The sequence below is a fragment of the Dendrobates tinctorius genome, unplaced genomic scaffold (genome assembly GCF_039654945.1).
Source record: "Dendrobates tinctorius isolate UK_male_01 unplaced genomic scaffold, ASM3965494v1 ptg000183l, whole genome shotgun sequence".
In the NCBI taxonomy this organism is placed as follows: Eukaryota; Metazoa; Chordata; class Amphibia; order Anura; family Dendrobatidae; genus Dendrobates; species Dendrobates tinctorius.
The window spans coordinates 6296744-6576479 of NW_027361850.1; the positions used below are offsets into that span (position 1 = coordinate 6296744).

Here is a 279736-nt window from a genome sequence, read left to right on the forward strand (position 1 = left end):
TGCTTAGTCATGCCCCTCTAGGATCTCAGCAGTGCGTGGCACAGTGGTTCCAAAAACCACTTTCATAACATAAATAGGATTACTCAGCGCCAACCCAGGTCTATTTAAGAACCCAGTCAGCGGACTATTGAAATATTTTGTTAAGCCCTTCCTGACATTGGATGTACTATTCCGTTCATGTGCCCTGGGTCTTAATGACTGTGGACGGAATGGTACGTCATTCGTGAACAGCCGCGCTCACGGGCGGAGCGCGGCTGATTTCGGTCGGGTGTCAGGTGATTCTCACAGCTGACACCCGGCACTAAGTGCCAGGAGCAATCACGAATCGCTCCCAGCACTTTAACCCCCGGAACACTGCGATTAAACATGATCAAACTCTGCCTTTGGATCGGAGACCCCGCGGCATGACGCGGGGTCCCGATCGCTCCCATGGTAACCCGATGTCATCATGATGACATCCGGGTTACCAGAGCTCAGAGACTTCCTGTCATGCGCAGTGCATGTCAGGAAGTCTCTGATGTCAGTGTGCACAGAGTGCAGCTCTGACAGCTTATATGGCCTGCAGATCTGCATGCCATATAAGCAATCAGCCTGCACAAAATGAGTGACCCATGAGTGGGACACAATGTAAAAGTAAGAATTAAATAAAAAAAGTTTTAAATAATTGTAAAAATGTTAAAAAATAATAAAAAATAATAATAAAGACATCAATATTTATTATATCATTTAATCAATATTTGAATTAAAAAAAAATCTAAACTATATATAAAAATAAACATATTTGGTATCGCCGCGTCCATAACGCCCCGATCTATAAAGCTGTCCCACTAGTTAACCACTTTAGTGCACACCATTAAAAAAAAACAAAAAAAACAAAACAATGCTTTATCATTACACTGCCGAACAAAAAGTGGAAAAACGCAATCAAAAAGACGGATATAAATAAATGTGGTACTGCAAAAAAAATAAGCTGCCACATAGCTCCATCATCGGAAAAATAAAAAAGTTATAGCTCTCAGAATAAAGCGATGCAAAACTAATTATTTTTTCTATAAAATAGTTTTTATTGTATAAAGGCGCAAAAAACATAAAAAATGATATAAATGATATTATTGTCATCAGACTGACCCGAAGAATAAAACTGCTTTATCAATTTTTCCACATGCGGAACCGTAGAAAACGCCCTCCCCAAAAGAAATTCAGGAATTTCTGTTTTTTGTTCATTCTACCTCCCAAAAATCAGAATAAAAAGCGATCAAAAAATGTCATGTGCCCGAAAATAGTACCAATAAAAATGTCAACTCGTCCACAAAAAAAAACAAGACCTCACATGACTCTATGGGCCAAAATCCTGGAAAAATTATAGCTCTCAAAATGTGGTGATGCAAAAACTATTTTTGCAATAAAAAGCATCTTTTAATGTGTGACAACTGCCAAAAATAAAATCCCACTATAAATAGGAAATCAAACCCCCCTTCATCACCCCCTTAGTTAGTGAAAAATAAAAAAAAGTGTTTATTTCCATTTTCCCATTAGGATTAGGGTTGGGGTTAAGGTTAGGGTTAGGGCTAAGGTTAGGGTTTGGGCTAAAGTTAAGTCTAGGGTTGGGGCTAAAGTTAGGGTTAGGATTGGGATTAGGGTTAGGATTAGGGTTAGGGGTGTGTTAGGGTTAGGTTTGTGGTTATGGTTGGGATTAGGGTTAGGTGTGTGTTGGGGTTAGGGTTGGAGTTAGAATTGGGGGGTCTCCACTGTTTAGGCACATCAGGGGCTCTCCAAACATGACATGTGTCTGATCTTAATTCCAGCCAATTCTGTGTTGAAAAAGTCAAATGTCCTCCTTCCCTTCCGAGCGCTGCCATGTGCCCAAACAGTGGTTTACCCCAACATATGGGGTATTGGCATACTCAGGACAAATTGCACAACAACTTTTGATGTCCAATTTATGCTGTTACCCTTAGGAAAATAAAAAAATTGGGGCAAAAAGATCATTTTTGTGAAAAAATAAGATTTTTTATTTTTATGCCTCTACATTATAAACTTCTGTGAAGCACTTGGGGATTCAAAGTGCTCACCACACACCTAGATAAGTTCCTTAGGGGGTCTACATTCCAAAATGGTGTCACTTGTGGGGGGTTTCCACTGTTTAGGCACATCAGGGGCTCTCCAAATGTGACATGGCGTCCGATCTCAATTCAAACCAATTTTGCTTTGAAAAGTCAAAAGGCGCTACTTCCTTTCCGAGCTCTGCCATGCGCCCAAACAGTGGTTTACCTGCATATATGGGGTATCAGCCTACTCAGGACAAATTGTACAATGACTTTTTGGGTCCAATTTCTCCTGTTACCCTTGGTAAAATAAAACAAATTGGATCTGAAGTCAATTTTTGGTGTGTAAAAAGGTACAAGTTCGTTTTTTTTAAACAATCCAAAAATTCCTGTGAAGCACCTGAAAGGTTAATAAACTTTTTGAATGTGGTTTTGAGCACCTTCAGGGGTGCAGTTTTTAGAATGGTGTCACTTTTGGGTATTTTTTTTTATCATATAGACCCCTCAAAGTGACTTCAAATGTGATGTGGTCCCTAAAAAAAAATGGTGTTGTAAAAATGAGAAATCTCTGGTCAACTTTCAACCCTTATAACTTCCTAACAAAAAAAATTTGGTTCCAAAATTGTGCTGATGTAAAGTAGACATGTGGGAAACCTTCTTAACTATTTTGTGTGACTATTTTGTATTTCTCTGTTTTAAGGTCATACAAATTCAAAGTTGGAAAGTTGCGAAATTTTCAAAATTTTTGCCAAATTTCCATTTTTTTTCACCAATAAATGCAAGTCATATCAAATAAGTTTTACCACTATCATGAAGTACAATACTGTATGTCATGAGAAAACATTGTCAGAATCACCGGGATCCATGGAAGCGTTCCAGAGTTATTACCTCATAAAGGGACAGTGGTCAGAATTGTAAAAATTGGCCTGGTCATTAACATGCAAACCACCCTTGGGGTAAAAAGGTTAAAGTCTGATGAGCCCTGTAATAAGATCCAAATACTCCAGATCTTCCTGATATCATGTGAATTACTAGAATTTTCAGCTGTCACTTCTTCCATAATACAAATATCAACCATTTCAGTATACCATTCATTTATAGAAGGAATCTAAAGTGAATGCCAATGTCCTGGGATCACTGAGCGAGCCACTGTTAAAAAAAAACAAAACGCAGAATATCCTTCTTTTGATAATTGAAGACGGCAGAAAGGAGAGAAGAGCTGCTTGCAGACTATTTATAACTTTACCTCCTGTAATTTTATGATAAGCAGAAACACCTTTTCCCAGAATTGCTTAACCTTACTACATCCCCACAAGTGTGAAGAATAGTTCCTATTTCTTGCTTGCAACCCCATCAAATGTCTGGGACGGAGGCAAAAATAGTATGCAGTTTAGATGGGTAATGTTACCATTGTAGTACGTGTGCCGACTGGGGGGTGGTCCCTTTCGGCTGTGGAACAGACTGGAGACAGATGCAGGAATCCGTTCAATCAGGTCCACTTTATTGAGTATCTTCTTTGACATCCACAGCAATACGACAGTTTCTGCACATTGGCCCGGGTACCTATCACCTCCTCCTACTCCTGTTGGCGATGACCCTCTTGGTTCTTTCACTGTGCCTGCCGTTAGGCCCACGGCCACAGCGCTTCCCCCGGCCGAGTCTGCACGCTGCGACACTTACAACCTCTTCGGTGTCCAGCCATCCGGTACCCCAGGCCTCCATTGTCCTGTGTCCTTCGTTCTGCAGCTGTTCTGTCAGGGCCTCCCCCGACTATCCGTCTCTCTTCTCTGTCTTTTCCTGAGCTCTGCTTTCGTCTATCTTCTCCTGAACTCTTCTGTCCTCTGTCGCCTCCTGAGATCTCTCTCACCCTTGGACTCTCCTTCCTTTTAATCCCTTTCCTGGGAATTCCCCTCCTTAGTCCCCGTAACTCCGCCCACCATGACTTGGCATTTCCTAGCTTCAGCTGCTGTTAGGTCCTCTTCTCACTATCCCTATGTCTCCATCTAGTGGCCAAAACTCAGTACTATACCGTCTTTAACTCATTCTAGCTGTTGTCCCACACATATATATATACAAGTCATAATAAAGCATTGTACACATCACATATTACACTTACTCTCCTCAATCAGACAGGTCCACGTATCAGTCCACACTCCTACATACTCCCTTCCTTTGACTTGTCGTCCCCGACAATCCCATAACCTTCATTTTTTAGTACTTCCCCACTTTCTTTTTGTCTGTGTGGCCGGTTGCCTAGCAGAGCCCGGAGCCCTCTAGCTCTACATGGGATTCTGGGCAGAGCTGGGAGCAATTATGCTCCGAGTAAATAACGGCTACCCGCAGGCGCTTGCGCCTCTATGACAGTTTCCATTCATTGAGGTAGGAATACCCAGACTCCTCAACGAGTACTCTCCCCCACGTATCTTACATTTCTAGATCCATCCACGATTGGGGTAGGAAAATCCGGACACCTCAACGGATGCTCTCCCCCATTCTTCTTAGCTTTCCAGAACCGTTTTTTGGTTCCAGGGGCGGAATGATTGAGGCTGCTACCCTGGAACCTACCAGGTGGCTATTTTCCCCCCTCCTTCATTTAGGGTATTTTCCCACCTAGGACCTGACCTGTAGATCACTGCCTGTTCCAAATCCCAAACTATCTTATACCTTCTTTTATAATTTTATCATGCAAGGCATTTTCTACCTATTCACATTTTGAACCTTCTTGAACACTTTTTTCAGTGTAACGGTTTTAACACTTTTCTGGAAACATTTAAATTATTCAGCATATCTGTTAAGTATCCTTCATCATTTATAACTTCAAATATTTATTTAAACATTATTAACTTTTTATGAAAACACTTTTAAACACAATTTGTAAACACAAGAGCACCCCCTTCCTTTGCAGAGACTACCCCTTTTACTCCCCTACTGCATCAGGAAACAGGGTTTCTTTTACCCCATGAGGACGCGGAACAGTCCCCAAGCTGCGCAACAGCGCGCAGCAGTCCCGGTAGTCCGTGTACATCAGCGGTGCTCCGGGCCATCTCCTGATGGCCGATGGTCTCCGCCTGCAGAAGGGAACTCCACAGCTGTGGAGCCACCAGGATGTCAGGCAGTCCCTGGGCCACGAGTGTCCTTGCTGCCCGAGACCCAGGAGTCCGCCTCCCCTTTACGGGGTTCCATATTCTTTGGGATATACGATCACGGCCACAGCATAGTAGCCGCGGGGACAGTACTCTTTGTAAAAGGATACCCAGTCCCCCATCCGCAGGGCCCTGCCATGTTTAATGGAGGCTGTGTTGAGGTAGACTTTGTGGCCAGTCTCTCTCTTTAATAAACTCGTAGCCCCACTCGACGTTGGTATAAACAAGCTGCCCGTGGCTTCAGGGAACAGACATGGCGGTTTCCCTCTTCTCATGGAGGACTGCCCAGATCTCCTGCTCCTTGGGCTTCTTCTGGACAATGATATCGGAGATCCAGTCAGACGGCCCCATATAGGCCGCGGACCCGCTCCGCGCCGGTGATGTGGGCCGGGGAGAAACTGGGCGGGGAGACCAGGGGGTTGATGGCGTGGACGTTAGCCGGCCCAGCATAGGTCGCAGATCCATTGGGATCCATTGTCGGTGAGCAAGGGGAGGCTGGACAGGGAGGCTGAGGCTCAGCGCGGACCTTGGGCCTCGCTCCCCCTTGGGCCAGTGACATAGGCCCGGGTGAAGCCAGGTAGGGAGGCCGGGGATCAATATCAGGGACCTTGGACTTAAGTGCTCGTATGGGTCGGGGATGCAGGGGCGGCCTGCGGTACCACCGATCAGGGTGGGGAGACGCTCACCTTCCCCGGCGCCACGGCTTCCTTCCAACTGCTCCGCAGCTCCTCCGGAGACCCGGGCACCCGAGCCACCGGAGTTTCCAAGATGTCACCGGCCTCCTCCTGCTGGGTGGGCTCGTTGTTGCCTGCTTGCACCAGTGGGAAGGGCCCCGCCATTCCTCCACTGCTTCCGGTTCCATCGCCTGGAGTCCGCTGCTGTTCTTCATCCCGCAGTCCAGCAGGACCAGCCTCCAGGCCCGATGGTTCTGCAGGCAGTGTCAGCGTCGGCTTCTCCAATGGCTGCTTCGGCACGGCCTGTGCTGCGGGCGGGCATTCCTCCACCCTCAGCCCCGCAGGCCCAGCCGGCAACAGCTCCAGCTCGGTCTGGGGTTCTTCTTTTCGGGTAAGTATCCGGTACACCGGCAGTGACTCCCAGGCACAGGTGATTCGGCGGGCCTTGACCTCCTGCTGCCATCTCCACTCCACTCGTCAAAGGCCACGGCAACTGCAGTGTCGCATCGTGTCCGTTCTCCTGGAGCTCAATGGCGCCAGACGGTCGCACTCAGCCTGATAAGTGGTGTCACTCCTGTTCCAGGGTGGGGCCTCCACTGGCCCCTCCACCCATTTTCCAGCATTCAAAGGGAAGGGAAGATTGTCACTCGATATACACCGCTTCCCCCAGGGGCGGGCTCGGCTTAGCTGCCCCTGATAGTCCAGTGTGGTGCCAACCTCCTCCATGCCAATGGTCGCCATTTCTGTAGGAATGCAAAGTCTCTTTCTGGGTTGTTCTTCTTAGTCCAATCCAGCAAGTTCAATCATAGTCCATAAATCACAGTCTTCAACACATTTAGCTCGGGTCCTTTTCTTTAATCTTCCGGCACGGCCTCACCGCCTGTGTTGGGCAGTGATGATCCTGCCGACTACGCCACTTGTAGTAGTGTGCCAACTGGGGGGTGGTCCCTTTCGGCTGCGGAACAGACTGGAGACAGACGCAGGAATCCGTTCAATCAGGTCCACTTTATTGGGTGTCTTCTTTGACATCCACAGCAATACGACAGCTTCTGCATATTGGCCTGGGTACCTATCACCTCCTCCTACTCCTGTTGGCGATAACCCTCTTGGTTCTTTCACCGTGGCTGCCATTAGGCCAACAGCCACAGCGCTTCCCCTGGCCGAGTCTGCCCGCTGCAACACTTACTACCCCTTCGTTGTCCAGCTGTCCGATACCCCAGGCCTCCTTTGTCCTGCGTCCTTCGTTCTGCAGCTGTCCTGTCAGGGCCACCCCCCCGACTTTCTGTCTCTCTCCTCTGTCTTTTCCTGAGCTCTGCTTTCTTCTATCTTCTCCTGAGCTCTTCTGTCCTCTGCTGCCTCCTGAGATCTCTCTCACCCTGGGACCCTCCTTCCTTTTATTCCCTTTCCTGGGAATTGCCCTCCTTAGTCCCCGTAACTCCGCCCACCATGACTTGGAGTTTCCTAGCTTCAGCTGCTGTTAGGTCCTCTTCTCACTATCCCTATGTCTCCATCTAGTGGCCAAAACTCAGTACTACACCGTCTCTAACTCATTCTAGCTGTTGTCCCACACATATACTGTATATACAAGTCATAATAAAGCATTGTACACATCACATTTTACATTTACTCTCCTCAATCAGACAGGTCCACGTATCAGTCCACCCTCCTACACCATCTCGTGAAGAATTTATAATTTTTTTCTTGAGCACTACAGGCCACCGATAATTTGTGTGTGAATAAAAATCCCCTGGTCTGCTCTGCTGAATATTATAAGATTCTCTTCCCTGACTTAGTGCCCATTTTGACTAACCTTTTTAATGAAGCTTTTCTTCAAAGGGCTTCTATCGACCAATATACTGACTCAAGCACAATAGTTTTACCTAAATCTAATAGAGACCCATTATTGCCACAATCTTACAGCCCAGTGTCACTCCTCAACCATGATTATAAACTCCTGGCAGAGATCATAGCAAACCGTCTGCAAACGTTGCTGCCTGGCCTTCTATGTGAGGCTCAGACAGGCTTTACCCAGGGACGGAGTAGTGTGGCAAATATACACTTGACGCATCAAGACCAACTGCAATGCTGATGAGTCTGGATGCTGAAAAGGTCTTTGAGAAAGTGACTTGGCCTTTCCTATATGAAGTCCTGGGCAGGGGAAATTTTGGTCCGAGGTTCCTACAGTATATCCAATACCTTCATACAAATGCAAATATTTGTGTGACGGTTAACGGATATAGTGCACCAACAATAGATCTCTTTTGGGGAGTCAAACAGTGAAACCTTTTGTCCCCCCTCCTATTCAACCTTTCTATAGACCCCTTGCTACGCCACCTATTGCAGACCCCTATTTTTTTTTAAGTGGGATCTAGAGAATTAAAGGTTGCAGCATTTGCAGATGATATTCTGCTAGCAGTAACTAACCCCAAACAGGGCCTGCATTCCCTTATCCGAGAGGTAGAAGATGTGGAAGGCTTGTTGGGCTATAATATTAATTGGGATAAAACATAGGTGATGATGCTGCGTGGCCTGTCTAGGCCGTTATGGGTATTGAGGTTCCCATGTCAGTTTACTACTGGCTCATTAAAATACTTGGGAATACAGGTGACAGGACACCCACCTAATTTATACAAAACTAATATTAATTCATATTTAAAAAACGTAGAATCTACCTTCGCCAAATGGAAGGATTTTAGCCTGTCATATCTAGGCAGAGCCAATTTAATTAAAATTACAGAATTTCCATGTCTTCTCTACCTCTTCCATTCTCTTCCAATCTATTTAGCTCCTAAAGAAGAGAAACGGATCAATTATTTGTACTGTTCATTTGTATGGGAGGGAAAAAAGCCCTGTATAGCCTTTAAATTGCTCCAACAGCTGAAGGGAAATGGGGGGATAAACCTCCCTGATTAGACACTATAATCTAGGATCCCTATTCTGGGTAGTCATGGACTGGCTGGGAGGTATGTCCTGTTATGCCCAATATGACCTGAAGTGCTATCTCACTCTGGGGCTGGCTCTCCCTGCTCTCTTACATCTCCCTTATACTGAACTGCTGGCTGAAATGAGAGTTAACCCACTCCTGATGTCTACATGGAAGGCATGGCAGAAAATATGCTGGCAGTTCCGGTTCTCTCCTTGGGTGTCCCTTCTTGTTTCACTCATTGGTAACCCTCACTTTCAAAGTGGTCATTCTCACCCAGTCTTCTATCAATGGCACTCTTAGGGTATAACATCTATTAAACACCTCGAGAAACGCCGAATATACTCAATAGAGGAGTTGCAATGTAAATACCCCACCACCATATTCCCTTCTTTGCAATACTTACAAGGTAAAAGTTATGCAACAAAAATACTGGCACATCTTCTTGAGCACGAGTAGAGACCATGCCTGCTTAGATAGTTCTCTAAATCTAATTCTTTGTCTGGCCAACAAGCCACTGATTACAAATTCATCCATGTAGCCCTGGAGTATGAACAATCCCAATTTCCGCTATCAAAATGGCAGATCGAGGACATCAGCTTGTCCTGCAACACCATTCTGAAAGCTTTAGATCAAGCCTACAAATTACTCCCTTCAGCTCGTTTCCTAGAAATGAGACTGAAAATCTGTCATACATCCTACCTAACTCTGCAAAAAGATCATAGAATGGGACTGTACACAATCTTCAAATGTTTCAAATGCCACTCCCCAGAGGCCAGCTTGTTCCATTGCCTATGGGCATGCCCGGTCATCAGACCATTTTGGGTCAGAGTACGACAATTCACCATCACATATCTGACAAACTTTGCTCCTGACGAAACTCTATGAGCCATTTTTGGATATTTAAAACCAGATAAATACACCTGCTCTCCAGGGACTCATAAACTATTATATTTGGTGGTGGCAGCGGTACTAAGGCCATTCTACAGACTTGATTCCATGACCATGCCCCTCCTTTCAAGATCTTTTTAGAAAAACTGTTGTTTCTGCTTCAGATGGATTGAGTTGAAGCCTCCTTGCATAAATAGGGCATGGTGCAGTCCTTTTTTGAAACTTGGGAAAGTTTCATCTCCTTGCTTCTACAACGCATCCAGGATGACATTAAAACTTGTTTTCGTCCAACAGTCTGGTATCAAGAGCAGATAATATTAGGAGAAACACCTGTACAGTGATATCTCTGAGAGAACAGCTACATAGAGACATTTTTGGGTGTTGGGGGTTTACTTTGATCTCGTTGGGTCCTGAGTTTAAGGTCAATCACTCATGCTGGGTGTCCAATATGTAAAAAATGTACCTGTTTCTGACATACTTTCTTCTCTCCTCCTTCCCTCCCTCTTCCCAGTTTTTCTTTGTTTTTGGTTTACCCTCCTTTAAACCAATGCAATTTCTGGAATAGATGTGGTGACATACATGCCTCAAGTAATGTTTGCATTGATGTCTGTAAGGAAAAAAAATTTCTATTCAATAAAAAACAAGGTTTAAAAAAAAAAAATCCCTTCTAACAATCTGAAGAGGAGAGGGAAGCACACAGTTCCAGTTCTCAAGCCTTTTGATACCCTAATTTTCCTATCTTACCTTGTCTAATCAGACAGTTATACAGCTGAGAGATTGCAAGATCAGGTGAGGAATTTTACAAGACTAGGTTTAAAAAAAAGTGTGTGCCACTGATACGAGCAATCCACTTCCCACGAAGTTAAAAAGGAATGCAGTTGTAAATATACAAACCAGAGTAATTTCTTGGGCGGGAACCAAACCTGTAGAGTATTGAGTGAAGGTAACTTACATGGCAGCACAAAACCCACAATTTTATATGAATAAAGACACCAAACACAGAATTGTGGAAAAATAATGGCCGTGGTGTTTATTCAGGATAACCATACAAGACTTTGAAATAAATTAATACCAAATTGCCAATAAGTTAACTATAACCAAACCAATCCAGTCAGATAGCTGGGCAATTTTCCCTCGAATAGAACATCACAACAGGAAGGATTACAATTGGGGAAGGAGGGCAGGATCTTCTTTCTTCTTGTGGTGAATGGCATCAACTGGCTGACAGTGGGGTTTATAAAGAAAAATTCTTCCCAGTCTTTTTTGAATTGACCAATCAAAATACATAAAAAAAGGCACCAAGAACAGCTGAAAAAAAAAATGTATGAACCTGCTCGTGAACCTACTGCTTACCAGGACAACCTTTGACCTCATAATGAACAACAGGAAGGATTACAATTGGGGAAGGAGGGCAGGATCTTCTTTCTTCTTGTGGTGAATGGCATCAACTGGCTGACAGTGGGGTTTATAAAGAAAAATTCTTCCCAGTCTTTTATGAATTGACCAATCAAAATACATAAAAAAAGGCACCAAGAACAGCTGAAAAAAAAATGTATGAACCTGCTCGTGAACCTACTGCTTACCAGGACAACCTTTGACCTCATAATGAACAACAGGAAGCCATTTTAAAACCAAATAAGATATGACCTATAACTGACAGAATAATTAAAAATTAGGGTCTGTGTTCCCATGAGACCCCCCCTCACATGTAGATTCGGGGAAGGGCTAGCATTCATTCAGTATATGATTTATACGAGTATTCTCTTAGCTCTCCAGATGAGAATCGATCACGACTGGAAAGAAGGCATGCAGAAGAATAGTGTGAGAGGTACTTTTTCTTTAAGTGCATGTGCCATAATTTCAGTGTATCCCTAGTAATATATGTTAGGACCAATTGTATGAACATCTTTTAAAACTGTTTTTATTAAATTTAACAACAAAGGAGAAAGGTACAAACAGTTACAGTATGTTTATGACATTGAACCATAATCCCACCCTTTCCCTTATCCCTCCCCTCCCTTTCCTGCGAGTGTCATCATTTGAAGAGATTCCTCAAATTGGTGCATGTCATAGAAAAATCATAGAAAAATCATAGAATCGTAGAGTTGGAAGGGACCTCCTGGGCCATCTGGTCCAACCCCCTGCTCAAAGCAGGATTCGCTAAATCATCCCAGTCAGATGTCTGTCCAGCCTCTGTTTGAAGACTTCCATTGAAGGAGAACTCACCACTTCTCGTGGCAGCCTGTTCCACTCATTGATCACTCTAACTGTCAAAAAGTTTTTTCTAATATCTAATCTGTGTCTCCTCCCATTCAGTTTCATCCCATTGCTTCTAGTCTTTCCTTGTGCAAATGAGAATAAAGTTGATCCTTCTACAATGTGACAGCCCTTTAGATATTTGTAGACAGCTATTAAGTCTCCTCTCAGTCTTCTCTTTTGCAAACTAAACATTCCCAAATCCTGCAACCTTTCCTCATAAGACAGGGTTTGCAGACCGGTCACCATTCTGGTCGCTCTTTTCTGAACTTGCTCCAGTTTGTTGATGTCTTTTTTAAAATGTGGTGTCCTCCAATGCTTTGTAGCAAGTACCAATTGGTGTTCTCGAATTGCTTCCCAAGTCTGTTTTTAGACTCCGTATCCAAGGAAGGAATAAGAAATGACCATCTAGTGAAAAACTCCTCTGTTAACTTTTCTTTGTTGGTCAAAGTTTCCAACCAGTCCATTTTAAACAGAAAATGAATTTTTGTCAATATCAATGATTTCGACGGAACATTTGAGTTTAACCATTGATGTAATATACTTTTCCTTACTGCTGAGGCCCAAATCACTAACATGGCCTTAGTGTGCTTAAGTAATGCTCTTTGAGTCTCCTCTACTGTAGAATATTAAAAATTGCCCATTGTGGGGTGAGAGGGAACTCAAATCCACTCAAACTTATGAATTTTAGGACAGCCCCACATATGGTGGAAAATGTCAGTATTATGCAAACCACATTTTACACATTGATAAGAATTTATGGGAGACATTCTGGATTGGACGTACGGGGTAATATAAACCCTATGTAATAATAATATAGCCATATCAGTATGGCTGTTATATGGAATAACTTTCCTTTGTGTCCCAATAGCTTCTAATATATCTCCAACCTCCAAACCCTCCATATCCTTTATTCATCTCGCCGGACCCGAGATTTTAGCAACCCAAGACCATTCCTTTCGCAGCGTGGAATATATGGTACTAGTTGACATTGATTGAGACCTTCCTGTTCTGAGAAGAATGTCTAATTTATCACCTATACCTCCTCTCTATCTGCTTGCCACAAATCTAAGAACCAAACTGCGTGCCTGCAGGAACAAGAATGGCCGGCCTCCAAATAAGGGATAATGAGATTCTGCCTCGTCAAAAGTGATTGTAGAGAAACTATGGTATAATAGATCCACCCCAAGAACACACTTCTCCTGTGCCATAATTTTATAGATTTTAGGCGGGTTACCTTTCAAAAATAATGGGCTAATGAACATCTTTTAAAGAAAACCATGGGAGATGTTTTAAAGGGATGATTATACAATCTTGTTCAAGCGTTACCCATTGTTTGGTCAAAGTGTGTAACTGCCAGTTGAGGAGAAGGAATAGAGTAGAGGCTTGAAAATAGTTTTTGAAGTCAGGGAGACCAGCTCCACCTGTCAACTTAGGCTGGACCAAAGTTTGCATAGCTATTCTAGGCCTAGATCTACCCCACACAAACCTGATTGAGGCAGAACGTAACCTACAGAAGAAACTACGGGGAGAAGTGATAGGGGTAATCTGGAAAATATAAAGTAATCAAGGCAAAATGTCCATTTTGATTGCATTAATCTTACCGAACCAGGACAATTTCAAATTAGCATATTATTTGAGATCATTGAGGTTGCGTTCAAGGAGACCCTGATATTTTAGAGTAAAAGGTTTTGATGTTGGAAGGAATTAACACTCCTAAGTATTTTGTAGCATCTGATTGCCATTTGAATGGGAACTTGACTGTCACATGTTTGACTTTATCATTAGAAAGCAATATTCAGAGCTTCAGACTTTGAATAATTTACTTTGAAGTTACTCTAGATAGAAGCTAAATTTATCAAATCCCTTCATCAGAGTAGGTAGAGAGAGCCAGGGTTGATAAATATATAATAAAAAGTTATCCTCATATAATGCTGTTTTGTAATTAGTTGGACCTATTTTAATACTGTGAATATTTATATTTTTCTGATAGCATTGGCTACATGTTCCATCACTAAGACATATAACAAAGGGGATAGCGGACACCCTTGTCTAGTTCCGTTCTGGATCTTGAGGAGGGATGATATGAACCATTGACTCTAACAAGCGCAATGGAGCCTGTGTATAATGAAAAGATCAGTTGCAAGAAGTGGGGGCCAACACCAATCTGACACAGGGCTTCCTTCATAAACCCCCAACTAACGCTGTCAAAAGCATTTTCTGCATCGACGGATAGAAGGCCAAGTGGCATAGCTTTGGATTTGGCTTTAGAAATAGTCAACATTGTCTTCATGGTGTTGTTCCTTGCCTCACGGCCCTGAATAAATCCCACCAGATCAATGTTAATAAGGGAAGGTAATAATGGTGCCAATCTATCAGCTAATATATTTGAAAACAATTTATTATTGACATTTAATATTGAAATGGGTCTATAAGCTGTATTTGAAGCGTCCTTCCAGGGCTTTGGGATAACACTGATGTGGGCCTCTAATGATTGAGGGGCAAAGAGAGTATTTTCATTCAGAGTAGTGAAAGATTGAGCCATCACTGGGGTTAATTGAGTCTTGAAAAATGTATAAAATGCTGGGTTGAACCCATCAGGGTCAGGTCACTTTCCAGAAGTTAACTTCTGAACCGATGTACCAATTTCCATTTCCGAAACATTATGTTTCAATGCATTAGAGACCTGACGGTCCAGGGATGGAAGAGCAGTCTCTTTAATATATTTCTTAGTAGAATCTAAAAGCTCTGAAGGACATAAGTCTAAATATTATCCTTTGATTTTATATAGTGTGGTAGTTCAACTCACTTGGTGGTACACGGAGGTAGAAAACAGGAACATTGTCTCTTTAAGTCTTCAGTTGATTTATTATATGACAGCATAAACCAACAAGAGGGGGAATGTAAACACAGCCCTTCGGGCAAAAACAACGAAGAAAACAAAATGCTGTAACAGAGTCCGTACACTGTGGGTAATATCCCCCTCTGGAGCAACACAGATTCAGTCTTTCCTCCACAAGACACAAACCACTGGAGAATCCTCTCTGCAGTTTTGCTGACCAAAGACTGCCTCTGGAGTTAAGCCATTTAAGTACCCAGACCATTTGACTCTTCACCCATGTGACTGAACACATGACTGTGACATCACACAGGTCCTGACAGCACACGGCGGTGCCGGCTCTGCAGGTGGAGATAAGGTGGAGGATACCCTCCCACCCACTCTATGGCTGTCCACATAAAAACCAGCCCATTACGCAAGTTAGCTTAAACCTCACAGTACTTAGTGTGCTGGAGGAAATTTCTCTGAATTTTACATCACTGACGCCATTAAGCATAGTGACAGATATCTCCTCTCCAGCACTCTACCAGTGACTTTGTCACAATAGTTTTTCATAATACTTGAGGAAGATGTATAAAATTTCACTAAGATTATCGGAGTCTTTACCATTTTGCTTCTTTATGTACGGGATACATAATGTAACAGAAGGGGGATGGAGCAGTCTCACTAGAGGTCGCCTACACTTATGTGAGGATTCGTAAAAGAAGCGTTTGGATTGTTCCCAGAACCTGAGGTATTTCTGGTCTAACAGGGCTCGAAGATCATTTCTTTTTTAAGATAATTCTGCAAGGGTATTTGGGGATAATGTTTGTTTGTGTAATGTTTCTAGGGTATGACTCTGAAGTAACAAACTATCAACCTCAAGAGCTCTCTCCTTTTTAAGTCTAGAGCCATGTTGAATTAAAATACTTCTCATAACACATTTGAGTGCTTCCCACTGCAAGGGGATTGTGGTTTGGCCTGATGAGTAAATTTGAAGAGTCAATAGTTACCTTCACATCAGAAATGCAAAGGCTATCCTTGAGGAGGTTGCCATTCAGTCTCCAAGTCCAGGAATGTTGAGAGAGATGGCAAAGGAAGAGAGAGAAAAATAAGAGCATGGTCAGACCATAGAATGTCTCTTATTATGGCTGATGGTTGCCAAGAAAGGCTTTGTGTTCGCTGGAGTTTCTACTGGTGAGGTCAGGCTTGTGCGGCAGGGAGCTATCAGGTACCACTCCAGGACAGCGTCTAGCAGTAGCAGCTGACCCCCAAAGGGACAAGACACTGTAACAGAAGGTGCAGGCAGGTACTGTAGGTATACTGTCTATCACAGCTGATTCACAGGCAGGCAGGTACTTGCAGCCACTGCTGGTATGCAGACAGGTAGTGGCAGGCGGGTACAACTAATATACAGGCAAGTGCCGGCAGGCATGGCCTGATATATAGACAGACAGGTGGGCACGGCTAATATACTGGCAGGCAGGCAGACACGCAGGGGCATAACTACCATGGTTGCATGAGTCGCCACTGTGACCGGGCCCGGGGGGAGTTAGGGGCCCTGCAGGCATATCTCCCAATCATCCCAATTCTCCCGGGACAGTCATTTTTGACCCCCCCACCCGCATCCCGCACTGTACTGAGCTGCCACACCCCCCATGTACCCCATCCTCGCCCTCCCGCAGAGACCCACTGCACTGACAACAGCCCGTCGCTACTAGGCTGTTTTCTCCCATGTGCTCACAGGACCTGTGATGAGGTCACAGGAGGGGAGGAGTCAGGGGTCACATAATCAGGAGCTTCGGTGTCTTTAGGATTCTGCTGTGCTGGTTGTCATGGTGCTGGATGGGGTAAAGTTTATATGTTGGGTCAGAAGGGGTTTACAGTGTGGATGTAGCAGAGCTGTGTGTGTGTACAAGGTGTACGGAGTGGAGCCGTGTGTGTACGAGGTGTACTGAGCGGAGCCGTGTGTGTATGAGGTGTACGGAGTGGAGCCGTGTGTGTACGAGGTGTACGGAGCGGAGCCGTGTGTGTACGAGGTGAGTGGAGCTGTGTGTGTACAAGGTGTACAGAGCGGAGCTGCGTGTGTACGAGGTGTACGGAGCAGAGCCGTGTGTGTACGAGGTGTACGGAGCGGAGCTGCATGTGTACGGAGCAGAGCCATGTGTGTACGAGGTGAGTGGAGCCGTGTGTGTATGAGGTGTATGGAGCGGAGCCGTGTGTGTACGGAGCGGAGCCGTGTGTGTACGAGGTGAGTGGAGCCGTGTGTGTACGAGGTGTACGGAGCAGAGCCGTGTGTGTACGAGGTGTACGGAGCGGAGCTGCATGTGTATGGAGCAGAGCCATGTGTGTACAAGGTGAGTGGAGCCGTGTGTGTATGAGGTGTATGGAGCGGAGCCGTGTGTGTACGAGGTGTACGGAGCGGAGCCGTGTGTGTACGGAGCGGAGCCGTGTGTGTACGAGGTGAGTGGAGCCGTGTGTGTACAAGGTGTACGGAGCGGAGCCGTGTGTGTACGAGGTGTACGGAGCAGAGCCGTGTGTGTACGAGGTGAGTGGAGCTGTGTGTGTACAAGGTGTACGGAGCGGAGCCGTGTGTGTACGAGGTGTACGGATCAGAGCCGTGTGTGTACGAGGTGTACGGAGCAGAGCGGAGCTGCGTGTGTACGATGTGTACGGAGCGGAGCCGCGTGTGTACGAGGTGTACGGAGCGCAGCCGCATGCGTACGGAGCGAAGATGTGCATGTATTTTGGCATGGGGGGCCCATTTGAAAGTTCGCACCTGGGCCCATAACTTCGTACTTACGCCACTGCAGACACAGCTGATATACTGGCTGGCAGGCAGGCACAAGTAGGACCCAGTTAAGGCTGGATGGACAGGAACCGCTTCAGGAAAAGCTTGGTCTCTGGTAGGGGACTGGAATACAGGATACAAGTAGGCAATGGCGGATCTTAATAGGTAATAGGGGCGGATGGGGCGGTCGCCCCGGGCCCAAGGTTTTTTGGGGGCCCAGGGGCAGGGGCGGGCTCAGGCCCGGCGTCAGCACCCGGCGTACCCGGGCAAGTGCCGGGGCCCTGGCGTGACGGAAGGGCCCACACACGGTGACACACTGACTGCTGGGGAATGCGACCTTGAATCTGAATCAGTGGCGCCGGCAGGAGACGCGTGCCATTAGCCAATCGCAGTCCAGCAGCAGCCCAGGAGTGTCGTTTGATTGGTGGAGACCGTGGAGAGCTCCCCTCCCCTGTCTCTTGTCACGTGTGCGACGCAGGGAGGAAGTGACGAGGCGGAGACAGGACGGGGCGGAAGGAGGAAGCAGGAGCTTGTGAAGCGTGCTGCGCGCCTCTCTCTGGACATGGAGGGACCGGGCGGTGACCGGACATCAGCGACGGGCGGCTCACTGTCGCACATCTCCTGACCTGAGTCCTGACAACTAGTGAGTGGCTGGCGCTGCGGCTCGCTGAGTGAGGCTCATCAGTCCTTGCTCCAACTCCAAGACAGTGAGTGGTGGTGCCGGCGGCTCCTGCTGCGGCAGCTCGATCTGGCAGTGGCACCCGGGCCCAGGGGCTGTATATGATGAAGGGGGGGTGACTGGGGGCTGTATATGATGAAGGGGGGTGACTGGGGGCTGTATATGATGAAGGGGGGGGTGACTGGGGGCTGTATATGATGAAGGGGGGTGACTGGGGGCTGTATATGATGAAGGGGGGTGACTGGGGGCTGTATATGATGAAGGGGGGGTGAGTGGGGCTGCATATGATGAAGGGGGGGTGAGTGGGGCTGCACATGATGAAGTGGGGGATAAGTGGGGCTGCACATGATGAAGTGGGGGATAAGGGGGACTGCACATGATGAATTAAGGGGTAAGTGGGACTGCTCATGATGAATTGGGGGTAAGGGGAACTGCACATGATGAATTAAGGGGTAAGTGGGACTGAACATGATGAATTGGGGGTGAGAGGGACTGCACATGATGAATTGGGGGTAAGGGGGACTGCACATGATGAATTGGGGGTAAGGGGGACTGCACATGATGTGGGGGTAAAATTAACTGCACATGATGATGGGGGAGTGGGGCTGCACATGAAGTTGGGGGGGAAGGGGACTGCACATGATAAAATGGAAGGGGGGATAAGGGGCTGCAAATGATGAAGCGGCACTGCAGATGACGTGAGTGGGTGATAGGGGACTGCAATGGATGAAGTAAGGGGACTTCAAATTAAAGTGGGGACATTAAAGTGGATCCCCTATGGCCAGGATCACGTTGGGCGATTTTGTGTGTATTGGCCGTAGGCCTACAGCTTATGTGCAACGTCTTTTTAGGCCATGTCCACACGTGGTGGAATGGTGGCGGGTTTTCCGTATGGACCCGCAGCAAACCAAGTGCTGCGGTCCGTACGGCTGTCAATTCCCGCACGGGGACCGCAGCGCTCAAGTGGGAAGGGGGGTACAGGGGCCCAGGTTTTATGAACAGCCTCGGGCCCATAGTCCACTTAATCCGCCACTGCAAGTAGGACCGCTGATATACTGGCAGGCAGGCACGGCTGATATACTGGCTGGCAGGCACAAGTAGGACCCATTTAAGACTGAACAGTCAGCTTCAGAAAGGACTGGGTCATTGGCAGGTACAATTGGAACAAATTGGAATAAAGGAACAGATAGTACAAAGTTAAGACTGAATAGACAAGGAACCGCAGGTGCGGGCAGGAATGGAGCCTGTGGTAGAGCGGCTCACATAGCTGACACAGAGGTAGGCACAGGAACTCTGTCTCTTTAAGTTTTTCACAGGTCTATTATGTACATGCAGCATAAACCACTGTAAAGTCAAAATAAACACAGCTCTTAGGGCAAAACAGGAAAACAAAACAAAATGGTCTATCAATGTCCATACATCTGCAGGGATCTGCCCACTCAGGAGAATTCAGCATCCAAAGGTTCAACTTTCCATAACTGGATACAAAGCATTGGAGCGCTACTCTCCAGGCAAACATAACAATATGTATTACCGCTCACATTTATAGTACTGCCACATTCATACATGTGTTACCATTCTTTGTAGAACTATGTATATTGTGTTGTGTTCCTTTAATGTAATATAATGTAATAATGTTTACTATGCTCATGTACAGTTTAGGGAATGTGAAGTGCACCCTTTGGACATTAGTATTATAGTTCTTATAGATAAGAGTAACTGTAGTTCTTGCGGGAACCACTAGATGGGGGCATACTAGTGTGCACTGGTGGTATAGTTCATAGTAAGGTTATAGGGGGTTAATGTAGGAGGGGCTGCCAGGTGGTAAGCTGCAAGTCTTAGGGAAGTTTAGTCAGATGGAGCCAGGGTGCCCGAAGTGTTCATATGGGCTATAGGCAGCCACGCAACGTTTAATAGCTGCAGCCCACGTTATCTACGGCCACTGGGCATCATAGTGGTGAGCCAGTACAGGAGGAGAAAGATGTGGTGTAGCCTGGGTGGATGCCTGTAGGGCAGGAGTTGGATGAAGGAAGTTGGAGCCTCAACGAGAATGGTACAGACGGGCCAGATGCTTTACCAGAGGCAACCAAACCGGGTGACTGATGATTTAGAGTCTGGGGCGAAACAGGCAGAAGGAATTGTCATCATGGCGAGGTTAGGCCAGGAACGAACTGGGGAGCAGTCTAAGATGGTCCGGTCCAGACATGTGCCGCACAGAAGCGACAGCAAAGCAGGGAAAGATGAGTAGACAAGTTAATTTCATGATGTGCCAACTGTGGATGTAACTTGTGAAGTATTAAGTAAAGAGAATGTTCAAGTTATCCTGGACTGTGTCTCCATTACTGGGGGTCGCCTGGAAGAGTTTGATTGATTAACGAGAAGAGAGAGAGACAAAAAAAAAAGATCTAAGCCTTAGCCTCCTATATAGTCAGACATAGCTTGGGGGAGCATTTATGCAGGGGGCATTTATGCACATGTAATCGAAGTACATGTATCAAAGTACGAGGCAGTTATAACATGGCAGTTATACAGGACAGGAGACAGGTAAGACATTTATATACATCTACTCCCTGTACATTTGGAATACAACAAATATATACCATATGCATTTGTGTAATTTATATCCTGGCCACTGCATTCACACACATCCACCGCCCTGGCATTAACTCTCTACACTCCATCGATATCGGTCCCTCGCTCCTTTCCTCTCCTATGTATAGCACTCACGCTCTTTTCACATTGTTAAATTGCACAGATCCAGTCAGTCCCACCATTCAACATAAGAGACGCTCTCACAAATCACTTAATCATCTGCTCACTCTTTCTATCCTCCTCCTAGTCGCAGGAGACATTGCTCCCAACCCTGGTCCCCCATGTTATAGAAAGTCAAACCCCCCAACTGCTACACTCAGAAACCCCTCTAATCTTATTAATATTCCCTGCATGCCATCTGTCTCTCTTAATTGTGCACTTTGGAATTCTCGCTCAGTGTGTAACAAACTCTCCTTCATTCATGACTTTTTCCTTTCTAATTCTCTTAACCTCCTGGCTCTTACTGAAACCTGGATCCAGCAGTCAGACACTACCACTGCTGCTGCTTTTTCATATGGGGGACTACACTTCTCTCATACCCCAAGATCAGACAATAGAGCAGGTGGAGGCGTTTGTCTGCTCCTATCACCAAAATGTAACTTTCAGGTTATCCCTCAACTACCCTTACTAGTCTTCCCTTCTTTTGAGGTCCATGCCGTCAGACTCTACGCCCCCTTCTCCATGCGAGTGGCGGTGGTGTATCGTCCTCCCGGCCCTTGTTAACAGTTCCTGGATCATTTTGCCACTTGGCTTCCACATTTTCTCTCCTGTGACATCCCTACCCTCATCATGGGAGATTTCAACATCCCCATTGCTCTTCCCCTCTCCCCATCTGCTACTCACCTTTTATCTCTAACCTCCTCGTTTGGCCTTTCGCAGCTTACTAATTCTCCAACGCATGAAGGCGGAAACTCCCTCGACTTGGTTTTCTCTCAGCTTTGTGCAGTGGATGATTTTGCAAACTCCCCTCTCCCGCTCTCTGACCACAATCTTCTTTCATTCTCTATCAAGAACTGCCAGGCTGCTCAGGTCACCCCCACTGTCCATACTTATAGAAACATACAGGCCATTAACACCCAGAAACTTATGAAAAACTTGCAGTCTTCATTGGCCCCTATCTCCTCCCTCTCATGTCCTGATTCTGCATTGAAGCATTACAATGAAACACTTCAAAGTGCCCTGGATGAATTTTCACCCCCTATAAATAGAACACCACAACACAGACGGCGAAAACCCTGGCACACCCTGCAAACACGTTTCCTGCAGCAGTGCTCCAGGTGCGCCGAACGCCTGTGCAGAAAATCCAATCTACACGAAGATTTCATTCATTATAAGTTTATGCTTAGAACATACAACACTGCCCTTCACCTCTCCAAACAAACCTATTTCAACACCCTCATCACCTCACTGTCCAATAACCCGTAATGTCTCTTTGACACTTTTCATTCTCTACTCAACCCAAGAGTACAGGCCCCAACCACAGAGCTCCGAGCTGACGATCTGGCCAATTACTTCAAAGAAAAAATTGACCAGATCTGACAGGAAATTATCTCCCAATCACCTCATACCATGCACCGTCCTCCCTCCCTCACTGCATCTAGCTCACTCTCTGATTTTGAACCAGTCACAGAAGAAGTAAGCAGGCTCATTGCATCTTCTCGCCCAAGCACTTGCACCAGTGACCCATTTCCGTCACATCTCCTCCAGTCCCTTTCCCCTGCTGTCACCCCTCACCTAACTAAAATATTTAACCTCTCTCTCTTCCGGTATCTTTCCCTCCTCATTTAAGCATGCCATTATACATCCACTACTTAAAAAAACATAACTCGACCAAAACTGTGCCACTAACTATAGACCTGTCTCTAATCTTCCCTTCATCTCTAAACTCCTGGAATGCCTGGTCCACTCCCGTCTTATCCGCTATCTCTTTGATAACTCTCTTCTCGACCCTCTCCAATACGGTTTCTGCTCTTTACACTCTACTGAAACTGCCCTCACTAAAGTCTCTAATGATCTACTAACAGCTAAATCAAATGGTCAATACTCCATGCTAATTCTCTTGGATCTCTCTGCAGCATTCGACACTGTGGATCATCAGCTCCTCCTCACTATGCTCCATTCCATTGGCCTCAAGGACACCGTCCTCTCCTGGTTCTCCTCCTATCTCTCTGACCGCTCTTTTACTGTATCTTTTGCCGGTTCCTCCTCCTCTCACCTTCCCCTTACTGTTGGGGTTGCTCAAGGATCGATTCTAGGCCCCCTTCTCTTCTCCTTGTACACTGCCCCTATTAGTCAAACAATCAGTAGATTTGGCTTCCAGTACCATCTCTATGCTGATGACACCCAATTATACGCTTCTTCTCCTGACATCCCGCCAGCCTTTCTAGTAAACACCGGTGACTGTCTAAACGCTGTGTCTAACATCATGTTCTCACTATATCTGAAATATCTGAAACTGAACCTGTCAAAGACTGAACTCTTTGTTTTTCCTCCCTCTACTAATGTACCTATACCCGACACTGCCATTTCCATGTGTGGTTCCACTATTACTCCCCAGCAACATGCCCGCTCTCTTGGGGTCATACTTGACTCCGAGCTTTCCTTTGCCCCCCACATTCGATCACTGGCTCGCTCTTGTCATCTGCACCTCAAAAACATTTCTAGAATTCGACCTTTTCTTACTTTTGACTCCGCAAAAACTCTTACTGTTTCTCTTATTCATTCTTGTCTCGACTATTGTAACTCCCTTCTAATCGGTCTCCCTCTTACCAAACTCTCCCCTCTCCAATCTGTCTTGAATGCTGCAGCCAGGATCATATTCCTCGCCAATTGTTACACCGATGCCTCTACCTTGTGCCAGTCATTACACTGGCTACCCATCCACTCCAGAATCCAGAACAAACTTATTACCCTCACCCACAAAGCACTCCATGGCTCAGCACCACCCTACATCTCACTTGTTTCAGTATACCACCCTACCCGCGCCCTCCATTCTGCTGATGACCTGAGGTTAGTATCCTCAATAATCAGAACCTCCCACTACCGTCTCCAAGACTTTACACGTGCTGCGCCAATTCTTTGGAATGCACTTCCCAGGTCAATATGATTAGTCCCCAATCCCCACAATTTTAAGCGTGCCCTGAAAACGCATTTATTCAGACTGGCCTACCGCCTCAACACATGAACCTAATCTATCCCTGGGTGGAACAGTCAAAAGTTTTACCATAACCAGGTTCCCCGCATCATGTTCCCACATGCTTTATGCATCCATTAGCCCTCTGTGTCTGTACTGTTACACACTTAACATTATGGCTGGTCCAAACAATCAGGGCAATTGTTACCACCCACCTTTCCTGTCAACCTCTTTCCTCATAGACTGTAAGCTTGCGAGCAGGGCCCTCATTCCTCTTGGTATTTGTTATAATCTATGTGATTATTGTTATGCTGTAATGTCTATTGTCTGTACAAATCCCCTCTGAAATGTAAAGTTCTGCGGAATATGTCAGCGCTATAGAAATAAAATTTATTAGAAATTTATTATTATAAGAGTGACCGTTGCTGCCTGGGAAGTGTCCAGGGGGACCTGAACCTGGAGATGCAGGTATGCTGAGAAGAGACATTCAGTTTTCTGTGAGGGAAGGTCGGGAAACAGATGCTTGAGTATCTGGTCATAACTACAGTCCTGGCCTCCCCTTACACACACACACTGAAATAGAATGTTGCTGAGGCAACTCACAACAGGTGGAGGTACCTTAAGTTATAAGTACCTCCCAGCAATAGGCTGGATACACATTAGGAATGCATGCACTGTTTCTTTAAGAATCAGGAAGTGCAGATGCGGCCACCTTAAGCATGCAGCCAGGAAACGTGTAGCAGGCAGAGGACTAAGGCCGGGGTCACACTAACCAGCGCAAAATACGGTCAGTAGTTTACATGCGTAATACGGATGAATGGCCCCTAAAGAGTGCTCCGTATGTCATCTGTAATCAAGGTGTGGTCGCGTATTTTGCGCATGTAAGCATCCGTATGTAATCCGTATGGCATCCGTATGGCGAGATTTTCTCGTTTTCTCGCAGGCTTGCAAAATGGACATATAATGGAGCCCTATGACAGTTTTAATAAAGAAATGAAAGAATAGATATAGACACATAGAATTCATATATATATATATGTATTCTATGTGTCTATATCTATTCTTTCATTTCTTTATTAAAACTCTCAGTGTGATTTTACTGTATCGCGCACTGAATTGCCGGCTTTTCTAAAAGACACCTGGTGCGTATTTCTCGCAAGTCACACATCTGGTCCGTGTGTAATCCGTATTTTTTGCGCACCCATAGACTTGCATTGGCGTACTACGGCCGTAGTACGCTGACAATCGCAGCATGCTGCGATTGGCACGGACCGTAGAATATGGACGAGAAATATACGGCTGATGAGAGCTGCCCCATAGAGAATCATTTGTCCGTGTCTAATGCGTGCTTTTAGCGCCTCTCACTCAGCCGTATTCCTCGCCAGTGTGACCCTGGCCTAAGAGCTCACTGCACACAGCAGAGGACAAGGAACTCACTGCATGGCCTGGAGTGGAGAGTATGTCAGTATCGCTGCATGCTGGGGGATGGGAAGTCATGCAGGGACGCAGGCAGTGGTGTTACACTTGTCATAGCCATACGGAATATCTTGTGTGCTGTAGAGTACAATGACGACCAAAAGGGTAACAATGTTTTGGATATTTGACTTTTATGCTCCATATCTCACCATCCACTACTGCTTTGATACAATAATGTTCAAAAAATACATAATATAAGGCCAGGAACAAGAGATATATGAAATCTCCACTCCTTTTTTTATTAAGAAATTTCTCAGGATGAAGGGTGGAGTACTCCCATAACATGAAAAGCAAGAGTAAGCAACATTGGAGTAACAAAACCATCAGGCCAAAAATTAATGATTAAAAATCTATTTTTTATTATTTAAAGGGAACCTGTCAGCAGGATTGTGCACAGTAAGGCCTCTTTCACACTTCAGTTTTTTGCATCAGTCAAAATCCGCCAAAAGAACGGATGGCGGATCCGTTTTAGTACTGATGACAACGGATGTCACCCGTCCGTTTTTTGGACGGATCCGACAAATGAAGAATTTTAAAGGAATCGCAGCCTGGAAAAGGAGAGAGAGAGAGAGAGAGAGAGTTTTTTTTTTTTTTTGTTCGGCACCAGAATTTCGGGTTAAGTGTCTGCAAAAAAATGGATGCATCGGACGGCAATCCGTCACAATCCGCCAATAATGGAAGTCAATGGGGAAAAAAAACGGATCCTCAAAAGAAAATTGAGGATCCGTTTTTTTCAAAACCTGGCGGATTGTGACTGATTGTAAAAAACTGAAGTGTGAAAGAGGCCTAACCTACAGACAGTGTCAGGTCGGTGCCGTTATATCATAGTCTAGACGCGTGAGCCCACAAGAGGACCTCTGGCCGCAGGTGGGGAAGGACAAAAGTCTTGCTGGGTGGCACTGACTCAAGAGCGACCGGAGTCACGGTCCTCAGACTCTCGGAGGGAACTATTAACCGAGGCTCAGCCTCCTCCGCTAACACCACGGAGTGAGAGAGGGCATCAGCCCGGACGTTCTTCTCACCGGACAGAAAATGCAGAGTGGAACGGAAACAGAAGAAGAAAAGTGACCATCTGGCCTGGCGAGAGTTCAGGCGCTGGGCTGTTTGCAAGTACACCAGTTTTATGGTCGGTGTACGGTGGAGGATAGAAGCGCCAGCAAAGTGGGTCTTGATAGCGGAGAAGTATTAAGTACACACAGATTTTAAAAAATGAGCTCCAAACAGATGACAGATGACACATGTGAAAGTTCATAGTTAGCAGACAGTATAAAAATTCATAGTAATAGTTAGAAGCTTTTCTTATATTGACTTGTGTATTTTAATTTTACTGGTTCTTGAACAAACAGGAAAAAAATATATGGAAAATTAAAAAACACATGTATACTGAGCAAGAAAAGCAAATCTCGGACACGAACGCCTAAAGATATGCCTCAGCTTCCTCCAGATCTGCTGCCTGACAATTAGACCACTCGGCTATACTAACAAGTTCCTGCAAGCGTATCCAATGTGGAAGAGACGTATACTTAATGCACCACCTATGTATGCTTCATGTGGTATTCCTGAAGAAGAGGTTGCAAAAAGCCTTGAAACGCGTAGAATAAACCACTGTCAAACTTTATTAACCTTCTGGAATTTCATCATTTGGGGAGCGCGAATGAAATCCACGTATTCCTTTGCAGAACAAAGTCCGGTATGGCAGACACATCGCCCCTCCAAATTATCAGGGTATCACCAATGTATCTGCCATACCAGACGAGGTGGGGTGCAAACACATTAGAAGATGAAAGCAAAAATTGGTGCTCCCAAAAGGCCATGAGCCCATGACCAAATTAGCCAATGAAGGCGAAAATTTGGCACCCATCGCCATGCCTCTACATTGTAAATAACATTGATGATTAAAAGAAAAAAAATTGTGAGTCAGTAAATATGACGTAACCTGCAACATAAAATTGATCAAATCCAAAGAATAATTGCTATGCTTGTTAAGATAAAATTCAAGAGCTTGCAAGGCAATATTGTGTGGTATGCTTGTATAAAGAGCTGTGACATCACAACTCAGCCAAGAATATTCACATGACCACTCTTTCTGGGTCAAAACATCAAGCACATCTTTCGTATCTTTAATGAAATCAGGCATTATACGAACTAAAGGTTGCAATAAAGAGTCCAACCACTCTCTATGTTCATTAACAGAACCGATTCCTGAAACGAAAAAACCTTCATTCTTGTGTATCTTCGGCAAACCATGTAGTATGGGCAAAACAGGATTCGTTACTTCCAAGAACTCAGCCTGTTTTTTGGACAAAACTCCTAACATTACACCGTCTTTGATGATTTTATCAACCTTGTTTTTATATGATAAGGTTGGATTACCAGACAATTTTTCATAAGTGGAGGAAACAGAAAGCATCTCTTCAATTTTAGCCCGGTAATCTTCTGAATTCATTACAACTACAATTCCACCTTTATCCGACATTTTAATTGTAATGTCCGTCATATCCTTCAATTCTTGAATCGCCTTTCTTTCCTTGGCTGATAAATTGATTTTTTTGTTATTAAAGCCATTCTTGTTGTTTTTTAAAATTTTCATTTCACGTTCCACAGCTTCTTGAAACCGATCCATGCACTCAGAGCGCGATTGAATTGGATGAAAAAAAGGGTTTTTGGTTTTCAAAGTGTCAGACTGATTGATTAAATTATCCGTTCTGTTGGTGTCACCAGGCAATTCTTTTAATGTCATAAGAGAAACTTGCTCCTGGAAATCCAATTTATGATATTCATTTAAAAAAACAGAATCAGAATTTTCGGGAACCGTTGACGTTTCTGTTCAAAAATGTCTTCTAACTGTTAAGTTTCAGATAAATTTGTTTACATCCAGTAGTGTAGAAAACAAATTAAAATCCTGTTCAGGAACAAATTTGAGTCCATAGGCTAATACCTTCAAATGTTCAGCAGACAAAATCCTAGAGGAAATATTCAGAACACTGTCAAAATCATTATTCACTTCCTTTTGAAAATTTTCTTGCGGCGAGTCATCATGCCAAAACTGTTTTCTATGTTTGCGCCCGCCGCGTCTTTTGCGTTTTTTGATGATCTGTTATAAATTACTGAAACCATTTGAAGACACATCTGATGTATCCAAATTATTTTCAATAGAATCTCCATCAGAAGAAAAACTAACCCGCTGCTTGATGTGCGTTTTTTTGTAATTACCACGCCTCAAAATGGATTTGGGTGATTTAAAGGAAGACTCCCAGCTGTTCCAATCAAAAACTCTATTTTGGGAGTAATCAAATCCCTTTGGAATTTGCATTTTATTCCTCTGCATAATGTCATCCTCCAATGCATTCATATTTCCTTGTATTTCTTTCATCCACTCTTCATATTTAATCAAAGAATCAGACACATCAAAAAACTGATATTAGCAATTTCCTTCTGAATATCAGATAATTTGGTTTCCTCATACTTGATAATTAAATGCATTTAATTCAAGGAACAATTATTCAAGACAGTTTCCACTCCTCCACAAATTTTTCACAAAAAATAGTTGTACATTTTTTCTTAATTCTTAATCCTCTAGGGACCATTTCTTTAGAGACATAATTTTGCAAAGTAGTTAAGTCCCACCAGGTTTTTGTCTCCTGCACCATCAACTTTTCGAGCTGTGTATAGGAGGCAGATATATCAGAGGAAACATTCAAATCCACAGGTGTGTTGGAAAAAACCTGTGCGGCTTTTCTGATTATATCCGCTGACGGATCAGACATGTTTCACAAACACAATCATGACGTTGGTAAATGTCTCCCTCAACAATGATTAAGCTGAAAGATATGCAAGTCCAAATTATAGGAGCAAAGCCGGGTGCCAGGCATACAGGTGAATAATCACATAGAGAAATAGAGCCAGCTCACCAACTTCCAAGTGGAGCAAGGAACACCATCCGGGTATGGCTTTTTCAATGAAGAAAAAGAAAAAGATCCAGCTCCTTACGAAGATAAAATTTCCAATTTTTATTCCAACATGAATATAAAACAATTCAGCTCCTCAGGACAGCATCAGCTCAGACAGGAGAGACATAAGCGACGCGTTTCGATCGCTACATGCGATCTTTATCAAAGCTGACATACCAAGATCACAATCAAGTTTAAAAAGAGACAAGCACCAATCACCTGTCTAATACAAATCACATGACCAGAAGGTCCTATTCTAATGTTGCAATTACAATGCAACAAAACCTGCACATAATATACACATTTCTTTAGAAAAATATACATAAAAAATCATAACAAAAACAAGCATGTATAAAAACATTATTAATATACAAATGCTCTAATTATTTAGTAGTGAAACATAATTTAATTCTTTTTGTTCAATCTGCCAGGAAATCTGGTTCCCAAATTGAAAATCTAGAATGCTTCTCGAGTAAGTAATGTCCTCCTAATATCGCCACCCCTGGAAGATTTCTTAATTTTTTCAATACCTGTTACCTGGAAAGAAGCAATATTACGAGAATGGAAATTAATAAAATGCCTGGCAGCAGAAGATATATTGCGGACCCCATTTGTCACATTAATCACATCATATAAATGTTCCGTTATCCGCGTTTTTAATTTTCTAGAGGTACATCCCACATAAGATTTTTTGCACAAAGTGCAATCAATTTTATATACCACAAAATTCGTATTACAATTAATAAAATCATTTATTTTAAAAAACGTGGTATTGTCATGATTGCCAAAAAATTTTATTTTTACCATGTGCTTACAAGTCCTACAATTAGCACCCCCAAATTTGTAATTACCTTTACTGTTCAACCAAGTATCACTATTTTTTCTAGATGAAAATAGGCTGGGCGATAAAATATTGCCCAAAGTGGGGGCTCTTTGTGCTACCACATTACAACCCTGTTTTAAAACCATGGCTAGAATGGGGTCCTCATATAATAATGGTATAAATCGGTACTGTTAATGAACATTTAGGAGAGTGGTTGGACTCTTTATTGCAACCTTTAGTTCGTAAAATGCCTGGCTTCATTAAAGATACGAAGGATGTGCTTGATGTTTTGACTCAGAAAGAGTGGTCATGTGAATATTCTTGGCTGAGTTGTGATGTCACAGCTCTTTATACAAGCATACTACACAATATTGCCTTGCAAGCTCTTGAATTTTATCTTAACAAGCATAGCAATTATTCTTTGGATTTGATCAATTTTATGTTGCAGGTTACGTCATATTTACTGACTCACAATTTTTTTTCTTTTGATCATCAATGTTATTTACAATGTAAAGGCGTGGCGATGGGAGCCAAATTTTCGCCTTCATTGGCTAATTTGGTCATGGCTGTTATGATGAGTCACCGAAGGAGGAAAAGACAAAATACCAGCTAAGTCCAGAAAAACCAGAGAGGTTGGCAGCTATCGGATTGCAGACCCCTGAACCTATCCACAACAACTAGCAGTAGCCGTGGGGGGTTCCTACGGTACCCTAGACCCCTCGATCACAGCCGGAGAGCTACATAGCCTAAAGACAGAAAGGGGGAAAAACTAAACTGCCCCAGAGCAGACCCCAAAGCAATAGGCAGCCCCTAACATATAATGACGGTGAAGCAAGATGAAAACACTAACACAGATAGAAAGATAGGTTGAGCAAATGATGGGGCCCAAGCTAACTACATAGGACAGGATAGGAAAGCTGCAGTCTGCCATCCGCAAAAACCCTATCAAAATGAGCCAACCGACTGATAGGAAAAACAGGCCCTGAAGTCGCTAGGCTTCAAAAGACTATATCAGCACTCAGGTTTATTCTGAAGACAGAGCAAAAGATCAACAGATCAGAGCCAAAAATGGAATTCAGCTCACCCCCGGCCGGGGATGGCAGAACTCCCAAAAAACAAGGCAAAACAAAAATAAAACTGAAGAGTACAAAGCAGAGCAGAAAAACTTAGCTTTGAGACGCAGGAATCAGACTGGTCTCCAAGAATCCAGCAGGAAATTCACCAGCCAGGAAGAAGGGCTTCGGCAGCCTTATATCCAGTCCTCAATTCCAGCCACCCAGTTATCATCTAGCTGCCCAGGTGTTTGGTAATCAGTCTCACTACCTTCCTTCACCAGAGGAGGGAGTTCACCAGACCTCAACGGTGAAGGGAAAAATGAACTCACAACACATGGCCTTTTGGGAGCACCAATTTTTGTATTCATCTTCTAATATATTTGCACCCCACATCATCTGGTATGGCAGATACATTGATGATACCCTGATAATTTGGAGGGGCGATGTGTCTGCCATACCGGACTTTGTGGAATATATTAATACAAATGATTATAGTTTAATATTTACATATGTTTGTGACAAAACATGAAATTTCTTTTTTGGATTTATTTTTACAGGGCATTCCTGTTTCAACTTATTTCCACATGCACATCTTCCAAACCGATGGCAGGGAATACCATTCTGCATGCCAGCAGTGGTCACCCTAGGCATACGGTGAAATCAGTCCCTGTTGGTGAGCTTGCGAGAATAAAAAGGAATTGTAATAATAATGGAAATTTGAATAATGAATTTAAAAAATCTTGCAATAAATTGAGAAATAGGAATTATCCTAATTGGATGTTGAACAGGGCTCTTGATCTAGTGTCAGCTGACAGCTCTGAATCAACATGCAATAAAAAGAAAAAATCCATTATGTCCAATAATCCTTTAGTATGTTTTCAGTACAGTTCTCAATTTAATGAAATAAAAGGAATTATAAATAAATTTATACCATTATTATATGAGGATCCCATTCTAGCCATGGTTTTAAAACAGGGTTGTAATGTGGTAGCACGAAGAGCCCTCAATTTGGGCAATATTTTATCACCCAGCCTATTTTCATCTAGAAAAAATAGTGATACTTGGTTGAACAGTAAAGGTAATTACAAATGTGGGGGTACTAATTGTAGGACTTGTAAGCACACGGTAAAAATACAATTTTTTGGCAATCATGACAATACCACGTTTTTTAAAATAAACGATTTTATTAATTTTAATTCGAATTATGTGGTACACAAAAATTGATTGCACTTTGTGCAAAAAATCTTATGTGGGATGTACCTCTAGAAAATTAAAAACACGGATAGCGGAACATTTATATGATGTGATTAATGTGACAAATGGGGTCCGCAATATATCTTCTGCTGCCAGGCATTTTATTAATTTCCATTATCGTAATATTGCTTTTTTCCAGGTAACAGGTATTGAAAAATTTAAGAAATCTTCCAGGGGTGGAGATATTAGGAGGTCATTACTTACTCGAGAAGCATTATGAATTTTCAATTTGGGAACCAGATTTCCTGACAGATTGAACAAAAAGAATGAAATTATGTTTCACTACTAAATAATCAGAGCATTTGTATATTAATAATGTTTTTTTATACATGTGTGTTTTTGTCATGATTTTTTATGTATATTTTTCTAAAGAAAAGTGTATATTATGTGCAGTTTTTGTTGCATAGTTATTACAACATTAGAATAGGACCTTCGGGTCATGTGATTGGTATTAGACAGATGATTGGTGCTTGTCTCTTTTTAAACTTGATTGTGATCTTGGTATGTCAGCTTTGATAAAGAGCACATGTAGCGATCGAAACGCGTCGCTTATGTCTCTCCTGTCTGAGCTGATGCAGTCCTGAGGAGCTGAATTGTTTTATATTCATGTTGGAATAAAAATTGGAAATTTTATCTTCGTAAGGAGCTGGATCTTTTTCTTTTTCTTCATTGAATAAGCCATACCAGGATGGTGTTCCATGCTCCACTTGGAAGTCGGTGAGCTGGCTCTATTTCTCTATGTGTTAACTCCTAGGAGAACCTGATCGATGCCCTTGGGCATGATGAGGAGAGACAAGGTCTCTTTATGGGACGGCGACAACGATAGCCTAAGGGGAGCAGTCTGGTGTGTAATTTGGGAGGGCAGAGTCGAGCCATTTACCACCCTGATGGTAACGGGGTGAGGGAGCAGCACCAAAGGAACTGCGTGCCGTTGGGCGAAGGCAGAAGACAAAATTGCCCTCCGCCCTGGAGTCCATGCAGAGCTCTACCTCCAGGGTGGACGCTTCACCCTCTAACGTCCCTTTAAAGGACAGCTTGGAGGAGAAAGTTCCAGTGTCTAGTAGGCCTCCTCCAACTACCACTAGACGCAGGCGTTTCCTGACCGCTGTGGGCACCTGTTGGCCAGGTGACCAGGCTGTCGACACTGGAAACAGAGGGTGGAAGTACACAGCAAGCCGGACTTGGAGCCCGTGCGAGACACCTCCATGGCCTCAGGAGGCATGATCCCCTGATCTGGAGGCTCCAGGGGTTTAGAAAAGATGGGAGCTAACTTAACCCTCGATCTGGACTGGGAGCGCTCCATGCCGCGCTCCGTGAAACGGAGATCTATGCGGGTGGAAATGGTAATGAGCTCCTCCAGATTAACGGGGACCTCCCTGGTTGCCATAGCATCCTTGACGTGCTCCGCAAACCCCTCAAGAAAACCGGTATGAGCACCTTGTCAGGCCATTCCAGTTTGGAAGCCAGTGTCCGCAACCGGACTGCGTAATGGCTAACTGAAAAAGAACCCTGTGTTAGTGCTAACAACAGCAGCGTGGTGTCGTGCGTGACCCGTGGCCCCAGAAAAACCTGTTTCAGGGAGACCAGGAACTGGAAGACACTCTGTACCACAGGGTCACCACGCTCCCACAGTGGGGTGGCCCATTCCAGAGCCCTGCCCGACAGGAGGGAGATGATGAATCCCACCTTAGCCCTTTCTGAGGGGAATCGCTTAGCCAGCAGCTCAAGCTGAATAGAGCACTGGCTCATGAAACCCCTGCAGGAGGCGCTGTCGCCAGAGAACTTATCTGGCATCGGGAGACGGGACAACGTCCGGACATGAATGGATGTGGAAGCTCAGGAGACAGCTTCTGCAGCTGCCTGAACAGCGACTGCAGTGACATCCGCAGCTGAGGCTGACCGCTCGAGAGCTGACAACCTGCCCTCCAGCTGCTAGACATATCTCTGCAGATGCTGATCGTCCGTCATTGCTAGCCAGACCCTGGTACTATGATAATGTTAGGGGCTGGCGGAACGCACCAAATAATAAAGATGGTATAAGATATATGGTGCGTTCGCAGCCCGGGGTCCACCGTGCAGAGGTGACAAAGTGCAGCTAAGCAATGAGGAATGAAATATAGCAGGAGGTAGCCGGACACCGGTGGGTAACCACTGACCCAGTGCGTGTAGGAACAGACTCCGCTACTTCACGGAATCCGCACCAGCCGGCGTATAAGCGTGACCTGTTAACGTCACAGATCACGGTTATGTGAACTACCGCTCATAGTGGGTACAATGTCTGCCCTGGTGGGCACCACTAGCCAGCATAAGAACCGTGCTAGAAAGTGCACGTAACTGCGCACGGCGCCGCTCTGGCAGACACTGCGGTAGGTAAGCAGTGCTAAGGTGCTGACTCAGACTCCTGAACCCTAACTTATACGTATCAAAGGGAGGGGATCTTAATGAGTCAGTCACCAGTCTCATACATCCGTCATCACACACACCACTAAACAGAATAGCATCAAAGTCTATCATAGCGCATGGCGGGGTGGCCATGCGAACCTTTTATAGCAGCGTCCTTCTGGGGCCTTCCTGATGGTCCAATCTGAGCTGGAGAAGAATCTGAACATGTGACCTCCAATCTCCAATGAGAGATCGTCCCACGGGCATGCTCAGTGGACCGAAAGGAGTACTTAGTCCCTGGAATCATTCGCTGCTGACCAGCATGCGTTGCTATAGCTGGACCAGAGGTGGCAGCAGCCATACCCACAATGCTGGTGTGGGCAGAGCGCCGGAATCGACGAGCCTGCTGAGCAGGCTCCACTGTGGCCGGAGAGGAATAGGAGACCGCTGAAGGCAATGCTCTGGATTCCTGCCGTGCAGCGCCAGGAACCCGACGCCTAACATTACTCCCCCTTCTAGGGCCCCCTCCTCTCTGAGCCTCGCTACGCTCGAATGCCGCAATAAGGAGCTGAGCGTGGATGTTCTCCACTGGCTCCCAGGTCCGAGCCTCTGGACCATGACCCTTCCAATCCACCAAATAAAACTTTTTACCACACACCACCCTGCATCCCACGATGGCGTTGACCTCAAACTCATCCGAAGACAGGTCGGATGTCCCGGCGGATGACTCGGAAAATCAGGACAAGTGGACAGGCTTAAGGAGGGACATGTGGAAGGTGTCGGAGATGGCCAAGTGTGGGGGAAGAGCCAGGCAATAGACCACTGGTTTGATCTGCTCTAGAACCTTGAAGGGGCCAATGTAGTGCGGTGCAAACAGTGGACTCGACCCGCAGCCTGATATTACGGGCAGAGAGCCACACTAAGTCGCCAGGGGCAAAAGTCAGAGCGGGACGCCGGTGCATGTCGGCGGAAACCCTCATTCTCTCCTTAGAGGCCCAGATGGCATCCTGAGTGCGATCCCACATGTCCTGAGCCTCCACTGCCCAGTCTGCCACCCTGGAATCAGTGGACGACACTGGCTTCGGGACAGGAACGCGCGGATGCTGGCCGTAGTTGAGGAACGGGGTCTGACCGGTGGAATCGGCAACAGCGTTGTTCAGGGCAAATTCTGCCCACGGTAGTAAGGATGCCCAATCATCCTGCCTGGCCAAGACAAAATGTCGCAGGTATGTGACCAGGGTTTGGTTAGCTCTCTCAACCAACCCGTTCGTCTCGGGGTGATAGGCAGAAGACAAATTTAGCTCAATACTGAGCAGACTGCAGAGCTCCCTCCAAAACCGGGACGCAAACTGAGGATCCCGGTCACTAACCATCTTGTCCGGCATACCGTGTAAGCGAAACACGTGTTTTATGAACAACGCCGCCAGGCCTCGGGCAGAAGGCAGCCGCGAGAGTGGTACCAGGTGCACCATTTTAGAAAAATGATCGGTGACCACCCAGATGACCGTGCTGCCACTGGACTGGGGCAGACAGACCACGAAATCCATGCCGACCATCTCCCAAGGTCTGTCCGCCACCAGTAGGGGGTAAAGTAGTCTGGCCGGTCTCTGCCTAGAGGACCTGTTTTGGGCGCAGGAGATGCCATGCCCGAATGTACTCTCCCACTTCCCGAACCATATGCGGCCACCGATATGTCCTGCCCAGGAGTTCCGTGGTCCGCTTCGTCCCAAAGTGACTGCCCACTCTAGGCGCATGAGCCTACAAGAGGACCTCTGGCCGCAGGCGGGGAGGGACAAAAGTCTTGCCGGGCAGCATTGACTCAAGAGCGACCGGAGCCACAGTCCTCAGACTCTCGGAGGGGACGATTAACCGAGGCTTGGCCTCCTCCTCCTCCGCTCACACCACGGAGCATCAGCCCGGACGTTCTCACCGGACAGAAAATGCAGAGTGAAATGGAAACGGGAGAAGAAAAGTGACCATCTGGCCTGGCGAGAGTTCAGGCGCTGGGCCGTTTGGAAGTACACAAGATTTTTATGGTCGGTGTACACCTGAAAGGGGAACCGAGCTCCCTCCAGGAGGTGTCTCCACTCAGAGAAGGCCAACTTCATTGCCAGCAGCTCCCTGTCCCCGATGGGGTAGTTTCTCTCTGCTGGTGAAAAGGTCCTGGAGAAAAAGAAGCAGGGATGCTTCCGACCTTGAGCATCCTACTGAAAAAGGACTGCTCCAGCACCGACAGACGAGGCATCTACCTCTAGGATAAAGGGTTTATACACATCGGGCCGGTGGAGGATAGGAGCGCCAGAAAAGTGGGTCTTGATGGCAGAGAAGGCCTCGGAGACTTGTTCCGACCATACCTTGGGATTTGCTCCCTTTTTGGTGAGGGCGACCAAGGGAGCCACCAAGGTGGAGAAGTGGGGAATGAACTGGCGGTAGTAATTAGCAAACCCCAAAAAGCGCTGCATCACCTTAAGGGAGTGGGGTTCTTGCCAGTCCATTACCGCCTGCAATTTGGTAGGATCCATAGCCAAGCCCTGGGCCGAGATGATATAGATCAGGAACGGCAAGGACTCCTGCTCAAACTGGCACTCTTCCAACTTGGCGTGGAGAGTGTTTGCTTGTAGTCGGTCGAAGACCTTGCAAATGTCTCTCCGGTGGGAGGTCAAATCTGGAGAAAAGATAAGAATGTCATCCAGATAGACCACCACTAAGGTGGAGAGCATGTCCCGAAAGACATCATTCACAAAGTTTTGGAAGATGGCTGGGGCATTACAGAGGCCGAAGGGCATGACCAAATACTCATAGTGGCCATCCTTGGTGTTAAAGGCCGTCTTCCATTCGTCCCCTTCGCGAATACGTATCAGGTTGTAAGCCCCCCGTAGATCTAGCTTGGAGAAGATCCTTGCCCCACGCAACCTGGCGAACAACTCAGATATCAGGGGCAGAGGGCATTTGTTCTTAACGGTTATAGCGTTAAGACCCTTGTAATCGATACAAGGATGCAGCTCTCCACTCTTCTTCTGCACGAAGAAGAATCCGGCCCCCGCTGGTGACACTGACTTCCTAATAAACCCTCATGCCAGGTTCTCTCTGATATATTGTGACATGGCCTCCGTCTCTGGGAGAGAGAGGGGATACACGCGACCTCGAGGAGGCTCCGCACCTGGCAAAAGGTCTATAGGACAGTCGTAGGGGCGATGGGGAGGAAGGGTCTCTGCCGCCTTTTTAGAGAAAACATCCGCGTACTGTTGGTAGTGTCTTGGGAGTGCGGAAAGGTCCGCAGGGACCTCGGTAGAGACTGTATTTGATCAAACATAGCATAAAAGCCGTCCCCCTTTCTTAGGGGAATCGCTTAGCTAGCAGCTCAAGCTGAATAGAGCACTGGCTCACGAAACCCCTGCAGGAGGCGCTGTCACCCGAGAACTTATCGGGCATCGGGAGACGGGACAACGTCGGAACAGGAATGGACGTGGAGGCGCGGGAGACAGCTTCTGCAGCTGCCTGAACAGCGACTGCAGTGACATCCGCAGCTGAGGCTGACCGCTCGAGAGCTGACAACCTGCCCTCCAGCTGCTGGACATATCTTTGCAGACGCTGATCGTACGTCATTGCTAGCCAGACACTGGTACTATGATAATGTTAGGGGCCGGCGGAACGCACCAAATAATAAAGATGGTATAAGATATATGGTGCGCTCGCAGCTCGGGGTCCACCGTGCAGAGGTGACAAAGTGCAGCTAAGCAATGAGGAATGAAATATAGCAGGAGGTAGCCGGACACCGGCTGGTAACCACTGAAACGGTGTGTGCAGGGACAGACACCGTTATTTCACGGAATCCACACCAGCTGGCGTATAAGCATGACCTGTTAACGTCACAGATCACGGTTATGTGAACTACCGCTCAGAGCGGGTACAATATCTGCCCTGGTGGACACCACTAGCCAGCATAAGAACCGTGCTGGAAAGCGCACGTAACTGCGCACAGCGCCGCACTGGCAGACACTGCGGTAGCAGCGGTATGTGAGGCCTGTACAGGCCGATGCCCCAAGGCGCTACAGGACAGTGAGTTGACTACACTGCAACGCTAAGCAGTGCTAGCGCTAAGGTGCTGACTCTGATTCCTGAACCCTAACTCATACGTATCAAAGGGAGGGGATCTTAATGAGTCAGTCACCAGTCTCATACATCCGTCATCACACACACCACTAAACAAAATAGTATTAAAGTCTATCATAGCGCATGGCGGGACGGCCATGCAAACCGTTTATAGCAGCATCCTTCCGGGGCCTTCCTGATGGTCCAATCCGAGCTGGAGAAGAATCTGAACATGTGACCTCCGATCTCCAATGGGAGATCGTCCCATGCTCAGTGGACCGAAAGGAGGCCTTAGTCCCTGGAATCATTCGCTGCTGACCAGCATGCGTTGCTATAGCTGGACCAGAGGTGGCAACAGCAACCAAACCCACATTGCTGGTGTGGGCAGAGCGCTGGGATCAACGAGTCTGCTGAGCAGGCTCTACTGTGGCCGGAGAGAAATGAGAGACCGCTGAAGGCAATGCTCTGGTTTCCTGCTGTGCAGCACCAGGAACCCGATGCCTAACAAGCCTACTTGTATTGATAATGAATTATTATCATTTAATTAATAAAAATAGATTTTTAAGCCTTAATTTTTGGATTGGTGGTTTTGTTACTCCAATTATTTGTTGCTCTTGTTTCTCATGCTCTGAACTTGAGATTACTATCATTTTATAGACAATTATCTTGGCTATCTCATAGATAAATTTGACTTCCAAATATTTATCATATGATTAGTTATGCAGATTCTTGTCATGTCACTGCATTGTTACTGTTTTGCTCCTGGAGATGGAAAAATCTTTATCTTCGTGTATGCTACAAAATAAAACCTGTTTTCATTTTTTCTAATAGCTCATTCTTTTATTAGGTTGATTGCCAAGCGAAAGATCACTGGTTTGAGTCCAGGAGCAGCCTTGAAGAAAATTTAACAAGAAAAGAGAAACAGCATCATCTAGCTCATTGGTAGTGGCAGGACCGCCATCAGGGCATTACTGCCCTGACTGGCATATGGGGCCTGGTCAGCAGAGGGGGCCGGCTTCGAATCCCTTCTCTTCTGCTGATTGGGCCCCAGCGGCAGGATTCTCTGGTGCAGTAACTGAATCCTGTGTCCGAGATGCAGGCTCAGTTACTCTATTGCCTTGTGGGCCTGTGTGGGCCCGCAAGGCAATAGTTAAAGCGACCAGCCAATCGGAGGCTAGCAGTGACGTTAGTGCACACGTGTGTCTCATCCTGCCCTGGGCAGAATGGAGACACGGGCTCAGGATTGAAGTCACAGGGGCAGGATTGGAGACTCGGGGCAGGATGGAGACACGGGGCAGAATGGGAGACAAGGGGGCAGAATAGAGACACGGGGGCAGAATGAAGACACGTGGGCAGAACGGGAGACACGGGGGCAGAATGGAGACACGTGGGCAGAACGGGAGACACGGGGGCAGAATGGAGACATGGGGCAGAATGGAGACACGGGGCAGGATGGAGACAGATGGGGCAGGAATATGGGGCGGGATGGAGACAGATAGGGCAGGAATATGGGGCGGGATGGAGACAGATGGTGCAGGATCATGAAACAGGATGGAGACAGATGGGGCAGGATGGAGACATGAGACAGGATCATGGGGCAGGATGGAGACAGATGGGGCAGGATCATGGGGCAGATGGGGCAGGATCAAAGGACAGATGGGGCAGGATCATGGGACAGATGGGGCAGGATCATGCGGCAGGATGGAGACTGATGGTGTAGGATCATGGGGCAGGATGGATATGATGGAGACAGATGGGGCAGGATCATGGGACAGGATCATGGAACAGATGGAGCAGGATCATGGGGCAGGATGGAGACAGATGGTGTATGATCATGGGGCAGATGGGGCAGGATCATGGGACAGATGAGGCAGGATCATGGGGCAGGATGGAGACAGATAGTGTATGATCATGGGGCAGGATGAATAATTATGGAGACAGATGGGGCAAGATCAGGGGACAGATGGGGCAGGATCATGGGGCAGGATCATGTGGCAAGATCATGTGGCAGATGGTGCAGGATCATGGGGCAAGATCATGGGGAAGGATGATGAGATCATATAGGGCAGGATGGGACATCACATGGGGGCAGGATAGGAGAACATATGGCTGGAGCCAGGAATGAGATGCACGGGGGCCAGGATGGGGGATATTATTGCCAAAGGGGATAATTAAGGGATATTATTACTGCAGTGATATATTTATTTTATTTTTTGATGATACTGTTTTAAATGGGTGAGCGGTCCTATTACTGTGCAGAGCAACACTGTCGCCTTATTTTTTCTTCATCTGGTGTAGTTTAGAATTTGAGAATAAAATAAGTAATGTGTTCTGCAAGTGGTGCTGTAGATAGCTGTGTTATTTCCTGCAGAGACGAGCCCTGGCTGGAAGAAGTGATAGCGGTCTGTACTGGATGAAGATTAAAAGCGAAGATGAAGGACTTCATCTAGAGACGTCACTGGTGAGTCAGTGTGTTACCTGTACTTTGACACTATACACTGTATACTATATAGAGCGGTCCTGTGTAGAATGTCAGCAGTGATCACTGTATTACCTTTACATTATACAATATATACAGAGCTCCTGTGTATAATGTCACCGTGATCACTGTATTACCTGTACACAGACACTGCATATTAAGTACAGATCTCCTGTGTATAATGGCACTTATGGTGACATTAGTATTGTGTTTTTTTTTATTACTGATCAATAATGTAGTATTCAGTCACTATGTGGTGGTAATATGTTGTCCGCCCATGGTGTGGCGGTATTTGTTCCTTGTATGTGCTATTATTTGGTCACTATGTGGTGGTAATATGTGATCTGGTCAAGGTGTGGTGGTACAGGAACAGGCAAGATCACATACTGGTACAGGTTTCAGGGAACAGGCCTGTGTATACAAACCCAGGGAAACAGGTTCAGGCAAGATCAGAAACAGGACAGGACCTGGCAACTCAGTAGTTGCACATGTAAGGGGGTGAGATAGAATTACCGCTTGCTCCCCTTCTTTTAACCCCTTAAACTATCATAGTGATCAAAATAAAAAAATAGTAAATAACCCCCCCGTTTATCACTCCCTTAGTTAGGCAAACATAATGAAATAAAGAAAATATATATTTTTTCATTTTTCCATTAGGGTTAGGGTTAGGGTTAGGGCTAGGGTTAGGGCTAGGGTAAGGGCTAAGGTTAGGGTTAGGGATAGAATTAGGGTTAGGATTAGAATTATGGTTAGGGTTGGAATTACGGTTACGGCTAGGGTTAGGGTTAGGGCTAGGGTTAGGGCTAGGGTTAGGGCTAGGGTAAGAATTAGGGTTAGAATTAGGGTTAGGGTGATTTAGGATTAGGGTTAGAATTTGGATTAGGGATTAGGGATGGGATTAAGGTTAGGATTGGGAATAGGGTTAGGGGTATGTTGGGGTTACGGTTGGAGCAAGAATTGAGGGGTTTCCACTATTTACCAACTTTTGAGGTCTAAAAATTGGAGGCTAAAAAAATCACTTATGTGGAAATAAAAAAGACTTTTTATTTTCACGGCTCTGCGTTATATACTTCTGTGATGCACTTGGGGGCTCAGAGTGCTCATCACACTAAGATAAGCTCCTTGGGGGGTCTAGTTTCCAAAATGAGGTCACTTGTGGGGGGTTTATACTGTTTAGATACATCAGTGGCTTTGCAAACGCAACATGACGCCCACAGACCATTCCATCAAAGTCTGCATTCCAAAATGGCACTACTTCCCTTCCAAGCTCTCCCGTGCGCCCAAACAGTGGTTCCCCCCACATATGGGGTATCAGCGTACTCAGAACAAATTTCACAACAAATTTTGTGGTCCAATTTCTACTGTCACACTTAGGAAAATAAAAAATAGTGGGCTAAAAAAATCATTTTTGAGGAAAAAAGTTATTTTTAATTTTCACAGCTCTGCGTTTATAATCTTCTGTGAAGCACTTGGGGGTTGAAAGTGCTCACCACATATCTAGGTAAGCTCCTTCAGGGGTCTAGTTTCCAAAATGGGGTCATTTGTGGGGGGATTATACTGTTTAGGCACATCAAGGGCTCTGCAAACGCAACATGATGCCCGCAGACCATTCCATCAAAGTCTGCATTCCAAAATGGCGCTCCTTCCCTTCCGAGCTCTCCCATGCGCCCAAAGAGTGGTTCCCCCCACATATGGGGTATCAGCGTACTCAGGACAAATTGCATAACAACTTTTGTGGTCCAATTTCTCCTGTTACGCTTAGGAAAATAAAAAAAGAGCAGGCTAAAAAATCATTTTTGAGGAAAAAAAAGTGATTTTTTTATTTTCACTGCTCTGCATTATAAACTTCTGTGAAGCACTATAGGGGTTCAAAGTGCTCACCACACATCTAGATAAGTTCCTTAAGGGGTCTAGTTTCCAAAATGGTGTCACTTGTGGTTTTTTTTCACTGTTTAGGCACATCAGGGGCTCTCCAAAAGCGACATGGCGTCCAATCTCAATTCCAGCCAATTCTGCATTGAAAAAGTCAAACGGTACTCCTTCCCTTCTGAGCTCTGCCGTGCGCCCAAACAGTGGTTTACCCCCATTTATGGGGTATCAGCGTACTCAGGACAAATCGCACAACAACTGTGGGGGTATGATTTCTCCTGTTACCCTTGGAAAAATAAAAATTTGGGGGCAAAAAGATCATTTTTGTGGAAAAAAATGATTTTTTTATTTTCACTGCTCTACGTTATAAACTTCTGTGAAGCACTTGAAGGTTCAAAGTGCTCACCACACATCTAGATAAGTTCCTTAAGGGGTCTAGTTTCCAAAATGGGGTCATTTGTTGGGGGTTTCTACTGTTTAGTAACATCAGGGGCTCTCCGAACGCAACATGGCATCCGATCTCAATTCCAGCCAATTCTGCGTTGAAAAAGTCAAACGGCGCTCCTTCCCTTGCGAGCTCTGCCGTGCGCTGAAAAAGTGGTTTACCCCCACATATGGGGTATCGGCATATTCAGGAGAAATTGCACAACAAATTTTGTGGTTCATTTTCTTTTAACACTTGTGAAAATAAAAAAAATTGTTTCTGAAGCAAATTTTTTGCAAAAAAAGTTAAATGTTAATTTTTTCCTTCCACATTGCTTTAGTTCCTGTGAAGCACGTAAAGGGTTAATAAACTTCATGAATGTGGTTTAGAGCACCTTGAGGGGTCTAGTTTTTAGAATGGTCACTTTTGGGTATTTTCTGTCATGTACACCCCTCAAAATGACTTTAAATATGATGTGGTCCCTAAAAAATGGTTTTGTACATTTTGTTGTAAAAATGAGAAATCGCTGGTCAACTTTCAACCCTTAAAACTTCCTAACAAAAAAAATTTTGCTTCCAAAATTGTGCTGATGTAAAGTAGACATATGGGAAATGTTATTTATTATGAAATTTGTGTGACACATTTCTCTGATTTAAGTGCATAAAAATTTAACATTTTAAAATTGCAAAATTTTCAAAATTTTCGCCATATTTCCATTTTTTTCATAAATAAACACAAGACATATCGAAGAAATTTTAACACTAATATGAAGTACAATATGTCACAAAAAAAGTCTCAGAATCAGTGGGATCTATTAAAGCGTTCCAGAGTTATAACCTCATAAATTGACAGTGGTCAGAATTGTAAAAATTGGCCTGGTCATTAAGCTGCAAACTGGCTCTGTCACTAAGGGGTTCATTGTTCTCAGTGTGTTGATATTTACATGTGCTAATGTGAGTAATGTCTATGTTATTATTTGTGGTACAGCTACATAACAATATGTACAGTATTACCGCTCACATTTATAGTACTGCCACATTCATACATGTGTTACCATTCTTTGTAGAAATATGTATATTATGTTGTGTTCCTTTAATGTAATATAATCTAATAATGTTTACTATGTCATGTACAGTTTAGGGAAAGTGAAGTGCACCCTTCGGTCATTAGTATTATTGTTCTTATAGATAAGGGTATCTGTAGTTCTTGCGGGAACCACTAGATGGGGACATACTAGTGTGCACTGGTGGTATAGTTCATAGTAAGGTTATAGGGGGTTAATGTAGGAGGGGCTGCCAGGTGGTAAGCTGCAAATCTTAGGGAAGTTTAGTCAGATGGGGCCAGGGTGCCCGAAGTGTCCATATGGGCTATAGGCAGCCACACAACGTTTAATAGATGCAGCCCACGCTATCTACAGCCACTGGGCATCATAGTGGTGGGCCAGTACAGGAGGAGAAAGATGTGGCGACTCATAGCCTGGGTGGACGCCTTTAGGGCAGGAATCGGTTGGAGTGAGGAGTTGAAGGAAGTTGGAGCTTCAACGAAAATGGTACAGACGGGCCAGATGTTTTACCAGAGGCAACCAAACTGGATGACTGATGATTTAGAGTCTGGGGCGAAACAGGCAGAAGGAATTGTCATCATGGCGAGGTTAGGCCATGAAGGAACTGGGGAGCTGTCTAAAACGGTCCGGACGTGTGCTGCACAGAAGTGACAGCAAAGCAGGGAAAGATGAGGAGACAAGTGAATTTCATGATGTGCCAACTGTGGATGTAACATGTGAAGTATTAAGTAAAGAGAATGTTCAAGTTATCCTGGACTGTGTCTCCATTACTGGGGGTCGCCTGGAAGAGGGAGCGTTGCTGCCTGGGAAGTGTCCGGGGGGACCTGAACCTGGAGATGCAGGTATGCTGAGAAGAGAAATACAGTTTTCTGTGAGGGAAGGTCGGGACACAGATGCTTGAGTATCTGGTCAAGACTACAGTCCTGGCCTCCCCTTACACACACACACACTGAAATAGAATGTTGCTGAGGAAACTCCCAACAGGTGGAGGTACCTTAAGTACCAAGTACCTCCCAGCAATAGGCTGGAGACACATTTAGAATGCATGCACTGTTTCTTTAAGAATCAGGAAGTGCACATGCGGCCACCTTAAGCATGCAGCCAGGAAACATGTAGCAAGCAGAGGACTAGGAGCTCACTGCACACAGCAAGCAGAGGACAAGGAACTCACTGCATGGCCTGGGGTGGTGAGTATGTCGGTATGATGTGGATTTATTTTTGATTTGGGTAGATTTACCCCTGTGCGTACTGTGGCCTGTCCTGATTAGACAGAGTCTTATTGAGCGCTCAAAGGAAAAGAGGAAGCTACACGTAGTTAGCAACAACTCATTCCAGCAGAACTCTGGAAACTTTATTCATATATGGTCTATTATCAGTTCGTATAAAGGAGTGGTTACTCATTAACATAAAGGCTTTATTTCTTAGCTAATTGGTCAGTTTAAATGCATGATCATATATGGGTGTCCGACCTGGGGTTATTTAGACACCACAGGATTTACTGTCCGGAGTCTTGCACTTGTCAGCAAGTCTCCAATATCGGCCGGACCACCTGGCCTAAGTTCCTCATTCCCTATGTCTGATAGATATTTCTCAAATCACAAGACAATGAGATGACTGGGTAGCAGGTTATTTCCACCAACTAGTTACTGTATAAGGTTCAAACTGTGAATATGTATCTGTGTGCAGTATATATGAGTATATAGCAGTATATAAGAGTACATGAGTATATAGCCTATAGCAGGCAAGTGAGATCTATATGAAATACATAGATATTTCCATAACAATCCCCCTTTAGATAACACTTGCCCTAAAACCCTGCTCCTGGCCCAAAGCGCTGCAACTCTTTTATGCTGCCAGTGGACTGACATATGCCTAGTGCATACATCCTCCTCTGTACAGACTTTCGCAAATGGGCGGTCAGGAGATCTGTCCCTAAAGGGGGTGTGGTGCAATGTAATCAACGTCTCTTAGTTAGCAGTCTATGCAGTCAGTGCATGTGTATTCTCTTTCAGGTAGGTAATTTATTCCGTCAGGGAGGTCATCCACAGCATCATTCCAGCTCAGGTGTATCTTCTGGTATGAAGGCCTTTTCCTGCAATGCGATGCGTGGATCCAGGCGGGGTTTTCCTTCCAGGTCGGTGGCGTCAGCACTTGGAGAAGGGCCATCGGATCTGGGATCGAGTGCTTCTCTTTACGGACCTTTTTTTACCAACACTCAGCAGTCTCCTGACTTCAGGGCGTGCATACCAGGCACCGAATCTAGACCTGGCAATGAAGGAGAAAACTCGAGAATGGACATTAGCAAGAATCTTGGTAAATTCAATTACACATGCAGACAAAGTATCATATTGCATAGTCAACTGCTAAGTAAAGAATACCCCTAAACGTTTTTTTTTACCCAAATAAAGTTTCATATTGGTGACAGCTTTCTCTGAGCCTACGGGAGTGTCTAATGCCAGGGTTTGTCTGTCTCTTGAGCAAATTTTTTAGCATGCTGCTCTTAAGTGTCCCACCTAGTCTATGATGTGGGATGGTGAGAAGTGTGTAGGCCTACGTCTGACCCTACTGCTGATCAGATCCCTTGTGTAAGGTTTGCTGTGTATGCGGGTCCCTGATCACTTGCTATTGCTTCTGGAAACCCCATATCTGCACACTATTTTTGAGAGTAGCTTCTTTGCAGTAGTCTTCGCCAACTGGTTCCTTACTGGGAAGTCTTCAGGCCAGATGATGTGGGGGAACTTTTCCCGCTTGTCCGATGTTAAATTTGTCGGTGGCCGAACAGCTGCTGGGAATCTTCGCTGTTTAGGTGTGAGTTGAGTCCAATCAGGTCATTCATCTGTGTCTTCAATTCTGTGTGGGGGCCATGTGCCCATTGAACCACCATAGGGTACACACTTTGAGATAGACTGGGTCTGTCTTGAGGTAGACGGTTTGAGGTAGATGGTTTGAGGTAGACTAGGCCTGTCTTGAGGTAGACGTTTTGATGTAGATGGTTTCTTGGAGCCCAGTGCTTTTGGCCTTCAGCATCCAGCTCTCCTTCTCCTTCCGAGTCTGATCCTGTTACTTCTTGTACAGGTTTCAGGAAGTCATCTTGTCAGGTTTAGTGACTGGGTTGTGGTAATTGACATTCTCTGAGCTGATGGTGGGATTTTAGCTGAGGTTTCGTCTCTGTCCGTGCCTCCCTCTGTATGAAGACTCGGGTTAGACTGTGTCAGAGGAGGACTTGGGACTCTTTGCATTGGTACAGGTCCAGCCGGTATTCTCCGGGGATGAGGGGGAAGATCAAACTGTTGTAGCCTTGGGATGCCTTCGGACTCATGCAGCGCATCTCGGGGGGACGGGGTAAGTGTTGCCGTGGACTGCTGACCGTAGGACTGTGCTGGAGAAGAAGCTTCCCCACGAGAGGGTGGTGGAGGATAATCTTCTGGAATGTTCTCCATCAAATACGTCCTTTCTGGAAAGGTAGGCACCATTCTTCTGCCTCAGAATTCATATCCACGTCAGAGTCTTCATCCTGGAAGTGATTCAGCTTGTTGGCTGGTGGAGGAGGAGGCAGCACTTCTGTCCAATTCAGAGATGGCATCTTCAACGGTTTTCCCATTGACTTCTGTTTGCCAGATTTTCTCGTCTTCAGTCGTCATGTAGTAGCCGTCCGGCTCTACGACCTCTCCCATTTTCCATATTGTCTTCCTCTGGCTGCTTCTTTGGCTGCCACGTCTGCTGTTGATGCCCCGTGTCTCTACTGTGTTCAGTTTTCCGTGTGCCTTGGCCTTCAGCACTGCCACCACTTTTAGTAGTTGAAGAGCGTCCAGCAGGTCTCTGATGGCTCCATGGTGCTTCACGGTCGATCCGCTTGCTGTGATGAAGTTTCTTGCAGCCCAGATGGGTCCGAAGTCAGGTGCCATGTCATGCGAGTACCTGGAAGTTTTTGTTCTTCGCAATCTGGCAGGTCTTTCGTCAGCTTTATCAGCTCCGCTTCTTGGGCTCTTGGGCTGACAACCTTCTGGACCATAGAATGTCTTGATTGCTGGTCGCTGCACATCCTGTGTGGAACTTTCCTTCATCATTTGCAAGACTGGAGCCATGTACGGTATCTTGCAGATTTTGTATCTGAGGGTCCGTATCCACATCCCCCCTTGGGAGTGGGAGTAGAGACAGGTAACGGCTGAGAGCACTGAAGAGTGGTGGAGAGCAGCCTTGTCAGGAGGGCGTGTGCCCAAGAAGACCCAAGAAGAATCAATCATGCTGGTGGCCCTACAAGAGCCTCGCTCGAACAACCGGTGCAAGCCTACCCAAGGAGGTGCTGGACATAGCACCCAGAAGCCTATGGCCCAAGGGAGACTTCAAGTTGCGCCAGTGCGGGTGTCACTCAAGTCTACAACCCCGGACACTCCGAAGGCCCAGCATCCGCAACTCATCACCCAGAGCTAAACTGCCTCTGACCAACTGGAGGTCTAAGTGGAACTGCTGTTCAAGAAACGGCCTAAGAACTTTGGCATGGGCCAGGAAAACTCTCAACCCAGAGGGACCACACCCGCTTCGTGAAATGGCTGCACCGCTTCCGGCTCCAGCGCCAGAGGATCATCTTGGACAAGATTCTGAAGGTGCTCCCCGAAGTTAATCCAGGCCCTGGACCAGAAGACAGCCACTCAGCTCCTCAAATTGATTAACAAGACGCTGACCTGGAATCAAGCTGGGTGAAAGGAACTGCTGCTGGCTGGTAAAGAAGATGCCCCAGCAAAAAGACCCCCTGTGCGAGCAAGAAAGCTCAGCTGAACGTCACCTCTGACGAAAAATAAGGACCCCAGCAAACGGTTTGGTTTCCTGCCAGCCCTGTGCCAGAAGATGGGAGTCACTCACGGCACTGTGAAGAGCAAGGCCAGATTGAGCCGCCTCACCCACGGGAATCATCATGCGGTCCCAGCTTCTCTCGATCAAGAGGAAGACTGTGAAAGGAGAACCAGACCAGATTGAATGGTGCATAACCTGAGGACTGTGAGCGAAGCAACCGTGTTTGAAACCCCAGTTGTGCCAGATCTGCACACTCTGCTGACAAGCGTGCCAGCCACAGCAACGGTGCTCACGGAAATGGATCTGCCCGAAGCTTCCCTCAATGTTCCCCCTCACCTGGACGACCAGTTCCTGAAAACGCACAAGAGGGGTGCGGAACAAATGGACAGTGAAGCCCAAGAGGGCCCGGAACAGCCTTGTGTGGTCTAGTGGTTGGGATTCGGCGCTCTCACCGCTGCGGCCCGGATAGCTCAGTCGGTAGAGCATCAGATTTTTCATCTGAGGGTCCGTATCCGCATCCCCCTTGGGAGTGGGAGTAGAGACAGGTAACGGCTGAGAGCACTGAAGAGTGGTGGAGAGCAGCCTTGTCAGGAGGGCGTGTGCTGCGGGTATTGTTTTCATGCAGGAGGGCCCACCCCTTGCAACTGGATCCAGGCCGGCTGAGAGGTAGTCTAGAGGCCTCTGGTTTTCCTCCGTGGGTCTGTTTTAAGCCTGGCCAGTAGCATGACCTTCTCCATCTTGGTCCTTCTTTTTCCGTTTTGGTCAGGACGGGATGGCTTCTCGTAGTCAGGGAGGCCTAGAGTTGGCACAGAGACTATGAAGTCTTTCAGTTTCCTGTACAAGATGAAGGTTGCAATGCGTTGATGCAATTGTTCAGAGGCTGCATTAAGCCTGGAGCACCAGGGATCCAAGTTCTGCAGTACGAGACTAGACTAAGGAAGGACTGCATCTTCGGAGTTGTTGAGGGAGCCATCTTCTCCTCCGCGGCCCTCCGGTCATCTGTCAGGTGTTTCGTCTAGTGGGCGATACAGTGTCTTCAGGAACTTGCTTTTGACACCACTGGACTCTGTTTTGCAGAACTTACGTTGCTGCTCTGCCAGGCAGAGTAGAGGAGACATGGAAAGCGCTGTGCAGGTAGCGATGTCGATGACTTCTGCATGCTCCGCAATCCAGTTGTCGGGGATGGAGGACAATGCTCTGGCGAGCTGTGAAAGGCTGTTCCGGGCCCTCTTGGGCCTCACTGTCCATTTGTTCCGCACCCCCCTTGTGCGTTTTCAGGAACTGGTCGTCCAGGTGAGGGGGAACATTGAGGGAAGCTTCGGGCAGATCCATTGCCGTGAGCACCGTTGCTGTGGCTGGCACGTTTGTCAGCAGAGTGTGCAGATCTGGCACAACTGGGGTTTCAAACACGGTTGCTTCGCTCACAGTCCTCAGGTTATGCACCATTCAATCTGGTCTGGTTCTCCTTTCACACTCTTCCTCTTGATCGAGAGAAGCTGGGACCGCATGATGATTCCCGTGGGTGAGGCGGCTCAATCTGGCCTTGCTCTTCACAGTGCCGTGAGTGACTCCCATCTTCTGGCACAGGGCTGGCAGGAAACCAAACCGTTTGCTGGGGTCCTTATTTTTCGTCAGAGGGGACGTTCAGCTGAGCTTTCTTGCTCTCACAGGGGGTCTTTTTGCTGGGGCATCTTCTTTACCAGCCAGCAGCAGTTCCTTTCACCCAGCTTGATTCCAGGTCAACGTCTTGTTAATCAATTTGAGGAGCTGAGAGGCTGTCTTCTGGTCCAGGGCCTGGATTAACTTCGGGGAGTACCTTCAGAATTTTGTCCAAGATGATCCTCTGGCGCTGGAGCCGGAAGCGGTGCAGCCATTTCAGGAAGCGGGTGTGGTCCCTCTGGGTTGAGCGTTTTCCTGGCCCATGCATAAGTTCTTAGGCCGTTTCTTGAACAGCAGTTCCACTTAGACCTCCAGTTGGTCAGAGGCTCTGGGTGATGAGCTGCGGATGCTGGGCCTTTGGAGTGTCCGGGGTTGTAGACTTGAGTGACACCCGCACTGGCGCAACTTGAAGTCTCCCTTGGGCCATAGGCTTCTGGGTGCTATGTCCAGCACCTCCTTGGGTAGGCTTGCACCGGTTGTTCGAGTGAGGCTCTTGTAGGGCCACCAGCATGATTGATTCTTCTTGGGTCTGAGGTGGAGAAGAGGTCAAGGTCACATCTTCATGGGACACTTTGGTCACCTTCAGTTCCTGCAGTAGGTCTGCGCTCATCAGGTGGGGTGGGCAGGTCTCCACCGTAAACTGGAACAGGATGGAGTGTCCTGGCTGTGTCCACATGCTCAGGGGCTTGCAAGCTGTGGAACGTCTGTCTTGACCTTAAATCCCCATACAAGACACAGAGTGTTCTGATAGACTGGTGGGGTCGGGGATTTTCACTTCAGACTGCACCAGTGTCCACAAGGAAAGATATGACAGCCCCCCGTGATTTGAGGTATTGGGTCCGCTGATGGGGTTTCACATGTCAGGGGCGTGACGTCTGGCGGACCTGGTTTGCCTCTGTCCTATGGACAGGGTTCTTCATTGTCTTCTGTGCTTCTTTCTTGGCCTATTCCTCTGCGTGATGACCTGGGTTGCCGGGGTGCTGTGCACTGGTTCCGGAAATGGCCAAAGTTGCCACAGTTGAAACACCTGACAGGTCTTCTGTCTCTGCAGGGTGGTTGCTCCTCCACGTCAGTGGCCATCACGGGAGGGCCTGTCCTCCGTACTCCTGGGAGGGACTCAATTCTTCTGGCTACTGTAAGCAGGACATCTACTGCTATTGTCCTGTACTCAGGCCTGGCCACTATCAGCAGTCTCTTAATTGGTTCTCTTAGTCCATGCACAAAGGCCTGTGCCAACATCTGTCCGTGTATCTGATCATGAATAGTGAAGCCTAAAATTTGGAATACTTGCCTCACTCTGCCATGAAACCTGTCTAGAGACTCTGTCTCGGCTTTTCTCATGTTATGCAGGCTGAGTGCTTGTCTGGCGCTGGCCCACTCTCTAAGCTGTTCAATTAGCTTTTATCCTGATTCCCAGGAATGCACATCTAATTCTGATGGAAGCTTGAAGTGTTCCTTCATGATTTTAGAATACTGAACACCTGACTAGGGGTGAAGGGCACATAGTGTAAGAGTTCTAACTCTATCTGCCCCTAGTACTATGCAGCATAATCTCCTCTTCATGTTCATCAGAGGAGGAACTGTGCCACTGTGTGATTGTCTTTCTGTGTGTGTACTTCCCCCACATCTGAGACTGCAGCTCCGTTTGGCACATAGGATCTTCAGTCTCAGAGTTAGCAGGTGCAGTGTCTGATGGCCCACACCTCCCTTCTGCTATCTGTTGTATCGGGAGGGCACCTGTGTTGTCATGTGTGGGGAGTGATTCACTTTCTTCTCCCGGTGACATAACTGTCTCTTTAGAGAGAGTCCCCTATGGAACTAGGGACACTCCATTGTCTGGATCTGGCACTGGGCCAGCGGGTGACGATGAACTGAGAGGTGGGTGAGAAAAAAGAAGAAGAAGAAAGGGTGGAGGAGATGGTGAAGACAAGGAGGAGGGAAGAGAAGACGGGTGCGGTGGATGAGTGGGATGAGAGGTGGGCGTTGGTGATGAAGATGGAAAGGGAGGAGAGGTAGGAGAGAGAAAAGGAGGAGGACGAGGGATAGGAGGAAAGATAGATGAGAGAGGGGAGGAGATTTTGCATTGTGAGAATAGCAGAGATAGAGGGAGGAGGGAGATGGGAGGAGGGAAGAGTGAGGAGAGAGAAGATGGGGGGGCGGACTGCTTCCCCCCTGCCGTCACGGAAGGCATTCTTAGACCTGTGGTCCTTCTCAGACGGCACAGATTAGTATGAAAACACTTTTTCCTACACGTAAAACAAGAAAAAACAATCCTTTCTTATTCACACTATCTGCTATCACCTTCTGCGCTGTTAAATGCTCTGTCACTTTAAGAAATGCAGACTGCAATTGAGCTCAACTAGCTACTTCCCTTTTTTCCTTTCAATACATTATGCCATGCTACAGCATACGGAGCTGCCCGTAGAAACCAACATGCTTAACTTTCTGAATAACACCTACTGTGTCTGTTCCAAAAACTTCAAAAAAGGTAAGTGATTAAAAACTTTAAACACTTTGCAACCCCTTTTAACCTGCTTAAAAGGGAAAAAAAAGAAAACAAGAATATGGAAAATCAAAAATTGGCAAGATAACACAGGAATTACCAAAGCAGGTAAAAATTCAAAATTCTTTTTTTTTAAACAAAAAACTGGAAAGAAAGAAGTGAAAATTCTCTTTTTAACAAAAACAGAAAAAAAGAAGTGAAAACTAAAACCTAAAAAAACTGATAAAATGTCACAAAAGGTGGAAGAAGACTAAGAAGAGATAAAAAAGGTAAAAAGTATATAAACTTTGAAAAAAAACACTTAGAAAAATAATAAAAAAAAACAAAAAAAACAAATACGAGTACACTTCCAATAATAAAAGGGTTAATGCAGAATGCAGGCACCCAACTTCCTCTTTTTATGCCTGCGTCTCTGTAAACAAACAATGGAAAACCAAAAAAACAGGCTCAAAATGACCCAGCTTTCCCAAAATTCTCATACTACAGTAGCAAAAGCCTCTACCAAAAATGCAAAATAAAACATAAAATAGGGAAAAGCAGAGTACAAAATATAACAATATGAAATATATATATATATATATATATATATATATATATATATATATATATATATATCAGGGGCACACCCTGCAGGCAAAAGAGGAAGTTTACAATAAAAAAGCCAAAACTCTTTCTGCTTCAAATCTTTGCGGAAACCTGCAATGAATTCACATATAGACGTCCAGGGAGAAAGATCGAAAGCCCTTGTCTTGTTACGCATATTTGAAACAGCTGCTGGTAACCGATAACTGCCAACCACACTGGGTGCACTGCGCTGGTGACCCGGGAATGTTAACACGCTGTACCGGACGTCCTGACCGGCTCGTCAGTATCAGTAATGTGATAACTCCCATTATGTTGCCACCACCTGATGCCTGGGCCGGCTTCTCCTGTCCTTCCCTGTGACCAGGTGTGTTGGTGGCAACCTGTCAAGTGGTTTGGCTCGCAATATCTCCCCTAAGCTAACACCAGCACGTGGCCTGGCGTGGGCGCTGTTGTCCCTTCCTGTGCACGGGTGTTTGTTGTGATAGCTTGATGTGAGATTTGCCTCGTGATATCTCCGTAAGGCCCCCACCACCTGTCCCTGGGCAAGGCTTCACCTGTCCTCCCCCTGTGTCCAGGTGTATTTGTGAGGACCTATCTGAGTGGGTCAAACTCCCCCGTTATCGGTCTACCATCAACCATAAACACAAATCTGTCACAATTTCCCACCAACTCTCCCACCCGGATCTTAGCCACTCAAGACCACAGTAGACACTTAGCTTATCCCAGGGTTTGGATTTCCTCTTGGACTTTTCAACACTACCTGGGTTTGGTGACCACACTGACCGGCTAGAGTTGCTGACCCGGACTGGGCACAGGGAACATTCAGGTAAGATAACTAGATTTTCTTACCTTACTTATGGAGTTGCGCAAATCTCCGTTCTCATGAGGCAAGACCTTGGCCGGCACCTCTGTCCTCTCCGATCAGCAGGATCCCCGTGCGTTTTCGTCCACGGCCCCACGTTGGGCGCCACTTGATGTGGATTTATTTTTGATTTGGGTAGATTTACCCCTGTGCGTACTGTGGCCTGTCCTGATTAGACAGAGTCTTATTGAGCGCTCAAAGGAAAAGAGGAAGCTACACGTAGTTAGCAACAACTCATTCCAGCAGAACTCTGGAAACTTTATTCATATATGGTCTTTTATCAGTTCGTATAAAGGAGTGGTTACTCATTAACATAAAGGCTTTACTTCTTAGCTAATTGGTCAGTTTAAATGCATGAACATATATGGGTGTCCGACCTGGGGTTATTTAGACACCACGGGATTTACTGTCCGGAGTCTTGCACTTGTCAGCAAGTCTCCAATATCGGCCGGACCACCTGACCTAAGTTCCTCATTCCCTATGTCTGCTAGATATTTCTCAAATCACAAGACAATGAGATGACTGGGTAGCAGGTTATTTCCACCAACTAGTTATAAGGTTCAAACTGTGAATATGTATCTGTGTGCAGTATATATGAGTATATAGCAGTATATAAGAGTACATGAGTATATAGCCTATAGCAGGCAAGTGAGATCTATATGAAATACATATATATTTCCATAACAGGTATCCCTGCATGCTGGGGGATGGGAAGTCATGCAAGGACGCAGGCAGTGGTGTTACACTTGTCATGGCCATACAAAATATTTTGTGTGCTGTAGAGTACAGTGATGACCAAAAGGGTAACAATGTCTTGGAGGTTTTACTTTTAGGCTCCATATCTCACCATCCACTACTGCTTTGATACAATAATGTTCAAAAAATACATAATATAAGGCCGGGAACAAGAGATATACGAAATCTCCACTCCTTTTTTATTAAGAAATTTCTCAGGATGAAGGGTGGCGTACTCCCATAACATGAAAAACAAGAGTCACAAAACATTGGAGTAACAAAACCACCAGGCCAAAAATTAAGAATTAAAAATCTATTTTTTATTATTTAAAGGGAACCTGTCAGCAGGATTGTGCACAGTAACCTACAGTGTCAGGTCGGTGCCATTATACTGATTAAAATGATACCTTGATTGATGAAATCTGTCTTGTGGTTGTTGTTTAATCTTTATTTTCAATTTTGAGTTAATGATATTCTCATGCTCCAGGGCGGCCTGTGGGGGGAGTCTTTATGTGGTGCTCTAATTAGGTATTCATAATGAAGACTGCTGACTACTACTACTGAGCGATCAGTGACCTGCCCCCTAGTTTACATAAAGAATGTTATATATACATACTAAAAAACCTTCTGCAGGCGGTGGCCAGCCATGGCACCTGTGCTGCAGCATAATCACATCTGTAATTTGCATATAATTATTATGGCCATGTTGTGGCGGTATTTGTTCCTTGTATGTGCTATTATTTGGTCACTATGTGGTGGTAATATGTGATCTGGTCATGGTGTGGTGGTATGTTTCCTTAAATGAGGTATTATTGGTCTTCATATGGTGGTAATATGTGGTCTTTACATTGTGTGGTGGTATTTGTTCCTTGTATGTGGTATTATTCGGTCACTGTGGTGGTAATATGTGGTCTGGACATGGTGTGGCGGTATTTGTTCCTTATATGTGGTATTATTGGTCATCATATGGTGGTAATATGTGGTATGGACATGGTGCGGCAGTATTTGTTGCTTGTATGTGGTATTATAGGTCACTCTGCATTGGTATTTGTCCCCTGTATGTGATATTATTGGTCATTTTAAAAACTGAAAAATAAATAAAAATGTCAGGAACACCGCACTGAACTTGCTCACTGAGCCAGTGCGCGTGTCCTGAGTAAAGCGAACAGTGCTCAAAGATACCTGTGGAGCGGGCAGCAGCCGAGTAGATGCATACTTCAGAGCCGCAGGACCTGAAGCACATGACTGCTAGAGGCGTGGCCTAAACTCCACAGAGCCAGGAGCTGCAAGATAACTCCTAGCAGGGTAACTGCGAGACAAAGTTACCAGGAGGCATAGACAGGGAGAATAGTCAAGACGTAGCCAATGAGTCACACACAGAAATAGCTGCAAAGGTACAAGAGGGGCGAGCAGAGAGTAGTCAGGTCACAGGCAACGAGTCATACACATAGAAAATAACGCAGTACAAAATCAACAGGCAAACTCACAAACGGGAAACAGAACCGGGTCAGACCCATATAAACAAGCTATAGCAACAAACAGGCACACAGGGGTCAGCACACTAGGCCAAAGGCAAAAGTATAACTGGCAGGGATTGAAGCTTCCCAGGGGTTTAAGAAGCTCTCCCAGAACCAGAAAGAGGCCACAATCATTAACCCCAGGTGTGCAGGTCAAAACCTGCACCGAGCTCCAGACATTAACCCCAGGTGTGCAGCTCAAAAACCTGCACTGGGATCATGACAAAAAATTTACCTAAATTGTATTGGATATTTTAAAAAATGTTTAATAGGTTAGAGTAGAGTAGGGCCTGGCCAAAAGAGTCTATCTTGCTCTGGTGGCAGCTTAAAAAATATTTTGACTATGGACAGTTCTAGGGGTGGAGGCATGGCTGGGGTGGAGTCTGGAAGGAGTCTCAAGGGGGGCCCAAAAATTTTGACAGTATGGGGCCCCGAAATTCCTAGTGGCAGCCCTGGATAGCGGTCTCTAGTCCAAGAAATTTGCCAAACTGAATCATGTGAATGCCATAATATTTGAAAGAATATGAAATGACGTCCGTCCATCCATTCAAAAGCCAAGAAGTGGACGTCCAGGCCAAATATCTGAGTCAGCAAGTCAGCTCATCACAAGGTCTATCCGCTCTGGCTTGATAAACAAAGCAGTGGAGGTGACTCTTGAGTACTATGGGTATGAATAGGACGACATAGTTTTCTAGCACGACAATGATGTGAAACATATGCCTAGATTGGTGAAGAGATGGTGCAATAACAATGGAGTAGAGGTACTGGATTGGCCTCCACTGTCCCCAGACCTCAACCCAATCCCCCCACATAGCCTCAATATATACAATGTGAGCACCCACATAGCCTCCTATATACAGCACGAACCCCACAAAGACTCCTATATACAGTGTGAGCCCCACATAGCCTCCATATATAGAGTGAGCCACACATAGCTTCCATATATACAGTGTGAGCACCACATAGCATCAATATATACAATGTGAGCCCCACATACATAGCCTCCTATATACATACAAATTTCCCACACACATTGTGACAGGGTCACTGGTGAGATATGTGTTACGAAGGTTGCTATTTTTCATGATGAGAAACCCAGAAGTTTTTCACCAGCATGTTTTGCACTGAAGGGTTAATCGGTTATGACAGAATTGAGTTTTTTGTGACTGTCTGTAAGAGATGGGTGGGACGGCCACTCATCATTTCTACCTCTTCCCCAAGGGTGTGATTGGTGGTTAAAAGTTTTTTTCTTTGCTGTGTGTTTGGAGACAAGGAAGTCTCCAGTTGGCAGGTCGAGTGGGATCTGAAGTTTACTGTATCCTGAGTGGGCAAATCCCACAGGCATCTGAACTGTGCTTTAAGTTATCTATTGTTTTGCTAGAAAGTCCATGCCTATTTTGTTAAATCCTGCACTGGTTTATGCTGTGTTTTAATAAACCAGCAAAAGATTAACTAACCCAAGAAGCGTGTCTTGTATCTACTTCTGAGAGCAGCTGAGTGAGCCGATCAACCACAACATGAAAAAAAGAACAACACATATTCACCTCGCTCCCATTATTCCTGCGCTCTACTCCTGTCTCCTGTGAGTCTCAGCAATAGTAAGATGAAGTGATGTCATTACGTCTGCTGTCTCTCACGCTGATTGGTGGATGGTGGCTCTGTCCTCCACCAATGTATACACCGCTGTCTGTATCCTGAAGATGCAAATAGGTGAAAAGGGCCACTGTTTCAGCCCTTCGGCTATCCGCCAGAAGGCCGGATGTGGGTCGCGGGTCACAGTTTGCCCAGGTCTGGTCTAGACACTACATGGGCAACACCACGAAGAAGACTTTATGAAGAAATGTCCCATGAGTCCTAATCCTGGGTTTGTGGTATGTGGTGGAATATGTACAATAGCCGAGGCATTCTAGTCTTTATTTCAGGTACAGTAACAGTCCAGCATTACATTGATGTGATCATGGAACCAGTTGTATGGCCATATCTCCACAGTGTCCCAGGAGCCATTTTCACTATGACACCAGCCTGCATGTTACTTGAGCTATTGTGTGCAGTCTAAATATGCTACCATGGTCTGAAGCGTTTCCAGACTTGTCTTCCATCGAGCATATCTGGGAATTTGTTGATTGTCAATTGGAAAGGGAGCTGAAAACAGCAGATCTTGATGATTTTAGTGCATTCAGCGTGGCACTACATTCCTGATATAACCATTAATAGCTCCATTGATAGTATACCAATGCATGTATTTCTAAGTTTCTGCGCATGTAGCTCATACTTGATACTGAATAAAGCTAAGATGTTTTGAAAATGTTTCCATTTTTTCATTATCTGTAAATCAATAACAATTTCCAAATTGTGGAGAGCCCCAAATAAACCCTCACTAGAAGACCATAAAATTAAAGTTTTAATTCTATTAATTAAAATAAAGTATATACAAAGGGTGTAAAACATTTTGTCCCTAATCTGTCTCAAAAGTCTGCAGTTATTTTATGCAGTATTCCAGCTAACTTATATTTATAAAGTGTATAGCACCCGGTATATTAATACACATTGGCAGAATAGGACTTAAGCCTATGTCCCATCCAATGATGACTCTGCTAGAGCGGTGAAAAATGTTGGAGGGACGCTGGTGCTAAAATTTGTTGTCCTATTCTGCCAATATGTATTAGCATACTGGGTGCTCAGGGTCGGACTGGCCCACCGTAGTTACTGACACCTGCTAACATACAGGGCCGGCAACTGCCTAGGGCCGCTGCTGCTCCAGGGGCCCCCAGACAGTGGCGTGTGTAATGTCCACACGGTATAAGAAATTCAAGAGAGAACGCTTTAACTATATTTTATTCTTCTCCATCTTCCTCCAGCACACAGCATAACATTTCTCTCCTCATGCTAAACTGAAACTCTCCCCACCCACTTCCTGACTTTCTAGTCACAAGATTTCCTTTCTTAAAGAGACACGTGAAATCATTACACATTACAGCGTGTCGCTAATAGTGCCATACCATGCAGCTGCTATGGGGCCTATGAGTCAGAGGGGCCGCCGGTGCCAGCAGAGCAGCAGCAGGTGACAGGAGGCAGCAGCCGGCTGCTGTGGGTAAAGCCTGTCCCCACTGCTAAAGACAAATTAATATTCACTCTTCCCCTTGCCCCCATAGGCTTTGGCACACACTGCCCGCTATCAGGGCCGGCAGACCAGGGTCACCGCTTCCCCAGCCCACGCAGCCGCTATATGGCCCGTAAGTCAGGGCGGCCCGGCGTCAGCGCTGCCCCCAGTGTGTGCCACATTCAACTGTATCAGCATCATAAATACCAATACAGTTGAAAGCGATAATGGAGGAGAGAGCGTCAGATGACGCTCCCTCTCCCATCATGCCTCTGACACAGCAGGTGCGCAATGATGTCACTTCATCGCGTACCTGCTGTGTGTCGGGCAGATGGCAGTGCAGCTGCTGATTCTAGAGCAGAGCCATAATCAGCGTGGGAAGAGAGGTGTATATATGAGTGCGTGAGTCCTGGTGGCCATAAAACTGTAGGACTGCGGGGTTGAATTATATTCTGTGTTGGGGGGCTGCATTATACCCTATGAGGGGGGCTACATTATACCCTATGAGGGGGCTGCATTATACCCTATAAGAGGGGCTGCATTACAATCTATTAGGGAGCTGCATTATATGATGTGGGGGAAGGGGCTGCATTATATTTTGTGGGGGGCTGCATTATATCCTATGAAGGGGCTGCATTATACCCTATGAGGGGGCTGTATTATACCCTATGAAAGGGGCTACGTTATACCCTATTAGGGGGGCTGCATTATACCCTATTTGGGTGCTGCATTATATTCTGTGGAGGGAGGGGTCTGCATTATATTCTGTGGGGGGCAGAATTATACCCTATGAGTGAGCTGCATTATACCCTATGAGTGGGCTGCATTATACTATATGAGAGGGGCTGCCTTATACCCTATGAAGGGGTTGCATTATACTATGTGAGGGGGCTGCATTATACCCTATGAGAGGGCTACATTATATTCTATGGGGGGCTGCATTATACTCTGAGGGGGCGACATTATATTCTGGGGGGGCTGCATTATACCCTTTAAGGGGGCAACATTATATTCTATGGGGGGCTGCATTATATTCTATGAGGGGGCTACCCCAACCCTTGCTACATAATTAAGACGTGTACTACTTTATAATATACCCTGATATATGTATGTTTTACCGCAAAATTGGTGATCTTGTATTTATTTCTATGTAGCTACATAGTGAGCCTCAAGAATGATTTTCTCTGGTGGGTCCAAGGTGCTCCAGTCTGACGCTGCCGGTGCCATACACTTTATAAATATAAATTAGTAGGAATACTGCATAAAATAACTGCACACTTTTGGAACAGATTAGGAACAAAACATTTTATACCCTTTGTATATACTTTATTTTAATTAATAGAAATAAAAGTTAAATTTTATGGTCTTCTAGTGAGGGTTATTTGGGGTTCTCCCCAATTTGGAAATTATACATATATATCCCTCCAAAGATCATCTTAGTTCCTCCACTATTTTTGCTATATAAATCAATAATATGTCTATCAATCTTGTGATTTTGATAATTCCTGTGTGTACAGTCATGACCAAAACTTTTGAGACACAAACATCATTTTTCATAGTTAACTGCTTCATTGTTTATAGTTTTTTCATCAGATATTGCTATGTATTGATATTGCTATATATATATATATATATATATATATATATATATATATATATATATATATACACTCACTGGCCACTTTATTAGGTACACCATGCTAGTAAGGGGTTGGACCCCCTTTTGCCTTCAGAACTGCCTCAATTCTTCGTGGCAGAGATTCAACAAGGTGCTGGAAGCATTCCTCAGAGATTTTGGACCATATTGACATGATGGCATCACACAGTTGGCGCAGATTTGTCGGCTGCACATCCCTGATGCGAATCTCCCGTTCCACCACATCCCAAAGATGCTCTATTGGATTGAGATCTGGTGACTGAGGAGGCCATTTGAGTACAGTAAACTCATTGTCATGTTCAAGAAACCAATCTGAGATGATTCGAGCTTTATGACATGGCGCATTATCCTGCTGAAAGTAGCCATCAGATGTTGGGTACATTGTGGTCATAAAGGGATGGACATGGTCAGCAACAATACTCAGGTAGGCTGTGGCGTTGCAACGATGCTCAATTGGTACCAAGGGGCCCAAAGAGTGCCCAGAAAAAATTCCCCACACCATGACACCACCACCACCAGCCTGAACCGTTGATACAAGGCAGGATGGATCCATGCTTTCATGTTGTTTACGCCAAATTCTTACCCTACCATCCGAATGTCGCAGCATAAATCGAGACTCATCAGACCAGGCAACGTTTTTCCAATCTTCTACTGTCCAATTTCGATGAGCTTGTGCAAATTGTAGCCTCAGTTTCCTGTTCTTAGCTGAGAGGAGTGGTACCCAGTGTGGTCTTCTGCTGCTGTAGCCCATCTGCCTCAAAGTTCGACGCACTGTGCGTTCAGAGATGCTCTTCTGCCTACCTTGGTTGTAACGGGTGGCAATTTGAGTCACTCTTGCCTTTCTATCAGCTCGAACCAGTCTGCCCATTCTCCTCTGACCTCTGGCATCAACATGGCATTTCCGGCCACAGAACTGCCGCTCACTGGATTTTTTTTTCTTTTTCGGACCATTCTCTGTAAACCCTAGAGATGGTTGTGCGTGAAAATCCCAGTAGATCAGCAGTTTCTGAAATTCTCAGACCAGCCCTTCTGGCACCAACAATCATGCCACGTTCAAAGGCACTCAAATCACCTTTCTTCCCCATACTGATGCTCGGTTTGAACTGCAGGAGATTGTCTTGACCATGTCTACATGCCTAAATGCACTGAGTTGCCGCCATGTGATTGGCTGATTAGAAATTAAGTCTTAACACACAGTTGGACAGGTGTACCTAATAAAGTGGCCAGTGAGTGTATATATAAACACTGCTCAAAAAAATAAAGGGAGCACTTAAACAACAGAATATAACTCCAAGTAAATCAAACTTCTGTGAAATCAAACTGTCCACTTAGGAAGCAACACTGATTGACAATCAATTTCACATGCTGTTGTGCAAATGGAATAGACAACAGATGTCTTTTGTGCAGACACATGCACATTTGTTGCCTGCTAGAGGTCATTTTGCAGGGCTCTGGCAGTGCTCCTCCTGTTCCTCCTTGCACAAAGGGGAAGGTAATGGTCCTGCTGCTGGGTTGTTGCCCTCCTACGGCCTCCTCCACGTCTCCTGGTGTACTGGCCTGTCTCCTGGTAGCGCCTCCAGCCTCTGGACACTACGCTGACAGACACAGCAAACCTTCTTGCCACAGCTCACATTGATGTGCCATCCTGGATGAGCTGCACTACCTGAGCCACTTGCGTGGGTTGTAGAGTAGGTCTCATGCTACCATGAGTGTGAAAGCACAACCAACATTCAAAAGTGACCAAAACATCAGCCAGAAAGCATTGGTACTGAGATGTGGTTTGTGGTCTCCACCTGCAGAACCACTCCTTTATTGAGTGTGTCTTGATAATTGCCAATAATTTCCATCTGTAGTCTATTCCAGTTGCACAACAGAATGTGAAATTGATTGTCAATCAGTGTTGCTTCCTAAGTGGACAGTTTGATTTACTTGGAGTTATATTCTTTTGTTTAAGTGTTCCCTTTATTTTTTTGAGCAGTGTATATTACATAGAATCATCCACTATATCCACAATTAGCTGGTGGTTAAAACATCATCAAGAGGAAAATTAGAGACAAAGCGCAGGTTAAATGCCAAGATAACATCCGCTAGAGAAAAAACTAAAAAAAGAAGAAACACAAAAACACAGTTAAAATTTAATGAATTAAGAAAGTATTCCAGAGGCATTTCTTAGACGAACATCAATAGGAAGGCATAAGGTCCAAGAATTCTACCCATATTATAGAAAGGATGAAAAGCTTAGCTTCTCACTAAGTCCTGAAGGGGTCATAGTATTCAGTCTTATTGTCACGCCGTCTGTCACGCCGCTCTCACCTGGGGGCTGGACCTCGGGTACGATGTCACCACTTCCTGTGCCACGGCCGCTCCGAGAGTCCCGTCGGGTGCACACTCGCACCATTCGTACCTAGTTCCATGACTGCGCAGTGTTTTTGGCGCGCACGCGCACTCTTCTCAGCTCTGTCTCCAGTCTTGTCCTCTCTATGGTTCCAGAGGACCTGACCAGGAAGTCCAAGTGCTCATGTGCTATATCAGGCTACCTCTTCCTATGGGAGGTGCCTGATTATTGTTGTGCTTCCTGGCTTGGTCTGCTTGGTCCTTGCCTGGCTGTATTCGGGTCCTCTGCCTTATGCTCTGCTCCTGTATTCTGCCTTGCGCTCTGTTCCTGAATTCTGCCTTGTGCTCCGTTCATACACTCAGCTCTGTGCTCTATTTTGCATCATTGCACATGCCCTGCCTCTGCTCTGTCTAACTATGTACTCTGACATGCTCCTTTGCACGCACCCTGCTTTGCTCGCACCCGGGCGTGCTTGTTTGTGCATGCCATACGTGCCCTCGTGTACCCACCTTGCACTATCCTGTATCTAGCGCACTCCTGTGTACACGCCTTGTATTGTCCTGTACTGTTCGTGCTTCCATACACTCGCCCTGTACCGTCCTGTAACCTGCCTGTCCCTGTGTCCACGCTTTGCACATTCCCTGTTGCTATACACTCTCACTCGTGTCTCCTGTGAACTGGCCACCTGGTGCCAGCAGTCGTGGTACCTTACCCCCTTGGACTTGCCCCTGACACTCCCTGTATAGGGGGTGGTCCTCACTAGGTCAGCTCGCCCTGGGATGGTTGGTGCCACGACCCAGAGGGTCCACTCCAGGAGTCGTCACAGAATAATCAGGCCATGTACCCCGCTGGTACCATGGCCTCCACCCAAAAGGAACTGGTGTTCCTGCTGGAGAATCAGACTAGGATCATGTCCTTTTTGAAATCCATGGAGTCCCATCTGTTGGCCTTACAGTCCTCTGACCCTGGGAATGCTTTCCAGTTGGCCAGTCTTCAACAAGAGCTCACTCAGCAACGCGACACCCAGACCCATATCCTCAACTATATGGTGTCGGTAGATAACTGGCTCCTTTCCCTACAATCTGTTGCCTCCGTTTCTGCCCAAGCCTCGGTTTCGCACCGGTTGCCCTGTTTATGCAAACCACCCCGATATAGTGGTGACCCCAAGTTGTGTCCGGTTACATTTTGATCTCTTGCCTCAACACTACCCCACCGATCGAGCTAAAATAGCCTTTATAGTTTCTCACTTAGAAGGGGTGGCGTTAGCGTGGGTAAATCCCCTCTTGGAGCGTGATGACCCACTCGTCTCTCAGCCTTCCACCTTTTTGGTCACCTTCCGCAAGGTGTTCGACGAGCCGGGTCATCTGACTTCCACCACCGAGTCCCTCTTTAACCTCCATCAGGGTACTCTATCGGTAGGACAATATGCCATCTGTTTTCGCACATAGTCCTCCGAACTCAGTTGGAACAATGAGGCTCTCGTAGGGGCCTTCTGGCATGGCCTGTCCAGTCGGATTAAAGACAAACTGGCGGGTCGGGATACCACTACCTCTTTAGATGATCTGATCTCTCTTGCAACACGCATTGACATGAGCTTCCAAGAGCGTACACGTGAGGCAGCCAGAGAGAGAAGACCTCCTCGTCCCTTTCCTTCTACTTGCAGTCCTCTCCACTCATGACCCGTGCCTTCTTCTGCATTTCCCGCTTACGAGCCTATGCTGTTGGACCGTTTCAAGATAGCCGAACAGCGTCGCAAGGAGAGGCTTACACAAGGACTCTGTTTTTACTGTGGGAGTCCCTCCCATCTCCTTCGCTCCTTTTCTGAAGAGCCGGGAAACTTCTCTGCCTAGGAGTGGTAGGAGAGGTCTCCCTAAGTATACGTGATTCCTCTCCTCCCCTGATCTTGTCTGTTTTGCTGAATTTGGACTCTAAGTGTTTCTCTGAAGAGGCTTATATAGACTCAGGCACTGCAGGGAACTTTATTAGGCTCGAGGCGGTTAAAAAATACCGGATTCCTGTCAGATCCCTGGAGACTCCTCGGGTGATTGCTTTGGTTGATGGTAAACTCTTACAGGAGACCGCTACTCATATCACCGAAGAAATCGAGATGCAGATTGGAGCCCTGCACCAAGAGAAGATCTCCTTCCACGTTTTGTCGACTATGTCTCATGGGTTTCTTCTTGATCTCCCTTGGTTACGGACTCATGAGCCAACCCTGGACTGGAGGTTGGGCGATATACTCTGCTGGGGACCATCATGTCAGAAGAAGTGCCTACAATCCGTCCATCCGATGAATTCTGCCTCTCCGTCCGCGGCACCTACAGGTCTGCCGTCGGCTTACTGGTCTTTCGCAGATGTCTTCGATAAAAAGGAGGCCGAGACTCTGCCTCCACATCGATCATACGACTGTCCGGTTGATCTCGCTCCTGGCTCTACCCCACCCAGGGGTAGAATATACCTGCTATCTCCTGCCGAGACCCAAGCTATGTCGGAGTATAACCAAGAGAATCTTGCCAGAGGTTTCATTCGTAAGTCCTCCTCACCCACAGGAGCGGGATTCTTCTTTGTCAAAAAGAAGGACGGCTTCCTCCGTCCCTGCATAGACTACTGAGGGCTGAACGACATCATGATCAAGAACAAGTACCCACTGCCACTGATCCTGGAGCTCTTTGACCGGCTAAGAGGAGCACGAATTTTCACCAAGCTGGATATTTGTGGGGCCTACAACTTGATCCGCATTCGTTCCGGTGACGAGTGGAAGATCACCTTTAACACCTGAGACGGTCACTACGAGTACTTGGTCATGCCCTTCGGCCACTGCAATGTCCCAGCGGTATTCCAGGAGTTCGTGAATGATGTCTTCCGGGATATGCTGTACTCCTGCATGGTAGTCTACCTGGACGATATCCTCATTTTTTCTCCAGATCTGTCTGTTCACAGGAAAAATGTGCCCCAGGTCCTCTTGCGCTTGAGGGAGATCCACCTTTATGCCAAGCTTGAGAAATGTGTCTTCGAACAGACCTCTGTTGTGAACTCATTTTCTGATTTACCTCTGGCTTCTGGTTAGGGTGGTTTAGCTGGCTGTGTTGACAGAGGAGTCGTGAGTTCTCCATCCGGGTTACCTCTAGTGGTGACAGTAGGTAATGAAGCTGATCTAAATTGCAGAGACCTGCCACCTGAGGAGGAGGACTGTGAGTGGACATCAGGAGTCTCTGACTGGATTTAAGACAGCCGACTCCCTAATTTTGTGCTGGTGATTTTTTCCTGCCCTGAGGTTCTGGTTTCCAGTTCTGTTCCTGCCTTATCAAGCTAAGTGTGCTCTGCTATTTTTTCACATGAGATTTGGTCTGGTTTACTCAGTTTTTGTGGTCAGCCAACCCCTGCTGGGGCTGTGCTGAATTTTCCATTCTTATGTCTCTGTTTATGCCAGTTTGCTTTTTTGTCCCTGATCAGATTGGTCTCTTTTTGCTTTGTCTTCAGAATGTTCCAGAGTGCTGATATAGGGAATTGAAGTCTAGCGACTTCAGGGTTTTTGTTATCAGAAAGTTTTGGACATTTTTTGGCAGGGTTTTGTGCATGATTGCAGACAGCATCTTTCCTTTCCTGTCCTTTCTAGTTAGTGTGGGCCCCATCGTTTGCTCAGCCTATTTTTCTATCTGTGTTTGTGTTTTCATCTTTTCTCACCGACAATACATGTTTGTGGGCTGTCTATTGCTTTGGGGTCTGCTCTGGGGCAGTTTAGATTTCCCCTTTTCTTGCTTTAGGCTTATTTAGTTCTCCGGCTGTGACGAGGCGTCTAGGATCATCGTAGGTACGCTCCACGGCTATTCCTAGTTGTGTGGATAGGATCAGGGGTCTGCAATCCGCTTAGTTACCAACCTCTCTGGTTTTCTGTGGCTTAGCTTGTTTTTGTTTTTCCTCTTCGGTGACTCATTCATAACAGACCTCCTTGCCATTTTTGGGGTACATTATCTCGGACTGTGGTCTACGCATGGACCCGGCAAAAGTGTCTGCTGTTCTCGATTGGCCATGGCCTCATGTGGTGAAGGCAATCTAATGCTTCCTTGGCTTTGCGAAATACTATTGGCAGTTCGTTCCCCATTTCTCTTCGTTGGTTCGCTCTATCTCATCCCTTATCCACAAAGGAGCTAACTTGAATGCTTGGCCCCCTGAGGCAGAAGACACTTTCCAGTCCTTGAAGCAAGCCTTCGCCTCTGCTCCAGTGCTTCATCGTCGTGAGGTTAGTAAACCTTTCATTCTCGAGGTGGACGCATCCTCTACTGTGGCCGGCACAGTCCTTTTGCAGAAGTCTTCTTCTGGATGCTTAGTCACCTGTGGCTTCTTTTCTAAAGTATTCTCCCCGACTGAGCAAAATTACTCCATTGGTGACAAAGAGCTATTGGCCATTAAGTTGGCCCTGGAGGAATGGAGATACTTACTTGAAGGTGCCATACATCCGTTCAAGATCTTCACGGACCATAAGAACCTGGCATACATCCAGTCTGCATAAAGGCTTAACCCTCAGCAAGCCAGGTGGTCTTTGTTCTTCGCCTGCTTTGACTTTGAACTTCATTTTTGGCCTGGCAATAAAAACGTTAAAGCGGATGCGTTATCAAGATCTTTCCAGTCGACTGATACTGAAGAGGAACCTTCTCATATCATCAACCCATCCAAGGTAATTACCGTGGCTTCTGTCATGCTAGCCACATTACCTCCGGGAGAACAACCAAAGACGAGTGTTAAACTGGGAACATTCGTCCAAGATTGCTGGCCACGTTGGTGTCAAGAAGACTTTTTCCCTAATCTCTCGCTACTACTGGTGGCCATCCCTTTCCCAGGATGTTAAAGACTTTGTGGCCTCCTGCCCTTCCTGCGGCCAGAACAAGGCTACCCAGACAACCACCTTCCGGTCTTCTGCTCCCGCTTCCTGTACCGTCGGCTCCATGGCAGCACATAGCCATGGATTTCATTACCGATCTGTCTCGGTCCTCCGGTTGTACTGTGATCCTAGTGGTTGTAGACTGATTTTTGAAGATGGCCCATTTCATTCCTATTCCCTGTTTACCCTCTGCTCCTGAATTGGCAAAGATCTTCATTTCCCACATCTTCAGAATTCACGGCTTCTCTCTGCACATCATGTCAGGCAGAGGGGTTCAATTCACCTCCCGGTTTTGGAGAGCTCTTTGTAGACTCATGAAGGTGACACTGGCCTTTTCTTCCGCCAATCACCCCCAAACTAATGGGCAGGTGGAGCGTACCAACCAAATCCTCACATCCTACCTTCGGCACTTTTCTATTGCTCATCAGAACGACTGGGTCAATCTACTCCCTTGGGCTCAGTTCACCTACAATAACCACTCCAGTGATTCGTCCACCAAGTCTCCCTTCTTCATCATCTTCAGACAGCATCCCAGTGTGCCTCTACCGGTACTTCATGTCTCGGGGGTACCTGCGGCTGACTCTCTGTCCGTGGAGTTCTCCAGGGTATGGCAGGAGACCAAAACCGCTCTTGAGAAAGCACGTGACAGGATGAAACAACATGCTGACAAGAGGCGCCTGGACGTCACACCTTATCTCCCTGGTGACAAGGTGTGGCTTTCCTCCAGATACATTCACCTTAAGGTACCATCTTATAAACTGGGTCCCCATTACATTGGTCCTTTTGAGGTCCTCAGGTGTATTAATGATGTTGCATACAAACTGAAGTTACCCCCTTCGCTCCGTATTCCTAATTCCTTCCATGTGTCCCTCCTCAAACCCGTGGTACTTAACCGGTTTCATCCTTCTCCAGGCCACACTCCCCAGCCTGTTGCCATGGGAGATGAGTTTGAGGTGAATGACATTCTGGCCATGAAGAAGGTAAGAGGGAAAACCCTTTTCTTAATTGATTGGAAGGGTTTTGGCCCTGAAGAAAAGTCATGGGAACCCAGGGAGAATATCCATGCACCCCAGATTTTGCCTAAGTTCTTTTCCAGCCTTGGAAAGAGGGAACGTAAAGGGGGGTACTGTCACTCCATCTATCATGCTGCTCTTACCTGGGGGCGGGACCTCGGGTCCGACGTCACTACTTCCAGGGCCGTGGCCACTCCAGGGGTCCCGTTGGGTGCGCATGCGCACCTCTCGTACCTAGTTCCATGGTTTTGCAGTGTTCTTGGCACCCACGCGCGCTCTTCTCAGCTCTGTCTCCAGTCTTGTCCTCTCTATGGTTCTGGAGGACCTGACCCGGAAGTCCAAGTGCTCATGTACTATATCAAGCTACCTCTTCCTATGGGAGGTGCCTGATTATTGCTGTGCTTCCTGGCTTGGTCTGCTTGGTCCTTGCCTTGCTGTGCGCTGTATTCGGGTCCTCTGCCTTGTGCTCTGCTCCTGTACTCTGCCTTTGCGCTCTGTTCCTGAACTCTGCCTTGTGTTCCGTTCATACACTCAGCTCTGTGCTCTATTGTGCGCTATTGCACACGCTCTGCCTCTGCTCTGTGCTCTGTCTAACTCTGTACTCTGAATAGGAAAAATGTGGTCAGACAATCCGCGCTGCAAATCACTAAAAACTCGGATTATTAATACAGTGGTCTTTATTCTACGCGTTTCAGAGTCTCACAGAACTCCTTCCTCAGGAAAAAAACACATACATATGTCATGAAAAAGATCTTAAATAGAAAAAAACAGTGTAATTGTCATTCAGGTGTTCAGTGCCAGATGAGTCAAGTAGATCACCTGATCAGAAAGATGTCAAAGTTCATTGCATGGACACATGATAGACATATAATAGAGTACACATAATACAATTCTTGTTAAACAATTGTTATAATACTTATATTAACATCATTTGATTTATTTGTTTGCAGTGGTCAGAGAAAGGGATTAAAAGAAAAGAGAAAAAAAAAAGAAGGTACGCGAACTTCTAAAATCAAAGAAAATTACACTCAGCAGAAAGAACATCCTATTGAGAGAGCCACAATCAAATTGCACAGATCATGTTATATCCATTAATATAATTAATATATATATATATATATATATATAAAGGAAAAATTCTTTAAGATAATTTTAGTCATGAAATTTTCTAAATAGAAAGTGTTTTTATAAAATATATATTTTTTTTTCTTCAATTCCATATATTTGATTGCACATATCCACATAAAATATATATATATACAAAATTATAGAAATATGAGGAAATTGGGATCCAGCAAAAGGATGAAAGAAAAGGGATAGAGTTCATGTATGAATTTACAAAAGATTATATCTTTATCTTAAACCTACTCTATGATATTATACCTTCTGAGAGTTATTTTTGGGATTGTTTCTGATGTTTAGATCATGCCTACTATATGATGCATCGTTTCATGTATGTTTATATATTGTTGTTTTTTGTGGCAGTTATTCCATATCATTGTTGATTCATTACTAAATGTTTATATCATTGGTCTATGCATAAAACATGTTCAATATAGGTATTTTTCTGGCAACAGTTTTGAACTGAGTTTCAACCATCTACTCAGATGTTTTTAATTGGTGTGTTCCACTGTTTTTAAATAAGGGTCATTTGAATATGTTCCACAAAGGAGGATATATTGCTAGTGTTGGAGATCAGTTCAAATAGGACCGTGAGGAAGGCACATAATGCTGAAACATGTAGTCCCTTGCTGGAATGCTACTAATTGATTGGAGTTCCTTATACTTTTTATGACATAATGGATTAATAAAGAAGAAGTTTTTACAAATCTGGTGAACTTTCATCCTTTTGCTGGATCCCAATTTCCTCATATTTCTATAGGTTGGGGCATACTCCCTGCCTGGATCCGTGCAAAGTATAGGGTGAACACCGATTACTGCATCAAGAGGAACTCCTTTATGGTGAGCTGGCTATTTGTTTTTCACATTGTTTGAATATACAAAATTATATACAAAATTTTTTTATGTAAAAAATCTTTTAATATAAAAAAAAATTATATCAAGAACAGTTTTATTATTTTTAAAAAAATACTTTTCATTATTCAATTGATTAAGTAGCCAGTTACGCGGTATACTAGAATATTGCAGTTCATAATATTGCACACAAATATAGTTAAAGCATTATAGAATAGATATATTAATAAATTGTTAGAGGGTATCAGTACATGATCAAGTGGAGCAACACCAAAGAACGCAGGAAAAACAAAGGGAAAAGAAAAATCCAAGGATTTGTGAGCTCGATTCACTGCTATCAAATATAAAAAAAAAAAAAAAACAACAACAGGGAAAAACAATTCCTTTAAGTGAGAGAATGAAAGTATTAATTTGGGAAGTAAAAATAGTTTTTATGTGTATATAAAAAAAAAAAAAGAAAAATTGTCCACTTTAAAGAAACACCTCCGTGACTTCATTTAAACCATGCGGTTTCAATGTATTCAACCGATAGATCCAGTATATTTCTTTATGGTTGAGCTTCTGGATTCTGTTAGGGACATTACTTGGCATTAGAGTTGAGCGACTTTGGTCGGATCGAGTTTCATGAAACAAAATTTGAGTCGGGTGAAACTGGTCCGACTAGGGCAAAAAAAAGTCTGAGTTTCGTCCGAAACCCGATCCCAATGCAAGTCAATGGGGAATAAAAGTCGGCATTGAGTGGATGAATGTCATCCGCTCAATGCCGACTTTTATTTCCCATTGACTTGCATTGGGGTTGGGTTTCGGACGAAACTCAGACTTTTTTTTTGCCCTAGTCGGACCAGTTTCACCCGACTCAAATTTTGTTTCATGAAACCCGATTCGACCAAAGTCGCTCAACTCTTCTTGGTATATGTTCAATGGGACATATATTAAGTTTATTGTAATTCTTATTATGCGCTAACAGAAAGTGCTTAGATAAACCGTGAAGTAAAAAAAAACCTTTTTTGATGTTATAACGGTGTGAGTTTAGTCTGAGGTGAAGGGGTTGTGTGGTTCTCCCTATGTACTGCTTCTCACATTTACACGTTATTAGATAAATAACAAAATCTGTCATGCAGTTCATATATTGTTTAACCCCTAAAATGACCACCGATACGCCTTTAAACGGCGGTAATTAAGGGTACTTAAACCACAGCGCCGTTAATTCACAGCGCTGTGGAGTAAGTAAATAGCACCCCCAGTGTCGGATTTTTTCCGGGGGGGCTACCCCCGGCAGCCGAGACCCCAGAGAACATGAATCGAGTCGGTTTTTACCGACCCCGCTTTTGCGATTGCCGTTATTAACCCTATACCCTGTACCTCCCGGTGGTCCTGGATTCCCTCACGGTGGTCCTCTGTCGCGCCGGCATCCTCCGGTGGGTGCCGCCATCTTGGATCCGGATGAAAATGGCAGGCGCATGCACAGTGCGCCCGCCACGAATCTGCCGGCTGGCAGATTCCATTCATTCATTTTGATCACTATGATAAACTATCATAGTGATCAAAATAAAAAAATAGTAAATAACCCCCCCGTTTATCACCCCCTTAGTTAGGCAAACATAATGAAATAAAGAAAATATTTTTTTTTCATTTTTCCATTAGGGTTAGGGTTAGGGCTAGGGTTAGGGTTAGGGCTAGGGTTGGAATTAGGGTTAGGGCTAGGGTTAGGGTTAGGGGTGGAATTAGGGTTAGGGTTGGAATTAGGGTTAGGGCTAGGGTTAGGGTTAGGGTTAAAATTAGGGTTAGGGCAAATTAGGATTAGGGTTAAAATTAGGATTAGGGATTAGGGTTGGGATTAGGGTTAGGGGTGTGTTGGGATTAGGGTTGGAGCAAGAATTGAGGGGTTTCCACTATTTACCAACTTTGGGGGTCTAATTTCTCCTGTTACCCTTGGGAAAATAAAAAAATTGGGGCCTAAAAAAATCACTTTTGTGGAAAACAAAAAGACTTTTTTATTTTCACGGCTATGCGTTCTAAACTTCTTTGAAGCACTTGGGGGTTCAAAGTTCTTACCACACATCTAGATAAGCTTCTTGGGGGGTCTAGTTTCCAAAATGGAATCACTTGTGGGGGGTTTATACGGTTTAGGCACATCACGGGTTCTGCAAACGCAACATGACGCCCGCAGACCATTCCATCCAAGTCTGCATTCCAAAATGGCATTCCTTCTCTTCTGAGCTCTCCCATGCGCCCAAACAGTGGTTCCCCCCACAAATGGGGTATCCGCGTACTCAGGACAAATTGCACAACAACTTTTGTGGTCCAATTTCTCCTGTTACCCTTAGGAAAATAAAAAATAGTGGGCTAAAAAATCATTTTTGAGGAAAAAAAAATTATTTTTAATTTTCACGGCTCTGCGTCTATAAACTTCTATGACGCACTTGGGGGATCAAAGTGCTCACCACATATCTAGATAAGCTCTTTCAGGGGTCTAGTTTCCAAAATGGGGTCATTTGTGGGGGGTTTATACTGTTTAGGCACATCAGTGGCTCTGCAAATGCAACATGATGCCCGCAGACCATTCCATCAAAGTCTGCATTCCAAAATGGCGCTCCTTCCCTTCCGAGCTCTCCCATGCGCACAAACAATGGTTCCCCCCCACATATGGGGTATCATCGTACTCAGGACAACTTGCACAACAACTTTTCTGGTCCAATTTCTCCTGTTACCCTTGAGAAAATAAAACATAGGGGGCTAAATTATCATTTTTGAGGAAAAAAAGTGGTTATTTTATTTTCACTGCTCTGCGTTATAAACTTCTGGGAAGCACTTGGGGGTTCAAAGTGCTCACCACTAGTGTTGAGCATTCCGATACCGCAAGTATCGGGTATCGGCCGATATTAGCGGTATCGGAATTCCGATACTTAATTCCGATACTTTTTTCATATCGGATTCCGGGATCGGAATCGGAATAGGAAGTTCCCATCATGCTATGAGCCTGCTTGCTTTGATTAAGCCAATGGGAATCCTCCGAAGTGTGGGCACATCCTGTTAGGCATGTAGGCATGTTAACTATTGGCATGGCTGTGATTGGCTGCCGAAATGATGTCATGATGCACTATAAAAGCCACCGCAGCCGCCATTTCTGGTCACTCTGCTGTGAATTCAGTTAGGGACAGGCTGCTGTAGAAGACTGTGAGGGACAGTTAGAAATAGCGATTCCACCAAACATCTAGTGCTTTACCCAGGCTACATAAACCACCACTGTAGCCTTCTTTGCCCTAGCAGCAGTGTTCACAGCTGTCTGCAAGGGCTGTGTGAGTGCAGCTCACGCTGTGGAGTGGGTCCTGCAGCCACGTCAGGCTGTAGGCCACCCAGTGTGATCACTGCTGCCTCATACATCTTTTATTTTTTGAGCTGCATTTTTTAAATAATTTCAATCTAGTGTGCTTCCATCCGTATCCATATACGTTGGTTGCAAACACTAGTAGTAGACAGCGGAGCCTTTCTGCAGCCTTTCAGTGCTAGTGTCCACTTTGCTGCACTGTTCACGGCTGTCTGAGAGGTCTCTGACTGTGTGTGAGTGCAGCTCACGCTGAGTAGTGTGTCCTGCAGCTACGTCTGGCTGTAGGACGCTCAGCGTGCGTCACTGCCTCACACATATTTTTATTTGAGTGCAGCTCATTTTTTCTTCTATTAGTGTGCATCCATCCGTCTCCATCTACGGTGGTTGCAAACACTATATAGGAGTACACAGCGGAGCCTTTCTGCAGCCTGTCAGTGCCAGTGCCCACTTAGCTGCACTGTTGACGGCTGTCTGAGAGGTCTCTGACTGTGTGTGAGTGCAGCTCACGCTGAGTAGAGTGTCCTGCAGCTACGTCTGGTTGTAGGACGCTCAACGTGCGTCACTGCCTCACACATATTTGTCTCTGAGTGCAGCTCATTTTTTCTTCTCCTATTAGTGTGCATCCATCCGTATCCATCAACATTGGTTGGTTGCAAACACTATATAGGAGTAGATAGAGGAGCCTTTTTTTCTGGCTTGTGCCCTGCCGGCGCAGCCAGATTAGTATTACCCAATTTTTTTGGAGCCTCATCTTTTGCATTGTAGGTTACCTGCCTGCATTGTAATAGCTCCAAAAAGTTGGTGATACTATCAGTTTCAATTCTTTGTTCTCATACTTTGAGTTTGTTTCAAACAAAGAAACCACATAAAAAGTTCACCAAACACTACATTTTGAACTTGTGTAGGCCACATCAGTTCCTATTAAAGTCTAGTCCACACACACACACTTCATAAAATTAGTGTTTCTTGTACCTGTAACCAGCTGTTCAGGAATAAGCACACTAAGGCCCCCCTTTGTACTTTTTTGCCTATCTTAAGCAGTCTTGCAAGATGAAGAAGGCAGGGAGTAAGGCGCGGGGGCGTGGGCGTGGGCGTGGAGTTTCAGCAGGGAGAGGACGTGGGGATTCTGCAGGGAGAGGACGTGGGGATTCTACAGGTAGAGGACGTGGGGATTCTGGGCCTGCTGCGGGCACCAGTGGATCAGCATCCCCCAGTTTTAGCAGGCAACAGTCCTTTATGCGCAGCTTTGTAGGACCTCAACGTACCCCACTGCTGCGGGAGGAACAAATTGAAGCCGTTGTCGGATGGATGGCAGCTAACGCATCGACTTCAATTACTTCCGCATCCTCTCAGGGTCAGAGCACCGAAGAGCAACCATCTGTCTCTTCACCACCTGCCAAAGTGCCCAGGCAGTCAGAGAGACATGGACAGGAGCCATCACAGTCTCTACTTCTGTTCTCGGAATCTGTTGGCTTGGAAAGAGGGGGCCAGCCAAGCAGCATTCCTGAATGTGAAGAAGAGGGAGTATGCAGTGATGCGCAACTTCTTTGTCCCTCTGAATCTGAAGAGGCGAGTGGGCCAGTGCCTATGGTCAGCACACCTCAGTACGCATCAGATGATGACGAGACTCAGTTGCCACTTTCTGGTGCGTACGGTGCTGGCGAGACAACCCCGGAGAAGCAGCTGTTTGAAGAGGGGAGGGAAGATGATGAGGTCCTTGACCCATCATGGCGTGAGCAACAGGAAGGTGGTGGGAGCAGCTCGGAGGAAGAGATTCCCCTACCGGCCAAAACAGGAGGCAGAGGGAGGGGGAAGACTTGGTTGCCTGTACCCTCCACTTCGGCACCCGTTAGGAGCATTCCTCCTTCCAAAGGCAAACCGGGCGCTCACAAGAGTTGCAGTGCGTGGTCCTTTTTTGACACAGTTGCAGATGACATTTGCTTTGTCAAATGCAAGCTGTGTCATCAGAGAGTCAAAAGAGGGAGAAATGTCAGCAACCTCAATACCACAAATATGTGGAAACATGTGCGCACCAAGCACGAGTTGGAGTTGCAGAGACACCCTGAAGACGTAGGCCAACGTACAGCACCACCTACCACCTCTTCAGTTCGTGTTGGGCCCTCTTCCTCCAGCTCACACACTGCTGGTTCGGCTTCCTCACAGGATCGCCAAGGAAGAACCTCTGCCACTGTTGTCCGGAGACCCTGTCAGATTCCACCCATAACAGCACGTTCCCATCCATCACAGCCATCGGTAGCACAGGCATGGGATAAAAGGCGCCCTTACTCGGCAAACCATCCCCGAGCACAGTCTCTGAATGCTGGCATTGCCAAACTTCTGGCAGTTGAAATGCTGTCATTCAGGCTGGTGGACACTGACACCTTCCGGGACTTAATGGCATTGGCAGTCCCCCAATACAACGTGCCCAGCCGCTTTTATTTCAGCAGGCGAGCCGTCCCTGCCCTGCAGAAACATGTTGAGGGCAAAATAAAACATGCGCTACTAAACGCCGTTAGTAGCAAGGTCCACCTGACCACCGATGCGTGGACCAGTAACCATGGACAGGGACGATACCTTTCCCTCACTGCCCACTGGGTCAATGTTGTGGAGCCGGGTACGGATCTGGAGAGTGGCGCTGTACGTGTTCTTCCAACGCCACGGATTGCAGGACTCCAGTCTGTACACATAGACTCCTCCTCCTACTCAAGTTCCTCAGAAACAGCAGAGCAGGAGCCTGTTACGACCGATATGAGCACAGCCGTGGCCAAACGTCAACAGGCTGTACTCAAATTAATTTCTTTGGGGAATCGAAGCCACACAGCGCAGGAGCTCTGGAATGCTATCAAGCTGGAGAGCGATGTGTGGTTTGGGCCAGCGAATCTCCAGCCGGGCTTGGTAGTGTGTGACAATGGCCGAAATCTGGTGGCAGCTCTTGGCCTAGGCAACCTCACACACATCCCATGTCTGGCACATGTTCTTAACTTGGTCGTGCAGAGCTTTCTGAGGGACTATCCGGATCTTGATGCACTGTTGCACAAGGTCCGCATAGAGTGCGCTCACTTGCGACGTTCCAGCACGGCAAGATCGCGCCTCGCTGCTCTGCAGCGACGATTTGGCCTTCCGGAACATCGCATCATATGTGACCTACCCACCAGGTGGAATTCAACGTTACATATGTTGGAGCGGTTGTGTGAGCAGCAGGCAGCAGTCATGGAGTACCAGCTGCATCAGGCGCAAACAAGTCGCACTGTGCGCCGTTCACACTTCAGCACCATTGAGTGGGCCTCTATGAAGGACATCTGCCTCGTTTTGCGTGCCTTCGATGAATCCACGCGGATGGCGAGTGCAGATGATGCACTAGTCAGCATGACTGTCCCCCTTATCTGCCTGCTTCAACAAACACTGCAAGCACTAAGGGATGAGGTTTCAGAAGAGGTGGAGGATGAGGAGTCCCAAATGCCATCTGCTTCTGGACAGTCTGCGCTACGTGTTTCCTCACAAAGGCCTAGGCAGGGGACACTTTGTGAGGAGGATGAGGAGGAGTCGATGGAGGAGGAAGACATCTCTCCAGAGGAGGGAGGTACACAAACCTCTACTCAGTATGTACAGCGAGGGTGGGGTGATGCAGAGCAGGTCGAGGTCACGCCTCAAACAGGGGACAGCGGTTCTTTGGCAGTTGGGAGTCTGCAGCACATGGTTGATTTCATGCTGCAGTGCCTGAGAAACGACCGCCGCATCGCCCACATTCTCGTCTCGGCTGATTATTGGGTGTACACCCTCCTAGATCCTCGCTACCGGGACAGCGTACAAAGGCTCATACCAACGTTGAACCGGGAGCGTAAAATGCGGGAGTACGAAGAGTCACTGGTGCAGTCCATAATGTTTTCCATTCCACCCGACAGCATTGTTGCTAGTGCTTTACAAAGCAGCTCTGTGCGTCGAGGCAGTGGAGGAAACTCTGCACAAAGAGGGAGCAGAGGCAGCGCCGCAGCACAAGGCAAGACCACTATGGCCCAAATGTGGCAAAGTTTTGTGTGTCCACCACAATTGTCTACACCATCAGCGACGCCTCGAGTCAGCAGGAGGCAACGCTTCCGTCAGATGGTGTCAGACTACATGTCTTGCCCTGTCGCTGTACTCCCAGATGGCTCTTCCCCCTTCAAGTTTTGGGTCTCTAAGCTGGATACATGGCCAGAGCTTAGCCAGTATGCATTGGAGGTGCTGGCTTGCCCTGCTGCCAGTGTATTATCGGAACGTGTCTTTAGTGCCGCAGGTGGTGTACTAACAGACCGTCGCACGCGACTATCTTCCGATAATGTTGACCGGCTGACTTTTCTGAAAATGAACAAGGCCTGGATCTCCAAAGACTTTGCCATTCCTCTTACAGACTAAATTAGTGGTTGGCAACTGTATCCAGGTCTGCTGGTGTGTTCATTTTTCTACCACCTGAACTATAATCCCTGTGCTTCAACACAGCCAGTTGTCGCTCAGATGTGTCGTCTGCACAGAGAAACACACTAGCTCCTGTGTTACTGGGGTTCAGTAATGCCAGCTGATCCCCTGCTGTGTGGACGGCAGAGTCACCAGCTCCATCAACATTCAAACCACTACTGATTTTTAACCGTGCCCAACTTAGGTCTCTGGCTCCACTGTCTCTACTATTTCCCCTGACCTCCAACCCCGCCATCTACATCTCTGAAGTGGCGTCAGCACAATCTACACTTGTTCCTGTGTTCCTGTGGCTCAGTCCCATCAGTTTATCCCCTGATGTGTGTCCGGCAAGGTCTCCTGCTCTGTCCACATTCCCATAACCAGTAGTGGGAATGAGGACAGAGCTGGCTAACTTGCCGGACAAACATCAGGGGATCAACTGATGGGACTGAGCACCAGTAACACAGGAACAAGTGTAGATTGTGCTGACGCCACTTCAGAGATGTAGCTGGCGGGGTTGGAGGCCAGGGTAAATAGTAGAGACAGTGGAGCCAGAGGCCTAAGTGGAGCATGGTTAGAATCAGTAGTAGTCCACAACCTCCATAAAAACCGATGCCCATTGGCCTCTGCATGCGGCATGCGTAATCCTGGGCTCCAACAGCGTCAGTTGGTGTTCAGAAGTGTCGTCTCCACAGAGCCAAACACATTCGTTCAAGTGTTAGTGGGGTTCAGCACTGTCAGCTGTTCCCCTGCTGTGGAGATGGCAAGTCTCCTGCTGCCTTCACCTGCCAAAATCCAGTAGGCCCCAGCCTGCTCCTCGCCTAATCCTGGGCTCCAACAACGTCAGTTGGTGTTCAGAAGTGTCGTCTCCACAGAGCCAAACACATTCGTTCAAGTGTTAGTGGGGTTCAGCACTGTCAGCTGTTCCCCTGCTGTGGAGATGGCAAGTCTCCTGCTGCCTTCACCTGCCAAAATCCAGTAGGCCCCAGCCTGCTCCTCGCCTAATCCTGGGCTCCAACAGCGTCAGTTGGTGTTCAGAAGTGTCGTCTCCACAGAGCCAAACACATTCGTTCAAGTGTTAGTGGGGTTCAGCACTGCCAGCTGTTCCCCTGCTGTGGAGATGGCAAGTCTCCTGCTGCCTTCACCTGCCAAAATCCAGTAGGCCCCAGCCTGCTCCTCGCCTAATCCTGGGCTCCAACAGCGTCAGTTGGTGTTCAGAAGTGTCGTCTCCACAGAGCCAAACACATTCGTTCAAGTGTTAGTGGGGTTCAGCACTGCCAGCTGTTCCCCTGCTGTGGAGATGGCAAGTCTCCTGCTGCCTTCACCTGCCAAAATCCAGTAGGCCCCAGCCTGCTCCTCGCCTAATCCTGGGCTCCAACAGCGTCAGTTGGTGTTCAGAAGTGTCGTCTCCACAGAGCCAAACACATTCGTTCAAGTGTTAGTGGGGTTCAGCACTGCCAGCTGTTCCCCTGCTGTGGAGATGGCAAGTCTCCTGCTGCATTCACCTGCCAAAATCCAGTAGGCCCCAGCCTGCTCCTCGCCTAATCCTGGGCTCCAACAGCGTCAGTTGGTGTTCAGAAGTGTCGTCTCCACAGAGCCAAACACATTCGTTCAAGTGTTAGTGGGGTTCAGCACTGTCAGCTGTTCCCCTGCTGTGGAGATGGCAAGTCTCCTGCTGCCTTCACCTGCCAAAATCCAGTAGGCCCCAGCCTGCTCCTCGCCTAATCCTGGGCTCCAACAACGTCAGTTGGTGTTCAGAAGTGTCGTCTCCACAGAGCCAAACACATTCGTTCAAGTGTTAGTGGGGTTCAGCACTGTCAGCTGTTCCCCTGCTGTGGAGATGGCAAGTCTCCTGCTGCCTTCACCTGCCAAAATCCAGTAGGCCCCAGCCTGCTCCTCGCCTAATCCTGGGCTCCAACAGCGTCAGTTGGTGTTCAGAAGTGTCGTCTCCACAGAGCCAAACACATTCGTTCAAGTGTTAGTGGGGTTCAGCACTGCCAGCTGTTCCCCTGCTGTGGAGATGGCAAGTCTCCTGCTGCCTTCACCTGCCAAAATCCAGTAGGCCCCAGCCTGCTCCTCGCCTAATCCTGGGCTCCAACAGCGTCAGTTGGTGTTCAGAAGTGTCGTCTCCACAGAGCCAAACACATTCGTTCAAGTGTTAGTGGGGTTCAGCACTGCCAGCTGTTCCCCTGCTGTGGAGATGGCAAGTCTCCTGCTGCCTTCACCTGCCAAAATCCAGTAGGCCCCAGCCTGCTCCTCGCCTAATCCTGGGCTCCAACAGCGTCAGTTGGTGTTCAGAAGTGTCGTCTCCATAGAGCCAAACACATTCGTTCAAGTGTTAGTGGGGTTCAGCACTGTCAGCTGTTCCCCTGCTGTGGAGATGGCAAGTCTCCTGCTGCCTTCACCTGCCAAAATCCAGTAGGCCCCAGCCTGCTCCTCGCCTAATCCTGGGCTCCAACAACGTCAGTTGGTGTTCAGAAGTGTCGTCTCCACAGAGCCAAACACATTCGTTCAAGTGTTAGTGGGGTTCAGCACTGTCAGCTGTTCCCCTGCTGTGGAGATGGCAAGTCTCCTGCTGCCTTCACCTGCCAAAATCCAGTAGGCCCCAGCCTGCTCCTCGCCTAATCCTGGGCTCCAACAGCGTCAGTTGGTGTTCAGAAGTGTCGTCTCCACAGAGCCAAACACATTCGTTCAAGTGTTAGTGGGGTTCAGCACTGCCAGCTGTTCCCCTGCTGTGGAGATGGCAAGTCTCCTGCTGCATTCACCTGCCAAAATCCAGTAGGCCCCAGCCTGCTCCTCGCCTAATCCTGGGCTCCAACAGCGTCAGTTGGTGTTCAGAAGTGTCGTCTCCACAGAGCCAAACACATTCGTTCAAGTGTTAGTGGGGTTCAGCACTGCCAGCTGTTCCCCTGCTGTGGAGATGGCAAGTCTCCTGCTGCCTTCACCTGCCAAAATCCAGTAGGCCCCAGCCTGCTCCTCGCCTAATCCTGGGCTCCAACAGCGTCAGTTGGTGTTCAGAAGTGTCGTCTCCACAGAGCCAAACACATTCGTTCAAGTGTTAGTGGGGTTCAGCACTGCCAGCTGTTCCCCTGCTGTGGAGATGGCAAGTCTCCTGCTGCCTTCACCTGCCAAAATCCAGTAGGCCCCAGCCTGCTCCTCGCCTAATCCTGGGCTCCAACAGCGTCAGTTGGTGTTCAGAAGTGTCGTCTCCACAGAGCCAAACACATTCGTTCAAGTGTTAGTGGGGTTCAGCACTGCCAGCTGTTCCCCTGCTGTGGAGATGGCAAGTCTCCTGCTGCCTTCACCTGCCAAAATCCAGTAAGCCCCAGCCTGCTCCTCGCCTAATCCTGGGCTCCAACAGCGTCAGTTGGTGTTCAGAAGTGTCGTCTCCACAGAGCCAAACACATTCGTTCAAGTGTTAGTGGGGTTCAGCACTGCCAGCTGTTCCCCTGCTGTGGAGATGGCAAGTCTCCTGCTGCATTCACCTGCCAAAATCCAGTAGGCCCCAGCCTGCTCCTCGCCTAATCCTGGGCTCCAACAGCGTCAGTTGGTGTTCAGAAGTGTCGTCTCCACAGAGCCAAACACATTCGTTCAAGTGTTAGTGGGGTTCAGCACTGCCAGCTGTTCCCCTGCTGTGGAGATGGCAGTCTCTCCTGCTGTCTCCGCATTACAAAGACAGTAGGCCTCTGCCTACACCCTCCTATTTCCTGGGCTTCAACACAGCCAGTTGTAGCTCGGAAGTGCCGTCCACACGGAAAGAGACACTTGCTCCCGTGTCTCAGTGGGGTTCAGTAACGTCAGCTGATCCCCTGCTGTGTGGATGGCAGTCTCTCCTGCTGTCACCTCTTTCAAAATACAGTAGGCCTCTGCCTACACCCTCCTATTTCCTGGGCTTCAACACAGCCAGTTGTAGCTCGGAAGTGCCGTCCACACGGAAAGAGACACTTGCTCCCGTGTCTCAGTGGGGTTCAGTAACGTCAGCTGATCCCCTGCTGTGTGGATGGCAGTCTCTCCTGCTGTCACCTCATTCAAAATACAGTAGGCCTCTGCCTACACCCTCCTATTTCCTGGGCTTCAACACAGCCAGTTGTAGTTCGGAAGTGCCGTCCACACGGAAAGAGACACTTGCTCCCGTGTCTCAGTGGGGTTCAGTAACGTCAGCTGATCCCCTGCTTTGTGGATGGCAGTCTCTCCTGCTGTCACCTCTTTCAAAATACAGTAGGCCTCTGCCTACACCCTCCTATTTCCTGGGCTTCAACACAGCCAGTTGTAGCTCGGAAGTGCCGTCCACACGGAAAGAGACACTTGCTCCCGTGTCTCAGTGGGGTTCAGTAACGTCAGCTGATCCCCTGCTGTGTGTATGGCAGTCTCTCCTGCTGTCACCTTATTCAAAATACAGTAGGCCTCTGCCTACACCCTCCTATTTCCTGGGCTTCAACACAGCCAGTTGTAGTTCGGAAGTGCCGTCCACACGGAAAGAGACACTTGCTCCCGTGTCTCAGTGGGGTTCAGTAACGTCAGCTGATCCCCTGCTGTGTGGATGGCAGTCTCTCCTGCTGTCACCTTATTTAAAATACAGTAGGCCTCTGCCTACACCCTCCTATTTCCTGGGCTTCAACACAGCCAGTTGTAGTTCGGAAGTGCCGTCCACACGGAAAGAGACACTTGCTCCCGTGTCTCAGTGGGGTTCAGTAACGTCAGCTGATCCCCTGCTGTGTGGATGGCAGTCTCTCCTGCTGTCACCTTATTCAAAATACAGTAGGCCTCTGCCTACACCCTCCTATTTCCTGGGCTTCAACACAGCCAGTTGTAGTTCGGAAGTGCCGTCCACACGGAAAGAGACACTTGCTCCCGTGTCTCAGTGGGGTTCAGTAACGTCAGCTGATCCCCTGCTGTGTGGATGGCAGTCTCTCCTGCTGTCACCTCTTTCAAAATACAGTAGGCCTCTGCCTACACCCTCCTATTTCCTGGGCTTCAACACAGCCAGTTGTAGCTCGGAAGTGCCGTCCACACGGAAAGAGACACTTGCTCCCGTGTCTCAGTGGGGTTCAGTAACGTCAGCTGATCCCCTGCTGTGTGGATGGCAGTCTCTCCTGCTGTCACCTTATTCAAAATACAGTAGGCCTCTGCCTACACCCTCCTATTTCCTGGGCTTCAACACAGCCAGTTGTAGTTCGGAAGTGCCGTCCACACGGAAAGAGACACTTGCTCCCGTGTCTCAGTGGGGTTCAGTAACGTCAGCTGATCCCCTGCTGTGTGGATGGCAGTCTCTCCTGCTGTCACCTTATTCAAAATACAGTAGGCCTCTGCCTACACCCTCCTATTTCCTGGGCTTCAACACAGCCAGTTGTAGCTCGGAAGTGCCGTCCACACGGAAAGAGACACTTGCTCCCGTGTCTCAGTGGGGTTCAGTAACGTCAGCTGATCCCCTGCTGTGTGGATGGCAGTCTCTCCTGCTGTCACCTTATTCAAAATACAGTAGGCCTCTGCCTACACCCTCCTATTTCCTGGGCTTCAACACAGCCAGTTGTAGTTCGGAAGTGCCGTCCACACGGAAAGAGACACTTGCTCCCGTGTCTCAGTGGGGTTCAGTAACGTCAGCTGATCCCCTGCTGTGTGGATGGCAGTCTCTCCTGCTGTCACCTCATTCAAAATACAGTAGGCCTCTGCCTACACCCTCCTATTTCCTGGGCTTCAACACAGCCAGTTGTAGTTCGGAAGTGCCGTCCACACGGAAAGAGACACTTGCTCCCGTGTCTCAGTGGGGTTCAGTAACGTCAGCTGATCCCCTGCTGTGTAGATGGCAAAGTCTCCTGCTGCCTACACAGTCATACCACTACTGATTTTTAACCGTGCTCCAATTAGGCCTGTGGCTCCACTGTCTCTCGTATTTCCCCTGTCCTCCAACCCCGCCAGTTACAGCTCCGAAGTGGCGTCTGCACAATCCACACTTGTTCCTGTGTTACAGGTGTTCAGTCCGGTCAGTTAATCCCCTGATGTGTGTCCGGCAATGTCGCCTGCTCTGTCCACATTCCCATTATGTTGGAGGACAGGGGAAATACGAAAATCAGTGAAGCCACAGGCCTAAGTGGAGCTTGGTTCAAATTAGTAGTCTACAACCGATCTTAAAATTTCTTCAATGCAGCCTCAGCCTGCTCCGTGCTTGTCCCTGGGCTTCAACACAGCCAGTTGTTGCTCGGAAGTGCCGTCTTCACAGAGTAAAACACTAGCTCCTGTGTTTGTGGGGTTCAGTAACGTCAGCTGTTCCCCTGCTGTTTTGATGGCAATCTGTCCTGCTGCCTCCCAATTGACAGCACATCAGGCCTCAGCCTGCTAAGTGCTTGTCCTGGGCTCCAACATCGCCAGTTGCTGCTCATAACTGACTTTGGCACGGGTACTCCCTCCTGCCCAGCTTGGTTCCAGCCCTGCCTGCTGTTTCCGGGAAGTGTCAATGTCAGTTTGCCACCCCAAGTTGCCATGTCGTGTTGCGGTTGGGTTAGCCGAGGCTAGGGTGCCAGCAGTTTAGGTGCTTCCTATGTGGACTGCGGGTTCTGGTAAGAAAGGCTTGTTCCATAGTGCCAGTAGGACAAGCACCCCCTGTAGGACTGTGTGATTCGGTAACTGCGGCCAGCTTGCGGCATGCCAACTTTGCTTTTCAGGGGTAACTTCTGACACCCCTCCGTGTTCCAGCACCGTCAGCTGGTTCTCGTCAGAGCCTTTGGCCTAGGTGCCTCCATCTCGGTATCCGAGTTCCGGCAACGTCTGCTGGTCCTTGGTAGTGCTTTGTAGCACAGGTACCTCCTGCTTAGTAACCGTGTTCCAGCACCGTCAGCTGGTCCTCGGTTGTGCCATTGGCTCTTATTCCTTCTGCTGCCCCTCCGGGTGCCAGCACTGTCAGCTGGTCCTCGCTATTTCCATTTGCTCTTGCAGCTTATGCTACCCCTCCGGGTTCCTGCACCGTCAGCTGGTTCTCGGCAGAGCCTTTGGCCTAGGTGCCTCCATCTCGGTATCCGAGTTCCGGCAACGTCTGCTGGTCCTTGGTAGTGCTTTGTAGCACAGGTACCTCCTGCTTAGTAACCGGGTTCCAGCACCGTCAGCTGGTCCTTGGTTGTGCCATTGGCTCTTATTCCTTCTGCTGCCCCTCCGGGTGCCAGCACTGTCAGCTGGTCCTCGCTATTTCCATTTGCTCTTGCAGCTTATGCTACCCCTCCGGGTTCCTGCACCGTCAGCTGGTTCTCGGCAGAGCCTTTGGCCTAGGTGCCTCCATCTCGGTATCCGAGTTCCGGCAACGTCTGCTGGTCCTTGGTAGTGCTTTGTAGCACAGGTACCTCCTGCTTAGTAACCGTGTTCCAGCACCGTCAGCTGGTCCTCGGTTGTGCCATTGGCTCTTATTCCTTCTGCTGCCCCTCCGGGTGCCAGCACTGTCAGCTGGTCCTCGCTATTTCCATTTGCTCTTGCAGCTTATGCTACCCCTCCGGGTTCCTGCACCGTCAGCTGGTTCTCGGCAGAGCCTTTGGCCTAGGTGCCTCCATCTCGGTATCCGAGTTCCGGCAACGTCTGCTGGTCCTTGGTAGTGCTTTGTAGCACAGGTACCTCCTGCTTAGTAACCGGGTTCCAGCACCGTCAGCTGGTCCTTGGTTGTGCCATTGGCTCTTATTCCTTCTGCTGCCCCTCCGGGTGCCAGCACTGTCAGCTGGTCCTCGCTATTTCCATTTGCTCTTGCAGCTTATGCTACCCCTCTGGGTTCCTGCACCGTCAGCTGGTTCTCGGCAGAGCCTTTGGCCTAGGTGCCTCCATCTCGGTATCCGAGTTCCGGCAACGTCTGCTGGTCCTTGGTAGTGCTTTGTAGCACAGGTACCTCCTGCTTAGTAACCGTGTTCCAGCACCGTCAGCTGGTCCTCGGTTGTGCCATTGGCTCTTATTCCTTCTGCTGCCCCTCCGGGTGCCAGCACTGTCAGCTGGTCCTCGCTATTTCCATTTACTCTTGCAGCTTATGCTACCCCTCCGGGTTCCAGCACCGTCAGCTGGTTCTCGTCAGAGCCTTTGGCCTAGGTGCCTCCATCTCGGTATCCGAGTTCCGGCAACGTCTGCTGGTCCTTGGTAGTGCTTTGTAGCACAGGTACCTCCTGCTTAGTAACCGGGTTCCAGCACCGTCAGCTGGTCCTCGGTAGTGCCATTGGCTCTTGTTCCTTCTGCTGCCCCTCCCGGTGCCAGTACCGTCAGCTGGTTCAAGAGGACAAAGAACAGGAAGACAACCACCAAGATGCAGAACAACAAGAGAGAGAAGACCAAGAAGCATAAAAAAAACAAAGCAGAAGAACATTAAGCATAAGACTAATACTCTGAGCAAATGATATTATCTTATTTATAAGCAGAAGAAGACTAAGCAGTGTATGGGGGTGAGTCCGTTCCTCCTCGTGGTGCCCCTGGAAAAGGCCTGCTACTGCAGGCCAAACTGAACGCGGACAAATCCTGTTGTAAATCTTTTGTGACAGGCAGAACGGAAGGTGTAAACTTCTAACTTTTCCAGATAACAACTACAGGAATGCCTGACACAAACAAGAATATGATGAAGAAGAATAGGAAGAAGATGAAGAAGTTGAATATGTAGAATAATAATTGTTGAATAAGAAGAATATGAAGAATGTAAGAAAAGGAAGAAGAAGAAGAAGAATGTAAAAAAAGGAAGTAGAAGAATTTAAAAAAGGAAGAAGAAGAAGAATGTAAAAAAAGGAATAAGAAGAATGTAAAAAAAGGAAGAAGAAGAATGTAAAAAAAGGAAGTAGAAGAATGTAAAAAAAGGAGGAAGAAGAAGAAGAAGAATGTAAAAAAAGGAATAAGAAGAAGAAGAAGGTAAAAAAAAGGAAGAAGAATAAGAAAGAAGAAGAAAGAAGAAGAAGACATACATGTCTGGCAAAATATAAATGAGGCTAACATAGTCAATATCTTTGTAACTCCTAACATCTTTAAAAAAAAAGTTTAATTCCTGCTATTCCATTTGATTGGGCTAAACCTCTATGGCTTTAATGTCTCCTCCACCTCCCACAATACATTCTACATTATTCTTAGTTGTTTTTCTTCATGTAGAATTAACCTACAAGGAAAGAAAGGTTTTTTTTTTAATTCCGATATTTTGGCCCCATTGACTTGCATTGGTTCCCGGTATCGGAATCGGCGATACCGATACTTTTTTTAAAGATCGGCCGATCCATTCCGATCCGATATTTTCAAGTATCGGCTGGTATCGCTCAACTCTACTCACCACACATCTTGATAAGTTCCTTAAGGGGTCTAGTTTCCAAAATAGTGTCACTTGTGGGTTTTTTCACTGTTTAGGCACACCTGGGGCTCTCCAAAAGCGACATGGCGTCCAATCTCAATTCCAGCCAATTCTGCATTCAAAAAGTCAAACGGTACTCCTTCCCTTCTGAGCTCTGACGTGCGCCCAAACAATGGTTTACCCCCACATATGGGGTATCAGCGTACTCAGGACAAATCGCACAACAACTGTGGTGGTATGATTTCTCCTGCTACCCTTGTAAAAATAAAAATTTGGGGGTGAAAAAATCATTTTTGTGGAAAAAAATGATTTTTTATTTTCACGGCTCTACGTTTGAACCTTCAAGTGCTTCACAGAAGTTTATAAGTGCTCACCACACATCTAGAAAAGTTCCTTAATGGGTCTAGTTTCCAAAATGGGGTCACTTGTTGGGGGTTTCCACTGTTTAGGAACATCAGGGGCTCTCCGAACGCAATATGGCATCCGATCTCAATTCCAGCCAATTCTGCGTTGAAAAAGTCAAACGGCGCTCCCTCCCTTGCAAGCTCTGACGTGCGCTGAAAAAGTGGTTTACCCCCACATTTTGGGTATCAGCGTATTCAGGAGAAATTTCACAACAAATTTTGTGGTTCATTTTCTCTTTTAACACTTGTGAAAATAAAAAAAATTGGTTCTGAATTAAATTTTTTGCAAAAAGAAGTTAAATGTTAATTTTTCCTTCCACATTGCTTTAGTTCCTGTGAAGCACATAAAGGGTTAATAAACTTCTTGAATGTGGTTTTGAGCACCTTGAGGGGTCTAGTTTTTAGAATGGTGTCACTTTGGGGTATTTTCTGTCATGTACCCCCCTCAAAATGACTTTAAATATGATGTGGTCCCTAAAAAAATGGTTTTGTAAATTTTGTTGTGAAAATGAGAACTCGCTGGTCAACTTTTAACCCTTATAACTTCCTAACAAAAAAAAATTTTGCATCAAAAATTGTGCTGATGTAAAGTAGACATGTGGGAAATGTTATTTATTAAGAAATTTGTGTGATACATCTCTCTGATTTAAGGGCATAAAAATTTAAAGTTTTAAAATTGCAAAATTTTGAAAATTTTCGCCATATTTCTGTTTTCTTTCATAAACACAAGACATATCGAATAAATTTTACCACTAGCATTAAGTACAATATGTCATAAAAAAAGCATTCTCATAATCAGCGGGATCCGTTAAAGCGTTCCAGGGTTATAACCTCATAAAGTGACAGTGGTCAGAATTGTAAAAATTGGCCTGGTCATTAAGCGGCAAACTGGCTTTGTCGCTAAGGGGTTAATAGGGAAGATTTCATTTGTTTTAGAAGAAATAAAATTAACCGCACGATGTTTGATTGCATGGCAGCATAGACAATTCTTGGCACCACATTTGAAAACACCATTAATGCTAGTATTCCTATTAATTGCTTTATCAGAGGATTTTAAACGACTAGGGGCTAGAAAATTTTTCACCGTAGGGGATCTCCGGAATGTTATACCTGGATTCCTGGGTAGATGTTGTCCAATTATCGGATCATTCAATAGAATCAGCCAGTTTTTTTTCAAGGGTCATTTAACCCCTTCCTGACATCCGACGTACTATCCCGTCCACGGTACCCGGGCCCGTATGACCGTGGACGGGATAGTACGTCTACCGCGATCAGCGGCGCCCACGTGATGAGCGCCGCTGATCGCGGCCGGGTGTCAGCTGATTATCACAGCTGACACCCGGCACTATGTGTCAGGGGCGGTCACGGACCGCCCCGACACGTTAACCCCTTGCACACCGCGATCAAACATGATCGCGGTGTACCTGGAGTTAAAGGGAAGCATCGGCAGGGAGGGGGCTCCCTCCGTGCTTCCCTGAGCCCCCCACGGCAGCGCAATGTGCAGCGCTGCTGCGGGGGGCTCCTATCCTCCAGGCCCCCGAATCCAAGATGGCGACGGGGGCCTTCGGGGACCTGAGGAAGCTGGCTTCCTCAGTGCCTGCAAAGCGCAGGCAAGAGGAAGTCTGCTTCAATGCCTGTGACAGATTGCTGATCTGTCACAGTGATCTGTGATGTGACAGATCAGCGATCTGTCACAGGACAGTGATGTCCCACCTGGGACTATGTAATAAAGTAAAAAAAAAATTAAAAAAAAAATGTAAAAATAAATTTAAAAAAATCGCCAAATAAATTAGAAAAAAAAAAAAAAATATTCCCTCAATAAATCCATTTTTTGGAAATAATAAAAAAAAAACAATAAAAGTACACATATTAGGTATTGCCGCGTCCGTAATGACCCGCCCTATAAAACTGTCCCATTAGTTAACCCTTTTAGCGAACCCCTTAAAAAATAAAAATAAACAACGAAGCAAAAAATAATGATTTATTATCATACCGCCAAACAAAAAGTGTAATAACGCGCGATCAAAAAGACGTATATAAATATCCATGGTACCGCTGAAAACGTCATCTTGTACCGGAAAAAACGAGCTGCCACACAGCATCATCAGCGAAAAAATAAAAAAGTTATAGCTCACAGAATAAAGTGATGCAAAAATAATTATTTTTTATATAAAATAGTTTTCATTGCATAAAACCGACGAAAACATAAAAAAACGACCTAAATGAGGTATCGCTGTAACCGTACTGACCCGAAGAATAAAACCGCTTTATCAATTTTACCGCACGCGGAACGGTGTAAACGCACCCCCCCAAAAGAAATTCATGAAACGCTGGTTTTTGTTCATTCTGCGTCCCAAAAATAGGAATAAAAAGCGATCAAAAAATGTCACGTGCCCGAAAATGGTACCAATAAAAACGTCAACTAGTCCCGCAAAAAATAAGACCTCACATGACTCAGTGGGTCAAAATACGGAAAAATTATAGCTCTCAAAATGTGGTGATGCAAAAACTATTTTACAATAAAAAGCGTCTTTTAGCGTGTGACAGCCGCCAAACATAAAAACCGCCATAAATAGTAAGTCAAACCCCCCGTTATCACCCCCTTAGTTAGGGAAAAATAATAAAACTAAAAAAAAAGTATTTATCTCCATTTTCCCGTTAGGGTAAGGCTGTGTGCACACGCTGCGGATTAGGCGCGGATTTTGTAAAATCCGCAGGTGAAACCGCAGGTCAAAAGACCTGCGGTTTTACCTGCGGATTGCTCTGCGGTTTTGTCCTGCGGTTTTTCATCTCCTCAATAGAGGAGATGGCAAACCGCAGGAGAATCCGCAGAAAGAATTGACATGTCAATTCTTTCTGCGGATTGAAAACCGCAGATAATCCGCGCGGAAAATTCCGCACCGTCTGCACTGCGGTTTTTGATTCCCATAGGGAATCATGGTACTGGGGTCCGCAGCAGCCAAAACCGCTGCGGAACCGCAGCAAAATCCGCAGCGTGTGCACACAGCCTTAGGGTTAGGGCTAGGGTTAGGGCTAGGGTTAGGGCTAGGGTTAGGGTTAGGGTTAGGGTTAGGGTTAGGGCTAGGGTTAGGGCTAGGGCTAGGGTTAGGGCTCAGATTAGGGTTAGGGGTGTGTTGGAGTTATAATTGGGGGTTTCCACTGTTTGGGCACATCAGGGGCTCTCCAAATGCAACATGGCATCTGATCTCAATTCCAACCAATTCTGAGTTGAAAAAGTCAAATGGTGCTCCTTCCCTTCCAAGCTCTGCCATGCGCCCAAACAGTGTTTTACCCCCACATGTAGGGTATCAGCCTACTCAGGACAAATTGCAAAACAATTTTTGGGGTCCAATTTCTACTGTTACCCTTAGGAAAATAAAAAATTGGGGGCAAAAATATCATTTTTGTGGAAAAAAATGATTTTTTTATTTTCACGTCCGAGTGTTATAAACTTCTGTGAAGCACTTGGGGGTTCAAAGTGCTCACCACACATCTAGATAAGTTCCGTGGGGGGTCTAGTGTCCAAAATGGGGTCACTTGTGGGGAGTTTCAATAGTTTAGGTACATCAGGGGCTCTCCAAACGCACATGACACCCGCAGACCATTCCATCAAAGTCTGCATTCCAAAACGTCACTGCTTCCCTTCCGAGCCCCGACGTGTGTCCATACAGTAGTTTTCTCCCACATATGGGGTGTCAGCGTACTCAAGCCAAATTGGACAACAACTTTTTGGGTCCAATTTCTCCTGTTACCCTTGGGAAAATGAAAAAATTGGGGACTAATTGATCATGTTTGTGGAAAAAATACGAATTTTTTATTTTCACGCCCGGGCGTTATAAACTTCTGTGAAGCACTGGGGGGTTCAAAGTGCTCACCACACATCTAGATAAGTTCCTTGGGGGGTCTAGTTTACAAAATGGTGTCATTTGTGGGGGGTTTCCACTGTTTAGGTACATTAGGGGCTCTCCAAAGGCAACATGACACCCGCAGACCATTCCATCAAAGTCTGCATTCCAAAACGTCACTACTTCCCTTCCGAGCCCCGACGTGTGCCCATACAGTAGTTTTCTCCCACATATGGGGTATCAGCATACTCAGGACATATTGGACAACAACTTTTGGGGTCCAATTTCTCCTGGTATCCTTGGGAAAATAAAAAAATGGTGACTAAAAGATCATGTTTGTGGAAAAAATACGAATTATTTATTTTCATGCCCGGGCATTATAAACTTCTGTGAAGCACTGGGGGGGTCAAAGTGCTCACCACACATCTAGATAAGTTCCTTAGGGGGTCTAGTTTCCAAAATGGTGTCATTTGTGGGGGGTTTCCACTGTTTTGGTACATCAGGAGTTTTCCAAACGCGACATGGTGTCCGATCTCAATTCCAGCCAAAAACGTCAAATGGCGCTGCTTCCCTTCCGAGCTCTGCCATGCGCCCAAATAGTGGTTTACCCGCACATGTGGGGTATCAGCGTACTCAGAATAAATTGCACAATAACTTTTATGGTCCTGTTACCCTTGGAAAAATAAGAATTGAGGGTGAAAAGATCATTTTTGTGGAAAAAATATGATTTTTTAATTGTATGGCTTTATGTTATAAACTTCTGTGAAGCCCATGGGGGTTCAAAGTTCTCACCACACATCTAGATAAGTTCCTTAGGGGGTCTAGTTTCCAAAATGGTGTCATTTGTGGGGGATTTCCACTGTTTTGGTACATCAGGGGTTTTCCAAACGCGACATGGTGTCCGATCTCAATTCCAGCCAGAAACGTCAAATGGCGCTGCTTCCCTTCCGAGCTCTGCCATGCGCCCAAATAGTGGTTTACCCCCACATGTGGGGTATCAGCGTACTCAGGACAAATTGCACAACAACTTTTAGGGTCCTGTTACCCTTGGAAAAATAAGAATTGAGGGTGAAAAGATCATTTTTGTGGAAAAAATATGATTTTTTAATTGTATGGCTTTATGTTATAAACTTCTGTGAAGCCCATGGGGGTTCAAAGTTCTCACCACACATCTAGATAAGTTCCTTAGGGGGTCTAGTTTCCAAAATGGTGTAATTTGTGGGGGGTTTCCACTGTTTTGGTACATCAGGGGTTTTCCAAACGCGACATGGTGTCCGATCTCAATTCCAGCCAAAAACGTCAAATGGCACTGCTTCCCTTCCGAGCTCTGCCATGCGCCCAAATAGTGGTTTACCCCCACATGTGGGGTATCAGCGTACTCAGGACAAATTGCACAATAACTTTTAGGGTCCTGTTACCCTTGGGAAAATAAAAATTGGGGTGAAAAGATCATTTTTGTGGAAAAAATATGATTTTTTAATTGTACCGCTGTACGTTATAAACTTCTGTAAAGCCCTTGTGGGTTCAAAGTTCTCACCACATATCTAGATAAGTTCCTTGGGGGGTCTAGTTTCCAAAATGGGGTCACTTGTAGGGGGTTTCCACTGTTTAGGTACATCAGGGACTCTCCAAACGTGACATGGCGTCCGATCTGAATTCCAGCCAATTTTGCATTGAAAAAGTCAAACGGCGCTCCTTCCATTCTGAGCTCTGCCATGCGCCGAAACAGTCGTTCCCCCCCCACAAATCAGGTATCAGCGTACTCAGGACAAATTGCACAATAACTTTTGCAGTCCAATTTCTCCTGTTACCCTTGGTAAAATAAAAAAAATTGAACCTGAAGTATTTTTTTTGTGAAAAAAAGTTAGATGTTCATTTCTTTTTAAATATTCAAAAAAATTCCTGTGACGCACCTAATGGGTTAATAAACTTCTTGAATGTGGTTTTGAGCACCTTAAGGGGTTCAGTTTTTAGAATGGTGTCACTTTTGGGTATTTTCTATCATATAGACCCCTCAAAGTGGCTTCAAATGTGATGTGGTCCTAAAAATAAAATGGTGTTGTAAAAATGAGAAATAACTTCCTAACAAAAAAAAATTTTGGTTCCAAAATTGTGCTGATGTAAAGTAAACATGTGGGAAATGTTACTTATCAAGTTTTTTGTGTGCCGTATCTCTGTGATTTAAGGGCATAAAAATTCAAAGTTGGAAAATTGCGAAATTTTCAAAATTTTTGCCAAATTTCCATTTTTTTCACAAATAAACGCAAGTTATTTGAATGAAATTTTACCACTAACATGAAGTACAAAATGTGACGAGAAAACAGTGTCAGAATCACCGTGATCAATGGAAGCGTTCCAGAGTTATGACCTCATAAAGGTACAGTGGTCAGAATTGTAAAAATTGGCCCGGTCATGAACGTGCAAACCACCCTTGGGGGTGAAGGGGTTAAAGTCGTTTAAAATCCTCTGATAAAGCAGTTGATAGGAATACTAGCATTAATGGTGTTTTCAAATGCGGTGCCAAGAATTGCATGACAGATTTTGTTATTTATCTAATAACGTGTAAATGTGAGAAGCAGTACATAGGGAGAACCACACAACCCCTTCACCTCAGACTAAACTCACACCGTTATAACATCAAAAAAGGTTTTTTACTTCACGGTCTATCTAAGCACTTTCTGTTAGCGCATAATAAGAATTACAATGAACTTAATATATGTCCCATTGAACATATGCCAAGTAATGTCCCTAATAGAATCCAGAAGCTCAACCATAAAGAAATATGCTGGATCTATCGGTTGAATACATTGAAATCGCATGGTTTAAATGAAGTCACAGAGGTGTTTCTTTAAAGTGAACAATTTTTCTTTTTTTTTATATACACATAAAAATTATTTTTACTTCCAAAATTAATATATTCACTCTCTCACTTAAAGGAATTGTTTTTTCCTGTTTTTTTTTTTTGTTATATTTGATAGCGGTGACTCGATCTCACATATCCTTGGATTTTTCTTTTCCCTTTGTTCCCTCTAACAATTTATTAATCTATCTATTCTAATATGCTTTAACTATCTTTGTGTGCAATATTATGAACTGCAATATTCTAGTATACCGCGTAACTGGCTACTTAATCAATTGAATAATGAAAATAATTTTTTTTTAAATAATAAAACTGTTCTTGATATAATTTTTTAAAAGATTTTTTTACATAAAATGTTTTTTATATAATTTTGTATTTATATATTTTATGTGGATATGTGCAATCATATATATGGAATTGAAGCAAAAAATATATATATATTTTATAAAAACACTTTCTATTTAGAAAATTTCATGACAAATTATCTTAAAGAATTTTTTCCTTTATATATATATTATTGGATATAACATCATCTGTGCAATTTGATTGTGGCTCTCTCAATAGGATGTTCTTTCTGCTGAGTGCAATTTTCTTTGATTTTAGAAGTTCGCGTACCTTCTTTTTTTTTTCTCTTTTCTTTTAATCCCTTTCTCTGACCACTGCAAACAAATAAATCAAATGATGTTAATATAAGTATTATAACAATTGTTTAACAAGAATTTTATTATGTTTCCTCTATGATATGTCTATCATGTGGCCATGCAATGAACTTTGACATCTTTCTGATCAGGTGATCTATTTGACTCGTCTGGCACTGAACACCTGAATGACAATTACACTTTTTTTCTATTTAAGATCTCTTTCATGACATATGTATGTGGATTTTTCCTGAGGAAGGAGTTCTGTGAGACTCTGAAACGCGCAGAATAAAGACCACTGTATTAATAATCCGAGTTTTTAGTGATTCGCAGCTTGGACTGTCTGACCACATTTTTCCTATTCTGAATCTTCTATGTTGGTCCCTTGTGGATCTGTGGTTCTGCAACAGCGAATCCTCCATTGCCTGTTACAAAACTCCATTTGGTGAGTGTATTACTTGCAATTGTTATCTGCACACGGGATAATGCACTATTGCGCTATTTATCTTTTACAGCAATCTTAACTCTGTACTCTGGCATACTCCTTTGCACGCGCCCTGCTTTGCTCGCACCTGGGCGTGCTTGTCTGTGCACGCCATACGTATCCTCGTGTACCCGCCTTGCTCTATCCTGTATCTAGCTCACTCCTGTGTACATGCCTTGTATTGTCCTGTACTGTCCGTGCTTCCGTACACTCGCCCTGTACCGTCCTGTACCCTGTGTGTCCCTCTGTCCACGCTTTGCACATTCCCTGTTGCTATACACTCTCACTCGTGTCTCCTGTGAGCCGGCCACCTGGTGCTAGCAGTCGTGGTACCTTACCCCCTTGAGCTTGCCCCTGACACTCCCTGTATAGGGGGTGGTCCTCACTAAATCAGCTCGCCCTGGGAGGGTTGGTGCCATGACCCAGAGGGTCCTCACAATCTAAATTCTCTATCAGTATGTTTTTGGAATGTGGGAGGAAACCGGAGTAGCCATACAAACTCCTTGCAGATGTTGTCCTTGGTGGGAGTCCTGGGTTCAAATCCCACCAAGGACAACATCTGCAAGGAGTTTGTATGTTCTCCCCGTGTTTGCGTGGGTTTCCTCCAGGTACTCTGGTTTCCTCCCACATTCCAAAAACATACTGATAGGGAATTTAGATTGTGAGCCCCATCGGGGACAGTGATGATAATGTCTGCAAACTGTAAAGCGCTGCGGAATATGTTAGCACTATATAAAAATAAAGATTATTTATTATTATTATTTTCTCCAGGAGTCATCAGTTATTATCCACCAACACTCAAGCTGCGCCAGCCTGCTCCTCAAATTACCTCCCATAATACCACCATGTATACAGCCAATGACGCGTATTTTTAAAAGATCTGAATCGCAGGCATGGCGCAGCCTGAATGGCGGAGAATGGTCTTTAAGGACGCTATGTCAACACTTGTCTGAGCTGCCTTAATATCTCTTACATGCTCCCTGGTTCTAACCTGTAGTTCCCTGGATGTAAATCTCACGTATATTAGACCACAGGGGCATGTCGCATAATACACAACAAAATCACTGCTGCATGAGATGTATTCTCAGATTTGGAAAATTTGTTTTACATCTGATGAACAAAAATTTGTTGCCCTTTCTATATTGCGACATGCCAAGCAGGATCCACATGGAAAGCAGCCAAGATGTGGTCTCCCAGTATAAAAAGGAAAAGATGGATTCACCACATAGTGGCTCTTAACAAGAAGGTCCCACAGACTCCTACTACGCCTTGCAGTCATCAGTGGTCTCTCTGGGAGTAATCCACACATAACTGGCTCAGTCTTAAATATTAACCAATGTTTATCAAGCATGTTACGAATTGTACTCCACCTGTTGTATGTGAAGATAAACCTAATTTGATGAGAATCATCCACAGTCACCCTGGAACCGGACAGGAGCTGCTCATGGCAAGATGATTTGGCCCTCTGGTAACCATGCTTAATGCAGCGTTTGCTGTAACCCCACGCAAAAAAACTATCATGAAGGTCCAGGGCCTGCTTCTCAAAATGCTCATCTGTAGAGCATAAGCATCTGATCCACAGGAACTGGCCTGTTGGGAAAGCCTGCATGGTTGATGGCGTGTGAGCCGATGAGGCATGCAAAAGGGGAATTCACCGACGTCTCCTTCCAGAAGACATCGGTTTGTACCCTATTGTCATTGCCAACAAGAATCTGGATGTCCAAAAAATCGATTTGTTGTCTATGAAATTTATATATAAGTTTAATATTATACAGGAAAGATATATATCTTTGTACTGTGTTAACCAGTAGATAGAAGAATATTTAGAACTGAGAGTCCTTAGTGGTTGATACATTTTAATGGCTAACTGAAAAGATGGTAACAAATTACAAGCTTTTGAGACTACTCAGGTCTCTTCATCAGGCTAGACTAATACAAAATCTGAAGAGTCACATATTTATACACAAGACAGCACATAAATAACTCAATAGATAAGACAAGTGATGTGAAGTGGAATAGTCATTGTGGGAGAGGGATAAGCATAAATATTGGAGCAGTTCATAGATAAGCAGTGTGAAGGTTTTATTGCCCTCTGATTGCCGGTCTGGTTCTGTGTTGTGATGACCCAGAAGGTCTTAGGAGCAAATTCCTTAATTGATGTAAAAAGACATAAATCAATGCGACACATTAATACCTGCACTGAATGTGTCAAAAGTTTTCATAAATTTGCACTCAGAGATTCTTCTCTCTCTCTGAGACTTGAAGTTACCTTTTAATACAAGTAATTTAATGTCCATCATGTTATGACCAGGGATACAAAAATGTTTTGCCACAGGTAGATCCATTCTTTTTTCTCTTATTGTGTGGCAATGAGAATTCATCCTTGTTCTCAGTTTTTGCCAGTCTCCCCCACATACAGACCCCCAGTTGGGGGTCTAAATGGGGGACTAAATGTCCAACTGGGGGTCTGTATGTGGGGGAGACCGAGCAAAAACTGAGAACAAGGATGAATTCTCATTTGTGTGAGTACTTATTGCTTAGGGAATGTCAGAGTCCAATTCTCCTTTCTAAGAAGGTTCACTACATGTCATCTCTGTGACCAAAGATTATTAATCTGGTGTTACTGTATTACTGCTATTCCAAGATGCAAGCATGTGGTTCGCTTACAGAGACAGACCCTTGGATAAGCCCACTTATACTTGAATTGTAAAGGCCGCTGGTCCGGAACAGTACTCTGGTTGTGTACAGTGATGGCGGCATACTTGGTTTGTGCCTACTGTATGTGTCTGTGTATAGTCAGAAAAGAATTTCAGTAGTGGTCTAGTAGTGGTCTAATAACTGCAAGGACTGACGGAGGTGTTGGACAAAGGTAAACAAGCGGCTGCAGAACGGTTGGTAAATGTCAGCCATTCCATGGGAACAGTGGCCACTGATGACTGAGGCCTCACTCCTGGTTTGGTCCTTGTTGAACATCTTTCCTGTTTTTTACTTTTACACAAGACCCTGTCTTCTGTATTCTGTGGCTCTGTGTGTTAGGCATCAGGTTTCAGCGTCTGCTCTGCAGGAATCCAGAGTCTCACATTCTGCGGCCTCCTGCTATCTACTGCAGAGAAGATTACTTTGCAGCAGACCGCTCCAGAGACTAAGTTCCTCTGTGCTCCTACTGGGCATGCTCACGAGACGATCTCCCATTGGAGATCGGGAGTCATGTGCCCAGGTCCTGCTCCAGATCTCATTGGTCCATCTCGGAGATCTGGAAGGTCCCGCATGGCTATAAAAAGCGCGCATGACCGGTCAGCCATGTGCTAGTATGGACTTTTCAAGCTAAATGTGTGAATGGTGATGGATGTATGACTCTGGTGACAGACTCATTTGAAACCCCTTCCCTCTGATATTACGCATGTGGATAGGGAATTAGTGCAGCAGTCAGCGCCAGTCAGTGGCAAGCCTTAGGCCACTGTGCACACCGCACCTCTTCTCTAGCGTCCGACATTGCGCCTGCTTCCTAGCTTTGTCGACTAGCAGCAGTGTCCTACGCCACGCTGCAGTTGCAGTCCTCCTTGGCGTCCGCAGTAGCAATGCTGCACACACGGTAGATCTAGACGGATGCAGCTCCTCTGCCTTGAGTCCTGCTCCTGTGACCTGATACCGTGTGTGCCTTTCCCTGTGGTCTGTGACACTAACAGGCTCAGCGTTTTTGTATGTTTTTGTTGCGGCGCCTTTGTGTGTGAACAGAGCCCACTTTGCGCACTTTGGGTGAAGTTTAACCTGTGTGCATTATACCGCCATATTGCTCGTCTGTCATTACCTAGCAGCGGTGTAACACCTACTGCACGGTGGACCCCGAGCGGTGAACGCACTTTATTATTTCTTTTTATTTATTGCTTTCTGCCGTTCCTAACACTGTGTCCCGGCCTTCAGTCTTCTCTCTGCAGTATGTTGTGTAGGATGTACTGTATACAATGTTAGTGCCCTCATCACAGACTGAGCCCTATAACAATTGTAATGTACTTTGGTACCGGAGTTTACATTATGACATCTGCTCTCTGTGTAATGGAGCCCCTTAGACTTCCCGATCTAGTTGTGGAATATTCAGGGTAGTAGTGATCACTCCCATCATCGTCACAGTGTAAGGTGAAATACAGGAAAAAACTCACAACACAATATATTTATATCAAATATTTTTTTTTATTGGAATAGCAATAAGCAACATTGTAATGAAAATATTACTGGCCCTTTAAAAAATTAAACGATGGTCACAGTGACTCTCTGATTGGCCGCGATGGAGACCACAGAACGAGCTGCGGTCATTGGGGACCACCTGAGAGCCACTGGGACCTAAAGATCCAGAGGAAGGCAAATAAAACCCCCCAAAGAGTTCTGCTTCAGGGGGGAAAAAAATTCCTTCCTGACCCCATTGCTGGCGATCGGATATTTCCCTGGATCTCGTGTCCTGCTGCATATTGCTGTATATAACATCGGCTTACGTCATGTGAACAGAGGCCAAATAGCTGTTGGCTGAGCGCTCGTCCTATATGAGAAGATCTGTGATGGAGGCTCCTAATAGGGCTTCCAACGAAGAGGTGAAATCAGCCAAATGTGTATAAGAGCTGGCGAGTGATGAAGGCTAGTAGGTAGTGAATCATTATCTGTCTTTACAGGAAGGTTTTGTTTAACTATATAGGAGGTTACCATTGGTAGAAAAAGACACAGAGCTTCACTTTTTCCTTGCTGCTCCCGCCCTGGATCTTCAGCACTTCTTATGGTCTATTTTGACAGGCGGCAGCAGCGGTGATGGCTGAACTACAGCACAATTCATTGCTGCAGCCAATCACTGAGCTTAGAATCTCTGCCGGCATGGGTCACTGAGCCAAGCGATTGCTGCAGAACTGCAGTCATGACGTCACCCCTGATACCAGTAACTAAAGATCAGAGGCAGCAGTGAAAAGTCAGAACTGGAGCGGCAGGAGGTAATAAAGCTTCATGTGTTATTATCACACATTACAGTAAAACCCCTTTAACCTCTTTAGGACCAGGCAATTTTTTTGTTTTTGCTTTTGCGCTTCCGTTTTTTCCTTCCCTTATTCTAAAGGCCATAACTTTTTTATTTTTGTGTTAATATGGCCAAGTGTGGGCTTATTTTTTGCACCCGAACCAATGTTTCTATTGATATTATTTTGGGATATATACGATGTTTTAATCATCTGTCATCACTTTTTTTTTCTCTTGTTGTAATGGCAGAAAAACTGTATTGCTGGAATTTTATTTTATTTTCTAGTTAGGCTGTTTACCGATCGAGCTAATTTATATTGTGATAGATCTGACTTTTACAAACGCAGCAATATCACATATGTGTATTTTTTATTTTTCTAAATTTTTAATGGGGGAAAACGGGCGCGTCCCCCTGCCAGAGAGCATTAAATGCAGCTGTCACAGATTGACTGTGGCATTTAACAGGTTAATAGTGGATGACCCACCACTGTTAGAGGCATATGATGGCTGAATAACACAGCCATCATCTGCCCATAAAGATGGGATCGGCGTGCGAGCCTGCGTGAAAGGTGGGGAGCCGAGTTATGACGGACATAGTCCAGCATAAGATGTTAGGGCATAAGAAGCATTTCTTAGATAAAGCGTGATTCTCACTAACTGTACTTTCTAGACTATAGGACACACTTTTTAACAACAGAAATCTTGCTAACTATTGTGTGCAGGGCTGCCACTAGGAATTTCGGGGCCCCATACTGGCAAAATTTTCGGGGCCCCCTTGAGACTCCGCCCAGGCTCCACCCAGTCCCGCCTCCACCCCTCAAACTGTCCACAGTCCCACCGCTCTCTCTTGGAAAAACTCTACTTCTCACTTATCACACATTAACAGTTCCCATCACCAGATCACACATATAGTCGGCAGCTTTTGCTTTGGACAAAAGATTTTTTTAAGCCGCCACCATAACAGGGTAGACACTTTTGGCCAGGCCCTACTCTACTGTAACCTATTAAATATTTATTAAAATATGCAATACGCTTTAGGTATATTTCTATTTATTTTTCAATTTTTAAAATTACCAATAATATCACATACAAGGAACAAATACCGCTATACCATGTCCAGACCACATATTACTACCACATAGTGACCTATAATACCACATACAAGGAACAAATACCGCCACACCATGACCAGACCACATATTACTACCATAGTGACCGAATAATATCACATGCAAGGAACAAATACCACCGCACCATGACGAGACCACATATTACCACCAGATGGTGACTGAATACTACAATACTGATCATTAATAAAAAAAATAATACTATCACCGTAAGTGGCATTATACACAGGAGATCTGTATTTAGTATGCAGCGTCTGTGTACAGGTAATATATTGATCAATGACATTATACACAGGAGCTCTGTATATAATGTACAGGTAACACAGTGATCACTGATGACATTATACACAGGACCTCTGTATATATATATATATATATATATATATAGTATACAGTGTATAGTGTCAGTGTACAGGTAACACACTAACTCACCAGTGATGTCTCTAGGTGAAGTCCTTCATCCTTGCTTTTCATTCATCCAGCACAGATTGCCATCACGTCTTCCAGCCAGGACTAGTCTCTGCAGGAAATAACACGGTTATCTAGAGCTCCGCTTGCAGAACACATTACTTATTTTTTCCCAACTTCTACATTACACCACATGAAGAAAAAAAGGCGACATAGTGTCGCTCTGCACAGTAGCAGGACGGCCCCCCCATTTAAAACAGTATCCTCAAAAAATTAAATACATCACTGCAGTAATAATATCCCTTAATTTGCCCCTATGGTAATAATACCCCCCATCCTGGCCCCCGTGTGTCTCATTCCTGGCTTTAGCCATATGTTCTCCCATCCCGCCCTCATGAGTATCCATTGTGCCCCCATATGATCTCCATCGCATCCATCCTGCCCCATAATCCTGTGCGATCTGTCTCCAATCATGCCCTGTATCTCCACTCTGCCCCCATGTTCAGCACTCTGCCCCCATGTTCAGCACTCTGCCCCCCATGTTCAGCACTCTGCCCCCATGTCCAGCATTCTGCCCCCATGTCCAGCATTCTGCCCCCATGTCCAGCATTCTGCCCCCATGTCCAGCATTCTGCCCCATGTCCAGCATTCTACCCCAGCACCCAGCATTCTGCCCCATGTTCAGCATTCTGCCCCATGTTCAGCATTCTGCCCCCATGTCCAGCATTCTGCCCCCATGTCCAGCATTCTGCCCCCATGTCCAGCATTCTGCCCACATGTCTAGTATCCTGCCCCATGTCCAGCACTCTGCCCCATGTCCAGCATTCTGCCCCCATGTCTAGTATCCTGCCCCATGTCCAGTACTCTGCCCCATGTCCAGCATTCTGCCCCATGTCCAGTATTCTGCCCCCAGTCCAGCATTCTGCCCCAGTGCCCAGCATCCTGCCCTAGTTCAGCATTCTGCCCCCATGTCCAGCATTCTGCCCCCATGTCCAGCATTCTGCCCCCATGTCCAGCATTCTGCCCCCATGTCCAGCATTCTGCCCCATGTCCAGCATTCTGCCCCATGTCCAACATTCTTCCCCCGTCCAACATTCTTCCCCCATGTCCAGCATTCTGCCCCATGTTCAGCATTTTGCCCCACAGCCAGCATTCTGCCCCATGTCTCTCATTCTGCCCCCATGTTCAGCATTCTGCCCCCAGTCCAGCATTCTGCCCCATGTCCAGCATTCTGCCCCATGTCCAGCATTCTGCCCCCATGTCCAGCATTCTGCCCCCATGTCCAGCATTCTGCCCCCATGTCCGGCATTCTGCCCCCATGTCCGGCATTCTGCCCCATGTCCGGCATTCTGCCCCATGTCCAACATTCTTCCCCCGTCCAACATTCTTCCCCCATGTCCAGCATTCTGCCCCATGTTCAGCATTTTGCCCCACAGCCAGCATTCTGCCCCATGTCTCTCATTCTGCCCCCATGTTCAGCATTCTGCCCCCAGTCCAGCATTCTGCCCCATGTTCAGCATTCTGCCCCCAGTCAAGCATTGTGCACCATGTTCAGCATTCTGCCCCCAGTCCAGCACTCTGCCCCCGGGCCCCCTGGATCGCCGCTGTCAAAAAAAAAAAAAAGTTATCCTTACCTGGCCATGGTCCAGCGGCGAGCAAGGCTCCCTCCATCCCTCCACGCTGCAGCGCGCTCTAGCCGGCGACTGACACTGACGTCAGACGCCGGCGAGATGCGCGCTGCGGCTGTCGTCAGCTGCCAGCCTCCGATTGGCTGGCAGCTGTTAACTATTGACGTGCGGGCCGCCGGGCCCACATGTCAATAGTGTTTAGCTGCCGCCCGCAGCGCCGCTAGCCAGGGCCCGGTTTACCTGCTGGTAGGGGCCCGGTGAGCAGAGAGGAGACCGGGACCAATGCGGGCCCCCCTCTGCCCGCCGGGCCCCATACGCCAGTCAGGGCAGTAATGCCCTGATGGCGGCCCTGATTGTGTGCGTCTTATAGACCAGAGGCAGCGGCTGATCATGTATGCTTATCATGTATCTGCAACTGCCGCAGCAGATTTCAGCTGATCGTGGGGGTGCCAGGTGTCCGACCCCACCGATCTCATACTGACGATCTATCTTACAGATAGGTCGCTTCAAATAACCCCTTTAAGGGAATTGGGAATTAAAGGGAACCTGTCACCTCATTTTTCAGCTATAAGCTGCAGCCACTGCCTTTCGGGGCTTATCTACAGCATTCTATAATGATGTAGATAAGCCGCCATCTAACCTAACAGATAAGAAAAACAGGTTTTATTATTCTCACCCGGGGGCGGTCCGGGTCCGGCGCCTCCCATCTTCATGAGATGTCGTCATCTTCCTTGCTTCGTGTCGTGGCTCCTGTGCAGGCGTACTGATCTGCCCTATTGAGGGCAGAGCCAAGTACTGCAGTGCGCAGGCGCCAGGAAAGGTCAGAGAGGCCACAGCAAACACACAGACATACATACACACACAACATACACACAGACACATACAAAACACAACATACCCACACACTCACCTCAACACATAAACACAGGCGCACACACCCCTTCAGTGCAGCAGTGCTGGGCACACAAACACACACCCCGTTAGTGCAGGGACACACAAACCATCACACAGCGACCCCTTTATTTCTGGGGTCACACACATACATCCCTTTTTTATTGCTGGGGTCACACAAACACACGTGCACACACCCCTTCAGTGCAGGGGCCACACACACAGCCCTTCACTGCCACATTTCAGGTGACATGTACACCTCAACACACACACACACAAACATATATCTGTATACTCACTTCAACACACAGACAGGAGCTCACACCCCTTCAGTGCTGGGCACACAAACACACACCCCGTTAGTGCAGGGACACACAAACCATCACACAGCGACCCCTTTATTTCTGGGGTCACACACATACATCCCTTTTTTATTGCTGGGGTCACACAAACACACGTGCACACACCCCTTCAGTGCAGGGGCCACACACACAGCCCTTCACTGCCACATTTCAGGTGACATGTACACCTCAACACACACACACAAACATATATCTGTATACTCACTTCAACACACAGACAGGAGCTCACACCCCTTCAGTGCTGGGCACACAAACACACACCCCGTTAGTGCAGGGACACACAAACCATCACACGGCGACCCCTTTATTTCTGGGGTCACACACATACATCCCTTTTTTATTGCTGGGGTCACACAAACACACGTGCACACACCCCTTCAGTGCAGGGGCCACACACACAGCCCTTCACTGCCACATTTCAGGGGACATGTACACCTCAACACACACACACAAACATATATCTGTATACTCACTTCAACACACACAGAGGCGCTCACACCCCTTCAGTGCTGGGCACACAAACACACACCCCGTTAGTGCAGGGACACACAAACCATCACACAGCGACCCCTTTATTTCTGGGGTCACACACATACATCCCTTTTTTATTGCTGGGGTCACACAAACACACGTGCACACACCCCTTCAGTGCAGGGGCCACACACACAGCCCTTCACTGCCACATTTCAGGTGACATGTACACCTCAACACACACACACACAAACATATATCTGTATACTCACTTCAACACACAGACAGGAGCTCACACCCCTTCAGTGCTGGGCACACAAACACACACCCCGTTAGTGCAGGGACACACAAACCATCACACAGCGACCCCTTTATTTCTGGGGTCACACACATACATCCCTTTTTTATTGCTGGGGTCACACAAACACACGTGCACACACCCCTTCAGTGCAGGGGCCACACACACAGCCCTTCACTGCCACATTTCAGGTGACATGTACACCTCAACACACACACACACACAAACATATCTGTATACTCACTTCAACACACACAGGCGCTCACACCCCTTCAGTGCTGGGCACACAAACACACACCCCGTTAGTGCAGGGACACACAAACCATCACACGGCGACCCCTTTATTTCTGGGGTCACACACATACATCCCTTTTTTATTGCTGGGGTCACACAAACACACGTGCACACACCCCTTCAGTGCAGGGGCCACACACACAGCCCTTCACTGCCACATTTCAGGGGACATGTACACCTCAACACACACACACAAACATATATCTGTATACTCACTTCAACACACACAGAGGCGCTCACACCCCTTCAGTGCTGGGCACACAAACACACACCCCGTTAGTGCAGGGACACACAAACCATCACACAGCGACCCCTTTATTTCTGGGGTCACACACATACATCCCTTTTTTATTGCTGGGGTCACACAAACACACGTGCACACACCCCTTCAGTGCAGGGGCCACACACACAGCCCTTCACTGCCACATTTCAGGTGACATGTACACCTCAACACACACACACACAAACATATATCTGTATACTCACTTCAACACACAGACAGGAGCTCACACCCCTTCAGTGCTGGGCACACAAACACACACCCCGTTAGTGCAGGGACACACAAACCATCACACAGCGACCCCTTTATTTCTGGGGTCACACACATACATCCCTTTTTTATTGCTGGGGTCACACAAACACACGTGCACACACCCCTTCAGTGCAGGGGCCACACACACAGCCCTTCACTGCCACATTTCAGGTGACATGTACACCTCAACACACACACACACACAAACATATCTGTATACTCACTTCAACACACACAGGCGCTCACACCCCTTCAGTGCTGGGCACACAAACACACACCCCGTTAGTGCAGGGACACACAAACCATCACACAGCCACCCCTTTATTTCTGGGGTCACACACATACATCCCTTTTTTATTGCTGGGGTCACACAAACACACGTGCACACACCCCTTCAGTGCAGAGGCCACACGCACAGCCCTTCACTGCCGCATTTCAGGGGACATGTACACCTCAATACACACACACAAACATATCTGTATACTCACTTCAATACACACAGGCGCACATACCCCTTCAGTGCTGCAGTGCTGGGCACACAAACACACACCCCGTTAGTGCAGGGACACGCAAACCATCATACAGCCACCCCTTTATTTCTGGGGTCACACACATACATCCCTTTTTTATTGCTGGGGTCACACAAACACACGTGCACACACCCCTTTAGTGCAGGGGCCACACACACAGCCCTTCACTGCCACATTTCAGGTGACATGTACACCTCAACACACACACACAAATATATATCTGTATACTCACTTCAACACACACACAGGCGCTCACACCCCTTCAGTGCTGGGCACACAAACACACACCCCGTTAGTGCAGGGACACACAAACCATCACACAGCCACCCCTTTATTTCTGGGGTCACACACATACATCCCTTTTTTATTGCTGGGGTCACACAAACACACGTGCACACACCCCTTCGGTTAAGGGGCCACACACACAGCCCTTCACTGCCACATTTCAGGTGACATGTACACCTCAACACACACACACAAACATATATCTGTATACTCACTTCAACACACACACAGGCGCTCACACCCCTTCAGTGCTGGGCACACAAACACACACCCCGTTAGTGCAGGGACACACAAACCATCACACAGCGACCCCTTTATTTCTGGGGTCACACACATACATCCTTTTTTATTGCTGGGGTCACACAAACACACGTGCACACACCCCTTCAGTGCAGGGGCCACACACACAGCCCTTCACTGCCACATTTCAGGGGACATGTACACCTCAACACACACAAACATATATCTGTATACTCACTTCAACACACAGACAGGCGCTCACACCCCTTCAGTGCTGGGCACACAAACACACACCCCGTTAGTGCAGGGACACACAAACCATCACACAGCGACCCCTTTATTTCTGGGGTCACACACATACATCCCTTTTTTATTGCTGGGGTCACACAAACACACGTGCACACACCCCTTCAGTGCAGGGGCCACACACACAGCCCTTCACTGCCACATTTCAGGTGACATGTACACCTCAACACACACACACAAACATATATCTGTATACTCACTTCAACACACACACAGGCGCTCACACCCCTTCAGTGCTGGGCACACAAACACACACCCCGTTAGTGCAGGGACTCACAAACCATCACACAGCGATCCCTTTATTTCTGGGGTCACACACATACATCCCTTTTTTATTGCTGGGGTCACACAAACACACGTGCACACACCCCTTCAGTGCAGGGGCCACACACACAGCCCTTCACTGCCACATTTCAGGGGACATGTACACCTCAACACACACACACAGACACACAAACATATATCTGTATACTCACTTCAACACACACAGGCGCTCACACCCCTTCAGTGCTGGGCACACAAACACACACCCCGTTAGTGCAGGGACACACAAACCATCACACAGCCACCCCTTTATTTCTGGGGTCACACACATACATCCCTTTTTTATTGCTGGGGTCACACAAACACACGTGCACACACCCCTTCAGTGCAGGGGCCACACACACAGCCCTTCACTGCCACATTTCAGGTGACATATACACCTCAACACACACACACACAAACATATATCTGTATACTCACTTCAACACACACTCACCTCAACACACACACAGGCTCACACACCCCTTCAGTGCAGCAGTGCTGGGCACACAAACACACACCCCGTTAGTGCAGGGACACACAAACCATCACACAGCCACCCCTTTATTTCTGGGGTCACACACATACATCCCTTTTTTATTGCTGGGGTCACACAAACACACTTGCACACACCCCTTCAGTGCAGAGGCCACACGCACAGCCCATCACTGCTACCTTTCAGGCGACATGTACACCTCAATACACACACACAAACATATATCTGTATACTCACTTCAATACACACAGGCGCACACACCCCTTCAGTGCTGGGCACACAAACACACACCCCGTTAGTGCAAGGACACACAAACCATCACACAGCCACCCCTTTATTTCTGGGGTCACACACATATATCCCTTTTTTATTGCTGGGGTCACACAAACACACGTGCACACACCCCTTCAGTGCAGGGGCCACACACAGCCCTTCAATGCCACATTTCAGGGGACATGTACACCTCAACACACACACACAAACATATATCTGTATACTCACTTCAATACACACAGGCGCACACACCCCTTCAGTGCTGCAGTGCTGGGCACACAAACACACACCCCGTTAGTGCAGGGACACGCAAACCATCATACAGCCACCCCTTTATTTCGGGGTCACACACATACATCCCTTTTTTATTGCTGGGGTCACACAAACACACGTGCACACACCCCTTCAGTGCAGGGGCCACACACACAGCCCTTCACTGTCACATTTCAGGGGACACGTACACCTCAACACACACATAGAAACATATATCTGTATACTCACTTCAACACACACACAGGCGCTCACACCCCTTCAGTGCTGGGCACACAAACACACACCCCGTTAGTGCAGGGACACACAAACCATCACACAGCGACCCCTTTATTTCTGGGGTCACACACATACATCCCTTTTTTATTGCTGGGGTCACACAAACACACGTACACACACCCCTTCAGTGCAGGGGCCACACACACAGCCCTTCACTGCCACATTTCAGGGGACATGTACACCTCAACACACACACACACAAACATATCTGTATACTCACTTCAACACACACAGAGGCGCTCACACCCCTTCAGTGCTGGGCACACAAACACACACCCCGTTAGTGCAGGGACACACAAACCATCACACAGCCATCCCTTTATTTCTGGTATCACACACATACATCCCTTTTTTATTGCTGGGGTCACACAAACACACGTGCACACACCCCTTCAGTGCAGGGGCCACACACACAGCCCTTCACTGCCACATTTCAGGGGACATGTACACCTCAACACACACACACACAGACACACAAACATATATCTGTATACTCACGTCAACACACACAGGCGCTCACACCCCTTCAGTGCTGGGCACACAAACACACACCCCGTTAGTGCAGGGACACATAAACCATCACACAGCCACCCCTTTATTTCTGGGGTCACACACATACATCCCTTTTTTATTGATTGCTAGGGTCACACAAACACACGTGCACACACCCCTTTAGTGCAGGGGCCACACACACAGCCCTTCACTGCCACATTTCAGGTGACATATACACCTCAACACACACACACAAACATATATCTGTATACTCACTTCAACACACACTCACCTCAACACACACACAGGCTCACACACCCCTTCAGTGCAGCAGTGCTGGGCACACAAACACACACCCCGTTAGTGCAGGGACACACAAACCATCACACAGCCACCCCTTTATTTCTGGGGTCACACACATACATCCCTTTTTTATTGCTGGGGTCACACAAACACACGTACACACACCCCTTCAGTGCAGGGGCCACACACACAGCCCTTCACTGCCACATTTCAGGGGACATGTACACCTCAACACACACACACACAAACATATCTGTATACTCACTTCAACACACACAGAGGCGCTCACACCCCTTCAGTGCTGGGCACACAAACACACACCCCGTTAGTGCAGGGACACACAAACCATCACACAGCCATCCCTTTATTTCTGGTATCACACACATACATCCCTTTTTTATTGCTGGGGTCACACAAACACACGTGCACACACCCCTTCAGTGCAGGGGCCACACACACAGCCCTTCACTGCCACATTTCAGGGGACATGTACACCTCAACACACACACACACACACAGACACACAAACATATATCTGTATACTCACGTCAACACACACAGGCGCTCACACCCCTTCAGTGCTGGGCACACAAACACACACCCCGTTAGTGCAGGGACACATAAACCATCACACAGCCACCCCTTTATTTCTGGGGTCACACACATACATCCCTTTTTTATTGATTGCTGGGGTCACACAAACACACGTGCACACACCCCTTTAGTGCAGGGGCCACACACACAGCCCTTCACTGCCACATTTCAGGTGACATATACACCTCAACACACACACACAAACATATATCTGTATACTCACTTCAACACACACTCACCTCAACACACACACAGGCTCACACACCCCTTCAGTGCAGCAGTGCTGGGCACACAAACACACACCCCGTTAGTGCAGGGACACACAAACCATCACACAGCCACCCCTTTATTTCTGGGGTCACACACATACATCCCTTTTTTATTGCTGGGGTCACACAAACACACGTGCACACACCCCTTCAGTGCAGGGGCCACACACACAGCCCTTCACTGCCACATTTCAGGGGACATGTACACCTCAACACACACACACACACAAACATATCTGTATACTCACTTCAACACACACACAGGCACTCACACCCCTTCAGTGCTGGGCACACAAACACACACCCCGTTAGTGCAGGGACACACAAACCATCACACAGCGACCCCTTTATTTCTGGGGTCACACACATACATCCCTTTTTTATTGCTGGGGTCACACAAACACACGTGCACACACCCCTTCAGTGCAGGGGCCACACACACAGCCCTTCACTGCCACATTTCAGGGGACATGTACACCTCAACACACACACACACACACACACACACAAACATATCTGTATACTCACTTCAACACACACAGAGGCGCTCACACCCCTTCAGTGCTGGGCACACAAACACACACCCCGTTAGTGCAGGGACACACAAACCATCACACAGCGACCCCTTTATTTCTGGGGTCACACACATACATCCCTTTTTTATTGCTGGGGTCACACAAACACACGTGCACACACCCCTTCAGTGCAGGGGCCACACACACAGCCCTTCACTGCCACATTTCAGGTGACATATACACCTCAACACACACACACAAACATATATCTGTATACTCACTTCAACACACACTCACCTCAACACACACACAGGCTCACACACCCCTTCAGTGCAGCAGTGCTGGGCACACAAACACACACCCCGTTAGTGCAGGGACACACAAACCATCACACAGCCACCCCTTTATTTCTGGGGTCACACACATACATCCCTTTTTTATTGCTGGGGTCACACAAACACACGTGCACACACCCCTTCAGTGCAGAGGCCACACGCACAGCCCATCACTGCTACCTTTCAGGGGACATGTACACCTCAATACACACACACAAACATATATCTGTATACTCACTTCAATACACACAGGCGCACACACCCCTTCAGTGCTGCAGTGCTGGGCACACAAACACATACCCCGTTAGTGCAGGGACACACAAACCATCATACAGCCACCCCTTTATTTCGGGGTCACACACATACATCCCTTTTTTATTGCTGGGGTTACACAAACACACGTGCACACACCCCTTCAGTGCAGGGGCCACACACACAGCCCTTCACTGTCACATTTCAGGGGACATGTACACCTCAACACACACATACAAACATATATCTGTATACTCACTTCAACACACACACAGGCGCTCACACCCCTTCAGTGCTGGGCACACAAACACACACCCCGTTAGTGCAGGGACACACAAACCATCACACAGCCACCCCTTTATTTCTGGGGTCACACACATACATCCCTTTTTTATTGCTGGGGTCACATAAACACACGTGCACACACCCCTTCAGTGCAAGGGCCACACACAGCCCTTCACTGCCACATTTCAGGGGACATGTACACCTCAACACACACACACAAACATATATCTGTATACTCACTTCAACACACACACAGGCGCTCACACCCCTTCAGTGCTGGGCACACAAACACACACCCCGTTAGTGCAGGGACACACAAACCATCACACAGCCACCCCTTTATTTCTGGGGTCACACACATACATCCCTTTTTTATTGCTGGGGTCACACAAACACACGTGCACACACCCCTTCAGTGCAGGGGCCACACACACAGCCCTTCACTGCCACATTTCAGGGGACATGTACACCTCAACACACACACACAAACATATATCTGTATACTCACTTCAACACACACACAGGCGCTCACACCCCTTCAGTGCTGGGCACACAAACACACACCCCGTTAGTGCAGGGACACACAAACCATCACACAGCGACCCCTTTATTTCTGGGGTCACACACATACATCCCTTTTTTATTTATTGCACATTCTATACCAATTGTGATGTCATGTGAGGTCTATGATGTCAAGTACTCTGATGTCATGCCTGGATAATCTGACACAATGCTGGGGATGTCTGCTTATAAACAGAACATACATTTCCCAATCATTACAATGTAGCAATAAAATGTTTCACACTTTAGGTATCAGCATTTGGACCAAATATATCTTTAGGGTGCATTTAGACTGGCTGATTGTGGCTGTTAAAAGACCAAATATTGGCTACATGTAAGCTGATTGGTGTCTTTTAATGGTCTAATTTAGATGGGCTGAACACAATTGTACTCACATAAAACAATCATTAATATGATCATTCTGTGTGCATAGAATACGATCGTTCTCGACAGCACATTTATTTTACCTATGTTGATAGGCTGCCAAAACCAATGATTTTCTTGCATTTTGCTTGTTCATGAGATGACTGGCAGCCTGTATGGATGAGCAGATAATCGGGTAATGAGCATTGCTACGAACGCTTCTTCCTGATTATTGGCCAGAGTAAATGCACCTATAAAGGAAACACAAATGTCCAAAAAGACTTCCTACAACAATGCAAATGTCAGTTTAAGCACTCAACTGTGTGTGAACTCACATCAGTTTCACAATGTTTGCTGATAAGCTTTCTCAGGTCAAAGTGATGAAAAAGGAATAGCAATGTATATAAAGTATTAACTGATTCCAAGCATGAAAATCTATTCATCTCTCAGCAGCCAAGATAAACTGAGACTAAGGTCAGATTCAGATGGCCATACAAAAACCCAGTCCAGTCACATCCGCAAATTGTGGATGTGACTGGTTTCAAGAGCTGTTCTGTGTGGAGCTGCGACCCATTTACATGCACTATTCTGTTCCATACATCAGACCAATGTATTGTATGTTGCAGATTTTTTTTTTCACATGGACACTTGCTGCTATGTGGGAAAAGTTAGTCATCTGAACAGTGCCATTGACTAACAAGGGTCAGTGTGTTAATAATGTACTATCCGATTTAAAATTCGATTGCACACATCCAATTTATATGATCATCTGAACAAGGACTTTTGATGTCATGCTAAAAAATGGAAAATAAACAGCATGTTCACATACTCAATCAGCCATCCCGCAAAAGTTTGGGAATGGTACCCTAACTTGATCCCAAACCGGAAGCTTATTCAAGTGAATGGGGGGGCCGAACAGCCGGCAGTTCCCACGCTTTCCCGTGGGAAACAGCGGCTCTGACCAGCGGTAGCCTTACAGAAGTCACTGCTGGTAACAGCAACTGGGTATCTCAGACCGCTGCAGGTTCCCATCCTGTCACACAGAGGACAGCATGTGAACCAGTGGCTCTGATCAGCGGTGATAAGATTACTGCCTGTCAGGTGCCAGCTGATGACTACTACTGTCATCTGTCACGACTCTATTATTATTCCGGGACCAGGGGTTCCTTACCTGTCCCTAATGCTAGGGGCGCCCTAGTTTGCCCTGGATTATTTCGGATGGTGAAGACACCGGGGCCATGTAACTTGCTTTGGCTGCTGAATCTGCCCTCAGTATGTACCCTTCCACTACCCAAGGAAGAGGGTAGTAGTGTACCACAATACATCAACCAGACTAACAAGGTATACAAACAGAGATAAAGAAAAAAATTCTAATCATACAAATATACTCACACAAGCAAGAGGTATAGACCGGGGAGTGGAGGATAGGGAAAAACCAAAGTAGGAGAAGAAATGGTTTAGCACACACCCAAAACCTCGCAACAGTCTCAGATAAATACCCCAAAAACCTTCTCAAATAACAACCAGAAACCACCATCTCCAACCATGCAGCATAAGCTATCTCTGGTAATGATTGCTTGCCAGGGCCCAGATTATGTAGGAGATGGGAGTGGCCAACAGTGAACAGCTGAGAGCCTTGATGCAGGAAAGCTTCCAAGAGCTGTCAACTGATCAGATTAAGCCTGCACTGCCAAAAGAAACCTGCACTGTTTAATATGAAGGTGAAGTGCTTTTAATAAGTGCAGGAGTTGGAGAAATAAGAGTCTGCTGTCTTTTGGCTCCTCTCTGTTGCGCTAAACATGTGACAATCAACGTGCACCTGGTCTCGCTGATAGCAGCGAGAGCAGGCAGTGCTGATGAGAGTATTCATCAGCCAGTGCATAGAGGTACCTTTACTGCTATCCATAAACGCTGGAAACCTAAAAGCTGTACGTGGATTACTTTGTTGGATCGATTAATTAATATATTGGTGAAAGAGAGCTAGTGTGGGAGTCTTTATTCAAATAATATTTTTTTCTGTGTGTTTTTTATTTTTACTACAAGGTAAGTGTGACAACACTGCGTTTATTCTTAATTATGCCAGATGTATTATTCAGTAGGACCAGGGACATGAGCTATTGTTATGAGCCTGAACGTTGACTCTTGTTGTAGGTTGAATTGATATTGAATGGTTGATGACTACCTATTGTATCACTCCTTGCAGCTTAGTGGTCTGCTATCCTTGAGGGACAAAGGCGCAGGTTAATTGAACAATCGATGTTAATTGAACAATCGTTAATTTGGTGAATGCCTACTGACTACTTATTGTACCAGTCCATGCAGCTTCTTGTTCAGCAAACAAAGAAGGATAAAATATGCAGGCTAATTGAACACTCGAACATTCAGAGATTACAACTTCTCAAACCTGTGGATAATGGACTGAAGGACAGCTGTGGGTATAAAAAGGGACTTCTCACCTTCTACAGAGAGACTCTATAGGACAACAGCCAGGGCACCATGGTTCCAACCAGAGGAATACAGATTTGATCCACTGCCCATCACTGAACCTACGGAAATGTTTGGATAACCCAGGTTGAGACAATCAGGTCACCTGGCCACATACCTCAGTGCTCTCTGTAAGCTTGCCACTACCTCCTCTGTGGGTGCCCACCAAAAGCTGGGTGCTACTGGTTTGGGTAGTTGGCCCTGGAAGCCCTGAAAACACAGATGTTCTAATTCCTGGTGAACCAGTGGAAGGGTGAGACTGTCATTTGCACCATCTTATGTACTTGCTGGGACTTCTCTATATGTTGTTGACTGTTGATGATCCAATGAAGTATCACCCCATTGTATTACCCTTGCTGTGTGGTCTGAGTAGTATTCTGCCCATGGGAAAGGAGTACGGGTGTTCAGCGGTATGAGCCCTGGTCTATGCGCTCTTTCTAAAGACAGCCAGGCCAGCGAACAAAGATTTTTTTAGGTATGTTTTCTTTTCTTTTTACTTACTGGGTTAGTAATGGTGGTGTCTGATAGACTCATCTCCATTATTAACCCATAGACTTCATGTCAGTGGACGTTATACAGCTAACATCAACCCCACAATCTTATTACCCCACTTGCCACTGCACCAGAACAATCGGGAAGAGCATAGGCTAAGCGCCAGGATTGGCGCATCTAACGGATGCGCCATTTCTAGGACTGTGGAGGGATGGCTTTATTAGGTTGGGAAGAGGCCAATATCCACGGCCTATTAATATCTGCCCCTTGCTGCCTGTTCTGCCTTAGCTGGTTATTAAAAATAGGAGGGACCCCACATCATGTTCTTAGGGTCCGCTCATTTTTAAAAACCAGCAAAGGGAAAGCAGGCAGCTGGGCGCTGATATTAACAGACTGGGAAGGTCCATAGATATTAGACCCTTCCCATCATATTAAGACCACCTCACATCTGTCTGCTTTCTCTTGACTGGTTATAAAAAATAGGGGTGAGTCCATATTTTTTTCATTTATTTATATTTTTCATTCATTCATTAGTAATAAATGAATGAAAGAAAGAAATAAAGTAGGGCAGGGGTCCCATTTTTGATAACCTGCCAAGGTAAAGCAGACAGCTGGGGGCTGGCATTCTCAGGTTGGGAAGGTCCATGGTTATTGGTCCTTTCCTAGCCTAAAAACAGCCCACAGCCGCCCAACAAGGGCGCGCCCTGGTGCGTTGGCAAATAGGGTAATATTTTGGGATTGATGGCAGCTATGTAATGTCCGCTGACATCAAGCCCTGAGGTTAGTAATGGGGCAACGTCTATCAAACACCCCTATTACTAATCCGGTAAGTGTATAGTTAAGAAAAACCACAGACACGCAGGAAAAAAAATATTTTATTTGAATAAAGACTTCCCCACACTGCCTCCTTTACCAATTCATTAAGATAAATTCAGAAAGTTCCTACAGTAATCCAATAGTGTAATGTCTCACGACATTCTCGACTTGTCTCACGTCCGTCAAATCCTATGGAGACTTCATATTTCACTCCCGTTCAGCGGCAGGCACAGAAATTCTCATTATTGTGCCTCCCGCTGAATGGGAGTGAACTATGAAATCTTGTTCTGAGAATTTTCTTAGAATTAAACTCCATAGGATTTGATGGACTTCGTGGGACATTACACTCAAGGATTACCAGTATAGTATAAGAAATTGGGCACTCCAGATAATGATGCAAAATAATTTATTTCATGCAGTAACAACTTTGTTGCAATAAATTCACGTTTCGGTCACAAAAGGCCTTCTTCAGAACAGAGAGCGGCAAGAAGTGTGAATGGCTGGAGTCACACAGCATAAGATCATACAGTCCAAACAAATTTAGAAATAGCGCAGGAGACTGGAATCATGGTGCATAGGAGAGAAGCACTCTATGGATTACAGTCGGAACTTCCTTGATTTATTTTTAATCAATACATTGGTAAACGAGGGAGTGTGGGGGAGTCTAAATTTAAATAAAGTATTTTTTTCCTGTGTGTCTGTGTTTTAACTATTCACTTACGGGTTAATAATGGAGTTGTCTGATTGTAATCGCCCCATTTCTATCCTCTGGGCTTGATGTCACCAGACATTACACAGCTGACAAAGGATATATGTTCTAATTTTAGAGGGATGAATCTTTGACAGCGATTGGCGTTAATCAATTTGGCTCTTCCTTTTCACTTTACAGACGTGGACATAATCAGTAGGAGTTGATATGAGCCTTCCTATCTGGGCTCTGGTGATTTCCAGACGTGTCTTTTTACCATAATCAGATCTCCAGGCTTTAGATCATGAGTTCCTTTTAGACTGTTTGAGTCTGAAATGGAAGAAAAGACCTGCCTGTGCAGAGATGTTGGCTTAATGTGTAAACTACATAACAGAACAAATTATCATACTTCACAGGAAGAACCTGAGGAAAATACATTCCTATATTTCCTGTACTCCTGAAGAGTATCTCAAAGGGTGTCAATCCTGTCTTTTTATTCGGGATGTGTCTTACAAAAAACAAGGCAAGTGGTGAGCCCTGTGTCCAGTGCTTCCCTATCTCTGCCATTGCAAATCTGCATCTTCAGTTTTAACATTCTATTCAGCTGTTCCACATTACCACTGCTCTGTGGATATTAAGTGGTGTGGAAGGCTTTCTCTACCCATATCTTGTAAGGCATCTGCCGTGAAGTGGGTATCACCTGTCACTGTCTATTACCTCAGGAATCCCATACCTGCAAACAACTTCAGTTAGGAGTTTCGTAGCAATATTTTTCGCAGTAGTCCTGGTTACGGGATATGCCTCTGCCCATCCTGAAACAGGCCACTGCAAACTAACACGTATTCATAAGTACCTACTTTAAATAACCATATGTTGTCGTAACTGTATGTAGTGTATTTGCAGCCTTTGGAAAGGGTACTGACTTTTGGGTGTGCTCTTCTTAGGTGTTTTTACTACTTGGTTTACATTGTGCTGAGCACACACCAGGCATGGCTGGACATATTTTGCTGCCAAGATGCCAAATCTGGGGGCTACCCAGGTTGTCTTGACCAGATCACACATAGCTGGTTTGGAAACGTGAGTTGGGCCATGCACCAATGCAGCCATCTGGGGATACGTCTTAGGGAGGCAAGCTCTTCTATCCTTTTGCCATAGACAATCTTTCTAAACTCTGCTCCCAGGTCTGACAATTTTTTCCTCTCCTTCTCAGATTGTGACTGAAGCTTAAGATGAAAACTAAGATTTATTGGCCCTGTTAACTCTGGTTAAGCTCGTTGGGTGGCCTGTTAAGAATTTAAGGTCTGAGGGGTTCTTCAGAGCTGCCTGATCTGCTAGTGCATTACCCTTAGCCTCTGATGTCTTTTGCAGACATATGGGCTTTCACCTTGATAATGGCCACCTGGCTAGATTTTGTCAGTGCTTCCATCAGTTATAACTGCATGCATGTTTTAATGGGTTTTCCCATTGCAGTGAGGAATGATCTAGCCTTCCATATGGGTCCATAATCGAGTACTATGCCGAATCTGAATGTGCTATCTGTATGAATGTTAGCAGTGTGATCAGTATCTAGTATGCAAGCTTCAGCAAGGACCTTCAATTCTGAGCCCCCTCATGCCCTCTCCTGCTCCCACCTGCTAACACTCTCTCTGCTCCTCCTCACTGCCGGCGATATCTCTCCAAATCCTGGTCCTCCTCACCACAATCCCACAGTCATCTCTACCTCCCATCCACACCCAATCACAACTTTCTGTAACCGCTCCAACCTTATACACATTCGCCCAGCCCCAGCTTCCCCAGTCCCACTAACAGGAGCTCTGTGGAACGCTCGCTCTGTCTGCAACAAACTTTCTTTCATCCATGATCTTTTTATTACTAACAAATTTTCCTTCCTCGCCATCACCGAAACCTGGCTCACCTCCTCTGACACCGCCTCTCCTGCTGCACTCTCATATGGTGGATTCCACCTTTCCCACACCCCCCGCCCCAGCTGCAAGCATGGAGGAGGAGTTGGTTTTCTCCTGTCAGATAACTGCTCCTTCACCCCAATCCCACTGCCACCCTGTTACCCTCCCTTCCTTCGAGCTGCACTCTGTGTGCATCTACTCCCCCCTCCAACTAGCTGTCATATACCACCCTCCAGGGTCAGCCACCACCTTCTTTGACCACTTCACCACCTGGCTACTCCATTTCCTTTCCACTGATATCCCCACTATCATCTTGGGCGACTTCAACATCCCCATTGACACTTCCTCTCAGCTGCCACTAAACTTCTCTCACTTCCTCCTTCGGCCTCACTCAATGGTCTTCTGCAGCCACTCACAAAGATGGCCACACACTAGACCTCATTTTCACCCGCCTCTGCTCCCTATCTAGCCCCTCTAATTCACCTCTTCCTCTCTCCGACCACAACCTACTTACATTCTCTTCCCTCTCCTCCTCAGGTCCACAATCCCCACCTCAAAAACTCGCACGCCCTTGCAGAAATCTTCAACACCTCGATCTACACTCACTTTCTGAATCCCTCCTCCCTCTTACAGACATAAGTTCCCTACACAATGCGGATGCCGCTCTATATAACACCACAATAGCTGTAGCTTTGGAATCAGTTGCCCCTCTCAAACATACCAAAACTCGCAAAATCAACAGACAGCCCTGGCACATCAGTCTGACCAAAGAACTGAGGCGGGCTTCCAGGGCTGCTGAGCGGAGATGGAAAAAATCCCACTCCAATGAGGACTTCATCACATTCAAACAGTCCCTCACTACTTTCAAGGCCACACTTGCTGCAGCAAAACAAACCTACTTCTCATCTCTCATATCCTGCCTGTCTCACAACCCTAAACAGTTATTCAACACCTTCAATTCTCTCCTCCGCCCCCCAGCACCTCCTCCCTCTCCACTCATCTCAGCTGAAGACTTTGCCTCATTTTTCAAGGAGAAGATTGATAACATCAGAGACAGTTTTGGTCAACAACCCCCAGTGCCCTTCCTCCTACCTGCCCTCCTCCCCCAAAACCAACTTCTCCACCATTACAGAAGATCGACTCTCCACTCTACTCTCAAGATCACATCTCACTACCTGTGCACTTGACCCAATCCCATCCCAAACCTCACCACAGTCTTCATCCCAACCCTAACCCATCTCTTCAACCTATCACTAACAACTGGTGTTTTCCCCTCAAGCTTTAAACATGCCTCAATCACACCTATCCTCAAAAAGCCCTCTCTTGACCCATCCTCTGTATCTAGCTATCGCCCTATATCACTTCTCCCCTATGCCTCAAAACTACTGGAACAACACGTCCATCTTGAACTATCCTCCAACCTCTCTTCTTGCTCCCTCCTTGACCACTTGCAATTCGGCTTCCGGCCACACCACTCCACTGAAACTGCCCTAACTAAGGTCACCAATGACCTACTAGCCACCAAGGCCAAGCGACACTACTCTGTCCTCCTCCTCCTGTCCTCTGCCTTTGACACAGTGGACCATTCCCTATTACTACAGACCCTCTCATTTCTTGGTATCACAGACTTGGCCCTATCTTGGATTGCGTCATACCTAGCAGACCGGACATTCAGCGTCTCCCATTCGCACACCACCTCCTCACCACGCCCCTATCCATCGGAGTCCCGCAAGGTTCAGTCCTAGGGCCCCTGCTCTTCTCCGTTTACACCTTCGGCCTCAGACAGCTCATAGAATCTCAAGGCTTTCAGTATCATCTCTATGCTGATGACACACAGATCTACATCTCTTGACCAGATATCACCTCCCTACTGAACAGAATCCCTCAATGTCGGCTCATCCTGTCCGAGGGGGCGTGGTATTCGTTACCAGGGGCAGCGCTGGGCGCGGGAAGAGACTGAGCTGGCAGGAAGAGGCAGTGCGCGGCTGAGGAGAGTTCCTGCTTCGGGGCTGTTAGCAGCAGACCGTGAGAGAGATGGACCACAGAGACTGACGAGAAGCCCGCTGTGTCCAGTTTTGGCTCTCAGCACAGTCAGTGATGCGTGTGTGCCACCTGACAGAGACTGACTGGGTACTGCTGCTTCCTGAATCCCCAATGCATATTTGTCAAGCCTCGCCTAATTCTGACAGGGCTGTGGCCTATACCTTGCCGGCCACCGGAGTCTCCTTACTAAGGACTCCACGGGATGTTTCAAAGACTCAACATTGCCAGTTGGGAACGTATCATCGCATTCTTAAGGACCCCACCGGATCTACTTTGTGCCGACGGCTGTTGGTGCCGTCATCTGCTCCGGGACCTATTCTGACGGGAAAACATCTGATTGATAAGTGACTACTTTGAGAACAGTTTCACTTGTTATCTCTATGTTTATTTCCCCTAAACTAAACCCCTGTATTCCTAGTACTGCCTGTTATTTACCTCACGTTTACCTACCTCCCTGCGTGGAGAAGCTCCGTTTTACTAAAACTTGTTAACCCTTGATCTGCCTCCTGTCTATCACTGCATCCCGCAACCTGCTCACAGTGCAATCCTCTATCCTATTTAGTCTCCTAACCTTTTCTATCCAGTGTCTGAATCAAGATCTCTCTAAAGTCTGCACTAAACCTGCAGTGTCTGAAACAGTATCTATTTCCACACCTGCTGTGTCTGAATCAGTACTTAGCCTGCAATGTCTGAATCTGTACCCATCTCTAAAACCTGCTGTTTGAATCAGTACTAAACCACCAGTGTCTGAATCAATATCTCCTTCCACACCTGTGTCTGAATCAGTACCTATTCTTAAACTTGCTGTGTCTTAGTCAGTATCTACCTCCAAAACTGCTGTCAGAAGCAGTACCTTTTCCTAAATCCGCCGTGTCTATATCAGTAACTATCTCTAATCTGTTGTGCCTGAGCAATATTAGTGATCAGTGTGCACACTTGCTTCTTCCTGTGTGAACATGTCCCTGCATTTGTCCTGTGTGAACCTGGTCCTGTGTAAATCTGATTCTGTCCTGTGAGGACCTGCAGCTTCCGTGCCAGTCCGAACCTGCCAGTGATCCAGTTCTTCCTGAATCTGCTTCTGTTCATCCTATATGAAATGGGTCTGATCCATTTTGCAGTACCTGTTGCTTAATGCGGTTACTCTGGCTCCGAGACTGCGTATCTCCCTGGGGGTCAGCTGCCAGCTGTCCGAGGTCTGTCCTGGTGTAGCATCTGGCATCCATCTGGAGCCAAGTCTAACCAAACCATCAGGGGCTCTAGTGAAGAGTCAGGTGTTCGCCTAGACAAGCCCCTCCAGGCTCTCCTCGGCCCACTTCACAGTGGGTGCATGATCCACATGCGAGTGCAATATTTCCCATTTTGCTCTGTTCCTTACTTATGCACAAAATCCTTTACTGAAAAGGACTGCACAGTAACCTTCTGTAATTTCAAAGCAATGCAAACAGCTGCAGGGTTATGGCCTCCGCTCTCTTACTCATCGTCCTACCTAGGATTTTAATGCCTTATGGCTCTCATAAAGGGAAAACCAACAGGAAGGGCTTCTACTCTTCGCTCCAAACCAATGCAAAATTTTTATGGGGTGGGAATCTTTCACAAACCAAACATGCTAATGCAATGAAACACATAGACTCAAACAGTAATCGACTTCCTTGGAGAATGGCATCATTTACTCAGACATCAAATCTCTTTTTATACAGGGTAACTAACTGGACTTGGTATACAACTCACCCAGACTTAGAAGCATCACCAGGAAGGACCACAGTACAATGGGTCCACCACAATTGATATGGAAGGCCATATTAGAGGTGTTGTGATAAACAAACTTGGTTAGTCAATACAGTACACGAACATAGGCAGTCTCGAGCATAATATTCTGCTTTAGTGAAATGCAGGTGGGGTTTATATACACTCCTGGCAAAAAGGGCTTTATGGCAGGAAGCAAGGAACGGTTTTGTGGGATTTAGTCATAGACGTGTCTAGGTTTGATTCAGTTTCATCTAGTTTATCAGGGACTTAGAATGTGTAGGTTCTGTGTAAAAGTGCTGTGTGATAGATTTAGAGCCGTGGCTCCCAAAGTCCAGTCCTTGTGGACCCCAACAGGTCATGTTTTCAGGATTTCCATAGTGTTACACATGTGAGAGAATTCCTGATGCCTTGATGATATTTCCATCACCTATGAAATACTAAGGAAATCCTGACAACATGACATGTTGGGGCCGTGAGGACTGGAGTTTGGGAAACACTGATTTAGAGCATTAAATGGGGACTGAGAAGACAAAATGGATCCAGATATCCCACAGTATGCAAAAAACTGTCTGAGTTTCACAGTATTTTGCATCCTTTTTTTGACAGTTTTAGTTTTTACCACCTGATGGCATCTGCATACTGACTGATTTTCACAGACCACCTAGACTTGTATAGGTGAGTTTGATCCATGACGTGGTTCAAAAACAGTCATGTCACCAGGTTTTTGCTATGTAATATGAGAACAGTGTGATGTATATCCCTACATCAAGCAGTTCAGTAAGTCACACATTGTTGGAATCAAGCTACTCTCATATTACATAGCAGAGGCCTGGTGACAAATTCCTTTTAAAGAGGCATATCATTCAACTGTCCACTGGTATTATATTTATGAGGGTTGTACAACCTCACATTTTGTAGACAAGTCTCAAAATGGATAGCAAAGTAATTTCATGTCAATAAATGAAATAAGCTGTATTTCAATATCCAATTTAATTAGGAAAAAAAAAATATTCTTTTGTATCTCAGCATGCTAGAAAAACAGGGCACTGTATTGCCTCTATGGATATCATCTCACACTGGTATTCACTTAGGGCTCCAAAGTGTTCCAACATTATACAAGTCGTCTCATAAAAAAAATAATTTATTGCTAAAGCAGTTTCTCTCATAATCCAGTCATTTGATGCATCTACATTAAAGAGAAGACGCATGTATCACTTTAGTTGTCTTGGTTAATATTGTGCTCCCCTACTTTATGTACAGAGGTATAAGACTGATGACTTCTTTACATGCTTTCTGTCCAGCTATCAATCCACTGTTTTTATTGCTTCCCAAATCCTTGGCGCATAACTTTTCTGGACGGAGAATATTTGTATCAGTCACTAACAGAACTTCCCAAACATACTGAAATACCCAATGTAGTGAGAAGCATTCCGAGTACAGCTCCTATGGACAAGAGCAAAAAGGAAAATACCTAGCATTAGAATGAAAATATACAATATAATAAATGTACAAAACTTAAATTCAAAACACAGATTTGACTGCATGAGGAAAATCTTGTAATTTTGCACATTTCCTTTAAAAGCCCCCATACCAGTCAATTTCAGAGGGACCGAATGTCCATCAATTGTAAGGGGTCTTCCTGATCTGCAGTTAAAATTTGTTCACCTGATCCTTTTGTTTTCATGGGAAATAAGCTGCTGTCAGACACTGCCTGTTGAGAATATATGATTACCAAGTGTTATGTACAGTCGAGTAAGGAGAGAAAGCTGTCAGCCAAACAAGGATGAGATAGCCATCTCGTGAAGCTACCTCATCTTACTATACCCGGGGCTGACATTCATTTCTAAACTTTGGACCAGGAAGACAGTTTCTTTGCATTAGCATGCATAGAGGGCTATAGCCATGTATATGACTGCAATCATATATTGGATACATGTGCCTTGTATACTAACATGCAAAGGTTATTATTGCTGGCTAGTAGTTATGATATTTCTCTAGATTAAACACTTTTGTCCTTCGTGTAGTTTCCTGCCAGTTCTTCATTTCTTCCTTATAACAAGGTGATACACAGTCACGTTTAACCCCTTAACGACCGCCGATACGCATTTTAAAGGGGATCTGTCACCCCATTTTAGCCCTATCAGCTGCCGGCACCACCATCAGGGGCTTATCTACAGCATTCTGAAATGCTGTAGATAAGCCCCCGATGTAACCTGAAAGATAAGAAAAAACGAGTTAGATTATACTCACCCAGGGGTCCGGTCCAGTCCGATGGGTGTTGTGGTCCAGCGCCTCCCATCTTCATACGATGCAGTCTTCCTCCTTACTTCTGCCGTGGCTCCTGCGCAGGCGTACTTTATCTGCCCTATTGAGGGCAGAGTAAAGTACTGCAGTGCGCAGGCGCCAGACCTCTGACCTTTCCCGGCACCTGCGCACTGCAGTACTTTACTCTGCCCTCAATAGGGCAGATAAAGTACGCCTGCGCAGGAGCCGAGGCAGAAGTAAGGAGGACGGCATCGCTAGAAGATGGGAGGCTCCGGACCGGACTGCGACACCCACCGCCCCCCCCCCGGGTGAGTATAATCCAACTCGTTTTTCTTCTTTCAGGTTACATCGGGGGCTTATCTACAGCATTACAGAATGCTGTAGATAAGCCCCTGATGGCATTGCCAGCAGCTGATAGGGCTAAAATGGGGTGACAGATTTCCCTTTAACAGCAGCAGTTAAGGGTACTTAAACCACAGCACCGTGAATTCACGGTGCTGTGGAAAAATTGTATAGTGCCCCTCAGTCGGAATTTCTCCAGGGTCTAGGTTGCTGTGGGTTGCAGAGACCCCAGAGAACATGATTCGGGTCGGTTTTCGGTGTTGAGATCGCCGTTATTAACGGTATAATATGCCATTTAATTTCTCTCTATGATGTGATAGCACATCAAAGAGAAATAGGGTCCCCAATTCCCCCCCCCCCCCAGTACCTCCCAGTGTCCTGCTGCTTCCCCCCCCCCCCGGGTTAATTTTTGTCACCCCCTTAGTTAGGGTTATTATTTATATAGCGACATTAATTCCATGGAGCTGTACATAGGAAGAAGGGTTACGGGGCTAAAGTTAGGGTTAGGGCTGAGATTAGGGTTATGGTTAGAGGGTTGGAGCTAGAATTGGTGGGTTACCACTGTTTAGGTACATCACGGAGCTCCAAATGCGGCATGGTGCCACCACTGATTTCAGCCAATTTTGCGTTCAAAAGGTCAAACGGTGCTCCCTCCCTTCTGAGCTCTGCCGTGCGCCCAGTGGTTTACCCCCACATATGAGGCAACAGTGTACTCAGGACAAATTGAACAACAACTTTGGGGGTCTAATTTTTCCTGTTACCCTTGGGAAAATAAAAAATTGAGGGGAAAAAAAAACTTTGGAAAAATATGATTTTTTATATTCATGGCTCTATGTTATAAACTTCTGTGAAGCACATGGGGGTTCAGAGTGCTCACCACACATCTAGATAAGTTCCTTAAGGGGTTTAGTTTCCAAAATGGTGTCACTTGTGGGGGCTTTCCACTGTTTAGGCACATCAGGGGCTCTCCAAATGTGACATGGCATCAGATCTCATTTCCAGCCAATTCTGCAATGAAAAAGTCAAACGGCGCTCCTCCCTTCCAAGCTCTGCCGTGCGAACAATTTCAGGAGAAATTGCATAACAAATTTTGTGGTTCATGTTCTCTTTTTACACTTCAGAACCAATTTTTTTTATTTTCGCAAGTAAAATGTTCGCAAAAAAAGTTAATTTTTTTCCTTCCACATTGCTTCAGTTCCTGTGAAGCACTTAAAGGGTTAATAAACTTCTTGAATGTGGTTTTGAGCACCTTGAGGGGTGCAGTTTTTAGAATGGTGTCACTTTGGGGTATTTTCTGTCATGTACACCCCTCAAAGGGACTTTAAATGTGATGTGGTCCCTAAAAAGATGGTTTTGTAAATTTGTTGTAAAAATGAGAAATCGATGGTCAACTTTTAACCCTTATAACTTCCTAATAAAAAAAGGTTGTTTCCAAAATTGTGATGTAAAGTAGACATGTGGGAAATTTTATTTTGAGTATTTTGTGTTACATCTCTCTGATTTAAGGGCATAAAAATGAAAAGTTTGAAAATTGCCAAATTTTAAAAATTTTCGCCATATTTCCATTTTTTTTCATAAATAAACGCAAGTCACATCAAAGAAATTTTACCATTAACATGAAGTACAATATATCACAAAAAAACAGTCTCAGTATCATTGGGATGTGTTGAAGCATTCCAGAGTTATAACACCATAAAGTGACAGTGGTCTGAATTGTAAAAATTGGCCTGGTCATTAAGCTGCAAATTGGCTCTGTCACTAAGGGGTTAACACTCAAAGATCAATATTATCACAAGACAGTAAGTAATTGCACAACAAAAAACTGGTATAGAACACTCTGTTCAAAACATTAACCCCTTAACGAGCGCTCATACGCCATTTAACAGTGACAGTTAAGGGTACTTATTCCTCAGCGCTGCTTTTTAAACGGCGCAGAGAAATAAGGGTATAGCGCGGTTATTCCCCGATTCCCTGACACCACTCCTTCTGCAGAAAGGAAATGGCCGGCACATGCACAGTGCACACGCCTAGATCTACCTGCCGGCATACGCTGGGAATTTTCTAAATGGCTGATGGCTTTTGATTACTGTGATGGGGTCTATCACACTAATCAAAAGCCCCCAATATTAGTAAATATGGCAGCACTTGGGCTGTGCCTCTCATCTCTCCTTGTAGTTCTGGGAGAGAAGATACACTATGTCCAAGTGCGGGACATGTATGTGATGCAGTGACCCCTGTGACAGCTAGGGGGCGCTGTATGGGACATGCATGCAGGCATTCCCTTTGTTATGTTGGGGAAATGGTTAGCGGTAGGATTATAAATGGCCGATATGTATCACACAGCGGGTGGGACCAGTCACCCAGGGGCAGGTGTCTGAATGCCCAGAAAAAAAAAGCCTGTGTGGGGCTGTGTGAAATAGGATCTTTAGTGAGGTAATGACCATGTGATCCATACCTCACCTGTGGGTGTGGTTATGGACCATATAATGTGAACAGTGTGGGTCACATGGGGGAGAGAGTGTGTGGACCTGAATGGTTCATGTGGAAGGCCTATGTGTTGGAAGGTGTGCTACCTCCCTGAAGAGCACATGGAGGCTTTGGACCTGGTGGCCTGTGTGTTGGACGGTTCCAAGTGGGGACAGAAGTCCTGAACAGCACACAGAGGCCGTGTTTCCAGAGTCAGTGACGGCTCTGCATTGGGAAGCTACCGCCCGGCCGAGGATCTGAAACTGTTAGGCGGCCTAGTGAGCAAGGCTGATGTGAATTCCCTTGCTCGAAGTTCTGAGCCGAAGCTCCCTCTGGTGGTTACTGAGAGTAGTGGGGTTGGCCAGGTGGATGGAAGTTCTCCACCTGACAATAATTGGGAACCTGGGATTACTGGCTGGGAGCATATAATTGAGCTGGCTGCTCTTGAAGGTGCTGGTGATTTCCTCTGTGTGCATTTGGAGTTCTTTTTTCCCCTGCCTGATCTGCATGGTTCAGCTAAGTGATTCTTTTGCATCTAATCTGGTTGTCTTTTTTCCTTTCTGTTTTGCTGCTAGGTTTCAGCATGCTCCCTGCTTCATATGTTGCAGTTTGTTCAGTCCCCTGTTATGATTAGTATCTTTTTACTTTGCTGCCAGTTTATACCAGAGTGCTGATCTAGCGGTTTTTTTATTCTGTTATGAATGGGTCACCGAGGAGGATGGCAGGAACAGGCTAAGCCACCAGAAGACCAGAGAGGTTGGTAACTAAGCGGATTACAGACCCCTTATCCTATCCACACAACTAGCAGTAGCCGTGGAGCGTTCCTACGATGCCCTAGATGCTTCGTCACAGCCGGAGGACTAACTAAGCCTAAAGACAGAAAGATGAAATCTAAACTGCCCAGGAGCAGATCCCCATTACAGCAGTAACTGCTCAGTCCTTATTGTCAGTGGATTACAGCTACCACTTTGGATGTATTCATCTTTAGGCTCATGTTTCTATGTAAAATACCTTATTTAAGGTCTTTTGCCTATTGACTTTTCTCCTTTTGGAGTATTTCAGGAGCCTTTTACTAACATGTGTTTATGTTATATTACTGTAGATGGGCTTCATTGAACACATGTATGGGGCATATAGGGCTCCTTCCATATGGCCCTCTTGATGTGTATTTATGTATACCATTGGGTGATGTTCACACCTGTTTGTTTCTTCTCCTTGTTTATGCTATATGGGCTTTAATAAAAATTCATTGCACTTATTTTCATTTTTGATGCGCTTTATTTCCTTGTTTTTGGGTATTTAGGAAGGGCGGTATATGGAGACCTTTTGGACTTGTTTTGTTTGTTGGTTTCCAACATACAGGTCATGGGTTTCAAGGCACGGGAACAATCCTGGCTCTCTAATGTTGATTCAATTTTTAAAGGAGAAGTTGCATCAGGTGATGTTGTTGAAAGTGGGTCTATTTTGGAGCTTAAAAGATATTATAAACTTCAACTCCGGAAACACCTATGTATTTGGTGGAACAAGGCGTCGCTTGAGAGCTACTTGGCTAAAAACATGATTCCTGGAGGCCTTCAGGTGAGGATTGTACCCTCCTTTCCGGTAGAGGACTTGTTTTTCCGTAATAGATGGAAAGAGACATGTAATACATGTTCCCGATCATTAATTGAACTACTTACTACTTATTGGGATCAATAAGAAAAGTTTAGAAGGTCTTGAAAATGAAATTGAGACTACTAAAAAGAAGCTTGTGGAAGATTTATCTGCCTCCAACATGGATCAATTTAAAACTGAGTTGGAGAAAGTTTCAAATCTGGGAAAAGGAGGTTCAGGAAGGGAAGGCCAAAAAATTTTCTAGAGATCTTTTGGACTATAAAAAACAGGATTTTTGGGTTGCTTACCGTAAAATCTGTTTCTCGGAGCCTTCATTGGGGGACACAGAGACCATGGGTGTATGCTGCTGCCACTAGGAGGCTGACACTATGCACAAAAAAAGGTTAGCTCCTCCTCCGCAGTGTACACCCCACCGACCGGCAGGCGAATTCCTCAGTTAGTGAGAAAGCAGTAGGAGAAGTAACAGAATAGATTGAGAACAAACAACTCAACTGTAACCAACAAACAACATAAGAACAGGAGTTGTAGAACATGGGAGGGTGCTGTGTCCCCCAATGAAGGCTCCGAGAAACAGATTTTACGGTAAGCAACCCAAAAATCCTGTTTTCTCGTTCGCCTTATTGGGGGACACAGAGACCATGGGACGTCCCAAAGCAGTCCCTGGGGTGGGAAACAAACTTCCATCAGGCCAGTGGACTCACCACCGCAGCCTGCAGAATCCTTCTACCTAGGCTGGTGTCCGCCGAAGCGTAGGTGTGGACTCTGTAGAATTTCACAAACGTGTGAACCGAAGACCACGTTGCAGCTTTGCAAAGCTGCAGCGCGGAAGCTCTGTGGTGCACCGCCCAGGAGGCACCCACCGCCCGGGTAGAGTGCGCTCTGATCCCTGGAGGAGCCACTCGATGCTTGACCCGGTATGCCTCCAAAAATTGCCGATCTGATCCAACGAGCAATAGTGGCCTTTGAGGCTGGGTGCCCTTTTCTCGCCCCATCAGGAATGATGAATAGAGAGTCCGACTTTCGCAAGGAAGTCGTCCTAGCTAGATAGACTCCCAATGCCCTGACTAAGTCCAGCTTGTTCAAGGACCTCTCCCGAGGATGAGCTGGACTCGGACAGAAGGATGGCAGAACAATGTCCTCGTTGAGGTGAAACGAGGATACCACCTTCGGAAGAAAAGAGGGCGGAGGCCGCAGAACTACCTTGTCCTGATGAAGCACCAAAAAGGGAGAGCGGCAAGAAAGAGCCACCAATTCCGACACCCGCCGGATGGAAGTAATGGCCACCAGAAAGGCCACTTTCCAAGAGAGGAAAGAAAGGGAACGTCCCTGAGCGGTTCAAAAGGAGAATCTTGCAGAACCTCAAGGACCAGGTTAAGGTCCCAAGGATCCACGGGAGCACGGTACGGAGGAACCGTGTGGGCCACCCCCTGAAGAAAGGTTTTGACCTGGGGCCGGGAGGCCAGCGTCCTCTGAAATAAAACGGACAGAGCCGAAACTTGACCCTTCAAAGAACTGAGGGCAAGCCCCGCATCCAGCCCTGCCTGAAGGAACGCCAGAACAGAAGGGAGTGAAAAAATCATGGGCGCCACGTCATTGGTTTTACACCAGGAGAAATAGGCTTTCCAAGTACGATAATAGATCTTGGAAGAAGGCTTTCTGGCACGGCTCATGGTATGAATTACTCGATCGGAGAATCCTGCCCGTTTCAAAACCTCGGTCTCAACAGCCACGCCGTTAAATTGAGCGACCGAGAATTGGGGTGGCAAATCGGGCCTTGAGACAGCAGATCTGCCCTGTCGGGAAGCTGCCAGGGGGCGTCCGCGAGAAGGTTGACAATGTCCGCGAACCAAGACCTTCTGGGCCAATTTGGGGCAATGAGGATGACTGGGATCCCTTCTGCTTTGCCACCGCCAGAGGATCCCGGGACCTGGAGACAAACTGAGGGACTTTTCTGTTGAGGCGAGACGCCAGCAGGTCTACGTCCGGGGTTCCCCACCGACGGCAGAGCAGGTGAAACACCTCCGGATGTAGGGACCATCCTCCCGCTGCGAGACCCTCGCGGCTGAGAAAATCGGCGGCCCAGTTGTCCACGCCGGGAATATGAACCGCGGAAATCGTAGGAACAGATATCTCTGCCCATTGAAGAATTCTGGACACCTCCGCCAGGGCCGAGACACTCCGTGTCCCTCCCTGGCGGTTGATATATGCCACCGCTGTGGCATTGTCTGTCTGAATCCTGATCGGCAGACCCTTGAGGCGCCTTTCCCAGTGGACGAGAGCCAGATGAATCGCTCGTATCTCTAGGACATTTATTGGCAGAGCCGATTCCTGAGCCGACCATCGACCCTGAACAGTGTGATTGTGGAACACTGCCCCCCCAGCCGAGGAGGCTGGCGTCCGTCGTGACAATCTGCCAGTGGACGGGAAGAAAGGATCGACCCAAGAGAATGAGGGGAGACGTCAACCACCATTTGAGAGACTGCTTGATCCGGCATGAAAGACGAACAGGACGATCCAGAGATAGAGCCGACCTGTTCCACCTTAACAGAATGGCCTGCTGAAGGGGTCTGGCGTGAAATTGGGCAAAGGGAACTGCCTCTATCGCCGCCACCATCTTCCCCAGGACCCTCATGGCTGTCCGGAGGGACGGAGATCGCGCGAACTGCAATGATCGCACACCCTGCTGCAGGGAAAGAATCTTCTCTTGTGGGAGAAAGACCCTTGACCGACGAGTGTCGAACAGAAGGCCCAGAAACACAAGGCGTTGAGTCGGGACCAGACAGGATTTTTTCCTGTTGACGATCCACCCAAGACTGGACAGGGTGGCTAGAACGATCGTCAAACTTAGGTGGGCCTGTTGAAAGGAGGGAGCTTTGATCAGAATATCGTTGAGGTACGGAAAAAGAACGAGACCTCTGATCCTCAACAGGGCCATCAACGCAGCCATAATCTTCGTGAAGACTCTGGGAGCGGTGGCGAGCCCGAAAGGCAGCGCGACAAACTGGTAATGTTCGTGGCGAACCGCAAACCGCAGGAACTTCTGATGTCCGGGAAATATGGGCACATGTAGATAGGCATCCTGAATGTCTATCGAACACAGGAATTCCTGCTCCTCCATGGAAGCGATGACCGAGCGAGCCGACTCCATCCTGAAATGTCGAAGGCGGACTCTCTTGTTGAGTAGCTTGAGATCTAAGATGGGTCGGACTGCCCCGTTCTTTTTCGGCACCACAAACAGGTTCGAATAAAACCCTGTGAATCGTTTGGATTCGGGAACGGGCACAATTACCCCGGAACTGAGGAGAGGCGATGGCCGAAACAAATCCCGGGATTAAGGCCGGATGGGATTGGGATTGGAAGAAACGATCCCGTGGCAGAGAAAGGAACTCGATCTTGTATCCTGTCGACACAACGTCCCTGACCCAAGCGTCCTCCACTGAGGCGAGCCAGACGTCGCTGAAGAAAAGGAGTCGACCTCCCAACTGAAAAGGACCCCTTGGAGACCGACGATAGTCATGCAGAAGTAGACCGTCCAGATCTAGATGATCGGCCCTGGGAAGAGTGCGACCGCCATGACGGAGTGGGTCTGAAAGAAACCTTCTTCCTTTCCTGGCGAGCTTGTGGTCTTTGCTGGTTGGAAGGGTTTTCCGCCGCACTGAAACGGCGGAAAGTCCGAAAGGGATGAAACTGACGCCTTGGAGGAGGTCTGCGAGGCTTGGATTGAGGGAGAAGAGAACTCATCCCCCCGGTAGCGTCCTTAATAATCTGATCCAATTGGGACCCAAATTGGAGCACTCCCTGAAAAGGCATATTAGTCAGAGACTTTAGAGGACAAGTCCGCCTGCCAGGCCTTGAGCCAAATTGTACGTCGGATCGCCACGACGTTGCTTGACGCCTGAACCGCGCAGGAGGCGGCATCCAGGGAAGCAGAAAGCAGATAATCCCCCGCATGGGAAATCTGATTGGCGAGATCGGCCAGGTGCTCGGGTTGAGCTTTATCCAGGATGCCCTGACAAAGATCCTCTGCCCAAGTAGCTACGGCCTTTGCTGCCCAAGATGAAGCAAAGACTGGACATACCGCCGCTGATGCTGCTTCAAAGGCAGACTTTGCTAGAGATTCTATGATCCTGTCGTTAGAATCTTTCAGAGACGCCACACCCGACAACGGGAGAACCGTGTTGGTAGAAAGTCTGGACACGGGAGGGTCCACTGAGGGAGAAGCGGACCAGTTATCCAAGAGCTCTTTAGCAAACGGATAGAGCACGCCGAGACGCTTTCCTCTTTGAAAGCGTCTGGTCGGTTCATCCCTCTCCTTGGTAAAAATCTTTCCAAACTCTGAATGGAAGGGAAACACCCTGGATGGTGTTTCCGCCCGTCTGAACGAAACCTCCTGATCTGAGAATTTCGCAGGGGCGTCAGTGATGTCGAAAGTATGGTGAATCGCGGCAATGAGGTTCTGCACCGTAACCGTCATGCTCGCATCCTGGTCCGAATCCAGCTGTAAAACCCCTTCAGATTCCGAAAGCGCTTCGCCTGACTCGGGAGACGAGGCCCGAGAGGGAGACTGCTGGGGACCGTGGGGTGAGGTAGGACGAGGAGAGGACTCCGCCTGGAGCTCCTGCCTGGGCCTCTTGCGACTGACGCTGGCTGGCTCAGATGGGACGTCCTGAGACGTGCTGGGTCCCGCCGAAGCTCCCAAGGGCAACTTATCCAGAACGGCTACTAGGGACTGAGACACCTTGGTGAGGTCTGCCACCGACTGTGATAGAGAGGAGGCCCAGCCCGGCATGGGGGGGCTCACTCACCACTGGAGCTATGGATGGCTCCTGAGCGGCGTCGGGCTGAATTGGATTGCTACAGTCCAGGCAGAGGGGAGTGGACTGACCTGAGGGAAGTTTGCGATTGCAGGACGAGCAGGCAAAGAACTTCACTAGCGTGCTAGGGGGAGCCGCAGAGCGGGTACGATCAGACTTAGCGTTAGACATAGTGAAAAATGAGGCAGTGCTGGCCGGTTGGGGGACAGAAGGCAGAGAAGGGTGTCAGTCTGCAAATGCAGAGCTACTCACGGTCTGGTGTCCCCAGAAGGTGACGCTGTCTGATCTGTCTGCAGGATGCGCCAGGCCAAACCGGCTGAAACAGAACCAAGTGGAAGATATTCGGCAGGGAATGAGATCCGGCTGGCAGGCTGAAAAGATGGCGACCCCCGGAGGAAAGAGCACGCTCCCAGAGAAGGAAGAAGGGCGGAGCTCGCCGCAGAGATCCCCTCAGCACCGCCCGCCGACCAATGGCAGACAGGTGCAAGGAAAGGGGGCTGGGAGGGCCTAAGACGGGCGGGAGAAAAGCCCGCTTAGAAGAAAGGGGCAGGGGGCGTGGCCGCGACGCAGAGGGAGGCCCGAAAGAAGCCGGGGCCTAAATTAATAGCGCCGGCCGCCTGTCAGCAGGGGGTCGGCGCGGAAGCGCGCCGCAACACCGGCCCACGTCCCTGCCCAGAGCTACCCGACTCCTGCGCCACCCCTGCCGAGATGGAAAAAGGGAGGGGGAGAAGCGCAGAACGAGGCCCGTGAAAACCCGGGGCCTGCATGGATGCGGAGACCGTGGGGGATGCGGGGTGCGCATGGACCCCAACGTGGTCCCCCTGGCGACCGCTCCAAGAGAAAACGCCGGGGGACCGCCTAGACTGAGGGGGCCTTACAATAAAGGTACCTGAAAATCCCACTCTGTCTGTCTCTATGAAATCCAGGCCTCATCCAAACTTCAGGCTCTGGTAGGCGAGAGGGTGGTAGGCGGGGGGGCAAGGACCGTCAGTGCGGCTGGCACCTACTTGTGCGAGGCTCCTGGTCCTGCTCCGGAGACCTATGAGGATACGGGGTGGCAGTACGAGCCGTACTCATAGTCTCCTTGTGGGAGTACGGATGTGACTGTTCACTCCGTATCCCTCCGGAACCTGTAAAGAAACGACGCACACTGAGGTAGATATGGGTCTATTAAAAGACCCGTGTCCACCTCCTACTGACACTAAGCTAAACTGAGGAATTCGCCTGCCGGTCGGTGGGGTGTACACTGCGGAGGATGAGCTAACCTTTTTATGTGCATAGTGTCAGCCTCCTAGTGGCAGCAGCATACACCCATGGTCTCTGTGTCCCCCAATAAGGCGAACGAGAAATAATGCTGTCTACAGGTGGCATAAAATCACAGCCACTCATCGTGCCTCCTCTGTCATCTTTATCCTCGGTTGAAGATGCTTTGACAAGTAATACACACGGTAGATACCCCTTTACCAGGGGGAGATATAGGGGACAACAACAACAAAAAGAATTCTGGGAACAAACGGACCCCAACACAGGTACTAACTAGCCCTATGCCTCAGGTTATCAATCTTTCTGATATTGTTTTGACTGAAACGAAGATTGAGGTTTTAGGATTGGGTCTTACTTTCTGTCCCTTATTGTCATTTGAGGTGTTTACAGCCATAAAAGACTTGCATCTTTTTGCACGTAAGCTCATATTAAAGAAACTCCATGAGAAGAACACAGGCGATGATGGGTGGACCCTTAGAGAACTGGAAACTATAAGGGATTTGGAGCAATTGGCCAATGAAAACACAGGAGAGGATGATGGATCTGTTCTGGGTAAGTTTGTGGTCCCCAAAGTTAAAAAAATTTCCTCTGAACATGTATGCAAACATTGAATTGTTTGTTAAACTGGTATCAGAGGAATTTAAGAAAATCCCTACGAGGCTTCAACATGATAATATGACAGGGGCACAAAGGCGAGCCCTGAAGGAATTGAAGTCACTCAAGGGAGTTGTAATAAAACCAGCGGATAAGGGGGCAACGTGGTGGTTTGGCCCACCACGTTATATGAGAAAGAGGCAATGAGACAACTTAAAGATGGTGAATGCTACCGAAGACTTTCCTTTAACCCCACATCTGTTTTTCAGGCAGAACTGTGTGACATTCTGGAGGACGCCTTCCAACATGGTCTTATATCTAAAGAAACTAAAGAGGGCCTGATTCCAACATCTCCACGAACTCCCTGTCTATACCTACTTCCGAAGGTGCATAAGGATTTGGTGTCTCCTCCAGGCCGCCCGATAGTGTCGGGGAATGGTGGCCTTAATGAAATGATAAATAAAAATCCAAAAATTTACCTAAGACCTAGTGTCGAAAATCTGCCATCATATTTAAAGGATACTGGAGATGAACTTAGAAAATTGGAACATTTAAACTTGGAAGAGGATATGTGGCTTGTGACTCTAGATATAGAAGCATTATATACTTCCATTAGACATCATGATGGGTTACAAGCAGTTAATACTTTCCTGTGTATGACAACTATGGATCATGGGTTCATTTCATTTCTGCTGTGCCTTCTGGAATTTTCACTGACCCATAATTTTTTAATCTTCAATGAGACCCTCTACCTACAGCTCCAGGGCACTGCTATGGGGGGCGGCTTTTGCCCCCTCATATGGTAACCTGTTCCTGGGGCTGTGGGAGAGGGACATCTTCTGTACCAATCCCACTTTTTTAAGTACCAAAATAATTTTTGGGGCTAGGTATATTGATGATGTCCTTGCCATTTGGCAGGGCAGTGAAGATCTGATTTCCTTTGAGCAAGAATTGAATAAGAACATTAACCTTAAACTTACTTACCATTATAGTCGTAAACAGTCGACTTTTTGTATGTACATATTTCTAGGCATGGAAAGGGATTGCTGCACACTGAAGTATATAGGAAGGACACAGCTGTTAATTCCCTGTTACATGCTTCCTCAGCACATCCGAAAGCTTTGAAGAACAGCATCCAGGTGGGACAATTTCTACGCACCAGGAGGGTGTGCTCAGATGAGGCATCTTTTGCGGAACAAGCACGGGATTTGGTAGTACGATTTAAGGAGCGTGGATATTCGGGACGTGTGATTAAACATGGTTGGTGTAGCACGTGACGCATGGCACGCAAGGATCTGTTATATTCCGCAAGGAAAAAGTCAAGCTCCACACAGGTGAGATTCATCTCCACCTTCAATGAACAACACTCGCGGATAAGGAAATCTTTGGAGAAATTTTGGCCTCTATTGACCAATGACTCAACCTTGGCAAAATAAATGAAGGATTACCCGTCTATTACATATAGACGGGCCAAGAATTTATAAGACCTACTTGTACATAGCTGTTACAGGATACCGGTTCCTGACAAGTGGGCAATTGTGCAATTACTGGTGTTTAAATCCTATAGACGCCTATATATCGGCCCGACACTGGCGCAACCAATTGGTATATACTTGACTAAGCGCCAGACAGACAAGCGGGGATTGATGCAATAGTATGGGAATATTAATCTGTTATTATGCGCTAAGTCTAACAATCACATATTTGCGTATTAACCCCATGTATCACTACTAGTATGTGTATTTCTTTGGGTACTTACCCTGTGTTGGTCTTTGTGACCTTCAATATATTTTCACAGCATACATGGTCTTACATACGACATATGTGTTCCATTCAACACTTTTGCTGATATATTTGTGTGAAAATAGTAATGTACTATGCACATGGCACTTTATTCCACTTCTCTCTACATCTCACTACAGCAGTAACTGCTCCGTCCTTATTGTCAGTGGATTAGAGCTACCACTTTAGATGTATTCATCTTTAGGCTCATGTTTCTATGTAAAATACCTTATTTAAGGTCTTTTTCCTATTGACTTACTTCTTTCTCCTTTTGGAGTATTTCAGGAGCCTTTTACTAACATGTGTTTATGTTATATTACTGTAGATGGGCTTCATTGAGCACATGTATGGCATATAGGGCTTCTTCCATGTGGCCCTCTTGATGTGTATTTATGTATACCATTGGGTGATGTTCACACCTGTTTGTTTCTTCTCCTTGTTTATGCTATATGGGCTTTAATAAAAATTCATTGCACTTATTTTCATTTTTGATGCACTTTATTTCCTTGTTTTTGGGTATTTATGGTATTTAGGAAGGGCGGTATATAAAGACCTCTTTTGGACTTCTGTGTGGCCACAGGTCTGAGAGAACGGAGCCCTAATATGAACACTGACCTGTCTGATGTAAGACTGTTGCGTTTTATGGTGTATAATAAACCACATAGACTGTTTAAATGGAAAGTGTTCCTGTGTGCCGTGAATCTGCTGCCAAGCGAGTGTTCCCCAACACTAACAATAAGCGCTACCTTAATATAATTTTTGCTTTTTTCCATTCTTTTCAGTTAGTGTTACTTTTATTAGGGTTCGAGTTTGCTATGTGCACACGTTGAGCATTTGTGCTTGCAGAAATTTCTGCATCACTTGGCAGGAAAAATGCTGCAGCAAAAACGTGTTTCTTGCATGCGTTTTGATACAGCAATGAAGGATTTTTTTTTTTTTTTTTTTAAGATATTTTAAAAAAAGCTTTGTAATGTAATTTCTTAGTTCAACACCACCTTTTTCTTGCTTATGCTGTGTCATCAGGACTTGTTGTCAGCATGTGTCATTGACACCTAGTCCTTAGTAATGAAAAGGTGTCAAACCGACATCCTCATTACTAAAATCGGTACGTAAACACACACACACACTATCACCAGCCTATGTAGGAGCGTTATCAGAACGAACATACATAGTCTGTAACCAGACAGCAACTGTTAGGTTTAAAGAAAAAAAAATAAAAAATTGCGTGGTCTCCTGCATAATTTTAATATCCAGCAGATGGAAAGACGATGGCTGATGTTAATAATCTGGGAAGGAGCCAATAGCTATAAAGGTTCCCAAGCTATTAAGATCAGCTCACAGCTGTTTGCTTAGCTTTTACTGGTTAGTTTACAGGGGGACCCCAGGAAAAAAAAAAAAACATACATAGGGACCCCCTATAAAATCTAACCAGCAAAGGCTAAAAGGCTAGGCAGACAGCTGCGGGCTGATATTAATAGCCTAGGAAGGGGCCGTGGATATTGGCCCCATCCCAGACTAATAACATCAGCTCTCAGTTGCCCCAGAGAAGGCGCATCTAAAACATGTGACAAATCTGGCACTTAGCCTTGCTCCTCCCACTTGCCCTGTAGTGGTGGCAAGTGGGGGTTCATATTTGTGGGGTTGATGTCACCTTTGCATTGTCAGGTGACATCAAGCCCACAGGTTAGTAATGGAGAGGCATCTATAAGACACCTATCCATTAGTAACCCCATAGTGACATTTCATATTTAAAAAAAAACAAAAAAAAGAACACTGCAAATATTCAAAGGAAATTTACTGATCCTATGCACAACACTTCAGGATTGTCATTGAATTAGCTTGCATCAGGATTCCATAGCGTTTTTGGCCCATTTCCGAGCGGGAAAACCACTGCAAAAATGCATCAAAAAAAGCACTCAGCTTTCTGCTTAGTTTTTTCAAAAGAAAAATAATTTTTTTTTTTTTAAAGAACCTCATCCACGACTACCACAAAAGACTTCAAGCTGTCATTGATGTTAGAGGGGGCAATACACAGTATTAAGAAATGGGGTTTGTAAACTTTTTATCAGGGTCATTTGGATGTTTCGGGTTCTCATTAGGATTTAAAAAGAGAAAACACAGTACTTTGACAATAAATGGCTTCACCCAACCACTAACCATGAGTGGAGAAAAAGGTTTGGTGTTATCATTCATATTCTCTGAAAAAAAGCAAAAATTCTGCCGGTGTATGTAAACTTTTGTGCACCACTGTATGTGTCTCTAAAAGAGAGAAGCTGTTCTTTCCACTTAAGAAAAAGGTTTTTGATGAGGGAACACCTTCATATAAAGGAGGTTTTAAAGTGGTTGGCTTTGCAACCCTAAAGCAGAAAGGAAGTTTTCAGCTAAAATGAAGGATCTATAGTGATCAGAAGAGATGGGCTATTTATATCTGTGAGAAGAGGAGTTGCAAAAGTAGGAAAACCTTTAGGATCATCTAAATGTCTGTGAACTTCTACAGTTCTACAGTGCTCAACTGCCATGTGACAACTGAAATGTTATCCAGTCAGCTGCCTTTAAAGGGAACCTGTCACCCCCCGCAGGCGTTTTTAAGTAAGAGCCACTAATGCTGCATTCTGTCAAGGTGGCTCTTTTATTTAGCGTCCCTTCCACCGCCAAAATAATAGTTTTTAAAATTGGTCAGACAGACCTGATATTTGTCAGGGGGGCAGGGCTTCCCCCCCGGGACACAGACGCCTCACATAAATCAGTCATGTCCCGCTTTTGAATTTGGCACCGCCTCCTCAGCGTTCATTCCTTTTTCTTGCACCTGCGCTGTAATATTTTCAGTGGTGCAGCAGGACCTGTGATGATGTCAGCACCATGTGACCAGTAGGGGCGGAGCTAAGCAGGGCAGCAGGCATGAGAAAAAGAAATGAACGCTGAGGAGGCAGCGCCAAATTCAAAAGCTGGACATGACTGACGTATGTGAGGCGTCTGTGTCCAGGAGGGAAAGCCCTGCCCCCCTGACAAATATCAGGTATGTCTGACAAATTTTAAAAACGATTTTGGCGGTGGAAGGGGCGCTAAATAAAAGCCACCTTGACAGAATGCAGCATTAGTGCTGCACATGGTGGCTCTTACTTAAAAACGCCTGCAGGGGGTGACAGTTTCCCTTTAAAAAGAAGGCCAGAGAAGCTTATTTGGTCACTGGATAGGGTTCACAAGGTCTTGGTCAATAAATATGAATAAGCAACATAAAAGAGGAGGGCGAGACAGAAAAGAGGGCGAGACAGAAAAGAGGGCGAGACAGAAAAGAGGGCGAGACAGAAAAGAGGGCGAGACAGAAAAGAGGGCGAGACAGAAAAGAGGGCGAGACAGAAAAGAGGGCGAGACAGAAAAGAGGGCGAGACAGAAAAGAGGGCGAGACAGAAAAGAGGGCGAGACAGAAAACCAAATAAACCTTCAGTGGAATTGCAGAGACAGACCATGGTGTTACTGTGTACCTCAGGTGGTACAGACCTTAGTGATTCAAAGGTGGCAAAAGTGTGCTGCTGAACAAAAAAGGCCATCATGAAAGAACGTCAGTCTTCTCATCCAGTGGTTCAATGAGAGACAGCACATCAGATAGAGGCAAGGTAGTGGCTCTGAAGAGACTAGTGACCTGGGGAATGACAGGTGGAGGAACAGATCACAAAAGCCAACTCTGCTGCAAATCCAACAAAAGTCCTTTGGTCTCCTAGAGGACGACATACTTCTAATGGGATATTAGCATTTCCTGGTGAGGCAGTCATTGTGCTGTCACTGCAGAAGAGATGAAACCTCCCGACGCATCCTTAACATGCAAAGTGTCTTTTACTGTCTGAGTGAGGTCCTGCATGGCTGAAGCCAGCTTGGTATTCTGCTAGAATTTAGGGCCAAAGTCAATAGTCTCCCCTGAGGATTCCAGATTAGCAGGATGTCAAGCCATCTGGTGCCTTGACGACGCTTAACAGAGGGGGGTCTATGGGAGTATATCTTTATTCATATTATGGGAGTTTTTGAGGGAGGTGAAGATCCATGGTAAGTAAAGATAGTATGAGTGGCAATCTTGAAAGGCAAACACTTCAAATATTCCACCTGAACTAATTAATTAGAGTAACTTGAGGCTGGTCATGGAGCTGCTTTCCTACCATGGGAATCTAAAGTGGCCCTGATCAGTTAGAAGGTAAGGCAGTGAACACAGTCGGCAAAGCTGACCACGTGCTAACAAACTAATAAATTAGGAAAGCCTGCAATAAAGGCTGCCTTGGGGATTACCCTGGAGGAGGGGAAGCTGCCCAGTTACCAACGGACTTAGAAAGAAATGGGTGCAAGACGCTACCTATCGTAACCACGAGGAGGACTAGAGTTGCTTTCTTCTGCAGGCAGAAGATGATCAGACAGGAGGAGACGAATTGCCAGGAATTAATCCCTGAGGAAGAGAACTAGGAAGCAAACAGATGGAAGAAAAGGTTCTTCACTTTGCCCAACAAAAACTTCAAGAAGGTGCAATTAGTAGTAAAGGACTTGATATCTGACACTCTCTGAGGTAAGTGGGCTGGTGGAAAGCTGAGGACAGAAGCTGTGAGGGTGGGATGAAGATTGAGGCCTAGCTGAAGGATGAAGTAGATGTTCACCTGGTGACCAGGCATAGTAGTTGGTATGATCGGCCCTGAAGGCAGAGGAGGTCCAGAACAAATAATGAGGACAAGAGGGGAGTAGTGTCACAGAGGTCCCTCCCCAAAGGAGCAAGAACCCCTTGAAAGTGGCACCAAGAGTGGTAGGAAGGGTGGAAAATTAGGTGAGAAAGAACATAGCAGCAGCAGGAAAAGTATCCAGACCGCAGGTAAGTGGCTGAAAGGGAAAGGGGAACCAGTTAAAGAAAAATAAAAATAAAAAGGAGAGACAGAAAAAAAAAAAAATGAGGAACACCCAGAGGGGCATCTCAAATTGGAAACAAACCCTTGGGAAAGAATTAGAAAAGGTGGGGAGATGGATTAATACAGGGAGTAACGCACCCATGTCTTCAAATGCAAGCCTGTAATTCACCACTTCAGTGGCCTCACAAGATTGTGAGAAGATCGGCATTCCAATGTGCCAGCAGAAAGGTACCTTACTGTGGAGGGTACATTATGTCTTCCTTGGGATGATGGCAAGGAAATAAGGGACAGCTATGCTGTTATCAGAAAAAATAAAAACAGGTAAGAAAATACAGCAGAAATGAGACAGATTATGTTGGCTTCCTAATGACGTTAGGCTAAAGATGAGTAGCCTAGTGTCCGAGGAGAGGGTATAGCAGAACTTGGCAGAGTCAGTTTTTCATATAAGTGAAAAAACGTTGGCACAACTCAAGTATAGGTGGTGCACAAGTAGGGGCCCAATCCGTAATCACTGGTATATAAACTTGGCACACACACGTCTCTGTTGTGGACACGAGAAGTGGTATTTTAATAAGGTATAGTACATACAGTTAATGACGTTTCGGTCTTATGACCTTCATCAAAGTACTGAAAATAAATAGATATCGATTGTTTACCAAAAAATAAAGTATATACAACAGAATACTGGGTACATGAACAGATATAGTAATGTATGCCGTAAAACATCATACAAGATAGCACGCGGGCAGTGAAAAACCATATAATGCTGAGGATTACAATGAAAAGAGCAGGTAATAAGAAAAATGCACATACCCCTGTATTGTACTGAACGCCTTGAGTGTGTGAGCAAAAGCCTGTGAGGACAGATCAGTGAGGCTGTGGTAAATATCATCACTAGTGCCAGAATATGTGAAAAGGTAATTTGCAAGCCTTACCACAAAAATATGCAATGGAATGCTTATAGCCACTCTCCTGAGGGTATAAAAAAGGACCACATTGTTACATGCAGTGCCCCTGGAATTGTGAAAAATGCCGCAAAGGAATGAAGCGGTGTATTACCGATCCTTAGGTGCACAGTGCGTGTCTGAGCTGTGAACGCGGCGTCCGCCGTTTGTTCTATGTGCTGGCTGAAGCATGGTCCGTGGTTTCTTATATAGAGAGAGGCATTGCCTATATAAGAAACCACGGACCATGCTTCAGCCAGCACATAGAACAAACGGCGGACGCCGCGTTCACAGCTCAGACACGCACTGTGCACCTAAGGATCGGTAATACACCGCTTCATTCCTTTGCGGCATTTTTCACAATTCCAGGGGCACTGCATGTAACAATGTGGTCCTTTTTTATACCCTCAGGAGAGTGGCTATAAGCATTCCATTGCATATTTTTGTGGTAAGGCTTGCAAATTACCTTTTCACATATTCTGGCACTAGTGATGATATTTACCACAGCCTCACTGATCTGTCCTCACAGGCTTTTGCTCACACACTCAAGGCGTTCAGTACAATACAGGGGTATGTGCATTTTTCTTATTACCTGCTCTTTTCATTGTAATCCTCAGCATTATATGGTTTTTCACTGCCCGCGTGCTATCTTGTTGTATGATGTTTTACGGCATACATTACTATATCTGTTCATGTACCCAGTATTCTGTTGTATATACTTTATTTTTTGGTAAACAATCGATATCTATTTATTTTCAGTACTTTGATGAAGGTCATAAGACCGAAACGTCATTAACTGTATGTACTATACCTTATTAAAATACCACTTCTCGTGTCCACAACAGACGTGTGTGTGCCAAGTTTATATACCAGTTTTTCATATAGTGACAGCTTCCTTGTAGCAATAGTCCACCAATGCTATAAGCAAGAAAAAGCAAGTTAAATGCAAACTTGCCTATACCCAGTTCTTACATGAAATTAACCCTTCCAGCCATTGGAGCAGTGCAGTGAGTTATTACGGTCACGGTGTACTACACTGTAGAAGCCTGTCTTGTTGTTTGAGTGAAATCCAGTTGAAATTGCATGCTAATTAGTTACAAGTGCTGTGGGTGGGCATTGCATCTACAGCTCCCTTGCCCTCTCTCCCAATTTACTGCCTACTTCTTATCTCTAAGGCCGGATGCCCACGATCCGGAAGTAGCAGCGCTTTGGAAGCAGCATATGTTCGCTGAGTCCAAAGCGCTGGCTTCTATTGATCGCAGGTGAATCAGCATGTGTTCACTGAATCGTGCGGATTTAGCATATTCAGTACATTCTATTGATGTAATGAATTGAAATGACTGCTGTAGTTTAGAAAGATGCGCCACATGTCAGTATCCATGGGTGACCCGCAGGCGACTATGCACGCAGAGTGGACATGGGATTTCTTGAATCCACTGTGTTGTAACAGCTGGCGGCTGCGGATTTTGGGACCCGGTCCTTTTGTCTGCCGATATTCACACATTGAGGTCAACTCTGTCATATGGTAAGGTTTTTAATATTAGACAGCGTAGGACCTTCCCGATCAGGGCACATTGACGATGATGGGATGGCTTTTATGCTATTTTTGATCGAAAAAAGTATTACTAAGAATCCTAAGTTATTTAAATGCACTTGCTTTTTACTCATTTAGTTACAGCAGGGTTTTTTCTCATTTTGTTTCTTGTAGGTTTTGCAGCATCAAACCTGCAGCTAATCCGGATCATGGGCATATGCCCTAACAGGTTAGTCATGTTTCAGTGACCTGACGAATCACATACATGAGGCAGGCAATGGGCAAGGAAAAGGCAGAGAAGCAGGAGAGCTATGAGTGCAGTGCCCACTCACGGAGCACTTGCAACTCAGTAATGTACAATTTCAGCTATGGAATTCTCTAACACAGGAGGCAAGGTAATGATTTACTCAGTATTAAAACGCCTTTACGTACATGACTTTCGATTAGGGTACAAAATCCTGATTATAGGTTCTCTTTAAAGGGAATCTACCACATCCAGAAACGCTCACCTGCAGATATGAGGTCATCCACAAGTGACTAGGGTTTCTTTACATGGCAGCATCCCTTTAAGTGTTTTATCAAGTCAAGCTGTAATGAAAACATAAGCGGGAAATAATAAAAACAAGGCCTAGACATACCGAATTTTTCGGACTATAAGACGCACCGGACCATAAGACGCACCCCAATTTTCAGAAGGAAAATAGGGAAAAAATAATAATGTGTCAAATGGGGGTCCGTCTTACAGTCCGAATTCAGCTTACCTGGGAAGGGATCCGGCACAGGTGGAGGAGTGGTCACAGGGGTCAAGGCTCGTGCGGTGGCGGCTCTGTGCTGGAGCAAGTTGGCTGTGCTGGGGCAGCTGGGCTGTGCTGGGGCAGCTGGGCTGTGCTGGGGACGGCGCATGCGCAGGTTCAGATCTCGTGCCGAGATCTCGGGGGGCGAGATTCAAATCTCGGCAACGAGATCTCGAGACGAGATCTGAACCTGCGCATGCGCCGTCCCCGGACCGACGGCCATCTTCCCGCCGCCCCTGCACCGGAGCACAGCCCGCTGCCACCACCGCACTACAGAGCCCCGCCGCACCAGCCACGGACGGCTGTAAGTATATTGCAACCATAAGACGCACCCCCCACTTTCTTTAAAAATTTTGGGGGAAAAAAGTGCGTCTTATGGTCCGAAAAATAATGCAACAACTTGTGTCCAAGCCATGTTTCTTAAAAAAAAAAAAAAAAAAAAAATCATCAATATTGCAATAGAAATTACTCCAGTAACTTACCCATTCCTCCTATGTCTTCTCCTAGGATTTTTCCAGTTACCATGGTAAAAACCAGTGCAAGAGAATTACATACAGGTACAGCCAGTGACAGATCTACAAAGTAGTAAGCAAGTATTAGGAAGGGAGTGATAATATTGTACTGATGACAGTGAAGTAAATCTTTTACAACATACCTGTTGAAGCCAATGTAATGTAGAAAACCAATGATCCACTCTGGTTCAGCAAAAATGGAACCACATACTAAAATAAAACAATAAGAGTATCCATTGATACATATGAATTACTATATAACACTGGACTGTTTGAAAATGATTCTCTGCACTTGCCCTGTGAATGATGTAGGAGACGTCACCTATATCAATCAGAGGAAGTGGGTAGGCACAGGAGGGGTGCCTAGTATGGCCCATCAAACTGCTCAGCATTCATTATCATGCAGTGCAGAACAATTTCACTTTTACAGTTATACAGGGCAGGTAGGGATTAAAAAAAAAAAAAAAAAAAAAAAAAAGACGGTTTGCATGAAAGTGAAAGAAGAGTTTTATAACAAGGCGATGTACATGGAGTAAAAATCTGATTACAAAGGGTAACAACCTGATTACAAGTTCCCTTTAAATGTACTCATACCAACAAGATTACTCGTACCCATAAAACAAAACAATTCTAGACAATCCATAAGAATATGATGCTTTTTTTTCCCCCGGAGCTGGTGTCAGTTTTATTATAATTCTGAATATCATACTTGTATACTTCACAGCAATTGCTGCTGTGTTCATATCAGCATTTTACGCTGTAGACAGATCACATACCGTATATTCCATGTTTTTATTTATTTTTTTAATCTTTTTCTGATTTGTCCATAAAAAGGTTTACTAGATTTTTAATAAATTGCTCCCAAAAATAAAAAAAACCCAGTTGACCCAAAATGACTATAGGGATTACTATTATATTTATAATTATCATACTCCCAATAGGGAACTTTATAGAACTAGTGCAGAGGAAAGCAGAGCAGATTCTGCTTAGATTTAGCCAATATCTTTCATATGTATAACAGCGTACGGAAGAGTGTGCTCACCCATGGTGGGCACACTGCAGACATTGTATTCAAATTTGGTGAGGTAAAAACAATTTTTTTGTACTCATCGTAAAATCCTTTTATCTGAGCCACTCATTGGGGGACACAGACCATGGGTGATATGCTGCTCTAACTAGGAGGCTGACACTAAGTTAATACAAAGGAAGTTAACTCCTCCTCTGCAGTATACACCCTCATGCTGGCTCCAGGAGAACCAGTTCAGTGCAAAAGAATAACCTCTTAACAACCGCAGATAGGCCTTTTAATGGTGGTAGTTAAAGGGAATCTGTCCCCCCTTTTTTGAGATATCATAATGATATCATTCAATTGTTTGTCACATAAGGATTCTTAGTACTTTTGCTTCCCCCTGACAACGCACCTTTCATGCATAAATACCTTTTTTTTTTATATCGGTTCAGATGTATGTAAACTGCCACGGTCCGTCCACTGGGCGGGGCTTATTCAACTGCTCCTCCCTCCCTGTCTTGCTCTACATAAGAAGAAATGCGTAGAGCAAGGCAGGGAGGGGGGAGCAGGTGAATAAGCTCCGCCCAGCGGACCAGACAGCGGCAGTTTACATACATCTGAACCGATTTAAAAAAAAAAAAAAAAAAAAAAAAAAAAAAAAGGTATTTATGCATGAAAGGTGCGGGGTCAGAGGGAAGCAAAAGTATTAAGAGAATCCTTATGTGAAACACAATTGAATTATATCATTATATGATCTCAAAAAAGGGGTGGCAGATTCCCTTTAAGGGTACTTAAACCACAGCGCCATTAATTAATTTAATTAGTTAAGAAGTGTATAGCTCCCCCCAGAGTCAGATTTTCTCCGGGGTCTCGGCTGCAGGTGGCAGCTGAGACCCCTCAGAACATGATTCGGGTCTGTTTTTAACCAACCTCGCTTTTGTGATTGCCGTCATTAACCATATAACGGCGACTGCAAGTAAAAAAAATTCGGAATTTTACTTTCACTTTCTCTCTCCTCTGATGTGATCGCACATCAGAGGAGAGAGAAACAGGGTCCCCGACCCCCCCCGGTCGTCCTCGGGACCTCCTGCCTCCTCTGGTGGGTGCCGCTATCTGGGTCCGGGAAGAAAGTGGCGGGCGTATGCGCAGTGCGCCCGCCGAATCTGCAGGCTGGCAGATTCCATTCAATGTACATTTTGATTACTGTGATAAACCCTATCACAGTAAAAAAAAAAAAAATAGTAAATAACCCCAACTTTATTACCTCCTTAGTGAGGGAAAGAAAATGAAATAAAGAAAATATATTTTTCCATTAGGGTTAGGATTATGGTTAGGGGTGTGTTGGAGCTAGAATTGAGGGGTTTCCACTATTCTAGACACATCGGGGGGGTCTCCAAAAGCGACATGGCGCCACCATTGACTCCAACCAATTTTGCGTTCAAAAAGTCAAATGGTGCTCCCTCCCTCCCGAACCCAGATGTGTGCCCAAACAGTGGTTTATCCCAACATCAGCATACTCAAGACAAATTGCACACCGACTTTGGGGGTCTAATTTGTCCTGTTACCCTTGGGAAAATAAAAAAAATTGGGGTCTCAAAAAAAAAAAAAAAAAAAAAAAAAAAAAAAAAAAAAAAAAAAAAACCTTGGGGGGGGGGGGGGGTCTAGTTTCCAAAATGGGGTCACTTGTTGGGGGTTTCTACTGTTTAGTTACATCAGGGGCTCTGCAAACGCAATATGAACATTCCATTCCCTGCGTGGGGAACGCCCTTATCCGGAAGAGAGAGTGGTAGTGGACCAACCCGGATTGGTGCGAAAGGACCGAAACCGGATTTGTTGCTGATGCCAAAGAGGACACCCAAGCCTTGCTGGGGAAGAAATCTGCTCTTTACTCTCGAAGCATCAGAGATAAGCTGATCGAGCTTCTCTCCAAATAAATGGCCACTCTGGTAAGGAAGAGATGTCAGTTTTTGGACGCAGAGTCCGCTTTCCACTCTCTAAGCCATAATCGTGTTGGCATTTGCCGCTGATCGTGTAGCGCAGCTAGCTGCATCCAAAGAGGAGTCCAGGAGACTATTGCTTTAGCTACCCCCACCGCATTATATGGACAGAGTACTGAATCTGATGCCTCAAAGACAAAGTGAGCCAGATTCGTTGATGGGTCCATGGGACTTTTAACTGAGGATCCATCCGGCCAGAAGGGTTCTGGATGCCAGGCGAGATACTGGCGGGTCTACAGCAGGATATTCAGCCCAATCTTTCCGCAGAGCAGCTGAAAAAGGGTACCTCGCCTCAAGAGGCTTCTGACCTGTGAGGTGTTTATCTGGTCGCTCCATGTGCCGGTTAACTATAACCCGAACCTCCGGGTGAATGGCAAACACTGAATGAGGGCTTGAAGGACAGTACGTGATCTGGGACAGAACCAGAATTTTCATCAACTTTCAGAGTCTGGTTGATGGCCTCAATAAGCGAACCCACTGTTTTCTGGAAGTCTGCCGAGTCCAGATCCAAGACTCGTCTTGTTCACTGCAAATCTCTGGTGAGGGAGAGCAAAAAACAGAGCTCACAGATGCCCAGGCACATCATTGCTCAGGTAACGTACTACGGATCCATTTTCTAGATACCTGTACATTTCTAGAATACTTGCAGCCCCTGCTAGCCGACGTCTCCCATGTAGGAGAGGATCCATCTATATCGGTCCTGCGAATGCTCCGATCCAGAGGGATTCAATCTCTTTGGCCAGAGAAGCCAAGGATTGGAACAGTGACGAAGCCCAATCAGGGGAACTAGGTACAATGGGATCGTGGCGGAAGGCTCCTGAGCGCATTTGTGGTTACAGGCTTTGCACAGTGAAGACTGTAATAGTCTTATTAGACTTTTTGGGAGCTTTGGACTGGGACATGGTTCCTTTAAGGCCGGAGAATACTGCAGGGGGATTCTGCAGTGCCTCCATACCTGGATCCTGTATCCCCGAAGTCCGCGTTGAATTAGCGCTGTCCTCGGCGCTGAATACCATCGGGTCCAATGCAGCAGCCGCTTCTGGATGCCAGCTCGTGTCTGGAAGCGGCAGAATGAATATGGCCACCGAGAGTATGCTGCCAGTGCTCTCGTCCTGGACGAGAAGCGCCAGAATAGTGGGGGGAGTCGCCAGAGCGCGTCATAGCGCGGGCGGAGCCTCTGGAGTTGCGGCCTACACAAGGCCAAAGTGCCGAACAGGGAAGGAGACCCCCTGTAGCCAAAACGCGGATCTGCTGGTACCAGCGCCGCCCAGACCGCTGTGCAGAGCTCTCCAGCCGCGGCACTTACCAAAGAAGCTGCCAGATGGCAGAGTACGCAGCTCTATCCAGCAGGTCAGAAATATAGAAACTTCATCTGCTGTTTGGACGGTGCAGGGATAAAGAGGAACCTTCAGTCCACCATCCCTTTAATAAGGAGGTGGAGAGTGACCGTCCGCCTCCTTGCATTATCCGCTTTAACAGTGGTGATGCAGTGAGGGCTGCACGGACGCCAGATTTATTATATATTTTAGGAGTCGAAGTCGGTCCATTTTATACCGACTCCACCAAAATGGGCTCCGACTTCACAGCCCAGCTGGTCAGGTTACTTTATCAGCTTAAAGCACCACTCCATTGGGTTTCTTTTTCAGCGCTTTCTGGGGTGGCGCTTTAAGTGTAAGTCCCGTGCTCTCTAGTCACCCTCCGTCGTCTTCAACGTTTTGCGGTACCGCTCCGGTCCTGTGGCAACATCTTGTGAGCGTAACTTCTGACTGGCCAGAACTCAGAAGCTACGTCATGAGCTTTCAATGCGAGTCTATGAGAACCAGAACAAGGCTTTCATAGAGATGTATTGAAAAGTGACCTCCGGTATTCTCCTTGAAACAATGGAGCTGCCAACAGGTCACTTTTCACGAGAGACCAATGCTAGAAACGATGAAGGAGCGGCAGACGAGTACGAGACGGAGGATTACATTTAAAACACCACTCCATCAGGGCAATATAAAAGAATGATGGAGTGGTGCTTTAACAGAAGCTAAAAAGATTGAACATATGAAAGCAAAGTGGTTTTGACTCTACATTGCTTATGATCAGTCTTTTGAGCATTTAAAGCTTTATTGGACAGGTTGCGGAGCAGAGCCACGTGAAAAAACGTTGTGTGCAAATACCTTTAAAGCGAACCTGTCAGCAGTTTTGGCCGATATAAGATGCGGCCACTGCCTTTCAGGGCTTCTCTACAGCATTCTATAATGTTGTAGATAGGCCCCTGGTCCGACCTGAAAGATAAGAAAAATTAGTTTTATTAAACTCACCCGGGTGGGGGGCGGTCCGGTGCGGTCCAGTCCGATGGGTGTCGCAGGTCCTGGTCAGAGAGACCCAGTGAGAGACACCGGGAAAGGTCAGAGAGACCCAGCGCCTGTGAACTGCAGTACTTTGCTCTGCCCTCAACAGGGCAGATAAGAACGCCTGCCCTGGGGCGCGATGCCAAGGAGCCATAGAGCAATAGAAGGGCAACAGCGAAAGAAGATGGGAGGCACCGGACCTGCAACACCTATCGGACCGGACCACCCCGGGGCGAGTATAATAAATTTTTCTTATCTTCCAGGTCGGATCGGGGCCTTATCTACATCATTATAGAATGCTGTAGATAAGCCCTGAAAGGCAGTGGCCGTATCTTATAGCAGCCAAACCTGCTGACAGGTTCTCTTTAAGGCTTCTTTCACACATCCGGCTTTGTGTCTCCGGCTCCGTGCGGCGAAAAGCCGTAGGGGCGGATCCGGGATGTGCCGGAGACACTGGATGCCTGTGGCGCTGGATACGGTGGCGCCCACATTTAAAAGAGCAGCGCGAGACTCGGAGTCTCCGCGCATGCGCTCTGAGAAAAACCTGTCCGGCGCTGTCAAAAAACGTTGCAGCGAACGTTTTTTGCAGACTCCGGACGGCTACTTTTTGCCGTATCCGGCAAAAACCGCATGCGCCGCATACCCATCCGGCACGGTGCGGCGACAATACAACTCTATGTGACAAAACCGGATCCGGTTGTTCCAAGTTTCGCCGCATCGTGCCGGATTCAAAAAGCCGGATGTGTGAAAGCAGCCTAAGAATCTAAATGCCCAGAGCAATCCACCAAGAAATGCTGGAAAATGTCAGCTCTGCAGTGTCCAGCATTGTGAATGCAGCTGATTTTTGAACACCAGCAGTAAATCCAGAATGGACAGAGGTGGCCACATTTTTGTGTGTCATGGTTTTCACGCCTCTGGACGTTACCAGTTTCTCTGGTGAAACTTTAGGGAGACACCTCGTTATTAGCCCCTGGTGTCTCACCCTGTAATTAGACAGCAGGAACTTCGCCTCATACAGAAGTCTTCGCACTCTCCCTTCAACTTTCACAAGTTCAACCCCCTCCGCTCCTCTTCTCAGGAAGGGGTTGGTGGCTCCCCAGAGTATGGACACAACCAGCAGGGACAGCACCTCAGAGGCAGACAGAGGCATGAGGAGCCGCAATCCACTGGTAGTCACTGCCGGTAAGCAACGTATGAGGCGAGGCTACCGGACCAGAAGCATCGCTTCCCTGCTGGTGCAGTATGCTGACGTCATCTCCGGCGCAGGGACCATAGAGAGCCGGAAGTAGATACTCTCTCGTCCCCACTTCCGGGTCCTTGCTACACGCGCCTCGGTGCAGCCGGCAGCAGCGTCTATCATGGTGAGTGAGCGGAGACATCACGAGTTCTCTTTTATGGAGGAGACACTCTGGACGGTTCCCGGTCCCCTGTATGTCAGGTTCCCACAGCCATGACACCCGCCGTATGCGTGTCACAACAGCTGGAGGTCGGCTGAGGGCGCTACTGGAATTGTGCCGACACTGGGCTGTTCTCACAGGAATGATTGCGGGTCACCTATTTTCCCAGTGACCCTGCTGCACTGGGTGACATTGAGAGATCTCATTTAACCTTTTACTGGAAAGATGAAATCTCTAACATGAAATAACTACTTGATCACTTCAGGGTGCCAGTTAGAATAAAAATAAGGGCTCCTCTCCTGCAGCCAATCATCGGACACACTGATCTGCTGTGCTGCCGCTCACCAATAGTCGGTCAGGGCAGACGACCGCTCTGACAAAATGGTAGTCTGCAGCCAATCGGACACACTGATCTGCTGTGCTGCCGCTCACCAATAGTCGGTCACAGCCGACGACCGCTCTGACAAAATGGTAGTCTGCAGCCAATCATCGGACACACTGATCAGCTGTGCTGCCGCTCACCAATAGTCGGTCACAGCCGACGACCGCTCTGACAAAATGGTAGTCTGCAGCCAATCATCGGACACACTGATCTGCTGTGCGGCCGCTCACCAATAGTTGGTCACAGCAGATGTCCACTCTGGCAAAATGGTAGTCTGCAGCCAATCGGACACACTGATCTGCTGTGCTGCCGCTCACCAATAGTCGGTCACAGCAGACGACCGCTCTGACAAAATGGTAGTCTGCAGCCAATCGGACACACTGATCTGCTGTGCTGCCGCTCACCAATAGTCGGTCACAGCAGATGTCCACTCTGACAAAATGGTAGTCTGCAGCCAGTCATCGGACACACTGATCTGCTGTGCTGCCGCTCACCAATAGTCGGTCAGGGCAGACGACCGCTCTGACAAAATGGTAGTCTGCAGCCAATCATCGGACACACTGATCTGCTGTGCTGCCGCTCACCAATAGTCGGTCAGGGCAGATGACCGCTCTGACAAAATGGTAGTCTGCAGCCAATCATCGGACACACTGAGCTGCTGTGCTGCCGCTCACCAATAGTCGGTCAGGGCAGATGACCGCTCTGACAAAATGGTAGTCTGCAGCCAATCATCGGACACACTGAGCTGCTGTGCTGCCGCTCACCAATAGTCGGTCACAGCAGACGACCGCTCTGACAAAATGGTAGTCTGCAGCCAATCATCGGACACACTGATCTGCTGTGCGGCCACTCACCAATAGTTGGTCACAGCAGATGTCCACTCTGACAAAATGGTAGTCTGCAGCCAATTGGACACACTGATCTGCTGTGCAGCCGCTCACCAATAGTCGGTCACAGCAGACGACCTCTCTGACTAAATGGTAGTCTGCAGCCAATCATTGGACACACTGATCAGCTGTGCTGCCGCTCACCAATAGTTGGTCACAGCAGACGACCGCTCTGACAAAATGGTAGTCTGCAGCCAATCATCGGACACACTGATCTGCTGTGCGGCCGCTCACCAATAGTCGGTCAGGGCAGACGACCGCTCTGACAAAATGGTAGTCTGCAGCCAATCATCGGACACACTGATCTGCTGTGCGGCCGCTCACCAATAGTTGGTCACAGCAGATGTCCACTCTGACAAAATGGTAGTCTGCAGCCAATCAGACACACTGATCTGCTGTGCTGCCGCTCAACAATAGTCGTCAGGGCAGACGACCGCTCTGACAAAATGGTAGTCTGCAGCCAATCATCGGACACACTGATCTGCTGTGCTGCCGCTCACCAATAGTCGGTCACAGCAGACGACCGCTCTGACAAAATGGTAGTCTGCAGCCAATCGGACACACTGATCTGCTGTGCAGCCGCTCACCAATAGTCGGTCACAGCAGACGACCTCTCTGACTAAATGGTAGTCTGCAGCCAATCATTGGACACACTGACCAGCTGTGCTGCCGCTCACCAATAGTTGGTCACAGCAGACGACCGCTCTGACAAAATGGTAGTCTGCAGCCAATCATTGGACACACTGATCAGCTGTGCTGCCGCTCACCAATAGTTGGTCACAGCAGACGACCGCTCTGACAAAATGGTAGTCTGCAGCCAATCATCGGACACACTGATCTGCTGTGCGGCCGCTCACCAATAGCCGGTCAGGGCAGACGACCGCTCTGACAAAATGGTAGTCTGCAGCCAATCAGCGGACACACTGATCTGCTGTGCTGCCGCTCACCAATATTCTGTCAGGGCAGATGTCCACTCTGACAAAATGGTAGTCTGCAGCAGGGGCTGGCTGGCAAGTTTAGGCCTGGGGGGCAGTCACAAAGCAGAGGCTCTCGAGTTGCAGCGGCTCAGCTTTAGCCGGCTTATTTCTGTATTAAAGCATCATAGGTTAAAGTCTTTAAACATAATGGTGGCATAGAAATGTTACCTGAATGATGCCTACTACATAGATACAGTGACGAAAACAAATTTCCTACACAGATACGAGAACAGAGCTTAGTACATCAATATAGAAACAGAACCACGCTTACTTCATAGATACTGGGACACAACAAAGCTTGCTACATAGATATCGGGACAGAACCAAGCTTACTGCATAAATATGGTACCAAAGCTGAGATTACTGCATAAGTACAGAAACAGCCAAGCTTACTGCACAGATACAGGAACAGAATCAAGCTTACAACAAAGATATAGTACTAGAATTGTTCTTACTACATAGATATAGCAGCACAAATAAGCTAACTACAGAAAAATAGGGACAGAATACAGTTTGAGTACAGACTCAGTTAGAAATTGCATGTTATTCTCATTTTACCAAACTCAAACAGCAAGTTATGTTAACAAAAGCTGAACACTACAAAAGGTATATAGTGAGTATATATAGTATTTTTGCACACCACCTTAAAAACAATCCCTCAAAAATAAATTCTGACTTATTTTTGGGATACTGTTAGGATTCGGCTGTTTCCACATGCTTTGAACTTGTCAAATTACCGCTCCATGTACAGTTTGCCGACATAAAATCATGCCAACCTGTTTCTCTTCTGCGCTTCTCAACTGAAGCAATGAGAGACGAAGAAGAGTAAGCTGGTGGCATGTGATTGTTTCTAAGCAATTAGCATATGGACCAGTAATGTAAAGAGCTCAGAGAGTGTGAAAACAGCCAAGTCCCAAGACCACATGCACATGGTGAATATTTGGTGACTTTTTTTTTACCTCAGTATCTGTAAGCCAATACCAGGAGTGGGTGATAAATACAGAAGTGGTGACGTGTTTCTATTATACTTTTCTCTGATTGTTCCACTCCTGGTTTTGGCTTATAAATACGGAGGTAAAATACTGACCAGATACTGAGCATGTGAACGTGGCCTAATAGTACAATACACAATGTTAGGAGTCAGAGTCAAATCCTACAACTGTAGTGGGCACCTCTTTAAGGGTAACTTGTCATCTTGAGAAACACTTTATCTGCCGACATGGGGTCAATCTGGAGGTAAATAGCGTTTTAAGCCCGGTTAGTTGGCTTTCTGGAAAAGCCCTTGTCTACAAGGAGAAAATTTAAATTCTCTCTGCCGCCTCTCCATTTCCTGTGATAGCATCTGTGCAAGGAGGTGTTGCAGTCACCGCTCACTACAAAGTGACAGTGCAGTAATAACTTCTTGCTCTTTGATTGTGACATCTTCCAAGGAACCCAAACTCAGGCTGGGCTTCATAGAATGACCAACATGGCAGCAACACATGGCCACTGTAAGGTAGCGCTCACGGAGTGCATTGGGGGACACTCACTTGACAGCACTATAACATACAGGGAGACTCAATTTCCTTAAAAGGTCTCCTGGGTTTATTGCTCCATATCCCCAGCAGCACAAACACAGAGTAGTCAGCCTTTAGGTCCGGCAACATAAAATAATGTCCATAAACAGGTCTTTGCTCCCTCAGACCCTGTTCACACACAGGGCTAGGGCAATGTCCGTTAAACATTCAGTTCCGTAGGACAGTACAGTCTCTTACTGACCGGGGTCAGTGCCACTCACGGTTGTCCGACCGTCCACTCTGGAGGTATCTCACAGACCTCGTTCCTCTGGTTCAGGAAAGCCAGCACTGCTTCCCCAGGCTGTGCGATATCCAGCAAGCAGGGTTGGCCTGGAGCCACACACAGGGGGCCTTCTACCTCCCAGGTCACAGACAACTCTGTAGTGTCCCAGCTGGACACATGGAAGTCTGTGCACAATCCAGACTCCCAATCTTCTCTCATGCGCTAAACACACCTTCATTATGTAGCTGTAACCCCACCCCCAGGTGAGGTATGGATCACATGGCTGGTCACCTGGTCATGACCTCACGGCAGGTCCCGCATATACCTGCAGGTCCTGAAGGAAAACAGGGGTACAGCCAGCACCCTCACCCAAAGGTGAGGTCATATGGTTAGCCTGACCCTCCCATCTCTCATAGCTACCCGGACCCAGGTGCACTAACCGTTATCTTAGTGCTCATGTGCACTAATAATAAAACACTCCGGGTTGCATCTCAGGGAGCATCCATCCCTGTGACGTATATCGGCCATTCACAACCCTGACAGTTATTGTTTCTGCATCACCACAGAGGGAACGCCTGTATGCATGACCTGGGGATCCCGTACAGCACCCCCTAGCTGTCACAGGGGTCATTGCATCACACCACCCATCAGCAACTTGCAGCTATATCACAGGGGGCTGATGGGAACTGGTGAGTGTATGCATCAGCCATCTAAATGCCACTGTTAGTGATTGACGAGGGCATTTAAATACTTAAAACAGCAACAACCGTGATCTCTGATCACTGCTGTTAAAGGCAGACGCCGGCTGGTAGCGTATCCGATGTCTGCCTGTATGGAGCAGGCTCAGCGCCTGAACCTGCTTTACAAAATCACATCCCTATGGTGACATAGCTATGGCAACATGCGCAAGGGGGTTCATTTCACTTGTCTGTTCCTAAACTTGGAAAGACAAATGGAATTCCCTAACACATGTGAAACATGAATATTTTTACACAACACAATGCACTATTACATACATGCATGTTAAAAAAAATACATACATTTCTGGATACACAAAAACCTGCAAAGACATGCACACACAAACATGAACACACAGAGGTATACACACAGATGTGCACACACACAGTACGCAAACATCAGTACATGAATACAATACCTCACCCACCATCAGTACATTGTGCATCAATTGTAATTTCAGGCCAGACCTGTATACAGTTGTATCGCATAAACCTGCAACTCCCTGTATGTCCTTAACAATGGTAATGAGATACTAGGAGTTGTTATCAGTCCTGATCAGACTGTGGACCATACAGGAACCACAGTACTGATGAGAGTTAGTATCAGAGATAAACATTTACATACAGGTATCTTTCTAGTGACATCTCTAATTAAAGTTCTCTTTCTTTCTCGCTTCATTGGGGGACACAGGTAACCATGGGTGTTTGCTGCTGTCGCTAGGAGGCTGACTTCCATCTTCGCCGTTGTCCTGCAGCACATCCCCACACAATGCCCTTAAAAATAAGTGCTGTTCTAATGCTCCATACTAAATATATCTGCCTTACGCTGAGCCCCTAAATAAATTGTTGCCTCTAACCATATTGCCTGCACAAAATATGACGCCACGCTCTGTCCCTCTAATGGTACATGCCCTCCACTCTGCCCTCTCCTTTCCATACTGGACCCTCATCACACTGTCCTCTCACACTGTGTCCCTTGTATACTGTGCCCCTCATCACACCCCCATCCTCAGCAGACTGTCCCCCCCCCCCATGCTACCCGTTTTTTATACCGCCCTTCCACACTACCCATTCTGCTCTGTCTCCACACACTTTCCTCCCTAAATACAGTCATGTCTCCTCACACCTTTTCCCTTAATAGTTATCAAGCATAATAAGTCTTTGGATGTGCACACATACATAGACATGCATATGCACACTGATATGTATGCAAACACACACACAGATACGCACGCAGACATGCTTATATACACTTAACACCCTCGCAACACCCACATAGACATGCACATAGACCTGCCTATAAACACAAACGCATGCAGACAGGCTTATTGACAGACACACACGAAATGCATGTAAACACATTCGCAGACACGCACACAAACAGACACGCTTAGACACACGCAAATGTGCACATATACACAGACACTTACCCAGATATACTGTATATATGGGCAGTCACAGACATATTTGAAGACTTATACAGTATACAAAAATTCTTGTAAAATTCATATGTACAGACATATAAATATACAGAAACAATATATGTGTACACACTTATTAGGGGAGGTTCCCTCCCCCCCATTCCTCTGACTTGTCTCTGGCCCACATGCTCCTTTGAAGCTCCTCTCCAGCAGGAGGATGGCAGGGCGCACTGCATTTTATCATTTTAGCAGACAGGGCCGTATCTGCTAGCTGTGATGCGGCCGGGCCGTCACGCAAACAGTGCTGGTCTGGCCGAAGAAGCAGCCGGTCTTGTGGCCCTGCACAGCTGCTGGAGAAGCGGCTCGGGGGGCATATGCCCCTCTGCCCCCCAGCCCTGGTTTGCAGCCAATATTCGGACTAATTGATCTGCTGTGCTTAGGCTCACCATTAGTCCGTCAGAGCAGACATCCGCTCTTACAAAATGGTAGTCTGCAGCCAGTCATCGGACTCGTTGATCTGCTGTGTGGCTCATCTGTAGTCTGTCAGAGCAGACATCCGCTCTGACACAATAGCAAAGTCTGCAGCCAATCAGATGACTCACTGAATGGCTGTGCTGCAGCTCATCAATATTCCATCAGAGTAGTAAAGTCTGCAGCCAGTCTGTGACCACGTGACCCAACAATGTTATGTCACTCACCAGAACACCCCCATCGCAGAATGGCACTGCTGTAAATGGTGAGTAGCAGTTGTTTCTATTCTGAATTGGGGGGGGGGGCCTGAAGTGACAGCCATTTCTACAGTTTACAAGATCTCTGCATGAAGTCTTTATGGTAATATGGTCACACAGGTGCAATGCTCATTACTGTACGGTTAGACCGGGTTCTGACAAGCATTTCTTAAGTATCGGATGCAACAGATATGATCCGTTCTTTTATTTTTGTGCACCCATAAACTTCAATAGGTGAGTCTCATCCGCTATTCTGTGAGAGGTGGCTGAAGGACGCCAAACCTTTTTTAAGTGACACTTTATATGTAAATAAACCTGTTAGCATTAACTCTTGTAAGTTATACCCATCTTTTTAAAATATGATTTTTATTTTCAGAGACCCATCTTGCTTCAGGGCCATGAGCGGTCCATTACCCAAATTAAGTACAACCGAGATGGGGACCTGCTTCTCACAGTTGCCAAAGATCCAGTAAGTCACTTTCTGACATTGAAAGTCAATTTTCTTTCTGCTGTTTGTTGCATTAAATATACTACATCGCAGAAGCTGAGTGTACTATATGTTATAGCTAGAATGGTTTATGTGTTTTAAGTATCTTGTTTTTGTCCATAGGTGGTTAACGTTTGGTACTCTGTGAACGGAGAACGCCTGGGAACCTACAATGGTCACACAGGAGCAGTGTGGTGTGTGGATATTGACTGTATCCTTTTCAGTACAACTTTTCATGCTTTCATATACGTCATCAGCAACAATTGCTTAAATGCCTGAGTAAAATAAAAAAAACCTGAGTTCCAAAACCTGTGCCGCTCTAGCGGTGATGGCGGTAGTACGCGTGACATTGCAGCAGCACGCCAAAACAATCTCCATCTTTTAGTATTTCGTCGGAGTGCACATCCACTTTAACAAAATATTGATGAGAAGCAGCCACTTATTGTTATCCCAGGTGAACACTGCAGGCAGTCACAGGAGAGCAGGTTCCGACATCACTGGAATGATGCTGGTGCGGGAGGTCATTAAAAGCTTTTCTTACTTTACTCGGGGAAACTCAGAAAGTTAAAAAGGGGTTGTTCAAGTAGTGGATAACCCCTTTATGTAACTAATAGTAAAAAAAAAACAAAAAAACATTCTAGTTTTAATTTGTCAATAATGCCAAAGGGATCTGGTCCTACCCAGGCCTTGAACCCTTCTGTATAATGTGTGTTCAGTGTTTACCTGTATATTGAAGCTGGTATTGTCATAAATTAAATATCGGGACGTCTCTTCCACCACTCCTTGCTGGATTCACTCAGTTTTACACACATCACAAATAATACAGAGGATGCAGTTCATGCTGGTTCAGTAAGTCCAGTTTCTTCTAAGCTTTCCCCTTAATAGTGATCTTTGCTTGTCATCATCCTTAACCCAAGTGTGCAGGGGACACGCGTCATGTGCTTTCTGGATCAGCAGATAACTCCTGTAGGTTATGGGACTGCGAAACAGGTAAATAAAAAATCTCATGTGATCTTTCAGTGTTTTTTTCTTTTTTCTAAATCTTATTACATTTCAGTGAAACTGGTTTCAAAACTGTTTAGTAGAGTTCCGTGATTTAACACCGGCATTGATTGATCAGACCAAGTGCAATGCAGAATGGGCAATTTTTAAACATCATCTATTGTGTTTATTTTCCAAGCTGCCTCTTATGGTGGGTTTAGACACACAGACCTTTTCCCATTACGATTCGAATTTGGCATTGTAACACATTAATCATTGTTTATTCAAGGCCCCTGGGGGGCTGAATTATCCTTAATACTATGTGTTTTCTTTGTTGACCTTTAGGAAAGCAGTTGGCTCTGCTGCAAACAAATTCAGCTGTCAGAACCTGTGGATTTGACTTTGGCGGCAATATCATCATGTTTTCAACAGACAAGCAGATGGGTTACCAGTGCTTTGTCAATTTTTTTGACCTTAGGGACCCATCTCAGATTGGTGAGTATAAATATGGTATTTAAAGGGGTTGCCCAAAACTTACATGTTGATGAGCTATCAGTAGATTAGGTCATGTAGATAAGTTTGGTGGGGACCCAGCACCTCCACCGATGAGCTGATAAGTTTTCCAACAATTGCCAGATGTAACAAGTATATAGAGCGGAAAATCACAGCTTCATACATTGTATAGTGGTTATTGCTCAGTACTGCAGTTTAACTCTTATTCAACTGAAGAGTCAGCCCCTCGCTAATCTCATATTGATGATTCATCCTATGGGTCGGTCATCAATTTGTAAGTCCAGGACAACTCCTTTAAAGAGAAACCTGTTACCAATTTTTTCCGATATAACCTATGGCTACCACCTTTCAGTCCCATGTGACAACATTCTATAATGCTGCACATGTGACTTCAATTTGCCATGCAAGGAAAAAAAAAAGACATTTTATTATACTCACCTACAGGGTGGTCCAGTATGATGGGCGTCTTTGGTCTTAGTCTGGTGCCTCCCATCTTCTTGCGATGCTGTCTTCATTCTCTGCTTCGTGTGGATGACGTGCCCTACGTCAGCCACGCAGTGTCCCCCTTTCACAGTCCTGTGCAGGCGTATTTCTCTCTGCCTACTCTAACATGGGGAGAACATACAAACTCCTTGCAGATGTTGTCTTTGATGAGATTTGAACCTAGGATTCCAGTGCTGCAAAGCAACAGTGCTAGTTTTTAAAAACTTATTTTTTTTGTTCGCTGGATATTTAAACCTGAGATAGTCTTGAAACATTACCACAGAGTTGTAGTATATAGTTGAGATCAAGGTCTTCTTGGGGGGGGCTTTCAGCAGGCCCTTACTGCCATAGACACCTAGAAATTTTGTCTGAGGCTGATGTTCATATGGAATGGTGCCTACAGAATGCCTACAGATAAGCCCCCGATGTCTATGCCAGCAGCTGAAAGGCCAAAAAAAGGGTGACAGATTCCCTTTAAGGGGTTAACAGCAGAAGTCAAAGCCATCATATGCCTGGTATGATTCAGGCTCCGCTTCGGATCCTGCATCAAAGACAGGGACCTGACTTTTATCCAGATTAGAATGGAGCAGCAGTGCACATACTCAACCACTGCTCTATTCATTCTCAATGAGACTGCCAAGAGCTGTGCTTGGCTTTTTTTTTTCAGTATATGAAAATGAATGGTTCTACAATTGAACATGAGCACTGCTACATTCGAACAGTATGAAAAGAGACCCTTTCTTGTGATCAGTTGGGGTCCTATTGGGTCAGTACTCCATGTTGTATTCTAAAGCATTCCAGCCTTTGGATCATTCAGCCTGTGGATAGGGGACAACTTCTTTTCACCTGAAGAAGAAAAAAGTATACTTTCACCCTCAAATCCTAATTTAAAAGGTTCAACAATCTTTGCTAACCTCTTAGTACCTTTATAGTGGTCAGAGTTCCATCAGAAGAAAAAAAAAAAAAATTCTCAAGATCTTCAAGAGCTGTAGTGTAATGGCAACTCAAATGCAGAATAAACATGTTTAGGAGGTAGTTCTCACTGATTAAACTGTTTCTTTTTGGCAAATTTTGCAGAAGACAATGAGCCTTACATGAAGATTAACTGCAGTGAATCGAAGATAACTAGTGCTGTATGGGGACCTCTAGGAGAGAACATAATCGCCGGTCATGAAAATGGAGAGCTGAACCAGTATAGTGCAAAGGTGAGAAACAGGTCGTTTTCACCAGATACTTCCACTTTTATCTCTTTTTGATATCTCTCCCTAAATCATGCAAGGGTTTTTGCCCTCCAGAATCTTTGATGTAAAATCCTTAATAAAAAAAAAACACTTTTATGTGGACTGCTTGTAACATTTGGTTCTTTTTAGTCTGGAGAGATTGTCAACAATATTAAGGAGCACTCCAAGCAGATCAATGATATTCAGACATCCAGAGATATGACTATGTTTGTAACTGCATCCAAAGACTGCAGCGCCAAGGTAAGAGGTTTCTAGAGATTAATGTGACTTTTACATTAACCCCTTTCTGACAACACTGTCTTTCCTGGCAGATGATGGTTGTGTAATTCAACCATCCTCTACCTTTAATAGCTGAATGTGGAGCTGAGCTCTACTCACTGCTGTCATTTTGCTAAAATGGCATTTACAGTGCTTTCCCGAAGAGAGGGGTTTCCCATTCTAAATACTCATGTATCTCCTGCAACGTGACCGCCGGGCACTAATGTGTTGCCATAACAGTTGACGTTCTACTGAAGACCCCTTTACCCATGCCTGTCATTACAGTATGCCTTTGAACCGCCGTCTATGGCTTGCGTTCACAGGAGACCATTATTTTTTATATACTCTACAGTGCTCTGGTATTGCAGTAGATAGTACAAGTGATCGGATGATCGCAGGTTCAATTCCCCTAAGGAACTTACAAAATACAGCAAAAAATTGTTAAGAAAAAATAATATAAAAGTTCAAATAACTCTTCTCTTCCCCTTTTAAAAATAAAGAAGTATATATGTGTGTGGTTTAATATGAAATGATCTGCAAACTGCAGAATGAAAAAAAAAAATCAAAACACAAGAACTGTTCTTTGTCTGCTGAAACTAACATGAAAGGAAAAATATACACAGCCCTTCGGGGAAAACATAAAAACAAAATGCTGTAACACAGTCCATACATTTGCGGGGAGCTGCCCACTCTGGAGCAACACAGGGATATCACAGGTTCAGTCTTTTCTCCTCAGCTGCAATTCCTTTCTCCAGCCCTACTGAACAATCACTGCCTTTGGAGGCCAGCTATTTAAGCCCCAGACTGACAACCTCCTAGTCTGCTCTCTTGTTGTCCACAAGAAACCCAGCCCTTTAAACAAATTAGCGGTGTTAACCCCTCACAGCACTTACTGTGCTGGAGGAAAATCTCTGGGTTTTACATCACTGAAGCCATTAAGCTCAGCGAAACATGTTTCCCCTCCAGCACTTTACCAGTGACTTTGTCACTATATATAGAGAGAACGAGCAAGAGATATGCTCACATAGATCTTGAGAAATTGTATTTTTTTTTCTTCTGATGGAACTGTGACCACTATAAAGGTACTACGAAGTTAGCACAGATTTTTGAACCAAATAAGATAGGATTTGAGGGTGGAAGTATAACTTCTTTTCACCTGAAAAAAAAAGTATCACCTATCCACAGGCTTAAACATCCAAAAGCTGGATTGCTTTCGAACACAACATGGAGTACTGACCAAATACGACCCCAACTGATCACCAGAAAGGGGCACTCTTCTTACTGTTAGAATGTGGCAGTGCTCATGTTCAATTATAGCATCATTCAAGTTCATATACTGCAGAAAAAAGCCAAGTACAGCTCTTGGCAGTCCCATAGAGAATGAATAGAGTAGTGGATAAGTATGTGCACTGTTGCTCCACTCTAATCTGGATAAAAGTCAGGTCCTGTCTTTGCAGGATCAGGATCTGATCCCGAATCATACCAGGCATATGATGACTTTGACCACTGCTGTTAACACCTTAAAATGTTACCAACCGCTGATAGCTTATTTAATGCAAGGAAGCTGGGAAAGAAGGGGCACCATTCCATATGAACATCCGCCTCAGACAACAAAACTGCTAGGTGTCTATGGCAGTCAGGACCTGCGGAAATCCCCCCCCCCCCCCTTCCGAGAAGACCAGCTTGTGACTGGCCTTCATGGAAGACTTTGATCTTTACTATATACTACAACTCAGTAGTAACGTGTCAAGACTATATAGATGGGCGAACCCAAACAGTGAAGTTCGGCGTCCAGACTAAACACCTACTGTTCGGGCACCGAGTTCACCAGAAAGTCCATGTTACTGTTCAGGTTCGGCCCCCCCGAACACCGGGCGTGTGTTGCGCTGTCACACTGCAAAAGACAGCGTGAGCCCACAGCTGCGATCGGAGGTATAAATTCTGGCTCTTTGCCCATCTCTTCCCACTTTCCCTGTTGCGGTGGCAAGTGGGGTTCATTTTTGTGGGGTTGATGTCACCTTTGTGTTGTCCGGTGACATCAAGCCCATGGCTTAGTAATGGAGAGACATCTGTAAGACACCTATCATTACTAATCCTACTAGTTTGGCCCGTGTGAAATTTTCGCACATTGGTTGTCGAGGCGCAAGCAATTTCAGAAAAAGCAAGCTGGTCAAATGTAAATGTATTTCATGAGATGATGAACACAAACAGGTATTTATATATGTAGATTGGTAATACAATAAATTGGTTTGATAAGTAGAGGCCAAAAAATGTCTTCCGATTGTGGTGCCACCTGCAGGTCATTGTTTCTTTCTGCAGGTTTATGAAAATGAATGTTTAAACTGTATTTATTGATAAGATCGTGAATGTGTGGTTTGTTTGGCTCTTTTCTTGCTGAAGGGGGCAAGTTTACCTTTCAAATGGTGTATCATTTGTGTATGTGGGGCGAAGTAATCAGCGAAACAGCAGTGCATGTTTACAAATGTGTTTGCATATGTGACTCACCTGCAGTGAAGTGTGCAATCCTCCAATGTGCCTGAAATAGGCTGGGCAATCACATGAGCAAGCTGGAAAGACCCCCAAGGCAAATGTTTGGATGTTTGTGATGTCTGTAAGCAGCTTTGGGGTAGTGTGCTGCCACCTGCAGGTCATTTGACCTTTTAAATGGTGTATCATTTGTTTGTGTGGGTGGAGTATGAACAGAGCAAGTCTGCAATTCAATAGGCAGTGCATGTATACAAATGTGTTTGCATATGTGACTCACCTGCAGTGAAGTGTGCAATCCTCCAATTTGGCTGAAATAGGCTGGGCAAGCAGTTCGGCAAGCTGGAAAGCCCCCAATGCAATTGTTTAGATTTGTTTGTGATGTCTATAAGCAGCTTTGGGGTAGTGTGGTGCCACCTGCAGGTCATTTTTCCTTAATGCAGGTTTATGAAAATTAATGTTTAAACTGTATTTTGTAATCATATCGTGAATGTGTGGTTTGTTTGGCTATTTTCTTGCTGAAGGGGGCAAGTTTACCTTTCAAATGGTGTATCATTTGTGTGTGTGGGTGCAGTATGAACGGGGATACCAAGGAATCACCAAAAAGCAGTGTTTAGAAATAGAATAGATAGTTGTATGGTAAATAAACACAGAGCCAGAATAAAGTCTTATTTGAAATAAAACAAAACACACTTTTCCATTTTTATTTAAAAATTACAAACCCGGTTATACTCCCCTAACGTCTCTGAATCCCTCGTCTACTGTAATAAAACAAAAATAAAAAAAAACAATATCCCTCATTTGTCCATCGTTCTGTCCCACGCCGTAATCCATGTCTGGGGGATAAACAGTTTTCAAACTGGACAGTGCCAAGATGTGACTTTTCCAAGCTGAGAACCACTGGTGAATGAGCTGCTGTGAGTGCAGCATCATTGACTAGCGGTGACATCATCAAGGTTACTGCAGGTCACTGAAGCTGCTTTCCCAGCCAGGCAAATGAACTGCAGTGACCTCGGTGAGATCTCCGCTAGCAGAGTAGAAACAGTCTCATGGTGCAGAGGAAAGTTCACTGCAGTTCAAATTCACCGGAGTGAAATTCTTCTGGTGAAATGCTACAGGGCAAGAGCTGGCCAGAATTGGCGCATCTAATAGATGCGCCTTTTCTGGTCAGCTGCAGGCTGCTATTTTTAGGCTGGGGGGGGCAATATCTATGGCCCCTTATCAGCCTGAGAATACTAACCCCAAGCTGCCTGCTTTAGCAAGGCTGTTTGTCAAAAATGGGGGGAACAAACAACGTTTTTTTTTTTTGTTTTTTTTTAAATGATTTAAATAATTAAAAAAATTGGAGCTGGGACCCCTCTGTTCTTGATAACCAGTCTTGCTGATGCTCACAACTGAAGGTTGCAGTCGTGAGTTTTGCCTGGCTGGATATTAAAAATTCAGGGGAACCCACTCCGTTTTTTTTTCTCATTTATTTACAGCACGGGTGCTGGCTGATAATACTCCCATCAGCCGCCACTTCTGTTATTATGGTAATCCCATTAGCTGACACCAGTGACCTGAGGTACACTTTATACCTTCCATCACAGTTGCGTGCTCACGCTGTCTTTTGACAGTGTGGGAACTGCGGCTTTCTGACCGGCAGGGATGATTTTTACCGCTCATCAGCAGTGTTTGCCGCGTTGTCATGCATATGACAGCGTGGCAAACACTGGATGTCAGGACGCCCCCCCCCACACTTAAATGAATGGGGTTCAGGTCCGGGTGCTATTCTGGTGCCCAAACCCAAACTTTTTGTAACTGTTCAGCTGGGCCTGGACATCCAGGTGTCCGCCCGTATCTTGTTATTAAGCATAAAAGATTGCTGTTTGTGGTTTTAGATTCTGTGTGAACCAAATATGTATCTGTCTTGCTGTTACTGCACATGTAAGAAAATAATTTCAGGGCTATTTTGTTCCCTTTGATGTCACACATGCATTGGTAATATGTTTTCTTTGCAGCTCTTTGACACCACAAGTCTAGAACATCAGAAGACGTTTCGCACAGAGAGACCAGTTAACTCCGCAGCAGTATCGCCAATCTATGATCATGTAAGTAGAAGAAATTTGTCTTGGCATATAATAAGAAGGTCATTCTATAATTAGTGTATATTAGTAGTTGAATTTTTACTTGACATATAGATCCCTAAAATGACAGGGATTGGACTATAAACTTTGTTCATCTTTGTGCTGTGAGAATGCAACTTCTGTTAGGCCACCTTCACATGTTCAGTATTTGGTCGGTATTTTACCTCAGTATTTGTAAGCCAAACCCAGGAGTGGTGATAAATACAGAAGTGGTGACGTGTTTCTATTACAGTTCTTTTCTGATTGTTCCACTCCTAATTTTGGCTTACAGATACTGATGTGATATACTGACCAAATTAGTGTGAGGTATGAAATGTTTTTTTTAACGTTTTGATATTTTTAACCTGTAAACACTGGGGGAGCAGCTGCTGACATTTGCAATGAAAGGATTTTGTTGTTTTTTATATTCATAGCACTTAGTAGAGTATACGTGTTGTAGTGTAAGTGTATTGATACACTCACTGATCTCCGACTTCACCCAGTTCTCATCGCTGCTTTGGTCCCCTTTGAAATATGTGATGGCGGTTCTGACCAGCTGGATCACACTACATTCAATGTGTGAGCCCGTAGTCACTATTAGAACGTAGTCCTATGGAGCCTCGTTCTGATGCTTTATTTTTTAAATCAGATAATTTTTATTAACAAGATTCAAAGTGACATTGCACACAATTGTGTCCACAAAAAAAAAAAGGAGCATAAACATGTTTACAAACATTATAAACCCAATCCCCTATTTCCCTCCCTCCACCCTCCTTCCCGTAGATCCTCAATACCAATAATGAGACATTAGTATCCAAAGCTTACACTTTTAAACAGCATCCCACCGGAATCAGTTTCTCTCCACCCATGGTTTCCAAAGTGATTCAAAAGATTTCACACTTTTCCTTTTCCTATAAATATCTTTTTCCATTTTAATAACCACATCAGACTGTCTATAAAATTCCCGCAAAGTCGGCGGCTCTCCACTCAGCCAGTGTCTGGCAATCAATTTACGTGCAACATACAATAATCTAGCTATGGCCAGTTTATGATGATTTGGAACTCGGATTTCCTCTACATAACCCAAAATGCATACCACAGGGTCCCATGTGATTGTACATCCATACGATTTCCCAATCGCCTCTCCCACCTCCACCCAATACGCATTCAGTCTCGTACATTGCCATAACATGTGCAAAATCCCCGCTCCCTCAGACCGACACCTAGGACATTCAGAAGTCTGTCTCAGCCCTGCTTTATAAAGCCTATCTGGAGTTCTATATACTCTATGAAGTACATAATACTGTGAAAGTCTACCCGGCTCGCTTAATGATAACTGAGGAATATACGCCATAATATCTTCCCATGTATCCTCCTCTATCCTTCCCAACTCTTCCTCCCATTTCTCTTTTGCTTTAATGGGAAATCTATTGAGAAAGGTATGTAACAAATCCCTGTAAATGTCTGAAACTACCCCCTTCGTTCCACCTACCGCACACACATAGTCCACCAGAATATCTCTACAAATTTTCATATCGACCATTTTACTCTGCGCCTGATAGGCATGTCTCAGCTGTCCATATTGAAACCTACTGGTCTCCTGCAACCCATACCTCCCCTGTAGTGTCTCAAAGGACAACAGCCCCCCATCATCCTGAATCTGATCCACATATATTATACCCAGTGATATCCAATTTTTAAATTCCCCCATTTTAACAAATTCAGGTAGTACTTCATTGTTCCAAATTGGGGAGAGATTTGTTAATGTTCCCACTTCTCTCGTCCTTTTGATTGCCTCCCAAACCCTGTGGATTAGCATCAAAGTAGGATAGGTCACCCCCAACTTCCCAAAACTCCCTGCCTCCAGACCTTGAACCAATGGGTCCCTTCCCACCAACCAAACCATAATCCTTTGGACCGAGCCCAGTCCCCTCTCCTCTCTCCATCCTCTTAACTGTTGACCCTGTGCCGCCAAAAAATAAATCCAGGGATTCGGAAGAGCCAATCCCCCCCCATCTTTAGGCCTCTGCATAAGTTCCAGCCTGATTCTTGGCTGTTTTTTCCCCCATACAAGGTCTCGAAATATAGAGTCAATGGTATGAAACCACCTTCGGGCCATCCAAACAGGGGAGTTATGCAATATATATAGCAATTGGGGCATAAGAATCATCTTAGCCAAATTTATCCTACCCACCACAGAGAGGCACAACCTACACCACACCCCTACTTTCTTCCTAAATTTGTCCAGTAAAGGGGACAGATTTAAATCAATATAGCTCGAAAGAGGAAGGGACACCCAAACTCCCAAATATTTGAACCGCTGAACCACCGGCAACCTACTACCCTCCAGTGCCGTCGGAATCTCCCCGCCCCCTTCATCCACCAACAAAATATTTGACTTTGTCCAATTAATCTCCAGACCCGATACCTCCCCAAATACCCCAAGAATGTTCATCACACCCTCCAAGGCCCTTCCAGAGTTTTCTAAAAAATAATAGTATATCATCTGCGTATAAGGCTATTTTCTCCTCTATCATACCATATCGGAACCCCTTAACCAAGGTCGAGTTCCTGATTGTCTGCGCCAGGGGCTCCACTGCCAACGCAAAAAGCAGCGGCGACAGCGGACACCCCTGCCTGGTCCCCCTGTGTAAACCGAAAATTCCCAGAAACCTCCCCATTAACTCTCACTCTAGCGGTCGGAGAGAAATACAGTAACCTCACCCACGAGACAAAGATTGGTCCAAATCCAAAAGATCTCAACACTTCCCAAAGATAACACCATTCAATACTATCAAACGCCTTACGCGCATCCAAGGAGACTACAATTCTATTCCCTTCATTATCCGACGGCAACTGCAAGTTCAAGTATAATCTACGTAGGTTTATCGCTGTGGACTTATTTGGCATAAAGCCAGACTGATCTGGATGTACCAAACCCTGCACCACACTTGCCAGCCGGCCGGCCAAAACTTTAGCCAAAATCTTAACGTCCGCCGACAACAACGAAACTGGCCTATACGATTCCGCCAACTCCGGGTCCTTTCCTTCCTTTAAAATAACCACTATTATCGCCTCTCTCATGGACGCCGGCAGCTCTCCCACCCGTAACGCCTCCTCAAAGACTTTTTTTTAATTTGGCCACTGAGATGTCCATTAAATTCTTATATATCTCAACCGGGAGTCCATCAGCCCCAGGAGCCTTGTTGTTAGCCATTGACATGATAGCAGATCTAATCTCCTCCTCCGTTATAGGTTCCTCCAACCTTCCCCGATCTTCCTCCCCAATCCTAGGCAGTCTCGCCTCACCCAGGAAACTTTCAATATTTACCATTATATCTCCCACCCCCGATGAATACAGCTGCTCATAAAAACTTTTAAACTCCCCCAAAATATCCTCTACTTCCGTCAATACAGTCCCTTCTCCCGTTCTTAGTTTGTATACGTATCCCGATTCCCTCTGTGCAGCAGCTACCACCGATAGTAAGTGTCCCACTCTTTCCCCATCCTCAAAAAACTGTACTTTCTGAAAAGCTCTTCTTCTCTCCGCCTTTTTTATATACAGCTTATTAACCGCTTCTTGAGCTTCTTTTAAACTACATTTAGTTATCTCTGATGGGTCCGCCACCATATCCCTTTCTGCTCTTTCCAAATCCTCTATGACCTCCCTATCCTCCAACCTAGTCCTGGATTTACATCTAGAAATCTCCCTAAAAAGAAGGCCCCTCAGAAAAGCTTTCATTGCATCCCACACCACCCGTCCCTCCGCACTTTCCTCATTAAACTGCCAGTATTCTGTGATCTCCCTCTTAATGATATCCATATCAATATGTTCAAGCCACAAGGGATGAAATTTCCATCCCACTCCCCGTCCATGCCTCCCACCTGCCCGTCTAACCAAGAGCTCTATAGGCCTATGGTCTGAAATCACCCTCGGCAGATATTCAATTCCAAAAATCATACGCGTCATTAAATCATTTCCCAGTGCCAGGTCAATCCTGGAGAGGGAGCCATAAGATGCCGAATAGCAGGAGTAGCAAACTATGTTCTCATTTCTCACCCTCCAAAGGTCTACCATCCCCATCTCCATCATATAATTCCCAAACTTCGACAGTTTTTTAATACCTTTGCTTGAATCTTTCTTATGTCTATCCCACCCTTCATCCATCACATTATTGACATCTCCAATGATTAACATGGGAAACCCCATACCCCGTTTATACAATTCAAATATTTCTTTCACCTTGTTCCCCGAGTATGGGGGTGGGAAGTAAACAGCCGCAAGACATAGTGACTGCCCATAGAGTTTACAGAATAATAGAACATATTGCCCATCCCTATCTACATGGCACTCAATTTCTTCAAAGGGCGTGGACGCCCCAATCAACACCGATACCCCCCTAGCATACGAGGAATAGGTAGAATGATAAGACCTCCCTATCCACCTTCTTCTTAGCACATCTACTTTTCCTGCAAGCAAATGTGTCTCTTGGAGACAAATGACATCCGGGCCCCGTTTTCTCACATACTCCATTATTGCCGTTCTCCGGTTCCCCTCCGACAGTCCTCTTATATTCCAGCTAACGACTTTAATTGTGTCTCTCACCATGAAACCTCCCAAGTACCAATTCCTGACTCCTCAAGATAGGATACTGTTCCCAGCAAACTGCAAGTCTCAGTTCCCCATAACAATCCCCAACCCTCCCCTCCCACCTCCCCCCCCCATATTTCTTAACACAATAACCCATAACCAATCCGCTGTTGTCATTCACCTCTCTTATCAGAGAGTAGGTAGTCCAGCGTCTAGCTACCCCTTCCACCGTACCCTTAATTCTCTGTTGCTAAAACACCTCCCCAGCCCCTCCGCATATTAAACAACAACATTTCGACAATAAGCCCTCCGGAAACCACAATAAACTGTGAACTCAAAGTCCAAAGGCACAAATATGGCAGCAACTTCTTCGCTTCCACCTCATTCCTTCACTTCCCTCTTTCTTTATTAACCGAAAGTTTCTGCTGATTTAAGTCCAGCCACTTAGTGGCGTCTTCTGGTGTTGGAAAAAAATGAACCGTCCCCAGTGCTACAACTCTCAGTTTCGCTGGGTAGAGAGTAGAATACACCAACTTCAAATCTCTGTCTCCTTTTAACCCCTCCATAGCTCATCCTCTGTTTTCGTACCTCAGCCGAATAGTCTGGGTAAATAGAGATCTTCTGACCATTAATACACATGTTCTCAGCCGTACGAGCACACCTCAATATGGCATCTCTATCTCTATAGTTCAGGATCCTGGCAAGGACCGTGCGGGGGGGGATCCCACCGGAAGGGGTTTCATAGGAACTCGGTGAGCTCTTTCCACCACAAACATCTTAGACAGGTTATCACCACCTATCTTGTCCTGGAGCCATTTTTCAATAAATTTTGTAGGGTCATTTCCTTCAGTCTTCTCAGGGATACCCACTAATCTCACATTGTTTCTCCGTGAACTATTCTCTAGATCATCGGTCTTATTAATCAGAGCAGCACATTTTTGCAGACACTGAGTGTGGGCCTTTTGCATTTTAGAGATATGGTCTTCCAACACACTCACTCTCTCCTCCGCTTCTCCCACTCTCTTATCCATTTTGCCCATGTCTGCCTTTATTGTATTAACTTCTGCTATAGTTCCATCCACTCTGTGAGTTAGCGTTGTTATCGCAATTTTGCATGATCTGATCAGCTCATAAATGTCCCGCAAAGTGGGCTCCCCTGTAACAATCTCCTCCACAGTCTCTTGCTCCACACCATCATTCCCCTTTCCATCTTCTTCCCCCTCCGGCCCCCCCTGCACCGTGTCAACCTCAGAGCCTTCTCCTTGCACACTCCTCCGTTCTCCAGCCTGTTCCTCCTTCTCTTCAGCCATCTCCTGCCGTGCTCCCTCCACCCAGGCATATTTCTCCAACTTGGCCGCCACTTCTAGCCTCTTTGCATATGAGGCATTTGCAGCGTCCGCTCTCTCAGCCGCCTCCACGCTGTCGGCGCCATCTTGGGTGCGGATCCCCGCTCCTGCCTTGGCGTCCTGCTGCCTTCTCCGGACCATCTCTGCAGCTCCTCACCGTTTCACCCGTCGGGGTCGACCTCCCGGGTCTCCTCTCAGCCGTCCAGAGATTCACCAGCCTCCAGAGGGGTCCTATCGTCAGGATAATTGCCGGTCTCAGCGGAGGAGATCCAGAAGTCGACCGCTCACATCAGGTGCTAGGCCACGCCCCTTCTGATGCTTTATAGGCTAACATTGTAATGTCAACTTTTTTTTTTTCTAGACAGGAAAAAGAGTAAAAGATCATTAGTAAATTTTAGCATGATTTTTATAGGCACCAAGTCCTTCTATATGGCTCTACTATCAGTTCAATTGGAGTTTTGGGTGACAGTTCCTTTAAAATGTTTCTAATTTGCCTCATCAATCCCACACCTAGAATATTACCATGATGCAAAATACCCTATCTTGTGTATAAAGCTTGGAGTTTTGTATATTCTGTGAATTAAAGATAGTTGAGAGCGCGGCCTCACAGGGAGATAATTTGGGAACAGTTTCTAGAATCCCACTCTATTGCTCCTACATCCACCTCCTATTTAGCTTTAACTATCAATGGGTCATTATCCAGTTAGGATTACAATAGGCACTTATATATGTAAGAAATTAAACTCTTCGTATGACCTGTAGAAGCAATGGTATCTATTAGGGGATGATGTATGCTAAGATCCATCAGTACCGATTGAGCTGGAAGAGCATTTCGGATTTGTAGGTATTGGTAAAAAGTGTTACGTGATAAATTGAATTCCTCTGTGAGCTGTTGAAAACATTTAAGGACCAAGATTGTAAATAATTGTTCTGTCGACCAGATCCCTTTTTTGCTTGCAGTCAGAAAAACCCTTTAACTTTGATACTTTACACCCAAAATTGGCATTACGCATAGTGGTGTGTATTTGGTGAATCCCTTAATACCCATAAGTTTCTTTCCTCTGTCCCACACTTTATACACTAACGTCAATATGGGAGTAAAGGTACTGTCACACTAGGCGATATCGCTAGTAATATCGCTATAACTTGTGACGTAACAGCGATATTGCTAGCGATATCGCTGTGTCTGATACTTACCTACGACCGGCTTCCCCGCTGGTTATCGCTGATCGCGCGAGAACATCCAGGACTGTTTCTCGTCGTCAGCTTCCTGCGGCGCTTCCTGTGGAGAGACGAGCGACGAGCGTGGAGCCGGGCGGGAGGACGCAGGATCGCCTAGTGTGACAGGTAAGTAGCGACCCTCGACCCCAGCGATGTCGCTGGTGAGATCTGCCTGTGTGGCAGCTCACTAGCGACCACTTAGCGATGTACCAGCGATCCTGACCGCGTCATATCGCTGGTCAGGATCGCTGGTGCATCGCGAAGTGTGACAGTACCTTAAGAGCAGGGCTGTGGAGTCGGTAAGCCAAACCTGCGACTCCGACTCCTCAATTTCCCTTACACCGACTCCAACTCCGACTCCACGACTCCGACTCCCACACATATTGCTTATATTTAAGTGAAAAATTTATTGTAGTACAATGTGAACCTCAGACATTTAATCATTTTTATAATCCAATAATCAAGATATTTAGATAGAACAGAATATATATTGGTGTACTACCCGGTTTTCATTCTTTTTGGTACAGATACGATATGGATAGACAGATATGGATAAATGGATAGATAGAGCAGATTTCTAATCTGCTTTTGCTATTGAAAACATTATCTATGAGCTCAAAAACCTTTCAGGTGATGCGGTTTTTTAAAAAGATGATCGGCTTTTGGAGCTGAAAAACGTATCCTCAAAAAACACAGGAAAAACGCTGTGTGTGAATGTAGCCTTAGATCAGGAATAGAACAGTCATTTATAGGACATTTCATAACTTTCCCAAATTCCTATGAAAAAATATTCAGCACATCCTGCATTGAATTACTGTACCCAATTTATTATATATTTTAGGAGTCGGAGTCGGTCCAATTTATACCGACTCCAACTCCGACTCCACCAAAATGAGCACTGACTCCGACTCCACGACTCCGACTCCACAGCCCTGCTTAAGAGGATTCTCTTCGGGAGAAATCCCAGACTCCGGAATACACAAACGTGAGGGCCAGCTGGGAGGTGGAATAACAGGAATATTGTCTGCCAACAGGGTGCCGTATTCTCCATACGTCCACCATGCCAACCTCCTCTATCAGATTATGTAGAGATGTATATTGTGCATTTTAAGAAATATTTCCCGTATGAAATTTATCCCAGAAAGGATTGGAAGTAGGTGTTAAAATTCCCTACTCTAAGAACTGGTGTCTCTAAAAATGGGAATTTATAAAAGAAATAATCCTTTTAAAGATTTCTGCTGAGTAAGGGAATGGAATATACAAAGCTTCTATAATAAAGTTAATATTGTATATGGTACAAGCAAGAGATCAAAGTCTTCCATCGGTATCTATTTTAAAGGAGGAACAGATAATTGGAATCGATCTATGCACTAAAATGCTTACTCCCCGTGCATGAGTAGAAAAAACTGAATGGTACTCTGGACCCACACACAACCTCCTTAGAAATCGGAGTCTCTAACGAGTCATATGGGTTTCGGAAAGACTAATAATACCAGGCTGAAATTGTTGGATCCAAAAGAATACCATACATCTCTTGATTGCTTCCCCCAAGCCCCTGACATTCCAGGCTATCACATTAATTATATGCGCCATATTAAGTAGTGTGTACTTTTAGAGCAGGATAAATCAGATTGAAACAAATTAAGGTCTTGATCTTCAAAATTTAGTAATTTGATAAGTACAGGCCTCAGTGGAGCCCCCCCCCCGGTGGCAAAGGACATGTAGGAACTCTGTGAGCTCTTTCAATTGCAAAAGATTGAGATAATGTATTTGCCGAACATTGTAGACAGCCAGGATTCCAAAAATTCACCTGAATTACGGCCCTCCACTTTATCAGGAACCCTAAATAAACGTATGTTATTTCGCCAAAGCCTAATTTGTTGATAATCAATCTAGTTGACAAAGGCATTGATATTCTGAAGACCTCTCCTGAGATCTTTATGCATAGTAGGCATTTGCTCCTCAACAGAACTCACTCTTTCATCCAACTCATTGACTGCTGTTTATTTTCTTATGAGATTAATGTCCTATTTAATCCCTTCCATCTGTTTGAAAGTTTCTAATGAGAGGCTGCAGGATTTTACAGCAGAGAAGACCTCTTGTAGTGTAGGCTCGTGCCCAGAAACATTGGCTGGATTTGGTTCTCCATAGGTGTTAGTGATCTGTATTTCCTGCACTTCTCTGTTTAACTGTTGCTGTGAGAGTGGTGCCATATTGCCACATTGCCTCTGCACAGACTCTGTAGCTTCCCGTCCTATGAACATACCTGATAAGGTTGAAATCATCTGAAGAGTTGTTAGGCTAGGTTCACATTACGTTTAACCAGCCTATTCAACGCATAGCATTGACGGGCTGGTTAAATGGTATAGCATAGCGCGATTGCGTTATGCTATACCGCTAGCGCAGATGTGTCATCTGTGCTAGCGGTGACGGAGCTTCAGACGCTGCAGCCCGTGTCCGAGTCTCCGTCACTGAATGACGGCACATCGCGAACGCGTGCCGCTTTACGGCATGCGTCGCGATGCACCCGACAATGGAGGGCAATGGCAACATTAACGGACTGCGTTACACCGCGTTATGCCGCGGTGTAACGAAGTCCGTCTAACGGACTGCTAAAACGAAATGTGAACCTGGCCTTAGGGTCTAAGATCAGGCTAGCAAATCTCTCCAGGTTTGCTGCAGCAGCCTCAGCCACTCTCACTCTGGTTGATAGTGGAGGAGGCGCCATGTTGGAAGATATGTTATCTCGACTCTGCTCCTGATGCTTGCCTCTCGTCATGCCTGAGTGCGCTTTAACGCTTCGTATATTCCAGGGACTTTCCCCCAGCCTTCAGTGAGAAGGAATTAGTATTTTACTGCTAATATCCGTAGAAATAACAGGATACGGAGCAAAGCTCAGTGCTTCCTCTTCACATGGCCGTCAGGAAACGCCCTCCCCCATAACTACGATTTTCTCCTACGCCTCATTGGGGGACACAGACAGTGGGTGTTATGCTGCTTGCCACTAGGAGGACACTAAGTAAACCAGGAAAAAAAAAAAAGTTAACTCCTCCCCTGCAGTATACACTCTCTCGCTGGATGAGATTTCTCCAGTTCTTGCTTAGTGTCTATAGCAGGCACTTGGGTCTGGTTTCAGACCCCACCATTTTTATTTATTTTATTTTTGAATTTTCTGTAAATTTTAATTTTTTACTTAATGGAGTGAAGGGGGCGACGGTTCCTTTCTATGGCCCGCTCTCCCCCGAACCAACAACAGGCAAGCACGCGGAGTATACCTCCCCGTACACTTTTCTGCAGAGGATCTTACCTACAGTGCTCCCGAATGCCCTGAATCAGCCCCATAGCTCTCCATCCCCCTACCTCTAGGGTGGATCGATTGAGCATACCCCTTTAAGAACTCCTCCAGCTCTGCTACATCAGCCCAGGAGGATGAGAAGACCTGCATGGATGGCACGGACAGCGACGGCAGGCCTGAGCACTGGAGTAGAGGTATGGGGTCGGGTCCTGTTGCCCAGTAGAAGCGCAGATTGTCTCAGCAGCCCCCCGGCGCTTACCACGGGTAGGCCAAAAATTTAGTGCCCGGCTTTTCCGGCAATTTAATAGCGCCGCCGCCCCGCCTCCTTGGCGCCTCTCATCTCTTACGAAAGGCGCAATCCTAGTCTCGGGGGCCATGAAATTTACCTCAGCCTGCTCTGGAAATAGGCTGTGAGGCGCGCACTCTGACGGATATCAGGTGACACCACAGGGCCACCGCTATTCCTCCTGGGGACACAGCACAGGATCGGGGTAAGCTGCATCTGTCCTCAGAACACAGCTTAACCCCTTCCCGGAACATTCCCTGCAGCTGCAGTCCAGAATCTGCCTTTAACCCTTTCAGGAGCGCTATGTCTCAATCTAAGAAGGCTAATCGAGCTGCTAAGAAGCACATTGCGTTTTTTACCATGTATACCACTTGCAAGACTGCTGTGCCCAGACTAATCCGTTATGCACGGACTGCGCTCCAACGCCTCTCTCCACCGCTGCTGCGGGGCTTCCTGCGTTTAGTCCCCCTGAGTGGGCTGCATCCCTGTCACGGTCTGTGGAGTCACTGTCCCAGACCGTAGACTTCCTCCGGGAAGCCTCTTTAAGTCAGAAAGCGTCTTTACCACCCGAGCAGGGCTCTGGCGATGGCGGGGAACCGTCCACCAGCAGGGACCAAACTCGCTCAAGGGATGGTCAGGCTAGAAAGTTGGACCCCTAGTCACGCTTTCGCTTCAGCACCGGCAAGTTCTGTCTCGCTCTCCCTCTTCTATTGTTCGCTTCGAGCACGACTCTGAATTAGAATCTGACACGTCAACCCCGCAGTATCCTCCTACTGACCAAGAGTCACTTGATTCTCTTATAGAATCAGACAACAGGATTCTGGAGTTGGATGAGGAATATATTCTCGCTCCAGCACACGCTATCTCATTTAAGAAGACCAAATGTGTACGCAGGTTATTTGCCAGCCAACCGGAGTTTAAGGACATTTTCCAGAAACATAGGGTTCGGCCACATAAGCGGTTCACAGGGCTAAAGTCTACTGAGACTAAATACCCTTTTGCTCCAGACCTAATGAAGGATTGGTTACAGTCCCCTTCGGTGGACCCTCCTGTATCGCGTCTTGCTTCTAAAACGCTCCTATCCGTCTCTGAGGGCTCCCCAGTCAGAAACCCCTCTGATCGTCAAATTGACTACCTTGCCCACTCAGTTTTTGAAGCTTCAGGAGTGGCGCTTTTTCCATCTTTCGCGGCGACTTGGGTCACTAAGGCAATGGCCGCTTGGGCAGAAGTCTTAATTACTGCCTTCCAGGGTTCCAATCTTCCTCTGGAGGCAACCAGGGTCGCCAGGCAGATAATTCACGCAGCGGACTTTGTAGTGGACGCTTCTTTAGATGCCGCCAATTGCGCTGCTCAAACTGATGCTAATGCGATCTCCATTAGAAGAGCCCTATGGCTCCGTGACTGGCGGGCGGATGCCACATCTAAAAGATCATTGTTTTTTTGAAGAGAAACTGGACCAGCTCATTTCTGATACTACCGGGGAAAGAGTAAATTCCTTCCTCAACAAAAGGCTGTTCGGCCGTTTCGGCGCCAACAGCCGACGCATTTTCGACCTTTTCGCAACAATTCCGGTTGGTCCTCCACTACCTTCTCTTCCGGATCAAGTCGGTCCCCGTGCGGAGACAGAGGCTCCCAGGTCTCATACAGACCTAACCGCTCTTGTAAGCCCAGGCCAAGGGCATCTGGATCTAGGGGAGCCAGACCCCATAGATCTTCTACGCAATGACTTATTGCGGTATCCGGCGGACACCGACAAAGTAGGCAGACGTCTCCTTTCCTTCAGCCACACCTGGCTCGCGGTCGTCCACGACAAGTGGGTCAGGGAGCTGGTGTCCTCCGGATACAAGATAGAATTTTCGTCCCCCCCCCTGACACGTTTTTTCCGGTCCTCACCCCCCAAGAAAAAGAGCCTTCCTTTGGGCTGTTCAGACTCTGCAAGGGGACGGAATAAGATGGTTGGTAGGAACCACCGACGCAAGTCTTCTGGCCTGGGGTGCGGTCTTTCATCACCACAAGGCACAGGGTCGTTGGTCAACCCGAGAGTCACGTCTCCCCATCAACATTTTGAAGATACGTGCGATAAGACTAGCTCTACAGAGTTTCCACCATCTCCTCGCAGGTCACCCCATCAGGATCCAATCTGACAACGCTATGGCTGTGGCGTATATCAACCACCAGGGAGGTACTCGGAGCAGGATGGCCATGCACGAAGTGAGTCACATCCTCTATTGGGCCGAGACCAACCATTCTCGCATCTCAGCAATCCACATCCCGGGCGTAGAGAAATGGGCGGCAGATTTTCTCAGTCGCCAGGGCCTTGCCTCCGGAGAGTGGTCTCTTCATCCGGAAGTCTTTCAGCAGATTTGTCATCTCTGGGGGACTCCGGATGTGGATCTCATGGCCTCAAGACTATACAACAAGGTTCCTCGATTCATTGCCCGATCGCGCGATCCATGCGCCATTGGAGTGGATGCCCTTGTTCTGTCGTGGCACCGGTTCCGGCTCCTGTATTCTTCCCCCCTCTTCCCTTGCTTCCGAGGGTCATCAAGAAGATCAGAACAGAGGGAGTACCAGTGATCCTAGTCGCGCCAGATTGGCCTCCCCAGGCATGGTACGCAGAACTGATACAACTGGTCGCCGACGTCACCTGGTGACTTACAGATCGCATGGATCTACTCTCTCAGGGCCCGATTTACCACCAGAACTCCGGGGCCCTGTCTTTAACGGCGTGGCCGTTGAATCCTGGATTTTAGCACAGGCTGGATTCCCTCACGACGTGATTTCCACCATGATTAGTGCTAGGAAGCCTGTGTCCATGCGCATCTATCACCGCACCTTGAAAACCTTCTTTTCATGGTACAAGGATCATGGTCGATCCCCTCTGGTGTTTTTCATTCCGGCCATATTGGAATTCCTTCAATCTGGATTAAAGTCAGGCCTCGTGCTTAGCTCGCTCAAGGGCCAGATTTCGGCCTTGTCAGTGCTATTCCAACGCAAAATTGCCACCAAACTTCAGGTCAAGACGTTCATTCAGGAAGTCTCCCATGTGGTGCCTCCTTATAGAAGGCCATTGGAGTCATGGGACCTTAACCTGGTTCTCGGGGCCTTACAGGAGGCTCCTTTCGAACCGCTGCAGGATGTGCCACTGACCATCCTCTCTTGGAAGGTGGTCTTTCTAGTGGCAATTGCATCAATCAGACGAGTTTCGGAATTGGTGGCCCTGTCCTGCCGCCCTCCGTTCCTGAATTTTCATCAGGACAAGGCAGTTCACAGGACATTCCCGTCCTTCCTGCCCAAAGTCGTATCCTCTTTCCATCTCAATGAGGAAATTGTTTTGCCTTCCTTTTGTCCGGCACCAGTCCATTGCATTGAGAAGGCCCTCCACATCCTGGATGTGGTTAGGTCTTTGAGACGGTACATCTCGCGGACGGCTCCCTTCCACAAGTCAGATGCCCTGTTCATACTTCCAGAGGGGCATAGGAAGGGTCTAGCCGCTTCAAAAGCAATGCTAGCCAGGTGGATTCGCTTGGCTATTCAGGAATCCTACTGTGTCAAGAACGCACCTGTCCTAGTAGGGATTAAGGCGCACTCTACCCGCTCAGTGGGCGCCTCTTGGGCCATTCGGCACCAGGCCTTGGCAGAACAGCTCTGCAAGGCTGCGACTTGGTCCAGTCTGCATACTTTTACAAAACATTACCAAATTCATTCTCAGGCCTCTGCGAATGCAGCTCTCGGGCAGACACATCCTGCAATCGGCAGTACCACAGTGTTAAGTCAGTGGTACATGGGGTATTAGCAGATGTATGCTCCCCACCCAGGGACTGCTTTAGGACGTCCTCCCCCAATGAGGCGTAGGAGAAATAGGGATTTTTGTGTACTCACCATAAAATCCTTTTTTCCGAGCCAGTCATTGGGGGACACAGCACCCACCCTGTTTAGCCTATTGGTTCACTGTAGCATTCTTAGGTTTTGACATAGTTATGGTTATTGTTGACTGTTTATGCTCTCCTACTGCTTTTTTCACCAAACTGGAGAAATCTCATCCAGCGAGAGGGTGTATACTGCAGGGGAGGAGTTAACTTTTTTTTTTTTTGGTTTACTTAGTGTCCTCCTAGTGGCAAGTAGCATAACACCATTGTCTGTGTCCCCCAATGATTGGCTCGGAGAAAAGGATTTTACGGTGAGCACACAAAAATCCCTATTTTTTTTTAAAGAGATTGTCCAGCATTAGGCAGGCTTGCGGCGCTCTGTTAATGAAAGCAGTGCAGTAGAGAGCACGTGTGACTCTGGGCTGTGACGTGCCGTAAAACTTCGCCCACAGCCCAGTCACTCAGGGGACACTGGGCTCCGCCTCGGTGATGGCAGGTCAGCTTCCAATTCTGTAAGTTGACATGTCATCACTGGACATCACAGGCAGCAGCTGTGATGGGGATGAGTGGACAGCAATAGCGCCTCTCACAGGCACATTTGGAAACGCAGGGTATATTCAAGGTTTACATCGATCTGCCCACTACACATTGTAGTGGACAACCTCTTTAACATAATCAGCATTTACTTACTGTGAAGGTCCAGTGTATTTTGGAAAAAGAAGTATTCCAATCAAATCTTAAATGGCGCGTTTGACCTCTTAGCAGTTCTGAGCTAGGGCGCTGTTTTGTTCCACTAAAGAAACCCTATTTGAAATGATTCTGCTCTGACAGGTTCCACTTAAAACATTTTATTAATGCTGTAAGCAGACTAAGTTGCACTTTTTTAAATTTTCTTTTACAGGTTGTTTTAGGAGGAGGACAGGAAGCCATGGATGTGACAACGACATCCACCAGGATTGGTAAATTTGAGGCAAGGTAAGCAAGACTAATATAACAGTTTTCTTCATGGGATAGTAAATTAAAGTAGCCATTAGGTGTAAACTGTATGTTTTATGTTTTTCTTCTTTTAGATTTTTCCATGTTGGTGTTGAGGAGGAATTTGGGAGAGTGAAGGGTCATTTTGGACCCATCAACAGTTTAGCATTCCATCCTGATGGCAAAAGGTAAGTGTAATTTCTTGTAGTCTTGGAGTAAATCTGTAGGTAACATCATTGTGATGAGTTTTTTCCATCTCCTTACAGTTACAGCAGTGGCGGAGAGGACGGATACGTCAGAATACATTACTTTGATCAGCAATATTTTGACTTTGAGTTTGAATCTTGAGCTTCTGTCTCTTCGCTGACTGTTCAGAATACAAGGGATCCTATCCTCACAAAATATTCATGTAAAAACAGTGCAAAGTACATTATGTCCAAAGAATGTTGGACTGATTAATTTTTGGATTTAGCCTTGGAAATGGAGTTTCATCATGTTCATTTTTCCTTATGTGAAAGTATTAAAATATAAACTAGATTGGCTGTTAAGCTTTGATTTGTGTTTTGTCCACAATGCGTTTTGTTAACAAGGTGTTCTGAAATAAGGAAAAGCTATGTCAACAAGTACTATTCATTTCCTTAGTAAGTGAGCATACATGCGACCTACTCACCAATGACAGCCGTTGACAGAATTGCTTCATTCAAATGGACTTTTCTGACATTTATTAAAACTCTTATTTTTTTAATCCTTTTTTTTTTTTTACTTTTGTGTGTTAAATAACAGGAAATGCATTTTTTTTTAAATGTTTTTACTTTTTCAGATGAAATATTTTTTTGGGATGTTTCACCTGCATGGCCAAGAACAACATTGCATAATCATGTCTATTCACATTAGATGCATGCGTTTTATCAAATTGATTTCTATCTGCTTAATAACAAGCACATAAAAAAACACATTGAAACCACAGCTAAAACGCAGTGTGGAAATATACACCTAATCTGAAACTGCAGCAATTACCTTTACAGATTTAACCAAAATGTGAATAGTAAAGAAGCGCTCCCATCCAAGTTTTTACCTGTTAATATATTGCAATCCTCATATTATATAGCACTGTGCACTTATAATTACTCATTTTGCCTTTCTACCCACTTTTCTGTTAGGTCTATGATATCACGGGATTAAAAACAGACTACCCAAATCTTTCTAAGCTTTAAGTAGAAGCAAAAAGTTTCTCTTCCCGACATGAGGCATTAGAACTACAATTCTACATCACTACAAAGACAGGGCAGAGGGGCGAAGTAGCTGGGTTAAGAGTTGAAGACAGCATGAAGCTGGATTGCCGTGGACTTTGCAGTGGTGTAGAATTGTAGTTCTAATGATGACTCATGCAGGGAAAAGAGACTTCCTGTTTCTACATGGATGATGTGATTTCATAGACCTAATGAAAAAATAATAATTAACTGGATAGAAGGGCAAAATGAGCAATTGTAAGTACACAGTGCTATGTAATATGATTGCAATATATTAAGAGGATAAAAACTTTGATGGGAGGAGTGCTTCTTAAAAGCAAGGTTGGACGGAGTGGTTATCCTTTTTTATCATGTTTTTCTGAAGTCTCCCACTAATTACCCAGTTTTGACTATTTACCATTTATAGCACTGCCACTGCATAGTTGTAAATTCACCTATAAAAATGTGACCTGTAACTATTGCAAGACACATTTATTTCTCGAGTTCTCAAATAATTTACTATTCACACAAATATTTGCACGTTCCATTCCAGGTGTTTTAAGTCAACTTCATATGTCCACACCAGTTTGGAAGCTAACAGTGACCAAAAACCCAATTCAGAAGGCTGGCAATTGTAATTGAACTCATTTTAATGCCGGCAGATTCACCATACGTTCTGTCTGCTCTTTATGCTTAAATAAAATCTCTTGAAAATGAAAATAAAAGTGAAATCTGAACAGTCTATGTCTTGTATATCTGTGTCTTCTAGATATGAATTTCAATGTTCTTTACATTTCTGGATCTCTGCCACCAATATATCACAACCATGGAAGTCAATGGACGACGTTCCGAAATTATTCATTATTTAGGAAAATCTTCAGTGGAGCAACAGTTGGTATTTCTTGACAGGGTTTTGACCGGATCTAACAAAGCTGTTTAATAGGGATCCTTACCCACAATTTCCCATGTTCGCTGCCAGAACATCTCTTTGTGTTCTGTAGGCACTAGGTATCTGAGAAAAAAACCTGTAAAATCAAGCAGAATGTAAGTAAACTTTTTTATGCATATACCCATATGTATACCACATTGTTCAAGTATGCTCACCTTCCCACAGTTGAATACTTTGTGGGGCTACTGATGGCCAAATGGCTAATGGGTTTCTTTCATAAACTGGATTTACAAGGTGATTTCTTTGCCTGAAGTTGTTGAGGATACCCCAAAGAGAGTGAGTCTTTTCTCGCACCTTGTAAGTATGCCTGATAAAAAATACATACTTTAATACCAGGAAACAAAAAAAATGAAAGCAACTTGCTGATAAAAATGTGGATTGTTTCCTCAAATGGCACTGCTTAGTTATTTACTCTGTGACTGTGGGTAAAGTTAAATTAATAGACACATCCATGGCAGAGTGTCTTTGGAAATAATTAAAAGATACCCCTTCTCGCCAATAAGAGAATGCAGGTGTACATGTGGTGATTGTATTTTAATACGTGCAAAACTATTTGTAAAGTTAGTTTAATTTATTTTGGCAACAATTAAGTCAGATGCTACCCAGTGAAGATAAATGTGCATCTGACTTAATTGTTCACATCCTTATTGAAAAACAACGTTGACCTCTAGCCTGGCCATATTGGAAAAATTAGCATTCACTATAAATATCATACCAGTTCCACGTTATTTTCTATTATACCTAATGAATGTCTTCTGCAATAGAACACAAAGGTTATCAAGTCCCATCTCACTGGAAAAGACCAAAGGAACCAGGAACTTGTCATCATTAGATTGTTAAAGCGAACCTGTCAGCAGTTTTTGCTGATATAAGATACGGCCACTGCCTTTCAGGGCTTATCTACAGCATTCTGGGGCGCGGTCCGGTGCTGTCCGGTCCGATGGGTGTTGCAGGTGTGGATCCGACGCCTCCCATCTTCTTATGATCGCTGCCCTCCTGCTTGCTTCATGGCTCCCCGGCATTGCACTCCTGAGCAGGTGTACTTATCTGACCTGTTGAGGCAGACCAAAGTACTGCAGTGTGCAGGCTCCGGGAAAGGCCAGAGAGACCCTGCACACTTCAGTACTTTGCTCTGCCCTCAACAGAGCAGATAAGTACGCCTGCACAGGAGCGCGATGCCGGGGAGCCTGTGAAGCAAGCAGCAGGGTGGAATTGCAGGAAGATAGAAGGCGCTAGATCTGCAACATCCATCAGACCGGACCGCCCCGCAGGTGAGTATAATAAAAATAAGTTTTATCTTGCAGGGCAGATCGGGGGCTTATGTACAGCATTATAGAATGCTGTATATCAGCCCTGAAAGGCAGTTGCCGTATTTTATATCGGCCAAACCTGGTGACAGGTTACCTTTAACCTCTTCCCGACCTGTGACACAGCGTATACGTCATGAAAGTCGGTGCCAATCCGACCCATGACGCATATGCCGTGTCATAACTTCAAAGCCCCCCTGGGGGTCAGGTGACCGGGGTCACTGAAAGGTCACCCGACCCGCAGTGACAGGAGGCTTTGTGCTTCACCCCAGGGGGGATAGCTTAGCCCCCCGTGCCTACGATCGCTCTGATTGGCTGTTGAAAGTGAAACAGACAATCAGCAATAGTAATATTTCATCAATGAAAATTAATGAAATATTACAATCCAGCCATGGCCGATGCTGAAATAGCATCTGCCATGGCTGAAGACACTAATTTAACCCCCCCCACACTGACTGACGGTGCCGAACGGCCGCCGCTGTAATAGTCTGCCCCCCTTCCCTCCGCTCACCCCCCACGATACTTACAAAGCCCCCTGTCCGTCCCTGTGTCCCGCTGTCCCGGTTCATGGGCGCCGACATCTTGGAAAATGTGCGCATGCGCAGTGCGCCCGCCGGCATTTCCTGGCTGCAGATTCATTTTTTTTTTTTATTTTGATCACTGTGATAAACTTTCACAGTGATCAAAATAAAAAAAAAAAAAGTAAATCACCGCCCCCCCCCCTTATCACCCCCCATAGGGACAAATAATAAAATAAATAAAATATTTTTATTTTTCAATTAGGGTTGGAATTAGGGTTAAGATTAGGGGTGGGTTGGGGTTGGGATTAGGGTAAGGCTTGCGGTTAGGGTTAGAGCTGGGATCAGGGTTAGGGGTGTGTTGGGGTTAGGGTAGGGATTAGGGTTAGGTTAGGGTTGGAGATAGAATTGAGGGGTTTCCACTGTTTAGGCACATCACGGGGTCTCCAAACATAACATGGCGCCACCATTTATTCCAGCCAATTTTGCGTTCAAAAAGTCGAACAGTGCTCCCTCCATTCCGAGCCCTGGCGTGTGCCCAAACAGTGGTTTAACCCCACATATGGGGTATTGGCGTACTCAGGAAAAATTGCACAACAACTTTGGGGGTCTAATTTCTCCTGTTACCCTTGGAAAAATTAAAAATTGAGGGCTAAAAAAAAATATTGTCACGGTTCTGCGTTATAGCATTCTGTGAAGCACTTGGGGGTTCAACGTGCTCACCACATATCTAGATTAGTTCCTTGGGTGGTCTAGTTTCCAAAATGGGGTCACTCGTGGGGGGGTTTCCACTGTTTAGGTACATCAGGGGCTCTGCAAACATAACCTGACGCCTGCAGACCTTTCCATCAAGTCGACATTTCAAAACGTCACTAGTTCCCTTCTGAGCCCCAACGTGTGCCCAAACAGTGATTTCCCCCCCCCCACATATGGGGTACCAGCGTACTCAGGACAAACTGGACAACAATTTTTGGGGTCCAATTTATCCTGCTACCCTTGTGAAAATAAAAAATAGTGGGCTAAATATCATTTTTTGAGGGGAAAAAGCACTTGGGGGTTCAGAGTGCTCACGACACATCTAGATAAGTTCCTTGGGGGGGGAATAGCTCCAAAGTTTAGGCACACAGGGGCTCTTCAAACACGACATGGTGTCCGCTAACGATTGGAGCTAATTTTCCATTCAAAAAGTCAAATGGCGCTCCTTCCCTTCCGGGCCCTGCCGTGCACCCAAACAGTGGTTTATGACCACATATGAGGTATTGGTGCACTCAGGAGAAATTGCCCAACAAATTTTAGGATCCATTTTATCCTGTTGCCCATGTGAAAATGAAAAAACAGGCTAAAAGAAAATTTTTGTGAAAAAAAGTACTTTTTTTTTTACGGATCAATTTGTGAAGCACCTGGGGGTTCAAATTGCTCATTATGCGTACAAATAAGTTTCTTGGAGGGTCTAGTTTCCAAAATGGGGTCACTTGTGGGGGAGCTCCAATGTTTAGGCGCACAGGGGCTCTCCAAATGCGACATGGCAACCGCTAAATATTCCAGCATATTTTCCATTCCAAAAGTCAAATGGCGCTCCTTCCCTTCTGAGTCCTTCCGTGCGCCCAAACAGTGGTTTGTAACCACATGTGAGGTATCTGTGCACTCAGGAGAAATTGCCCAACAAATTTTATGATCCATTTTATCCTGTTGCCCATGTGAAAATGAAAAAACTGAGGCTAAAAGAAAATTTTTGTGAAAAAAAAGTCAAATTTCCAATTTTTTTCACAAATAAACGCAAAAATTATCGACCTAAATTTACCACTAACATGAAGCCCAACATGTCACGAAAAAACAGTCTAGGATGCGTTGAAGCGTTCCAGAGTTCTTACCTCATAAAGGGGACACTGGTCAGAATTGCAAAAAATGGCCAGGTCATTAAGGTCAAAATAGGCTGGGTCATGAAGGGGTTAACCCCTAACCGACATTTGCAGTATACATACACATCATGGAAGGGAAGGACTTCCCAACTCATAAGGTATATGCACGTCATGGCGACCTGTGCACAGGAGCTGTGTGTGGGCGATCTCCGCCCCAGGTGTTCACAGCTGACTCTCAGCTCTCACTGCCACACCGCTCGTGGCAGTTTAACCACCTCAATGCTGCAATTGATATCGTTTGCAGCAATTAGAAGGCAGCCTCTCTATTCCAATCAGCATCCCTGCAACGTCATTGCGTACTGACCCGAAAAATAAAGCTGCCTTATCAATTTTGCCACATGTGGAACGGCTTTAACAAAAAAAAAAATCAACTTCCTGGATTGCTGGATTTTGTTCATTCTGCCTCCCAGATATCTGAATAGAAAGCGAATGCACCCAAACACTAGTTTTGCTCCACATATGGCGTATTGGCATACTTAGTAGAAATTGCTCAACAAATTTTGGGGTCATTTTTCTCCTGTTAACTTTGTGAAAATAAAAAAAAAAAAATTGGGGCCAAAGTAACATGTAAAATGTTCATTTTTTCCTTCCACATTACATAAATTCCTCTGAAGCCTCCTGAAGGGTTAATAAACTTCTTGGATGTGGTTTTGAGCAGTTTGAGTGGTGTAGTTTGGGTTTTTTCTGTCATATAGGCCCCTCCCCCAAAAGTTACTTTACTCTAAAAAAATGGTTTTGTAAGTTTGTTGCACAGAGTGGCAGATAGGGATGAAAAAGACACGAAGGTACAGGAAAGAAGCTGTACATGTAGGCTTAGTCTGTATATGAACAATACGTATGCCTTTTCTGTGATTTGTGAGAAATATACCCCTTTTATAGGCTTATTATGGCAGGATTGGATGCCTTTTCTTAGGTTCTGGCATCACATTGGCATTGCTATATAGCAGCTGCCAGTCACTGCTTATGGTATGGACACAGTTGTAAATGGGTTTATATGATAAAGCATTGTCTAGATTGGTTCCAGTTGTATTATTTGTCAAATGTTGCATCTGATGAATATAGTATATAGCTAATGATGAAGAGAAATAATTTGCTTCTCAGCAGGAGGGATCTGATAGGGGATGCCATCCTGTAGGTCAGAGACTGACTTCCTCTGTACACATAATGTTCTGGACTGGTAGACTGGAGCAAATGTGACAATTGCCCATAATGTACGGGTGATGGAAATCTATGTATCCAACATGCATAGATATAATTGTAACTTCCCGGCTATATTCCATGCAAGAAAAATGTTGGCGTGCTACTTTAACCATTTCCATTCCTTATTATACTGTAACTTGCCTTTCCTTTTCATTGTTGCATAAGAAGGTCCCATACTCTGAGCTGTAGGCGTGGGTTGCAAGTGCACACAAAAGTTTTTCATTGAACTCCATTGCCATAGGAAATTGTCGCGTGAGTTGCCAGCAGCAGTCCAAAAATAGGAGAAAGTAAGGGGATTCTTGCTGAAAACGGCCCTGTGCCCAGCCGGATCGAGCACAGCGTAGCTGAAAAGGATGACCAGCCTGTGAATGCAGGGAGTAAAACTGAGCAATGGCCAAGTGTCATAGTCAGTGAGCACGGTGTGTGGGGTTCGTGGGTCAACTACCTGCAGCCATTCACGCTCAATTAGATCCTGGAAGCCAACCATCGTTCGGCAATCGGGGGACAAAATAAGTTGTGCCAGGGATGTCACCAGCAATGTGTTGTTAGCCCCTTCATCCCCGTGTACAAGGACACAAGTACATTGCCTGCAAATAAAAATGGATTTCTGAGCTCAAGTGGCCTTGGCACCACGTAAAGGTGGCTTGTTTTTTCTCTTATGAGTATGCTGGGTTTTTTTTTCAGAAATCTGGATCTTTTTTAGCAATTTTTCTGGTCTTTCCAAGCAGACATTCACAGAAGGGAATAATGCAGAGCAGCCTAATGACACACTCCTAGCGATTCCTGTGATATCGTCCCCTTGATAAACATCATAAAAATAAGCACTTAATAAAAATTACTTTAAAACTGTATGGTGGATTTTCAAACCCAAGCGTAATACTCCGAGAAGCAGTGGGAGTAAAAGAGCAAAAGCTTGCCATTTTTGATGCGAAGACAGGTTCCTTTTAAATATACATGTTATAAATATTCATTAGCCCCCTTTATAAATGTATCCTGTTTGACACGTCTACATTTGACAAATACGTGAATAAAGATTGGCATGTTATCAGAACGTGCATAAAATTATATTTAGTGACCGCTCTCTTTTCTCAACACTTAGTTCATGCTGGAATTTTCACACACCTCTCGAGGCACTCAGCAGCTAGGCCTGCCGTACTCAGAGCTTCTTTGATATGGGACAACCATTGTGAAACTTGTAACTTGCTGAGCCAATGGTTCCATCCCTGATAGGTCTGGTAGCAGGTACCAACCAAGCGTGTCAGGCTGCTTTGTAGGGCTTGTCCCCTAAAGACATAAGAATTAGTAAGAAGCAGAATCCTTAAGGAAAGCATTGCATTACTTCTTCTTTTACACACACCTTTCTAATGGGCGATGGAGCACCCTCCATTTCAGATATCTGCCCTTATTTTCTGTGCCACCTCCTGCACTTCTTGCTTGCTTAGCTTCCTGTTCTGTACGAATGTCGATAATAAATCCTCGTGATTGGCCCATTAATGCGGCATTGAGCAACATCTCGTCATCTTCACAACAGTGATGGTTTGGACCAACCAGAGGCTGAGCAGATCGCAGCAAAACCTGAGACAAATGGAGGGTGCACTTAATAAAAATTACGTAGTACAGGAGAAGCATGGTCAAAACAAATACCTAAATGGTCACTGTAAAGAAATCAATAGTACAAACACATATAAGAAGAATTGTAATGAATATTATCGAGAAATTGTTTCTCTACTTATGAACAACTTGTCTTCTTTTGCCACTGATAACTTTAGTCTGCAAAATGTGAAGAGGGAAGCAGTGACAGCCAGAAAGACAAAGATGGTGCTGCTGCTCTTAGAATCATAGAATCGAAGAGTTGGAAGCGACCTCCTGGGCCATCTAGTCCAACCCCCTGCTCAAAGCAGGATTCACTAAATCGTCCCAGACAGATGTCTGTCCAGCCTCTGTTTGAAGACTTCTATTGAAGGAGAACTCACCACCTCTCGTGGCAGCCTGTTCCACTCATTGATCACTCTGTCAAAAAGTTTTTTCTAATATCTAATCTGTGTCTCCTCCCATTCAGTGTCATCCCATTGCTCCTAGTCTTTCCTTGTGCAAATGAGAATAAAGATAATCCTTCTACAATGTGACAGCCCTTGAGATATTTGTAGACAGCTATTAAGTCTCCTCTCAGTCTTCTCTTCTGCAAGCTAAACATTCCCAAATCCTGCAACCTTTCCTCATAAGACAGGGATTGCAGACCGGTCACCATTCTGGTCACTTTTCTGAACTTGCTCCAGTTTGTTGATGTCTTTTTTAAAATGTGGTGCCCAAAACTGGACAAAGTATTCCAGATGAGGTCTGACCAAAGAGGAGTAGAGGGCAATAATGACTTCACGTGATCTAGACTGTATGCTTCTGTTAATACATCCTAGAATTGCATTTGCTTTTTTGCTGCTGCATCACACTGTTGACTCATATTCAGTCTGTGATCTATTAGTATACCCAAGCCTTTTTCACATGTGCTGTTGCTTAGCCCTATTCCTCCCACTCTGTATATGCTTTTATTCATTTTTATTGCCCAGATGTAGTACTTTGCATTTTTCCCTGTTAAAAACCATTCTGTCAGTTGCTGCTCACTGCTCCAGCTTACTTATATCTTTTTGAATCCTCTCTCTCTCTTCTCTAGTATTCGCTATCCCTCCTAGCTTTGTGTCATCAGCAAATTTAATCAGGTTACCCTCAATTCCTTCATCTAAATCATTGATATAGATGTTGAATAATACAGGGCCCATTGCTAGATTCACAGATACACTACTCAATACTACTGTATAATGTCATCGGGTTTCATGAAACAAAATTTGTTTCAGATGAAACTGGTCCGACTAGGGCAAAAAAAGTCGGAGTTTCATCCGAAACCCAACCCCAATGCAATGCAATGGGGAATAAAAGTCGGCATTGAGTGGATGAATGTCATTCGCTCAATGCTGACTTTTATTTCCCATTGACTGGCATTGGGGTCGGGTTTCGGACGAAACTCCGACCTTTTTTTGCCCTAGTCGGACCAGTTTCATCTGAAACAAATTTTGTTTCATGAAACCCGATCCGACCAAAGTCGCTCAACTCTACTCCTCATGTATCTGTGTATGGTAGACATAGTAACTAATGTCCATGCGTTAGCTCATTCCCAACTCAAATTCCATTGCTAGATTCACAGATACACTACTCAATACTACTGTATAATGTCATATGTGCTGAGAAAGACCTCCTCATATCTCTGTGTATTGTGTATGGTAGACATCATAGCTGCAAGAGTCCATATGCTAGCTCATTCTCAACTGCAAATTAAAGATAGCAAATGTGAAGGGGAGAATTGCAGGATCAATAGCATGTAATGGCCAGAAATACTGTTTTTCTTTATTCATGTAGCACTATGGCTAGCGCCCCTGCATTTTTTGTCCCATTCTCTCTCAATGCAGGGACGCTGGCTTGCTCACTGCCCCAGCTACTTGGCGTAGGTCCCTGGTGTGCTTACAGCTGTGTGTGCCCTGCAGTTCCTGGCAGCATGCCTAGTACGCTCATGTGTTCACTCCCCTGCTCTTAAAGGAGCAGTTCAAATATAGTAAATGCTCTTAACAACCTAAGATAATGTACATAGTGTGAGGCATATGGAGGCCGTGGGAGTACATTGCAGTCACAAGCATAGCTGTGATTGCAATGCAAAATAAAAGAAAGTATTGAACATGCTAAGTGTCCAGGGCAGATAAAAGAAAACCTGTTCTGGGCTTTTATTTATGAAATGAACTACAGGATGGTAGTGGGGTGGTCCATTTCCTTCCCCAGCCCCAGGTTTTTCATGTGGACTAAGGCCACATGTTGGTTTTGTAAAAGCCCTGCAGTAAAGGATGTGGGTGCGTCAGTTTGATCATGTAAGCAGGCAGAGCAGATGTCTCTGCAGAGCACGGCCTATGTGAGGCAGCACAGGACAGAGCGGAGCCAAGAGGCCTGGCACCCTCGGTGTATACGGCGGTACCGTAGCACACGGCAACAAGACATGGACTGTCTTTCTTTTCCCGGCTGTGATCTGGAGGATATTGTGTGCTGAGCTTATGTGAGTTGGACATTAAAAGAGTTTTGTTTCAAACTTTTACTTGGTCACTGCCTCATCACTGCGCAGTGAGGACACCGCTGCACTACAATTGATTAATCCTTTCCTTGGAAGCGTTAAAAGGGTTTTCTGTTAGGTAATGCTCATGTCCTGTCCTTTAGATAGGAAATCAATATTGGATAGGTGAGGACAGCTCTCATAAACCCGAGAGATAAGCTGTTTAATGGGTCTAGTGCTGTGGCCTTTTTATTGCTTACATTGCTTCTTTCCCCAGAATGCCGTACATTAGGTAGCAGATGTGCTGGATATTGGATATTTGCAAAATCCATTGCTGGATTGAAGTGGCAGACATACCCAGCTTTGCACTACGCTTGTTTGGCTCTTATTAAATTGGTTATATTACATTCTTTTTTTTCGGGCAGAATAGTGTACTGTTTCTGAAAATTCTTTATTGTCCTTATAGCTGCCACAAAGTGTCAATATATAAGGAGTTGGCATCAATGTATAATATCAAATTTATGTATTATTGAATTTAAAACTGTACAGATCATAGTGCTAATCTTATAGCTGTGCCCTAGTCTAATATGAATACCAGATATAGCGGCATGTAAAAGTTTGGGCACCCCTGGTCAAAATGACTGTTATTGTGAACAGTTAAGTAAGTTGAAGATGAAATGATCTCTAAAAGGACTAACGTTAAAGATGACATATTTACTTTGTATTTTAGGCCAAAAAATATATATACAGCTCTGGCAAAAATTAACACCACTGCAAAATTTTCAGTTTGTCTGATTTTTCTCTTTATAGGTATATTTTTTAGTAAAATGTAAATTGCACTTTTATTCTATAGAGTAACACCACTAACATGTCTTCGAAATTCCAAGCACTAAAATTTGAATTTATTTTCAGAAAATAAGAAATGATCAAAATAACAAAACAATGCAGTGCTTGCAGACCTCAAATAATGCTAAGAAAACAAGTTCATAATCATTTAGAAACAACAATACTAATGTTTTAATTCAGGAAGAGTTCAGAAATCAATATTTTGTGGAAGAACCATGATTTTTAATCACAACTTTCATGTGTCTTGGCATGCTTTCCACCAGTCTTTCACACACTGCTTTTGGGTGACCCTATGCCACTCCTGGTACAAAACTTTAAGCAGTTCTTTGTTTGATGGCTTGTGACTATCCATCTTCTACTCTGAGGAAACTAGTGTATATACCCTGTAACATTATATTTTTCAAGAAAGGCATCCAGTCCCCTCTTAAATTTTATTAGGGAATCACTCATTACAACATCATATGGCAGAGAGTTCCATAGTCTCACTGCTCTTACAGTAAGGCTATGTGCCCACGTAGCATTTTTGAAGCAGAATATTCCTGAGTGGAAACGCACACCCTCTTCCCTGGAAAATGCATGCGTTTTATGAAGCACTTTTGTAAGCGTTTTTGACGCTTTCGTCAAGCGTTTTCGCATGCATTTTCATATGCGTTTTTGCAATACAATTGTATGTATGCGGAAACGCACGCGTTTCCGCAAAATTAATGAACATGCTGCGTTTTTTCCGCTAAGCGTTTCCGCAGTGGATAAAAAGCACCATTAGCACAACATGTGCGTATTCAATTCTGATTACATGGGATGCTTTTCTTAAGCGTTTCCGCGGCAGAAACACACGTCTAAAAGCGCTGCGGAAACGCTTAGAACACGCAACGTGGGCACACAGCCTAAAGAACCCGCGTCTGTGATTATACTTAAACCTTCTTTCCTCCAGACGTAGAGGATGCCACCTTGTCCCTGTCTCAGGTTTATGAGTAAAAAGGTCATTAGAATGGTCTTTGTATTGTCCCCTCATATATTTAACCATTAAAATAAGATCACCAGTTAGCCTTCGTTTTTCCCAGCTAAATAACCCCAAGTGTAATAACCTGTCTTGGTATTGCAGACCCCCCAGTACCCTAATAACCTTGGTCGCTCTTCTCTGCACCCACTCTAGTTCAGCTATGTCTTTCTTATACACCGGAGACCAGAACTGTACACAGTATTCTAAGTGTGGTCGCACTAGTGATTTGTATAGAGGTAAAATTATGTTCTCATGAGCATAAATGCCTTTTTTTAATGTATCCAATTATTTTATTTGCCTTTGCAGCAGCTGCCTGACACTGGCCACTAAATGTGAGTTTGTGGTCCACCCATACACCCAGGTCTTTTTCATTGACGGTTTTGCCCAGTGTTTTACAATTAAGCACATAATTATATCTTGTTTGTTCTACCCAAGTGCATGACCTTACATTTATCCCCATTAAAGCACATTTGCCATTTATCAGTCCAAGCTTCTAGTTTACATAAATCCTCCTGTAATATAAAATTGTCCTCCTCTGTATTGATTACCCTGCAGAGTTTAGTGTCATCTGCAAATATTGAAATTCTACTCTCTATGCCCCCTACAAGGTCATTAATAAATTTGTTAAAAAGAAGCGGGCCCAATGCTGACCCCTGTGGTACCCCACTGCTAACCGTGACCCAGTCCGAGTGTGCACCATTAATAACCACTCTTTGTTTCCTATCCCTGAGCCACCTCTAAAGGGGGCTTTACACATAGCAATATCGCTAAAGCGTCACCGGTTTTGTGACGCAGCAGCGATATTGCTAGCAATATCGCTATGTGTGATACCTCCGACCGGCTCCCCCGCTGTCAGCCACTGATCGCGCAAGATCGTGCAGCTCCATTTCTCGTCGGGCGCTTCCTGCTGGTGCCAACGAGCGACGCGTAGACGCGGGCGGGAGGACATCAGGATCGCTGCGTCTGAAAGGTAAGTAACGACCGCTGCTGCGTCGCTATGTTGCTGTGAGATCTGCCTGTGTGGCAGCTCACTAGCGACCATTTAACGATGCACCAGCGATCCTGACCGGGTCGTATCATTGTCGGGATCACTGGTGCATCGCTAAATGTAAAGGGGCCTTTAACCCATTTACACATATTTTCCCCTATCCCCATTGTTCTCATTTTATGTATCAACCTTTTGTGTGGCACCGTATCAAAAGCTTTTGAAAAGTCCATGTACACTACGTCCACTGTGTTCCCTTGGTCCCGTCCGGAACTTACCTCTTCATAGAAACTGATCAGATTAGTCTGCCAGAAATGTTCTCTCGTAAACCCATGTTGATATTGGGTCATGAGGTTATTCTTCTTCAGATACTCCAGTATAGTATCTCTTAGAAAATCCTCTAGGATTTTACCCACATTTGAGGTTAAGTTTACTGGCCTATAATTTCCAAGTTCAGTTTTTGTCCCCTTTTTGAATATTGGCACCACATTTACTATACACCAGTCCTGTGGTACAGACCCTGTTATTATGGAATCTTTAAAGATTAAAAATAATGGTCTATCTATGACTGTACTTAATTCCTGCAGTACTCGGAGGTGTATCCCATCCGGGCCCGGGGATTTGTCAATTTTAGTGAATTTTAGTCTCTCTGTCTCAATCTTTGCTGTCTTGATTTGCTTTTTACAGAATTTATTTAATCTTCTGTATTTATTTAATGCCTCATCACTACCTACTTGATTTAAATCCTTAAATGCTTTATTTTTTATCTCTTATTGCACCCCTTACAGCTCTATTTAGCCATAGTGGTTTCCTCCTATTTCTAGCATGTTTATTCCCATATGGTATATATTGTGCACAGGTCCTATTCAGGATGCTACTAAACGTCTCCCATTTTCTTTGTGTATTTTTATGTCTCAGGATATCGTCCCAGTTAATTGCACCAAGATCATCTCTCATTAATTGGAAATTTGCCTTCCTGAAGTTTAGTGTCCTTGTAACTGTTCTTCTCAGGGGTGAACCTAGCCTCTCTGCTGCCTGAGGCGAACTGCAAAATGGCGCCCCCCGTAATAAAATCAGTATAAATAAATCTGGTTTACGCTTTACTAGCCTAACCTGACGCACATGTAAAATACATACACAATAGGAATATATTTGAAACATCGATCCTTACACTTGTCTCCAGGGACTCAATGCCGCCAGAGGTGAAGTGATCAACTTGTTTCATTATAGGTGCACCCTTGGCCGGGGAACAGCGCTTACTGTAGCGCTTCTTCCCCGGCGGCCATCCTTGTGGTACTGACGCGGCACATGGGCGGCACACAGTTGCCACACGTATTACACACACGGACACGGATATCTCAAGTATCGGTTTTTCCGGTACCGGAAATATCAGGATGTGTGAAAACAGCCTAAAACCACATTCACACATTCAGTATTTGGTCAGAATTTTACTTCAGTATTTATAAGGCCAAATCGAGAATGAGTGATAAGTCCTGAAGTGGTGACATGTTTCTATTATACTTTTCCTCTGATTATTCCACTCCAGATTTTGCCTTGCAAATACAGAGGTAACATACTGAACATGTGAACGTGGCCTGATAGCGTGTTTCTGTTACTTCTGACTTCCCGCAGACAGAAGTTACAGTCACAAGGTGATGCTAATAAAAGGTGAAGATGGCAGCGGGTAGTATAGTAGCAGGGCAGGGACCTAAGGTTAGAAGCACCATTCCAAGGCATCCCCCCCCAAAAAAAAACACAAAGTGGTGCTTAGAGTGCAGAAGCCCAGCATTAAATCTACACCAAAAATACATACACTGGGAAACCTAAAAAATACAGCAAAGCCCCAATAATCGGAGCAGATTGTTAACAACAAAAAATATATACTGTATATTAAAGACGAAATGAGGAAAAACGCAGTGTTTCTGCATTTAGGAGCATGGCACAGGGGGCAGAGAACCTGGATATATCAACAGCACCCAGGGTGTAGGATTTGGGGCCATTTTGCTGACACAAATTACTTGTGAATAAAACTGGTGATAAATCTTATAAATTAGTGCTTAGTAATAGTGTAACAAATGCTGTAAGAACAATGGAGATTCCTCCTGCTTTGTCCCGGCTCTGCACCTTCCTGGGAGCAAACATTGCCCATGTGCACACAGATGGAGCTGCCATTAGGAATTTCGGGGCCCCATACTGACAAAATTTTCGGGGCCCCCTTGAGATTCCGCCCAGGCCCCACACCTCAAACTGTCCACAGTCCCCCCGCCCTCTCTTGGAAAAACTGCATACTCACCAATCACAGATTAACAGTTCTCATCACCAGATCACACATATAGCCAGCAGCTTTTATTTTGTTTTTTAAGCCGCCACCATGACAAGGTAGACTCTTTTGGCCGAGCCCTACTCTACAATAACCAATTAAACATTTTTTAAAATATCCAATACAATTTAGGTATATTTTTATTTATTTTTCCATTTTTTAAAATGATCAATAATGTCACATACGGGGGACAAATTCCATCGCATCATGACCAGACCACATATTACCACTACATAGTGATCTATAATACCACATACAAGGAACAAATGCTGCCACACCATGTCCATACCACATATTACCACCACAGTGACCGAATAATATCACATACAAGGAACAAATACCACCACACCATGACCAAACCATATATTACCACCACATAGTGACCTATAGTACCACATACAAGGAACAAATACCACCACAGCATGTCCAGACAACATATTACCACCACATAGAGACCTATAATACCACATACAAGGAACAAATACTACCACACCATGTCCAGACACCATATTACCACCACAGTGACCGAATAATACCACATACAAGGAACAAATACCACCACACCATGACCAGACCACATATTACCACCACACAGTGACCAAATAATACCACACATGGCCAGACACCATTTTACCACCACAGTGACCGAATAAAACCACATACAAGGAACAAATACCACCACACCATGACCAGACCACATATTACCACCACATGGTGACCATATAATAGCACATACAAGGAACAAATATCGCCACACTATGGCCAGACAACATATTACCACCACTTAGTGACTAAATACTACAATACTGATCATTAACAAAAAACACAATACTAATATCACCTTAAGCACCATTATACATAGGAGATCTGTAAATAGTATGCAGTGTCTGTGTACAGGTAATACAGTGATCACTAGTGACATACACAGGAGCTCTGTATATAGTCTCAGTGTACAGGTAATACAGTGATCACCAGTGATATACACAGGAGCTCTGTATACAGTGTCAGTGTACAGGTAATACAGTAATTACCAGTGACATTATACACAGGCGCTCTGCATATAGTGTCAGTGTACAGGTAATACAGTGATCAGCGGTGACATTATACATGAGCTCTGTATATAGTGTCAGTTTATAGGTAATACAGTGATCACCAGTGACATTATACACAGCTCTGTATACAATGTCAGTGTACAGGTGATACAGTGATCACAGGTGACATTATACACTGGATCGCTGTATATAGTATGCAGAGTATAGTGTTAGTGTACAGGTAACACACTAACTCACCAGTGACGTCTCTAGGTGAAGTCCTTCATCTTTGCTTTTCATCCAGCACAGACCGCCATCACATCTTCCAGCCAGGGCTCATCTCTGCAGGAAATAACACAGTTATCCAGAGCACCGCTTGCAGAGCACATTAATTAATGTTATCCCAAATTCTAAACTACACCAGATGAATAAAAAAGCGACAGTGTCGCTCTGCACAGTAAGAGGACCGCCTCCCCCATTTAAAACAGTATGCTCAAAAAATAAAATAAATACATCACTGCAGTAATAATATCCCTTGCTTAGCATGTAAAGCAGGAATAGAACAATCCACAAAATAGATTATCTGTGTAGCAAGGTGGATATTAAAACTTAACCTTTATTAGGTAAAATTGTAAAACGCCAAATTAGTCAATCAAAAACAAAGGGATACCATAGTGAAGGAAGTGCCCTATAACCAACGAACAGAAAAAGGGAAGGGGGGTTGTTAAAAAGGTACTACTGGCCTCTCAGATCCTCAATATTTATCTGACCTGATTGCAACATGACTATAGTTGCCCATAGGATATGTCATCCACTTGCCCAAGTAAGTCACAATAACATGTATGGGTATAACATCCTTTTCTTATAAGCACCACTTATTCGTACCATATAAATTAGATCATGTATATACTATTCATTGTATGGGCAATTATATTCATTTTGCTATCAGGACAGATTAACATGGAGGATCTGAGAGGCCAGTAGTACCTTTTTAACAGCCCCCCCTTTTCTGTTCATTGGTTATAGGGCACTTCCTTCACTGTGGTACCCCTTTGCTTTTGTTGTTTGACTAATTTGGCTTTTTACAATTTTACCTAATAAAGGTTAAGTTTTAATATCCACCTTGCTACACAGATAATCCCTTAATTAGTCCCTGTGGTCATAATATGCCCCATCCTGGCCCCCATGTGTCAAATTTCTGGTTCCAGCCATATGTTCTCCCATCCTGCCCTCCTGAGTATCCATTCTGCCCCTATGTGATGTCCCATCCTGCCCAATCTGTCCCATGATCCTGCTCCATCTGTCTCCATCCTGCACCATGATCCTGCCCCATCTGTCTCCATCCTGCCCCATGATCCTGCCCCCTCCGTCTCCAATCCTGCCCCCGTGCATCTCCAATCCTGCTCCCGTGCATCTCCAATCCTGCCCCCTGCATCTCCAATCCTGCCCCCATGCATCTCCAATCCTGCCCCCATGCATCTCCAATCCTGCCCCCTGCGTATCCAATCCTGCCCCCTGCGTCTCCAATCCTGCCCCCTGCGTCTCCAATCCTGCCCACGTGCTGTATTCTGCCCCGTGCTCCATTCTGCCCCCATGCTCCATTCTGCCCTTGTGCTTCATTCTGCACCCTTCTCTATTCTGTCCCCGTGCTCCACTATGCCCCTGGGCAGGATGGAGACACATGGTCCATGTGTCTCCATCCTGCCAGTGAAACACACTGTGTTTTGCTGGTTTCAATTAAAAAAAAAGCTTTCTCCTTACCTTGCTGCGCTCCTGCGGCGATGCTCCCAGCCGGCCTCCAGGCTTTTTAAGAGCGCACTCGCCGACGAATGACAATGATGTCATACGCCGGCAACGTACACCCTGACTTCAGCTGCCAGCCTCCGATTGGCTGGCGGCTTTAACCATTGCCATGCAGGCCTGAGCCCGCAAGGCAATAGAGTAGTAACTGAACCTGCGTCTCTGACACAAGTTCAGTTACTACACTGACAATCTGCCGCCCCCTCTCTTCAGGGACGCACCGCCACGCGAGGCAAAGTGCTCAACTTGCCTCATGGTAGGTGCGCCCCTGCCTCTTCTACACATCTTATTAAAGGATACGGATACCTGAAAACTTATTATTTTGTGATCACTATTACCCAAATGACCTCCAACCCTTATATTTGATATGCGGTCTGGATTGTTGGTTAATATTAGGTCTAGCAGTGCCCCCCCTTTTGTTGGGTCCTGAACCAGTTGTGAAAGGTAATTGTCTCTCATGGTTGTCAAAAACCTATTGCCTTTGCTGGAACTGCAGGTTTTTGTTCCCCAGTTTATTTCAGGGTAGTTGAAGTCTCCCATAATAATGACTTCTCCTTGAGTTGCTGCTTCATCTATTTGCTTTATGAGGATATTCTCTGTTGCTTCCAATATTTTTGGAGACTTATAACAAACCCCTATCAGTAAATAATTATTATTTAATTATTCTTTCCCCCTCCCCTTATCTCCACCCACAAGGACTCTACATTTTCATTAGATTCACATATATTATCACGCATGATGGGTTTTAAGGATGATTTTACATATAAACACACCTCCCCCTCGCTTATTTGTACGGTCATTTCTGAACAGACTATAGCCCTGTAAATTAACAGCCCAGTCATGGCTCTCGTCCAGCCATGTCTGAGATATCCCTACCATGTCATAATTATGTTCCAACAAAATTAATTCTAATTCCTCCATTTTGTTGGCGAGGCTTCTGGCATTAGTATACATGCCCTTTATGTATCTCTCTGTACCTCGATTCTTTCTTAAATTATGAACTGTTTTAACCCCACCCCTAATTTCATTATTTGTGCCCTCCTATAAAATGAATACCCTCCCCCCCGCAATCCCAAGTTAAAACACTCCTCCAGCCTTCTAGACATTTTCTCCCTCAGCACAGCTGCACCTTCCCTATTGAGGTGCTTCCCGTCCCTAGCGTAGAAACTGTAGCCAAGTGAGAAATCGTCCCAGTTCTCCAGGAACCCAAACCCCTCCTTCCTACACCAATTCTTGAGCCACTTATTAACCTCCTTAATCTCCCATTGCCTCTCTGGCGTGGCACATGGTACAAGCAGTATTTCATAAAATACCACCTTGGAGGTCCTAGCTTTAAACTTGCTGCCTAATTCCCTGAAATCATCTTTAAGGACCTATAACAAGATATTAAAGCATTTTCAAGTTCCCCTTACCTCAGTTTGAAATGCAATTAAGAAATGGCAGTTAACAAGAACAGTGGAGGTCAAGATAAGGTCTGGAAGACCAAGCAACATTACAGTGAGAGCAGTTTGTAGGATTGCTAGAGAGCCAAATCAGAACCCCCGATTGACTCCAAAACACCTTCAGAAAGATTTAGTAGACTCAGGAGTTGTGGAACATTGTAATACTGTACAGAAACACCTGCATAAATATGGCCTTAATGGAAGAGTCATCTGAATAAAATGTCTCCTGCGTCCTCATCATAAAATTCAGCTTCAGAAGTATGCAAAAGAACATCTAAATAAGCCTAATGCATTTTGGAATAATTCCTCCCGATTGATGAACTCTTTAGCCACAGTTATCAAAGGTACAGTGCCTTGCGAACGTATTCGGCCCCCTGGAACTTTTCAACCTTTTCCCACATATCATGCTTCAAACATAAAAATACCAAATGTAAATTTTTGGTGAAGAATCAACAAGTGGAACACAATTGTGAAGTTGAATGAAATTTATTGGTTATTTTAAATTTTTGTGGAAATGCAAAAACTGAAAAGTGGGGCATACAATATTATTTGGCCCCTTTACTTTCAGTGCAGCAAACTCACTCCAGAAGTTCATTGTGGATCTCTGAATGATCCAATGTTGTCCTAAATGACTAATGATAGTAAATATAATGCACCTGTGTGTAATCAAGTCTCCGTATAAATGCACCTGCTCTGTGATAGTCTCAGGGTTCTGTTTGAAGCACAGAGAGCATCATGAAGACTAAGGAACACAACATGGAGGTCCGTGATACTATTGTGGAGAAGTTTAAAGCTGGATTTGGATCCAAAATGATTTCCAAAACTTTAAACATCCCAAGGAGCACTGTGTAAGCGATCATATTGAAATGGAAGGAGTATCATACCACTGCAAATCTACCAAGACCCTGCCGTCCCTCTAAACTTTCATCTCAAACAAGGAGAAAACTGATCAGAGATGCAACCAAGAGGCCCATGATCACTCTGGATGAACTGCAGAGATCTACAGCAGAGGTGGGACAGTCTGTCCATAGGACAACAATCAGTCATACACTGCACAAATCTGGCCTTTATGGAAGAGTGGCAAGAAGAAAGCCATTTCTCAAAGATATCCATAAAAAGTGTCGTTTAAAGTTTGCAACAAGTCACCTGGGAGACACACCAAACATGTGGAAGAAGGTGCTCTGGTCAGATGAAACCAAAATCGAACTTTTTGGCAACAATGCCAAACGATATGTTTGGCGAAAAGGCAACGCAGCTCATCACCCTGAACACACGATCCCCACTGTCAAACATGGTAGTGGCAGCATCATGGTTTGGGCCTGCTTTTCTTCAACAGGGACAGGGAAGATGGTTAAAATTGATGGGAAGATGGATGGAGCCAAATACAGGACCATTCTTGAAGAAAACCTGTTGGAGTCTGCAAAAGACCTGAGACTAGGACGGAGATTTGTCTTACAACAAGACAATGATCCCAAACATAAAGCAAAATCTACAATGGAATGGTTCACTAATAAATGTATCCAAGTGTTAGAATGGCCAAGTCAAAGTCCAGACCTGAATCCAATCGTGAATCTGTGGAAAGAGCTGAAAACTGCTGTTCACAAAATGATCTCCATCAAACCTCACTGAGCTCGAGCTGTTTGCCAAGGAAGAATGGGCAAGAATTTCTGTCTCTCGATGTACAAAACTGATAGAGACATACCGCAAGCGACTTGCATCTGTAATCACAGCAAAAGGTGGCGCAACAAAGTATTAAGTTAAAGGGGCCGAATAATATTGCACGTTCCACTTTTCAGTTTTTGAATTTCCACAAAAATTTAAAATAACCAATAAATTTCGTTCAACTTCACAATTGTGTCCCACTTGTTGTTGATTCTTCACCAAAAATTTACATTTGGTATCTTTTTGTTTGAAGCATGATATGTGGGAAAAGGTTGAAAAGTTCCAGGGGGACGAATACTGTTGCAAGGCACTGTATGTGTGAAGAAAAAAGGGCACAGAATTTCAGGAAAAGAATATCTTGACACCCATTAAGCATGGATATGGATCAATCATGCTTTGGAATTGAGTTGCAGAGAACATTTCACTGGTAGAGAGAAGAAAGGATTCAATAAAATGTCAACAAATTCTTGATGCAAATATATCAACATCTGTAAAAACAAAAAAGCTAAAGTTGTAAAGAGGATGGCTTCTACAAATAGATAATGACCCTAAACACACGTCAAAATCCACAATATGTATTGTAATGGCCCTCACAGTCCCCTGATCTGAGCATCATTGAAAATCTGTGGCCAAGCCTCAAAATAGCAGTGAATGCAAGATGACAGAACTGGAAGAATTTTCCAAGGAAGAATGGATGAAAATCCCTCAAACAAGGACTGAAAGACGCTTGGCTGGCTAAAGAAAGTATTTACAAGCTGCTATACTTTTAAAAGGGGGTGCTTCTATGTACTAACCATACAAGGTGCCTAACCTTTTGCATCAGACCATTTTCCTTTTTATAATTTTTAAAATGTAAAAGATGAAATTATATACAGTATTATTTTTGCTTAAAACACAAAGGAAATGCCTCTTTAACTTTAGGCCTTTTAGAAATCATTTCATCTTCAACTGCTTAACTGTTCACAATAATAGTAATCGTGACCAAGGTGCCCAAACTTTTCTGTTACATGCTTTTATATATATATATATATATATATATATATATATATATATATATATATATATATATATATATATATATATATAAATAACATAGCATACGAGTAACCTGAATAGCATGCTTTACACATTCTTATATATTTTCTGTTGAACATTAGTCATCAAGAATTACATTAGAGAAAGTACATAAGGAAGCAGCATGCTGGACATTAAGATAGACATAAACAAATGCTTCATTGTCAGTAAATCCTTGATAATAGAGACAATTTATACAATGACTTCCATAACAAACCGTTTTGCTCATTGGATGGTAATAACTCAACACCGGGAATCTGCGGCTTTGCCTGAAAGAAGCAGCTCGCTTCAGATTGCCATCAGAACAGGATACAGGTACAATAATCTTCTCTGGATAGCTTGGGCAAACCTTAAAGTTTTCATTCACACCACTTAGCCTCCAAGCATCTGTCTAGGAAGACACACAATTAACACTGATGTCGCAAATCTCACACTTAACAATTTGTAAGCTTTAATATTTAATTTTGCATGTTTTTAATGTTTAATCAAGTCACCTCATTTTTGAGCTTGTGATAAAAATTTTCCATGGTATCCCTCGGCCATCCTTTTCCTAACTTACAGCCAGCTGGTCTGAAGAAAAATGGGTAGCTGAGAGAAATGTCATTCAGCGAGGAGAGAGCCTGCAGACATATGACATCTGATTAGAATTACAGCATTCTCCTGCTGACAACCTCCATTTCCCTATGACAACACCTTCACCCGTTAATTCTGTTCCATTCCTTTCTGGATTGACCATCCTGCGCTCCCTGACGCTGGTCTCCGGCCTACTATGATCACCCCACTAGCTTTTTCTACAGCGTGAGTACAGATAGTAGTTTGTGGTTATTATTATTATCATGTTATTATATTGGTTTTAGTACCTCTAAAGCTGCATTTACTCTGAGAAAGATAATCATGAATGAGCATTTTTAAAACCACTCGGTTCACGATTATCTTGCATTGTAAAAATGTCATTTAGTGAACTAGGAAAACACTCATTCAGTGGGTGATATAAATATTTGTGCAGCACAAAAGATCATCCTTCTCGGCGGTGCATTGTTCTATGTAAGTTTAAAACCCCTTAATGTTATGAACAGCTGACATGTGCCCGCAATAGGCGCGAGCGGAATCGCCGCCCACGCCTATTAACTAGTTAAATCCCGCTGTCAAAGCTGACAGCGGGCATTTAAATAGCATTTCCGGCCGCCGCGCCGGAAATGACGTCATCGCCGACCCCGTCATGTGATCGGGGGTCGGCGTCATGTTGCCTGGACAACCAGAGGTCTCTATGAGACCTCTATGGTTGTTCCAGGCATATGGCTTTCAGCGCTACCCGGTGGTCGGCGCTGAAAGCACAGCAGTAAATCTACTACATATGGGCGATCTGCTCATTGCCCATATGTAGCAGAGACGATCGGGTAGCGCATGCTTCTAGCATGCCAAAAGTTAAAAAAAAAAAGTTTAAAAATAAAAAAAATTAAAAAAAAGCAAAAAGTTCAAATCACCCCCCTTTCGCCCCAATCAAAATAAAACAGTAAAAAAAAATCCCACATACACATATTAGGTATCACCGCGTTCAGAATCGCCCGATCTATCAATAAAAGAAAGCATTAACCCGATCGCTAAACGGCGTAGTGAGAAAAAAATTCAAAACGCCAGAATTTCGTTTTTTTGGTCGCCAAGACATTGCATTAAAATGCAATAACGGGTGATCAAAAGAACGAATCTGCACAATAGTGGTATCATTAAAAACGTCAGCCCGGCACGGAAAAAATAAGCCCTCACCCGACCCCAGATCATGAAAAATGGAGACGCTATGGGTCTCGGAAAATTGCGCAAATTTTTTTTTTTTTTTTTTTTTTTTTTTTTTAGCAAACTTTGGAATTTTTTTTCACCACTTAGATAAAAGAAGATATAGACATGATTGATGTCTATGAACTTGTAATGACCTTGAGAATCATAATGGCAGGTCATATTTAGCATCTAGTGAACCTAGCAAAAAAGCCAAGCAAAAAACCAGTGTGGGATTCCACTTTTTTTGCAATTTCACCGCACTTGGAATTTTTTTCCCATTTTCGAGTACATGACATGGTAAAACCAATGGTGTCATTTAAAAGTACAACTCGTCCCGCAAAAAACAAGCCCTCACATGGCCATATAGACGGAAAAATAAAAAAGTTATGGCTCTGGAAAGAAGGGGAGGGAAAAATGAAAATGCAAAACCAAAATTACCCCTGGTCGTTAAGGGGTTGTTTAAGTGTAATGATTGATCCATTACAGGTCATTCAGTGTAGATTGTTTACTTCGGTCTGCCTGTGTAAGCAGGCTATTAAACGACTGCCAATAGATAAAGGCTTACCAGTCTGCAGTTGTATTGTACAGTTGGTCGGACGTGTGTAAACAGGGTATTACATGATCGCCGATAGATAAAGGCTTATCAGTCTGTGGTTGTATTGTACAGTTGGTCGGACTTGTGTAAACAGTATATTACATGATCGCCAATAGGTAAAGGTTTACCAGTCTCCGGCTGTATTGTACAGTTGATAAGACTTGTGTAAACAGGGTATTACATGACCACCGATAGGTAAAGATTTACCGGTCTGTAGTTGTATTGTACAGTTGGTCGCACATGTGCAAACAGTGTATTACATGCCCGCCGATAGATAAAGGTTTACCGGTCTCAGTTGTATTGTACAGTTGATCAGACTTGTGTAAACAGGGTATTACAAGACCACCGATAGGTAAAGGTTTACCGGTCTGCAGTTGTATTGTACAGTTGGTCGGACTTGTGTAAACAGGGTATTACATGACCACCGATAGGTAAAGGTTTACCGTTCTGCAGTTGTATTGTACAGTTGGTCGGACTTGTGTAAACAGGGTATTACATGCCCGCCGATAGATAAAGGTTTACCGGTCTGCAGTTGTATTGTACAGTTGGTCGGACTTGTGTAAACAGGGTATTACATGACCACCGATAGGTAAAGGTTTACCGGTCTGCAGTTGTATTGTACAGTTGGTCGGACTTGTGTAAACAGGGTATTAAACGACCACTGATAGGTAAAGATTTACCAGTCTGTAGTTGTATTGTACAGTTGATTGGGCTTGTGTAAACAGGATGTTAAACGACAGCCAATAGGAAAAGGTTTACCGATCTGTGGTTGTATTGTACAGTTTGTCGGGCTTGTGTAAACTGTCATGATCCATGCTGGATCATGACAGATAAAATGCACTAGTAACCTTTTTTTTTTCCTTAAGCTGGTGGTTTCAGTTCTAGTTTTGCCCCCGGTGGCCGTTAGGGTCATTGCACTTGATGTTTTCTTTGCTTTACCTTTTGCCCCCGGTGGTCACTGGGATTATAGCTGCCTTTGGCCCCTGATCATTTGACCATTCCCTTTTCCTATATAGGGTCACATGGTCTATGAGCAGGTGATGGTGATAGCGTCTTTTTGGGATTCCAACCACGGTGAAGGGAGCAGCTGGCTGAGGTGGGAAGCCACTGCAGAAACCTGGTGAAGTTAGCAGCTGACTTGAAGGTTGGAGTCACTGCTGAAACTGGTGTTGAACTCTGGCTGCCCAGTGTCCGCAGCAGAGTGAGATGGTGAAGGTGGCAGCTGGCTCTGAGGTGTCGAGCAACTGCGAAAAGTTAATCTGGTGATGCACTCTGCTGCCTGGTGCTGCAGCAGAGCAAGATAAGTCTTTTTGGTGTTTCCCCTGTTTGTATTTTTCCCTGGTGTGTATTAGTACAGCAGTGGGGCCAGTGCCTGCACCACCCAGCTCCCTAGCAAGGGATAGGTGTAGGGTGTGCTAGGGTGACAGGTATCCTGATTGGCGCCCGATGCGGAACCGGCATAGGGAACGTTAGGAGTGTGAGGGACAATGACTCAGGGGAGTGCAGGAGGTCTCCACCAGCAATATCGCTGTGTGTGACATGGATCAGCAACCGACCCCCCTGCTGGGTATCGCTGATCGCGCTCGAACGTCCTGAGCCATTTTTTGATCGTTGTTCTCCCGCTGGCCAGCACGCATCGCTGCGTGTGGCAGCGAGAGACCAGCGATCAGCGACGCTGGAGGCTGGTTTCCAATGTAAACAATGGGTCTCTAAGACCCACGCGGCTCTTGGTTACCCGCTGTTTACCTTGGAAACCAGCGTGCACAGCGTGGTCCTGATCGCTGGAGGGGCTGTCTATGTGACAGCTCACCAGCGATTAGCCTAACTATGTCCCAACGATCCCATCCATGTCGGATCATTGGTGGGATCGCTGGGACATCATTATGTGTGACGGGGCCTTAAGGCTTTTCTAAATAAAAGATAATTTTTTCTACACCCTATCGACTTGCGATCCCTATTTGGTAAGTTAAAGAGGTTGTACGGGAGGTTTTTTTTTTTATAGATGGTCTATCCTTAGCATAGGTCATCAATATCTGACCAATAGGGGTGCAACCCGGCACCCTCGTATGTTCCCGTTGCTGGTGGCAATCAGATTTGTTCAGTTGCGGAGCTGTACTACACAGCTCCGTTAACGACTTAGTGGCCACGACCAGGTACTGCACATCCACCCCTTATCCAAGTCCATATGGGGCAGATGTGCCATACCTGGCTGCGGCCATTATGTAGTTGACATTGCTGTGTAGTTCAACTAAGAACATCCGGCCGGCACCAGGAACAGCTGATTGGTGAAGGTGCCAGTTGTTGCACCCCCACCGATCAGATATTATTGATCTATTGTAAGGACAGGTCATCAGTATAAAAGTCCCAGACAAGCGCTTTAAGCATCTCCAGATGCCTTCATTGTAGTAAAGCGACACAACTGGGTCAGGATTTAACCCACATTGCTGGTGCATTTAACAAACCTGAAAGCCATTTTGAATCTTGTTACTTATTTGCACAAAACTGAAATATTTAGTGTAAACTCATAACTGACTGTTCCTATGTTATATTGGGAGCGGTTTATGGGTTGTCCTACATCAGAATACAGCATATGGACTTATATTGTTACTGACCTGAACTGAACGGGCGACATTAAATGTTTCCTCCATGTCAGGTATTTCCAAATGAATAACCCGCAGATCCTTACACTTCAGAGTGACAGTTCCTGAGCTTGACCTTCCTTCTCCATCTTTGCTCTTCAACATGCCCATGTTTTGAACACTGAAAATGAATGAAAGGATTAGTCCTGCTCATGTCCGGATCCAGAGATTAGAGGGGCAAATGACGACACATTCATTGAAAGGGCGCTTGCGCAGTCAGCAGGTATCATGCATCTGTCCCGTTGTAGGGCAGTAAAAGGACGTCCTTGGAGAACTAGAATAGTTAGAGGGCTGCAAGAGTTGATTGTAGACCAGCACTCGGCAATGTCATAAAAACATTTTCAGAACAAAAACTAGAACGGTACTCAATACATAGTATAATAAAAACACCTGTTTATTTTCTTTGCATGAGCGAGGTATACAAAAAGAACAATATCCAGCATGTCAGTAGTAGTGATGAGCGAATGTGCCTAACAAGCAGGCAATCCCCCATGCCGCAATGCCCAGCCTGATTACAGGTCTAGTAATAACTAATAGCCTCATATATAGCATTTAGGGCTCAAGTGTATTTTCTGTCTCAGTGTGATCAGACAAAACAGTGGATCGCACTTGGACCAATGTTAGTCTATGGGGTAGTGCCCATGTCTGATTTTTTTCCTCAGACAGAGTCTGTCTGAATAAAAAATTACTACATGCCCGATCCAATATCTGGATCGCACTAGGCCATGCAAGTCGGTAGAAACCATCAGACTGCACTCAGATGACATCTGAGTGCAGTCTGAGTTCCATGGACTGACAGAATGGAGAAGATGGAGACAATTTTTTCTCTATCTTCTCATCCAAGATAATTGGATCACACTATGCTCACACTCTGATCATACTCTGATCACACTTTGATCAGAGTGTCATTTGCATAATCAACCCGATTGTTTTGGATGAGAGAATATACAGTTGCTTGCACCTGACCTAAGGCTTTTAGTTCAGATCAGCAGACCCGCCATTGAGCCAGTCAATGTCCCTGCAACATGGATATGAAAATGCAGTAATATGAATGCACTATTAGCAGAAGATATCTCTAGTCAGTATTGAAGGACTACACTGGGTGCAGAATTATTAGGCAAATGAGTATTTTGATCACTTCATCCTTTTTATACATGTTGTCCTACTCCAAGCTGTATAGGCTTGAAAGCCAACTGCCAATTATGTAAATCAGGTGATTTGCATCTCTGTAATGAGGAGGGGTGTGGTCTAATGACATCAACACCCTATATAAGGTGTGCTTAATTATTAGGCAACTTCCTTTCCTTTGGCAAAATGGGTCCGAAGAAAGATTTGACAGACTCTGAAAAGTCAAAAATTGTGAGATGTCTTGCAGAGGGATGCAGCAGTCTTGAAGTTGCCAAACTTTTGAAGTGTGATCACCGAACAATCAAGCGTTTCATGGCAAATATCCAACAGGGTCACAAGAAACGTGTTGATAAAAAAGGCGCAAAATAACTGCCCATGAATTGAGGAAAATCAAGCGTGAAGCTGCCAAGATGACATTTGCCACCAGTTTTGCCATATTTCAGAGCTGCAATGTGACTGGAGTATCAAATAGCACAAGGTGAGCCATACTCGGGTACATGGCCAAGGTAAGGAAGGCTGGAAAACGACCACCTTTCAACAAGAAACATAAGATAAAACGTCAAGACTGGGCCAAGAAATATCTTAAGACTGATTTTTCTAAGGTTTTATGGACTGATGAAATGAGAGCGACTCTTGATGGCACAGATGGATGGGCTCAAAGCTGGATCAGTAAAGGGCAGAGAGCTCCACTCCGACTCAGACGCCAGCAAGGTGGAGGTGAGGTACTGGTATGGGCTGGTATCATCGAAGATGAACTTGTGGGACATTTTCGGGTTGAGGATGGAGTGAAGCTCAACTCCCAGACCTACTGCCAGTTTCTGGAAGACACCTTCTTCAAGCAGTGGTACAGGAAGAAGTCGGTATCATTCAAGAAAAACATGATTTTCATGCAGGACAATGCTCCATCACATGCATCCAAATACTCCACAGCGTGGCTGGCCAGTAAAGGTCTAAAAGAAGAAAAAATAATGACATGGCCCCCTTGTTCACCTGATCTGAACCCCATAGAGAACCTGTGGTCCTTCATAAAATGTGAGATCTACAGGGAGTAAAAACATTACACCTCTCCGAACAGTGTCTGGGAGGCTGTGGTGGCTGCGGCACGCAATGTTGATCGTAAACAGATCAAGCAACTGACAGAATCTATGGATGGAAGGCTTTTGAGTGTCATCGTAAAGAAAGGCGGCTATATTGGTCACTGATTTTTTTTGTTTTTGAATGTCAGAAATGTTTATTTCTAAATTTTGTGTTGCTCTATTGGTTTACGTGGTGAAAATAAACAAGTGAGATGGGTATATATTTGTTTTTTCTTAAGTTGCCTAATAATTCTGCACAGTAATAGTTACCTGCACAAACAGATATCCTCCTAAGATAGCCAAATCTAAAAAAAACCCACTTCAACTTCCAAAAATATTAAGCTTTGATATTTATGAGTCTTTTGGGTTGAGAACATAGTTGTTATTCAATAATAAAAAGAATCCTCTCAAGTACAACTTGTCTAATAATTCTGCACACGGTGTACTTACACATAGGCTTCATCTCCAGCATGTCATACAATCTATGCCTATCATATGTTTATATAATAAGGGATAACATTACAAATGAATTCTTCTAGTGCAGCATTCTGTGCATCCGACTACAGGTGAGCTGTATGTTATATAGCATAATGCATATTGTATAAATTTACATTTTTTTCTACATTCTTATATACAAGAACATAATGAATTGAACAAATAATTAATGACATTTCCCCTTATCCCTTAAAATCAGACAGTTTGCAGAAATATAATACAGTCCTGACATATGGTAGTAACAGTATTACAAACACAGAATGCCCAGCTTTTCCATCTGTACAGCATTGCGTTTTGATGTTTTTACCTCTTCTCCACTGAGTCCACAGCGCAATGCAGAAGCCATAGTTCACACTTTTCCTTTTTTGTGCCCTCTACCGGATGGGCAGAGAGTATCAGGTGATGGCTGCTCACACAGAGGGTCCCAGTCACAGGAGGCGTTAGGGGGCAGCATACTCGTACATTCTCCACTTGAGAACTCTGTATAAGATGCGACAGCTCCATCCGGTATCAGACAGGCACACTACAACTCTGCCTATATACCACTCAGCAATGAGGCAGCAGACCCCCCACTCCAGAGTATTGGAGGGTTACAAAGGAATGCCTAAAATGTACAGTGATACAAGACTGATGCTTACAATCGAGTGACACAATATCCTTTGCCAATGCTTAATGACATATTTCACTTAAACTATGCAACCGCCTGTAACCACTGCAGCGCTGAAGAGGGTGGAAAGTTACTGCTTGTAAGAAGGAAGTTGAGGTTTTCTTGACACAAATGTGAAAAGCTTACACGATAACCCTCTCCGATTGCTAGATATTGTCATACCGTAACCATTTATATGCACAGTATCGCAGTAAAACGACCCGCAAAAATTGATGAATCCAAAGCCTATTTATGCATTCAGTCAATGCTTCGGGTTTTACATTTTATGTTAAAAATGGATCACTAAATAAGTTGACAAGGATCACAAAATTTATTTTCTGAACATATTCTTTACCAATAGAAGGCCAGACGTATTACCAGGCAGAGCTAGCTGTCGAGAGTGGAGATGTTTCCGAACAAAACAAAAAAACTTTTTCTAAGCTTGGATCTTCCCTTTAATAAACTCGGGAAAATGCGGTGCAACCACATGACTATGATGGACGGTGAGGTGAGGCTTCCTGCATACACTGACCTTTCGATACTGAACCTGATTCCGTACACTTGGAGTTGAGTTTGTGCTACTATTTTTTACCGATAGGCCATCACTGACGCCGTCTGACACTTGGCTATGCATCGATAGAGCTATAGTTATGCCAAAAATCTTTTTGAGGTTGTTTTGACCACCATTTATCTTCTGTCTATATTCAGCTGTATTCTGGCCATAAGTGATTTTTTTCACAATTATTTTTCCTCAGATTGAGGGCTGCTTGTAAATTCTATAAATGAACTTCCCACTAAAATAGATACTTGTGTTGCATTTTCTGTGCACTTGAAATGCCAGTTCCTCTCTCGAAAGAGAAGAAACGCTAAAACATGGTCTTCTTGGAGCTGCTCCAATTCTTTTGAAAAAAAACTGCTGCTTTATGGCTATGTTCACACCACATCTATATCCTCAGAAGGAGGATGCTGTTACACACGGCTGAGCTCTTGATGTGTGTGATGAAACTGGACACAGCTCCGAAGTTGGTCTGTCACAAAGACAAAAACTGGCTGTGACCCGATCCTTTCACAACTAATTCAGGACCCAACAAGGGGGGGGGGGCACTGCTAGACCTAATATTAACCAACAGGCCAGACCGCATATCAAATGTAAGGGTTGGGGGCCACTTGGGTAATAGTGATCACAAAATAATAAGTTTTCATGTATCCTTTAATAAGATGTTTACATTAGAAGAGGGGTTACAAGGACACTAAACTTCAGGAAGGCAAATTTCCAACGGGATGAGAGATGATCTTGGTGCAATTAACTGGGACGATATCCTGAGACATAAAAATACACAAAGAAAATGGGAGACGTTTATTAGCATCCTGAATAGCCATCGCACAAGCGGGGGCGCCATTCTTGTATTTCTTAGGGTGCCAACCTCCGCACCTAGGTAGGTGTTCAGATAGTCATTTTGTATAGGGCCAGGTCACTCTTTTCTTCACATCGGCTGAGTGAAATTGTTATCAGATGGTAGCACGTATTATCAATTTTTATACAGCTTCTTTATGTCCATTTCCCTTTTTTTCCGTTTTTTGAGGTTTTTGGGCTATAATAGTATTTTGCAGTTTTGAACTGCTTGGATTCAGGTTTTTCTGACCATATGATTGGATTGGCAGATTTAGCTGGTTAGATTTGGTTTAACTGTTATACCTTATCTCTTTCCAGCAATACAATAAAAATAGCCCGTTTTTTACTAGGCTTTATAATAGGGGACATCTGTGCAATTTTATATTGTTATTTTTGTACTTAATAAAAGTTATATTTCAGTTAGGCAGTTAACAGCCACCTTGTACTTTGTAAAGCTACTTCAGAAGCTCTATCATATAATGGCACATGAACTTAAAAATAAATACTTGATTCCCTTGATAGCAAATACTAGGCTTGAGTGGATTCTATAGTACCCATAAGTGTTTGAATATCTCTAACACTCTGCTATGTATTAACATTCCTTTATCAAAATATTACTCATAATAAACATCAAAAACCAAGAGAAAAAGTTCCTGTCATATTCTGGTATTTTACTGGCTAACACAAAATTACCATCACTTATTATTTTTCCTTATGCAGGCAAAAGTATGACCCTGATTGTTACTTTTTCTATGTTTCAAGGAACTAAATGTTAGAAGTAAAGAGTACCAAAGTGATAAAGAAGAGTTAATGGTTTGCTTTTATATCCCTTTAATTGCCTTTAAGACTTCAATTGCCTTTTGCCTATTATTGCTAGAATTATTCTTATGTAGACTATTAGTCTCTGTTTTCAAGGAAACTATACTTGTTATATTTGTTCTCAATAGTCAGTAACAACATGTTCTGGGTACATTGTAAACATGTTGTAACCCTGAAGGTGATGGTGGGGGCCACATGAGCTCCATCGAATTACATATTGTTGTAAATGGTATAAAAGATTGCCTTGTATTTCATTACGTCAGATAAAGTGATTTGACCACGACTCGTGTGTGTTGAGTCTCTTTGTCTCCAAGCGCTTGTGAACAGAAGGGCGAAAACTCTTAATCCGGCCTCACTGGTGATCTGGCATATCTGAGGCTTGGTCAGAACAAAAAGCAGCTACAACAGTTTTTGACGCCCAATGGGGACCGTGGAAACCAGCCTATTTGGAATCCGTATGTGGGAGTTTCCTGGGAGGTTGAATATTCAAAATCCAGGCTGCAGCAGGTGAGAACATTTATTCTTACACTGATTTTGCGTTTGCAACCTCTCTAAGGATGCCTACATATCTCTGGGTAAGACTGTACAACACGGTTCAAAAGAACCCACATCACCAGTGAGCGGTGAGTATGTCCGTATGAGAGTTGAATAATAGAGTAATAAGATAATAATTGTCATCTGTATTATCTGTCAATCTGTTCTGGCAATATACTAATACTAGCTGAAGAGCCCGGCGCTGCCCGGGCATAGTAACTAACTGTGGTTAGTTATAGCAAATTATAATTATCCTCCATCCCATAGTCCCGTGCCCATATACCCATTATACATATCCACGATCCCATAGGCCCGTGCCTATATACCCATCATACATATCCTCCACCTCCATCCCATTGTCGAGTGCCCATATACCCATCACACATCCTCCATCCCATAGTCCCAAGCCCATATACCCATCATACATCCTCCATCCCATAGTCCCATGTCCATATACCCATCATACATATCCTCCATCCCATAGTCCCGTGCCCATATACCCGTCATACATATCCTCCATCCCATAGTCCAATGCCCATATACCCATCACACATCCTCCATCCCATAGTCCCGTGCCCATATAACCGTCATACATATCCTCCATCCCATAGTCCAGTGCCCATATACCCATCACACATCCTCCATCCCATAGTCAACCATTATGACATCATAATGAGCGGCGGGGCTTGCAACCTATGATGACATCAGCGTCGCCATGGCAACCATTATGACATCATAATGAGGGGCAGGGCTTGATACACACACACTTTTTCCCCATTATGTAGATAGGGGCAAAATTGTTTGGTGAATTGGAACGCACGGGGTTAAAATTTTACCTCACAACATAGCCTATGACGCTCTCGGGGTCCAGTCGGGTGACTGTGCCAAATTTTGTGGCTGTAGCTGTGACGGTGCGGATGCCAATCCCGGACATACACACATACATACATACATACATACATACACACACACACTTGAGCTTTATATATTAGATACTAACTGGTGTACTGTGTAGCACAGAGCCTGGGATAGACTCCGTGCAGTGTGATTTTGGATTGGCAGTAAATCATATGAGGCTGTATTTTGTATAGGGCTGGGGTTTTGGGATGTTTTGGTCTTTGTTGATTCTTGTTGTTTAAGAAGTTGGCTTTGGTGTTTTCAGAGTGTCAGTGGACACTGCTGTAGGTTAAGGTGTCAAATCCAAAGTGCAAAATAGGCAGGCTGTGTGAATCCTTGTATGTATGTCTATGAGAACCTCTGAATGAGATGAGAGAGGAGTAATTGAGTATAAGGGATTTTTGTTATCTTCCCTTTGTAAAATCAAATGACCACTGAAAAGTGAAAGAGAAGGAAAAAAAAAGAAAAGAAAAATCCCTGAATGACCACGTATGAATGAATCATCACACATCATTTTGTGTCAAGAGATTATTACCTTTCATTATACAGTTATCTGCTCTTACAGTGAAATCCTGTGATTTTGAGGGTGTTTGTAGAAATTGAGTTTAATTAAGTCTAAAGAGCTACGGCATTCTGTCACTTTATGAAGGACACTACATTCTGATGGGAGGGGGAATGATGCCGCTGCACGGTTTCCTCTAGTCTTATCTCTGCTGCGCTCAAGATTCTCTGTGGTTCTGAAATGCTCGCTATTAGATTTGAGCATTTTAAAGCAACAGTACTTAATTGAAGTGGAATTAAATTTTGTAAGTTAAAGTTGAAAGTAAAATATGGTGCCTAATTTAGAAGGAAATTGTAAGTGATTGTTTGGTCATTAATGTGTTTGAACCTGCTTCTAGTTGTGTGATTTGTATAGCAAATTGTGGATCAACAAAGGAGGTAGCCGACTGTATGGCTGATAAAGTGGGTTAGATGCCTATCACACCTGGGCCTTCTTACTTTAGTCAGCGGGTTTTTTGTTGTGGGTGAGAGGCGAAGGCAAGAAGCCTTCTGGATACACCTTGGCAGGCTCACTCTGATTTGCTATGTGTGAGCTGTAAGACAGAGGTCCAGACACACATAAGGGCATTTCAGAAGAAAGATGAGCTGTCTAAGTTGAAGCAGCCTTCCCACAATCCATGGAGCTGGGCTGGAAGGAAAAAGGCCTATTCCTATTCTAGCCAGCTGATCTAACGGGTGAGAGGCAGAGAGCCTTCTCGTTACATCCTGTAGGTCTACTGGGTGAGAGGCAAGGAGCCTTCCCGCTACACCTTGGCAGGTTCACTCAGACTTGCTATGTGTGGGCTGTAAGACAGAGGTCCAGACACACAGAAGGGCATTTCGGAAGAAAGATGAGCTGTCGGCAGAGGTAGGTTGAAGCCATGGGCAACTTTTTCTGTGTACAGTCGGTGCCCCCAATGGGATCCGGGACAGCTATGCAAATTGAAAAAGACAGAGAAGAAAGGAAGCAGTAAAACAAGTGGGACCAATATTGAAAAAGGCAAAAATACCAGAGTGTGAATGCTTGGATGTACAAAAAGGCACAGACAAGGGAAGAAAATAAAAAGTGAATAAATGATGTCTGAGAATGTGCAGCAGTATGGAAGGTGTATTATGAATGTTTTGATTGACAAAATTTAACCAGAGACCCAGACAAAACAGATGGACTTGTAAACACTGTGATCAGACTCAGACAAACCCAGACTAAATAGCTACTTGTGTGACCTGTGCTACTGACTTAAGCGAGTTGTGCTAAATCCTGTCCAGACAAGATCATATGTAGTGACATAATAGTGTGGATAGTGGGTAGTGGGGACATTGACTTTTGAGGAGTAAGCTGACAGTAGACATCAGACGACCAACCACATCAGGACCTAGAAGGGCGACTAGAATAAGAAAGATGCAGGTGTATTGTCCCTGGAGCCCCTCTGACCAGCTAGCTTTGTTGAAGCAGTTGCCTGACCCTGAAGACCAACTATTCCGGTTTTACAGACACATAAAGGAAGCACAGCAGACATATAAGTGTACCAGGGCAGACCTAGAGAGGTTGGTGAGTTTAAAGGCAGGTGACGCACTAGGACATATAATTAAGACACATACAGATGTGGCAAAGAATCAGGCTTGGGGCATGGATGATAAATCTGCACAGTCTGGGGAGACGTACTGTGAGTCACTAAAACAGTGGGCTACAATGGAACAATCAGAGCAGTCTGTACTCCTGACTAACGTGACACAGCAAAGAGGAGAGAGTGTAGAGATGTACTTTGGACAGTTACAGCTGAAATGGGCAGACATGGGGTACATTTGCATAAACCCACTTGATATTAGAATATTGGTGAATGCATTCATTGACGGTATGAACAAAGACTTACGAGACGCAGTACAGACAGCCAGACCTGAATGGAGATATGTAGATCTGAAAGACCTCCTTAGGGCACCGTTACACTAAGCGATGCACCAGCGATCCCGACAACGATATGGATCGCTGGTGCATCGCTAAGTGGTCGCTAGTGAGCTGCCACACAGGCAGATCTCACCAGCGACATAGCAGCGGTCGGGGGTCGTTACTTACCTGTCAGACGCGGCGATCCTGACGTCCTCCCGCCCCGTCCACGCGTCGCTCGTCGGCACCACAGGAAGCCCAGCAGGAAGCACCCAACGAGAAATGGTCCAGGACATTCTTGTGCGATCAGCGATAATCAGCGGGGGAGCCGGTCGGAGGTAAGTATCAGACATAGCGATATCGCTAGCAATATCGCTGCTACGTCACAAAACCAGTGACGTTACAGCGATATTGCTAGCGATCTCGCTGTATGTAACGGGGGCTTTAAGGTAGCTAAAGTAGTTGAGCAAACAAGGACGATAAGACAACCTGTCATGTATGCTGGAGCACAAGGAAACTGGAGACGTAATGCGGGACCAAGGGACCTAGAAACAGTGAGGTGTTGGAATTGTGGTACTTACAAAACTTATTGTTAGTGACAATACCCCTATGAATTTACTGTCATGATTAAATTGAAGAGGAAATAAAAAAAAAAAAAGGAACCATTCCTCCTTGTTTAAAGCAATACCCCTTGAGCCTAGCCAAATCAATGGCCCCGAGCAGAGATATTAGAGAGTATGTTAAGGCAGGGGTTCTAGTGCAAAGATCTTCCCCCTGCAACACCCCTTTGTATCCCATTAGGGAAAAAGGACTCAAGGGTTTGCTGACACTTACAGAAAGGTTCATGACTTAAGGGCTATTAATGATGTTACAGAGAGTGTGACCTCAATCGTCCCTTATCCACACACAATACTGTCACAGATCCCAGTGATGTCAAAATGTTTCACAGTCATTGATTTAGCAGGTGCATTTTTCTCTGTACCCCTACACCCTGGCTGTCAGTATCTTTTTCATTTACTCATAAAGGTAAACAATATTGTTGGACAGTCCTCCCACAAAGGGGGAAAGAAATCCCCTGCTATCAATTCAGCAGTGATGGCAGGGATCCCTGAGTAGTGGCAATCACCTCATCCGCTGATTGTACTATTACAGTACGTGGATGACCTTTTGCTGTTCTGCCTGGACCAGAGGTCCTGCAGGGAAGCCACAGTCTCCTTGCTATGTTTTTTTTTTTTTTTAGCAGAAAAGGGTTGCAAGGTCTCACGTGACAAATTACAGTATTGCAAACAAAAAGTGACATTTTTGGGACATTGTATTGCCGAAGGTACCAGACACCTGACTGAAGACAGGAAACAGGCAATTCAAAATCTCCCTCTACACAGGTCACATCAGCATCTACGCACTTTCCTAGGCTTAGTGACCTACTGTAGGCCTTGGATAAGGCATGCTTCACAAATGTTGCAACCACTTTATGACTGTTTGTCATCAAACCCCTATGATTTCACTCCTTTGACAATTTATTCCCCACATGACATCCATTCCATACTCGTACTGTGGCACCCCTGAGGCTTCAGTCGCCACAGAGGTACTGCACCTTCTCCTAAGGTAAACAAAAAGCAAAAAACACAAATATAACTGAAAAGTAAAAAATATACTGCAAATAATGCATAAAGGTAATGATAATAATAAGGGTATTTAGTAAACATAATTTTGATCAAAATAATGTACAAGCCATCCCGCCACGTCACGGCAACCCTTGTGGGACAGTCCCTACTCTAGTATTTAAAACCTTTTCACTTGCCAAGTGGCGTGAATGTGAATAAGGGTCGAGCGACTGAACCACTAGTAACAGCTTAGGCCAGACTGGATGGCTTTCCCAGCTCAGAAAGAGGGCGGTCACACCCATATATGCACTGAATGCACAATGAAATGGATAAAAAACAAATCTGAACTGAGAAAAGTAAGTTAATGTGTATGCACAATGTAAGTGCATATTAACACATGACCATTAACCAGAGAAAACAAAAAGCAAAAAACACAAATATAACTGAAAAGTAAAAAATATACTGCAAATAATGCATAAAGGTAATGATAATAATAAGGGTATTTAGTAAACATAATTTTGATCAAAATAATGTACAAGCCATCCCGCCACGTCACGGCAACCCTTGTGGGACAGTCCCTACTCTAGTATTTAAAACCTTTTCACTTGCCAAGTGGCGTGAATGTGAATAAGGGTCGAGCGGCTGAACCACTAGTAACAGCTTAGGCCAGACTGGATGGCTTTCCCAGCTCAGAAAGAGGGCGGTCACACCCATATATGCACTGAATGCACAATGAAATGAATAAAAAACAAATCTGAACTGAGAAAAGTAAGTTAATGTGTATGCACAATGTAAGTGCATATTAACACATGACCATTAACCAGAGAAAACAAAAAGCAAAAAACACAAATATAACTGAAAAGTAAAAAATATACTGCAAATAATGCATAAAGGTAATGATAATAATAAGGGTATTTAGTAAACATAATTTTGATCAAAATAATGTACAAGCCATCCTTCTCCTAAGGTGTAGTGCCCCACCATCCAGGCAGGCTGGGAACTTCTTTCCGCATTCCAACACCTGCACCCCACACACAGGATAGTTCAGCAGGGACCCATCCATGCTTTATGCTGGAAAGGTCATAGGGTGCCTTTTGTGGTCCCTGGCTTCGTAACACGAGAGGTGCTGGGGAGGCGGGTGGAGTTAGATATAAAAGTGAGGGAAGGTGTAGGATTTCAAGTCAGTCTGACAGAAGGTCAGTCTGGGGTGAGTCCCAGAGAGAGAGCAGGCTGACAGCAGGTCAGCCTGAGAGGAGCTCAAGGTGGAGGAAGGCAGTCAGTCAGGAGAGGCTGAGGACTGGTCTTAGTGGAACGAGCTCCTCAGGGAAGGAAGAGAAGGAGAAAGAGACGCAGACTGAAGACTACAGATTCCATAAGAGAGATAGAACAGATCGGAACGAAGGAGAATAGAAGGACGGTGGGAAGCAGGTTGAGAAAGAGAGAGAACCCTTCCAGTCCAGTGAGCGCAAAGGCCGGGGCCCGGTCCCCGAGGTTGATTGGAACTTTATGTCCGGCAACAGACACCGGAGGAGTAGTGAGCCGCTAACGCCTTGCTCCCATCATAGACTTGGGACACAACAGCAACTGAATAGAGAGCCGGGACGCAGTGAGGAGTCCCCGAAGCAGGCTACCGCTGTCTGTCATGCAAGTAAAGACTAGGAACACCTAGAGAGAGGCATTCCAGGGTAACTAAGTACTGGAGTGCTTCGCACCTAAAGGCGTATTGGAGGAGTCGTTCAGGAAGGTACATGTTGGCGGAGTGTGGAAGGGAGAATCCTGTCCTGCCTGGAGGTTGGCTGGAGCCCTGACCTGGAGAACACAGTACAGAGGCAGGCAGTTGTGTGAAGTGCAAACAGTGAGTAAAGCTTTGGAACCGCATACTCTGGTGTCCTCCAGTTATTCCAGCACCACTACACCTGGGTACCAGCCTCCATACATTCTGCGCCTCTCCTCATCCATTGCACCTACACTGCCCTGGGACTACAGCTCCACCTGTGGGGAGCTATACCATCTCTGCTGCACCACACCATCAGTCCCAGCGGATCTGCATGCAGTGTTGGCTTGCCATCTTACTTGCCAAACACCACAGGTGGCGTCACGAACTACCTAATAAACTTTAACACCATTAACATCACCACCATTGATATTGGGCGCCCAGGGCCACAGACCGGGTCACCGCTGCTGTGACACATTCCCGCCTTGACACCGGCCCGGTACCGAGTACCCCGCTGCCCTGGGTGTGCGAGGGCAACCCAGTACAAGTTCAACCAAAACATCTGTCTATGGCCAGACAGCTCCGACTTGCATGTGCTCTAATTCCTGAGTATGTCACCCTCAAAAAATGTAACGTTCTGAATCCAGCCACCCTCCTGCCTATGGATTCAGAAAAGGGGGAATTGGTGACCGTATTAGCAAGTGAAGAAGAATACTTTGACATGACGCATGAACATGACTGCATAGAACTGTTCCTAATGCAGATTTTGAGTTTTTTTTGTAGATGGCTCCAGATACCACCAGGATTGGCGATTCTACACTGGATATGCAGTAGTATCCTCACATGAGGTAATTCGAGCTGAACCACTCCCTCCTCAAAAGTCGGCACAGGAGGCAGAGTTGAAGGCACTCACTGAGGTGTGTAGAGCCACTACAGGTAAAGTCGCTAATATTTACACAGATTCAAAGCCCATTAAAAATGCAGAGCTGGTGAAACAATTAATGGAGGCATTGATGTTACCAGTCCAGGTTGGCATTGTCAAGGTAAAAGCACACACAAAAGGTGACTCCGTGGAGGTAGAGGGCAACAGAAGGGTGGACGAGGCTGCTAAAGTAGCAGCAAGGCGGCCTAGAGAGCAGTGGACGGTGGCGGGGAGTCAGCGTATTCCAGCCACAGTGAGCCTAGATGTCCTGAAATCTCTCCAGCAACAGGCTGCCCAAACAAAGAAGGTACACCGGGGGAGACTGGGAGCTGAGCTGAACTCAAACGGAGTATGGGAGAATAAGGATAAGTTGTGCCTACCGAAGTCCCTGTTCCCAGTCATGGCACAAGCAACACGTGGCCCCACTCACACCTCAAAAAGTCACATGTGTGCCATGGTGGATACCTTCTGGATCGCTCCTGGTTTCAGTTACGCAGCCGCGAAACTTGTACAATCATGCCTCATCTGTGCACAGCACAACCCAGGTAAAACAGTAACCCTAAGAAAGCGACACCTAGGCCTCTCTACCCGTTTCAGAGATTGCAGATTGACGACATACAGCTACCAAGGTAGGAGTGTATGCAAATATCCTAGTATGTGTAGATCTCTTCTCTGGTTGGCCGGAAGCCTATCCGGTAAAATGTGCAAATGCTAAAACAACTGCAGACAAACTGATGAAAGAACTGATCTGCAGGTATGGTGTCCCTAGAAACCATAGAAAGCGATAGGGTACACACTTCACGGGAGAAATAATGAGGGAAATTGGGTTGCCCTCCCAGGTCTGTGGGGTACTCGGTACCGGGCCGGTGTCAGCGGGATGTGTCACAGCAGCGGTGACCTGGTCCGTGGCCCTGGGTGCCCAATGTAAAAAGGGGAGATTGGAAATGATGGAATGTAAATGAATAGTTCGTGACTCCACCTGTGGTGTTCGGCAAGTGAGCTGTTGAGCCGACGCTGCATGCAGATCCTCTGGGGCTGGTGGTGTGTTGCAGCCAAGATGGTGAAGCTCCCCACAGGAGGAGCTGTAGCCCCAGGGCAATGTAGATGTAGGGGGAGAGGAGAGGCACAAGCGGTGTAGAAGCTGGTACCTAGATGTAGCGGTGCTGGGTGCTTTGGCGCAAGAATGAATGGAGGACACCAGGGCCTGTAGTTCCAAAGCTTTACTCACAGTCTGTAGTACACACAGGTGCCTGCCTCCGTGCTGTGTCCTCCGGGTCAGGGACTTAATCAACCTCCAGGCCAGATGGAATGCTCCCTTCCAAGACTCCGCCAACATGTGCCTTTCTGAACGTCTCCTCTTATAGCGCCTTTAATTGTGAAGTACTCCTAGTACTGAGTTACACTGGAGTGCCTCCTCACAGATGTTCCCAAGAACTCTATTTGTACGGCAGACAGCTGTAGCCTGCTTCGGGGACTCCTTACTCCTGAGTCCCGGCTCACTATCAATGTTGCTGTTGTGCCCCCAAGTCTTAGATGGGAGTAGTGCATTTATAGCCCACTACTCCACAGGTGTCTACTGTAGAACCATTAGTGTCCATACAACCTCGGGGACCGGGCCCCGGCCTTGCGCTTAGAACTTCTAGGCAGGGTTCTTCCTCTAACCCACGTCCTCTGTTCCCTTTTACTCCTACATTCTGTACTAGTCTTTCCTTCTTATGGAAGATCAGGTTTCGGTTCACTGTCTTTCTCCTTCTTTCCTTTCCCGTGCCAGCACACCCAGGTCACTGAGATCTGCTGCACCACCTCCTTCCTCTATCCCTCTCCCAGGGATCTTCTCTCCTCACTCCTCTCTGAGTGACTCTCTGACTGACTGACCTGTAATCCTAAACCCTCCCGCTCTTTTATGTATTCTAACTCCACCCGCCTCCCAGCACATTTCGTGTTCCAAGTAGGGAGCCACCAAAGGTGCTCTGCTACACTCCAAGCAGGAAGCCGCAATGTGGCTTTGCTGAACTACCGTGTTGTGTGGGATGTAGGTGTTGGAGCGTGGTCAGGAGCCTCCAACTTACCTGGATGGTGAGGCACCACACCTCAGGAGGAGGTGCAGAACCTCTGTGGCGACTGAGCCTCAGGGGCGCCACAAAGTCATGCAGGCCCTGGGTGGACAGCAAGCATTTCATACACCATATAGGCCACAAAGTAATGGGAAGGTGGAAAGACTAAATGGGACACTTAAACTGAAAATTCAAAAGGCCATGGCAGACACAGGAAAGAGCTGGGTAGAGTGCTTGCCTCTTGCACTCTTTCCAGTCAGACACACTCCAAACAGAAAGACAGGCTTGTCTCCCTTTGAAGTCCTGTTTGGTAGTGCACCAAAGACTGGTCTGTACTTCCCACAGGTGCTACAAATGCAACACAGTTCTATGACAGCGTACGTCCAGGCCTTGCAGGAAAGACTTAATATGGTGCATAAACATGAGTTCTCATCCATTCCAGATCCTAATGCCAGTGCAGATGTGCATCAGCTGAATCCAGGTGATTGGGTGGTTATACGCAGACACGTGACAAGGAGCCTGGAACCACGATTTGACGGCCCCTTCCAAGTCCAGCTGACCACATCCACCTCAGTAAAACTTGAGGGAAAGCCCACCTGGATCCACGCCAGTCTGTTGTGAGTTCATTTTTCCCTTCACTATTGAGGTCTGATGAACTCCCTCCTCTGGTGAAGGAAGGTAGTGAGGCTGATTATCAGACACCTGGGCAGCTAGATGGTGGCTGGAATTGAGGACTGGATATAAGGCTGCCGACGCCCTTCTTCCTGGCTGGTGATTTTCCTGCTGGATTCTTGGAGACCAGTCTGATTCCTGAATCTCAAAGCTAAGTTTTTCTGCTCTGCTTTGTACTCTTCTGTTTTGTTTTTTGTTTTGCCTTGTTTTTTGGGAGTTCTGCCATCCCCGGCTGGGGGTGAGCTGAATTCCATTTTTGTCTCTGATCTGTTGATCTTTTGCTCTGTCTTCAGTGTATACCTGAGTGCTGATATAGTCTTTTGAAGCCTAGCGACTTCAGGGCCTGTTTTTCCTATCAGTCGGTTGGCTCATTTTGATAGGGTTTTTGCGGATGGCAGACAGCAGCTTTCCTATCCTGTCCTATGTAGTTAGCTTGGGCCCCATCATTTGCTCAACCTATCTTTCTATCTGTGTTAGTGTTCTCATCTTGCTTCACCGTCATTATATGTTAGGGGCTGCCTATTGCTTTGGGATCTGCTCTGGGGCAGTTTAGTTTTTCCCCTTTCTGTCTTTAGGCTATCTAGTTCTCCGGCTGTGATCGAGGGGTCTAGGGCACCGTAGGAACCCCCCACGGCTACTGCTGGTTGTTGTGGATAGGTCCAGGGGTCTGCAATCCAATAGCTGCCAACCTCTCTGGTTTTTCTGGACTTAGCTGGTATTTTGTTTTTTCCTCCTTCGGTGACTCATCATAACACCAGTCACTGCAAGAAGGTCCTGTCAACAGTAGAATGACTGTACTCCTCATCACCTTGCTGGCAGTGACAGGGTTACTGCACTCTACAGAGACACAGGATAAACTCTTAAATGCTGACTGGGACAACAAACTTATTCGGCATCATGTTCTTTTTATAAAGGACATGGAAGGACAGAAACCGAAAGACTGTTGGATCTGTACACACAGCCCAGTATCTGCGAGGACTATGCCGTACTTAGCCTTACCTCTGGAGCCATGGGAGGTATTAACCCCACACTGCATACATAATGAGACTTGGACTCAATCTAGGTTTTGGGGAAAAGATGTGCCCCGTGATATATCTGCCTCATTGGCTATAATCGGATAATCGGATGGGCCGCTAATCCCTAGTTTCAGTTTAATATAACGCGGCCTAAGGTACAAATCCGAGGCATTGCTGTTGGCTAGAAAGAAAAAGATGATGAGCAAGTAAAATCTAAGGGTGGGAGTGTTGGGCTCTATCTTCACAGGGATTTTGACAGTCCATTATAATTTTAGTGACACTGCAATAAAATCTACATGTGTTACATGTGGGTCTTGCTGATACTGCTGTGTTGCAATGGGTGAAATCCATGGTCAAAACCTGTATTCTACTATATAATTGTAAAATTGCAGATTTGGAATTAATCTAAAGGCGAACCTGTCAGCAGGATTTTGCTAAACAAACTACAGGCATTGTCAGGTTGACAGTGTTAAACTGATTAAAATGATATCTGGGGTGAAGAAATCCGTCTTGTGGTTCTTGTGTAATCAGTGCTAGAAGTTTTCAGTAAATGAGATGCTCGTGGAGCTGTAGGCAGAGTCTTATCTTGGGCTCTAAGCCAGAGAAACTGAGGAAACCCCTGCCCACAGGCTGTCCTGAAGCACAGTCTGTCTCTCTCTGTCTCTATGATGAGGAACATATTTGTGCTTTGGGATGGCCTGTGGGAAGGTCTTTCCTTGGTTTCTCTGGCTTAGAGAAGGAAGATAAGACTCTGCCTACAGTCTCTGCCTACAGTCTCGCACTGGAGCATGGGCATATCATTAACTGAAAACTTCTAACACTGACGACACAAGAACCACAAGACGGATTTCTTCTACCCCAGGTATCATTTTAATTAGGTTAACACTGCCAACCTTGACAATGCCTGTAGTTTACTTAGCAAAATCCTGCTGACAGGTTCGCTTTAAAGGGAATCGATCAGCATGATTTCACACCCCAGACTATTTATTTATGCATGCACCTCTTTCAAAGACAAATTCTGCAATACCTTTACATGTCCAGTCCATTCCTCCATTACTGAGAAATCAGCATTTGAACTGATATGAAAATTAGGCCAAAGAACTATTTGTAGATCTGAAGGATTGGTCACTCCATCTCTATTCCCCACCCAGCGCCGACTCCTCCTGCTTGACTAACTCCTTTTCCTGAAGTCACCCAGCATAGAGACTTTCAGTTAAGCAGGACCAGGCAGCGCTGGGCAAGAAATAGAGCTGGAGTGACTGGGGCTTCAAACCTATACTGTAAATAGTTTTTCAGCCTCATTTGCATATCAATTTAACTGCTGATTCTCAGTAATGGTGGAATGGACTGGCCATGTGAAGGTAGAGCTGGACTTGTCTTTTAAAGCGCTACACACACAGATAAATAGTTTGGGGGTGAAATCCTGCTGACAGGTTCATTTCAAATAATGGTGGATGCTTCTCCTAAGAGTCGATGAGGTTTCAAAAACGTTTTTCATATATGTGCTAAATGATGATGTACCCTCACCAACTGTTTCCATTAAATCAGGCAAGGCTGAAGCAGTCTAATGGCCTCTATACTGCATGGGATAGGCTATACAAATGAATTATTATAAAAATTGGTCAAATTTGTTTAATACATTTTGCATGAAGTCTCTAATAGAAAGTGTAGTTGCTACAGACAAAAGTTTGGCAAAGATTTTGTCTCCCAGTGTCTTTCTTATATTTTCTCTCTTTTTTCTTGTTTTTTCAAAGTATGGAGCAGACATCTCAAGCGATAAATTTATAATGGAGGGTCACCTTTGTTGGTGCAAGATAGCTTCACGTGTCCAATTGCTTCCAATTAAAGTTCATGAGCTATATAGTAGCAGTCACGTAACAGAGGAAACCATACTCCCAAATTAAGAAGAGGCCCCAATAATCAGACCGTCCTGATCTTTTATGGATTCTGTAATTGACTGTAAACTGTACATGACTGTACAATATGTACAGGAAAATAACCTTATATCCAGTGTAGTTACTAAAGGGATCAGTCTGACATTTTGAACAGGACAAGCAAAACTTATACAGTGTTATGCGAATTTATCTCTCCAGAAAGAATGAATACGGACTCTCTAGTGCCACCTTAAGGGAAAGTCAATATCTGACTCTCTAACAAGCATTGCAATGTGACTAAGGATGTTAGTCAAACTATAGTCTTTTACAAGTAGATAAACCACTGTTTTGGGGTCCTTTCCACTTGTGAGTACACAGCAGGGTACTGCTTAACGAGAATCTGTCACAGGGATTTTGCTACCACATTTTAGAGCAGCAAGATGTAGGGCCAGAGACCCTTATTCTAGTAGTGTGTCACTTTCCTAAATGCAGTCTTGATTAAAAACTGTTTTATCCGCTGAAGAAATTCTAGAAGTTCTCTGAATACTGAGTTCTTTATAACCTGCCTACTGCACTGATTGGCAAATTTCTGTGTATACTGTGCATAGGCAGAAAGCTGACAAACAGTTGTGGGGGCATGGTTGGACTACATGACAGCATGTTTACTAGTCATCTAGTGATAATCTGCAGATAAAACAGTGATATTATAAGAACTACACTGACTGCAAGACATCCTACGCCCGCATGTTGTCTCTTCATGGAGAAACAGTCCTCCCTGAGACCTTCAGGAATATGAAGAACGCCAAACAGAGAAATCTTATTTTTACTACCCCCTGTTAAGACCCTAATAATAATAATAATTGTATTTACAGTATATAGGGCCAACAGATTACGCACCACTTTAGGCATAACATTGTCTATAAATTCTGTCCTGACGGCTCCTTTATAGCACAGAAGTCCTTAGATTTTCAGATTGTTTCTAGGGGAATAGTTTTTTTTTTACATTTTGTCTTTGCTTATCGGAGCACCATCTCTTGTAAGGCGTTTGGTCTTCTTGTGGCAGGATGTTGTAATAGCGGTTTCATGTACATTATATATGTAGACTAGAAGCCTTGATCAGAACACATAGCTTTAACCGGTCTACCTTCCTTACTCCTAGGGGTGGTGCTTCCTCTTAAGAAACATTCTTGCCTTTTAGGCTTATTAGACTTTTTATAAATGTGATAATATAGTGGTCATTACATTACACAATTAATAATATTTGACACATCAGCTTTTCACATAAATTAATGTCCTGTTGGTTATGTAATAGATGCTGAGTGATATTTACACGTAGATATACACAGACCACCATGTCCTCTGCAGCTTGTTCTACAGGAGGTCAGTTATGGTGGTATGGATGTAATGTTCTGCTCGGTAGTACACCCACCCTTCCTTTTCCTGTTTTATTGCGTCCGTCCTAGTATGTTCGGGAGCAGAGGGTCATCTGTATATAGATCACTCAGGATGAATGTGTTAATGACTTTTTCTCTGCATGCTAATCTTCAGGAGTCGCTTTTATTGTTCTCCTGAACATTAGTTAAACTTAGGTACTGGGTGCAGTTTCCTGTAGAAATGGGAGGATCCTGCAGGCATAATAATAAATCATAAAGACTCATAAAATACACAGTGTGTAGTAATAGGCATTAGGAATCATCTGCCCGGAGAACTTCTCTGAGCCACATGGACCTTGTTTACTCGGATTCACAGATCTTCCCAAACCCATAGGTTTTCTCTACCTTTTGGATACAGCACACCTTCTTGCTGAAGCCCATAATCTAATCTTAGTTTGGCTCATAATTTCCTGATACTACTTGTGACTGTTGTAGTTTCGCACAGTCATGTCTTTCAGCCCAGTTATATTCAATGAGCTGTGTGAGGATGAGGAGAGTGATATTTCTCCAGATTTAGAGTCTGTCAAAGCCCTGGCAGCCAGATTGAAGCTGCAGACTCGTCGACCATCATACCAAGAATGGACACAGAGAGTACAAGCACGACCATGGGCAAAAAATCGAAGTGTCGTCCAAGAGAAACCCTCATCGAGTCAAGAGAAAAGCACCCCAAAAAATAGCATTTGTGGCTTCAGCTCGATAGATGAGGCTTTGCAATGGCTTCGAAAAGAACTGGTAAGTTAGTTTTGGTTTTTGGTTGGACATGTGCAAATATAATAACATTTACAGTGACTTTTATTAAACTCGCTAAAACTGATAGTAGTCAGGGCTCATGTATATGGTAAATCCAGAATCTGTGAGGTAAAAATATCCATGTGGGGGTAGAGCATTACTGGGGCACGTGCCTCAGGTGTCAAGAGCGAAGGGGGAGGCGTGGAAATACAGGGCAAGGACAGCAAACTGAACCAGGGGTGAAAGAAAGCCTAGTTGTGGCCATATTACAGGTTAAGTGTTCAACAAGAGGTTTTCTCATATCCAAGAAAATGCAGAAGCAGATGACCTGAAACTGTTACAGTAGAATATATGCAAGTCTATAAGATGTGGAAAACACCTTTTACTCCGTAAAGTTATAAAACTTGGCCTCATCCTAACAAGATACAAGCAGATATGTATAATAAATAATGTGATTTTTCAAGATATAAAATTGGTTTAGGAGCAGTGTTCAAAGTTGCATATTTTTTATTTGAAGGGTACATCTTTTTGTGGCTGTGTGTATGACCTGTACATTACCACCACCAAGAACTGTAGACTTTTTTTTTCTACAGATAAATATGGACCTAGTGTGTACATTAATATTTTTCTATTTTCCTCTTTTAACTTTCTGTTGGATACTAATGGTGCAATGGAAAACATATTAAAATGACATGATCCTTTCCAAGTTCAGATACTCAAGACCCCGTTTAGCAGAAGAGTAAAAGAAAAACAGACTATACGGTAGGCAGAATGTGAGGTAGCTGGTGAGCAAAAGCATACTAGTACCTGTAATAAAGTATTTTGCTGTAAATAGGAAGTGTCTTTATACATAGGGCTAGAAACCCTCAATTAATAATGGTGTGCTTACTGTGAATGTGTATTTGATCTTACTCATATTGACAAGCCTATTGTTAAATATGGTTAGCACTGCAGCCTTGCTGCGCTGGGGTCCTGGGTTCAAATCCCACCAAGGACAACATCTGGAAGGAGTTTGTATGTTCTCCCTGTGTTTGCGTGGGTCTTCTCTGGGTTCTCCAGTTTCCACCCACACTCCAAAGTCATACTGATAGGGAATTTAGATTGTGAGTCCCAATGGGGACAGTAGTGATGCTAATGGCTAGTCGAATTAATGGTGCTATTTAAGTGAGTAAAATAAATAATAAGATTTTTTGATTCAAATGAACCGATGCTTTGGTAGTTTAAAGCCTTCCAGTCTTCCCCAATGTAAACCTACCCTTCAAATGGAGCAATGCCCCATGTTGTCTTTGAAAACCAGGACCTGCAATGGTCCTTCAGTGTTACATTGTGTGTAGGTGTCATAAGATAAATGTGTGAACATTCCCCTAAGGCCACGTACCACAATATGATGTAAGAATGTGGCACTTATTGTACAACTGCATGCCTCTGATTTCATAAATGTTATATCCTGTTCATAATATCCCCACAGAAGGAAAACTGCGGCATGTTACATCAGATGTCTGGAAGGTATTTCCTTCTAGATCTAATCATACCCCTACAGATCAGCTGTTATGGGTGCCAGCGGCAGTGACGGCACCAGTAGGAAATATTCACTTGCGCACCTGGCCATCTTCTAATAGTGGCAGAGGATTGGTACTACACAGCTGCCTCCAATTCAAATCAATAGAAGGCGGCTGTGCAGGACTTGGCGACGCCAATATTAGGAGACTGCTAGTTCCGAAAGTGAGTATTTCCGGCTGGCGGCTAGCACTGCTGACACCGGTAGCAGCTGATGGATGAGGGGGCGGGTGTCAGGCCTTGACCAGTCAGACATTGATGACCTATCCTAAAGATAGATCATCAACGCTAAAGTGATGGACAACCTCTTTAATTTAATTTTTTACTTTGCAAGCAAATAGTCACATTTTATTGCTTACTGGTTCTTCTCTTTATGCCATTTTTCGGTATCTTTTATTTTGAAACAAATAAGTCAAACCTTCAGATTGTGTCCAAAATAAGCTCAACTGAGCGTTCATGTGTTTTCAGAGGAGAATGCATTTCTCGCGGTGGCTTATCTGCAAGAGAAAAAATTGGTCTGTTGCCCCCATCATTGATACATCTATATATCACAAATGGAAGATAGATGTCTAGAAATGCACACGTTTTATTCTGACTGCAGCATATTTGTCTTACACTACAGAGTTCTCATGCAGGCATTGCTGTAATGTAGAAAACCATGACAATGTAATGTTCTATACTTCTCTTTCTTAAATAAAGCTTTTCTAATTAAATTTAAAAAAAAATTAACTGCCTAAGGCTGATCTTTCAGCCGACGGCCATCTCAGCCGACTCTCTTATGCACAGGAGCACTCACTATATTCCCTACCACTTCTATATTCCCTATGAGAAAGCCACCAAACGATACGTTGGACAGCAACTTATCTTAGGAAGAGCAAGGAGCTCATCAGTCCGAAACTGGACATGCCCCATCGACATCTCTCCTGATCATCAATCGGCCAACACCCCCATACACATTAGATTTGGGGTCAAAGCAGTCAATATCGGTGGGTTCAGTCGATATTAGTCTATTGTGTATGAGAACCTTTACTCTTATTTCCCACCAAAATAATCTGCTAGGGAGAACCATTCGCCAATATCATTCAGTTCTGGCTGACTTTAATCTATTGCATATGAGGGGCTTTACAGTGCATTTTTTATTTGCTTGGAGGCCAATTTGGTATACGGCAGGGTTTGTGCAATTTCTTCTGTATGAAATAGCACATCCAGCATAAAAAAAACCCATAAAATATAAGTAAATCCTTTTTTTGCATCAAGTTCCATGGTTGAAAGATACAGCAGGAAAGCATCCTTCAGTATTTTATTAAATGTATACATCTGGTGATTTCCTGAGTATGCATTTAGCAGAAGCAAAATGCACTGTAAGGAAATGTCATAGATTACATACAGGATTTATTATGTGTTTTTATTTTGACTCCACTAAAGGCACAGATTTTGTTACAGAAGTGGAATGCTAAAAATGTTATCACTGTTTATTTAAAAGCCATAGAATATAACAATATTGTTTTTTGTTTTTCTTTTCTCATTGCTTTCCAGACAGGAGCTGGAAACATATCTAGCACATGATGATATTTTGGGGCACTTTGCATTTGTATGCCCACACACAGCTCTTGGTTTGTAACAATGATAGATTCCCATTAATGTGTCACCTCATCTTTGGCCTATAAGCTGCGGCCACAGCCCCCGATGTAACCTGAAAGATAAGAAAAAAGAGTTAGATTATACTCACCCTGGCGTTTGGTCTGGTCCGATGGGTGTCGCCGTCTGGTCCGGCGCCTCCCATCTTCATACGATGATGTCCTCCTCCTTGCTTCTGCCTCGGCTCCTGCGCAGGCGTACTTTATCTGCCCTTTTGAGGGCAGAGCAGAGTACTGCAGTGCGCAGGCGCGAGACCTCTCTGACTTTTCCCGGCGCATGCGCACTGCAGTACTTTACTCTGCCCTCAACAGGGCAGATAAAGTACGCCTGCGCAGGAGCCGAGGGAGAAGCAAGGAGGAGGACATCATCGTATGAAGATGGGAGGCGCCGGACCGGACCGCGACACCCTCCGCACTGGACCACGCCCCCAGTGAGTATAATCTAACGTGTTTTCCTTATCTTTCAGGTTTCATCGGGGGTTTATCTACAGAATGCTGTAGATAAGCCTCCGATGGCGGTGGCCGCAGCTTGTAGGGCTAAAATTGGGGGACAGATTCCCTTTATCAGTAGGAAAGTAATGTTGATCAAGCCCCAACTTAATGTGAAGTCATCATCAGAAAATGAACTATTGTTTAAATCAGACCTTTGTGTTACATATATTTTTTTAAAAACTTTTGACATTTTATTTACATATCACAATGTGTATTAAAGATAAAAAGTGGAATTTACACACTGGCCACTGGGGCTTCTTTAGACACATACTTACTCTTGTTTCAGGAAATAACACATGTACATAGATACAATATTTGTATCCCAACCCTATCCTTTGTATTGAAGTGTATTAACGAGTCTGCGTGTTTTTAACGGGACATGTACGTCTCCCTGCATGAATTACTATCTGATAGCACCCACTTACTTGCTAATATCTCCACAATTGAGAGGTGAAATAAAAATTAAAAGAAGTGTCATTCTGCTTTGCAGCAGCTATGACATTGTGTGTCCAATTGAACCTGAAGAATTTGATGAAAGGTCCTCTTTAAATCTCATTTACACTGCTGGTACTTTATTGCGCTAAATGCTTGCTTTCACTCTTATAAATACAGAAAGACATAGCATAGTTAGGGAAGGAAACAATCTTTTATATGGTATGTGATGGTTAAAATAAGTATAGACTGTCTAACAGATTGAACCGGTGGATGGTATTTTTAGTGTAAGTTTGTCATCTGTTTTTCCAATCATGTCAGCAACATTTGCTTTCCTTTATGCAATACATTTCGTATCCATTTTTTTTCATCATCCACATGTTAAGTATATGTTTTTGAGGTGAAAAAATATCTGATCTCTCAAAATGGAACCTGTCAGACAGTTTATGCTGCCCAAACCACAGGCAGCATGAATCAGAGCCTGGTGGCATGGGGAGAATTTGAGACTAGTCCAGATCTGCCCCGGATGACCTCTCCCCACGCCATTCTAGGTGATTGACAGATCTCTCCCTTGTGTGTGCATTGGGAGAGACCTGTCAATAAACTAGAAGAGTGCAGGGAGAGGCCGGCCGGGGCGGCACTGGGCTAGTCCCATCTCTCCTTTTAGTTCCTGGCTGGATCTTTAAATAATGTTTGATTTGAAACAACTTAGAAAAATGGCCCTGGCTGCAGTCATGCATCCTGCAGTCAGCTTCTTTGGGGAGAATCAATACTTTTAGTCAATTCCCTTTTCTTTTCTTATTACTAGCATTTTATGTTTGGTATTGCTAAGGTTTACAGAATTGCTTTACATTTTTGCATGTACTATTCCATCTGTGCACTTATTTACTTATTTTTTTGTTTCACACAGCAGGAAATGCAGGCTTCAGACCACCTCCTGGCAAGACAGCTTATGCTATTACGATCCCGGATTTCACAGTTTAAAATAGAGCAGACATGTGAGAGGCATAAGGAAATGCTGGATGATGCTACTTTCGACCTAGAGGGTTGCGATGAAGACTCCGATCTGCTCTGTGACATCCCACCACGAGCTGCCTTCTCTCTTTCAACTCCCCTCAAACACATTGGGGTCACACGCATGAATATAAACTCCAGAAGATTTTCACTGTGTTGAGACGTACCCATCCAGAGCAACATACCAATAACCAAGCACCGCTTCATTCTGGGCTAAGGCATTTACATATAGGTTTGGAGCAGTTAATTGAACTCTTGCTCTCAGTGAGGAAAATCTGGCACTAGCCCTGAATATGTTTTCCAGATTATGCTGCTGCTTGTTTCAATGCTCTGTTGGCATAATGTTACCAACATTTTAAGTAGATTTTTATGTGACGCCTACTCACATTTCACTGGTATGAGTTATACTCCAGTGTTATTCTATGTGGAAGCTAAATCCGCGATTATTTTCTCATGCCAATTTGACATGAGAGAACAATCGCAGCATGCTGTGAGTGCATCAGAGTATCGGATGGCCCACGCCCATTCAAGTCTATGGGTGTGCGTGAAATATCAGACTGCAGACGGATGTCATCCCAGTGCAGTGCGATTACCGCGGATGCCGGCAATAGAGGAGATGGAGAAATTACTTTCTCCATCTCCTCCTCACCTCTGCTGCAAGTCGTAAAAAGTATCTAAAACAAAATAAGTATGACGAAAGTCTTGAAAGACAGAATTCAGGCGCATTTAGCTTAATAAATATGATCCATTATATTTATCCAGTAAAATGAAAAACGCTTTACTACTAGGATACGGAAAAGAGGTTCTCCAGCGATGAGTCCTTGGATAAGTGAAACATCCAATTTTATTATAAAAAGTTTAAAAACATGTGTAACATAAAGGAAAAGAATGAAACTCTATATTGCATAGAAGAGATCGTCCCTTGGTTGTATATCCAACTCTCATCAGTAAGAAAAGAGAGATGGGCGCATGCACATATTAGCATTATCAAGGAACCAGTATAAAAAAGATAGCGGAGGACCGGACTGGGGAAGTATGTATGTGCAGCTATGCACACTTGTATGCTGCAAAAAGAGGACTTGCATTATAGCTAAGTCGCTACAATGGTGGTCAGTAGTAGCTGTTTAAATTCTATTTTTGGAAAGGGCTAGAAAGGATGTAAAACCCTCAACTATTAAATCTTCATTATTACGGATGACACATCAGTTTTGGGTTGGTTATTGTCCACAAAAAAACCTCACTCTGTTCAATGCTAATACATACACAGACTGCCTTACACTCCTACATAAAATAGAATTTAATTGAACAGTTTACAATGCTATGTTTTTTTATGTTGTTCCTCTTTGAAACAGAATTTAAGAATTATATTGAGGGTTTTGATCAACATGGACATTTTGCCAAAATTTCTTTATATATTCCAGACCCTTTCTGTCTACATTCCTCAAACCTTTTTCTCTCATCTTCACAAGGCAACTAGCAAGTTTGTATGGGGAACGTTGAGGTCTAAGATACTAGGATTAGTGATGAGCGAGTATGCTCGTTGCCCGGGTTTTCTCGAGCATGCTCGGGTGATCTCCAAGTATTTGGAAGTGCTCGGAGATTTAGTTTCTGTTGCCGCAGCTGCATGATTTGCGGCTACTAGTGATGAGCGAGTATACTCGTTGCTCGGGTTTCCCAGAGCATGCTCAGGTGTCCTCCGCACATTTTGGCGTGCTCGGAGATTTAGTTTCTGTCAATGCAGCTGCATGATTTGCAGCTGCTAGCCAGCCTGAATACATGTGAGGAATGCCTGTTTGTTAGAGAATTCCCACATATATTCAGGCCGACCAGCAGCCGCAAATCATGCAGCTGAGGTGACGAAAACTAAATCTCCGAGCACGCCAAAATACTCAGAGGACACCCGAGCATGCTCGGGAAAATCCAAGCAGCGCGTATACTCGCTCATCACTAGCGGCTACTTGACTGCCTGGATACATGTGGGGATTGCCTGTTTGTTAGGGAATTCCCAAGTGTATTCAGGCTGTCAAGTAGCCGCAAATCATGCAGCTGCTGCAACAGAAACTAAATGTCCGAGCACTTCCAAATACTCGGAGATCACCTGAGCATGCTCGCGAAAACCCGAGCAACAAGCATACTCGCTCATCACTAACTAGAATACATTTTAAAATATTGTGTTGTACCAAGAATAAAGTGGGGAATTGTCTGCCTGATCTAAAAAAAAAATACCATCAGTCTGCGATTCTTATGAAAGCAGTGGACTGGTTCAGGTCTGTGGAAAATAAGCAATGGGTGAAACTGGAAGGGGACCTCTCTCCCTGGACAACCACATTGTTAGCTTGGATCAACAAAATATAGGTGTAAACTAAACAATTAACAATACTCGCTCAACACTTTGTGCAAACATGTAAGTAAGTCTTAATCGCATCATCTATACAACGTAGGGTGGGTCCATTAACTTCCTTGATTGACAACCCAAATTTCCCCCCTGCTTCATGTGTGGACTCGCTCCTAATCTGGGATAGATCCGTTGGGGTTATATTTAGACACGTTGTCATGGGATTGGGCCTTTTTCCTTTCTCTACAGAACTTGGTGGCTCTTGTCCAGGTACAGTAGTGCTCAAAAGTTTACCTATCCCAGCAGAATTTTTGCTTTCTTGGCCTTTTTTCAGAGAATATGAATGATAACACCAAACCTTTTTCTCCACTCATGGTTAGTGGTTGGGTGAAGCCATTTAATGTCAAACTACTGTGTTTTCTCTTTTTATTTAAATCATAATAACAACCCAAAACATCCAAATAACCCTGATCAAAATTTCACATACTTCATTTGTTAATACTGTGTATTGCCCCCTCTAACATCAATGACAGCTTGAAGCCTTTTGTGGTAGTTGTGGATGAGGTTCTTTATTTTCTCAGATGGTAAAGCTGCCCACTCTTCTTGGCAGAAAGCCTCCAGTTCCTGTAAATCCCTGGGCTGTCTAGCATGAACTGAACGCTTGAGATCTCCTCAGAGTGGCTCAATGATATTGAGGTCAGGAAACTGAGCTGGCCACTCCAGAACCTTCAGTTTGTTCTGCTGTAACCAATAACAGGTCGATTTAGCCTTGTGTTTTGGATCGTTGTCATGTTGGAACGTCCAAGTACGTCCCATGCACAACTTCCGGGCTGATGATTGCAAATTTGCCTCCAGTATTTGCTGATAACGTGCTGCATTTATCTTTCCTCCAACATCGACCAAGTTTTCCGTGCCTTTGTAGCTCACACATCGCCAAAACATCATAGGCATTGTTGACCTCTGTCCAAATGTAACGTTTATGGTTGTGGCTAAAAAGTTCAATTTTGCTCTCGTCACTCTAAATGACCTTGTTCCTGAAATTTTGAGGCTTGTCTCTGTGCTGTTTTGCGCATTGTAGGCGAGATACTTTGTGGAATTTGCGCAGTAATGGCTTTCTTCGACCATGCAACCCATTTTTCTTCAAGTGCCTCCTTATTGTGCATCTTGAAACAGCCACATCGCTAGTTTTCAGAGAGTACAGTATTTCAGCTGATGTTATTTGTGGGTTTTTCTTTACATCCCGAACAATTTTCCTGGCAGTTGTGGATGAAATTTTTGTTGGTCCACCTGACCGTGGTTTTGTTTTTACAGAGCCCCTGATTTTCCATTTGTTAATCACAGTTTGAATGCTGCTGACTGGCATTATCAATTCCTTGGATATCTTTTTATATTCCTTTCCTGTTTTATACAGTTCAACTACCTTTTCCCGTAGATCCCTTGACAATTCTTTTGCTTTCCCCATGACTCACAACTCAGAAACGTCAGTGGCTGGATGAAAGATGCAAGAATCTGTCTGGATCCCAGAAACTTAGTCAGCTTTTATGCCCACACTCTGATTACAAGCAAACAGGTCACAGGTGAGGATGTTACCTTTAGTAGCCATTGAAACCCATTTGTGTTATCTTCTGTGCATACTATCAGGCCAAAACAACCAGGGTATGTGAGCTTTTGATCAGGGTCATTTGGATGTTTTGGGCTGTCATTATGATTTAAAAAGATAAAACACAGTAGTTTGACAATAAATGGCTTCTCCCAACCACTAACCATGAGTGGAGAAAAGGTTTTGGTGTTAGCCTTCATATTCTCTGAAAAAAGGACAAGAAAGCAAAAATTCTGCCGGGGTATGTAAACTTTTGAGTACAACTGTAGGCGTCCATCATGGTCTCACGGGGCAGTAGTGGGAAAACAGGGGACAAAGAACCTGGGCCCCTGAACTGCCCCTCAGGCTAATGGGGTGCCCTGACTTTCCTTAACTTGGGGGTACACTTGATGGTAGTGAGGCCCAAGTCCCCGACCTGTCCCTATCTCCTGTTTATCCCTGAGCTAAACCCCCAAACCCCTCCCCAGGAGGTGAGACAGGGAAAAAAGTGAACTGCACCAAAAACCAAAGGAAAGATAAAACAGACACCTCGGGGTTAAATCAAGTAAAAAAACAAAACTTAGCTTTATCTGCACCGTACAGCAGAGTAAGGCTCCGGAACTCCGCTTTCAGCAGAACCACCACTGCTCCTGATAAGCTGAAGCACCACTGCACCAGGTAGCTCCAGTCTTCACCACGGTTGGTATCAAAAGGAAGTGTATCACCAACCCGTCGATACCTCAGGCAACCTTTTATAGGAAGGAGGGAGTGGTCACCACCTGCTGACTAACTAAACATGTAGTAACACCAGCGACCACTGGGGGGAAAACCCACCAGCAGACTAAACTTGTAGTAACACCAGCGGCATAAACTGATTTTAACCCTCGACAGCCTGAAAGGAAAAAAGTTTATATCAGAGCAGCCCAAACTGACAGATCCAAAAATGGATCGTGACACATGGTTGGCATATTTGTAGCTCGTCATTTGTAAATTCTCACATATCTCTGACACGTATGAAGGATGAACCCACTCTGTTTGAAACCTTAATTACTCAAGTAGGTCCTTGTAGTAAACTATCTTATATATACAAAGCAACAGAATGACTCTACCGTTTACTGGGCCTTGAGAGAAGGAATTGGGTAGTCAAATTTCAGAGGAGGATAGGAGGATTGGCAAAATGCATTTATACTCTCCCACAAATTACTTATTACACCGTGCTCAGGACAAAAGCTATAAGATTATATCTAAATGGAACCATTATCCCACTATGCTACATAAGATCTTTCCCTAGGTGTCCTCATTAATGGGGTCAAGCAGAGAACAATACCCCTGTTTTCTGGTGACATTGGTCGGTCTCCGGTACATTCCACGGCCCCTAGTACATATACTGTAGTTTCCTACAAAGGTAAGGGCCATGACTACTGTCTTAAGCTCGACGAGACTCCTTCACAACTCTTCTCATAGTCTCGGTCAAGGGAGCCCAAAGTGGCTGACGGTAAAAGGGGTCACGATCTGGTACAGGCTCCACGTGGCCCAGGAGTTGTCTAACGGCACGGTCAGGGTACAAGGGTCTGTCTTGTCCTCGGTCACTTGTATGGGGCATGTGTGTTATACTCACGGACACGGAGCGTTCTGTGCCTTGCTTTCTGACAGTCACCGGACTCACGCTGTACATTCCTTTCTCTCTGGTCCCTGCTGTTGGCAGCAGACGATAACTGGCACTAGCTTGCACACAGCTGATGTTCTCAGGACTTGGCACTTCTCTCTCTGGCTGCTGCACAGCTGGCTCAGCTCTACTCGGTGTGCACGTCTCAGCTCTATTTACATGGCTCAGTTCTGCATGGTTCTGCCTGGGGTATACAACCCTGCTCTGCTCCGCATTGCATGGCTCCGCAGCTGTCTCTCTCCGGCGTATTACTGTACACACTTGGCTCTGCAGACGACGGGGCCCTCTCTATGTCGCCTGCTACAGCCAGTACTCTCTGAGGGAAGGGAAGGCATAGGGCGTCACTCACCGCTCTGCGCGCTGCTCTGCCCTGGCTCCAAACTCCTTTGTTTCGTGCGCTTTCCGTTTTTATCTGCCTGCTGCTGAGCGCCCTTTTCTGGCTCTCCCTGCCCTCTCCTGTCAGCAGGAAGCTCTGTCTCTCCCCTGCTTCCCCCAGTCCGCCCCACTCAGGCTTCTCCCCGGGAACAGAGGATGCAGCCTTCCCAGTTCCGGACCCGGCATGCAGGTACCCGAGGTCCGGTCTATCTCCTTACACTTGTACATGGTAACAATCGCCTCAAACCTTTTCATTGCCAATGGACATGTTGGATATTATTCAGTGAGGGGAATGACCTGGCAGTCTGGTTGTCAGAAAATAATACTTAAAATAGAATGTTGCAGGAGATGTGGTCTCCTCTGAAGTGCTGGTTTTCAAAAACTCGTGGTGTTGTTTTTGTTGTTACCCCCCCACCTCCTTTTCTTTCCTAATCTTTCACTTTCCACCCTAACATTAGTCTAATGTTTATGGAGGCCCTCAGCTCTCGCCGGACAAATAATGTCAGGATGATAAGGATCCAACACGTCTGATTTCATACTGCTGATCTTTTTGTTCTCTAAGGTATAAGCCACCGCCAGACATGTATGCCACCAGCTCTCTCATAGTGAACACAGAAGCACTCAGCAGTGCAAGCTCCTTTGTATGGTATAGTAGAGCAAGATAGATACCAGCAGAACACACGTTCAGCTGACAGCGATCTAAAATGTATGTTGTCTTATGTCCTGGTAGTTTCACATTCACGATGGTGCATAGATTATGTATTAATCTTAGCAGCGCTGCATCCCTACCTATGATTGTGTGTTGTTAACTGTGAAATTGGCTTAAATAAAGAATTTATAAAGCAGTTTTGTTAAGGTTTTTGTTTTTTTTTGCAAAATATGCCATATGATATCCACTTTTCTTTACAAGCTAACTGTGCCCTAAATCTAAAAAAAATACTAAGTAACCAATGCCAATGAAAATAAGAAGCAGGTAAATATTAACCAAAGTTAGTTACATATAACTTTTATGTTCAATGTGTAATATATCAATAAATGCAGCATAAAACATGGGCCAGAATGATAATGATTATATTTTTCTGCTCATGGGATTGGCATGGCGATTACATCAGATCTCATAGTGAAGATCCTCCCAACCTTGCTTGATTGAATACGTAAGTCCTTTTGCAGGATGATCCACCATGTCTCAAGAGACAATGTTTAGATAAAGTTTGCCCGACTGAAAGTAAAAGTTGTTAAAAAATGTGTCTGTATGCTATAGAGAGGAGTTGGAAATATATTCTTTTTTATTATGAGAATTGGCAATGGTAAGATCCTCTTCTTTTTATGTGGTAAGTTTGCGTACGGACGTGGTATTTAGGAGGACCTACGCCCAGTGAGAATCATATTGATTCTGTATCGATATTTTTATGATGTTCTTGTGAATGTATGGTCTGCTCACTAACCAGAAATTCTTGCATCACCTGTTATCCCAGTTTCACAACATGTAGCAATGTTTGAAGAGAGGTTTGGTGTCCATGACTTAAAAGTAAGGATTGTATGATAACTCTGTAATGTGTGACTCAAAGTAGCCAATAACTTGTCATTTGTAAGGCTTCAGAATGGACAAAATTGGTGACAACTGACTATTGGTTGGCAGTAGCATCGAGATCAGTGGCAGGATGCAATGCTTGTTTGGGTTGATGAAGTTCAAGACCTGAAGCTGAGAATTAAGAGGTAATTAGCAGAAAATTTCAAACAGTGATTAAAGAAGAAGCACAAAGTAGATTTCTTCACCAAAAGTATCAATGTAATCAGTATTTCAGCCATACTTTATATTACAAAATTGTGCTGAGGAGTTCAATTTAAATGTCAGATCTTACTACAGTGGCCGTGATCATTAAGACTAACGCGCACAACACTATCCTTAATGATCCTGGGCCTTTATGTCTAGTTCTTGCATGATTGTATGGATCACACAATTATGTGTCATAAGAATGTCTTTGTGGTTATTCCTATCTTTAGTGTGAAAATTACCATTGAAGGTGGGAGGAAATGGGCTTTTAAAATCTTGATATAAGTAAAGAAGGCAAAGAGAAATACCAGAAGTCAAGTAGAAAATAAAACACATAGAAAATGACTCAGCATCCGCAGATTCAGGTAGCAAGAACTTCATATTTATTGGAAAACACTTAAAAAAGAGTAAAACTAAAATATCAAATGTATAGGAGACACCAGAGTCCTGTACGAGTTCGAAATGTCATGATTAAGAGTTCTGTACAGGTCACATGTCCAAAATTACTTATACTGCACTGTATGTGTCACCGTTATTTGATAACTTCTATGTCATTGGTAGTTTGATTGTGTGTTCACATTTATGAACGTCACTCCGCTATATGTTGGACTGTAGGATAAGGCTGTGACAGATTGAGAAAAGAAACCTCAGCACCCATGTATCTTCACATAAACTCTTCTTTATTTTATCAAGTAGCAGATACAGAGGATGCATCTTCACCCATCCCCCACACCTTTTATAACAACTATGACTGGCTGGCAGCCATCTTGGCTGTCTCTCCTATACACAGAAGTGCCTATTCAGCCGAGCTCCACCGTGCTGTCTATAAGAGCGCTGTAGCGATACACAGCAACAACTTGTCTCCAGGAGGCGATACAATCAGCAATCTGAAATAGGACATGCCTGATCGATATTTCCCCTGCAATAAATTGTCTGATGCCCCATATACATTAGACTGTCATTGAACCTGTCAATATCGTGGGGCTTTGCAACATTTGTCAAATGTGTATGGGGGCTTAAATGTACATGATATTTTGAATTTTCGCACTTGCTATGTTCTTGTGGCGCCCCTGAGGCTCAGTCGCCACAGAGGTACTGCACCTTCTCCTAAGGTGTGGTGCCCCACCATCCAGGTAAGTTGGAGGCTCCTGACCACGCTCCAACACACGCACCCCACACAATAGAGTAGTTCAGCATAACCATATTGCGGCTCCTTGCTTAGAGAGTAGCAGAGCACCTTTGGTGGTTCCCTGCTTGGAGCACTAACGTGCTGGGAGGCGGGTGGAGTTTACGATACATAAAAGAGCGGGATGGTTTAGGATTACAGGTCAGTCTGACAGGAGGTCAGTCGGAGGGAGGAAGTCACTCAGAGAGGAGTGAGGAAAGGAGATCCCTGGAAGAACGGATGGAGGAAGGAGTGCTGCAGCTGCCTCAGTGACCTGAGCCAGCTGGCACGGGAAAGGAAAGGAAAGAAGGAGAAAGACGTAGAACTGAAACCTGAGCTTCCATAGAGGGAAAAGACAAGTACGGAACGTACGCGTGAAAGGGAACACAGAGGACGTGGGTTAGAGGAAGAACCCTACCTAGAAGTTCTAAGCGCAAGGCCGGGGACCGGTCCCCGAGGTTGTATGAACACTAATGGTTCTGCAGCAGACACCGGTGGAGTAGTGGGCTGTAAATGCACTACTCCCATTTAAGACTTGGGGCACAACAGCAACACGGATAGAGAGCCGGGAGTAGAAAGTCCCCGAAGCAGGCTACAGCTGTCTGCCATACAAGTAGAGTCCTTGGTAACATCTGTCAGGAGGAACTCCAGTGTAACTCAGTACTAGGAGATCTTCACACTTAAAGGCGCTATAGAGGAGACGTTCAGAAAAGGCACATAAGTTGGCGGAGTGTGAAAGGGAGCTTTCCATCTTGCCTGGAGGTTGACTGAGTCCCTGACCCGGAGAACACGGTACAGAAGTGGGCATTACAGACTTTGAGTAAAGCTTTGGAACTACATGCCCTGGTGTCCTCCATTCCTTCCTGCGTCCGTCCGCCTGGCACTGCTACATCCCCTGCGCCGGACACTACACCATCTAAGTGTCCCCACATCTACACTGCCCTGGGACAATGGCCCTGCCTGTGGAGGGCTATACTATCACTGCTGCACCACACCATCTGTCCCAGAGGATCTGTCTGCGGCGTTGGCTTAACACCTCCCTTGCCGAACACCACAGGTGGCGTCACGAACTATTCACCATTAATATATCGCCATTACTTGGGTGCCCAGGGCCACGGTCCGGGTCACCGCTGCTGTGACACATCCCACTGATACCGGCCCGGTACCGAGTACCCCGCAGCCCTGGGAGGGCGACCCATTCTCTTCAGAATTAAATGGCCAAACAGCCAAAATTCTTCCTGTATTGTAAAAAAAATACAGAATTTGCAAGTGAGTCTTTAAATAGAGCCTCAACCAAATGTGTACATAGCTGCTGTGTGCAAGAATAAAATAAAAACAATACCACTAACAATAAATACTTTTGACTTCCAAATACAGATGCACCATATGTTTATGTACTGGTGAGGTAGCGGTAAAACTGTTTTTATCATATGCTATTTCTGTGCATCTCATCGGTTCATTTGCCTTGGTAGCCTATGCCTAGCTGCTAATGAAACGGGGGCCAGGGCAGTAGTCGTGACTAGCGGTGACAGCTCTGGCACACCCTGCCTCCTCGCCACATTAACACATTGCAGTTCACTCACTTGTGAGTCGGGGTCCTCTCCCTCCGGCCGGGGCTCCTTTTCTTTCAGCATCACACAATGATACTCAGCTCGCCCAGTTTAGTCACAGAAACAGCACAAGATTCATCGCAGAATATAACCATTCCGTTCCCTGTACTGTCCCTCACTCCTCCAGGAATATTACATTTTCGTACTGCATCCACCGTTACCACAGCTTCCTGACTGGTCAGCCTAACCCGCTTCAGGAGTTCCCCGCCCACTTCCCTCTCTGAAGGCGAAGTTGAAGGATGGCTCTCCCAATCCTTTCTAGGCCGTAGGCCTCAGACATTAAGGATTGTTTCCACGAAGTTAGCTGCTACCATTCTAAAGGCCCCGTCACACTAAACGATACGACTTTGTCAGGATCGCTGGTGCCTCCCTACATGATCGCTGGTGAGCTGCCAAACAGGCAGCTTCACCAGCGATCAGGACCAGCAAGGACGCTGGTATCTAAGGTAAATATCGGGTAACTCAGCACGCGCGGCACTTAGTTACCCGTCTGTTTACCTTCGATACCAGCGTCCTAGCGCGAGCACGCAGGTATCTAAGGTACACAGTGGGTAACTAAGTGACGCGCGCGCTTAGTTACCCGATATTTACCTTAGATACCAGCTCCCAGCATCTGCTTACAACGCTGGGAGCTCGCTGATCGTCGGTCTCCCGCTGCCACGAGGCGATGCGTGCTGGCCAGCAGGAGACCAATGATCAAAAAATGGCCCAGGACGATCAAGCACGATCAGCGATACCCGGCCGGGGGGGCCAGTCGCTGATGTGTGTCACACACAGCGAGATCACTGGCGAGATCGCTGTTGCGTCACAAAATCAGCGATCTCGCTGTGTGTGTGACGGGGCCTTTATGCTGTCCTGATATTCTTCCACGACCATGTGACTGTCAGCCTCCAGGCCCTGGGGACTGCTGGGCTGCTAGACTTAAAAATTCTCAGGCACAACTGCCCAGCCTTGACTCCCGGTTCTCCAAAACTAAAACTAACTCCAGGAAGCTCCCCAACTGCCCTTCCTTAGCCTCTCCTAGCTAGTCTAATCCTATTGGTCCAACTAATTCCCTATTCTATTCTACTGTGCTCCCTTTACTGGTCTAAATCCTACACTGTCCTTATATCTTCATAACACATGTTTATAGGGACAATGCCATGCACATTGTAACAACATTAAAAGACATGTAGGATGTACTCCTTTTACCAGGAACATGGGCAAGAAGCGCGGGGCATAAACTAGCCTCCATGCACCACTTACATACCTCCCTCCTAAAATATGGTCCTCCTCGACCATACAGTGCCGTACAACATAACTTTAAAATACAACACACATTTTTAAATTTCTTTTTAAACTTATTTAAAGGTAAGAAAAATTATTTTGCTCTACATAAAAGTCTGTTTTTTTTTGCGTCCACCTCTGACCTTTGGGGCCAGTACTACAAGTTCAATTGGCTCCGGTCCCTTTTGTTTCCAGGACCCGAGCACAGACACAGTTCGCATTAGAACTCACCACAGTCCCATCATATTGACCTGGTTCACTCATCAGGTCCTCCTGGCTTAAACTCCTCCTCCCTCCTGTGCACGGAGTACGGCACTTTAACGCATGTGTGCTGCTCTGTTGTAGGGCTAAAGTTCAGGTTACATATAACAAGCTAAAACACAATCCTTTGCAGCAGTCACATACAGTTAGGTCCATATATATTTAGACAGAGACAACATTTTTCTAATTTTGGTTCTAGACATTACCACAATGAATTTTAAACAAAACAATTCAGATGCAGTTGAAGTTAAGACTTTCAGCTTTCATTTGAGGGTATCCACATTAAAATTGGATGAAGGGTTTAGGAGTTTCAGCTCCTTAACATGCTTAACCCCTTCATGACCCAGCCTATTTTGACCTTAATGACCTGGCCATTTTTTGCAATTCTGACCAGTGTCCCTTTATGAGGTAATAACTCAGGAACACTTCAATGGATCCTAGCGATTCTGAGACTGTTTTTTCGTGACATATTGGGCTTCATGTTAGTGGTAAATTTAGGTCGATAATTTTTGCGTTTATTTGTGAAAAAATCAGAAATTTGGTAAAAATTTAGAAAATTTCGCAATTTTCACATTTTGAATTTTTATTCTGTTAACTAACATTTCCCACATGTCTACTTCACATCAGTACAATTTTGGAAACAATTTTTTTTTTGTTAGGAAGTTATAAGGGTTAAAAGTTGACCAGCGATTTCTCATTTTTACAACAAAATTTACAAAACCATTTTTTTAGGGACCACCTCACATTTGAAGTCACTTTGAGGGGTCTATATGGCAGAAAATACCCCAAAGTGACACCATTCTAAAAACTGCACCCCTCAAGCTACTCAAAACTACATTCTAGAAGATTATTAACCCTTCAGGTGTTTCGCAGGAACTAAAGCAACGAAAAAATGGACATTTTAATTTTTACAACAAAAATTTTCTTTTAGCATCAATTTTTTCATTTTCACATGGGCAACAGGATAAAATGGATCCTAAAATTTGTTTGGCAATTTCTCCTGAGTACACCGATACCTCATATGTGGTCATAAACCACTGTTTGGGCGCACGGCAGGGCTCAGAAGGGAAGGAGCGCCATTTGACTTTTGAATGGAAAACATGCTGGAATATTTAGCGGACACCATGTCGCGTTTGGAGAACCCCTGTGTGCCTAATCATTGGAGCTCCCTCACAAGTGACCCCATTTTGGAAACTAGACCCCCCAAGGAATTTATCTACATGCATAGTGATCATTTTGAACCCCCAGGTGCTTCACAAATTGATCGGTAAAAAAAAAAAGTACTTTTTTTTCACAAAAATTTTCTTTTAGCCTAAGTTTTTTCATTTTCACATGGGCAACAGGATAAAATGGATCCTAAAATTTGTTGGGCAATTTCACCTGAATGCATCGATACCTCATATGTCGTCATAAACCACTGTTTGGTGGTCTGTAAGTGAAGGAGCGCTATTTGACTTTTTGAATGGAAAATTAGCTCCAATCGTTATCGGACACCATGTCGCGTTTGGAGAGCCCCTGTGTGCCTAAACAGTGAAAACCCCCACAAGTGACCTCATTTTGGAAACTAGACCCCTTATGGATCTTACCTAGATGTGTAGTGAGCACTTTGAACCTCCAGGTGCTTCACAGAAGTTTATAACGCAGAGCAGTGAAAATAAAAAATCATTTTTTTTCCTCAAAAATGATTTTTTAGAACGCTATTTTTAATTTTTGCAAGGGTAACAGGAGAAATTGAACCACAAAAGTTGTTGTGCCTTGTGTTCTGAGTACACCGATACCCCATATGTGGGGGGGAACCACTGTTTGGGCGCACGGCAGGGCTCAGAAGGGAAGGAGCGCCATTTGACTATTTTGAAATTAAAATTACCTCTAATCGTTAGCGGACACCATGTCGTGTTTGGAGAGCCCTGTGTGCCTAAACATTGGAGCTCCCCCACAAATAACCCCATTTTGGAAACTAGACCCCCTAAGGAACTTTTCTAGATGCATTGTGAGCACTTTGAACCCCCAAGTGCTTCACAAAAGTTTATAACGCAGTGTCGTGAAAATAAAAAATATTTTTTTTAACTCAAAAAATTATTTTTTAGTGCACAAATTTTTATTTTCACAAGGGTACCAGGAGAAACTGGACCCCAAAAGTTGTTGTCCAGTTTGTCCTGAGTACGCTGGCACCTCATTTGTGGGTGGAGACCATTGTTTGGGTGCACGTCGGGGCTCGGAAGGGAAGTAGTGACATTATGAAATGCTGACTTTGATGGAATGGTCTGCGGGCGTCATGTTACATTTGCAGAGCCCCTGATGTACCTAAACTGTGGAAACCCCCCACAAGTGACCCCATTTTGGAAACTAGACCCCCCAAGGAACTTATCTAGATGTATGGCGAGGACCTTGAACCCCCAAGTGCTTCACAGAAGTTTATAACGCAGAGCAGTGAAAATAAAAAAACATTTTTTTTCCTCAAAAAAAAATAAATTTTTTTTTAGCTCACAATTTTTTTTTCACAAGGGTAACAGGATAAATTGGACCCCAAAAGTTCTTGTCCAGTTTGTCCTGAGTATGCTGATACCCCATATGTGGGTGGGGACCACTGTTTGGGCACACGTCGTGGCTCGGAAGGGAAGTAGTGGCATTATGAAATGCTGACTTTGATGGAATGGTCTGCGGGCGTCATGTTACATTTGAAGAGCCCTTGGTGTGCCTAAACTGTGGAACCCCCCCACAAGTGACCCCATTTTGGAAATTAGACCCCCAAAGGAACTTATCTAGATGTGTGGTGAGCACTTTGAACCCCCAAGTGCTTCACAGAAGTTTATAACGCAAAAAATGATTTTTTAGCTCGCAAATTTTTATTTTCCCAAGGGTAACAGGAGAAATTGGACCCCAAAAGTTGTCCAGTTTGTCCTGAGTACGCTGATACCCCATATTTGGGGAGGAACCATTGTTTGGGCGCACATAAGGGCTGAGAATGGAAGTAGTGACATTTTGAAATGCAGACTTTGATGGAAAGGTCTGCGGTCGTTGTTACGTTTGCAGAGCCCCTGATGTGCCTAAACAGTAGAAACCCCCACAAGTGACCCTATTTTGGAAACTAGACCTTCCAAGGAACTTAGCTAGATGTCTGGTGAGCACTTGGAACCCCCAAGTGCTTCACAGACGTTTATAACACAGAGACGTGAAAATAAAAAAATCATTTCTTTTTTTCTTTTCCAAAAAAATAATTTTTTAGCCCCCAATTTTTTATTTTCCCATGGGTAACAGGAGAAATTAGACCACCAAAGTTGTTGTGCAATTTTTCCTGAGTACGCTGATACCCCATATGTTGGGGTAGACCACTGTTTGGGCACACGTCGGGGCTTGGAAAGGAGGGAGCACCGTTTGACTTTTTGAACACAAAATTGGCTGGTATCAATGGTTGCACCATGTCGCGTTTAGAGACCCCCTGATGTGCCTAAACAGTGGAAACCCCTCAATTCTAACTCCAACCCTAACCCCAACACACCCCTAACCACAACCCTTACCCCAACACATCCCTAACCCTAATCCCAACCCTAACCATAACCCTAACCCCAACACACCCCTAACCCTATCCGTAACCCTAATTCCAACACTAACCCTAATTCCAACCCTAACCCCAATTCCAACCCTAACCCTAATACCAACCCTAAACCTAGTTCTAACCCTAATTCCAACCCTAACCCTAATTCCACTCTAACCCTAATTCCAACCCTAACCCTAATTCCAACCCTAATCCTAACCCTCTTTCCAACCCTAACCCTCTTTCCAACCCTAACCCTAACCCTCTTTCCAACCCTAACCCTCTTTCCAACCCTAACCCTAACCCTCTTTCCAACCCTAACCCTAACTCTCTTTCCAACCCTAACTCTAACCCTAATGGAAAAATAAAAATAAAAATAATTTCTTTATTTTATTAGTTGATCCTGCCTAAGGGGGTGATAAACGGGGGGTTTATTTACTTTTCATTTTTATTTTGATCACTGTGAGAGTTTATCACAGTGATCAAAATAGAATGAAGGGAAATTGCAGCCGGCGGGCGGACTGCGCATGCGCCCGCCATCTTCAAGATGGCGGCGCCCATGGTCCGGGACCGCGGGATACCGGGAGGCGGAGAGGGACATCGGAGGTACCGGGGGGGTCGGAAGGTGGGGGGAGCACAGAGAAGGGGAGCTGATGATGATGGCGGCGGCACATTGCCGCCGTCAGTCGGTATCGGGGGCCGATCGGCCCCGTGAGCCGGTGGGGGTGGGGTCGGATCACAGTCTCCAGCCATGTCCGATGCTACTGCAGCATCGGCCATGGCTGGATTGTAATATTTCATCAATTTTCATTGATGAAATATTACTATCGCTCTGATTGGCTGTTTCACTTTTAACAGCCAATCAGAGCGATCGTAGCCACGTGGGGGTGAAGCCACGCCCCCTGTGGTGAAGAACAAAGCCCCCTGTATCTGCGGGTCGGGTGACCTTTCAGTGACCTAGGTCACCCAACCCGCAGGGGGGCTTTAAAGTCATGACGCCACATAGGCGTCATGGGTCGTTCTGGCACGACTTTTCATGACGCCTACGTGGCGTCAAAGGTCGTGAAGGGGTTAACATGTGCCACCCTGTTTTTAAAGGGATCGAAAGTAATTGGACAGATTAAATAATTGTAAATATAATGTTCATTTCTAGTACTTGGTTGAAAACCCTTTGTTGGCAATGACTGCCTGAAGTCTTGAACTCATGGACATCACCAGACGCTGCGTTTCCTCCTTTTTGATGCTCTGCCAGGTCTTCACTGCGTTGGTTTTCAGTTGCTGTTTTTTTGTGGGCCTTTCTGTCTGAAGTTTAGTCTTTAACAAGTGAAATGCATGCTCAATTGGGTTGAGATCAGGTGACTGACTTGGCCTGGGTTGCTTTGGCTTTATGTTTTGGGTCATTGTCCATCTGTAGTATGAAACGACGACCAATCAGTTTGGCTGCATTTGGCTGGATCTGAGCACACAGTATGGCTCTGAATACCTCAGAATTCATTCGGCTGCTTCTGTCCTGTGTCACATCATCAATAAACACTAGAGACCCAGTGCCACTGGCAGCCATGCATGCCCAAGGCATCACACTGCCTCCGCCGTGTTTTACAGATGATGTGGTATGCTTTGGATCATGAGCTGTACCACACCTTCGCCATACTTTTCTCTTTCCATCATTCTGGTAGAGGTTGATCTTGGATTCATCTGTCCAAAGAATGTTCTTCCAGAACTGTGCTGGCTTTTTTAGATATTTTTTAGCAAAGCCCAGTCTAGCCTTTTTATTCTTGATGCTTATGAGTGGCTTGCACCGTGCAGTGAACCCTCTGTATTTACTTTCATGCAGTGTTCTCTTTATGGTAGATTTGGATATTGATACGCCTACCTCCTGGAGAGTGTTGTTCACTTGGTTGGCTGTTGTGAAGGGGTTTCTCTTCACCATGGAGATAATTCTGTGATCATCCACCACTGTTGTCTTCCGTGAGCGCCCAGGTCTTTTTGCATTGATGAGTTCACCAGTGCTTGCTTTCTTTCTTTCTTTCTTTCTTTCTCAGGATGTACCAAACTGTAGATTTTGCCACTCCTAATGTTGTAGCAATTTCTCGGATGGGTTTTTTCTGTTTTTGCAGCTTAAGGATGGCTTGTTTCACCTGCATGGAGAGCTCCTTTGACCGCATGTTTCCTTCACAGCAAAACCTTCCAAATGCAAGCACCACACCTCAAATCAACTCCAGGCCTTTTATCTGCTTAATTGAGAATGGCATAACGAAGGGATTGTGCACACCTGTCCATGAAATAGCTTTGGAGTCAATTGTCCAATGACTTTTGGTCCCTTTAAAAACAGGGTGGCACATGTTAAGGAGCTGAAACTCCTAAACCCTTCATCCAATTTTAATGTGGATACCCTCAAATGAAATCTGAAAGTCTGAATTTCAACTGCATCTGAATTGTTTTGCTTAAAATTCATTGTGGTAATGTCTAGAACCAAAATTAGAAAAATGTTGTCTCTGTCCAAATATATATGGATCTAACTATATAGTCCGCTTTCAGTCCAAGGGCACATAACCCCCAGGAGCAGAATCCTGCAATCCAGGAGGAGAAGCGCAATGTGCACAACAGAACTATGGGAGGGGAAACCAATGTTCAACATAAATGTTCAACCATGGCCCCACAGACCACAATATACTGCACCCTGCACCAGACTCCAGTGATGCAGGGCTCCTGCCCACAGGGACGTGGAACAGTCCCATCAATTCCTTTCTTACAGGTGTAACAGGCACAACTTTCCTTTGGAGATGTCAATTTTAGTCACTGTCCCAGTGGTACACATCCCGTGCCGCTCTATCCCGCATCAGACTCCGTGTCCGTGCTCCAATGGGTGACGGTAATTCCAACACCACTGCAGACCCCACATTCCTCCGCGTCAATGACAGGGGACAGGTAGAGCTTGGCTGTTCACTGGGCAACTTATATGAGGATGACTGCACCATTCCTGGCGCTCGTGCAGTTCCAGGTCGTCCTCAGGGAGTAACAGGGCAACTGCTACAGTAAAATACCCCCGGTGTTCATCCTCTTTAAGAAAGGTGACCCGATCTCCTTCCCTCAGGGGCTTCTGAAATTTGACTGAACTGGAGTTCATGTATACCTTGTAGTCACTGTGGGCCTCGCGGATAAAGCCATACCCGCGAGACGGGTTGGTGTACACCAACAACCAGCTGGTCCGCCGTCCAGCCATTGCACCCCCTCCTGGTCGGTGCAGCTCTGCCCAGATCTCTCTTCTTTTTCCCTTCAATCACCCCGCTATCCATGCTGCCTGCTCAGGGGATGGGAAGGGACCATTTTGGGGTGATGACCCAAGGGACGGAACATCTATGAACACGGGCCTGCGCTCTGGAGTTTGGGAGCAAGTTCCACCTACCACCTGCGCTTCGTCCTGTTCCCGCTACTCTGGCATCTCGGCAGCGATCGCTCCATGACCGTCAGACTCCACCAGCACAGCCGCCATGCCCTCCTGCTCAGACTCCTCTGTTTCTGCCTCCTCTGACTCAGGCTCCTCCGGGGCAGCCTCTTCCGATTCACATTCTTCCAGATCGCCGATCTCCTCCGGTACGTGATGTCGTTCCGGGTTCGGTAGCTGCCAGTACTGCTCTCCAGCGTGCAACGGGAACCTGTTGAGACGATACTCATCCCTGACATCAGATGCTCCCCTCAACCTTCCGTGCCGGGTCCTTTCCTCCGCCTGCTGCCACTTCCACTCTATGCGTCCGACACCGCCGCTCATCGGATGCAGGAATGTTCCATCGGTGCAGGTTCCATGCACATTAGAACGACATTACAAGACATGTAGGATGTACCCGTTTTACCAGGAATGTGGGCAAGAAGCGCTGGGCATAATCTGGTCTCCATGCACCCCTTCCCTTACACTAACATTCATCTTGCCATTCACCAATTCCACCATAAGCATCCATGCTTTCTGACAACTTCGTCTTGTGATTGTTAGCCCCGTTTCACAAATCAGTTGTGGAATCCATGAGAAGGATACATTTGGATATTTTATCATGCTAATAAATTTCTACAAAAGAAGGTGTAAGTAGCCTGCTCACTCATACGCTGCTTGTTGCGGCTTGAATCCGTCCACAAAGGATGCATCCAGCAATAGTAGCAATCGTACATTACTAAAGCTGTACTACTCCTAGTGCAAACAAACAAGACAGCCTTAAAGGGGTTGTTCACTACTTACTCAACCACATCTTAAAAGGGAATCTGTCAGCAGGTTTGTTAAGGACATACTGGGAGTTGTAGGTTAATGCAATAGAAAGGTATATGGGGCTGACCTGAAATTACAATTGATGTATCATGTACTGATGGTAGTTCAGGTGATGTATTCATGTACTGGTGTGTGTGCGCATGTCTGCTTGTCTGTGCATGCCTGTGTGTCTGTACATGTCAGCGTATATGTCTGTGTATCTGGAATTATATGTATTTTTGTAAGATGCGTGTATGTAACAGTGCATTGTGGTATGTAAAAACATTCATATGCTTGGGGCACATTTACTAAATCTGTAAGGGCTCTTTCACATGTGTTAGGGAATTACAATTGTCTTTCCAAGTTTAGGAACAGATAAGTGATATTTTCTAACTTTGATATAACTGTCACCTTAGGGATGAGCTTTTATTTAGCAGATTCAGGAGCTGAACCTGCACCATACCAGGCAGATGTCGGATGCGATACACAGCCGGCATCTGCCTGTAACAGCAGTGATCAGAGCTCATCTTGATTGTTGCTGTGCTGTATTTAAATTCCCTTGTCAATCACTGACAGCAGTATTTAGCGGGGACTCCCGCTGACGTCACTGAGGCTGCAGGGAGTCCCCGCAATTTAATACAATGAATTAACCCCTTAAATGAACCCCTACAACTCCAAACTTTTACCCACAAGCCCTCATATAATTAATAGTGATAGACATAAAAAAAACATGAAATGAAATGGTTAACTATATGTAAACCATGTGTCATTTCATGTTGGGCAGGAGAATGTTATACAAAAGCCGGCAAATGTTTCAGGGGCTATTCTGCAATGAAGAACTGTATGAATTAGAAATGTTAACCTTTTTTCTTTATAACAATTTTGGTTTTTGCAACAGTTATTTCAGTTTCATATATCTAATAACTGATGGACTCAGTTATATTTCTGGATTCAAATGAGGTTTATTGTACTAACAGAAAATGTGCAATCTGCATTTAAACAAAATTTGACTGGTGCAAAAGCATGGGCACCTCAACATAAAAGTGACATTAATATTTCGTAGATCCTCCTCTTGCAAAAATTACAGCCTCTAGTCGCTTCCTGTAGCTATTAATGAGTTTCTGGATCATGGATGAAGGTATTTGTGACCATTCCTGTTTACAAAACAATTCCAGTTCAGTTAAGTTTGATGGTCGCCGAGCATGGACAGCCCGCTTCAAATCATCCCACAGATGTTCAATGATATTCAGGTCTGGGAACTGGGATGGCCATTCCAGAACATTGTAATTGATCCTCTGCATGAATGCCTGAGTAGATTTGGAGCGGTGTTTTGGATCATTGTCTTGCTGAAATATCCATCCCCTGCGTAACTTCAACTTCGTCACTGATTCTTGCACATTATGGTCAAGAATCTGCTGATACTTGCCTTCTATAGACTTAATAGCTGTCTACAAATATCTAAAGGGCTGTCACATTGTAGAAGGATCAACTTTATTCTCATTTGCACAAGGAAAGACTAGAAGCAATGGGATGAAACTGAATGGGAGGAGACACAGATTAGATATTAGAAAAAACTTTTTGACAGTTAGAGTGATCAATGAGTGGAACAGGCTGCCACGAGAAGTGGTGAGTTCTCCTTCAATGGAAGTCTTCAAACAGAGGCTGGACAGACATCTGACTGGGATGATTTAGCGAATCCTGCTTTGAGCAGGGGGTTGGACCAGATGGCCCAGGAGGTCCCTTCCAACTCTACGATTCTATGATTCTATGATACTCAGTTGAATCCATGCGACCCTCAACTTTAACAAGATTCCCGATGCTGGCATTGGCCACACAGCCCCAAAGCATGATGGAACCTCCACCAAATTTTACTGTGGGTAGCAAGTGTTTTTCTTGGAATGCTGTGTTTTTTAGCCTCCATGCATAACGCCTTTTTGTATGACCAAACAACTCAATCTTTGTTTCATCAGTCCACAGGACCTTCTTCCAAAATGTAACTAGATTGTCCAAATGTGCTTTTGCATACCTCAGGCGACTCTGTTTGTGGCGTGCTTGCAGAAACGGCTTCTTTCGCATCACTCTCCCATACAGCTTCTCCTTGTGCAAAGTGCGCTGTATTGTTGACCGATGCACAGTGACACCATCTGCAGCAAGATGATGCTGCAGGTCTTTGGAGGTGGTCTGTGGATTGTCCTTGACTGTTCTCACCATTCTTCTTCTCTGCCTTTCTGATATTTTTCTTGGCCTGCCATGTCTGGGCTTAACAAGAACTGTACCTGTGTTCTTCCATTTCCTTACTATGTTCCTCACAGTGGAAACTGACTGGTTAAATCTCTGAGACAACTTTTTGTATCCTTCCCCTGAAAAGCTATGTTGAATAATCTTTGTTTTCAGATCATTTGAGAGTTGTTTTGAGGAGCCCATGATGCCACTCTTCATAGGAGAATCAAATAGGAGAACTACTTGCAAGTGGCCACCTTAAATACCTTTTCTCATGATTTGATACACCTGGCTATGAAGTTCAAAGCTCAATGAGGTTACAAAACCAATTTAGTGCTTCAGGAAGTCAGTAAAAAGTAGTTAGGAGTGTTCAAATCAAGAAAATGATAAGGGTGCCCATACTTTTGCACCGGTCAAATTTTGTTTAAATGCAGATTGCACATTTTCTGTTAGTACAATAAACCTCATTTGAATCCAGAAATATAACTGAGTCCATCAGTTATTAGATATATGAAACTGAAATAGCTGTTGCAAAAACCAAAATTGTTATAAAGAAAAAAGGTTAACATTAATAAAGGTGCCCAAACTTTAACATATGACTGTATATATATAAATATATATAAATTTAATGTGTCTAGATCTATTAATTCGTTTGTGTGCGGAAACCTGTCATTGGGCTCCTTTATATGTCCATTTAGCTATCCTGCGAGAAAATCTTGCCAGACGGATGTCAAAAGGATCCTTACATGCGATTAAAATCGCATCAATGAAGAAAAATCGCATCAAAAACGGATCATTGGTTAAGATACTTTTGTGCGATTTCGGACCGTTAAAATGGGACCGATTTTTTATTCATTGTGTGTGACTCCAGCCAAAGAAGTGATGGAAGAGAGATTGTCAGGTGACACTCCCTCTCCCATCACTCCCCCTCTGCTTGTGACTCAGCAGGCGTGCAATGATGCCACGTCATCATGCGCCACACTGTGCCAGCAGTGGAACCGATGAGACCGGAGCATAGCTTGCAGCCGCGGAGGGAACAAGGAGGAGAGGTGAGTATTGTGTCTGTGTGAGTGCAGGGGCTGCATTATAGTGTGTGTGTGCACTATACTGTGTGTTGGAAGAGCTGCACTGTATTGTGTGTTGGGGCTGCACTGTACTGTGTGTTGGGGAACTGCACTATACTGTGTGCTTGGGGAACTGCACTATACTATGTGCTTGGGGTGCTGCACTGTACTGTGTGTTGGGGGAGCTGCACTGTACTGTGTGTTGGGGTGCTGCATTATACTGTGTGTGTGGAGGGGGCTGAATTATACTGTGTGTGTGTGGGGCTGAAGTATACCCTATGAAAGACCATGGGGAGTGCATTATACTGTACAGTATGTATTATATGGGACCTGCATTATACTGTATTGACTATCTGTACCAATCATTCTTCTTCAGCCAGTATAAAGAAACTTGGGAACAAGCATCAACCAACTTCAATGTCATTGATCACGCTCGTTTAATGGCCTGAACTCTCTGCACCTGTAAATACAACCAAAATGTTTGTGTGATGTAGAATATGTGAGCATTTGGGGCCCCATTTTAATGTCTAAAAACATTCTCTAAAACTGGCCCTGGATGACAGAAACTTATTTTCCTAAAGAAATATATTAACATCCCTGTCCTTACATTATACACAAATCAGTGGCTGAGGTGGATGACGGCTACAACCAGTGATTGGCTGAGTTGGGTGACGGCTGCAGCCATTGATTGGCTGAGGTGGGTAATGGCTACAGTCAGTCATTGGCTGAGGTAAGTGACGGATACAGCCAGTGATTGGCCGAGTGCACCTTTCTGTGATATATACCAGTGTTGGAACGGGAGCAGCAGGGGTTAGGCAAAGGTGATTTATGCCTTGTTTATGTGAGCGTCTTCCCTGGCACTGGTAAGTCACTCTAGCTTTCAGTTGCTCCCACGGTCTCCTGCTGCCTCTGTCCCGGTCTGCTGACTCATCGTCCTGGGAATTCCCCGCCCCTTTATACAGGTCCCTTCCCCAGCCCATCTGTCTGTCACAACGATCCGTCCCCAACCTCTGTCCTCCGGGAATAGTTTCCCCCGGAACCTAGATGACAGCTCCCTTGGTTCCGGCCCGGACACTCGACTGGGGCATTCATCCTACACTCCTCCGCCCTGTATACTCACCAGTCCTCGGGCGAGGGTTTTCATAGACTCAGGTTAGTTTTTTGGGACGACAGTCCTTGTCGCCATATGAACTGGTCCTGTTCATAACGTGCAGACGTACTTTTTGGCCCTGCGGATTTTTCCGCGCAGAAAGGAAGAAAGCTGCAGGTCAAATGACCTGCATTTTTCCTGCGGATTTTTTCCATTTTTCATGCGGTTTTCTTGTGGTTTTTGTGCGGTTTTCCACTGCGGTTTTCCCCCTGCGGATTTGGTGACAGGGGAGATGGAAAACCGCACAAAAGAAGTAACATGCTGCGGATTTTGTACTGCAGGAATACCGCGCGGAAAAATCTGCAGCGTCTGCACAGCGGTTTTTTTTTTCATTGATTTTAAGGCTACTGTACATCACAATGCGGATATGCAACGTTTCTGCGCGGTAAAATCCGCTGCGGATCCGCTGCAAATCTGCATCGTGTGCACACAGCCTCAGGGGGTTTGCCAGCTGCTGACCGCTCGGAGCATCAAAGCTCGGGTGTAGTGAAGTCTTCTGGGGTGGTGGAGGGTGGTCGAATAGTTGGTTCTGGTGGGTTTCCCGGGTCTACTGTAGTGCCACTACTGGGGTGACCCATAGATGCGACGGGGAAGTCCTCTTCGTCATCTTGGTCCCAGACCATGGGCGGGGGGGTTGGGGACCTGAGGGGTCGGTTCGAGCCGCGGGAGATCAGTAGACGTACAAGGCCGTAACATGTTACGTGCACAACCCGAGTGAGAGGCGCGTTGTTTCCTTCAGACTGTATGTCGTACACAGACCTGTCGGGGCTTATCCGACGCAACACTCGGTATGGGTTCACCTCCCACCGTGGTTCTAACTTGTTTTGGGGACGTTGATCAAGTACGAGTACCCGATCCCCAGTCTGAAAGTCAATGGGTGGGGGCAGTGCTCCCCCCGGGTGTTTTAGGTCCTGGAGCTTTGTATGGACGATTCGGTGGAGGGTCTGCAGCCGGTGCCGGTGGTTTCGGACCCACGAGGATACCCCGGTCCAGGGTTTGGGTTCCTCCGGGTTCAATTCCACTTCCGTAATCCCCTTGCCTTCCCGTTCGAACAGCAATGAGTAGGGGGTGTAACCAGTCACTTGATGCACTCGATTGTTATATACCCACACCAGCTCAGGGACATATTCAGGCCAGTGGGTCTTGCGGTCGCTCTCCAGGGTGTGCAGCATTTGGATTAGTGTACGACTGAATCGCTCGCAGGCTCCGTTTCCCTGCGGGTGGTACGGCGTAGTCCGAGATTTATTGATACCGTAAAGATGATGTAGCTCTTCCATGACTTTTCCTAGGAAGCACGCTCCTTGATCCGAACATATTCGTTGTGGACAGCCGTACACTTGAATAAAGTTCTTGCAAATTGCATAAGCGGCCGACTCCGCTGTTTGGTCTCGGGTGGGGGTGACCACGGCGAACTTGGTGAAATGGTCCACAATAACGAGACAATGTTCATACTCCTGATAGGCCGGACCTATGGTCAGAGAGTCCACCGTAAGAAGCTCCAGAGGGGCTGATGTTACAATAGTCTGCACCGGGGCTCGTTGCACGGGGGGTTTAGCGAGCTCGCACGGGCGGCAGGTTCGGCAAACTTCTTCTACAGCAGCGTGCAAGCGTGGGTGGTACACTATCTGCTGCAACCATTGTAAAGTCTTTTGAGCACCAAAATCGGCCCCCTTCTCATGGGCTTCTCGGGCCAGTTGGTTGAGGTGGGCTACGGGCATGATCACCTGCCATATCGCAGCTGACGTGGTTCGTGACATGGCTTTTCGATATAAAAGTCCTTTTTTGATGATTAGCTTTTCCCACTGGCGCAACATCAGCAACATATCTTGGGTCAAAGTCTTTCTCTGTGAGCCCGTGGGCAATTTAGCGGTGGCCACCCATCGGCGTAGGAGTCCGACTTCTGTATCTTCCTGTTGCTGCTGAATCCATTTGTCGCGGGGTTGTTCCAGTATCCCTCCTAGGAGTCCCGGATGAGGCGCTTCTTGCGTGTTGACTGTAAGCGCGGCGGTGGTGAGGGTGAACGGCGTCTCTTCTGCTTCTAATTCGTCATCTCGATTTCTCCCTGGGGTGGTGTGTCAGATTCTGGAGAGCGCGTCGGCGTGCACATTTTCAGCTCCCCGTTTGTAGATGATTTTATAATTGAATTTGGCCATCCGAGCCACCCACCACTGTTCTAGGGCCCCCAGTTTGGCATTCTCCAAGTGGGCTAATGGGTTGTTGTCGGTCTGCACTACTACTTTGGAGCTGCCAGGTACTCTGCGAATCGCTCCGTCATTGCCCACACTACCGCGAGGAGCTCGAGCTTAAAGGAGCTGTAATTGTCCTGGTTGTGTTCTGAGTTGTGCAGCGACTGGCTACCGTAGGAGATCACTTTCTCCCGGCCGTCCTGCACCTGTGACAACACAGCTCCTAGTCCCTGGAGGCTCCCGTCGGTATGCAGGATGAATGGTTGCGAGAAATTCGCATATGCCAATACCGGGGCGTCCGAGAGGGCAGCTTTGAGATCTCGAAATGCATCTTCTTGCGGTTGCTGCCACTGGATCTTCCGTCCAAACGCCCCGGCAAGAGCCCCCTTCAGCAGGTCTTGCAGGGCTCGGGCTCGGCGTGCAAAATTCTTCACGAACCAACAGTAGTAGCCGGCTAACCCCAAGAAGGCCCGCACGTCTTTCACCGTCTCGGGGGTAGGCCACCCCAGGACGGCAGCGACCTTTTCCAGGGATGGTCGGACGCCCTCCGCCTAGATGGTATTCCCCAGGTATTCGATCTGGGTGCGGAACATGTTGCATTTCTGGGGCTTTACCTTTACTCCGTACTTCTGCAGCCGGCCGAGCACCTGCCCCAACCGCCTCAGGTGGTCCTCGAGCGTGGCGGAATAGATGATAATATCGTCCAGGTATATCAACGTGGCTTCAAAGTTGAGGTCTCCCAGACACCACTCCATCAACTGCTGAAAGGTTCCTGGGGCGTTGGCCAGCCCAAACGGCATCCGATTGAACTCGAACAGTCCCATGGGAAGGATAAATGCCGTCTTGGCTCTGTCTTCCTCCGACATCGGCACCTTCCAGTACCCACTAGCCAGGTCTAGAGTTGAAAAGTACTTCGCATTCCCCAAGGCAGACAGAGACTCTTCTATGCGGGGCAGTGGATACGAATCCTTGATGGTGCAGGCGTTCAACTTCCGATAATCCACGCAAAAACGCAGAGTGACATCTTTTTTCCAAACCAGGACAATAGGGGCCGCCCAAGGGCTCTGGCTTTCTCGTATGACCCCCTTCCGGAGCATTTGGGCTAATAGAGTTTTCACTTCCTGGTATGGCTGCGGTGGTATTTGCCTATATCGCTCCCGGATGGGGGCCGCTCCTGCCGTGGGGATCCCATGCGTGATGGCTGTGGTACATCCGAAGTCATCCTTGTGGCTGGCGAAGACACTGTAAAATTGTCCAAGAAGTGTCTCTACCTGGAGAAGCTGGACTGGCGCTAGGTCGGAAAGTTCGGCCCGCATTCTCTCCAGGATGGCTCGACCTTTCTCTTGGGCCGAGGATGCGGCAGTCTGTTGGGTCCGTACCGTTACTGCCAAGGGATCTTCGGGTTGCACCCTCAACTGGACCGCGGGGTCCGGCAGCATCTCCTCCAATGGCCTTACTAGTTTGGCCATTTCGGCCCAGGGCTTCAGGGCGATATCTTGATCTTCCAGGTTGACACAACGCACCAAGACAGTCCCTTCCCGCACTGTGGCCAGAGAGCGGGCCACCAGGAAGCCAGGGTGCAGGCGCTCCAAGTAACATGGTTCCACCTGCACCTCCACGCCCACCAGTGGCATCGGGGCGCGGATCGGCAGAGCCACCACCGTCTGCCCTGCAGGAAGCACGAGCGGGGGGGGCCGCTGGCGCGATGACCTTTCCCAGTGCCTCATCCTCCTGACACTCCTGGAGCACTCGCGCCTCCCGCACCAACCGCTGGAAGACCTGCCCCTGGGCCATGCGAGAACCCCACTGACTTAGGGTCTCCTGTGTGGAATCGTTGAGGAGTAGATTGCCGAACTCCCGCAGTATGTTCATGCCCAAGATGATCGGATGACGGTCGTTAGTCTCTCCTTGGGTTAGGACCACTCCCCGGCGGCCAAGGGATTTACCACACAATGTCATCTGGAGCCACACCATTCCGGCGACAGGTACCGGCAGTTGGTTTGCGGCCACTAGTTGCATCATGGGCCCCCACTGGGGCCTTGCCGCTTCCGGGAAATGCTGCCGGAAGTAAGCTGCCGGCATGGTCGTTACCTGCGACCCCGTATCCACTAGACACCGCACAGCACGACCCTCGACTTCGGCCCATATTATTGGGCACCTAGCGACCAGTTCTTCGGGACTTCCACCACCCCTTGTTGTGGCTTCCGGCTCCTTGTGGCGTCCCCCATGCCCGGAGCCCTCTAGTTTAATGTTCGCCGGGGTGGGTATTTCCCACGTCGCGGACACTCCCGTGCGAAGTGGCCCAGTTCTCCACACTCATAACACCGGGGCGGTGAGGCTCAGCCACTCCGGGTATTTCGAGGCCCCCAGGGCCCGGAATTGTAGTCAGGTCGGCAGGGCACGGGCTCCATTCTCTTCTTCACTTCAGCCAGCTCGCCCGGGATACTCTTCAGTTCTTGTCTCATTTCCTCAATCCATTGAGGTTCTTCGACAACGCTTACGGAAAACTCCATGCCTTCCCCACAGGAGCCGTCATCCCCTGCTCTTGCTCTCGTACCTGGGCCTGACTCCCCACTTCAGAGAAGGCTATACGTGGGTTCACTCGGACCTGTTCCCACAATGCCTGCTTGATTAGCGGGTCTCGGAGTCCAGTCACAAGCAGGTCACGCAGGGTAATGTCGATGGTCCCTACCCCTATTCAGTCCTTCCTTTCTATGGTGGTGTACAGCTCCTGGAGGGCGTTCATATACTGGGTGATGGTCTCCCCCTCCCCCTGCATCCGTCTGAATAACCGGGTTCTCAACTCCCCCACGTCTGTTGGATCCCCATGGGTCTCTTCCAGGATCTGCAAGACCCTGGCGAAGGTGTTGCGACGTCCCGGGGGTCTCAACATTACCGACTTCTGGGCTTACCCATCTAGCGCCATAAGGGCCACCTCAGCCTCCAAATTGGGGGTCATGGGGTGCATGCGGAAAAGGCCCCGCATACGTTCTGTCTAGCTCCACAATAGTGTATCAGAGCCAGAAAACCGGGGCAAGTTGCTTAGCATAGCCCCCAGGGAGATGCTGGTGCGGGGGCCCCCATCAGCAGCAGCGCCCGCAGCCCCACTCTGATCAGGCGCACCACCGTCTGCGCTCAGAGACTGCATCCTGCGAACTACTCCAAATGTGGTACTTGCAGGTACCCAGGATGCAGTGACGAGTCGCGAAACGATTCGGTGCTTTCTATAATAACGTTTATAGGACTAGAGGGAACTTTCCTCAGTCACGGCCTGATCAAGCAAAAGGGGTAACAAGGGTTGCCCTCGCAGGGGCTCTATACAATCAAACACAAACAGGGTAGAACACGACTACGTCCGGCAATAGCCGGTCACTATAGGGCCGCGGTATGGACGACTACGGGTCCTTAATTATATAGTCAACTTAGCCGTCCAGACGTCCCTCGCCGTTCGGGATGGTGGTCTTTCGGCGTGGCAGTCGCTGGGCCCAGTTGCTGAGGCGTTGACCAATTCTTCACAGCGCTTCGGCGCTCTGATGACACGGGAGCCCCACAGGCCCCGGTGGAGTCCTTGGACGGATGGGCCGCAGCCCCTGGACTGGGGCAAGGGGCAGCGATGTGCGGTGGCGAAGGGCAGGCCACCTGCGCAGCTAACGGCTGCGGCGGAAGATCCGCAGCAAGCAGAGGCTCAGCTCCTGCTGCTGACCGGAGGGAGACAGTGGTGGCCGCCGATGGCACTGTACTTGCCGTGGCCACTGGTGAGAGCAGGGCCGCTGCGGGTGGTGGGGAACAGGCCGCAGCCACGGGCTGGAGCGAGGCGGCAGCGGCCGCGGGCGACCGCAGGTAAGCCGCAGCCACGGGCTGAGGTGAGGCAGCAGCGGCCGCGGGTTGAACTGGGGCCGCAGTGGCCGCGGGCTGGAGCGGGGCAGCAAGTCTCGGATGATTGTCTTGGCACCTTCCCTCTGGAGTCCTCAGTGAGCGTCTTCCCTGGCACTGGTAAGTTGCTCTAGCATTCAGTCGCTCCCACGGTCTCCTGCTGTCTCTGTCCCGGTCTGCTGACTCATCGTCCCAGCAATTCCCCACCTCGTTATACTGGTCCCTCCCCCAGCCCATCTGTCCGTCACAACGGTCTGTGTTGTGAGTTCATTTTCCCCTTCACCATTGAAGTCTGATGAACTCCCTCTTCTGGTGAAGGAAGGTAGTGAGGCTGATTACCAAGCACCTGAGCAGGATGATGATGACTGGGTGACTGGAATTGCTGACTGGATATAAGGCAGCCGACGCCCTTCTGCCTTGCTGGTGATTTCTCAGAGGGATTCTAGGAGACCAGTCTGATTCCTGCTCCTCAAAAGCTAAGTTTTCTGCTCTGCTTTTTGCATTTGTGTTTTGGTTTTGTTTTGCCTTGTTTTTTTGGATTTCTGCCATTCCCTGCTGGGGTGAGCTTAATTCCTTTTTGCTCTGTCTTCAGAAAATACCTGAGTACTGATATACTGTAGTCTTTTTGAAGCCTAGCGTCTTCAGGGCTTTTTTCCCTATCAGTCTGTTGGCTCTTGTTTTGATAGGGTTTTGGCGGATTGCAGACAGCAGCTTTTCTATCCTGTCCTATTTAGTTAGCTTGGGCCCCATCATTTGCTCAGCCTATCTTTCTATCTGTGTGAGTGTTTTTTCATCTTGCTTCACCGTCATTATATGTTGGGGGCTGCCTATTGCTTTGGGGTCTGCTCTGGGGCAGTTTAGATTTCCCTTTCTGTCTTTAGGCTATTTAGTTCTCCGGCTGTGATCGAGGGGTCTAGGGCACCGTAGGAACCCCCCACGGCTACTGCTAGTTGTTGTTGATAGGTTCAGGGGTCTGCAATCCGATAGCTGCCAACTTCTATGGTTTTCTGGACTTAGCTAGTATTTCTGTTTTTGCCTCCTACTGTGACTCATTCATAACAGGTCTGTCCCTGAACTCTGTCCCCCGGGAATAGTTTCCCCCGGAACCTAGATGACACTCGACGGGGGCCGTTCCTCCCACAGCCCTGTTCAAAAAGGCAGCCCCTCTTTATCAGATTTAGAGCTGACAATTGATAGAGTCCATAGGTTGCCGCGCCCACGGGGTATACCGCCAGATAAATCGAGGGACACTATCTTGCGTTTGCTCTTCTTTGAAACTAAAGACAAGGTTCTGAGATTTATAAGAGAGCGTGGTGTCTTCCCGGCTCCTTATGAGCACATAATTTTTTTTCCGACTTCTCCAGAAATGCAATGGACGCGAGGAAAGTATTTCGGGAAGTTACTACTAAGCTAAGGGACTTGGAAATATCATATAGATGGGGATTTCCGACCAAACTCATTGTTTGGTACAAGGTAAAGAACATCCCACTCCTAAATATAGATGAAGGTCGGGATTTCATTGCCTTCCTTCACAAAGACCTTAGGGATAAGGGTTGAATGTACATATTAATAATTCTGGTTCCTTCCTTAGAGTTATTGGTTCTAACGTATTGTAATATTACAGCAATATTAATATAGACCTTGGCTGGCCATGTAGGACCTTTGCCGCATTTTTTTTTTACCCCCGAACTCAGAAGAGAAAGCACAAGTGTTGGTTTCCTTCAAGAGAACTCCATTTATTTGTATTCATTTTTTCTTTTTTGTTCTTTCTTTGTTCTTTTTTCTTGTATTACATATTTCCCCAGACTACGTACCTTGTTTTGTGCCCTATGATGGGAACAGATGGATATCAATATCCTCTCATATAATGTCAGAGGCCTTAATAGCCCTTATAAAAGATACACAACATGGAAAGAAATCAAGCTATATCAAGCCGACGTGGCATGTCTACAAGAAGTAAAGTTGGCGAGAGACAACCACCCCACTTTCAAGCACAAACAATACCCTCACATTTTTAAAGCATTGGGTGAGAAAAAAAGAGCTGGTGTCATAACCATTATCAGCAACAGAATATCGTTCCAACTGATTAGTGAGGAGGCCGATACTAGAGGTCGATACCACATTCTTACGTGTACGATCAATGGCAAATTGTTTACAATCGTCAACATTTATGGCCCTAATAAAAAGCAATTCCCTTTTTTTAATAAATTAATTAAAAAAATTGACAGAGTTAAGAAAGGGGAATTGATGCTGGTTGGTGATTTCAATATTGTGCCTGATAGACATATGGACTCGTTCTCCCTAGCACGACTATAATTTTCCTTCTTGAATAATTGGCTAATGAAAAATGAGCTATTTGACGTCTTCAGGTGCCTCAATTCGTCATCTCGGGAGTACACACATTACTCCGACGTTCACAATTCCGCATCAAGAATTGACCTTTTTCTTACTAATATCTTTTCATTGTTCAGATTCAGAAAGGTGGAAATTTTGAACAAGTCCTTCTCCGATCACACCCCGCTCATGGCAAATTTTAATGTAGGGCCCTCAACACAGAATACTTTTCTTTGGAAAGTTAATCAAACTCTGCTCAAAATTCCCTAATATAGAAAAATTATAGAAAAAAACATTAGTGACTATTTTATTGAAAACTCTTTAGGGGAAATTACTCCATTTACCTTATGGCAGGCGCATAAGGCTGTTGTCCGTGGATGTTTAATGCAGCTCTCTTCAAGATACAAAAAGGAAAGGAGAGAAAAAATAATCACGCTACAATTACAAATAAAATCCAGAGAAGAGCAACAGAGCAGTCTAGCTACCCCATCACACGCCCTTCGTCTAGAAATATTAAAATTACGACAAGAGCTTAGCTCACAGATCCTGACCGAATACGATTCAGCTCTTAGGGCTTCTAAATTTATTTTGTATTCGTCATCTAACAAGCCAACGAAACATATGATGGACAAGTTAAAAAGAGAACGCGCAATCAGACGAATACACAACATTCAATCTCCATCATGGATTATTAAATCTCACCCGCAAGACATTGCGGATGTTTTTGCGGCATATTTCAGTGAGCTGTATAACTTAAAAAAGACCCCTCAACTACAATTCCGGACCAATTAGCGATTGATTCCTTTCCTTTTTGGCTGGTTTAAATCTCCCGCAAATAGACCAGTCAGATTTAAGAATACTAAACCGTCCTATTAGCATTGATGAGATTACCAATACTATCAATAAGCTGAAACCACTAAAATCCCCTGGTCCTGACGGTTTCACTAATGAATATTTCAAAACATTCTCTAGTCTTATTTCCCCGCAATTAAAAAATCTATTCAACCATGTATCCACTACTGGCTCCTTTCCAAAAGATATGCTAGAGGCCACAATAATAATGCTTCCCAAGGAGAAAAGCGAGTCAGAAAAAATTCATAGCTATAGGCCCATCTCCCTTCTTAATGGGGACATAAAAATTTATTCTAAAATTATGGCAGATCGTCTCAAAAATGCCCTACCACAATTAATAACAAATGAACAAGTCGGGTTCATTACAGGTAGGCAGGCACCTGATGGAACCAGGAGAATTCTGAATTTACTCCACTGGATCAAGACTTCAAGCGTTCCTTCTCTGTTCCTGTCTCTAGAGGCAGAGAAGGCGTTTGACAGATTAAATTGGTTATATCTTAAAAACGTTTTAATTAAATTCGAATTCGACAATAAATTTGTGTCCATCATTTTCTCCCTATATGCTGAGCCAAATGCTAAAATCTACATAAATAATCATTTTTCTAAGCCTTTTAATATCTCAAATGGCACCAGGCAAGGGTGTCCACTTTCTCCTTTGTTCTTCGCATTGGCAATCGAGCCCCTTGCCAAAGCAATCAGGACTAACACTCTCATTTCAGTAATAAATACCAGATTGCGTTCCATAAACTCACTCTCTTTGCAGATGACCTCTTTGTTTCTATGACAGATCCAATTAAATCAATTGAGGCCCTGATGACTGTCTTGGAGCAATTTTCTAAAATCTCCTTTTTTAAAGTCAATATACATAAATCTAAAATCTTGCCATTTAATATGTTACATAGTGATATTAAGGAGGTTCTGTATAGGACTAAATTTCAGCTAGAGAAGGAAAGTTTGGTATATCTGGGCATTCATATTTCTAGTAATTTCCAATCAATTGTGGCTACTAATATTGCTTCTCTCTTAGACAAGATTACTAAAGACTTTGTGCATTTTAATCTTCTTGATCTTACCTTATTTGGCAGAGTCTTGGTAAATAAAAATTCAAAATCTGATAAACTCATTTGTATGGGGGAAACAAAAACCCGAGGGTTGCAGCCAATATCTTGTATAGAAGGAAAACTAATGGAGGTCTAGCCTTACCAAACATCTGGGTGTACTGTCAGGCATCTCTGATTAGGCACAGCCAGCAATGGTTTACGGAGGGGGAATCCCCATCGTGGATCGACTTGGAATTGGCTTCAAACACTTATGCTCCATTACAAGATTTATTTTTCACCTACATGCTAAAACCTTCACTTAAAAGCCATAAGCACCCAATTTTTCATGCTATTCTTGAGGCTTAGAAGAAATTTGCCAAATTAAAGAAAAGGAAAGATAAACTCTCTATTATACAAAACTTTCCCCTTCAATTGCTTACAGGGATATATAAGTTTTCTTTACCCAATATATGGTTTGATTAAAAATAAAAAAAGTTGGAGATATCTGGGATGGTACTTGCATCGCCTCCTTTTCCAGGATTGGAGATAAAGTTCCATCTGCCATCAACGGAGTTTATGTCATTTATGATTTTGAAAGACCACCTTCAATTATTATTGAATAGTAGATCTCTAAATTTGGAAAATATTTCCTCTTTAATGGGCAATCCAACACTAATAAATGGAGCCTTAGAAATATTTACTTACAAATTATCGGGGATAATATATTCTCTAAAAACTGCTATATGACAAAGTGGGAAGCAGATCTTAAGATGACATTTCAGGAACATAAATGGGAATCGGCAATAAAATATTCTTATGGCTCTGCTACATCTATGGCTTTGCATGAAGCTTACTTCAAGCTTATGGTACGGTGGTACTATACACCGACTAGGCTTTCTCACATTTGCAAAGTCATCTCTCCGTTATGTTAGAGAGACTGTAAATTGCCGGGTAATCTCTACCACATTTTCTGGAGTTGTCCGAGTTTAAGAACTCTATGGACAGAGGTGGGAAATCACATAAATTCTATATCTTCAGTTAAAATAGAAGTTACTCCTAAGATGGCACTCTTGTCTCTGGACCTGAAATCCATTAGTCCCTCAATAAAGTATATAATAATTCACATTTTCCTGGTTGTCAAGAACTCCATCGCCTACTGGTGGAAAAAATCGAATGCGCCTTTGTTCTCAGATATCATTGAGACTTTGCGTTCACACAGTTTCATGGAGGAGAGGATAGCTTTTAACAATAATTCACTGAATAAATATCATCTTAAATGGGAAGTATGGAATTCCAATTTTTTGTAAAACTCTGTTGCTACTCATGGGCTACATTTAATATTAGTTACACATGTTCTAAGTCTGGAAGGAAATGTTATTACCTGTATTTGTTTGCAAATGTCTTTGCTCTAGAGCGGAGCTCTCCATTTTTTATTTTCCCCTATTACCCTTGTTATTCCCCTTCTTTTCCCTTTAAATTTTAAAACTAATAAAAAATATTTAAAAGGAAATGAGTTGCGTTTATTTGTGAAAAAAAAAGGAAATTGGGGGAAATTTTGAAAATTTCTCAATTTTTAAAACGTTTAATTGTTATGTCCTTAAATCAGAGAGTCATATCACACAAAATAGTTAATAATTAACATTTCCCACATGTCTACTTTACATCAGCACAATTTTGGAAACATTTTTTTGTTAGGAAGTTATAAGGGTTAAAAGTTGACCAGCAATTTCTCATTTTTACAACAAGATTTGCAAACCCATTTTTTTTATTGACCACCTCACATTTGAAGTGACTTGAAGTGACTTTGAGGGGCCTATATGACAGAAAATTCCCAAAAATGACACAAAATGACACAATTCTAAAAGCTGCACCCCTCAAGGTACTCATAACCACATTCACGAAGTTTATTAACCCTTCAGGTGCTTCACAGGAATTTTTGGATAGAAAATAAACATTTACTTTTCTTTCACAAAAATTTTCCTTTAGACCTAATTTTTTTTAATTTTGCAAGGTTAACAGGAGAAAATGGACCATACAATTTGTTGTTCAATTTCTCCTGAGCATGTCGATACTCCATATGTGGGGTAAGTCTACTGTTTGGGCACATAGCAGGGCTCCGAAGGGAAGGAGCACCATTTCACTTTTTGAATGTAAAAGTTGCTGGCATAATTAGTGGATGCCATGTCATGTTTGGAGAGCCCCTGATGTGCCTAAACAGTGGAAACCCCCAACAAGTGACACCATTTTGGAAACTAGAACCCTTAGGGAATTTATCTAGATTTGAGCACCTTCAACCCACAGGTGCTTCACAGAAGTTTATAACCTTAAGCCATGAAAATAAAAAAATCACATTTTTCCCAGATAAATATTTTTTAACTTCAAATTTTACATTTTCATAAAGGTAACAAGTCAGCAGGATTGCGATGCCTTAAATGCAGAGAGCGGAGGAGCCTTGAAAACAGTAAAGATGACGGCCGTTAGAGACTTAAAGATGACTCCGAACACTGACATGAAGATGGCGGTCAGTGGTGCAAAAGATGGGAGTGGCGGTGCCTCCCATCATGGATGTCCTAAGCAGAAAAGGGTGCGCAGACCAGCTTGGTAGAAGCGGTGGCTTAAGTTGAGGCCACATCCCCTAGTGACTGTTGCCCGCCTGAGATGGGTGCGGCAAAAGAAGAAGCCCTGACCCCTGCAGCAGATCCCTGTGAAATGGGGGGCCTGAAGCTGTCAGAAGTAGCTCTACCGACGAACGGGCGGAATCCGGAGAAGATGGACGGCATGACAGGAAGAGAGACGCCATTACTGGACAAGTTACCTGCCCCTATGCAACGAAGGAGCATGTCTTTCCATGGAGGAATCTGGCAGTAGGTTGGGAGCGGTCC

The 279736-nt window shown here is 45.4% G+C and overlaps 4 protein-coding genes across 6 annotated transcripts; 2 read left to right on the forward strand and 2 right to left on the reverse strand.

Annotated features, from left to right (window-relative positions):
- Positions 1–126790: 126790 nt before the first annotated feature.
- Positions 126791–156112, reverse strand: TMEM234 (transmembrane protein 234). Of its 2 annotated transcripts, XM_073551980.1 has the most exons (5): positions 155945–156112; positions 149764–149830; positions 149591–149683; positions 148824–148902; positions 126791–127262 (listed from the first exon to the last, which is right to left on the reverse strand). In XM_073551980.1, exons 1-4 carry the CDS (start codon positions 156110–156112, stop codon positions 148898–148900), a joined length of 333 nt encoding a protein of 110 aa, XP_073408081.1. In that variant the 3' UTR covers positions 126791–127262; positions 148824–148897. The 2 variants fall into 2 exon arrangements, with proteins under 2 accessions (XP_073408081.1, XP_073408080.1); XM_073551979.1 differs by lacking the exon at positions 148824–148902.
- Positions 156113–156187: 75 nt separating this feature from the next.
- Positions 156188–189376, forward strand: EIF3I (eukaryotic translation initiation factor 3 subunit I). Its single transcript, XM_073551977.1, has 11 exons — positions 156188–156323; positions 163647–163739; positions 163881–163968; positions 164682–164747; positions 165084–165233; positions 166812–166939; positions 167105–167215; positions 171718–171807; positions 187332–187405; positions 187501–187593; positions 187672–189376. Exons 1-11 carry the CDS (start codon positions 156321–156323, stop codon positions 187751–187753), a joined length of 978 nt encoding a protein of 325 aa, XP_073408078.1. The 5' UTR covers positions 156188–156320; the 3' UTR covers positions 187754–189376.
- Positions 189150–219111, reverse strand: LOC141055040 (myotubularin-related protein 9-like). Its single transcript, XM_073551981.1, has 10 exons — positions 218782–219111; positions 215749–215896; positions 211263–211388; positions 210986–211159; positions 195885–196102; positions 195650–195811; positions 194973–195114; positions 194669–194889; positions 189739–189890; positions 189150–189659 (listed from the first exon to the last, which is right to left on the reverse strand). Exons 1-10 carry the CDS (start codon positions 218976–218978, stop codon positions 189571–189573), a joined length of 1629 nt encoding a protein of 542 aa, XP_073408082.1. The 5' UTR covers positions 218979–219111; the 3' UTR covers positions 189150–189570.
- Positions 214188–243535, forward strand: FAM167B (family with sequence similarity 167 member B). Of its 2 annotated transcripts, none has more exons than XR_012221463.1 (2): positions 214188–214280; positions 242232–242364. XR_012221463.1 is itself a non-coding variant. In XM_073551978.1 (2 exons), the coding sequence occupies exons 1-2, from the start codon at positions 236922–236924 to the stop codon at positions 242493–242495; spliced, it is 549 nt and encodes a 182-aa protein (XP_073408079.1). In that variant the 5' UTR covers positions 236721–236921; the 3' UTR covers positions 242496–243535. The 2 variants fall into 2 exon arrangements, 1 of the variants encoding a protein (XP_073408079.1); XM_073551978.1 differs by lacking the exon at positions 214188–214280 and adding an exon at positions 236721–237206 and having other exon boundaries at positions 242232–243535.
- Positions 243536–279736: the final 36201 nt, after the last annotated feature.

Coding starts and splice junctions, on each gene's coding strand:
- TMEM234 (XM_073551979.1), bottom strand. CDS start 156,112: ATGCCTCTGTCTGCCTCTGAGGTGCTGTCCCTGCTGGTTGTGTCCATA. Junction 149,684..149,763: donor CATTACATTGGCTTCAACAG/GTATGTTGTAAA, acceptor ACTACTTTGTAG/ATCTGTCACTGGCTGTACCT. Junction 127,263..149,590: donor AGAAGACATAGGAGGAATGG/GTAAGTTACTGG, acceptor TCTTGTCCATAG/GAGCTGTACTCGGAATGCTT.
- EIF3I (XM_073551977.1), top strand. Junction 171,808..187,331: donor TATCGCCAATCTATGATCAT/GTAAGTAGAAGA, acceptor TTTCTTTTACAG/GTTGTTTTAGGAGGAGGACA. Junction 187,406..187,500: donor ATTGGTAAATTTGAGGCAAG/GTAAGCAAGACT, acceptor TTCTTCTTTTAG/ATTTTTCCATGTTGGTGTTG.
- LOC141055040 (XM_073551981.1), bottom strand. CDS start 218,978: ATGGAGCTGTCGCATCTTATACAGAGTTCTCAAGTGGAGAATGTACGA. Junction 196,103..210,985: donor ACCATCCAATGAGCAAAACG/GTTTGTTATGGA, acceptor CATTTGTCTCAG/GTTTTGCTGCGATCTGCTCA. Junction 194,890..194,972: donor TTGAGCGTGAATGGCTGCAG/GTAGTTGACCCA, acceptor CTGCATTCACAG/GCTGGTCATCCTTTTCAGCT.
- FAM167B (XM_073551978.1), top strand. CDS start 236,922: ATGTCTTTCAGCCCAGTTATATTCAATGAGCTGTGTGAGGATGAGGAG. Junction 237,207..242,231: donor AATGGCTTCGAAAAGAACTG/GTAAGTTAGTTT, acceptor TGTTTCACACAG/CAGGAAATGCAGGCTTCAGA.